Source organism: Macaca nemestrina, chromosome 1, assembly GCF_043159975.1.
Source record: "Macaca nemestrina isolate mMacNem1 chromosome 1, mMacNem.hap1, whole genome shotgun sequence".
Lineage (NCBI taxonomy): Eukaryota > Metazoa > Chordata > Mammalia > Primates > Cercopithecidae > Macaca > Macaca nemestrina.
The window spans coordinates 63,310,256-63,552,885 of NC_092125.1; the positions used below are offsets into that span (position 1 = coordinate 63,310,256).

At 47.7% G+C, this 242,630-nt stretch overlaps 4 protein-coding genes, 3 long non-coding RNA genes and 1 pseudogene across 19 annotated transcripts; 3 read left to right on the forward strand and 5 right to left on the reverse strand.

Moving 5' to 3' along the window:
- Positions 1-2,683: 2,683 nt before the first annotated feature.
- LOC105484809 (dual serine/threonine and tyrosine protein kinase) lies at positions 2,684-75,528 on the reverse strand. 2 transcript variants are annotated; one of them, XM_011746810.2, is made up of 13 exons: positions 75,090-75,528; positions 47,990-48,378; positions 28,611-29,280; positions 23,766-23,998; positions 22,966-23,049; positions 22,080-22,256; positions 21,315-21,444; positions 20,616-20,772; positions 20,030-20,162; positions 17,753-17,866; positions 10,843-10,957; positions 8,368-8,502; positions 2,684-7,904 (listed from the first exon to the last, which is right to left on the reverse strand). In XM_011746810.2, the coding sequence occupies exons 1-13, from the start codon at positions 75,358-75,360 to the stop codon at positions 7,717-7,719; spliced, it is 2,796 nt and encodes a 931-aa protein (XP_011745112.1). In that variant the 5' UTR covers positions 75,361-75,528; the 3' UTR covers positions 2,684-7,716. The 2 variants fall into 2 exon arrangements, with proteins under 2 accessions (XP_011745112.1, XP_011745113.1); XM_011746811.3 differs by lacking the exon at positions 8,368-8,502.
- Positions 75,529-89,141: 13,613 nt separating this feature from the next.
- LOC105484810 (large ribosomal subunit protein uL24-like) lies at positions 89,142-89,831 on the forward strand (annotated as a pseudogene).
- Positions 89,832-93,617: 3,786 nt separating this feature from the next.
- Positions 93,618-138,812, forward strand: LOC105484811 (transmembrane and coiled-coil domain family 2). 5 transcript variants are annotated; one of them, XM_011746812.2, is made up of 5 exons: positions 93,618-94,448; positions 107,299-107,844; positions 134,441-135,375; positions 136,607-136,742; positions 137,300-138,812. In XM_011746812.2, exons 1-5 carry the CDS (start codon positions 94,242-94,244, stop codon positions 137,609-137,611), a joined length of 2,136 nt encoding a protein of 711 aa, XP_011745114.2. In that variant the 5' UTR covers positions 93,618-94,241; the 3' UTR covers positions 137,612-138,812. The 5 variants fall into 5 exon arrangements, with proteins under 5 accessions (XP_011745114.2, XP_011745116.2, XP_024649546.1 ...); XM_011746814.2 differs by lacking the exon at positions 93,618-94,448 and adding an exon at positions 95,259-95,760; XM_024793778.2 differs by lacking the exons at positions 93,618-94,448; positions 107,299-107,844 and adding an exon at positions 112,210-112,587.
- LOC105484812 (uncharacterized) lies at positions 99,797-102,795 on the reverse strand. 2 transcript variants are annotated; one of them, XR_989227.3, is made up of 3 exons: positions 102,669-102,795; positions 102,003-102,441; positions 99,797-99,934 (listed from the first exon to the last, which is right to left on the reverse strand). It is a non-coding gene; the product is annotated as an uncharacterized lncRNA (long non-coding RNA). The 2 variants fall into 2 exon arrangements; XR_011613121.1 differs by having other exon boundaries at positions 102,003-102,143; positions 102,669-102,777.
- Positions 138,813-146,860: 8,048 nt separating the features above from the next.
- Positions 146,861-151,760, reverse strand: LOC139358391 (uncharacterized). The gene is made up of 3 exons (XR_011613122.1): positions 151,590-151,760; positions 149,023-149,116; positions 146,861-147,649 (listed from the first exon to the last, which is right to left on the reverse strand). It is a non-coding gene; the product is annotated as an uncharacterized lncRNA (long non-coding RNA).
- An 11,416-nt stretch (positions 151,761-163,176) lies between these two features.
- On the reverse strand, positions 163,177-189,471 carry LOC105484814 (NUAK family kinase 2). 2 transcript variants are annotated; one of them, XR_011613123.1, is made up of 8 exons: positions 189,241-189,471; positions 179,538-179,658; positions 176,397-176,548; positions 175,973-176,038; positions 173,697-173,816; positions 172,703-172,835; positions 169,558-172,027; positions 163,177-163,231 (listed from the first exon to the last, which is right to left on the reverse strand). XR_011613123.1 is itself a non-coding variant. In XM_011746818.3 (7 exons), the coding sequence occupies exons 1-7, from the start codon at positions 189,469-189,471 to the stop codon at positions 170,964-170,966; spliced, it is 1,887 nt and encodes a 628-aa protein (XP_011745120.2). In that variant the 3' UTR covers positions 169,544-170,963. The 2 variants fall into 2 exon arrangements, 1 of the variants encoding a protein (XP_011745120.2); XM_011746818.3 differs by lacking the exon at positions 163,177-163,231 and having other exon boundaries at positions 169,544-172,027.
- On the forward strand, positions 189,346-199,462 carry LOC105484813 (uncharacterized). The gene is made up of 3 exons (XR_989228.2): positions 189,346-189,483; positions 192,161-192,395; positions 199,183-199,462. It is a non-coding gene; the product is annotated as an uncharacterized lncRNA (long non-coding RNA).
- Positions 199,463-203,207: 3,745 nt separating this feature from the next.
- Positions 203,208-223,902, reverse strand: LOC105484815 (kelch domain containing 8A). 6 transcript variants are annotated; one of them, XM_011746822.3, is made up of 8 exons: positions 223,744-223,902; positions 223,072-223,107; positions 218,741-218,832; positions 210,120-210,684; positions 206,764-206,928; positions 206,319-206,534; positions 205,619-205,720; positions 203,208-204,707 (listed from the first exon to the last, which is right to left on the reverse strand). In XM_011746822.3, exons 4-8 carry the CDS (start codon positions 210,493-210,495, stop codon positions 204,514-204,516), a joined length of 1,053 nt encoding a protein of 350 aa, XP_011745124.1. In that variant the 5' UTR covers positions 210,496-210,684; positions 218,741-218,832; positions 223,072-223,107; positions 223,744-223,902; the 3' UTR covers positions 203,208-204,513. The 6 variants fall into 6 exon arrangements, with proteins under 6 accessions (XP_011745124.1, XP_011745123.1, XP_011745125.1 ...); XM_011746821.3 differs by lacking the exon at positions 218,741-218,832; XM_011746823.3 differs by lacking the exons at positions 218,741-218,832; positions 223,744-223,902 and adding an exon at positions 223,511-223,563.
- Positions 223,903-242,630: the final 18,728 nt, after the last annotated feature.

Sequence of the window (242,630 nt, forward strand, 5' to 3'; positions counted from 1 at the left end):
TTTCACATGATGATTTAAGTATTTTTTTCCTCAGGTGATGATATGATTTGAATGTATGTGTCCCTCCAAAATTCCTATGTTGGAACTCAAACCCCAAGCTATTAAGAGGTGGGGCCTTTGGGAAGTGATTAGGCCATGCGGGCTTAGCCCTCACAGATAGGATTAATGGCACTATAAAGAGGCTCAGAGGGCTGCCTAGTTCTTCCATCTCTTCTGCCATGTGAGAACAGTGTTAGTCTCCTGAAGGATGCAGCAACAAGGTGCCATCTTGGACGCACAGAGCAGTCCTTACCAGATACTGACCCTGCTGGCGCCTCAATCATGAACTTCCCAGCTCCTAAAACTATGAGAAATAAATGTGTTATTTGTAAATTACCTGGTCTGTGGTATTTTGTTATAGTAGCAGGAAAAGACTAAAACAAGGGGATAGCCAACTTTACTGACTAATCTGTTTTTTTCACGGATTTGAAATGCTAACTTCAAAATATACCAAGGGGCTGGCGTGGTGGCTCACGCCTGTAATCCCAGCACTTTGGGAGGCCAGATCACCTGAGGTCAGGGGTTCGAGACCAGCCTGAGCAGTATGGCAAAACCCTGTCTCCACTAAAAATACAAAAATTAGCCGGGCATGGTGGTGCACGCCTGTAATCCCAGCTACTCGGGAGGGTGAGGCAGGAGAATAGCTTGAACCAGGGAGGCGAAGGTTGCAGTGAGCTGAGATCACGCCATTGCACTCCAGCCTGGGAGAGAGAATGAGACTCTATCTCAAAAAAATAAAAATAAAAATAAAATATACCAAGGTACAGGCTCTCCCTAGAAGGGCCACAAGAGGCCTCACTCAGTGCATGTCTCCCCATAGTAACTGCACTCCAAAGGAGGCCATTCAGTTAGCACTTCATGGACCCTTGGGATTCTACTAAAGGCAGAAATTTTGAGGTTGAATTTAATAATGTTCAGAAGCCTGAATCCCACCCAAATACAGGGTCGGGAAGGCCACCCAAGTTGCCCTACTCAGGGCACATGACTACTGAGGGACGTGTTCTTGAAAAAGCATGTCCAATCTGAAAATGTGTATACACGCCGGGCGCGGTGGCTCAAGCCTGTAATCCCAGCACTTTGGGAGGCCGAGACGGGCGGATCACGAGGTCAGGAGATCGAGACCATCCTGGCTAACACGGTGAAACCCCGTCTCTACTAAAAAATACAAAAAAACTAGCCGGGCGAGGTGGCGGGCGCCTGTAGTCCCAGCTACTCGGGAGGCTGAGGCAGGAGAATGGCGTGAACCCAGGAGGCGGAGCTTGCAGTGAGCCGAGATCGGGCCACTGCACTCCAGTATGGGCAAGAGTGCCAGACTCCGCCTCAAAAAAAAAAAAAAAAAAAAGAAAATGTGTATACCAAAAGCTATTTTTTTCCAAAGTAATAAGGGCAAAGGAAGAGGTTAAGAGAACTCAGTCACACTGAACTTCCTAGGAAAATACAGGGCATATGCATATAAGATGGGATATATTTAACTGTGAAGGGTGGCTGGAGTTACCAGAGTTTCACAAGTGTTAAGAGGCTTATCTGGGCTGGGTGCATGGCTCACACCTGTAATCCCAGCACTTTGGGAGGCTGAGGCAGGAGGATTGCTTTAGCCCAGGAGTTTGAGACCAGCCTGGGCAACATAGCCAAACTATATCCTTAAACAAACAAAAACAGCCAGGCATGATGGTGTGCATCTATGGTCCAGGTACTCAGGAGGCTGAAGCAGGAAGATTGCTTGAGCCCAGGAGGTCGAGGCTACCGTGAGCCATGTTTGTGCCACCACACTCCAGCCTGGGCAACAGCAAGAGCAAGACCCTGTCTCCAAAATAAAAATAAAAATAAAAAAGGCTTATCTGCATTATTAGCATTAACCAACTGAGCTAACCGGCTTCAGTTGCATTAAATGAATACTGTGTGGGTATGGGCTGAGAACCACTGAGATCAAGGAGCGGAACACACCAACTACGTAAGATGTGCTGCCATCTGCTGGCTAACCTTGTGTTGCAGTCAAACCAAAAGTAGTTACAGCAAAAAATGACAGCCACACCAGCCAGACATGGGTATAACAAAAAACAAACCAAAGCAAACGCACCTCGTGTTGCACACTGATCTTCCCTGGTGACTAGAGGTAGTGCCTGTCTCTTGGCGGTCGCCCATGGTGGTGCCTGTCGGGTACTGCTGAGTAAGCAAATCTCAGCACTGGGGTGAGCCTAAATAGAAAATTCAAAATACACTACATGTAGATAGGCCAGCATAAGATTATGTGCCAAGTTCCCTCACAGTGTAATAAAGAGTAGCTAGGCTCATATATGAACTCACAATACTGCAGGTTTGTGCTTAAAAGCTGGAAAAAAGCATGTCACCCAGGATAGGCTCTGGAAGATCCATTGCTATCATCTCACCCCTTTTCTCCGCTATCCTATTTCCCATTCCCTTGCCCCACCCTCCAGTAGTGGTGATGTAAAGTACCCAGAGGCCAAGAGCCATGGTGGCTGGGGAGGGCCCCTGATGGGAGAGGAACATGTTCCATCCATCTCTCCTAAGGCAAACTGAAAGACATCCGACTGCAGGTCACCAGTGGAAATGGAATGGATTAGGCAGTGTCCTGTTACTATGGGTAGTGAGGTAAGGGAAAACCAAAACCAAACAGATAGAAACCTAAAATGTTAATGTGATCTTTATTATACAGCACATCTGGTATTTGTGTAACCCAACAAGTATATAGAATACTCTATAAAACCAAACCCAACCCTTCAAAATTACATGAATGAAGATTAACCCCAAGTCGCGTCTCTTCAAAATGCACACAATTACCACAGTCCTGCTGTAACAGTATTATGGAAAGAGCCAGGTAGCACAAGAAAGGAGACAGGATAAAGACTGAAGTGTGTGCGAAAGTCATTTTCGTTTGTTATTGCACTTTTATTCTACACACTTAGTATGTTACACCTTTATTTAACACTGTAACAAACATTAGTCCTTTAAAACAAACAAACGACATTACAAGAAGACAAAAGACAACAGGCTGTCCAGACCAATTTTCTTTTCAAACATCTGGGCAAGGTGGCCTCCCCAGTGCTTGGTGTCCTGATGCACCTCTGAGATCACCTCAATTGGACTGGATGTTAACAAAGCAGATGAAGTTAAAAATAAAACCCTTTTAAGAACAGTAGTGCTACTGGAAACCTCCAGGGGAGTTTGGAATACAAGTGTTCCAAGGCCACTCCCTCCTTACCCACTTCAACATCAAACAAGCCCTATTCATCCCACCTCCATATTTGGAAGGATTAACCTTCTTTTTCTTTTTTCTTTTTTTTGAAATGGAGTCTTGCTCTGCCACCCAGGCTGGAGTGCAGTAGTGTGATCTCGGCTCATTGCAGCCTGTCTCCTGGGTTCAAGCAATTCTCCTACCTCAGCCTGCTGAGTAGCTGGGACTATAGATGCCCGCCACCATGCCTGGCTAATTTTTTCTATTTTTAATAGAGATGGGGTTTCACCGTGTTACAGGTTGGTCTCGAACTCCTGACCTCAGGTTTTAAAAAGTGGGTTACTTGATCCAGAAAATCCAAAAGCTTTGGAAACTCAAGGAAAGCAACTACTCTATTGGCAGTGGACTCTTCCAGGGTTGTTAATCCCACTCTGATGCAATATGGATGGATTAGGGAGGTTTCCTGATTATCCAAATGGAATACCAAGCATGCCATCATCTCTCCAAAGCAAGCCCAAAGGGGGCTTTAACTTCCCAAAGTGCTACTGTAATCACCAATTCCCCCCAGGCCTCCCAGTGCTAAATAATAACCCAAAGCCAAAAAATAAAGTGTTATTCAGTGCAGTTGTCACTTTGAAGCCCTGCAACCCCGAGGCACTTCTTCCATTAGGAAGAACACTTTGTGACCCTTCTTTGGCAGCTCAAGACAAGACACAAAAATGCACTTGAGAGCTGACAGGTACTAGTCAAGAGTTCTACGAGTCCCCTATTTCTATCTGTGGTAGTAATGCATTCTTTCCTCCACTGCTTCCTTGAATTTTAGTGTTAAAAATTAGGAGAAGCTGCTGCCTAGGCTCTGTCCCCTTGAAGTTGATGGAGTCAAAAGTGACTCTCTTTGGTCTGGGAACAACCAGCACAGTCCTCTCGTGAAGCGCTTGCTCAGTCAATGAGCTACTCTTTGCAGAGGATCAGGGAACTAAGGTATGCCTGGGGAAACCCCACCCAAATGAGCCGTGCCAGACAGCCCTTGCCATCGGCTCTCTAGGCCCAGGGTCAGCCATTCAAGGGTCCCAGGCTCCACCATTTCTCCTGACTGCTCTGCAGGAAGGCCTCATTTCTGAAACAAAATGAGAGACCAGACTTCAAGCTCTGGCCATTAAAAATGGGCAGGTCATCATTTTCATGCAGGGGTAAGCTGCCCTAATTATGCTGATTAGAAGGACAGAACACAATAAGGGTCATCCTTTCACGTCATCCTTTTTCCTCCTCCAGTCACAATCTCACCTCACCACTTGGGAACACGTACAACCAAAGCTGGGAGGTAAAATCTTTAGGACTTTGGTCATGCTGGGCCCTCTATAAGCCAAGTGCTGCCAGACTTCTTTGAAAACCTAGTGTCCTCCCAAGTAATATACAATACAGTACGTTTCATGGCATTCCATCACTTATCATAAGAATGGATGCCAAGGAACAAAGAAGCCAAAATTAGCTGACAATGTTATAAAACAAAAGCAAAGTATACACACACTATACACACGTATACCTGCACTCAGCCTGCTGAGTATTTAAATAAGATCCCCAAATATCCATATATGGATTTTGGCTGGCCTAGAGACTTTCAAGAATATTTTGCACCTTTTCTCAAAATACTTTTTTTAAGAAAATGAACTGTAACACAACTACTCATCTCCTTACTTACATTAGTTCCTCCCTTCCACCCTCCCCATTGGGGAAAAAACTGTTGGGGAATCTGCTAGAGAACTGGCATCTGATTGCAGACTAAGCCGTGGGGTAAACTAAAAAGGGACTCTGGGTAGACGAAAAAAATCTAACCTCCCATATGTGAATGGGAGTATGAGCTAAGACTTCCAAAGAATGCTAGGAATGTGACCTTCATAATGGAAGCACAGACTTATGATTATAGCTAGAGTCAAAAGAAGACAGTCTGGAAAGGGAACTATATAAGACTTTTCCTAAAATTTCATACACAACAGACTTAGACAATGATTTTCCAGCAAGTAGAGAGTACTTACCCCTCCTCTCTTGACACCTGACTCCCTTGAAGCCCCATCATAGTTCCCAGAAGGACAAGTGAGTTAGTGCAGAGAATAGAGTACTTGAAGTATAGCTAAATAGGTGGTAAAAATTCTAATATACTGAACATCCTACCAAAACAAGGCTAAAGCCTACAGAGCCCAAAGACACTGAGTCAGTTACTTTATCATTTGCAGGTAAAAAGGTTATTAGCACTACGTGGAGTTTCTGAAAGGCTGCAAGAGTTTAGGGAGCTACTATGCTCAAACGTATCATGATCAGAGCCCAGGATAGCCAAAGAGTTAAAAGTTATATGAAAGACCCATTATAGACTCCATTTATACTCCATTAATATTTAAAAGATGGTCATTTTGTCATAAACAACCCTAGAAAATCCCAGCAGCAAATGTGCGACTCATTTTTTCTTTTTCTTTTTTGAGATGGAGTCTCACTCTTGCCCAGGCTGGAGTGCAGTGGCGCGATCTCGGCTCACCACAATCTCCACATCCTGGGTTCCAGCGATTCTCCTGCCTCAGACTCCCGAGTAGCTGGGACTACAGGCGCGCACCGCCATGCCCGCACCACCATGCCCGGCTAATTTGCAATTCATCTTATACACCTACTTGGGGACCTGTTCTACAAACTCTGGGGCTGGACACAGGGGCCAGACCACAGTTATTGGGGATTAGGCAGATGGAGGGAGACTACTCCCTTCCACTGTCTACTTCCTTGTCTACCTGTTTTTCTGAATCTAATGGATCAGTTTGGTTGAGGAAGGCTTGAAGAAGTGCATCTGAGATGCACCAATATTTAAATTGTTCCCCTTCCTCTGCCTAGAATCAGAATTTCTTTCCTCAAGCACACTTCATGAGGAACTCTCCAAAAGACCACCCACCCGCCTCCCACCTTTCAGGGAAACTTCCCAGACACTAGCACACAGGTGAGGGGCACACACACAGAACTACCAGAGGAGGGTTTTTCTCTTTCGTCTGCTTCTTTTTTTCTTCTAACAGATTATACTTAAAATAAGGTAAAAAGAAGGAACAAATTGCAGGAGAAATCTTGGTTAAAAAGCTCACTGATCAAATTTTAAAAACGTCAACGTGTTAGATTGAAACAAAAAAGAAAAGTTTCTGATTATGTTAAGTTTTAAAAACAAGCTTGTTTTCTTCCAGTATGTTTGTACACAGGCCATGGCCTCCAATCATCTCCCACCTCTCAGGTCTCACCCAAATACTTCGCACTGGGTTGGTTTTGCTCAGACACTCACTCCTGTGTACCATGTTATCTGGAGCTTTCCCACTTTGAGATGAAAAGAGGTAAACAAAAGAAAAGACTCAAAGGTAAAAGAACAGATTCTGTTCTGGGGTTAGCAGTAACTCTAAATCCAATAACTTCTGTGTGTATGTCTATATATAGAGATATAGACACACACACGTATATACACATACACACACATTCTTTTTTTTGTTTTTGAGACAGAGTCTCACCCTGTCACCCAGGCTGAAGTGCAGTGGCACGATCTCAGCTCACTGCAACCTCCGCCTTCCAGGTTCAAGCAATTCTCCTGCCTCAGACTCCCCAGTAGCTAGGATTACAGGCATGCATCACTATGCCCAGCTAATTTTTTGTATATTTAGTAGAGACAGGGTTTCACCATGTTGGCCAGGCTGCTCTTGAACTCTGGACCTTATGATCCACCCGCCTCAGCCTCCCAAAGTGCTGGGATTACAGGCATGAGCCACCAAGCCCGGCCTCTTTTTTTTTTTTTTTTTTTTTTTATCTTTTCAGGGCCTTTTGGTGATGTAACAGTGAAACCCTCCCCCAGAAACCAGGGATATGTGGTCCTATAAATGTAAACACACTGGCACTATGAGGAACAGATAGCTCTGTTTCTAGCTCCCTCACTGGGACTTCTGACCATTGCAGCCTGAGATCCCTGGCTGCAGACAGCAGGAACCAGATATCTACAAGTTACTGTTTTTGTCCCCATGTTTTCATAATCCCAGAACTAAGTTCAAATTTTCTGAGTCCTGACTAAACTATTCCTAGCTAGAGCGAAAAATCATGAGAATGAGACTTTTTAACACTATTGCCACTGCAGTGTCCTGCTGGTTGTCTTGGAAGCATATACAGTGAATAGACAATGGTAACATCTGCCTCTTTTTCATTTGTGAGGCCAGAACATCACATTCCTCAGCTTTTACACATCTTAGACACTTTTTTGCTAAAGGAATAGCTTGGCGCTTCAGTGAGCTGCTGAATATGCTCAGTCATTCAACTCTTCACTGTCCAGGAGTCATCCCTGCCTGGGAAGGTTTCAAGTTTCCCAGCAAGCACCAGTTCTCTTGGGAGTGTGTCCTATAGTGAATAAATGTCAAATTCTCCCCATGGCCAAAAGGTGAGGGGGAAGGAAAGAACTAGAGAGTGAAAAAGAAAAGTCTTTGCTTTCAAGTAGAATCATCTAGTCCTCTGTTTGGCTGCTCAGAATTAGACTTGCAGAGCCGATCCATGATGCCCTGGAGCATGGGCTGAACAATGCCCAAGAGAGGCCTCTTCAAGGGGTCACCATCCCAACAGGCTTCCATCAACTGCCAGCACTCCTCATCAAACACAGGAAGACGTTCTGGGCGAGCCCCTAGAGAAAGGAGCATGGAAACAAGACCACAGTGAGAGGGGCCCAGCACATACAAAGAGGCATGACCAGCTCAAAGGCTGAATTCCCAGTGGGGCTCAGAATACTAAAGAATGCAAGGAGTTTTGACTTCAATTGCAAACATCTAGGTTAGAACCTAACAGTAAGAATAATTTAAAAAAAAAAAGAAAGAAAGAAAAAGAAAAGAAAAACTGGAACACACTGGCATATGAAGTTGAAGAATTGGACATTTTTTTTAAAAAGGCTTTTTGAGATAGTTCAACAGAGAGTTGACTGGAAGCAAAGGTTGACTTAATTATGTTTTCTGGATTCATGACAGTTTAAATGTATCTATGGCCCTGCTACGGAGTGGCCAGATAGGATGACAGGAGGCTGGGTGACATTGCCTGGGCTCAGTCTGCGCTAGCCAGGGGAGTTAGGACAAGGTAGTACTTGTGGCTCTTACCCCTCCGCACATTGTTCCAGAGATGGTCTTTGCTAGCACACCTCTCAAATGCCTCAGGGAGCTTGACAGAGCCTGAGCAGATATACCAGAAAAGAATTCCAAAAGCGTAGACATCCACGGAATTATCGTACTTCCCTGATGGCAAGAAAGGATGAAACGTAATGAGCCGCAGAGAGTCAGGCAGCAGCATCCACACCATCTTGCCTCAGTAGAGGGTTGGCTTTTTCCAAAGCTTTTAACATCTATTATCTCCCAATAACAACCCTGCCAGGTGGGCAGGGCACATTTATAATGCCCATTTTACAATACAATCAAGTAAGACATTGGGAGGTCACAGCTCAATACGAAGAGAGCCAAGCCTAGAACTTGACAAAGGAGAAGGCAAATAAGGCCTGTCATTCTGCTAGGACAGTCAAAAAGATTAATCACAAAAAATTAAGGAAATAAAGTTGGAAATACAGGTGGGTAGGGATGTTGAAACCAGAATATAATAATTTTTAAAGTCAGGTAGAAGAGTCTGGATTTAGTGGGCAGCAGGAAGTCATTTATGTTTTAGAGTAGGAGGTGACATGAAGAATATAATATTTTAGAAAGATGATTCTGACAGCAATAGGGTGGACTGCAATAGAAACAATAAAAGAAATGTAAGTATGAAGTAACCAAAATACAGTAACAGCAGTGGGATTAGAAAGTTTCTTCTCTTTTTTTTTTTGAGACAGAGTTTTGCTCTTGTTGCCCAGGCTAGAGTGCAGTAGTGCGATCTCAGCTCACCACAACCTCCGCCTCCTGGGTTCAAGCGATTCTCCTGCCTCAGCCTCCTAAGTAGTTGGGATTACAGGCAGGCACTACCACACCCGGCTAATTTTGTATTTTTAGTAGAGACGGGGTTTCTCCATGTTGGTCAGGCTGGTCTTGAACTCCTGACCTCAGTGATTCACCCGCCTTAGCCTCCCAAAGTGCTGGGATTACAGGCATGAACCACCGTGCCTGGCCGAAAGTTTTTTTGTTGTTGTTGTTAAGTAAATCTACAGAAAGAAAAATGAAGACTGTCTACTTAGTTCAGATGTTGAATACTACTACAGCTGTCTCACTAACACCTAATCCTTACATGTATCACCCAGTGAAGGACTGGGGGAAGACTCATACATGAAATGAAAGAAATTTAAATATATTGCTAATTTTAACTCTTACCAATACTAATGACTACCTTTCCATCTTTGCTGGCAATGGAACAATCATTCCCATCACTTGGGCTCAAAACCTTGCAGTCATCTTTTAGTCATTCTTTTCTGTTCACTAACCATATCAAGTTAGCACCAAAATCTTGTTCACTCTTCCTCTGAATTAATCTAAATTTCTCACATTTGTTTGTTTCCGCACTAACACCAGCTTAATCATGGAGGCAACCATAGAAGACCAGCTATCTGGTCTTACCTTGGTTCCTTTCAAATCATCTTTACCTACTGTTGCTAAAGCTCATCTTCATCAACATTTTCCTTTGTCTCCTACTCAAAAGCTCAGTAGCTCCTTAAGTCTTGCACAAACAAGCCTTGATTCTTTTGTGGGAATTTCAACCTCAATGTATTTTATCTCCAACCTTGTTTGCTACTGTTCCCCAAATGGATTTCTTTCCTGTCACGCTTATTTCTATTCTGTGATTTTCTTCATTTCCCCTTCTTTAGCCTCCAGAATTTTCTCTCCTTTATGCTACAGGGTTGTACTATGGAGATAGAAAGTCCTAGACTTAAATCACAGGTCCATTACCTTTTAGCTCAATGTTTTTGGGAGTAGGTTTCTTCATCAGTCTGGTCTCAACTTTATCAATTGAATGGACATAAAAATCCATCATCATCACAGAACTAAACAAAATATATGAAAAACCTACCCATACTGCTTAACTCAAGGTATATACTTAATAAATGAGTTCCCTTCCCACCTACCAATTTCCCAGATCTGACTCAAGTTCTACTCAAAATCTCACCTCCATCACAAAACCAATAAACATTTCCAACTTCATTTATTCCTTCTCTAAACACCAACAGTACATCATATAGCACTTAATTTAGCACTTAATCTAGCACTTAATCATACGTTGTATTATACTGCTTCCTATTTTACCTCTCAATATATCTGTATGTCAACTGTAAGTTCTTTAATGATAGAGGACAACTCCTATCACACAGGAGTTATTCAATCAATACTTTATGATTAAATAATTGGCTGATTATGGCAATTATGGCACGAATAACCCAGAGAGATGTCCAAATGGTGATTCCCATTTGTACTTTTTCTTTCTTACTCCTCTACCTCTTCACTTTCCCTGCTACTTGCCTTAGGTAGGTCTCCCCTGATCTGGTTTCTCCCTTGCCTGTGCCAGACCTGCCAGTAGTGATTGTGGAAACGAGCTCAAGGGGTAGCACTCAGGATTAAAGTAATACACCCTGCCCAGACCCACTGCCTGCCCTCCAGCCTTACCTGTGAAAAGTTCAGGGGCCATATGGATTGGTGTCCCCACAATGCTGCCTGACATCATGGCCTCTGGCTTGCAGAATCCTAAGTCAGTGATCTTGGCACGGTTCTGCTTATCCAGCTGCCAACAAAGCAGGGCAAGAGTCACCTTGTTTCTGATCCTGCACACAGCAGTGCTGCATACCCAAGCTCAAAGGTAGGTACCTCAAAGTAGTGTCACTGGACAGGATTATGCTCTGAAAAATGAGTTGTCAGGTGATTTTGTCCTTGTACAAACACCAGACTGTGCTTACACAAACCTAGATGGTATACTTGCTACACACCTAGGCTACATATTAATAGTATGGTCTTTTGCTACTAGGCTACAAACCTGTACAGTGTATTACTGTACTGAATACCATAGGCAACTGTAACACAACGGTATTTGTGTATCTAAACATACTTAAACCAAGAAAAGGTACAGTAAGAATACGGTATAAAAAATAAAAAATGGTATACCTGTAGAGGGCATTTATAATGAACGGAGCTTGCAGAAGTGGAAGTTGCTCTGGGTGAGTCAGTGAGTGAGTGGTGAGTGAATGTGAAGGCCTAGGACATTACTGCACACTACTGTAGGCTTTATAAACACTGTATATTTAGGCTACACTGTATTTATTTTTAAAAGTTTTTCTTCAATAATCAACCTCTACTTACTGTAATTTTACTTTATAAACTTTTTAATTTTTTAAGCTTTTTGACTCTTGCAATAAACACTTAGCTTACAACACACATTGTATAGCTGTACAAATATATATATATATACATATGTTTTTTTTTTTTTTTTTTTAAGAGACAGGGTTGTGCTCTGTCGTCCAGGCTGGAGTGCAGTGGCACGATCACAGCTCAAGGAAGCCTTGAACTTCTGGGCTCAAGGGATTTTCCTACCTCGGCTTCCTGACCAGCAAAGACTATGGTTGTATGCCATCATGCCAGGCTAATTTTTTGATTTTTAGTAGGGATGGGGTCTTTCTCTGTTGTCTAGGCTGGTTATAGGCTTTCTTTCTTTTTTTTTCTAGCTTTTAAAACTTTTTTGTTAAGAACTAAAACACAGACATATTAGCCTAGGCCTGCATGGGGTCAAGATCAGCTATATCACTGTCTTCCACTTCCACATCCTGTCCCACTGGAAGGTCTTCAAGGACAATAACACACATGGAGCTGTCACTTCCTATGATAGCAACACCTTCTTCTGGAGTTCGTCCTAAGGTCCTGCCCGAGGCTATCCTTACTGGTTTATATATTTACTGTACTATACTTTTTAGAGTATCTAAAAGGTTTAAAAAGATAAAAAGTATAGTACAGTAAATATATAAACCAGTAACATAGCTGTTTATTATCAAATATATACTGTACATAATTGTGCTATTCTTTTATATCAGTAGGTTTACACAAGCATCACCACACATGTGTTGCACTGTGCTGCAACATTACAACAGCTATGATGTCACTAGGCAATAGGAATTTTTTAGTCCATTATAATCTTTTTTGTTTATTTTTGTTTTTTGAGATGGAGTTTCGCTCTTGATGCCCAGGCTGGAGTGCAATGGCATGATCTCGGCTCACTGCAACCTCTGCCTCCCGGGTTCAAGCTATTCTCCTGCCTCAGCCTCCCAAGTAGCTGGGATTACAGGCATGCGCCACCACGTCCAGCTAATTTTGTATTTTTAGTATAGACAGGGTTTCTCTATGTTGGTCAGGTTGGTCTCAAACTGCCGACCTCAGGTGATCCGCCTGCCTCGGCCTCCCAAAGTGCTGGGATTACAGGCGTGATCCACCACACCTAGCCAGTCCATTATAATCTTATGGGACTACATTGTATATGTGGTCTCACTGACCAAAATGTCATTATGCAGTGCATGACTGTACTTCATAAATCCTGCCGCCAACCTTCCTGTCTCCAGGTTCATTGCATTACAAGTTGAGTATCCCTTATCTGAAAGGCTTGGAACCAGAAGTGTTTTGAATTTCATTTTTTTTTCCAGATTTTGGAATATATCCATTATACTTGCTGATTCAACACCTCTAATTAAAAATCCAAAATGCTCCAGTGAGCATTCTCTTTGAGGGTCATGTCAGTGCTCAGAAAGTTTCGGATCGTGGAGCATTTTGGATTTGTAATTTTTCGATTAGGAATACTCAACCTGTACTGTCTTCTTCCCCATACTATAAGCAACATGAGGGCAGGGATTGCCATTTTCATCTTTATATCCCCAGTGCTTAGCACAGTGCCTGGTACATATGAAGGTCCTAAAAAACCCTGGAAGAATGAGGAAGTACAGGTCCATGGAAGGACACCAGGGAAACACTTCAGCGCCTGACTCTCCTCCTGACCCCAGAGCAGAAAGTTGAGGTCCTCTGGTCAGCTGAGGAGAGTTTCCTAAAGTCCCTGTAGTTTCCTTTCCTAAAGGTTGAAGAGAATAAGTCTGTCTAATTTGGCTATTGATCAGCCTTTAGGTTTCGGTTGTCAATTTTAGGGAGACTGTTCCCTTCCCCTAAATTGCTGTCATCTTCATACATCATTTAAGTATTGCCAGAAACAACTGAATGACATGCCAGTATACTTTCAAGAGGAATAGATCGAAAGATTCTTTACAATTCAAATTACAGGACTAGTGAGTTCATGACCATCTCACCATTTAAGGTACATTTACCCATCTCAGTCTTCATCCTACATCTCTGATTAAACCTTAAGCAATAACAAGGCCCAGACTCCTCAAAGGCAGAAAGACTATTCTAGATTAAAGGAGACTAAAGAAACATGACAACAAAATATACTATATATTTCCTGGATTGGATCCTGTATCAAACAAACAAACATACCATATTTAGGGCAACTAAACATATTTGGGACAACTGAAAAATGTTAATATAGATTACATATTAAATAATAGTATTGTATCAATGTTAAATTCCTTGGGTATAATAATGACACTTTGATTATGTAGAACGATATCCTTTTTCTTAGGAGATACATGATGAAGTACTTAGGAATAAAGTGTTTTCTGTTACTTTTTTTTTGGGGGAGGGCAGGGTCTCACTCTGTCACCAGGCTGGAGTGCAGGGCACAATCTTGGCTCACTGCAAGCTCTGCCTCCCGGGTTCAAGTGATTCTCCTGCCTCAACCTCCTCAGTAGCTGGGACTACAGGTATGCACCACCATGCCTGGCTAATTTTTTTTTTTTTTTGTATTTTTGGTAGAAACAGGGTTTTATCATGTTGGCCAGGCTGGTCTCGAACTCCTGACCTCAGGTGATTCACCCACCTCGGCCTCCCAAAGTGCTCGGATTACAGGCATGAGCCACTGTGCCTGCCCTTGTAACTGAATTTCATATAGCTCAGCAAAACAGTATGCACACGTGTGTGTGTGTGTGTGTGCATGTATAGAGAGAAAGAGAGAGTGCACATTTTGGAGAAAAGAGAATATGAATTTGGGTGAGGGGTATATGGGTCTTCATTGTACCACTCTTCCATAAGTTTAACATTTTTCAAAACAGTGTAGGGGGAAAAAACCTTACACAGTATCAGCTAAGTCTATGATAAAACTCCTCCCTAAGCTTTAAGTCTCACATACCATCTTTCACCATGCTGTTAACTCTACTACTTTCTGATACGGTTTGTCCCCATCCAAATTTCATCTTGAATTGCTAACTCCCATAATCCCTGTGTGTCATGGGAGGGACCTGATGGGAGGTAAGGGGCTTTTCCCCCTTTTGATCGGCACTTCTCCTTGCTGCCACTATGTGAAGAAGGACATGTTTGCTTCTCCTTCCACCATGATTGTAAGCTTCCTGAGGCCTCTTCAGCCCCGCGGAACTGTGAGTCAATTAACCTTCTTTCCTTTATAAGTTACCTAGTCTCAGGTATGTCTTTATTAGCAGCGTGAGAATGGACTAACACAGTAAATTGGTACCAAGAGTGGGCTGCTGCTGTAAGGATACATGAAATTGTGGAAGCGACTTTGGAACTGGGTAACAGGCAGAGGCTGGAACAGTTTGGAGGGCTCAGAAGAAGACAGGAAAATGTGGGAAAGTTTGGAACTTCCTAGAGACTTGTTGAATGGCTTTGACCAAAATGCTGATAGTGATATGGACAATGACGTCCAGGGTAAGGTGGTCTCAGATGGAAATGAGGAACTTGTTGGGAACTGAAATAAAGGTCACCATTGCTATGCAAGGAGACTGGAGGCATTTTACCCCTGCCCTAGAGATCTGTGGAACTTTGAACTTCAGAGATGACTTAGGGTATCTGGTGGAAGAAATTTATTTATTTATTTATTTATTTATTTATTTATTTATTTAGAGACAGAGTCTTGCTGTGTCACCCAGGCTGGAGTGTAGTGGTGCAATCTCAGCTCACTGCAACCTCCACCTCCCAGGTTCAAGCAATTCCCCTGCCTCAGCCTCCCAAGTAGCTGGGACTACAGGTGTGTGCCACACCCGGCTAATTTTTTATTTTTAGTAGAGATGGGGTTTTACCATGTTGGCCAGGCTGGCTTCAAACTCCTGACCTCAGGTGATCCACCCACCTCGGTCTCCCAAAGTGCTGGGATTACAGGTGTGAGCCACCATGCCCACCCCAGAAGAAATTTCTAAGCAGCAAAGTGTTGAAGAGGAGGCAGAGCATAAAAGTTTGAAAAATTTGCAGTCTGACAATGTCATAGAAAAGAAAACCTATTTTCTGGCTGGGCACAGTGGCTCACACCTATAATCCCAGCACTTTGGGAGGCCAAGGTGGACGGATCACTTGAGGTCAGGAGTTGGAGACCAGCCTGACCAATATGGCAAAACCCTGTCTCTACTAAAAATACAAAAATTAGCCCAGCGTGATGGCAAGTGCCTGTAATTCCAGCTACTTGGGAGGCTGAGGCAGAAGAATTGCTTGAACCTGGGAGGTGGAGGTTACAGTGAGTTGAGATAGCGCCATTGTACTCTAGCCTGGGCAACAGAGCAAGACTCCATCTCAGAAAAAAAAAAAAAAAAAGAAAGAAAGAAAAGAAAACCTATTTTCTGGGGAGAAATTCAAGCCCGCTGCAGACATTTTCGTAAGTAATGAGGAGCCAAATGTTAACCAGCAAGACAATGGGGAAAATTTCTCCAGGGCATGTCAGAGACCTTCACAGCAGGCCCTCCTATGACCCCTGGAGGTCTAGGAGGGAAAAATGGTTCTGTGAGCTGGACCCAGGGCCCCCCTGCTCTATGCAGCCTTGGGACATGGTGCCCTGCATCCCAGCTGCTTCAGTTCCAGTTGTGGCTAAAAGGGGCCAACACATAGCTCAGGCCATTGCTTCAGAGGGTGCAAGCCCCAAATCTTGGCAGCTTACATGTGGTGTTGGGCCTGCAGGTGCATAGAAATCAAGAGTTGAGGTTTGGGAATCTCCACCTGGATTTCAGAGGATGTATGAAAATGCCTGGATATCCAGGCATAAGTTTGCTGCAGGGGTGGAGCCCCCATGGAGAACCTCCGTTAGGGCTGTGCAGAATATGTGGGGTTGGAACCCCCACAGAAAGTCCCTACTGGGACACTGCCTAGTGGAACTGTGAGAAGAAGGCCACTGTCTTCCACAACCCAGAATGGTAGATCCACACACAACTTGCACCGTGTGCCTAGAAAAGCCACAGACACTCAATGCCAGCCCATGAAAGCAGCCAGGAAGTGGGCTGTACCCTGCAAAGCCACAGGTGTGAAGATGCCCAATGCCATAGGAGACCACCTCTTGCATCAGCGTGCCCTGGATGTGAGACATGGAGTCAAAGAAGATCATTTTGGAATTTCAGGATTTAATGACTACCCTATTGGATTTCAGACTTGCATGGGCCTGTAGCACCTTTGTTTTGGCCAATTTCTCCCATTTGGAATGGATGTATTTATCCAATGCCTGTACCCTCATAGTATGTAGAAAGTAACTAACTTGCTTTTGATTTTATAGGCTCATGGGTGGAAGGGACTTGCCTTGTCTCAGATAAAACTTTGGACTTGGACTTTTGGGTTAATACTAGAATGAGTTAAGACTTTGGACAACTGTTGAGAAGGCATGATTGTGTTTTGAAATGCAAGGACATGAGATCTGGGAGGGGCCAGGGGCAGAATGATATGGTTTGGCTGTGTCCCCACCCAAATCTCATCCTGAATTGTAGTTCCCATAATCCCCATGTGTTGTGGGATGGACCCAGTGAGAAGTATTTTTTTTTTTTTTTTTCCCAAGACGGAGTCTCGCTCTGTCGCCCAGGCTGGAGTGCAGTGGCCGGATCTCAGCTCATTGCAAGCTCCGCCTCCTGGGTTTACGCCATTCTCCTGCCTCAGCCTCCCGAGTAGCTGGGACTACAGGTGCCCACCACCTCGCCCGGCTAGTTTTTTGTATTTTTTTAGTAGAGATGGGGTTTCACCGTGTTAGCCAGGATGGTCTCGATCTCCTGACCTCGTGATCTGCCCGTCTCGGCCTCCCAAAGTGCTGGGATTACAGGCTTGAGCCACCGCGCCCGGCCGAGAAGTAATTTAATCACAGGGGCAGTCACCCTCATGCTTTTCTCATGATAGTGAGTTCTAACGAGATCTGATGGTTTTGTAAGGGGCTTTACCCTCCTTTGTTCAGTACTTCTTCGTGTTGCTGCCATGTGAAGAAGAATGTGTTTACTTCCCCTTCTGCCATAACTGTAAATTCCCTGAGGCTTCTCCAGCCCTGTGGAACTGTGAGTCAATTAAACCTCTTTCCTTTATAAATTACCCAGTCTTGGGCATGTCTTTACTAGCTGTGTGAGAATGGACTAATACACTTTCTGTGAGGACTTTTCTTGGGATCTAACTTACATTTACGTGTACCCTCCAAAATCACTCAGCCACAGAGGTAGAGTATAATCTTGGGGAAACAGCTCTTACTTACCAGCACATTTTTCAGTTTGATATCACGATGGACAAGTCCCTGGCTGTGCAGGAAGCGGATTCCTTCCACCACGTCTAGTGCTATCTGCAAACGTGTCTCCAGGGTCAGCCCAGCCTTGGGGAGACAAAAGAGCTTGCTTGTCATGATAAGGCAACTCCTCGATTCAACTGACTATGCTTAGGCACATGAGGACAGAAAAGTGCATTTTTAAAAGGGGGAAGAGCCGGGCACAGTGGCTCATACCTATAACCCCAGCACTTACGAAGGCCAAGGTCAGGAATTTCGAGACCAGCCTGGCAAACATGGTGAAATCCTGTCTCTACTAAAAACACAAAAAAGAATTAGCTGGATGTGGTGGCAGGTGCCTGTAATCCCAGCTACTCGGGAGGCTGAGGCAGGATAATCACTTGAACCCAGGAGGCAGAGGTTGCAGTGAGCTGAGATGGTGCCACTGCACTCCAGCCTGGGTGACAGAGCAAGACTCTGTCTCAAAAAAAAAAAAAAAAAAAAGGTGGGGGGAGAAAAAAGCAGTTAGGAGAGGGAGGTAGAAGAAAAGCAAAGAAGAGCAAGCTGTAAAGGAGACAAAGCCAGATAAAATCCCTTGCAGGCTGCAGTTAAGCCAAATGGATAACCTCAAATGTGACTAGCAGATAGAACCAAACAACTAAGGCATGAGCTCATTTCTAACATTTGAACAAATTCTGGAATGGCCCTTGAGGCTCAAAGTGACTATTTCTAGGTCCCTTAGGAAGATTTACTTCCATTGCTTTACAGGCCTGGTTAGCCCAGGTTTGGTTTTATGGATTCAAATACCAAAGTCACTCATATTACTTCAATTCAGGGTCTCCTGAATACTGGAAAATGTCACATCACTCATTCAAAAGTTCAAAGGACATTCTCTAGTTCACTTGTGGAGATGCATCAGACAATGCTTAACTCCTCTGAAATGAAGAGGGAAAGCTGCTTGGAGAGTCATTTTCTTCATCATATTAATTCCTCAAGACTCCGGGAAGCATTTCTAAGGTTTCCTCTGCCCTACTTCTGGAAGCCTCCATATAAACTGGTCCAAGAGGAATCTGTGAGAAGGGATCTACTCAGAGACTCTGAGGTCAGCTTTTCTCTCCTTCTACTCAGCTCCTATGTAGGCAACAGACAAAAGAAACCTCTCTAATTCCCTCTTGGTGGTTTATATAAGGGCAACTCAACATCCAACTGAGGGTTTCACCTTCACTCAAATAAAATCCTTCAGTAGCTTCTCATAGTCTATAACAGAATTTGAATTCTATGGAAATTCTTAACATTTTGGGTCTTATGTAATTTGTTCCCAACATCTCTTTGCACATTATGTCTCCTGATTCCCAAAACGAACCAGCTGCTCCAATGTGCCCAGTGTCTTTACCAGCCTTCGAATGCTCTAGGCATTAAGCTGTTCCTTCCCCCTGCTATGGCCTCTTCCTTCCAACTGCCCAAATTCTACCCATCATGGTATATTTGTCAAACTCAAACTCCACGTCTTCCTGAAATGGTCACTGACTACAATTCTCTTAATAGCGTCTATCAATTATACCTTCTGATATCCTCTAATGATGCTTAATGCTGGACCTTGTACAAAGCAGTCACTAATAAATATCCATTGACTAAACAACAAAAACTAGCTTTATCCTCTTACAGCAAAAGTGAGAAAGAAGAGCAGAGTTACAGGCAGCTGTACTGCTCTTCTAAGGAGTTTAGATTTTTACTACCACCACAGGTGTCCGAGTGGTGAATGGCAATATTCTGGGTATATAATGGGGTGAAAATAGGTTCTGAGAAATCTTTAAATTTATTTTTATTTTTAGAGACAGGGTCTTGCTCTGTCACCCAGGCTAGGGTGCAGTGGCATGATCATAGCTCATTGCAGTCTTGACCTCCTAAGTGCAAGGGATCTTCCTACCTCAGCCCCCTCGAGTAGCTGGGACTACAGGTATGAGCCACCACACTCAGCTAACTTTTAAATTTTTTATAGAGACAAGGTCTCCCTCTATTGCCCAGACTGGTCTCAAACTCCTGGACTCAAGTGATCCTCCCACCTTGCCTCCCCAAGTGCTGGGATTACAGGGGTGAGCCACCATGCCCAGCTGAGAAATCTTTAAGGGTTTTTGGAAATAAATGAAATAAAGCCTAATTACTCCAATAGTCTCTGATGAAAGCTAAAAGCTCTGAATAAACAGGAGAGGATGAGACGCCAGAAAGGAACCTGTGGATTTGGCTGCCAGCTGGATCTTGCTCTCTCCTTACCTTCAGCCCTGTGTAGAGATCCCGGTGTAGCCGCTCCATAATGAGGAGCACAGCAATGCTGGAGCCACCACCATAGTTGTAGTCAATGACTGAACCATGGAGATCCACCAATCGCTCATGCTTCGGCAGAGACCTGGTGGGAAGAAGAGAGGTCTAGGCTACAAGACTTGGGCTCTAATCCTGCATGCCATGCCAGAATGTAGGAGACAAGAATTTCCAGACCATGCTTAGGACAGGTCCAGAGGTAATGGCCCTCAGTGCAGATAGAGCCCTCAGTGTAGACAGAGCCCTTAGTGCAGACAGAGCATGGCCTCTTCAACAAGGATGAAGAATCCTGGATTCTAAAAACCAATAAGGCTTAAGGACTAAAGAAGAAAAGTTAAATGGAATGATGAGTCTGAGAAATTAGGATGGTGGGGAAAGAGCAAGCAAAGACAGTAAAGGCCTGAAAGGGAGCACATGTCTGTTAGACACAGAAACCTAAATACAGAGAGACCATGCTGTAGCTCTTGGTACAAAATCTAAACCAGGCTTCTAGATTCTCCTCTGGATCTTTCTCGTAGAGATGAATGAGACCAGGACCCACCTCATGTAGTGAAATTCCAAAGCCAGATCATTCCAGTGCTTCTCATCTGGAGGGACAACTGATTTGAGGGCACAAGGGAAGTGTCCTCCCCAGTTGTCACACAGGTACACCACACCATACTGGCCCCGGCCCAGTTCCTGTCCCAGTTTAGGTTTACCTATAAGGTACAGAGACAGAGATAAGGCAGGAGGGATGGGAACTTGGTGGGCAACCTCTATAAGATTCTTTTTTTTTTTGGAGACAGGGTCTTGCTCTGTCACCCAAGCTGCAATGCAGTGGTATGATCTTGGCTCATTACAACCTGTACCTCCTGGGTTCAAGTGATTCTTCTGCCTCAGCCTCCCGAGTAGCTGGGGTTACAGGCAAGTGCCACCACGCCCAGCTAATTTTTGTATTTTTAGTAGACACGGGGTCTTGCCATATTGCCCAGGCTGGTCTTGAACTTCTGAGCTCAGGCAATCCACCAATCTCAGCCTCCCAAAATGCTAAGATTACAGGTGTGAGCCACCACACCTCGCCTGGTCATGTTATTTGAACTATATAAATAGCAGGACAAGACTTTAGGAATTCAAAAACATCAGTAAGGGTTTAGGCAGTTTTGCAAAGAAGCAGCTTTAGACACTGGGATTCTCTGACGTTGGACATAAGAATGTCAGGTATCCTGAACCATCCTCCAGTTTATTTGAAAACCAGACTCACGATGAAGCAAGACGTCCTGTAGAGAACGGCTTTCCAAAGAAAGGCGGGCCAGGCGGGGGGCATGATCTTTCCGAACCTTCAGCCATAGATCTTCAGTTTTCTCTAACCGGCCTGAGTGGCCAGCTTCTAGCTGGGAGGGAAACAGAAAAAGTACATATGACTTAAGTCCCTAGCTTCAACTTCCTCACCTGTTATACAGGGATAATGATATCTACCTCATATAGATAATTTTGAGAATTAAACAAGATACATGTAACGTGTTTAGCACAGAGACTGGCACAGAGTGAACTCAATAAATAATAACTTTTCCTCCTGGATGCATACTCACATCTATCCACTCTCTGCCTGGACACACCCACTCCCCCGCCAGCAGACAATCAGATGTCAAACATTTATGAAATAACATAGAAGATGGAAAGTCATCACCTTCTGTCATTTGTTCTTAGCTAAAATACTATATAACATATAAAATTCCTACTCGTATTTTCTTGCCTCACTCAGTGAAATGGGGAGAAATTAACTGAGCTCACTCCATTCTCCCGAGAGTTAGGAAAATACCCACATGAAAAATTTATTGAAAAAACTTCCTATAACGTAATAGGCTAGAAAGAAAAAATACTGATGATTTATACACACACACACACACACACACACACACACACACACACATACATATACACACGAAGAACAGAGAGCAAAATATTCCCATCTGGATGAGGCTCTTCTCTGCTTGATGCAGTTATATCTCCTTTCCTACATACCAACCTGCCGCAAAGAGGCTGCAAAAGCCTCGTGGGAACTATTGAGCCGAGTCCGGAATTGGCTGCAAATGCTCTTGGCCAATTTGGAGGCGCTGAGGCTCTCAATGGCTTCCTGGGCCACCTTCCTCTTCCATTCCAGAGTGATGGCAGGTGGGCTCACCCATGTGATGCGCTGGATGATCTACCAGGATGAAGACAGCGAGATCACCGAAGAATGAGAGACAAGAACCACTACAAAGATCCAGTGTCCTTCCTTTTTTGGGTTACCCATTCAATAGGAGCAGGCTCATCAGATGGGAGCCATATGAAGTCTAAAGTGCCTTTCCAATTCCATCTACCTCAAAATCAGGTCCTAGCCCAAAGAAAGCATCAAAGAACACCAGGCCTAGTTTACATGCTCACAAACCCTCAATATATTACATTCAGTGCCAGGGAGTGCCTGATAATCTTTCTGAAGTCAGTAAATAACTCTACATAAGAGCCAGATCAAATTCCAGAACAGAAACCACATTCACAGCCTCCGGCAACAACAAAGCCTAGTTCTGAGAAAAGATTTAGGCTGGGAAAAAGAAATATGAAGAAGCTAGTGTGGTAGAGCCTTGCGGCTCCATGAAATATCATTTATCTTTTTTTTCTATTTTTCCATTGTTCACAAAGAATACCCAACATAAAAATCATTTAAACCCAAAACTTCTGAGAGTTCAAGGTAACAATGTTAATAATTATTTGAGAATAGGCATAAACCAGAATTCTCCCAGGCAGACAAACCAGAACAAATGGCCATCCTGCCTTAACAGAAGATCCTAGATATCTGTTTCCTATTGGGATCACTAGGATTCATTTGAGCCAACTAGGGGCTTAGAAATCTTGCTCTAAGTAATAATCCCTACCTGCTTGATTTGCTCCCACAGCATCCTTGTAACTGACGACCCTGAGTGAAACGTGACTTCAACATGATAGGCAGCATTTAAGATCTGAAAGAGACACCGCCAAAGAAAACATGCCCTCAGTACTGTGGCTATTTCAAAAATGCAATAAATGATATTTATTTCAAGAATACAGTCCAGACTCAGGGTTTCCAAATTTATCCCTCAATATATATGCAGAGTCAACTTAAGCTGATTATTTATTTTGTGACTAACTATCTAGCCCCTTCTACCTCATCTTTATATTCATCAACTTTTTTTTTTTTTTTTTTTTAAGACAGAGTTTCACTCTTGTCACCCAGGCTGGAGTGCAATGGCGTGATCTTGCTCAGCGAAACCTCTGCCTCCCAGGTTCAAGCAATCCTCCTGCCTCAGCCTCCCAAGTAGCTGGGATTACAGGCATGCACCGCCATGCTGGGCTAATTTTGTTTTTTTTAGTAGAGATGGGGTTTCTCCATGTTGGTCAGGTTGGTCTCGAACTCCCAACCTCAGGTGATCCACCCGCCTCAGCCTCCCAGAGTGCTGGAATCATAGGCATGAGTCACTGTGCCTGGCCTATATTCGTCAACTTAACTGCAATTTTACAGCTCACCGACATCTCCTACAGGCAGTGGTCATGTGACAGGAAAACAAAATAAAATTCAAACAAGATTCTCAAGAAGCTGAAAGGGAAATTCTTGCCTAACTTGAAGCGTGGGTTTGTGCAGATTGTTTCATGTGTTATCTATGACACGATGTCTTAAAAAAAATCATTCTTTTTCTACCTGTTTGAGATAATTACTGGTGATGTGAACTGAGACATCCTGAGACTTCTCCAGGCTCTGCAGACATCGTTCCAGGGTTCCGACGAAGCTCTCCCTCAGGTAATCCACTGAGCTGATCAGCTTATTAGCCACTGCCTGATTTAGTCGGGAGATGATGAGTTCCTGGATCTGTCGGATGCAGCATTTGATCTCTCTGGTGCCCACTGGTTCTCCATTCTCAGGGACAATGACATCTATGGAGGCAGAGAAATAAGGAAGAAGGGGCAGACACACCAAATAAACTCATCTCCCAAATTGGAATCATGGAACTACCGTGATGATGATGGCTGCAAAAAGACATGATTCGTTGATGAAGTCTGACTCTCACAATGATCAGGGGTCACATAACCCTCAACTACTTAAGCCAGCTAAGATCCTGAGAAGAAGCAATTAAGGCCAGGTGCAGTGACTCTTGCCTATAATTCCAGCACTTTGGGAGGCCGAGGCAGGAGGATTGCTTGAGCCCAGGAGTTCAAGATGAGCTTGGGTAACACAGTGAGACCTCATCTCTACAAAAAGTAAAAAGATGAGGCAGGTGGGAGGATGGCTTGAACCTAGGAGGTAGAGGCTACAATAAGCTGTGATTGTGCCACTGCACTCCAGCCTGGGTGATGGGAGTGAGACCCTGTCTCAAAAAAAAAAAAAAAAAAAAGAAGCAATTAAGTCTAGAATGAGACTGTTGATTTTGTTAGCTTTTACGTCACATTTATAGGAAGGGAGGAACAACATTTATAAGTGCAAACTATTTGAAAGGCACTAAAATAAGGATTTTACACATGTAATCTAATTTCATCTTCACAATAACTTTGTTAGATGGTTATTATAGATCAAGAAACAGCCTCAAAGAGAGAACAAAGTAGACATGGGAAGGGGATAGTACAGTTAGTTAGGAAGTAATACAGTCAGCATTTGAACCCAGTGCTCATTCCAAATCCTATGATCTTTGCAAAATTTCACACTCCCTAGCATATTAATGAGAAAAATCCAAGAGTCAGGAATTTTATTCTATGTTTTGTTTTGTTGTTTTGAGACTGAGTTTAGCTTTATCGCCCAGGCTGGAGTGCAGTGGCACGATCTCGGCTCACTGCAACCTCCGCCTCCTGGGTTCAAGTGATTCTTGTGCCTTAGCCTCCCAAGTACCTGGGATTACAGATGCCCACCACCACGCCCGGCTAAGTTTTGTATTTTTAGTAGAGATGGGGGTTTCACCATGTTGGCCAGGCTGGTCTTGAACTCCTGACCTCAGGTGATCCGCTCACCTTGGCCTCCCAAAGTGCTGAGATAACAGGCGTGTGCCACTGCGCCCGGCCAGGAATTTTATTCTAATCAATTACTAGATAAATAAAAAGTAAAACTCAATTGTCCCCACCATGCTACACTATCTCTTAGGATGAGAACATCTATTAATATTGTAAATCAGAAGACAGAAGAGTTTAAGAGAAGTCAAACTACTTGTAAAAAAGATGTGCTCCTAAGAAGGCACTCTCATGTCTACGGGTGGAAATTTAAATTGGTGCCACTTCTTCAGAGGAAATTTGGCAACATCTATTAAAATGTTCAACCAACCAAGAAAAATCTACATATCCTTTGATCTAATTATTTTGCTTCTAGGAATTCTCTTTGTTGAAATACACCCTTACAAGTCCCAAGACGTATATGTACAATGTACAATGATGATTAATGCAGTACAGTTTGTATTAGCGAAAGAGAAAATAAAAAATAAAAAATAAACAAATAAGCCTGGCCAACATGGTGAAACCCTGTCTCTACTAAAAATACAAAAATTAGCCGAGTGTAGTGGCGCACACCTTTAGACCCAGCTACTAGGGAGGCTGAGGTGGGAGGATTCCTTGAATCCGGAGGCGGAGGTTGCAGTGAGACTAGATTAGGCCTCCGCACTCCAGCCTGGGCGACAGAACAAGACCTTCTATCAAAAAAAAAAAAAAAAAAAAATTAAAAAACAAAAACAAACAGCTTAAATGTCCATCAATGAGAGAATAGTTCAATAAATTCAGGCATATCCATTAGAAGAAGACAAATTTGTATGAATATTTATAGAATGCCCTCTAAGACACATACTAAATGAAAAAGACAAGTGCAGAAAAACATATGGAGAAGAACTGGGTGGCTGGGGGATGGTGTCTTTATAACTCTGAATTAAGTACCATACATATAGGTTTTATCTTCAAAATAAATTTTATAAAGTGTGAATATCAAGATACCTAGCACATATGCATTGTCTTTATTTAAAAACAAACAGTAATAGTAATCTGGCTCCACGCTGGGCATGATGGCTTATACCTGTAATCCTAGCACTTCGTGGGGGCTGAGGTGGGAGGATCGCTACAGGCCTGGGCAATATAGCAAGACCTCGTCTCTACAGAAAAAAAAAAAAAAAAATCTGGCTCCATAGGATATGTGCTAACTTGCTTCTAAATCTTCTTATTGTTTCAAGGATACCCAGAAAGCACTTAGAACAAGGTAAGAACAATCGAATACTTTACTGTCTGCCCAACCTAGCTGTCCTGACCTCCCTTCATTCTGTGTAACATGATGCTGGCAGTGATGCTTTGGTGTCTTTAATCAAATATTAAGAAGACTTCCTAAGATTTCCACTGCAAGTAACACTTCTCAACAACTCCTCTCTGTAGTGGGGAATTCACCAAAGAGGTATCTCCATTCATCTTTAGAATGACTATAAGAAATCAGGCAACGTATGCTTGCTAAAGTCAACCATACTTCCTTTGTATTTATAAGTGTAACTTAAACTAGATACCATCATTCACACACTCATTGATTCTCCAAATATGTACTGTATAAAAGAGTCTGTGTTATTTGCTGCAAGGAATATGATGATGAATAAGACCCAGATCCTATCCTCCTTCAACTCTAGGATTTTAGGAAGTAGTCAGCAGTATATAAATAACTATAATAAAAGATAGAAAGTGAAATATGCCAGAAATAAGTTACAGATGGAATGCTATGGGATTTCAAATGACTGCAATTGTTATTAGCTGAGAAAATTAAAGCAGGGCTAGGTGTGGTGGCTCATGCCTATAATCCCAGCACCTTTTGGGAGGCTAAGGTGGGAGGATTGCTTGAGCCCAGGAGTTCAAGACCAACTTGGCCAACATGGTGAAACCCCTGTCTTTAAAAAAATATAAAAAATTAGCTGGTGTGGTGGCATGTGCCTGTAGTCCCAGGTATGCAGGGGGCTGAGGCAGGAGGATTGTTTAAGCCCAGGAGATTGAGGCTGCAGTGAGCCACGACTGCACTACTGCACTCCAGTCTGGATGGCAGAGCAAGAAGCTGTCCCAAAAATAAAAAAAAAAAAAAAAAAGAAGGAGAAAATTAAAGAAGACTTCATGAAAAATGGCATTTGGGAGACAGGCCCTGATGGGTAGGTAGGATCTGGAAGTTCACAGACAAATCAAAGACATTCCAGGTTTAAGGCAGGGTGTTATCAAAGAAAAAGTAAAGGGAGCGTACGGAGGACAGAAAGAAGTTAAGACCAATTGACATAGAAAATACAGGAAAGTGCACAGTGAGGAAATAAGACTGGAAAAGTTGGTAAGGGCTAGGCTTTGGGAGGTCTTTAATACTAGGTGCAGGAGTTAAACTTAGTCTGTAGAAATAGCGAGCCAGTAAAGGTGAACTGGAGAAAGAAGTCAGGGAGATCAGTCAGATAACAACAGTTCAGTTAGACTTAAGGAGACAGAATAGAAAAGCACAGGTAGGTATCGAATATGCAAGAAGATTAATCACAGCCAGGCGTGGTGGCTCACGACACCCAACACTTTGGGAGGCCAAGGTGGGCGGATTACGAGGTCAAGAGATCAAGACCGTCCTGGCCAACATGATGAAACCCTGTCTCTACTAAAATACCAAAAAAATTTAGCCAGGCATAGTGGTGCATGCCTGTAATCCCAGTTACTTGGGAGGCTGAGGCAGGGGAATTGCTTGAACCCAGGAGGTGGAGGTTGCAGTGAACCGAGATCGCACCACTGCACTCCAGCCTGAGTGACAGAGCGAGACTGCGTCTCAAAAAAAAAAACCCAAAAAAACTGATGCTGGGTCCCATGTCAGAAATCCTGAGTAAGTCTGCAGTGATCTTTAGTGGTCTTGAGCATCTGTATTTTCGGAAAGCCTCCCAAGGGATTAGGATACCCACAACTGAGACTCTAAAGGGTAACCTGTAAACCATCATTTTAATCTTGCAAGGAGGTTTATACAGAAGTCAGTATACAAAATCAGCAGCATCTCAGACACCCAAAGACCTGACCAATCACTTTCACCCAATTTTGTTAGTAGCCATTTGTGAAGAATAGGACTATCAAAAGGCTAAAATCACAACTTTGGGAAATCCTCCTGATTTGGGCTTCAGAAGCAGCCTGAAAGGAAATGAGACCATGAGACAAAAAGAACCAATAAAGAGGCATGAGCTATACTGCAGGAGCAAAGGTTAAAGCACAATTTACTAACATTCTCCAAGCAGCTCTTCTCCAGCTCCATTAGGAGTTGAGGGGGTACAGGCAGAAAGTGGAGATGAGGGAGCTATTAGGATGAATTTACCAAAAGTTGAGCTAATGTTCTTGGGAAGGAATGAGGGTGGAATCTTCCACGATGATCTTTGAGAGCAAGAGAGGCCACCTTGGCTAAATAGTGGGCTCCTGCTGGTAACAGTGGGGTGCATGAAGTTACCCTGAGATTCCTTCAACCTGAAGAATTAACGTTCTTAATTTCCGGCTAGAAAATGGTTAGAGACTCTTTGCATGCCAGCACCCCAGCAAGCTCTCTGGGACCTACCTTTAAACTCCATGTTAGCAGCATCATCCAGAAGTTCCTCCTTCATGGTATTAAGTGTCTCAACAATCATATCCTTCATTTCCTCCTGCTTTCGATTGGCAATATTCATCAATGATTCGTACAACTCATTCTCCTTTTTTCGAGTATATTCCAGACGTTTGGGAGTGATCTGCAGGTCCCGCTGCATGTCAAATGCCTGGTTAATAAAGATGTCAAGGCAGTGGCAATGCACCAGGTTCAGGGCCTTGGCTGCGTCCACCAGGCGAGTCTGTAACACCTGGTGAGAAAATGTGCTCAAGTGTCTCAGCTTTTCACTCTGTTCTACCAACACGCTCTGAGCTTTAGTATCCTGGCCAGGAGTCCCGCAGTTCCAGTGACTGCTGCTCAGATAGCCCAGGTCAATTAGCTGGCGATAAAGCAGTGATCTTTCACTCTCCGTTCTCCTGGTTGAGGAGTCTGTTATCTCTGAGCCCAGTTTCGGCACTTTGAAAAAGAATACAGGAAAGGAGAAATACTTTCGGATTTCCTGAAGCTCTTGCTCATCCCTCTCAGAGAGTTCATCTTTGTGGAGTGCATAGGTTATCACAGGCAAGAAATCATTCACCAAGTCACCCAGAACATCCACTGTGGGCCGGAGGCCTTGGCATGGTGCTACCACAACGTCCACTTCCTGGAAGGGGAAGGGGGTCATATCAGCACCTTAGGTCAGAACCAATACTTGCCTCCCCAAAGTCCCACACTGAGACCAAAATCCTGATCTACAATGGAACAATACTTCGGTACCCCAGCCATTGATCCACCTCCTTCCTCGGTTACCAACACTCCTTGGTGCAGCCTATGAAGGCAGGCACTCATCTAGAGAGAGTGAAAAAACAAAGAAGTAGAAAGGATGGCAACCCCTTTCGTCATCAGATTTAAAAAAAATTTTGGTCTCTGCCTTCCTTTATTGCTTAGACATTCCCACCGATTCCCTCTGATGAAGAATTAAGACAAATAATGGAAGAAAAAGGAATTGCAATGGAATCTATGAGACTGGGAGTGAGTCGACCTGGCACACTCCTCCCCCTCTTGCTCTCCTCTGATGCCTCCATCTCTGCCATTCTGACCTGGCTAACTCCTAAGCATCCTTTAAGTCTCGATGTATATGTTATGACATATCCTTATAGAGCCTTTCCTATCACACAGTCCTAACCAAGCACACTTTACTTCCCTTTTCTTAAGGTTCAACATATTTATAATCCACTTATTTAAAGCTCTTCTTTCCCCTATCAGTCTGTAAACTCTTTGAGGGCAGGGACTGGGTCTATTTTGCTTACTATTGTAGCTCCAGTGCCTAGCATGGTAAGTCCTAAATACTGTTGAATCAATCAGTTAAGTAGGAAACTAAAAGCCAGGTTCACCAAACACTATTACTGTCCTATTCTGAGTCTGTAGGTATCCCAAAGTCTTAGCCACCTAAGTCTAAGTAATACCTTTAGGAATATGATCACTTGGTAAGGCAGAGACCAAGGTTTGCCTATCCAATATCTAGTCTCCATGTTATAGGGGAAGGCGATGTCCTTTACAGATAGGGGTGTCCAATAAGTGGGTGGGGTTTCCAGGAAAGTCCTTTAGTGTACAGGGGGTGGATTCTACCAGGAAATATGCCCTTTGGCCTTGTCCTTTTTCCTGCTTGGAGCACAGATGTGACAGCTAGAATAGCAGTCATCACTCAGCAGCCCTAACGCAAACCTGAGGGTGGAAGCCAGCACTAAAGATGATGACACCAAAAGAAAGAGGGAGCCTAGGTCTCTGGTGATCACAGAACTGCCACCTCAGTTACCTAGCTTCAGACTTCTTTTATGTAAGGCAAAAAAACAAACACCCAAAAACTCTACCTTTAAGTTCCAGAGTTTTGGTTTTTTTGTTTGTTTTTTTTGATGATCTGTTACACACAATTGAACCTAATCCTAACTGAAATACCCAAGTTGCTAAAGTGAGTTTCGAGAATGATCTTGAGGCCGGGCACAGTGGCTCACATCTGTAATCCCAGCCCTTTGGGAGGCCAAGGCAGGGGGATCGCTTGAGGTCAGGAGTTTGAGATCAGCCCTGCCAACATGGCAAAACCCCATCTCTACTAAAAATACAAAAATTAGCTGGGTGTGGTGGTAGGCACCTGTAGTCCCAGCTACTCCAGAGACTGAGGCAGGAGAACAGCTTGAACCCAGGAGGCGGAGGTTGCAGTGAGCTGAGATCACCCCACTGCACTCCAGCTTGGGCGACAAACCAAGACTCTGTCTCAATTAAAAAAAAAAAAAAAGAATGATCTTTGAGGTTTAGAAACAAACCTTCCACAGGTCCTTTGCCTAGTCTGCACTTTCCACTTTGTGTTCTACTTCTTTCCCATGAAGGTTCCAAACACACAAGAGCGTATGTCCATCTACTGCATTTCAATCCATTGCATAGGTTGTTCCTCTGTGTCTCTGACATTGTCTAGTTTGCCTGGCATTCCAGGTGTAAACTGTTAACTAGGGACTCACACATATTAATATATTACCATTGTAGGTACATAGACTCCTGATGTCTTCAAGGGTCTGCAAACTCAGAATCAATCCTCAACAGAATTCTAGCATATTTTAGAGTTATAAAAGAACTCAACACAAATATGCTCAAGTTTGTGCCCTTAACAGTTATCAGATGTTGAATATTTACTTTATTTGAACTCTAAAAGATACACAATTTTGTTTCTTTCAGATGAATATACTGTTTTTATTTCTTACCCTATTTGAGCAGTAGGTTTATTGATTGAGTGATTGAGACGGAGTCTCAGTCTGTCGCCCATACTGGAGTGCATTGGCACGATCTCGGCTCACTGCAACCTCTGCCTCCTGGGTTCAAGCGATTCTCCTGCCTCAGCCTCCCAAGTAGCTGGGATTACAGGCACACACCACCATGCTGGGCTAATTTTTGTATTTTTAGTAGAGATGGGGTTTCACCATGTTGGCCAGGCTGGTCTTGAACTGCTGACCTCAACTGATCCACCTGCCTCAAACTCCCAAAGTGCTGGGATTACAGGTGTGAGCCACCACACCCAGCATGAGCAGTAGGTCTTTTTGATAAGTTTTTGTTTGTTTGTTTGTTTGTTTGTTTGGTTGAGACAAGGTCTCGTGCTGTTGCCCAGCCTGGAGTGCAGTGGTGCAATTAAGGTTCACTGCAGTCTCAACCTCCCAGGCGCAAGTGATCTGCCCATCTCAGCCTCCCGAGTAGCTGATACTACAGGTGTGAGCCACTACGCCCAGCTAATTTTCATTCTTTTTTGGCTATTTTTTTTTTGGTAGAGATGGGGTTTTGCCATGTTGCCCAGGTTGATCTTGAACTTCTGAGCTCAAACGATCTGTGCCTCAACCTCCCAAACTGCTGAGATTACAAGTGTGAACCACTGTGCCCAGCCTTGTTTGAGTTTTTAAAATCTTCTTTATTCCCAACAAAGCACAAATATCTCACCTTCTTTTCTCACAAAGAACTGTGCTATTTTCTCAGGCAGGTCACATAACTTTAATTTGCCTGGCCACTTTGAACTCCCTAAAGCTCAAAGTGCTTTTAGCATCTCACCATTTGTCATTTTAGCAAACACTACATAAGTCAATCTACTCTTCATCCAACCCAAGCCAAGAAGAAATCTGCTGTTTCATCTGTGTCTCAAGTTGCATGGAATGTTTTCTGGCTGGAAGACTAGTCTGATACTCATCTTGCTATTCAAAACAAACCCCTTTTCACTACCCTGAGTCACACATGCTACAGTATGAATCATTTCAGTGAGGCATATTCAAAAAGTTGGTAAGAAATTTTAAGGTTTAAAATAGAACATACAACTGCATAAATGACAACATTATAATCACATATAACAATGAGATAAAGACCAAAAAGAATCCCAAGAAAGGAAAACAGTTACATTAGGCTGGGTGTGGTGGCTCACACTTGTAATTCTAGCACTTTGGGAGGCTGGGGTGGGCAGATCGTTTGAGGTCACGAGTTCAAGACTAGCCTGGCCAACATGGAGAGACCCCGTTTCTACTGAAAATACAAAAATTAGCTTGACATGGTGGTGCACACCTATAATTCCAGCTACTCTGGAGGCTGAGGCAAGAGAATTGCTTGAACCCAAGAGACAGAGGCTGCAGTGAACTGAGATCACACCATGCACTCCAGCTTGGGTGACAGAGTGAGACTCTGTCTCAAAAAAAAAAAACAAAGAAAAGAAAAAAAGAAAAGAAAACAGTTACATTAAAGCAAAGAATTATAGGTGGAAATGTTTTTTATATTACAAAGCTGCCCTAAATACATATTTTTTAAAAGACATAAATCAACCAATCAAACTTATGAAAGGAAAGCCTAAATATTCAAAACCAAAGTATTGTTTAGAAATTTCAGGAAGAATTTTGTTTGCTTGTTTTTTCTGACGGATTATCTTAAAATTCTAGAATAAATTTTCAGGTTTTCCTCAAAGGACCATTTTGTGTGCACGACAGAAACATCAGCCAAAGCTACCACGTCCATTTATAAGACCAATAGGGTTGGGTGTTTTTTTGTTTTTTTTTTTTTTGAGATGGAGTTTCACTTGTCACCCAGGCTGGAGTACAGTGGTGCGATCTCGGCTCACTGCAACCTCTGTCTCCTGGGTTCAAGTGATTCTCCTGTCTCAGCCTCCTGAGTAGCTGGGATTACAGGCATGTGCTACCACACCCAGCTAATTTTTGTATTTTTTAGTAGATGGGTTTCGCCATGTTAGCCAGGCTGGTCTTAAACTCCTGACCTCAGGTGATCCACCCGCCCCAGCCTCCCAAAGTGCTGGGATCATAGGTGTGAGCCACTGCACCTGGCCCAATACTGTTTTTAAGAGACCAGTTGACTTTATTTGCTCGTAGGTGTAAATTCATTATTAAAGAAATGGATTTTGGAAGCCAGGCACAGTGGCTTGTGCCTGTAATCCCAGCACTCTTGGGAGGCTGAGGTGGGCAGATTGCTTGAGGCCAGGAGTTCGAGACCAGCTTGGCCAACATGGCCAAAACCAGTCTCTATTAAAAATATAAAAATTAGGCTGGGCACGGTGGCTCACGTCTGTAATCCCAGCACTTTGGGAGGCTGAGGCAGGTGGATCACAATGTCAGGAGTTCAAGATTAGCCTGGCCAATATGGTGAAACCCTGTCTCTACTAAAAACAAAAATTAGCCGGGCGTGGTGGCATAAGCCTATAGTCCCAGCTACTCAGGAGGCTGAGGCTGAGGCAGAAGAATCACTTGAACCCAGGAGGCAGAGGTTACAGTGAGCTGAGATCACACCATTGCACTCCAGCCTGGGTGACAGAGTAAGAGTCTGTCTCAAAATAAATAAATAAATAAATAAATAGCTGGGCATGGTGGCACATGCCTGTAATCTCAGCTACTCGGGAGGCTGAGGAATGAGAATCACTTGAACTCAGGAGGCGGAGGTTGCAGTGAGCTGAGATCACGCCACTGCACTCTAGCCTGGGCAACAGAGTGAGACACTGTCTAAAATAATAATAATAATAATAAAAGATTTTGGGCTTTATTTTTTATTTTTTATTTTTCTTTTTTTTTTTTTGAGACGGAGTTTCACTCTTGTTGCCCGGGCTGGAGTGCAATGGCACAATCTTGGCTCACCGCAACCTCCGCCTCCCAGGTTCAAGCAATTCTCCTGCCTCAGCCTCCCAAGTAGCTGGGATTACAGGCATGCGCCACCACGCTGGGCTAATTTTGTTGTTTTAGTAGAGATGGGGTTTCTCCATGTTGGTCAGGCTGGTCTCAAACTCCCAACCTGAGGTGATCTGCTCACCTTGGCCTCCCAAAGTGCTGGGATTACAGGCATCAGCCACTGTGCCCGGCCATGGATTTCGGGCTTTCTAATGGTAGAGTATGGCCTGATATATTGGCGCCCAGAAAGAAGCTGCCCATTTCTAAATATACCTTGTACTAAACAACAATGGATAGAAAACAGGTATTATGCTCTCTCTTCTCCCTTCCCCAGTTGACTAACGTATGCAGGTGGTGTCACTGCTCTGAGTATCATGACAGTCAGAAGATAGGCAAAGAGCTGCTGGCAGAGACCCTGGCAGCAGTACAAATTAGGCTGGAATGTGATATGCGATTCTGCAATACTCACAGTGAAGGGATGACTCATGCCTGACGGTTATAAACAAAAAAGGAAGCCAACACTGTCTCCTGGAGACAGGGAGTGAAAAAATAAAAATTAATATAAAGAGGATGAGCCAGAGCTGTTATGGGTCTTAGTACGGCCACCTGAGAGGGAAGTCTGACCTCAGACTGTTTCATGGATGGCTATATCCCTTCTTAGCACCTAGAACAGTGTCTGGCACTTAGTAAGCATCCAATAAATAAACATGGAATGAATTAATGAAGAAATGATGCTCAAAGCCACTTTCAAAATATGTAAAATCTTCTATCTTTCAACCCTCATCCCACACATTTTATCCCACACATTTATCTGAAATCGTATTTGCCTCTACTCCAAGAATAAAGCAATGAGTAAGCATTTTGCTCCTAACTCAATCAAGTAAAAAGAATCTCAAGGAATCATGACAGTAACCCATAATTCCCATATTGAGTCACAGTGAATTCCTAAAGAGATCTCTCTTGTAGAATGCATTCTGCATAAATCCATGGAATTTACAGAAGCTGATCGGTTACCACCCATTTTCTTGGTAGGATTAAGAAATGCAATAGAGGCTGGGCGCCGTGGCTCATGCCTGTAATCCCAGCACTTTGGGAGGCCAAGGCAAGTGGATCACCTGAGGTCTGGAGTTTAAGACCAGCCTAACCAACATGGAGAAACCCCGTCTCTACTAAAAATACAAAATTAGCTGGGGTGATGGCGCATGCCTGTAATCCCAGCTACTCGTGAGGCTGAGGCAGGAGAATCACTTGAACCCAGGAGGCAGAGGTTGTGGTAAGCCAAGATCATGCCATTGCACTCCAGCCTGGGCAACAAGAGCAAAACTCCATCTTTAAAAAAAAAAAAAAAAAGGAAATGCAATAGAAAGGAGCTTGCTACTCTAACACCAGAATATACTTCTTTGGTTTTGTTTTGGGTATAAAGTGTAAAATGACACTATTTTTTTTTATTTTATTTATTTATTTATTTTATTTATTTTATTTTTTTTTTGAGACGGAGTCTGGCTCTGTCGCCCAGGCTGGAGTGCAGTGGCCGGAGTTCAGCTCACTGCAAGCTCCGCCTCCTGGGCTTACGCCATTCTCCTGCCTCAGCCTCCCAAGTAGCTGGGACTACAGGCGCCCGCCACGTCGCCCGGCTAGTTTTTTGTATTTTTTTTTAGTAGAGACGGGGTTTCAACGTGTCAGCCAGGATGGTCTCAATCTCCTGACCTCATGATCCGCCCATCTCGGCCTCCCAAAGTGCTGGGATTACAGGCTTGAGCCACTGCGCCCGGCCTACTTTATTTATTTTTAAATTTTTTGTAGAGACAAAGTCTCACTATGTTGCCCAGGCTGGTCTTAAAACTCCTGAGCTCAAGCAATCCTCCTGCCTTGGCATCCCAAAGTGCTAGGATTATAGGCATGTGCCACTGTGCCCAGCCAGTGACACTATTTTAAATGCCAAGAAGTAATCACTCAATCACTGGAGAAGGCTGACCCCTTCCTAAGAGTACTGACTCTTATAGGTGAAGAATCCCTACTCTGTAGCTCATGGCACATTACTAAAACTCTATTATAACAAAGGATGATTATACTAACTGCTAATTCAAACAGAAAACAGTGGCCTGGCACAGTGACTCACGCCTGTAACCGCAGCACTTTGTAAGGCTGAGGCTGGAGGATCCCCTTGAGCCCAGGAGTTCGAGACCACCCTGGGCAATATGGCGAGACTCCATCTCTACAAAAAAATAAAACAAATTAGCCGGGTATGGTGACAAACACCTATAGTCCCAGCTACTCGGAAGGCTAGGCAGGAAGATCCCTTGAGCCCAGGAAGTTGAGGTCACAGTGAGCCATGATCACGTTCCTGCACTCTAGCCTGAACAACAGAATGAGACCCTATTTCTAAAATATAAACAAACATACAAATAAAAAACCCAGAAAACAGTTATGTACACAGGCTAAAGTTGGTAGGTAGCAGGTGTCTTTGCTTTCTCTAGAGTTCTGAAGCCTCAGGTTCACATCACACAGAAAAGTATGCAACTATATATTAATAACTGTCCTGCCCTTGCACACCCTTGACCTCTATCCTTGTCCCCATATTCTAGCTATCTTTACTTCCAGTTCTCCTCTCATGACATTCTCACTGGGCATTTGAAAGGTTTCTCCTGTTTGTTTTCACACAGGGCTGATTCTTTATCATTTCTAAATAGTTCCCTGAAACATCACTCTTAAGCCTGTAATCCCAGCACTTTGGGAGGCCAAGGCGGGTGAATCACTTAAGGTCAGGAGTTTGAGACCAGCCTGGCCAACATACTGAAACCTTATCTTTACTAAAAATACAAAAATTAACCAGGCACGGTGGCAGGCACCTGTAATCCCAGTTACTCAGGAGGCTGAGGCAGGAGAATCGCTTGAACCTAGGAGGCAGAGGTTGCAGTGAGCCGAGATCCTGCCACTGCACTCCAGCCTGGGTGACACCATCTCAAAAAAAAAAAAGAAAATAATATACCCTGACTCTTGGTGGTACATATACCTTCCAAGGGGGAGCTGCAACCAAACAGCTATAACATGTTTCTAGGTTACAACATGCCTCAAAGAAACTGGGATCAATGTGAAGGCAAAACAGAGTTTTATCCCAGTAGTCAACATTGAATGGATACAAGCTCATCTCCCTACCTAGTAAAAGCATCAGTGTGTAACTCAGGCCAGATATAAGACTTAGAAAAAACATAATCACAATCATAGCCCTCAGAAGCCACAGAAAGCATGAGACCATCATGTTAAAAGTAGAAGAATATTTATAATTCCAAACACCCAAAGCAAAGGTTTTAGCTCTGATTCTCAGCTCATAAGCATGAAGACTTTAAGGATCTGAACTCTCTTCTCTCTATCTCAAATGACAATGGATTAGGTAATTGACAAGTTGATAAGAATATACTGAATGGTCTCTATGCATTCTACCTAATGGACAGTCAAACATCTAGGTATCTACTGATGTACACAAAAGTAGAAATCTGAATTTTATTCTTTTGCCACTTACTAGATTGAGAGAGACAAAATATTTTGTCTAGAATGGAGAAGCGGGAAAGAGAAAGGAGGGAAAACTTTACCTTTCAACTTTTGTATACTTCCGTATTATTAACCTTTTATAACAGCTTTCTGCTTTCATTTTATTACAAAAATAAGCCATAATGAATTATGAAGAATGTTCTCTCTAATAAGAGTAGAAGAATAACTATAAGTAAGTTGGAAGAAGAAGCCTTAAGTTTTGGGAGGAGTTCCAATGTGGATGATTGTCAGGGAAGGGATGGGTGACTGAGAGAGCAGGAAGTCTTCTCAAGGACACTGATTTATTCAAAGGGAGGAGGAAATGGGCTTACTATGTGCCAGACACTGTGGTAGGTGATTTCAACACATTCTCTCACGTTAGCCTCATACCAATTCTCAAAGATAGGAATTATAGGCCGGGCACAGTGACTCATGTTTGTAATCCCAGCACCTTGGGAGGCTTAGGCAGGCAGAATGCTTCAGCCCAGAAGTTCGAGACCAGCCTGGGCAACATGGCAAAACCCCATTTCTACAAAAAAATACAAAAATTAGCCAGGCATAGTAGCATGCGCCTGTAGTCCCAGGTACTCAGGGGCTGAGATGAGAGGATCACTTGAGCCTAGAAGGTTGAGGCTGCAGTGAGCCACCATCCTGCCACTGCAATTCAGCCTGGGCGACAAAGTGAGACACTGTCTCAGACAAAAAAAAAAAGATAGGAGGCCGGGCGCGGTGGCTCAAGCCTGTAATCCCAGCACTTTGGGAGGCCGAGACAGGCGGATCACGAGGTCAGGAGATCGAGACCATCCTGGCTAACACGGTGAAACCCCGTCTCTACTAAAAAATACAAAAAACTAGCCGGGCGAGGTGGCGGCGCCTGTAGTCCCAGCTACTCGGGAGGCTGAGGCAGGAGAATGGCGGGAACCCGGGAGGCGGAGCTTGCAGTGAGCTGAGATCCGGCCACTGCACTCCAGCCTGGGCGACAGAGCGAGACTCCGTCTCAAAAAAAAAAAAAAAAAAAAAAAAGATAGGAATTATAGCCCCATCTTACAAATGAGGGAACAAAGTGACACAGCTAAGTGACAAAACCAGGATATAAATCCAGGTCCCCGTAGCTACAAAGACAATGTTTAAACACTCATGGAAGACCCACTCTGTGTCAAGCACTGTCTGATTTGGTGTAGTAGAATAAAAGATAGACTAGATGCTTTCAGGGGTCCTAACAATTCTAGCTAGGGTTCTGTATTAAGAAGTATATGCTGGTTACAAAGTAAAGGCTCCATTATCGAACAAGATAATATCCTCTATGGATTGGCTGAGACATCACGATAGCAGTCAAACAGAAAATATTGTTAATAGTCCTAACAACAGTTTCTGCCCGTTGACAATACTTTTCAATCTCTAAGTCTCTGAATTAGGGAAGATTCCCTACCCCATCCATCCTCTACTCAAAAGGAAACAAACAAATATGTGAGATAGTAAAAACAGAAAGGAAGCTATTTGGTGCAGGAAAGAGGTAGACAGAATCCTCGCAAAGGAAGAAGACAAAAGAAGAAGATTAAGACTGTGACTGCTGTCAGATTTTCGCCTCAAGAGCTAACCCTGGGCCGGGTGCGGTGGCTCAAGCCTGTAATCCCAGCACTTTGGGCGGCCAAGACAGGCGGATCACGAGGTCAGGAGATTGAGACCATCCTGGCTAACACAGTGAAATCCCGTCTCCACTAAAAAACACAAAAAACTAGCCAGGTGAGGTGGCGGGTGTCTGTAGTCCCAGCTACTCAGGAGGCTGAAGCAGGAGAATAGTGTAAACCCAGGAGGCGGAGCTTGCAGTGAGCTGAGATCCGGCCACGGCACTGCACTCCAGCCTGGGCGACAGAGCGAGACTCCATCTCAGAAAAAAAAAAGAGCCAACCCTGGAAGGCCAGAGATGAATCACTGACAGTGAACTGAGGAAATACAGCCTCGGCTTCAGGATGTTATTTTGTTTTGTTTTGTTTACTTTAAGTTCTGGGATACACGTGTAGAATGTGCAGGTTTGTTACAGAGGTATGGTTTGCTGCACCTATCAACCCATCATCTAGGTTTTAAGCCCCACATGCATTAGGTATTTGTCCTAATACTCTCCCTCCCCTTCCTCCAACCCCCCCAACAGGCCCCCGTGTCTGATGCTCCTCTACTTGGGTCCATGTGTTCTTATTGTTCAACTCCCACTTATGAGTGAGAACATGCAGTGTTTGGTTTTCTGTTCCTGTTTGCTCAGAATGATGGCTTCCAGCTTCATCCATGTCCCTGCAAAGGACACGAATTCATTCTTTTTTATGGCTACACAGGATGTTGTTATTTATTTATTTTTTTATTTTATTTATTTATTTTTTTTTTTGAGACGGAGTCTCGCTCTGTCACCTAGGCTGGAGTGCAGTGGCCGGATCTCGGCTCACTGCAAGCTCCACCTCCCGGGTTCACGCCATTCTCCTGCCTCAGTCTCCCGAGTAACTGGGACTACAGGCGCCCACCACCTCGCCCGGCTAGTTTTTTTTGTATTTTTTAGTAGAGACGGGGTTTCACCGTGTTAGCCAGGATGGTCTCGATCTCCTGACCTCGTGATCCGCCCGTCTCGGCCTCCCAAAGTGCTGGGATTACAGGCTTGAGCCACCGCGCCCGGCCTATTTATTTATTTATTTATTTTTGAGACATAGACCCAGGCTGGAGTGCAATGGCGCGGTCTCAGCTTACTGCAACCTACACTTCCCAGGCTCAAGTGGTCCTCCCACCTCAGCCTCCCGAGTAGCTAGGACTACAGGCATGTGCTACCACACCCAGCTAATTTTTGTATTTTTTGTAGAGAAAGGGTTTTGCCTTGTTGCCCAGGCTGGTCTCAAACTCCTGAACTCAAGCAATCTGCCTGCCTCGGCCTCCCAAAGTGCTGGCATTACAGGCGTGAGCCACTGCGCCCAGCCAGGCTGTTCTTTTAAGAGATATATCAAGGTTATTACAGTGAGCATAGGGATTAAAAAAAAAATATTGCCTCTGAATCACACATATCCTTCATAGGTATATTAGCCTATAACAGGAATTCCCAGGTTTTTTGGCAAAGAACAATGTATGCAGGATGGTTACATTTTACTATGTATGTTAGTGCATGCTAGGGTGAAGGTGAGAGAGATATTAAAAACAAAATAGGATTACTGCCATAAAGAATTTATAATTTAGCATTCACCTGAACTTTCCACATCCTTTTTAAATACATCACTTCAGTTTCCCTTTTTTGCCACATAAAATAAGTTTTTAAATTTTTCATTATACTTCTAGAATATCATTTCTTATTTCTCTATCCTGTACATATAAATATGATCCTTGTTTCTTTTCCCTTGGAGTTGACTATATTTTGGCCCAATTCCATAGACTCCCTCCACCAACAGTATCTTCTTGCCCTGAGGGCCTCACTCAGCATTCTTTCTTACCTTTTACCTATCAATTTTTATCTTTTAACCTAGATATAGTCAAGAGACAATATGGTATCTAACTAAAGGTAAGTAACCTATAACAAATGTTGGGTTTTTTTTTTTTGAGACAGAGTTTCACTCTAGTCGCCCAGGCTGGAGTGCAGTGGCATGATCTCGGCTCACTGCAACCTCCACCTCCCTGGGTCAAGCGATTCTCCTGCCTCACCCTCCCGAGTAGCTGGGATTACAGGCACCTGCCACCATGTCCAGCTAAGTTTTGTATTTTTAATAGTAACAGGATTTTACCATGTTGGCCAGGCTGGTCTCAAACTTCTGACCTCAGGCGATCCGCTCACCTCAGCCTCCCAAAGTGCTGGAGCCACAGGTGTGAGCCACCGATGTTGGGGTTTGTGTGTGTGTGTGGTTTTTTTTTTTTTGAGATAGGGTTTCACTCTGTAACCCAAGATGCAACGCAGCCTCGATCTCCTGGGCTCAACTGATCCTCCTGCCTCTGCCTCCTATGTAGCTGGGACCACAGGTGTATGCCACCACACCTGGCTAATTTTTCGTAGAGACGAGGTCTCACTTTGTAGCCCAGTCTGGTCTTGAAATGCCAATAACTAGACAAAAAATGAGAGAAGCCAGTTTTCTAGCAACAAACAGTGTTTAGTAAATTTGGGGGTTAAAATTTTATGTAAACTTGTCATTTTAAGATCTTTTATAATGCTTATGAGTTGTAAAAGCATTAATTACTGAAAATTTTTTTTTTTTTTTTTTTTGAGACGGAGTCTCGCTCTGTCGCCCAGGCTGGAGTGCAGTGGCGCAATCTCGGCTCACTGCAAGCTCCGCCTCCTGAGTTCACGCCATTCTCCTGCCTCAGCCTCCCGAGTAGCTGGGACTACAGGTGCCCGCCACTGCGCCTGGCTAATTTTTTCTATTTTTAGTAGAGACGGGGTTTCACCATGGTCTCGATCTCCTGACCTTGTGATCCGCCCGCCTCAGCCTCCCAAAGTGCTGGGATTACAGGCGTGAGCCACCGCGCCCGGCCTGAAAAATTTAAAATACCAATATCTGTTCGTTAAAAACAGGGTAGCAAAACAGACAAACAAAAACAATTAGTGGCCAGGCATGGTGGCTCATCCCTGTAATCCCAGCACTTTGGGAGGCCAAGGCAGGCAGATTGCTTGAGCTCAAGTGTTCGGGACCAGCCTGGCCAACGTGATGAAACCCCATCTCTACAAAAAATACAAAAATTAGCCAGGCATGGTGGTGCACACCTGTAATCCCAGCACTCTGGGAGACCGAGGTGGGCAGATCACCTGAGGTCAGGAGTTTGAGACCAGCCTGGTCAACATGGTGAATCTCCGTCTCTACTAAAAGTACAAAAATTAGCCAGGCATGGTGGTGCACACCTGTAATCCCAGCACTTTGGGAGCCGAGGTGGGCAGATCACCTGAGGTCAGGAGTTCGAGACCAGCCTGGTCAACATGGTGAAACCCCGTCTCTACTAAAAGTACAAAAATTAGCCAGGCATGGTGGTAGGCACCTGTGATCCCAGCTACTCAGGAGGCTGAGGCAGGAGAATCGCTTGAACCCAGGAGGCAGAGGTTGCAGTGAGCCAAGATTGCGCCATTGCACTCCAGCCTGGGTGACAAGAGTAAGACCCCGTCACAAAAAAAAAAAAAAAAAAAGGTTATTTGCAAGTCACTGACCTTGCCTGGAAATATTAGTCTACCTCAGTTCCCTGAAGTAAACCCCAACAGATAACACCATGAGCCAATAACCAGGTCAGTATGTGGCAGCCCAAAAGGCCAAAAGCACCTGGTGGGCTACTGATCAGAGCAGATCAACTGAAGCTATGTAACTGCCACAGTAAACAAAATGCCACCTCCAGGCTGCAGGAATCCCATCTCAGGCTGAGCAAGTTTAATCGCTTCTGCTGCTGCTTCTTCCTTTTCTTACAGGTGTTCACAGGAGAAAAAAAAAACAAACACACACACACACACACACACACACACACACAGATATATCAGAGTGAGCAACTCTAAGGCAGATAACTGTTCCATCAGATTTGTAAGAAGAAAGAAAAAGAAAAGGAGGTGTCAGATATATATGCTTGAAGGAAGGCATGAGGGTGGGGAAGGGGGAGTAATAAAGACACAACTAGTGAATATGGCGAATGGTGAACTGTGCTGCCAATTGCAAAGTGACTATGTTTGAACACCAAATGAGGTTTCAGATACGAACGGCTTGACAGTGTTCCTCTACTGCTGAATTTTGAACTGAGAATCTCAGGGGATCCAGAACTAAAAAGGTGGGAATACCAAGCAGTGTGGGTCCATGTGAGTTGGCCTATTCTGGAACAAACTGAAAATGGCTAATTTATGAGGACTTTAAAATAACGTATTAGAAGAATGACCATTGTATAAGAGGGCAGGGGAAATTCTGCTTTGATAATTTGACAGTTCAAAATGAACACTGCATTTCCCCTAATTCAATCTTGATTTCCTTTAGCTAAATGTTTCCTTTCTTTACTACCCTCTTCACAAATCAGATGGAAGGGCTGTTTAGAGCTAACTCACTGGTCCTAAAAATAACTGGAGCTAAACAAAAAGCTCATTCTTGCTGGCATGAATGATCTTCCAGGTAGCTGCTGTGCAATGCCCCCAGCAGTAAGCTGAGCATTGCTGATGTATGTAACAGAAACAGGAGTCGGGCTGCAGTGAGAGGGCAGTGCTTGGATCCCACAAAGGTTGCAAGGCCCTCTGAGACTCAACAACAAGGGGTTCTAAACTTAGAACTACAGGGATCTGGTATGAGGCCTACACCAAAACCACTGGAGAATAAAGCAGATCTAGAGAAACACTGGCCAAGGAAGTCTCACAAACCACATGAAACAACATGAGAGGCTAGATAATTCCTCAAGAAAAGAGAAGAGAGAATATATCTTTTTAACTATGCTGAGAGAAAGCTGATTTGGTATCTCAACATCCCATTCAAGTAGCCTCCTCAATTGTTGCCTCTGTCTGCATGCTTAGCACACACCAGGAGTAGGCCCTGGGAGCTCTCAATGGAAAGATACATGCTCAGATACGCACTTGGGGGATGGCTCGTACTTCCCTTTCTGTGACTTTCTTTTTTTATTTTATTTTATTTTATTTTATTTTTTTGAGACGGAGTCTCGCTGTGTCGCCCAGGCTGGAGTGCAGTGGCCGGATCTCAGCTCACTGCAAGCTCTGCCTCCCGGGTTTTTACGCCATTCTCCTGCCTCAGCCTCCCGAGTAGCCGGGACTACAGGCGCCCGCCACCTCGCCCGGCTAGTTTTTTGTATTTTTTTAGTAGAGACAGGGTTTCACCGTGTTAGCCAGGATGGTCTCGAACTCCTGACCTCGTGATCCGCCCGTCTCGGCCTCCCAAAGTGCTGGGATTACAGGCTTGAGCCACCGCGCCCGGCCTCTGTGACTTTCTTATAGCACCTCAATTTATGGAATAAAAGTAAATGAGCATTAGAAATTTTAAAAAAAATTAGGGCCAGGCACAGTGGCTCATGACTGTAATCCCAGCACTTTGGGAGGATGAGGGGGGCAGATAACTTGAGGTCAGGAGTTTGAGACCAGCCTGGCCAACGTGGTGAAACTCCATCTCTACTAAAAATATAAAAATTGAGTGTAGTGGCAGGCATCTATAATCCCAGCTACTTGGGAGACTAAGGAACGAGAATCGCTTGAACCTGGGAGGCAGAAGCTGCAGTGAGCCAAAATCACTCCACTGCACTCCAGCCTAGGCAACAGAATGAGACTCCATCTCGAAAAAACAAACAAACAAATAAAAAAAACCCACAAAGTAATGAAGAGAAAGATCTTAAAAAAATTTTTTTCGAGACAGGATCTCATTCTGTCACCCAAGTGTTGTACAATGGTGCAAACACAGCTGACTGCAGCCTCCACTGGTTGGAGGATCACTTGATCCCCCAACCCCAGCCTTTCAAGTGGCTCAGACCACAGGTGTGTACACAGGATCTCACTATGTTGCCCAGGCTGGAGTTGAACTTCTGGGGTCAAGCAATCCTCCTCCCTCAGTCTCCCAAAGTGTTGGGATTACAGGCATAAGTCATTGTGCTCAGACAAGCATTAGAAATTCAAACCAATAAAATGAAGGGGCCGGGTATGGTAGCTCATGCCTGTAATCCCAGCACTTTGCAAGGTTGAGGCAGGAGGATCACTTGTGGTCAGGAGTTTAAGACCAGCCTGGCCAACATGGCGAAACCCCATCTCTACTAAAAATATAAAAATTAGCCGGGTGTGGTGGCACACAGCTGTAATCCCAGCTACTCGGGAGGCTGAGGCAGTAGAATTGCTTGAATCTGGAAGGCGGAGGTTGCAGTGAGCCAAGACTGTGCTACTGTACTCCAGCCTGGGCCACTGAGCAAGCCTCTGTCTCACAAATTTAAAAAATAAAAAATAATAATAGTAATTTTTAAAAATGAAGGGACTAAGAGAAAAAAATCAAATGATTTGCTTCTCCTGCAGATGGCTTTGTCACATTCTAGGATTGTTATTAAAGGCAAGAATGGTAAAAATCACCACCTGACCTACAGCAGTCATTTCTGCTATTTAACAGTATTTTTTTTTTTTTTTTAGAGACAGGGTCTCACTATGTTGCCCAGGCTGGATACAACTTCTTAGGTTCAAGCAATCCTCATGCCTCAGTCTCCCCAGTAGCTGGGACTACAAGTGTATGCCACTGAGCTCAACAGTGCTTTCTAAGCTACAGGTTATAATCTACCAGGTCATAGCATCAACTTAGTGGGTTGCTACTAACATTTTCAAAAAATGAAGTCAAAAAGAGAGGAAATTATCAGTATGTATTGCAGAAAGCAAAAGTAATGTTTCATGAAACTTGTATTTCAAATGTATATGTATATACATGTACTGGGTCCTGAAAGAAAATGTATGTCTTACACTGAATTAAAATATAAAAAAGTAGCCAGGCGTGGTGGCTCATGCCTGTAATCCCAGTTCTTTGGGAGGCTGAGGTGGGTGGATCACTGAGGTAAGGAGTTCAAGGCCATCCTGACAAACCTCTGACAAACATGGTGAAACCCTGCCTCTACTAAAATTACAAAAATTAGCCAGGTGTGGTGGCGGGCGCCTATAGTCCCAGCTACTCTGTAGGCTCAGGCAGGAGAACCACTTGAACCCAGGAGGCGGAGGTTGCAGTGAACTGAGATCACACCATTGCACTCCTGCCTGGGCAACAGAGAGAGACTCCATCTCAAAAAAAAAAAAAAAGAAGAAGAAGAAGAAAAAAGAAAAGAAAAAAGAAGAAGAAGGAAAAAAATATATATATATATATATATATGTTTGAAAACCACTGAGCTATTGGAAGCTTGAAGGAACTAGACCAAGACTGTATACTACAGAGAGACTGTGTATGGATCAATCAAATACTTGTGAATTGTGAAGAAGTTCATGGGTCAACTGAACATGCCACAGTTAATATACAAAGGTTACTGCCAGAGTTACTATCAGAGCTATTTAAAAACCCTCACATTATCCTAGAGCTAGGAAATGTGAACTCTCAGTTTGAAAACACAGGAAACCACCACTGAAACTGAGCTGAGAGAGAATGGGGGCTTGTTACATAGCCCCCTGTGGCATTTATCAAGATGAAAGAAATATGGACTGTGGAAGGAAATGAGATGACAGTTTTTACTTCTAGAGTGTCACAGGCCGTGGCTACAACCAAAGGACTCATTCATTGACTGAGAAACTAAGCTTCTTAGAAGTGGGGTAGTTGAAGTGGTTATAAGAAACAAGGAAAGAAAAAACCACTCTTTCAGGTCCTGCCAAACTAGCCCATCCTTCCTGGCACAGTTAACCAAGGGTCAAACTCTGAGTATGGCTGAATTATTTTATCCATATCCACTCCTGACCCTGCCATAGTCACATACCCATTTGGTCTAGTTAAATAGCCCAGTCCTAACTATCCAATAGGAAAGGAAACACAGACCAAGAGAGAAGTATTTCCTAAGTGATAATATATAAAGTCTTAGACAATATGATATCTTACGAGATGGCACAGGATCTGTGCTCTCTTTGGGAGTTTATGAGAGAAACTAAGATACTCTTCAAATAACAAGATCTCCATGTTCCTTACATTGGGCCAGACCTGTCCTCACATTCCCATGTTCCTTATAAAGTAGGAGAAATTATCTGTCCTCTGTACTACTTAGTAAATTAATGGTTAGGTCTAAGGAAGAACCCACAAAATTCTTCACTTGGTCTCAATTCTAATAAGAACAATACTTATCCATCATCTTATCATTCCTTTTTGAAAGAGGTAACTAGAGACAATTCCAGCAATATCTTCTGGTTAAAAAATGAGAAAGGATTTCTAACTTTGATTACAATTATTCTGTAAAAGCATGCTGAGATATAAGTATCACATATTCCTTTCATTTTCATTAGAAACGGAGATAAGGAAGTGGGGAGACAAGCAAACTACTCAGGGCCTTGCAGCATGGTAAGAAGAGGCAGGAATGAGTATTGCTATAGTCTTGTTTGTTTTTCAACTTCCCAGATTATGTTCCTCTGACTCCACTAGCCACTGCTGCTCAGAGTTCAGACTATGTATCATCGAATTACTTTTCTAGAAAGTCAAAATAAAAGGAAAGCTGGTATATACGTATACAATTGGTAGAGAAGTATGAGATTGGTACCTGTAAGAGAGCATGGTGCATCGTTACCTCCAGTTCCGCTAAAACATGAGCAGCATCCTCATTGTTCTCTTGGACCTCCAGATCCTCCTCAGGGATGGTCTCCCAGTTGCCCTGGTGAGCAACCAGCGTGTGCACTAGTTCATACTGTCCAGGGAGCGCCAGGCTCACCCGAGTCTGAGTTCCATAGGTGAAGCGGAGGCGCCGAAGCTTACAGCTCTCCTCACTGCCCAGCTTGGTGGTGGGAAGCACCTGCACCCCCAACAGCAGGTTCAACAGCTGGCACTTGACATTACAATCCTGGCCGAGGATCAGTATGCAAGGGAGGCAGTCCACAATCTGCTGGAGGTACTTCTCTTCCTTAGGCGGGAAGGAAATGCAGCTCAGTTGGCCTGGTTGGGGAAGGGAAGAGTGGAGGAGGAGAAAGGAGTAGAGAGAGAGGAGTGAGGAAGGGGAGAGAGAGAGACTCACATAGAAATCCCACGAGGATGACAGGGTCCTTGAGGAGCAATTTCTAGGAACCTTGGTTGAAGGACATATCGGGGAAAAACCCCAGTGAGAAAAGGCTCTTCACATACCAAAGAGAATTCCCTTCCCTAGCTCATCCCCTAGGAACAAATTGTTATTTCTACTCAGAAACGTGGGAGTGACCTGATCTTCCCGCCCCGCTCCTTTTTCATTCAGTGGAGGGACAGCCTAAGGAGTTTACAAGGACTCCACAAATACCAAGATTATTAAAATAACAAAGCCAGAAAAACTATACTGGTTGGGATGTGAGCCCAAGGAGAAACATACCTGAATGTGTCAAAATTAAACCCTTCCTTCTGACAGAGGACCTAATACTTGAACACAGATTACAGTCATGTGTTGCTTAACAACAGGCATATATTCTGAGAAATGCATCATCAGGCGATTTTGTCACTATGTGAACATCAGAGTATACTTACACAAACCTAGGTGGTATGGGTACAGCCTACTACACACCTAGGCTATAGGGTGTAGCCTATTGCTCTTAGGCTACAAACGTGTACAGCATGTTACTGTACTGAATACTATAGATAGCTGTAACACAATCTTAAGTATTTGTGTATCTAAACATATCTAAACATAGAAAAGGTGTGCTAAAAATACTGTACCTTTGTTGACCAAGATGCCATCATGTAGCACATAATACAGCACTATAGAGCCCTTTTAAATTTATCTACCATATGTGGCTTTAGCTTATGTTCTTCACTGTGACATATTTTACTACTAAATGTATGAGCTATAAATACATAAAATGTATAAATGTATAAAATGAAATGCTATTCAGTTTTGCATAAGCTCTAGAATCTTTTCCAGTTCATCGCTCTGATAGCTGGTGACAACATCCCAGCTGCCAAGTCATCTGTTTCCTTAAAACACTGGGGTGCTCAATTAACATCAATACCTCCTAATCAAATCACATTCCTTCTGTTTATGGGAGACAAGACCCTAAATAGGACAAAAGGAAATAACTGCCTGTTAGGATAAAATCTAGGCAAATCTAGAAAGAGATGTGATTTATCTCAAAAACATTATCCATGATGGACATCCCAATTACCCTGATTTGACCATTACCACATTGTTACCCACATATCGAAATACCACATGTATCCTATAAATACCACATGTATCCTATAAATATGTACAATTACTATGTGTCAATTAAAAAATCTGTTTTTCACCAACCTGATGTTTTGTACAAAAAATAAAATAAAAATCTAAAACAAAACAAAAACAAAAAAACTTCTCCTTTCAAGGCAACTACTACTAATTTAAATGGATAACTTCCCCAAACGCATTCAAATAATGTTCAAGACAGAACAAGCTTCCTAAAGAATGAGAATCTCTGTCTGGGAAAAATAACCCGAAATTAGTTCACTGAAATTCTCAGTCTGAATTATATCGCTTCCTTATTCCCTCAATATCAGTGTCTGCCTACCTCTAAGATTCAGGCAATTCCCGCATTTGTTCAGAACAGCACAGACACACAGTTCTTAGGCTACAAAAAGGACAATCCTTGAGCCAAACACATCCATCATAATTGAAATTTTGGGTGGCACTAACTGAAACAGTATTTGTTTTAGTCACTTAACCATAAGCTGCATTAAATTATTTGTAGGCCATTTATTTTATTTGTTGCCGGAATTGAAGCAAGAGAGGCCTGAGTCAATTAAGAGGTGGTTCTACTTCAGAGTGAACCTACCCAGCTACAATTTCAAATCCCTAAGCATCCTTCTCTTCCACAAACAGTAATGCCAAAAGGGTTAAAGAGGTCTGTGTTCACGCAAATCCCTCTATGCATTTCATTAGGGCCCTTCTTTTCATATCTCTCTGTCTATAAGGATATCACCCTGGCCTGCATATATACATCAGCAACACCAGACACTGAAACAAGCCAATCTACTCTCTTGGGAAAGAGATGAGTTCCTTTCAAAAACCAAACAGAGTTAACTAAGTATATAATTCTGTGCAAGGGTATTTACTAAATACAAGAGTGTAACACCAGACAACTAGTCTACTCTTTTGATCTACAACCTAAAAGCAAGAGGACACAGCCAATTGCTTGTGTGGTCATTAACAAGCAGCAGCAAGCCAGTCCTGAGTCCCTTCATACCTTATTCACAACTGCAGAACACTTACCATGCTTTATTCTAATGATCTGTTTATAATCATCAAAAGCAGGAAGAACCATCCTATTTCATCCTCAACACCCAACACAATGCCTGACACATACCAAGGGCTTAATGCTACAGATCTGTTTGTTCTGTCTGAGAATCCATTTAGTGGGGAGAGCTACCTATAGAAAGCTGTAAGCAAACCCACTGAGTACTTTGAAAAGTCCAGTATCATGATGAATAGTTTAAGAGCAACCATCACTCCTAAAAACCTCCTTCATGCGGATAAAGAATAGGACCCTTCAGTCAGATGCAGTGGTTCACGTCTGTAATCCCAGCAGTTTGAGAGGCGGAGGCGGGCAGATCACCTGAGGTCAGGAGTTTGAAACCAGCCTGGCCAACATGGCGAAACTCTGTCTCTACCAAAAATACAAAAAATTAGACGGGCATGGTGGTAATCCCAGGTTCTTGGGAGGCTGAGGCAGGAGAATCGCTTGAACCCAGGAAGCAGAGATTGCAGTGAGCCAAGATCGTGCCATTGCACTCCAGCCTGGGCAACAGAGCAAGATTCCATCTCAAAAAAAAAAAAAAAACAAGAACAGGACCCTTCCATTCATCTCGTGGAATTTAACTACCACAGTCTTAGCTCGAGCAGTGAGAAGTCCAGCTAGAGTGTCTTCACCCTCATCTACACTTCCTAGCTTTCTTCTGTTCCCAGTCCTCCCCAGATTTTCACATAAGTGTCTACATGTGAATGCATACTGACAACCTTTAAATTCTTATAATAAAAATGGTTTCATCACAAAAAGACCAACAAACCTAACTAACCTTTGTTACTGCTACTACCAGGAGAGTGGATAATAGAGAAGAAAACCAACTAAATCACTTTTCAGGACCTGAGGGAGAAAGCATCTGCACCTCTGAGACAAAGTGTCAACTACAGGACAGCCAATGAAACAGGCTGCATCAGCCAAAACCACAGCAGACACACCCCATTATTCATCTGACCCCAATGAACACTCCCCACCTCCATCTTTCCTACAAAAAGTCACCACAAATAAACTTGCTACTGTCAAACCAACCAAAGACCAGTGCAATAGGAAAGGGTGCTGAAGTTGAGCCCAGTACACTGTTAGAAGTCTATGGCAAACATCACTGTCTCTGTTTTCCAACACGTCACTATCCAAGCCCTTTGCTTCTCCCACTAAATCTTTAGCTTTTTCATCCATCTGACATCTCTACCAGATTTGAACAAGGGCTTGGAGAGAAATGAAGTTAAAAGCAGATGGTTTTACTCCTGGATTCTGAGCACACTGCTCAGTGATGTGGAGTGCAATATGGAAGCGGGAACAGCATGAGAATGAAGGCATGCTTTGCCACTCTGACTAGCTCTGTGACCTTGGCAATCCACTCGATCTCTCTGAGCCTTGAAATGCTCATCGGTAAATGCAGGGGGGTGGAGTTGGATTAGATCATCTTTAACATGCTTTCCAGTTCTAAAATGCCAGGTTTTAACTGCTGAAAGAACAATGATGTGAGGGGGATGGGTGGTTGGTCTGGTTGTTTTTATTTTGTTTTAAATTATGTGAATCTATGCAAGCGCCCCTTGGACCACTATAACTGCAGATCAAAAAGTAGACTGAACTAGCCAGGGGCTCTGAGGACCTACAGTGCAGTCTCACCAGTTCTCTAAAGAAGAGATTAAAAGCTATAGACTGACAGTAGAAGGGAGGAAGAAAACCTGTTTCAGAGCTGGAGCAGCTGCCTCACTGACAGTTAAAGGACTTCCAAGTTAATCGAGTTTTCTTTTGTAATTAATACAACAGCATCTGCATATGGGCTGCCAGAAGGTAACAGCATGGCTTCTCAGCTGGCGCACATTAACCCTGCCAACTCTGGCTGGGGGAAAATTCATACCAAATCGTCTTAAGTGCAAACCAAGGCTTTTGTTGTTGTTGTTGTTCCTGGTGGTTGTTCTTAAATACAGATTTTGATTTTTTGTTTACTTCTAAACAAAAGTTTCAAGCTAGATGAAAGAGAAGAACAACTAAAGCAGCAACCCATTTTGGTTTTTGTTTTAGATAACATTTATTGAGCCCTTTATATGTATTGATCACTTTATTTGCTTCGTCTCATTTAAAGCTCATAATTCTACCAGACAAAGACTATTATTAACTCCATTTAAAAATGAAGAAATGGGCCAGGAGTGGTGGCTCATGCCTCTAATCCCAGCACTTCGGGAGGCCAACATGGATGGATGGCTTGAGCTCAGAAGTGAGAGACCAGCCTGGACAACAAAGGGAGCAACCCCCGCCACACCTTTGTTTCTACTAAAAATTTTTTTTAAATCAGCTACGCATGGTGGTATGCTACTCAGGAGGCTGAGGTGTGAAGACTGCTTGACCCGAGGGAGACTGAGGCTGCAGTGACCTGTGATCACGCTGCTGTGTGACTCTCTTGGGTGAGTCACCTGCCTCAAAAAATAATAATAATAAAGATGAGGAAATGGATGCTCAAAAAACCAAACCAGGCTGGGCGTGGTGGCTCACGCCTGTAATCCCAGGACTTCGGGAGGCTGAGGCGGGTGGATCACCTGAGGTCAGGAGTTCGAGACCAGCCTGGCCAACATGGTGAAACCCCATCTCTACTAAAAATACAAAAACTAGCCAAGCATGGTGGCTGATGCCTGTAATCCCAGCTATTCGGGAGGCTGAGGCAGGAGAATTGCTTGAACCCGAGAGGCAGAGGTTGTAGTGAGCCGAGATAGCGCCATTGCACTCCAGTCTGAGTGCCAAGAGCGAAACTCCGTCTCAAAAACAAAAAACAAAAAACAGCTCAGGTTTCCCCATTTCTCTGAGCAGCGAACTGCAGAGAGAAGCAGGAACTGTACTTAGATCTCTGGGGGCCAGTAGACAATGCCCCCTACACCACATTGTTTTCCAATCTGGGTTCAAATGCGATTTAGTAACTGTAGGACCTCAATGTAAAGCAGACTGATATAATCCCTACGAAAGTTGTCTCAAACCATGAGGAATAAAGCATATGGAGAAAACCGCAGCATGACCACTGGCTGGTACACACTTTCAAAAAACGTTATTCTACCTGAGATCTCTAAAGCTTCTTTGCTAACAGCAACAGTACACTCTTTTCAGAGAAATTCTTAATGCTCCACTCAACAGTCAGTGTGTATTATTGTTTGGGTGACTACTCTGAAAAGAGACGACAGGAGGGAGGAAATACTCATGACCTGTTTCCATTGCTAGTGACTCTTTAGGATAGATATTTTATTTAAATTGTTTCTGGGGTAATGGCAATCGATTTGTAGCAATACACTCTCCTTCTTGCCTACTTCCATCCTATCAGGCTCAGAAAACAATACCCCAAAGTATGGTGCTTTGGCATGCTGAGCACTTTGAACTAAAGGAGATTGGAAGGCCTCAGAAGCAAGGTTGCTCTCTGACCTTCTCCTGGCCTCCTGTCTGCCTCCCCTTTTTCTCCCCCTAAGCTACTCATAGAAACCAGAATTCCTCTTCCTCAAGACCATAGAAACTAGAAACCCTGGCCAGGCACAGTGGCTCATGCCTGTAATCCCAACACTTTGGAAGGCCCAGGTGGGTGGATCACTACAAGACCAGCCTGGTCAACATGGTAAAACCCCACCTCTACTAAAAATACAAAAATTAGCCAGGCATGGTGGCATGTGCCTATAGTCCCAACTAGTTGGGAAGCTAAGGCAGGAGAATCGCTTGAACCTGGGAGGTGGAGGCTGCAGTGAGCCGAGATCATGCCACTGCACTCCAGCCTGGGCAACAGAATGAGACTCCATCTCAAAAAAAAAAAAAAAAAAAAAAGAACTAACTAGAAACCCTCTTCTCTGAAGCAAGCCATAAAACTAGAAAGGTCACTCTCTTGTCCTCTGAAGACCCGCATTCTAGAGAGGTCCTGCCCCATCCCATAACCTGGGAGAAGGAATGCTACATAGAGAGCCCAAGAATGACCTGAGCACACCAGTCTTGGTGGGTTTCTCAGTCTGTTACCATTAGATCATGTCTTACTGTCCAATCACTTTCTATACGGCAGTGAATTCTTCATCAAACCTAAGCATAAAAACAGACAGTTTTCCCTGGGTCCTTGAGACTTCATTTCTAAAGCCTCCTGTGTCACATAAATTTGTTATGCTTTTCTCTTGTTAACCTGTCTTTTGTTAGAGAAGTGTTGACTATGACCCTTAAGATGAGTGAGGAAATCTATCACACCTTTCAGCCACTACCAATCAGTAATACATACTCGTGAAAGGTAACTAAAGGCTCTTAAGGTACAGTCCATGTCCGACGTAGGGAAGGCACTATAAGAGTCGGTGAAATAGAAAATACTTTTGCTTTATTATACTACTGCAGCTCATAAAGTTAACATGGACTGCAGAGTTAATTCAGGTCTTGACAGAGTTATTACTGCAATACTTGTTCCTGGTACCCAAGGATTTCCCTCTTTCAGTAGTTTTAAAAATCTTTTTTTTTTTTTTAAATAGAGATGGGGTCTCACTATGTTGCCCAGGCTGGTCTCAAACTCCTGGGTTCAAGTGACCCTCCCACCTCACCTTCCCAAAGTGCTAGGATTACAGGCGTGAGCCACCATGCCTGGCCTAAAAAAAAGACAGAGACAGAGCTCAAAAAAAGAAAACTCCAGCTCTGTCACCCAGGCTGAAGTGCAGTGGCATGATCTCAGGTCATAGCAACCTCCACCTCCCTGGTTCAAGAGATTCTTGTGCCTCAGCCTCTCAAATAGCTGGGACTACAGGTGCGTGCCAAAACCCCAGCTCTGTCGTCCATGCTGGAGTGTAGTGGCATGATCTCGGGTCAGGGCAACCTCTACCTCTCGGGTTCAAGCGATTCTCATGCCTCAGCCTCCCAAGTAGCAGGGACTACAGGAAAGTGCCACTAATTTTTTTTTTTTTTTGGTAGAGACAGGGTTTCACCATGTTGGCCAGGCTGGTCTCAAACTCCTGACCTCAGGTGATCTGCCCACCTCAGCCTCCCAAAGTGCTGAGATTACAGGTGTGAGCCACCATGCCCGGCCAAACATATCACTTCTAACATTGAACTTTCCATGCTTTTATGGGAAGTCAACTTAAGTCCCCTTTGAAAGTGAATGAAAAACAAAGGATTGGCTGGGCGCGGTGGCTCACAACTGTAATCCCTGCACTTTGGGAGGCCGAGGTGGGCAGATCATGAGATCAGGAGATCGAGACCATCCTGGCTAACACGGTGAAACCCGTCTCCACTAAAAATACAAAAAATTAGCCGGGCGCGGTGGTGGGCGCCTGTAGTCCCAGCTACTCGGGAGGCTGAGGCAGGAGAATGGCTGAACCCGGGAGGCAGAGCTTGCAGTGAGCCGAGATCGCGCCACTGCACCCCAGCCTGGGCGACAGAGTGAGACTCCGCCTCAAAAAAAACAAAAAAAAGAAAGAAAGAAAAACCAAGGATTTTATAGTTAACTGAGCCAACCAGTGACACAAATATGCATTTCCACAAATTGGTAGTGATGTTTTATTTTTTACTATCTGTACCAAAAGTAAAGAACAAATCCTAAATTGAGAAAGTAATCTTATATAGTCTTTCTACTACAGTCAATTCTACCACAAGCTTCGAAGTACTGAACTACAAAATTCCAGGGGCTGAGAGAGAAAAAATTCAGTCCAGAAATATTTATTTATCCTTCCCAAACAAGCTCTCTGACCTTCAGCTAAATTTGAAAGACTGACATAGGAGGTACTCTCATTTAAGGAAAACAGATGCTTAGGTAGTCTGGCTTTCAGAACCTTCAGGACCAAGTAGTACACGCTATTTCATTTGAAGGGGATGGTTATTGAAGATGAGAGATTGAAATGCACTCTAGTAGCCAAAGCTCTTGCTGGAATCGGAAAAGTCAAGTTCGCAGAAGTCTCTCTAAAGTTATTCTATGTCAGGGCCATGTTAAGATCTCTCACAGCTTTTAAGAAGCAGATAGTATTGGCACCTGGGGAGGAGACCGCCTCCCTAGAGGCTGATACTCCCTGGGAGCCATGTGAAATGGGAACACACTCAGCAGCATGCTGAAGAAGCTCCTTTCTGGGTGAAACTGCTCCTGAGACTGGTCACACTACAGAGGGAACAGAATCGCAGCTGGCAGTTGAGGCTTTAATGTATGGGACGCAGAGATGGAAGTAGTTCCTTGAAGGAAGTCAACCCCATGCTTCACAGAGGGCTTAGTTTCTGGCATTTGGAAGGCAGTGTATAACAGTTTATAAGCATTAACAATGATCCAAAGGTGGGAATATGTCAAAAGGACACAGGAACCAGCTTGAAGGGAAACTTACTCACCAAAGTGGGGACAATTTATGCATAAAAATAAAAAGTGATAGGAAGATATTACAATCCATTGAAAAAATTCACAAGTCTACACTGATTAAATAAACAAGAGAAAAGGAAGGCTCTTCTTTACAGTAGACTACAACTAATACATATAGAAGCAATGATGGGCCGGGCGCGGTGGCTCAAGCCTGTAATCCCAGCACTTTGGGAGGCCGAGATGGGCGGATCACGAGGTCAGGAGATCGAGACCATGCTGGCTAACACGGTGAAACCCCGTCTCTACTAAAAAATACAAAAAAAACTAGCCGGGCGAGGTGGTGGGCGCCTGTGGTCCCAGCTACTCGGGAGGCTGAGGCGGGAGAATGGCGTGAACCCAGGAGGCGGAGCTTGCAGTGAGCTGAGATCGGGCCACTGCACTCCAGCCTGGGCGACAGAGCGAGACTCTGTCTCAAAAAAAAAAAAAAAAAAAAAAAAAAAAAAAAAAAAGAAGCAATGATGGATATAAACATCACCATTGGGCTGGACATGGTCGCTCATGCCTGTAATCCAAGCACTTCGGGAGGCTGAGGCAGGAGGATCGCTTGAGCCTAGGAGTTCAAGACCAACCTGGGCAACATAGTGAGACTCCATCTCTACAAAAAATTTTAAAATTAGCTAAGCACGGTGACATGTGCCTATAGTCCCAGACACCAGGGAGGCTGAGGCAGGAGGATTGCCTGAGCCCAGGAAATTAAGGCTGCAGTGAGCTATGATCATACCACTGCACTCCATCCAGCCTGGGTAACTGAGCAAGACCTTGCCTGTAAAAAGAAAACAACAACAACAAAAAAACCCCATCACCGAGACAGGTGGGAGTTATCAGTGAATGCCAGGTCTACTGGAAGGAGGTTTTTTGAGAAACAGGGTATCAATGAAATATAAGAACACCTCTCCACAAACTAATCAACTGCAAAGGAAAAAATGGTAATTCACAAACTAATCAATTGCAAAGGAAAAAATGGTGAATTTTTTTATTTTATTTATTTATTTATTTATTTATTTATTTTGAGATGGAGTTTTGTTCTTGTTGCCCAAGCTGGAGTGCAATGGCATCATCCCAGCTCACTGCAGCCTCCACCTCCTGGGTTCGAGCAATTCTCCTGCCTCAGCCTCTCAAGTAGCAGGGATTACAAGCATGCACCACCATGCCTGGTTAATTTTTTTTGTATTTTTAGTAGAGATGGGGTTTTACCACAGTGGCCAGGCTGGTATTGAACTCCTGACTTCAGGTGATCCACCCACCTCAGTCTCCCAAAGTGCTAGGATTACAGGCATGAGCCACCGTGCCTGGCCCTAAAAATGGTGAATTTAAGGTGGAGAAAACATCTCCAGGGATGAGTTGACATCATATACCCTGTGATGAAAGAAAAAAAAAAAGGAAACATTGTTGGGACAGTTGGCAAAACCTGAACAGGGTCTGTGGACTGGATGGTAGTATTGAACCCAGGTTAATTCCTTGATTTGGTGAGCCGTATGATGATCATAGAAGCATATCCTTGTTTGGGAGGAATGCATACTAAAGTGTTTAGAGGAGATGAGAAAAACTATCTGCATTCAGCTCTCAAAAGTTTCATTAAAAGACTACATCTAATATACATCAGGAAGGAGAGAGACTGGGAGAGAGACTGGGTGATGGAACAAATCCATGAAAATGTTAATAACTAGAAAATTTGCAGGAAGCAGGTATTAGAACTCTTTTATTGTTCTTGCAATATTTACATATGTTTGAAATTATTTCAAAATAATTTTTTTTAGGATCCAAAGGTATACCTAGTAAAGCGTATCCAGCTCTTGATCTCAGAGGAAAGAGATCAAGAGATAGGACTTTACTTGACAAGAAAAGCCAGCAGGAAAAAAAAAATACATCAAATACAACAGTAATAGGATTTGAACAATAACAGTTTCTTCACTGTCTCCACTTTTGCCCTGCACATTACCTTCCATCTCATCAATCTTCCTGTGATATTTACTATTGCTTGCTCAGAGTCTGGAGAGTTCAAGGCACTGATGTAAGTTCAAGGCACTGAAGTAAGTAGTTTAGAATCAGACTTAGAATCCAAATCCACAAGTCTAAGCAGTATAGACCAACATGATGTTCCAGTATAGGACACTCTGATAAAAGTTGCCTGTAACCATCAGGTTCATTAAATAAGAAACCACCCAGGCCAGGCGTGATGGCTCATGCCTGTAATCCCAGCACTTTGGGAGACCGAGGAGGGCGGATCACCTGAGGTTGGGAATTTGAGACCAGCCTGACCATCATGGAGAAACCTCGTTTCTATTAAAAATACAAAATTAGCTGGGCTTGGTGGCACATGCCTGTAATCCCAGCTACTTGGTAGGCTGAGGCAGGAGAATCGCTTGAATCCGGGAAGTGGAGGCTGCGGTGAGCCAAGATCGCGCCGTTGCACTCCAACCTGGGCAACAAGAGCAAAACTCCATCTCAAAAAAAAAGAAAAGAAACCACCAGGGGAAGCCTGACTTTGACTTTGCACTGCCTGTAGTGACCCCTTATGTTTACTTAGTGGTAGAGACTATATCGCCACTATACACTAACTACTTTTATCCTATACCAACAAACCATTTTTCCAAGTTGAAGCAGCAAAACTTTTCCAATTATCTCCATGGGACAGAACCAGAAGAGCATGTCAGTTGTTCAATCAGGAGAAAGTGAAAGAGGTTTCCTCAGTGGGGTTCTTATATACTAAAACTTAAGAATGACTTTTCTTCTACTAGCTGTATTTCCCCACATTCCTCCTTGCACCTCGATATTGCCATAATATTAAACGCTGAGGCTAGAGTATATCATAAGGAATATTTCTAAAACGTAAACTCCATACTGGTTCACTCACTGTCCCTCTCAATTGAATAGAAAGAGCTTTTATTTAAACTAGTCTTGTAACCTAGCTGCATTTGTGATAGGGCCTTAGTCTTTGCTCTGGCAAGTTTGATTTGATTTAAAAAAAAAAAAAAAAAGCCTGGGAAATTGTCTCCCCATTAAATAGGCTAGAAAAGATTTAAAAAAAGATCTAAACTGGCCAGGCGCGGTGGCTCAAGCCTGTAATCCCAGCACTTTTGGAGGCCGAGGGGGGCGGATCACGAGGTCAGGAGATCGAAACCATCCTGGCTAACACAATGAAACCCCGTCTCTACTAAAAATATTTTAAAAATTAGCCAGGCGTGGTGGCAGGTGCCTGTAGTCCCAGCTACTTGGGAGGCTGAGGCAGGAGAATGGCGCGAACCCAGGAGACAGAGGTTGTGGTGAGCCAAGATCGCACCACTGCACTCCTGCCTGGGCGACAGAGCGAGACTCCATCTCAAAAAAAAAAAAAAAAAAAAAGATCTAAACTGAAATTTGTCTGGCATAAATAAGGCATTAAAGCTTTTTTTTTTTTTTTGAGATAGAGTCTCGCTCTGTCACCAGGTTGGAGGGCAGTGGCGTGATCTCGGCTCACCACAATCTCTGCCTCCCGGTTTCAAGCGATTCTTCTGCCTCAGTTTCCCAGGCACTAAAGCTCTTAATCTGATGAAACTAAAATTAGACACTTTGGGGATGAAAGTAATTTTTTAAAAGAAGTGGAATTAAAAAAAAATCAAAGGCTTTTATAAATATATAACCTAGACATAATTCTTTGGGACAACTGACAAGTGAAAAGCAAAACAATCCTCAAGTCCTACTCCCACCATCCTGAGCCCAGAGCACACCACCCCAGGGAACGGAAGCATGTTGTAATAAAGCCCAACTGGAAAGAAAGTGGTGGTCAAAAGGTTCCCACAGCCACGTGGCACACAGCTGGGGAATACATCCAAGCTGTTCACACTGCCTAGAGAAGAAAACAGAAAAACGCACTGCCTTTGACAGGCACTTCAACCAGAATCCGCAGGGGATACTGATGAGTCTCCATGCTCTGACCAACTTGCCCTTCAAGAGTTTTGGTTTGGACTTTGGAGGAACATTACGCATAAGGGAACTTTCTCAGAGAGTCTCATTTATAGCTCAAAGCAAGGAGACACATATCTTAAGCATTTCTACATCTGTTCTCCTCTGGTCACGTAAGTGTCAAGTTCCAGGTTTCATAGGTTGGCAAAGAACTGAATCAACCTTCAAACCTGGGAATGGCCTATACTGAGACTGGACATCCTCCCAGGGTACTCCAGTCAGAGCTCTTAGAGGTAAAATAGAAAAGTTGCACCCCCACATGAACTCACCCTCTATAGTCTTATTATGAATGACACTACTCAGATTCCCTGCACCATGTAGGAAGCAAACCCCATCATCCCTAGAGGCTATTTTCCTGTAAGAAGGAGCAAAGTAACCTTAGGTCTTAAAATCATAACCAAAAAAACCACATCCACCCACACCTCGTACTTTTCCTACTGGCTTGTCTGTAACTTCTAAGACAGACAGAAATGAAAGAAGCTCTAACAGTAATCTTCATAAATGCATTCTGCATTTGAACCATATAAACAAGATGATATAATCTTTCCATCAAAGAGAAAATAGGCTGATTTTCCTCTACTATCAGAAAGTGGGCAGAACATTTCAACTCTTATTCTTTTTTTTTAACGAGACAAGAGTCTCGCTATGTCACCCAGGCTGGAGTGCAGTGGCCCGATCTCGGCTCGTTGCAACCTTCGCCTCCTGGGTTCAAGAGATCCTCCTGCCTCAGCCTCCCAAGTAGCTGGGATTACAGTCACCCGCCACCATGCCCGGATAATTTTTTATATTTTTAGTAGAGACAGGGTTTCATCATGTTAGCCAGGTTGGTTTTGAACTCCTGACCTCGGGTGATCCACCCACCTCGGCCTCCCAAAGTGCTGGGATTATAGGCATGAGCTACCGCACCCAGCCAATTTTTTGTATTTTTAGTAGAGATGGGGTTTCACCATGGCCAGACTGGTCTTGAACTCCTGACCTCAGGTGATCCACCCACCTCGGCCTCCCAAAGTGCTGGGATTACAGGTATGAGCCACTGCGTCCAGCCTCAACTCCTATTCTTATCAATGCCATTTAATCTTACAACTTTCCATATGCCCTACACTTCTACCCACTCAAAGACAACTAATGGTTAAGTAGATAACCAATTTGTAGAAAATCCTCTGGGAGCGACATGATGAAACACTAATCCTTCTTTCCTTCATAACATCAATTGGAATTAATAATCTCAGTTAGTCAGATAGAGTGGTTCACCAATGTGTGACCTGTGCCTAGTACAGAGTCAGGCATTAAATAAAGATTTGCTGAGTGAATGAATATTAACAATTTACTTGCCATATCATGGTGAAGCTCAGATCTACTGGCATTGCATGCAAGTCATTCTTTGGAACATGAAAATAATTCTTTGGGATACTGGCATAGAATGCAACTGCACCTACTATTTGATAGCACAACAGGGCGACTATAGTCAATAATAACTTAATTTTTTTTTTTTTTTTTTTTTTGAGACAGAGTTTCACTCTTGTTGCCCAGGCTGGAGTGCAACGGTGTGATCTCTGCTCACTGCGACCTCCACCTCCCAGGTTCAAGTGATTTTCCAGCCTCAGCCTCCTGAGTAGCTAGTATTACAGGTGTGTGCCACCACACCCGCCTAGTTTTGTATTTTTAGTAGAGACGGGGTTTCACCATGTTGGTTAGGCTGGTCTTGAACACCTGACCTCATGTTATTCACCCGCCTCAGCCTCCCAAAGTGCTGGGATTATAGGCATGAGCCACCACGCCAGCCCAATTGTCTATTTTTAAATAACTTAAAGAAAGTAATTAGAGTGTTTGTAACTCAAAGAATAAATGCTTAAGGGGATGCGTACCCCATTCTCCATGATGTGTTTATTCCACATTGCATGCCTGTATCAAAACATCTCAGGTGGCCGGGCGCGGTGGCTCAAGCCTGTAATCCCAGCACTTTGGGAGGCCGAGACGGGCGGATCACAAGGTCAGGAGATCGAGACCATCCTGGCTAACACGGTGAAACCCCGTCTCTACTAAAAAATACAAAAAACTAGCCAGGCGAGGTGGCGGGCGCCTGTAGTCCCAGCTACTCGGGAGGCTGAGGCAGGAGAATGGCGTAAACCCAGGAGGCGGAGCTTGCAGTGAGCCGAGATCGCGCCACTGCACTCCAGCCTGGGTGACAGAGCCAGACTCTGTCTCAAAAAAAAAAAAAAAAAAAAAAAATCTCAGGTGTCCCATAAATATAGAAACCTACTATGTACCCACAAAATTAAAAGCAAAATTTTTTTAATAAAAAAAAGAATGCAACTGCAGCCTAACTAGTCACCTATCAAATGCTGAGTCACCTATCATTGTTCTTTTTTAGGGGCCCAGAGGGTAAAATATGTATAAATTTACAAAAATTCTTATGTTCTATGGGGCCAAAAAATGCCCTTCCAAAGAAGGAATTAAATTGCATTTAATTTCAAAACATCATTCCAATATCCACCAGCTGTGGAAATAATTTAACAGATATTTATTTGCCCATTATGTACAAAGCACTATGGTAGGCACTACGGGGGGTACAAAATGAGTAAAACATACTCTTTACCCTTAGGGGTACACAATCTTGTCAGCAGACTAATACAAACATATTCACAGCTAATTATACAAAAGAAAAGGCCGGGGGCGGTGGCTCACACCTGTAATGCCAGCACTTTGGGAGGCCAAGATGGGAGGATCACCTGAGATCAGGAATTCGAGACCAGCCTGACCAACATGGTGAAACCCTGTCTTTACTAAAAATACAAAATTAGCTGGGCGTGGTGGTGCATGCCTGCAATCCCAGCTACTCAGGAAGGCTGAAGCAGGAGAATCGCTTGAACCCGGGAGGCAGAGGTTGCAGTGAGCCAAGATTGCGCCACTGCACTCCAGCCTGGGCAACAAGAACGAAACTCAGGAAAGGAAACTTGGGAAACTCAGGAAGGGGAAGGGAGAGGGGATGGGGGGAAAGGGAGAGGGGAAGGGGAGAACGGAAGGGGAGAGGGTAGAGGAGAGAGGGGAAAGGGGGAAGGGAAGGGGCCTCTTCCCCTACATGGCCTGAGGTAAGCTGTGAAAATGGTTCACTATTCACTTGACCCAGAGAACCCCACAAAATCATGCAAATCAAGAGGTTCAAATCTTCGTGTTCACTTCAAGAATACTAGTGACACTTAGGCCGGGCACGGTGGCTCACGCCTGTAATCCCAGCACTTTGGGAGGCTGGATCACAAGACGGGCGGATCACAAGGTCAGGAGATCGAGACCATCTTGGCTAACACGATGAAACCCCATCTCTACTAAAAATACAAAAAAATTTGCCGGGCGTAGTGGCGGGCGCCTGTAGCCCCAGCTACTCGGAGGCTGCAGGAGAACGGCATGAACCCGAAAGGCGGAACTTGCAGTGAGCCAAGATCACGCCACTGCACTCCAGCCTGGGCAACTAAGCGAGACTCCGTCTCAAAAAAAAAAAAAGAAGAATACTCGTGACACTTCTCAGGCCATCAAGGGTACGCGTATATGAAAAGCCACGAAGTATCTGAAAGACATCACTTTACAGAAACAGCGTGTACCATTCCAACATTACAATGGTGGAGTTGGTTGGTTTGCCCAGGCCAAGCAGTGGGGCTGGACAAAAGGTCAGTGGCCCAAAAAGCTTGCTGAATTTTTGCTGCACATGCTTAAAAATGCAGAGAGTAATGCTGAACTGAAGGGTTTAGATGTAGATTCTCTGGTCATTCAGCATATATCCAAGTGAAAAAAGCACCTAAGATGCACCACTGGACCTACAGAGCTCATGGTCGGATTAACCCATACATGTGCTCTCTCTGCCACATTGAGATGATCCTTACAGAAAAGGAACAGATTGTTCCTAAACCAAAAGAGGAGGTTGCCCAGAAGAAAAAGTTATCCCAGAAGAAACTGAAGAAACAAAAACTTATGACACAGGAGTAAATTTAGCATTAAAATAAATGCAATTAAAAAAAAATTTTTTTTTAAAAAAAAGGAAAGAAAAGAAAGTAAATAAAAGCATGATCTGTATGAGCAGAGCCTATATTAACTAACAGGTATAAGGTAAAATTCATATTCCCCTTTATTTCCATAACTTTTTTTAGGTTTTATTCTGAAAGGATTGTTTTTGAGAAGTGCATTTATTGGAGAAAGATTCCCTGTTCTCTTAACCTAGTAAAACAGGGAACAGAAGCATGGAGAAAGAAAAGGAGAAAGTAGACAGAGCAAAACAAAATATAAAACCCAGATTGGATTTTTATTTAAATCCACGCCTTCTTTAAAAACTACTTGCAAGGCTGAAAAACTAACTATACTGAAATCAGTAATGACTTTTAAGACTAAACATATTGCAAATTATAATAAGCTTAAAGGCAATATTTTCTCTTTTAAAAGCAGGCAGGCTGGGCATGGGAGCTCATGCCTATAATCCTAGCACTTTGGGAGGCCAAGGTGGCCAGATCACTTGAGGCCAGGAGCTCAAGATCAGCCTGGTCAAAACAGTGAAACCCTGTCTCTACCAAAAAAAAAAAAAAAAAAAAATTAGCCAGGTGTGGTTGGTGCATGCCTGCAGTCCCAGCTACTTGAGAGGCTGAGGCAGGAGAATCACTTTTATCCAGGAGGCAGAGGTTGCAGTTAGCCAAGATCCAGCCTGGGCGACAAGAGTGAGACTGTCTTAAAAAATAAAATAAGAAAAGGGGAGGGAAGGGGAGGGGACAGAGTGGGAAGGGGAGGGGGGAGGGGAGGGGAGGGGGGGAGAGGGGAGGGGAGGGGAGGGGAGGGGGAGGGGAGGGAGGGGGAGGGGGAGGGGAGGGGACAGAATTTCCCAACCCTTTTTAATAGCAGGCTGACCAGCTGGGCAAGGTGGCTCACATGTGTAATCCCAGTGCTTTGGCAGGCCGAGGTGGGCGGATCACCTGAGGTCAGGAGTTCCAGACCAGTCTGACTAATATGGTGAAACCCTGTCTCTACTAAAAATACAAAAATTATCCTGGCATAGTGGTGTGCGCCTGTAGTCCCAGCTACTTGGGAGGCTGAGACAGGAGAACTGCTTGAACCCAGGAGGCAGAGGTTGCAGTGAGCTGAGATTGTGCCACTGCATTCCAGCCTGGGCAACAGAGCGAGACTCTGTCTCAAAAACAACAACAACAAAACACCAGGCAGACCTGTACCATGGGAAACAGATTACCCCAGGAAAGGAAGATTCGGAAGGAGAAAGGCTAAAAAGGGAAAGGGTGCAAACAGCTACTGTGGCTGGGGAGGCCATTTCCTCCCAGGGAGCAGGAGATAGCAAGATCAGCAACAAGGGGTCTGATGCCCTGAATGTCAGGGAGTGGAAACTAGAATAAGAGCCTGAGTAGGTAGTGCCACATTATACTTATTCAATCAGATAGTCTCCCACTAAGTAAATGACGGTTCCATACAAGCTGTGGAGCCTGGGTGATGACTCATTTGTAACAGAGTCTCTCCACTGCCAGGGTGCATTTTGTATTCCCATAGTCAGATCAGAAAAGAACAAAGGAAGAGCCGCAGAAGCAGAATTGGACTGGCAGCCTAGACACTCGGGCCTAAATCTGCCTCTAGCTCAAAATTGTTCTGTCCCACATTCCATCTTTCTGTTCCTCTCACTCTTCTGCCAACCCCATGTTCTAACTTTCTAAATCAATGCTCACCATACACACACACACACACACACACACACACACACACACCACTCAAACAGCCAGCCACATATATTTAGCACTAATTATATGCCTGTGCTTTAAGGTATATTATCTTCAAATGTCACAACAACTTTGTAAGGCAGTTGTTATCACTCCCATTTTATTTATTTATTGAGATATAATTCACCCCTTTTAAGTGTACAATTCAGTGGCTTTTAGTATGTTCACAAAGTTGTACAAGTATCACTACTATTTAATTCCAGAGCTTTCTCATCTCCCCCCAGAAAAATCCAATACCCATTAGCAGTCACCCCTTATTTGCTCATTTTCTTCTCCCCACATCCCCTGGCAACCACTAATCTATTTTCTATCTCTATAAATTTGCCTATTTTGGATATTTCATATCAATGGTATCATATAATATGTGGCATTATTACTCCCATTTTATATATGAAGAACCCAAGATTCAAATAGGTTAAGTAACTTGCTCCAAGTCACACAGTTAAAAAGAGAATGCACTTGAATAGGAACTCAGGTTTCATTCAAATGCTATGCTTGCTTTTGGCCACTGTATGCTGCCTCCATGCAGGAAGAAAACTAAGAAAGAAAGACCAAGTTTTGGATATCCTTGGAAAAATGGGATTTTGTTAATCTTTTTAAAAATGATTAGATTAGATTACCTTTTATTAAAAGTAGTAAGAACCGGCCGGGCGCGGTGGCTCAAGCCTGTAATCCCAGCACTTTGGGAGGCCGAGATGGGCGGATCACGAGGTCAGGAGATCGAGACCATCCTGGCTAATATGGTGAAACCCCATCTCTACTAAAAATACAAAAAACTAGCCGGGCGAGGTGGTGGGCGCCTGTAGTCCCAGCTACTCGGGAGGCTGAGGCAGGAGAATGGCGTAAACCCGGGAGGCGGAGCTTGCAGTGAGCTGAGATCCGGCCACTGCACTCCAGCCTGGGCGACAAAGCGAGACTCCGTCTCAAAAAAAAAAAAAAAAAAAAAAAAAAAAAGTAGTAAGAACCAAAACTATAGCACTACCTTTGCTGAGCTTATGCTCAGCATAAGATGTTGAAATGCACTGACAACTCTTTTAAACAGATGATGGCAAACAACCACAGAGCACACCCATCCCAGCCTCAGTATTGCTGTCACTGTGCTCCACCCTACAATCCCAGCTTTTCCCCACCCCTCTGCCCCATAGAGATGACAGCTCTATAAAATGAAGCTCTAAAGAATCTCCTCTTTCCCAACTTTTCATCCCTTCCCCAAATGTCACTCTGCCACTTAAACTTTATCATACAAATGTCTAAGACGACCAAGGAAAATGCCTATTTTATGTATTCATTTATTTATTTATTTATTTTGAGACACAGTCTCACTCTGTCACCCAAGCCGTAGTGCACTGGCATGATCTCAGCTCACCGCAACCTCTGCCTCCTGGGTTCAAGTGATTCTCCTGCCTCAGCCTCCTGAGTAGCTGGGATTACAGGCCCGCATCACCATGCCCAGCTAACTTTTTGTATTTTAGTAAAGACGATGTTTCACCATGCTGGCCAGGCTAGTCTCGAGCTCCTGACCTCAGGTGATCCACTCACCTCAGCCTCCCAAAGTGCTGGAATTACAGGAGTGAACCACCGCGCCCAGCCAAAAATGCCTATTTTAAATAAGTACACTAGTGCTTTTCCCCTCTTTTTAAATGCTGGCACAGTTAAAAGGTGTGACAAAAAGGTGAAGAATGTTGGAGAAACACAGCTGTGAGCTCACCAAAGGCAAAGAGCTATAAAAAACCTGAGAATTATAACTCATATAAAAGGCTTATAACCTACCGTAGCATTCTGCTTTTTTATGTATGTGTTTTATGTGTTGCACACATATATGGTTTAGATTATACCTTTCTAGAGGACCAAGTTCAGGTCTTCTTAGACCTTTTTAATCCATCATCCAACATAAACGATTATTGATGATAATTATAATTATTTTTTCTTTCTTTTTTTTTTTTTTTGAGACGGAGTCTTGCTCTGTGCCCCAGGCTGGAGTGCAGTGGCGCGATCTCGGCTCACTGCAAGCTCCGCCCACCGGGTTCACGCCATTCTCCTGCCTCAGCCTCCCGAGTAGCTGGGACTACAGGCGCCCGCCACCACGCCCGGCTAGTTTTTTGTATTTTTTAGTAGAGACGGGGTTTCACGGTGTTAGCCAGGATGGTCTCGATCTGCTGACCTTGTGATCCGCCCACCTCGGCCTCCCAAAGTGCTGGGATTACAGGCTTGAGCCACCGCGCCCGGCCTATTTTTTCTTTCTTAAAAGTATAGAAGGGAAAGACATCTTCACCGGCCTAAGGCCAAGGGCAGTATCTTTATTTGACTCTTTTTTTTTTTTTTTTGAGACAGAGTCTGGCTCTTCCGCCCAGGCCAGATTGCAGTGGCGCTATCTTGGCTCACTGCAAGCTCCGCCTCCCAGGTTCACACCATTCTCCTGCCTCAGCCTCCCAAGTAGCTGGGACTACAGGCGCCCGCCACCAAGCCCGGCTAGTTTTTTGTATTTTTAGTAGAGACAGGGTTTCACCGTGTTAGCCAGGATGGTCTCGACCTCCTGACCTTGTGATCCGCCCGCCTCGGCCTCCCAAAGTGCTGGGATTACAGGCATGAGCCACCGCGCCCGGCCCTTTTTATTTGACTCTTTATCCCCCATACGTAGCACATTGCCCAGTACATACCAGGTACTCAGATATTTATTGAATAATAGCTAATACTTACATAGCACCTTACCAGGCACTGTTCTTTTCTTTCTGTCTTTTTTTTTTTTTTGAGACAGAATCTCGCTGTGCCTCCCAGGCTGGAGTGCAGTGGCACAACCTTAGTTCACTGAAATCTCTGCCTCCCGGGTTCAAGCGATTCTCCTGCCTCAGCCTCCCGAGTAGCTGGGATTTTACAGGCATGTGCCACCATGCCCAGCTAGTTTTATATTTTTAATAGACAAGGGGTTTCTCCTTGTTGGTCAGGCTGGTCTCAAACTCCTGACCTCAGGTGATCCACCCGCCTCAGCCTCCCAAAGTGTTGGGATTACAGGCGTGAGCGCACCTGGCCTGTTTTTTGTTTTTTGTTGTTTTAAGACACAGTCTTACTCTCGCCCAGGCTGGAGCACAGCGGGTGATCTCGACTCACTGCAACCTCCGCCTCCTAGGTTCAAGCGATTCTCCTGCCTCAGCTTCCTGAGTAGCTGGGATAGAGGCACCTGCCACCCTGCCTGGCTAATTTTTGTATTTTTAGTAGAGATGGGGTTTTACCATGTCGGTCAGGCTGGTCTCGAACTCCTGACCTCAAGTGATCCGCCCTCCTTGGCCTCCTAAAGTGCTGGGATTACAGGCGTGAGCCACCACCGCGTCCAGCCCAGGTCCTGTTCTAAACATGCACATAGATTCACTCCCAAGAACCTGAGAGATCAGTACTGTTATAATCCCTATTTCCAGATTAGGAAATGAAGGCACAGCACAGTTGTGATTTGCCCAAGATCATTTGGTTAGGACGAGGTGAAACCAGGATTCCAAGAAGGCAGCACAGACCACAGAATTTCAACAAGACATATTTAAGTCACTCCACTATCTTTTTTTTTTTTTTTTTTTTTTTTTTTGAGACAGAGTCTCACTGCGATGCCCAGGCTGGAGTGCAATGGCTCGAACTCGACTCACTGCAACCTCCGCCTCCTGGGTTCAAGCAATTCTCCTGCCTCAGCCTCCCGAGTAGCTGGGGTTACAGGCACGTGCCATCATGCCTGGCTAATGTTTGTACTTTTAGTAGAGATGGGGTTTCACCATATTGGCCAGGCTGGTCTCGAACTCCTGATCACGGGTGATCCGCCCGCCTTGGCCTCCCAAAGTGCTGGAATTAAAGGCATGAGCCACCGCGCCTGGCCCACTCCAATTTCTTAAAATTGAGAGGCTTATGACAAATTGCAACAGCTAGCAACTTTACTGGATCACAAAACAAGAAAAATACTTTTCCATGCCGGGCACAGTGGCTCATGGCTGTAATCACAGCACTGTGGGAGGCCAAGGCAGGCAGATCACTTAAGGTCAGGAGTTTGAGACCAGCCTGGCCAACATGGTAAAACCCTGCCTCTACTAAAAATAGAAAGAAAAAAAAACTAGCTGGGCCTGGTGGCAGGCGCCTGTAGTCCCAGCTACTCAGGAGGCTGAAGCAGGAGAATCACATGAACAGGGGAGGCGAAGGTTGCAGTGAGCCAAGATCATGCCACTGCACTCCAGCCTGGGCAATACAGAGAGACTCTGTCTCAAAAAAAAAAAAAGAAAAAGAAAAATACTTTTCCCTCTGCTACTCTTAATACTCCACCCTGCCTTTCCTCAGAAGTGCTCAAAGCCTTTATTTATTTATTTATTTATTTTGAGACAAGAGTTTCACTCTTGTTGCCCAGGCTGGAGTGCAATGGCGTGATCTCAGCTCACCACAACCTCCACCTCCCAGATTCAAGTGATTCTCCTGCTTCAGCCTTCCCCAGCAGCTGGGATTACAGGCATGTGTCACCATGCCCAGCTAATTTTTTTGGATTTTTAGTAGAGATGGGTTTCTCCATGTTGGTCAGGCTGGTCTCCAACTCCCAACCTCAGGTGATCCGCCTGCCTCAGCATCCCAAAGTGCTGGGATTACAGGTGTGAGCCACCACACCTAGCCCAAAGCCTTTATCTCATTACTTCTGATCCCTCTGACATAAGAAAATCAACAGATAAAAGGGCTCTCACGCCCTATAGCTAAGTGAAAAGGCCAGTGATTTGGGCAGCAGGGGAAGAAATGAATCAAGGAAACTTTACTTATAATTCAGTTTTCTCTGTATAGGTCAAGCTACTCTAAAAACAGAAGACCATTTTGGAATTCCATTCTACTTACTTTTTTTTTCTTTTTTCTCTTCTTGAGATGGAGTCTCGCCCTGTCGCCCAGGCCGGTGTGCAGTGGCGCAATCTCAGCTCACTGTACCTCCGCTTCCTGGGCTTAAGCGATTCTCCTGCTTCAGCCTCCCAAGTAGCTGGGATTATAGGTGTGCGCCATCATGCCCGGCTAATTTTTGTATTTTTAGTAGACATGGGGTTTCGCCATGTTGGCCAGGCTGGTCTTGAACTCCTGACTTCAGGTGATCTACCACCTTGGCCTCCCAAAGTGCTGGGATTACAGGTGTGAGCCACCACACCCGGCCTTACTTTTTAACTTCTAAAATACCATGTACATTACATATCCTCTACACTGACCCCAGTGAATTCAGAACTATAAAATTTTAGAGGAAAATATTATTTTGGGTCCTTTACTCTCTTTTGTGGGTGAAAGTGAGACAATAAAAATTTTTGGTATCATATGGCATTACAAATGGTATATAAATAGACATGAAAATTGTTTTACTATTGTTACCATCCTTTTAGTACAATCATTTCAAATTGAGAGTTAATCCCTGATCTTCTTTCAGTTGCTCAAATACCATACATCAACCTAGAGGCACACTTCCATTCTGAAATAATGTTTAAAACCTACAGGTTTGTTTGGGTAAGAACTGAGTGTTCCTCTTGGACACAGGAAGGGGAACATCACACAGTGGGACCTGTTGTGGGGTGAGGGGAGGGGGGAGGGATAGCATTAGGAGATATACCCAATGTAAATGACATTAGGTATATGTTAATGGGTGCAGCACACCAACATGGCACATGTGTACATATGTAACAAACCTGCATGTTATGCACATGTACCCTAGAACTTAAAGTATAATAAAAAATAAATAAATAAAAGAATTGAGTGTTCCTTCAACATCCAAGTTCCTATTAATCAGAGACTAACATTCACAAAAGAAAGCTGAGGACTGGGTGTGGTGGCTGATTACTGTAATTCCAGCACCTTGGGAGGTTGAGGTGGAAGGATCGTTTGAGGCCATGAGTTTCAGACCAGCCTGGGCAACAAAGCGAGACTCCATCTTTACAAAAAAATTTAAAAAAGAAAGTTGAGACAGTCTCTGAATGGACTTGACCTTACAAAGATGGCCTGTAAACGACAGAACAACAACTAGTTGTCTTTTTAGGAGTGGTTTCTACTTTCTGACATGACCATCTAAATAGCTAGGAAAATGTATCCCTAAAATATACATAGTAAGTGTCCCCTCACTAACTTTTCTTGGTGCATTTTTACCCCCAAACTCTCCATGCTGAAAGAAAGGGAAGCATTTTATGGAACAAAACCGAATTGCTCCCAGTCCTGCCATCTGCACCCTCCCAGGTTTTTATTTGGGATGGACAGACTCCACACGGTGAAAAGAGTTAAATACGCAAAGATTAGTTCGTGATGCAGTCAACTGGAAAAGCTAATGAGGCGAAATGCAAAGTTATATTTGTATGTCTTAAGTTGTTTTTTAAAGAATAAAAACAAGAGCCAACCAAAGTGCCTTGGAAACCTCCATCTCTCTGAGGTTAATCGATTCTCTTTGTTTTAGAAGCCAAGTCTAAAATAAATAGTTGTTTTAAAATAAAAACAGCAATAAAGGGCTTTTTAAGATAAGGTGTGAGAGAAACTTTCGAGCAGGGGACACCTCTGGAAAGCACTGTTATGGGTGCGGGTGAAAGTACACATTCTAGGGATCGTCTCAGAAAACATTAGCCCTTCTCATCAGCTGTTTTCTGGTAGCCTCACAGATACTAGTTCTCTCTACAAGTCCATTCCAGGACAGCATATTTCTGGACATAAGATGTCAAAACAACTTCAGAAAAACTAGTAATCCCCCTCCTTTTATGCTACAAGATAAAATAAGGCTTTTTAAATTCCAATCCAAACCAACTAAATGGAATAGTATCATTTAGGGCCCTGTCATGATCTTAGCATCTTATTTTTATCACCATTTGTGGACTCCCAGTCGGATGTAGGACATTAAGCGCAAAACTTTGGGAATATAAGAGCTAACACCCAAAGTTAGAACAATTCATCCAGTTCTGAGCCTCGTGTTCAGATTTGCTGTATCTAAATTCATGGTTCTGAAGGGACTTTAACAGACCACCTGCCTCACATTCCCCACTGTCTTTTATAATTACTATTATTATTTTATTTTTTGAGACAGAATCTCACTCTGTCGCACAGGATGGAGTGCAGTGGCACAATCTCGGCTCACTGCAACCTCCGCCTCCTGGTTTCAAGCGATTCTCCTGCCTCAGCCTCCCCAGTGGCTGAGATTACAGGCGCCACCCACCACACCTGGCTAGTTTTTTTTTTTTTTTTTTTTTTTTTGGTAGAGATGGGGTTTCACCATGTTGGCCAGGCTGGTCTCAAATTCCTGACCTCAAGTGATCCGCTCGCCTCTACCTCCTAAAGTGCTGGGATTACAGACGTGAGCCACGGCGCCCGTCCTCTCCACGTTCTTTTCATGTTAGATTTTTAGGACCCACTTCCCACACCTATTCAATCGGAATTAATGAGCTAGAGCATGAGACATGGCATTCTTAATACGCCCCTGGGGTGAGTTTAATGCACACTTTAGTTTGAGAATCACTAAATTAAACCCACAGACTTCTTTCCTGTTTTGTCCCCAAGAGATCTATCTACATGGAATGCCAGTCCCTTCTCTCTTCCGATCTAAAGTTATTTCCTAATTAGACGCAGTCGTTAACAAATCCTCCAGTTCCCCACCAACAGCAGTTTAAAAGGAAGCAAGACGTTAGGAAAGATTAAAGACCATGCACGATTTTAAGTGTTTGGGGGCCTTTGGCACATCCTAGAAAGAATCATGCAAGAACAAGAGTAGCTAGTTCTCCATTGGCTCAGGACCAAAATGATCCCTTCCCTCTCTTCTTCACCATAAGCAGGAGCAACATCTGTGACAATTCCCTGGCACCCATCAGATATGATTTCCACCCCCAACCCTATTTAGAGAATGTCCCCTCTTCACAGAGCTGCCGCATGATTGGTGTGAACACATTTCACATACATCATCAAACCCACACACCCGACTACAGTCCCACGGCCTCCCGGGACACCCTGCCGCCTCTGCTCCATCCCTAAACTGGGGCTCTGACCCACAACTGCGCACCCGCCCGCCTCCAACTCAGAGCAACTTTCCCGACTCCTCGGATTAACTGGTACCCTTTCCGAACGCCGGCCCAGCCCAGTTCCGTCAGCGCAGACCCCGGTCTCCGGGGTGCTGCTCCGGGAACTCCGGCCCTCGGTTGCCCCTGGCTCCCGGTCCCCCAGCCGGGCCCTCAGCGGGCCCGCTCCTCCCCTCCTCAGAGGGATGCCCTCCCAAGGCATCCCGGATCCGGCCGGCCAAGGCCCGGGGACCCGGCCACACTGCACGACTGCCCCTTTCCGCCTGCCTCTTCTCGGGCTTGTTTTGCAGGGCAGGGGTGCGGTCCGCCCTCCGATTTCCCTCTACTGCCCTCTCTCCCTCCGGGCTGCCCTCCTTACCCGCCTGCAGCCCGGTTTCGGCGACATCGCCCGCAGGGCCGCGCTCGGCCCCGCCGCCGCTCGTGGGGGAGGAGGGACAAGTGTGGTTGTGGGAGCACTTAATGTCGCGGAAGAACTTCTGGGTCTCGCGCAGGTTCTGTCGCAGCCGTCCCAGGTAGCGGCGGTAGCGGCCGAAGCCCCGGCACAGCTCGCGGATCATTCCGCCGCCGCCGGGGCCGGGGCCGGGACCCGAGACGGGCTCGCTCCCCCATGGCACCCCGTTGCCCTCCATCGCCTCTGCCCGCTCTGTCTTTGCGGCTCGGTCCCCGGCCGCTGGTCCGGCCTCCCTCCTCCCCGCCCCCCAGTGCCGACGGGAGGAGGAATCCGCCTCTTGACACCCCCGCCTGCAGTCAGCCAGGCTCCCAACCTCCGTCACTGCCGTTGCAAACAAACCAACCCGCAGTGCGCCGCTATCGGAACCTTTCTCTCCACTACCCAGAAGCGTGAGGGAAGGATCGCTGGAGGACACCCTCGCCGCGGGGTCTCTTGGGACTTGTAGTCCGGGCTGGGACCAAACGCCAAAACCTCAAGGCTGGAGAAGGGGAGGCTGTAGATGGTACTGATCTCTTTTGGAGAAAATCCTCACTCGTTCTTATGTTTTCGCGCTCTCCTCATTTTAAAAAGTGTTCCCAATCCCTACTCAGCGTCCCTGAGGAGAGAGAGGAGCTGCAGAACCTGAGCGCCAGCAGAAGTGGGGTGCCTTACCGAAATCGTAGCGAAAGATGTTAATAGCAGAGAAAAGGAAGGAAACAAGACAGAGGACAGTCATATCTCCATGGCTACCCTAAGTGGCTCTCTCGTGTTTCGAATACAGTTGATAACTGAGGAATCGGCTGAAAGTACCCTGGAAATAGGGAAATCTCTTATGTTTGTATTGCGTTCCCCTTTTCCAACTTTCCTTCTCCAGACTTAGAAAGGAAGGGTGTGAAAGGATCAACAAGAGCTGTAAGCTGAACTTCAGTTGGTTCCTCAAGTAAGGAGACTGGGCTGGGTAAGGGGAAGTTGAGGTTTGTGGCCTTCCAAACTATTTCTGATTATCTTAACTTGGCTTCTGCTAATATGGAGAACTTCCATTGACACACATAGTCACAGACTCCTGGACACAATTACAAAGGGGGCAAAACTTGACGTCACCTCTTTTCTGTTTCCTGAGTTATCTCTCCCCTCTTCACCAGGCACAGAGCCCATCTATATCTTTCTTGCTGTAGAAAGACACCATCTTTTACCCAGGCCAGACCTCTTCTCTGATAGGCTGGAATGATGTAGTTTCTTGACTGAAATTAAGAGGAGATTTGAGTTTGGGTCTGGGCTCTCCCTGTACTTTGCCTTGTGATCTCGGTCAAGACCCTGTTTCATCTTCTGTAAAGTAAGGGTTTAGAATGACAGATCTTTAAGCCCTTTTGGCTTTAAAATTTTGAGTCCTGCTTCAGAAATTTTACTTCTAACCTCTCATCTCAGAACACCCAGGTATTCTTGGCCAAATGATGTCATGATATTTGGATTAATTTTTGTAAAATGTGAAGGCCTTACCTTTCCAGGGGCATTAGCATTTTGTAAAAAGGGATCACTAATTCAATGAATCTGTATTTGATAAATATCTGTGAGGGCTGACTGCAAGGAGGGAGCCTCATGCTTCTTCCCGTTTACCCACTCCCCCTTCTGCCTTTTACTTGGTCACATTCTCCATCAGCCATTCTTCTTTTGCAAGATTGTATTCCTCATGCAATCTCCAAAAGGTTCAGTAAAACAGAAATGAAAATTAAAAATGGGAATTTTAATACAAAATAGATACTATTTTTTAAAATAGAAGAGCTGTAAGAAAGCAATGTGTAATGATTTGCCACACACAGTAATTTCTAGCACAGGAGGTCAGATAAAAGCACTCGAGCTGGAGGTATCCAGAAAAGGAATCTGTCTTGAAGAAGAGGCAAAATTTGGATAGGTGGAAGTAATCAGAGAGGGCATTATTTCAGGTAAATATCACAAAGCCCACCCTTTTAAAAACTATTCCTTAGTACCTAACATTTATTTTCAAAATAACACAAGAATGTAGTATAAAATTCAAGTGGTGCAAAGGATATACAAGGAAAAACTAAGTCTTCCTTAGTTTTTCTGTTCATTTCCCAGTCACCTAGTTCCCCTACCAGGAGGCAACCACTGTTGTAGATATAAATCATATATAGATAGATCCTATATATATGTATGTGTATGTATGTATTTTAAATACAAATGATAGCATATGTAATACATACTTGATTATGGCCTTGCAGACCTCTGCACCAAAACATAAAGGTCTGTCTCATTCTTTTTAACTGTGTAACATACTACCACATGGATTGGCCTGTTTTATTTAACAAGTCCTCTATTGGCGGACCTTTAGGTTTTTTGCAATCTTTTGGTATTACAAACAATACTGCAATAACTAATCTGCTATGTACATCATTTTGAATATGTGTAAGTATATCTCATCGCCATTTTTGATCTGTTGAGAAGAGCAATAATTTTTGCTATTTAAAATCTTAAAGGATGCAAGTGACAGTGAGCCCTTCATAAATCATAATAACTTACCAATTAAAATACATATTTTCTTCAAATATCTAATTCAAAGGACAAACGGAGAAAATAAAGTTTTGAATGGTAAGAAGAGAGGGTTTAAGTTGGTATAGAAAAGTATTTCCTGGCTGGGCGCGGTGGCTCACGCCTGTAATCCCAGCACTTTGGGAGGCCGAGGCGGGCGGATCACAAGGTCAGGAGATCGAGACCACGGTGAAACCCCATCTCTACTAAAAATATAAAAAATGAGCCGGGCGCGGTGGCGGCGCCTGTAGTCCCAGCTACTCGGAAGGCTGGGGCAGGAGAATGGCGTGAACCCAGGAGGCGGAGCTTGCAGTGAGCCAGGATCGGGGCAGTGCACTCCAGCTTGGGCGACAAAGGGAGAATCCGTCTCAAAAAAAAAAAAAAAAGAAAAGAAAAGTATTTCCTGGCCGGGCACAGTGGCTCACACCTGTAAACCCAGCACTTTGGGAGGCCAAGGCGGGCGGATTATGAGATCAAGAGTTTGAGACCATCCTGGCCAACATGGTGAAACTCTGTCTCTACTAAAAATACAAAATTAGCTGGATGTGATGGCACATGCCTGTTGTCCCAGCTACTTGGGAGGCTGAGGCAGGTGAATTGCTTGGACCTGGGAGGCGGAGGTTGCAGTGAGCTGAGATCACACCATGGTACTCCAGCCTGGCGACGGAGCGAGACTCTGTCTCAAAAAAAACAAAAAAGCAAACAAAAGAAAAATATTTCCTAGCCACGCACAGTGGCTCACGCCTGTAATCCCAGCGCTTTGGGAGGCTGAGGCAGGCAGATTGCCTGAGATGGGGAGTTCGAGACCAGCCTGGCCAGCATGGTGAAACCCCCATCTCTACTAAAAATACAAAAATTAGCCAGGCGTGGTGGCAGACACCTGTAATCCCAGCTACTCAGGAAGCTGAGGCAGGACAATCGCTTGAACCCGGGAGGCGGAGGTTGCAGTGAGCCGAGATCATGACACTGCACTCCAGCCTGGGCAACAGAGTCAGATTCTTGTCTCAAAAAAGAAAGAAAAGTATTTCCTGAAAGTGTTAAGAGTTAAACAATTAATGAAGATGAACACACAGATCTACTTTTGTTCTCTTCTATGACACCATTAAAATGACAGTAATGGGATTTTTTTCAGGCACAAAGCCAGAATAATGAGAGGAGTCGGTAGCAAAAAAGAACATGGAAGATGGAAAGCAAATGGGCAAGTTTTAACTAAGAAACCTGAATCCTAAACCCAAAGAAGTAAAGTTGAGATCTGACCTGATATCTATTGAAGGATTCCCTAAGTCTTAGAAACTGGTGGCAATAGTTCCCCCACTGCCTACTGTGGAAGTAGAGTTGTTTAAGAGCAGTTAAATCCTGAGGTCACTTCCTCATCTTCAACTTCCACCCTACCCTCCGAAAAACAAGACTGAAGTATTTATTCTCCAGAGAGGGTTAAATAGCTCTCTGTATAAACAGGGACATAAGTGAATGTATGGATATTGGATGCCCTCTTCATTCAATTCATGGATCTTTGGCTACCAGCTACTTACCCTCCAAAGAGAAAACTAAAAGTGTCTTCATGAAGGAATATGAGCAGCCCAAGAGGAAAGAGACCCAAAGATACTGACATCAGAACCGAGATTTTTGTCTGCCTGTTTGTTTCACTGCTGTGTCTCCAGGACCTAGAACAGTGCCTGTCACTTAGTAGGTACTCGTTAGATATTTGTCGAGTGAATGAATGTTCACTGTAGATTGATCGATTGATTACGTTGAGACAGGGTTTTGGGGTTTGCCATGTTGTCCAGACTGATCTCGAACTCCTGGACTCAAGCGATACACACCTGCCTTGGCTTCCTAAAGTACTGGGATTACAGGTGTGAGCCACCACACCCAGCCGACATTTTTCAACATTCAGGAAATCACAAAAGAGAAAGTAAAACCACTTAAACTTTTACTATCCAGAAAAAAACAGTAGGTTATATTGGTATCCATTAATGTTGTCATTGGAGGAAACGGGATAGGTGAGAAATATTCTTTCTAACTTTACTTTTCTATTACAAGTTCCTCTTGGTTTGATGATTTCTAGAGAGATTCTGAAGCCTTGATCTTCCTGTTCATGTAGGTGGAAATCAAGTACTTTTTTTAGAACACCATAAAACATTAACACTTAATTATTCCATATGCTTTAAGAACAGTTTACTAAGAAAAAGTGTGACTATTTTCTATTATGCAACATAAAATCAGAATCACAAATCCAAGAATTCAAAAGATCTACAAATTGAAGAAAGAAATAAAACAATTATATATTATTGAGTTTTATTATATTGAGAAATTATATTGAGAAATATAAGTATTTCTTTACTACTTGTTCGATCACTATCATCTTCTAAAGTTACCAGCAGGTAGGTAATATTTCGCTCCAAAAAAAGAGAGGAAAAATTATGGAAGAAAAGATGAAAAATACAACCCATTAACCTAATTTTTTTTCTATGAATTGGGAAAAGTCACCATTATCAAATTTAACAACCAAACATACTTTCTTATAGCTCATTACTGATTCCCAAGGGAACATGTTTGAGACTCCCTGGTTCTAGACAGTCTTGCCCTCTTCTCTGCCTATAGTGTATATTGCTGGCGGTGTTGCAGAACAGTGCTTCTCAAACTGCAGTGTGCACACGAATCATGTTGGAGATCTTGTTAAAATGCACTTCTGATTGAGTAAATCTAGGGTGGTGCTTGGGATTCTGCTTTTATTTTATTTTATTTTATTTTATTTTAGATGGAGTTTTGCTCTTGTTGCCCAGGCTGGAGTGCAGTGGCACGATCTTGGCTCACTGCAACCTCTGCCTCCTGAGTTCAAGCAGTTCTCCTGCCTCAGCCTCCTGAGTTGCTGGGATTACAGGCATGCACCACCACACCCAGCTCATTTTTTGTATTTTTAGTAGAGACGGAGTTTCATCATGTTGGCCAGGCTGGTCTCAAACTCCTGACCTCAGGTGATCCACCTGCCACGGCCTCCCAAAGTGTAGAGATTACAGGCGTGAGCCACCACACCCGACCTATCTTTTTTTTTTTTTTTTTTTTTTTTATGTATTTATTTTTGAGACAGGGTCTTGCCCTCTGTCTCCCAGGCTGGAGTGCAGTGGCTTGATCTCGGCTCACTGCAACCTCCACCTCCCAGGTTGGAGGTAAGCGAAAGTGCTTTGAAATGGAAATCAGCCTGGTGTGGTGGCTCATGCCTGTAAATCCGAGCACTTTGGGAGCCCGAGATAGGTGGATTGCTTGACCCCAGGAGTTGGAGACCAGCCTGGACAACATGGTGAAACTCCATCTCTACAAAAAATTTAAAAAGTAGCCAGGCGTGGTGGCACAGGCCTGTAGTCCCAGCTACTTGGGAGGCTGAGGTGGGAGGATCACCTGAGCCTGGGGAAGTTGAGGCTGCAGTGAGCCATGATCATGCCACTGCACTGCAGCCTGGGCAAGAGAGTGAGACCATGTCTTAAAAAAAAAAAAGAAAAAGAAAAAAGAAAAGAAATCCTGTAAAAATTTAGGGAAAAGCAAGGGAATCAGAGAGAATCTAACCCGAGTTTCCAGTCCTGGCAGTGCTGCTTACTTATTTCATGATCGTAAGCAAATTACTTAGAGCCTCATTCACTTCATCTGTAGAGAAGAACTAATACCCGCCTCACAGGGTTATGAAGATTAAATGACATAATGTGTAAAGCAGTTAGCACCTTACCTGGCACACAGACATGCTTAGGAAATGTTTTCTGTCTGTAGTAACTACTCACATTCAGGATTATGTATTTTTACAAGGAGGATAGCATTTCCAAGAATATTTTGTTTATGAGATTCTCTACATGAAGGTTTGTTAACTTGAAGATTAAAAGTCTATAAAATTGAACTGCTAAATGCTATTTAATTATACATGAAATATCATTACAATGCTGAATATTTCATCAGTGCCATGCCTGGCTATCAGGATGTAGAGCACTTGGGGGAAACAAAGGGAATTTGGTATAACTCTAAGCAGAGATCATCTTTGTTTTACTGCCAAGTAGAAGAACAAGGTTTTCCAGAAATGTTTTAGAGTAACCAATCCAAAGTTTTCCAGAAGCCCTGATATAGTTTTTCCACAATTCATTTTTCATCAGTAAGATAGTAGATCAGCATTGCTTTTCTTTTTCTTTTCTTTTTTGAGATGGAATTTCGCTCTTGTCACCCAGGTTGGAGTGCAATGGCGTTATCTCAGCTTACTGCAGCCTCCGCTTCCTGGGTTGAAGGGATTCTCCTGCCTTAGCCTCCCAGGTAGCTGGGATTACAAGAGCCCACCACCATGCCCGGCTAATTATTACTATTATAATTCTTATTATTATTTTGAGATGGAGTTTCACTCTTGTTACCCAGGCTGGAGTGCAATGGTGCAATCTCGACTCACTGCAACCTCTGCCCAGGTTCAAGTGATTCTCCTGCCTCAGCCTCCTGAGTAGCTGGGATTACAGGCATGCACCACCATGCCCAGGTAATTTTGTATTATTAGTGGAGACGGGGTTTCTTCATGTTGGTCAGGCTGGTCTCGAACTCCTGACCTCAAGTGATCCACCTGCCTCAGCCTCCCAAAGTGCTGGGATTACAGGCGTGAGCCTCGGCCTCCCAAAGTGCTGGGATTACAGGTGTGAGCCACCGTGCCTGTCCTCATTATTGCTTTTCTAAGTCTAAATGGCTGTGATCCTTTCTCCGTTATGTTATCTGACAGTTCAGTGGAACCCATATTTGGTTTATTTCCCTACCTACCTGGAATAACACCTTATAATTGGTTATATTATTATCTCTGGGCTGATCCTAGGTGGATAAAGATGGATAGATTAACAGCTACCAGTACTCTTTTCTATGGCAATGTTATTTATTTATTTATTTGTTACTATTATTTTGAGATGGGGTCTCTCTCTCTGTCACCCAGGCTGGGGATGAAGTGGCACAATCTCAGCTCACTGCAGCCGCAACTACAGGGGGACTGCAGCCTCAACTACAGGGGGACAAGCGGTTCTCCCACCTAAGCCTCCTGAGTAGCTGGGACCACCATGTCCGGCTAGCTTTTTTTTTTTTTTGTAGAGTCTCACTATGAAGCCCAGGCTTCTCAACATTATCTTGATAGAGGTTTTCTAGAAGATTCTGAAGCCCAATTTCTGAAACATTCCATCCAGCTTAGTCTGTATCTATCCACATATGCCAAGTCCAATGCCTAAAACAAAGAGTATACTCTATATATATATACACACACACACACACACATATATATATATATTTTTTGAGACGGAGTCTCATTCTGTTACCCAGGCTGGAGTGCAGTGGCATGATCTCGGCTCACTGCAACCTCCGCCTCCCAGGTTCACGCGATTCTCCTGCCTCAGCCTCCTGAGTAGCTGGGATTACAGGCGCACACCACCACACCCGGCTAATTTTTTGTGTATTTTTAGTAGAGACAGGGTTTCACTATGTTGACCAGACTGGTCTCGAACTCCTGACCTCGTGATCCGCCCGCCTCATCCTCCCAAAGTGCTGGGATTACAGGCGTGAGCCACCGCGCCTGGCCCTCAATAAATATTATCTGAAAGAAAATAATTCCTTTCATTCCCCTGCCTGCCCCCTTTCTCATAAATCCAGCCACCTCTCCAGGGAGGTGGTTTGATGGAAGTGAGGATTAGGATTCTGAAGCAAAGGTGGAAGGCATTCTGGTCAAGAGAACATTCTCTATTCCCAAATTTCAGAGGAAAGAGGGACCTCCACCTGTCGAGCTTCATGTGAGCCTCCAAGTGCTTGGAAGAAAGTTGCCGGCACCTGGTTGAGCCACCATCACATATCTCTGTGTTGACAGGGTCCTACCGTTTTTCCTAGAGCTGATTTCAGAAGCACCAGTCTAGGCACTTTCTCAAAATAGGGCTTAGGGATCCATTTAGGCAAGTTTCCAGTTTACATACACACATTTCTTGCAGAGGGAATATGACAAATTTTAAGGATGTGGAGGAATAAAGAGTAAAAAATAGTATTTAAAACATCATAAAAATAAATCCATTTTACATAAGATTTTAACAGTCTCACATTCTAGCATAAAATTTAGGATTATTTCTGAGCACTCCCTCCCATATTTATCCATAACTTACCCAAAATTTATCAATACAGTTTATATCATATTTAATTCTTACAACAACCCCGCATAGTTTTATCCTTATTTTACAGATGAGGAAACTCAGACTAAGGCTAAGTGATTTTTCTAAGTCCATGTAGCCAGTAACACAGATTTGTTGGACTCCAAAGCCCTAATTCTTCTAGCTCTACAAAATTTTGCATTCTAATGCTTTCATTTTATATTAAAGAAGGTTTTTAATGTTTCTATATATTCATCATATTATCCCTTTTAATAGCAGCACAATGTTCCATTCCATTATATTGTTGTGTCTTGTTCCTCATCCATTCCCTATTCTTGGGACACTTAGGTAGTTTCAGGTTTTTCATTATTATTATTATTTTTAAGATGGAGTCTCACTGTGTCACCCAGGCTGGAGTGCAAATGGTGAGATCTCAGCTCACTGCAATCTCCACCTCCTGGGTTCCAGCAGTTCTTGTGCCTCACCCTCCTGAATAGCTGGGACTACAGGTGCCCACCACCGTGCCCGGCTAATTTTTGTATTTTTATAGAGATGGGGTTTCACCATGTTGGCCAGGCTGGTCTTGAATTCCTGACCTCAGGTGATCTGCCTGCCTCGGCCTTCCAAAGTGTTAGGATTACAGGTGTGAGCCACCGCGCTCGGCCAGGTTTTTCATTATTATAAACAATGCTGCAATAAACATTTTTGTTGTTGTTCATGTAGCTTGTTTTCTTCTTTTGAATTATTTCCTGGAGATAAATTCCCAGGAGGGTATCACTGAGTGAAAGAGTATAAACATCTATATGGTTGTAGCTCTATGATACTAAACTGCCCTCTGATAGAACTGCACTGTGTCATTGCCTGTTGAAAAAGAGTACTATCGGTTGGGCGCGGTGGCTCACGCCTGTAATCCCAACACTTTGGGAGGCTGAGGCAGGCGGATCACGAGGTCAGGAGATCAAGACTATCCTGGACAACATAGTGAAACCCCATCTCTACTAAAAATACAAAAATTAGCCGGGTGTGGTGGTGCATGCCTGTAATCCCAGCTCCTCAGGAGGCGGAGGCAGGAGAATCCTTTGAACCAGGGAGTTGGAGGTTGCAGTGAGCCGAGATCACGCCACAGCACTCTAGCCTGGCGTGAGAGTACTATCTTCTTTCACCAGCACCCTGTGAGAGATATAAGACAAGCCTGGCTGGTCTCATCAATGAAAACAGCCCTTTATCCCTATGTCTGCTTGGGTATGCCCCCAGAGCAATATGAGGCTGCCTGAAAATGGTTTATGATATAAGGATGCATAGTCCAGAATAATATCTCACATGGATGGTGTGATTCCCCTTCTCATGAGAGACTTCATTGAGTTGTCTTTTTCTTATTGAAGTCACAAGATCAGCAGAAGGCTTTCCAAACAACTGACATTTTCCTCTTAATTCAGAGCAACTCACCATTCCCATGTTGGAAAAAAGTGTGGTGCCTGTTAGAACTGAAGCCTAGACTTCACTTAGAATGGCTCATGGTTTACCATTTCAATCTCAGTGCAAAAGGGTTGGGACATTTAGGTAGTTTCAGGTTTATTATTATTTATTATTACTATTATTGTTTTTTTTTTTTTTTTTGAGGCGGAGTCTCGCTCTGTTGCCCAGGCTGGAGTGCAGTGGCCGGATCTCAGCTCACTGCAAGCTCCGCCTCCCGGGTATACGCCATTCTCCTGCCTCAGCCTCCCGAGTAGCTGGGACTACAGGCGCCCGCCACCTCGCCCGGCTAGTTTTTTTTGTATTTTTTAGCAGAGACGGGGTCTCACTGTGTTAGCCAGGATGGTCTCGATCTCCTGACCTCGTGATCCACCCGTCTCGGCCTCCCAAAGTGCTGGGATTACAGGCTTGAGCCACCGCGCCCGGCCTATTATTATTGAGATGGAGTTTCACTCTGTTGCCCAGGCTGAAGTGCAAATGGCATGATCTCGGCTCACTGCAACCTCCACCTCCCGGGTTCAGGCGATTCTCCCGCCTCAGCGGGTCCTTCCAGGACACCAAAGAAAGGAAGTCCTGAAAGAGCTGAAAAGGTTTCAGGAACTGTCAGGAAGAAGTGAAAGTAAGGAAAAGTCACACTAAAATAAGAAAGCTCTATTCCAACTGGTGGAAGATGATATTGAGATTATATATTAATATATCTCTATCTTAGTTATCTTACACGGCAAGAATACCATTTGAGGCTATTGAAAGGTTTAGATCTAAATTAGATGGCACATTATTAGGAACTCAGATGATAGCTGTTATTATTAGTCTATAATTAGACTATACATAGTCTAGGCTAACAGTACAGCAGGCATTACAGAAAAAGTATGGACATTGAAAGGAAGCAGAAGTGGTCTGGCCATCTCTTTTTAGCCAGGTTACCTAAGGCAAGTTTTATATCTTCTTTGAGCCTCAGTTTCGTTACTGTAAAGTGATACTTAACCTACGAAGTTTTTGTTTTGTTTTGTTTTTGAGACGGAGTCTTGCTCTGTCGCCAGGCTGGAGTGCAGTGGCGCGATCTTGGCTCACTGCAACCTCTGCATCCCGGGCTCAAGGGATTCTCTTGCCTCAGCCTCCTGAGTAGCTGGGATTACAGGTGCATACCATCATGCCCGACTAATTTTTGCATTTTTAGTAGAGATGGGGTTTCACCATGTTGGCCAGGATGGTCTCGATATCTTGACCTCGTGATCCGCCTGCCTTGGCCTCCCAAAGTGCTGGGATTACAGGCGGGAGCCACTGCGCCTGGCCACAAAGTTTGTTTTATGGACTAAATGGGAAGGTGTGTTATGCATATAGTAAGTGCTCAACTAATTAATACATCAACACATATAATCAACCAAGTCTTCCCCTACATCAGTGGTTCTCAAACTGCAATGTACATATATCACTTGGGAAACATGTCTAAAAAGCAGAGTTTCAGGCTCCACCCCCAGAAATTCGGTTTCTATCAGGTTGGAATGGGGCCTGGGAATCTGCACATATAACTAAATTTCAAGGTGATTATGTTGCTGGTAGTCCATGAACCATACTTTTAGAAAGACTACCCTACAGTCTCAGAGAATAAAGAGAAGAAAAATAATTCCATTTTAATATGCCATACAACTCTATAGCATGCAGATATATAATTAAAGAGATCCAAATATTGAATGTTCTATTTTCAAGATGATATTTAGTTCTTCCTTACTTAAAAGAATGAGAATCATCCTAAAGAATATTTTATCCTTTTAACATTCATGATATAGATGAATGTGTGAAAATACCTCTTTTGGGGAGTCATGTTGATCCCTCACAGAGATCTCTCCTCCGGACCTTGGTACTTAATTAGCTCCCCTTGGAGTGTTGGCAGGCATTACCATTTCAATCTTGTTTGTTAATTGACATTTCATCTGTATCTCATCTCCCCAACTGGACTTTAAGGCAGGACCAATGTCTTTTATTGTTCTATATCCCCCACAAGTGTATTTAAAGCCTTTGCACACGATATGTTTCATAAATATATGTGAACGAATGTAGAGCTATTGAATTGCAGACTAATATTAATTAGAGTATTACTTGCCATAAAGTGACTCAAAATTATAGTTGTGAAAAGGTGAGCTATTAGGCTTTTAGGCTTATAGTAGGGGTGTCCAATCTTTTGGCTTCCCTAGGCTACACTGGAAGAAGAGGTGTCTTGAGCCACAAATAAAATACACTAACGATAGCTGATAAGCTTTAAAAAAAAAAAAGGAAAAATGTAATAGAGAAACATGTAATAATGTTGAAAATGCTTCTGAGTATGTGATGGGTTTTTTTTGTTGTTTTGTTTTTTGTTTTTGAGACAGAGTTTTGCTCTTGTTGCCCAGGCTGGAGCCAGGCCACATGATGTTTTAAGAAACATGAAGCCGGCCGGGCGCGGTGGCTCAAGCCTGTAATCCCAGCACTTTGGGAGGCCGAGACGGGCGGATCACGAGGTCAGGAGATCGAGACCATCCTGGCTAACACGGTGAAACCCCGTCTCTACTAAAAATATGAAATTAGCCGGGCGTGATGGCGTGTCCTGTAATCCCAGCTACCTGGGAGGCTGAAGTAGGAGGATCGCTTGAACCTGGGAGGCGGAGGTTGCAGTGAGCCGAGATTGCGCCACTGCGCTCCAGCCTGGGCAACAAGAGCAAAACTCCGTCTCAAAAAAAAAAAAGAAAAAAAAAGAAAGTTTACAAATTTGTGTTGTGCCTCATTCAAAGCCGTACTAGGCTGCATGCAGTCTGTGGGCTGGGGGTTGAACACGCTTGCTTTAGAGTCAGACGGAGCTCAGTACAGATCTTGGACCTATTTGTAAGTGCTGTAACTTCTCTAAGCCTATTTCTCATTTGTAGAGTAGGAATAACACTTACTTTGTAGGGTTGTTTCAGGAGAGTGTTAACAAGGTTCCTAGCAAAACGTCAAACACCTGCGGTTCTCTTTAAATGGTGGAGACTTGCTCTTACTATTATATCTAAAAGTACCACATAGGATTATACATAGAACTGCCCATAGATATTTATTTTCAGATGTAAAATAATAAACAATCGATTCTCTCTGAGCAAAGCTGATATTTTCTGTTTCTTTTTAAGGTCTAGAATTTTCAGCTTTAAGTAACAGATTGTCCAGAGATTTGTATGGATTCCCTATAGAGATGGGAAAGGGCACAAAGCAGCCATTTTACCAGTCCCAGGCTTTCACACATAGTAGTACAATCAGAGTTTAAGTTTATGCTTCACAGTCCTCCTCTGTTCATTGCCATGATTATCATTTTTTCTCCCATTACAGAGAAGCAACCAGAATAAAGAATATGCATCCTACCTGAAATAAGAAGCAGGAACTTCCTGCTGTTTCATATTACAGATAGGAGATTCACCCACCCCAGGAATGAAACAGACATTGGAATTTCCTCTGTAAGTCTTAGGGATGCTGTGAGAGAAATGATCACAAGGTTAGTAATTTGGGTTTGCTTACTCCTTTAAAACATTGCCAGTTTGGGCCAGGCATGGTGGCTCACGCCTGTAATCCCAGCACTTTGGGAGGCCGAGGCGGGCAGATCACCTGAGGTCAGGTGTTCAAGACCAGCCTGGCCAACATGGAGAAACCCCGTCTCTACTAACAATGCAAAAAATTAGTCAGGCGTGGTGGCAGATGCCTGTAATCCCAGCTACTCGGGAGGCTGAGGCAGGAGAATCGCTTGAACCCGGGAGGCAGAGGTTGCAGTGAGCCAAGATTATGCCACTGCTCTCCAGCCTGGGCAACAGAGTGAGACTCCATCTCAAAAAAAAAAAAAAAAAAAAAAAAAAAAAAAACCTTGCCAGTTTGGTATCAGAGATTCTGTGTTTTGAATGAAATAATGTATACAATTTCTGCATAAATATAGTAATGGCAGCTTTATTTCTAAAGGCAAAAAATTATGTCAAAGAATAAGGTGGATAGTATGTTAAACCATGATATCTTCAGTTGACAGAACCAGAACATTAAGCAGTCATTTAAAATGTTTACTTAAGCCTTTTGTGGCCATCACCGAAGCAGGAGGGGCCAAAATGAAGTTTAATCCCTTTGTGACTTCCGACCGAAGCAAGAATCACAAAAGGCATTTCAATGCACCTTCCCACATTCACAGGAAGATTATGTCTTCCCCTCTTTCCAAAGAGCTGAGACAGAAGTACAACGTGCGATCCATGCCCATCCGAAAGGATGATGAAGTTCAGGTTGTACAAGGACACTATAAGGTCAGCAAATTGGCAAAGTAGTGCAGGTTTACAGGAAGAAATATGTTATCTACATTGAATGGGTGCAGCGGGAAAAGGCTAATGGCACAACTGTCCACGTAGGCATTCACCCCAGCAAGGTGGTTCTCACTAGGCTAAAACTGGACAAAGACCGCAAAAAGATCCTTGAACGGAAAGCCAAATCTCGCCAAGTAGGAAAGGAAAAGGGCAAATACGAGGAAGAAACAATTGAGAAGATGCAGGAATAAAGTAATCTTATGTAAAAGCTTTGATTAAAACTTGAAACAAAAAAAGTTTACTTAAACATATGGAATATGGCCAATAATATATGGAATAATATGAGAAAAGGTAATAATGTCAGAAATGCTGCTGAGTACATTTCAAGTAAAAAAATAGGATAAAATTTGGTTTAGGCTAAGAGTTTTCTCCAATCAGGAGTGATACAGAGCCTTCCTGGTCCTCCCTTCCTTTTACAATAGCCAATAAAAAGCCTGTACTTAGGTGGTGGGATTGTGACAACGTCAACAATCCAGGCAATCTTTCTAAGGATTATTTGCATAGTTTACTACTCCTAATCCAACAGAACTCAATTTCTTTTAAGGAGTGCATTGAGTGGAAGTGGTCATCTCCAACAAAAAGGGAAGAGAATTACATTAACAAAGGAGTATGTGCAATGATATTGGTATCAAAATTCAGTGACCAAAATTGTTATATCTAGTCCCTCTAGAGAGTACTTTTACCTTTGAATCACTCTACTCAGTATGTTAAACCTTAAAATAGCACACTGACAACCATTTATCCATTTGATGTTTAAATTTTTTTTAAGTATTGCTATGGAATAGGACAGAGAATTGCCTTGGATAATCTGCAAGCTTCTTACTATTGGCAAAAAGAGAAGCCTTTTATTTTTCAGACCTAACTGCTTTTACAAAAAGAAGGAAAACAAAACAAAACCCTACTCTACACTTTGTTGATCTTGGCACCTTATCCTCTATAATGAAAGCTTCCACCATTTATCAAACTAAATGAACTAGGTGTTGACAAGAGAGCAGGATTCCATAATTCTGCCCTTTATACTTCTTGTTTATATACTTATTGGTTTAGCAAATTTGATACTACCAGAGTGTTCCCTTTCATTAGTTTAACTGGGATTTCTGTTCACAAAAACCATTCAGCTTAGTGGGATAATTCTTTCTCATATGGCATACGGGGGGCTTGACCAAGTTAATTATTTTTGTTTCACTTAGGTTTACTGCACATATACCATGTGTCAAGCATTTTCACATGCATTATCTACCTTAATCCTCACAATAACCAGTGAAGATAGATAGTATTAGCCCCTGTTTATAGATGAGAAAACCGAGGGTGAAAGAGGTTAAGCTCACAAGAAGTAACCGAACTAGAATGCTTACATGAATTTTCTGACACCAAGACCAATATTCTTCCCACTAAATCATGCTATTTCCTTACAATTAACTAGGTGTGCCAAAATAGAATGGAAATGCTACTCCTACATAGAAAAAATCACTCGCATTGTGTATCTGCAAACTTTTGTCTTATCTTGAATATCAAAACATAATTTGTGCCTATATTTTCCCAGAGAAACATAGAACGATAGAATAATCCAATGCTGTAAACAAAATTTCGACCAACCAAAGTACTTCCAAGTTCTGATTTTCTTAGGTGCTCAAGAATTTACGGCGGCTAATGAAAATTTGCCATTGGCTTCAAATTGGTGGTTATAGGTCACTCAGGTCTCTACACAGACTTCTCATCCAAACTTCTTTGGCAGTAGCATATTTATTCCATAATATGACACTCAGTGAAACTCAGAAATCAGTGGGACACATTTGAACTCCCGAAGATAGAAGCATTGGAGTGAAATGTGCAATGCTTTTGAAACTGGATGACATGTGTGGTCAAAGCTATGGCCCTTCACTCTTTGCTAGGCAATGTCCAAGTGCTTTACATATATTACCCAACATCCTGTATGGTAGGTACTGTCATTATCCCTACTTCCAAATAACCCAGAAACTGGAACATGAAGAGGTTAGATAACCTGTCCCACTCACATGGTTAGTGAAGAGCAGAGATAGGATTTGTCGCCAGTCTGGCCACAGAGCCTGAGCTCTTAACCATTATGCTATGCTGCCTCTCCAAAATGGAATGTAAAGTATTAGCTGATTTTATGAAACACACCACAGACTTTTTTGCTGACCTGAATCATACCTTGCAAATATGGCAAGTAGAAAATGTGGCTGTCATGCTGTATGTATATAATACAAAAACCAAACTTAAGACCAACTTTTATCTAGTATAGAAACAAGGCATAATTCAAAATTATAATGCTCTCTGCTTCCTTAAACGAGACCAAATCCCTTCCTTAAACCAAATCCCTTCACTTTCCTTTGGCTTCAAGTTAGGTCATGAACATGTGTCAATGCATGCTCACCATTTGCTGGCCACCACCTGCCCCTCAAGACTTGCTCAGGGTCTTTGGGGCCTCTGCACTTACCTGGACCAAGTCAGGCAGGGAGCAGTATATTCCTCTGCTTGAAACCTTGCACCATGGGAACCTGCCCCCTCCGGTTCTGTCTAGTCCTGCCCACGGTCTACACTGGCATCCTGCCATCCCCTCACCATTGAAAATGCTAAATAAAGGCTTATAGCTTTGTGTTTCCACATTGTGCTTGATTCTTTGTGGTAGATGTGGGGGGTGGTTCTACATTCCCAGCCCATCCTAAATTCCTATCTTCTATAAGTGGAGCTGCCTAGTTTAGAAAGTAGCTGCTTGGCTGAAGTAAATTCTTAACAAATTAGTCTCTTCTAGGATACACATTAAAATGAGTGGTTGGAATGGGAAGAAGACAGAACAGAGTCAAAAAACTCCGACTAGTGAGACTGAAGTGAGGCTACAATGTCATGATGGGTGTGAAAGAGATGGGCAAACTGTAAAATCCTTTAGAGACCGTGTGGTCCCTTCACTGTCTAGGCCAGTGGTTCTCAAAGGGTAGCGTGTGTCAGAATTACCTGGAGGGCTTGTCAAAACACAGATTTCTTGGCTCACTACTTCTGATTCTGTAAGTCTGGCTGGTGGCCAAGAATTTGCATTTCTATCAAGTTCCCGGGTGATGCTGAAGCTGCTAGTCCAAGGACCACAATTTGAGAACCACTAGTTGCTGGATGAGTAAAATCCTTTGTGTCCACAGGAGGCATACAATAGACACTCAGATCGGGTTGTTATTATTACTACTCTCCATATCTTGGTAACCCCAACGTTTGCTCTCTTCTGCTTCCAGATTACTCAGCAGTTTGGCTGAGATTTATGCAAAGAGAGACAGCATTCCTTTTCTACACTTCTATATGTAGCAACCTCCTGCCATTAATACCCTTTCTTATTTAAAAGCTGCTTCGCAGTTTGTATGGAACTCTCACATACGTTATTGTGTTTTTATATGAAATTCTTCCCAATTTCTGAGCATAAATTATGCCAAGTAAAGTCTCATTAAGAAATATGCACTTAAAGCGGGGGACGGGGCGATGAGGAATGAGGAGAGAACACCCCCTCCCCTTAGCATTTGCAGCTCTGAATGTAGGCATAGGTTTAACTCAGACCAAGTATCCTAGAGGGGATAGGTGTCTCCCTTATGGATAGAAGGTGCAAAGTTAGAGCCCCAAAAAGCAGTGATAATAAACATCCCTCTTGTGCCCCTTCTCGCCAAATAAAGCGAATGGGTGGAGGAAATCCCGGGCAAGCCCTCCTCGGCAGGGTCCCTCAAGCTGGCGCCGAAACTGCGACTCCCACGCCGGCTATCCTGGCCCCTGCGCGGCAGCCCGCTCTCCGCAATGCAAAAACGCAGCAGCATCGCCCTGCAGCCCTCTCCTGGGGGATCGCACGGTGCAACCAACCCTAAAAACGTGGCCGCGCGACGCCCCCTCAGCCCCGCGGGCTTCCCATTGGCCGGTTGCCGCTGTCACTCCCTCTTAGCCTCGCCTTCCCGCTCCCGGGCGGAGGCAGCCGGGCGGGGTAGGTTGCGCGCTCGCCGCGGGCTCGGGCCGCGGCCGCGGCTTTGCAGCAGGCAGCGCGTCGGGCGGGGAGCTGGGCGCGCGGGCCGGGGAGGGGGCCGGGCGCGCTGCGGCCTCCGCCGCCGGCCCATGCGGGGCAGGGGCTGGTTGCAGGGCCGGGAGCAGCAGCCGGCGCCGAGGGCGGCCGACTAGGACCTGCCCGGCCGGCTGCCCCGCGCCCCGCCTCGCCCCGCAGCCCGGCCGGCCGAGAGGGATGCGCTGTGCCGCCCAGCTCCTCTCCGTCCTCCCGGTGCCCTGAAGCAGAAAGTTTGGGGGCCAGGGGTTGTCTTCCTTCTCCCTCCTGCAATGACTGTCCAAGGACTCTTGCTGCCCAGCCTCGACTGTGACCTGTCTTCGCTCCCCAGGTCGAAATGAACTATTCCAAGCTGTAACCAAGGCTCCCCCTTCTCGTCCCTCCCTCACCCGCCTTTAAGAATTTTTTTTTTTTTAATTCGAGAAATCGTGGTCTGCCATCTCCCCTCCTTGTTAATAATTTAGACCCCAGGCCTCATTTCTGAGTATAAGAGGGGGTGCGGTCTTCCCCAAGACGGCGCGCTGAAAGGACAGATTCCCCTTGCCGACCCACATACAACATGAAGAGGTGCAGATCGGACGAGCTGCAGCAACAACAGGGCGAAGAGGATGGAGCTGGGCTGGAAGATGCCGCTTCCCACCTGCCGGGCGCGGACCTCCGGCCTGGGGAGACCACGGGTGCTAACTCTGCTGGCGGGCCAACTTCAGACGCTGGCGCTGCCGCGGCGCCCAACCCAGGTCCCCGAAGCAAGCCTCCTGATTTAAAGGTGAGCAGACCATCCCCCGCCAAGCCCAACCCGCGACTTAGCTCTTGCCACTCCACGCAGAAGTGCTTTAACAGGATACAAGTGAGGGGGGAAGTCAGGCAAAGGTCAGAGAGGATGAGCGGATGCTTGGCTGGCACCCCAGGGGGGACGTCAGGTACCATTTGTGCCTCTGTCTTTCAGCTCCATTTCAGGCCTCTGTGTTTGTTCCCCATTATTCAGCAAACGCTTTAGTGACTCACCCATCCGAGATTGTTTGAATAATGTGTGAAGTGCTATTCGCAGACAAAGGGCTAAAATCCAAGATGCTAACCAAAAAGTGGACAGCAGGTGACCATTAGTTTTCCTTGCTAAGTCTTTACCCATTGGGATCTTTTTTTTTTTTTTTTTTCTCGTGAGACGGAGTCTCGTTCTGTCGCCCAGGCTGGAGTGCAGTGGCGCGATCTCGGCCCACTGCCACCTCCGCCTCCTGAGTTCAAGCGATTCTCCTGTCTCAGCCTCCCGAGTAGCTGGGATTACAGGCACGCGCCACCACGCCCGGCCAATTTTTGTATTTTTAGTAGAGACGGGGTTTCACCATGTTGGCCAGGCTGGTCTTGAACTGCCCTCAGGTGATCCACCCGCCTTGGTCTCCCAAAGTGCTGGGATTACAGGCGTGAGCCGGCCCCATCGGGATCTTTGAGCGCCTTCCTGGATGAAGCTCAGTTTGCCGGTCTGTGAACAGGGGGTGTGGATTTCCTGCCGTTAGGTGGAGCCAGAGGTTAAGATAGTGCTTGGAGATCTCTCTGCCTGCTGCTGAACCAACCCCCAGGGTGGAGAACTGACAGGTGGTGGAGCAGTGCTTGGGCTGGTTTGGGGCCTCAGTTCAAGTTGCATACATGCTGAGACGGCAGCTAGAACCAGAAGCCGAAAGAACTGTTCACATGGAGTTGTTTATTTTCTGGCCTGAGGTTGCCGAGACAATTGGCGAGCTGTCTTGAATATATCTCTATCAATTAAAACAGCAGCTGAGATAAATAATGCACCTTTGCCGGAACTGCCACAGGGACTGCAGGCTCAGGCTTCTCAAGCCAGCTCACCGTCCGGCTGAGCGAGATGTCAGCCCAAGGAAGGAACTTAGATGCCTTGGAGATTGATGCCTCAGTTATTTTCTCCAGAGAAGGTGTGGGGTCTGGGCTAGGAGAACGGAAAGGACTCCGTTGCATTTAATAAAGCCTGTATCCTATGGCAGCAGCCACTAAGGAGCTCACCAGAATAAGCCAATGACATTCCTCATTTGGCCTGAGCGGCTCAGAGTCAGGAAGTCAGAGCGCAGGTGAGTGTGTGTGCTCTTACCTGTGTATGTTACCTGTCTGTGTGCCTTGGGGGGGAGTGAAAAGGGGGACGACTAGGTTATTGTTATGTGTATTTTTTAAATTTTGCAGTAATTATTCAAATCTGACCTCTGGTTCTGCCGCTGTCCTTTTCAGAGCTTCGTGGCTAGCCTTATGTCTAGAGGATCTCTGTGGGATAGGCTCTCTCTGCACAGGAAGCTTGAGCTTTTGCCAGACCCAGGGAGTCCTTGGTGTTTATCTCTGCCGTCACCCGCGAGTCCATCCCATGTGGTCAGGAGGTGTAGTTCCTGTTTTAAGTGAGATGGTGAGGGGGAAGGGGTCCCTTGAATGCTGTTGTAGGGAGGAGGCTAGCCTTCTGCTGCTGACTTCAGCCTCATTCTGAACCGGTCCAGCAAACCCTGATTCTTTGACCAGATGAGACCCTCAGCTGAGTCTGTCAGAGGCGGTCTTGGAAATTCCCCACTCTCCAACTCAGGACAGCAGTGGAAACTGCTTTCGCCGTTTATTCCCCCAGTTGCCTTCATGAGGAAGATGGGTTGGTCATGGCATGGGGGCTGCAGTGTCTCTGTAGAGGGACGCCTTAAGGGATGCCTTAAGCTTGTTCATTTCCACTCTCCTGTATCATCTTTCTTTGTTTTCTTTTTTGGCGATGCCCTCATTCTGGTCAGGGGCAGATGTAGTAACAACTTTACATTTGGTATTAACTGCCGAACTGCCCTCAACCAGAATTGGAATCAGTTGCAAGAAAAGAAGGTTCCCCCCACCCCGCCCCCGATAAAACATACCACTGAACCCAGCAATGTGGACCCAGTAAGGAGCAGAAAACCCAGCGGCAGCCTGCTTGTGGGAGCTCAGGGAAACAGCAGGGCTTTTCCTGTTTATCTCTGTCTGCTTCATCACAACATGTTTACTACCGGGTGCAAGGGACTTCCAACCAGATGTGACTTGGGGACTTTCACAGTTTGATTTGATGTGTGGTCTCAGGCAAATCACCCAACTTTTCTAAGCCTTTTTCTGGGGAAAGGGACTAAGAATATCGGAGTGTGTCCAAACTTGTTTATTTATTTATTTAGACACAGGATCTTGCTCTGTCACTCAGGCTAGAGTGCAGTGGCATGACCACGACTCACTGCAGTCTCAAACTCCCGGGCTCAAGTGATTCCCCAACCTCAGCCTCCCAGTAGCTGGGACTACAGGCGCATGCCACCATGCCTGGTTAATTTTAAATTTTTTTGTAGAGACATGGTCTTGCTATATTGCCTAGGCTGGTCTCGAACTCCTGGGCTCAAGCAATCCTCCCACCTCAGCCTCCCAAAAAGCTGGGATTACAGGTGTGAGCCCACCGTGCCCAGCCCCTCCAAACTTTCTGGAAAAGTTGTTTTCCAATACTGTTACAGTTTTCCAATGATAGAAAATTCCATTATTGGCTCTGGAACTGGGTAGAAGTTGACTGGTTTTAGATTTGTTGGTGGTACCACAGAAGGGTGTTTAATTTTTTTTTTTTTTTTGAGACAGAGTCTCGCTCTGTCGCCCAGGTTGGAGTGCAGTGGCGCGATCTCGGCTCACTGCAAGCTCCGCCTCCCGGGTTCACGTCATTCTCCTGCCTCAGCCTCCTGAGTAGCTGGGACTACAGGCGCCCGCCACCGCGCCCGGCTAATTTTTTTGTATTTTTAGTAGAGACGGGGTTTCACCGTGGTCTCGATCTCCTGACCTTGTGATCCGCCCGCCTCGGCCTCCCAAAGTGCTGGGATTACAGGCTTGAGCCACCGCGCCCGGCCAGGGTGTTTAATTTTTAATGCTCCCTACCTCATTCCTGTGTTCGGTCAAGGCAGATAAGCAGTCTGGTTTGCTTTTGTTTTCATTTTAAACTTTGGAGATGATAACTTTTGGTACCTTAGCCCCACTTCTATTTTGTCATGACAGCTCCAGGCACTGTGATGAATTAAGTGCATTGGAAGAAATCATCTTGGGGCAAACAAAAAAATAAGAGACTCTGTATAAAGCACCTCCATAGAGGTTGGGGAGGTAGGGGAAGAGGAGAGAATTTTTATCTTTGCCAAAGAGATCTGAATGGTGTTTAGTGACAGTCCGTGGTTTCAGGGGCTCCTATGGTCTCCCTCTGGTCCTTTAGCACTGTGGACCATCTTACTGTGCACTGTGAATTTCTGCTACAGTGCCCTGGGATCTGTGATTATAGGGTGGGAAGGGCCAGTGAAAAGTAGTAGTTAGACAGCAATTTTAAAACTGTAATTAAAAATAACCTAAAAATGGACACTGCCTCACAGGAGGCTCATGCAGATACATTGAGGGCCTTCTCAACTGTTCCACACACCTGTGGGACCTTCGGGGAAAATCTCAGTAGACACTCCCACAACAGGAACGCAAAAATTCAGTCCCATTCTTCAGCCACTTGCAGCTTGAATTCCTGTTGAACCACTCGAGTTCATGTTTCGATTCATTTTTCCTTATCGCCCAGTCTTTTGCTGCTAACAGATTCCCGGCTTGTTGGGAGGAGATACTGGGGTTGCTAAGCCAGGAGATACTGGGGTTGCTAAGCCACAGAGAGTGCTGGCTGACCAAAAGTACACCAGAATTCTACAGCAAGAAAACCCAGTTCCGTTGCATATGGGAGGAGACGGGGAGCTTAGGGGAATACTGCAGACAGGGAACACACATTCCTGTTAAAAATACAGCATACGGGCCAGGAGCGGGGGTGGCTCATGCCAGTAATCCCAGCACTTTGGTAGACCGAGGTTGGTGGATCACTTGAGGCCAGGAGTTTGAGATCATCCTGGCCAACAGGGTAAAATCCTGTCTCTACTAAAAATACAAAAATTAGCCAAGTGCAGTGGCACACACCTGTAGTCCCAGCTACTTGGGAGGCTGAGGTGGGAGGATCGCCTGAGCCCAGGAGGTTGAGGCTGAGGCTGCAGTGAGCCGTGATCATGCCACTGCACTCCAGCCTAGGCTACAGAGCAAGACCCTATCTCAAAACAAAAGTAAAAACAAAAAAACATGTGAATGTGTGGTAGATACTTCTGAGGCCCAGGATGAGTGGCCAAGCTTAAGGGTGAGCTGGTTCTGTCCTGATATGTGATGGAAGCCCGAAGGCATGGGAGGAAGTTACCAACCTCCCCACCTCTCTCACCCCTTGTGCAGTGGGAAGAATTGACCCTTTCCTGAAAGGAGGTGTCTGGGGATGCTGGCCCGTGCTTTCCGCCTGGACTTCCCCTAAGGTTCTCTTTCCTCTCACAAAAGCCCCTGTAAGTAATTTCCCCGGAGATTTCTGAGCAGTATTAATATCTTTCCCTGAAGAAAAAGGGGGAGCTCCAAATTCCATCATTCTCCTCCTTATTTGAAGCACTTTTGACTCAAGACTTATTTGGGTTCCAGCTCATGTTCTAGTCACACCATACACTGGTCTTCCTGCCTACTTAGTGAAGAGCAGGAAAAATAATTTGAAGCCAGATATCTGAGAGAAAGTCACAGCTGAGTCCTGTGTGGTTCTCCTTGCTGGCTCTCCGCCTTTCCTGGTGGTCACAGGCAGCTTCCTCCCGCTGTGAGTGGCCTGTGTTCCTTCAGTGCTCCTGCGGACAGCCCGCTAGAGAAGGGTTCATGCAGTCAGCAGATACTGACCACCTTCAGCAGGAAAGGTGCTGCTGAATTAAATTGTGAAACATGCTTATAAAAGTGCCTGAAAACGTGTGCAGTTTAAATAACAGAAGCAAAACAGACACCTCGTCTACCCAAGTCAAGAAAAAAAAAATTGACATTCCCGAGAAGCCCCTGCTTGTTTTCTATTTGTTTATTTATTATATATATATTTTTTCAAGGCTCAGGGTTTTGATAAAATTTATAGGTCTCAGTTTCTCCTTTTTTTTTTTAAATGTTAGTCAAGCGAAGCAGTGGGAGTGGAGAGTTTCTTCATTTTTTAAATGAAGGAGAAGACAAACTACTTCATAAGAACGTGGGTGGGATGAAGATGTGTGCATTTCCTGGGGCTCTCCAGGAGCTTATGGTTGGGATGGCTCTCTGAGGGCCTGCTGCATCTTGAGGCCCCAGTAGATATGTTAAGGCTTGAAGATTCCTGCAATCTCAGGTGGGAGCCAGACGCCTGGGGTAAGTTTCATCAGAGGAGGTAGAATTGAGGTATGCCTAAAAACAAAGAAATGGGAAATTGGTTATTTGGCCTCACCTCCAGGTGAGCTTCTAGGTCAAATAGGATGAAATACTTGCAAGAAAACCATAGTGGAAATACACATAAGTTTAAGGGTGCTTAATGCATCATGCAGTGCAATCAGAAACTTATGGGGGTTTATCAGGAAAGTTGTTCTGCAAGAGGTGGCTTTAGAGCAAGATTTTTTTTTTTTTTTTTTGAGTTGGAGTCTCATTCTGTCTCGCTCAGGCTGGAGTGCAGTGGCGCAATATCGGCTCACTGCAGCCTCCGCCTCCCGGGTTCAAGCGATTCTCCTGTCTCAGCCTCCCAAGTAGCTGGGACTACAGGCATGCACCACCATATCCAGCTAATTTTGTATTTTGAGCAGAGATGGGGTTTCATCATGTTTGCCAGGCTGGTCTGAAACTCCTGACCTCAGGTGATACACTCTCTTTGGCCTCCCAAAGTGCTGGGATTATAAGCGTGAGCCACTGTGCACAGCCTAGGGCAGGATTTTAAAGAAGGGGTGGAACATTTATTACCAAACAAGAGAAGAGGGGCTTTCCAAATGGGGGGAGTGAGGTAGCAAGTGCTTTTGTAGGGTCTTTGCCCTGTTTGACTAGAATGGTCAGGAACAATGGAGGGTAGTGCAAATGCTGAAGTTATCTGTTTTGTCCCGCTTGTACCTTATGAGGCAGGCAGAGGGTTGGAAGGCCCAGGATTGCCCCATCCCCACCCCCTCCAACCTTCAGTAATATCCAGAGCAGCCCTGTATGTGGGCTCTGGGGGAACTGGTGACCGATGGGAAAGCATGTGGCAAACGAAGCTCCCTGTTCTCCTGCCACATATTGAGTTCTAGATTAATTCCCAGCTGCCCTAGTTGTTCTAGTGGGAACTGTCTGGCAGGCTCAGTATTTACAGAATGTGCTGCTTTTTGTGTATCTAATTGTGTCTTCACTGCCAATCCCATTAAGAATTTCCTTCAACAAGGAGTTGAAACATCTGATAGGACCTAAATTTTGGGTTGAAGTTTTAAAAGAGTATGGGGTTATCAGGAGCTGGGGAAAAGGGCTCAGGCAGCTTCTCAGTGGTGGTCTTAAAGGCCAACTCAAAACTCGTTTCTGTTTTCATCTCTCCCTTAAGAAATGGCATCTGCCTTTGAAATCCCCGTAGACTACTAGCATGGTACATTTTTGGAATGAGGCCATAACTGGACAGGGTCCACCTTTGTCAGCCAAACACTGAAGTCTCTCTTCATGTAAGAAGTTAGAACAAAGCTGTTGGGGATAACAGGTATGTTTTGTGACTGTGCTAGAAAAACAGTTATTTGGCTGAGCGCAATGGCTCACGCCTGTAAGTAATCCCAGCACTTTGGGAGGCTGAGGCGGGGGGATCACGAGGTCAGCAGTTCGAGAGTAGCCTGGCCAGCATGGTGAAAACCCGTCTCTACTAAAAATACAAAAAATTAGCCAGGCATGGTGGTGTGCCCCTATAGTCCCAGCTGCTCGGGAGGCTAAGGCAGGAGATTTGCTTGAACCCAGCAGGCAGAGGTTGCAGTGAATTGAGATCACGCCATTGCACTCCAGCCTAGGTGACAGAGCAAGACTCTGTCTCAAAAAAAAAAAAAAAAAAAAAGAACAGTTATTTTCAAACCAAATGACTAAAGGCTTCCTTATGCCAGCCAGGTTAACTGAGTGATGTCCACCAGGGAAAACAAAGCTGGCTATAAGGACATGAGCCCCCCCACCCGAGCCCTCCCTAAGCCATTCTTGAAGACATCACACACATTCTGGCTCCTTGGCCTGTGTTCATCTCCTCCCAAGCCAACTCAATCTTGGCGGTTACTAAGATAATAGAGTGAGAAGAGGGTTTAAACTACAGCAGGAGAAATCTGAGTTAGACACAAGAAAAGGCTGTTGGAGCATTTGAAATATTTGTGAAAGGTTATGTCTTTGGAAAAGATAGCCATCTAAGGATTAAAATCACCTTTGTAAGATGGCTTTGTAGAGACTTGGATAGTGGCTGCTCAGAAAATAAATGAACAAATGATTTACGTAGCAGTCTTACATGTTTGTGTTGAGGCCTCTGCCAGGTAATGTTAGGGACACAGATGTAGGTGCTGTAGCTCCTGCTGTCCAGTCACTCATATTGTCCTCAAAGGTTCCGTCCATCAGCAGGTGAGAAGTTGGATAACAGTTGGAGAGAGCACTGGAAGCGATGTCGCAAGGCAGTACACGATTAATTGCAAAATGAGTGGTGCAGATAATGAGCGCTTATGTGTTCAGAGCAGGGTGAAATCGCTGCAGACTGGTGTGATCAGAGAGGTCTTTATGGAGTGGCGAGGTGGTGAAGGATGGGTAGGATGCAAAGAGGCAGAGAGAGGGCACACCATGCTGGGAACTTTAATAAAAGTCTTCTATGTTGGTGTGTGCTGAATCAGTTCTGCCTAAAGACATGGTGGATGAGGTGACCTTTTCCCACTTGCTTTGGCTCCAGGCAGAATTCTCTAAGCAATAAAGGAGAAAGGAATCAAAATAAAATTGAGAATGGGGGAATTATTTGCCTGTGTGCCCATGAGTTGAGACTTTTTTTTTTTTAATATCAGCTGTGAGGCTGAGAAAGAAAGAAATGATTCCAAAAAGCTTTCATCACTGGGTTTCCAATAGAAACTCCAAGTGGGCCTGAGCAGTTGCAGCTGCCTACTGTACACCACTGTGATCATCAGCACCAAACCTGGGGTAATGGTTCCGCTCCTGCTCCCGCCCAGGCTCCCCACCCAGAGCTTCTTAAGGGCAATTGGAGACTTCTTCAATCCACTTTGGATCCTGAGAGTAGAACTCTGTGGGTTTTTACAGTGATTAGTTCTCTAATGCTGGCCCTGTTTCCATAGAGACCCTATAAATAGAGGAACGTTGGCAACCTAGGCTGGCAAAGGCTCAGGGTGACCCAGTCACCCCACTGAACCCTCACAGCCAAACTGTTGGTAGGGCGGAAGGAGTTTCAAACCCAGGTAGGAGGAAGGGCTATGCAGTCAGCTGCCAGGTGGGATAATTAGCTATAGATTAGTGTGACTTTAAGCTTTCCTGGGATTTGTTGAGAACATGGGGACCTGTAAAAATTAGAAACCACTTTTGGTCATTTTTAACCAGATGGTGCCAATGACACTGTACCCCGAGACATTTTAGTTTTGGATTTATGCAGCTGTGTTTGCAGATTTTAGAGCAAACTTCCCCTTTGGGGGACCCACACCCAGGGAGAAAGACGGATGAAGCCCAACTGTTCAGAAACCACAGCCTTCTCAGGAAGGATCTTTCAGAAGCCATCTAGTCCTCCCTTTCTTCCTGAAAGGACAATGTCACCCAAGGAGATGGGGTCCTTCCTGCCCTTTCAGATAGTTCCAGGGGAGGGACAGCCAACTCCCCTCACTTCCTTCCTCAGGGCAACTCACCCTGGGAGGCTCTCCTTTCTGACTACCTTCTGGCCAATTCTGGGGATGGCACTTCTTGCTTCGGTCTTATGGATCATGAAAGCCCTGTTTGTGTCCCACCTCTCAGCTCTCTACTACATGGCTTCATTTGGCCACCAGAATGGTTTCTGGCAGCCAGGGAAAAGCAAAAGTCAATGTGGAAAAGCAAGTGACATTTTAGGAGCTGGAACCTGTTAGTCAGAGCAGGTGGTGCTTTCTGCTGCGTTGGCGGCTAAGTTCCCTTAAGCTAGTCACCATGGTTTTCCTCACTTCTGAAACTTGTAGCTGGTTATGTGTATGTGCTGAGTTTTTTTTTTTTTTTTTTTTTAAACACTTACTGTGTTATGTCAAAACTCCTTAACCATCTCCTCCCTGACACCCACGTAAAGAAGCGGCCCAGCCCATGCGTCACTTTGCTGTTCCCGCCTCGTACCTTATAAGTGAGGAAAAACCCCTTCATTTGGAGCAATCTCCTAGGACTCTCCGCACATTGTTCTTTAACTTCTTTTTTGTTCTTTCCCTCCTGCCTGCCACAGACTTTGATAGACTCCTTGGTCTGCTGGGGCAAAGGTCCTGGGGTCTCCTGGTCACTTTCCTTAGGTTTCCTTTACCCACAGGACAGCTCAGGAAGATGGGAAGTAAAGACTTTATAGTTGAGGGTCTTGTCCTATAACATGGGATGGGCAGATCACGACTGCAGTTCAGGGGACCTAACAACCCTTGACCCAGGCATTTTTGTTTTGCTCCTGCCTTTGATACTGTTCTGGGACGCATGCAAATACCCTACCTACTTTAGTCTTGAAATCAGTGTATGGGGCCGGGTGTAGTGGCTCATGCCTGTTATCTCAGCACTTTGAGAGGCCGAGGTGGGCGGATCACCTGAGGTCAGGAGTTTGAGACCAGCCTGGCCAACATGGTGAAACCCTATCTCTACTAAAAACACAAAAATTAGCCAGGTGTGGTGGCACACACCTGTAATCCCAGCTCCTCAGGAGGCTGAGGCAGGAGAAGTGCTTGAACCTGAAGGTGGAGGTTGCAGTGAGCCAAGGTCACACCATTGCATTCCAGCCTGGGCAACAGAGCGAGACTCTGTCTCAAAAAAAAAAAAAAAAGAAAAGAAAAGAAAAGAAAAAAAAAAAAAAAGAAATCAGTGTATGGGCCCATGAAGGTAAATTCAATTAGAAGTTGGGGGTTGCTCTCTGTGGCTTGGATGAGCCACTTAGCTATGCTGTGCTTCCATTTCTTCATCTGCAAAATAGACTGATGCTATGATGTCTCACATTTCTAGCTCCTGAGATTAGGCTAGTGTCAGATTATGACAGTATAAATCAGAATGCACTTTGCAAAATGCTGTTGTATAAATTTTAAAAGCAAATTGACCAAAGATTTTAGGCTCCAAGGCAATATGGCAGACATTAGTGGCTGCCATAGCTCTCCTTGGCACCTCCACTGGCCTCCCAGGGATAGGGGAGAAGAAATGCCTCAGAACTCTAGGACCTCTGCTGAAGTCTTTAGAAGGGAAACTCTTTCTGCCTGAGTGGATCCTCAGTGTTGGAGAAGCCAGTTTCGGAATGGGGGGAGAAGAGGAAGAGACCTGGAATAGAATGCTAGAAAGACAATTTGTATTATGGAATGTGACGATTTGGCAGAGGCAGCTGGGCAAATGCCAGAGCCAGCTGGCCCCATCACAGTACCTGGAGGGAGGTCTCGCATCAGCTTGGGCCTAGGGAAGAGGGAGGTGTCCTGGCGTGTCCCTGTTCTGGACACTGCAGGATCTGGCCCGTTCCAAGTCCATGGCAGAGTTGACATCTTGGTTCTTCCCAGCACAGATTCAGGTGAGCCTTGTGATCCTGCCTCAAGCTGGCCCCCAGGGGATGGTAACTCCTGTGGGAAAACCTGGCATTGTGTAACTTAGCATCTCGAGGGCCGCCCCAGAATTCAGTTCTTGAGAGGGAATCGTGGTATCCTTAATTTCCTCATCTCTAAAAGGAGATGTTCCAGTTGTTGGTTTTGTTACTATTTAGGAAAACCAGATGGGATAATGCAGGATACAAAGCTTCTTTAAAATGAAAAACCGTTAGTTCGTGATGAGTTGTGATGATGTAATTTATCTGGTCTGTAAAATGGGTGATGTAAGGGCCTCACCTACTTTGAAGATTCTGGGGATGCTCAAATGAGGTGAAAAATGAAAATCCTAATATTTTACACAAATACATAATGGTTTGGTTATTTGTATCCAGCTGTAAGTGCAGCCATCTGCACAAACTCAAGGCTGAGTTGTAAAGTAACCTAAGAGTGGGGTCAGCTCATTCAGAGGATGTCAGGTTGCTTTTTCTTGGTTTCTATATGGTCTAGATTTTCTGCTCTGTAAGGTTGTTTCTAGGGAAAAAAAAAGAAAATCCAGTCTGTGTAATTTTTTGGAACATTTTTTAAATGATTGAGGCTGCCTGGTAAGATTGTAGGTTGTTCATCACAGGAAATCCTGCTATGGCTCATTGAGTCCCACATGGCTGGGTCCTGAGTTTTCCTCTAAGGAGCTGTAGAATGTGAGGTGTCTCCTGGTCCTCCAAGTCTCACCCCTCCTCCCACTGGCTCCAAAGCTCTCATAGAGGGCTCAGCCTGGCCAGATAAGCCGTCCCCTGACAGAAGCAGCTGTCTGGAATTATCCCACAGTTGCTCGCCCTGGCAGGCCATCCAGCTGCCCCTCTGGGAGCAGTCTTGCTGGAGGAGCAGCTGGAGAATCTCAGCGACAGGGCTGAGAGGAAAGGCTGTGGCCAGGGCAGCACTGGGTTGCAGGGCCTCTTTGGGTCTAAGGGGAAAGACACTCATTTGGATAGCTTGTTCCGATGTGTATGCTGAAGAATTGGTCACATTACTGACTATGTCACAAGGTTTGCTCATAGAAGTAAAGTTTATTTCATTGCCAACCGCATCAGGAATGAGATTGGCTGTAAATAACAGAAAATCATACTAGAGTTGTGTAGACAAAGATGGGTTTATTTCATGCAACACGAATTCCAGGATAGATGTTCACAACTGCTTTGGTGGCTCCATAGACTTTCAAGTTCCCAGGACTGTCCCTTGGGCTCCACCATCTGTGTGCAGGCCCTCATCAGGTTGCAGAATGGCCACTGCATCTCCGGGCACTGCATTCCCATTCCAGATGGGAAGATGTGGAAAGGACCAGTGCCTTTATCAGGAAAGCAAAAGTGTTCCCAGAAACTCACCTTGCTTTTTGTTGGCCCAAACTGTCATGTGGCTACTCCTAGCTGCAAGGGAGTCTGATGAAGCAGGAATTTTTAGCAAGGTGATTTAAGTCCTTGCAGTTTGATTGGTAAGAAAGAAAGAGAAATAGATATTGGGTAGGCAATTAGCAGTGTCTGCTACAACAGTGTAACCTGATTGTATGACCCTGATTTTCCTGGGCGAATGTTGGAATTGGGCATCTTTGGAAATCAATGCTTGGTGGCCTGAAAGAGCTGGTACAGCTTGAAGGGATGTCTAACTTGGAAGGAGGGAAGAACTGGGGCTGGGGGTATCAATGTAGAGGGATACAACCCCATGAGCCAAGTGCTACCTATGTATGCCATTAAGCCTCAGACTGAAGCCCTGAGAGCATCATTCCTAGAAACTCTGAATCTACATTTTGATTGGGAATGTCCTGTGGGAAAACCATGGGGGCACATCTCTTTGGGAATGAAAGGATGGGTCTGGGTTGCCACCTTTTGGCAAAGTGACCTTTTATGCACGACATGCCATCTATAGAGATCTTCCAGGTTCAGATGGCTGCATTAGCTATGCCAGTCCACCAAGGACAGACCCTTCACCTTCACCCCACACTGACTAGGCAATCAAGAGCTTTCCACTCACCAGGGTTCTTCATCTCTCCCCCTTCAGAAAATCCAGCAGCTGTCAGAGGGCTCCATGTTTGGCCACGGTCTGAAGCACCTGTTCCACAGCCGCCGTCGGTCTCGGGAAAGGGAGCATCAGACGTCTCAGGATTCCCAGCAGCAGCAGCAGCAGCAGCAGCAGGGTATGTCCGACCATGACTCCCCAGATGAGAAGGAACGCTCTCCGGAGATGCACCGCGTCTCCTACGCCATGTCCCTGCACGATCTGCCTGCCCGGCCCACTGCCTTCAACCGTGTGCTGCAGCAGATCCGGTCCCGGCCCTCCATCAAGCGGGGCGCCAGCCTGCACAGCAGCAGTGGGGGCGGCAGCAGCGGGAGCAGCAGCCGGCGCACCAAGAGTAGCTCCCTGGAGCCCCAGCGTGGCAGCCCTCACCTGCTGCGGAAGGCCCCCCAGGACAGCAGCCTGGCCGCCATCCTGCACCAGCACCAGTGCCGTCCCCGCTCTTCCTCCACCACCGACACTGCTCTGCTGCTGGCCGATGGTAGCAACGTGTACCTCCTGGCTGAGGAGGCCGAAGGCATCGGGGACAAGGTGAGGTGGGCCTTCTGGGGCAGGGGGAGACTCAAAGGCAAGGGCCATCTGCTGAGGGGCCTTGAGATCTGGGGAGCTGAACCGGGGGCCCTGCCTGGCAGATCCTGACACCCTGCCGCCTGCATAGTTATCTGCCTTGGTTAAAGGAGTCAGATATGACTAGGCCAAAAACAAGAGATGATCCCCAGGATGGCTAATTTTTGTTTCCTCAGGGTTTTGTTTTTCAAAATTGTGTTTTGTTCATACTGGTATTAATGTTGACTTGTTTTCCTTAAATGGGCTATCAAGAAGCAATATGTATAGTAGTTTAAAGCATAGACTGGAAGCAACCCTGGTTCTGCCACTTACTCAGTTAACCTCTTTATGCTTGTGTCACCAGTGGAAAATGAGGATAATAATAGTACAGTTGTAGGACTAAATGAGTTAATATATATAACATACTTGGAATAGAGCCTGGAGTAGTATCATCTTTACTATTGGCACCAACCAAAGAAGATAGGGAATCCGTGAAGGGTGATTTGGGAAGGAGAAAAGCTAGTTTGGCACTTCATGAATTTATATATTTGTTCTTTTATTCATGTAACAAGTATCTATTGAATCCTTATTTTGTGCTACAAGAATGAACAAGCCAGTGTTGCTGTCCTTGTGGAGCTCACTCTAGAAGGGGGACGAGTGGGTGAATGAACAGAGAGATGGGAGCTGCTGTGGGAGCTTCAAGGGAGAGGGGACTTGAGGAGAGAGCAAGGAGCTGGCAAAGACCTGTTTGAGGAAACCATTGAGCTGAATCTTAAATAATTTAGCCAGGCAAGAACTGGGAGAGGGGAAGGGGGAAGGGAGGGCATAGGACGTACAAAAGCACACAAGCTGGTGCTGGGGGCTACTGGGGGTTCATTATGGCCAGAGCATCTAGCACTTTTGGGGATTGACAGGTAGGCAGAGGCCACATCACAAAAGGCTTTGCCATGTTGAGTCTGGGAATAGCGTGAAGCTATCAGGGGGTGCTAGGCAGGAAACTGGCAGGACGAGGTCCCTCTAGGTCTCAGTATAAAGAGTAGATTGGGGCAGGCACGTGACTCACACCTGTAATCCCAGAACTTTGGGAGGCCGCGGTGGGCGGATCACTTGAGGTCAGGAGTTCAAGATCACTATGGCCAACATGGTGAAACCCCGTCTCTACTAAAAGTACAAAAATTAACCAGGCATGGTGGTGGGCGACTGTAATCCCAGCTACTCGGGAGGCTGAGGCAGGAGAATTGCTTGGACCTGAGAGGCGGAGGTTGCAGCGAGCCAAGATCAAGCCACTGCACTCCAGCCTGGGCGACAGAGCAAGACTCAGTCTCAAAAAAAAAATAAATAAAGAGAAATAAAAGAAATGGGGGAATTCTCTAGTTGAGGAATCACAGGAGAAGGAGCGTGTTTTGAGGGGAAGGTGATGAGTTCAGTTTTGGACCTGTTGAGTTGCAAGTGCCTTTGGGAGCTGTCCAGCTAGGGAGGACCAGCTGGTAATTGGGTCTGTGGGGTAGGGTCCTGAGCCGGGGCCAGTGCTCTGGGAGCTGGCACTGAGGTTGAAATCATGGGTATGGGTGAGGTCTTCAAAGGAGGATGTGTCGAATGAGAAGGAGGCCGTGGACAGATCCAACTGACATATAAGTGACAGGCCAAGCACCAGGAGCCTGAGAGAGAGCAGTCAGATGGATAGAAGTAAACTTGCAGCAAAACAAAAGAAAAATGAGCTTGAAGGAGGAGGAAGTAATTAGAGTGAAATGCATAGAAGGGGCAGGTCACATCTGGGTTTGGAAATGTGCACAGGCAGTAGCAAGCAGTGGCTGTCATTGGGAACCATGACCTGAAGCCAGCTTCTGTGGATTAAGGAGAGGGTGGAAGTGGAGGCAGGTGTGTAGCTTGGCTGGGAAGAAGGAGGGCATCAGGTGGAGGCAGTCTGGTTTTGTTGGTTTTTTCGAGTCAGGAAGCACCTGAGCCCACCTCCATGTTGACTGGAGAGGGCCCTATTAGGGAGAGACCGAAGATAGCAGTGAGGAAGGGGAATTCTCACTGGGGTGAGGTCAGTGAGTAGGTGAAAGGGTGTGAGATCCAGATGTCAGCATGGTCCTTGGTCACAAAGAGTCACCTCTGGGAGGCAGAAATGAATTCTTACTTTGTTTTTATTTTCTATGGGGGAAGAAACCAAAAGTGCAACTGTTTATTGTGAATAGTAGGGGTGGTGGGAAGGGCTGGCTTGAGAAGGGCTGTAAAGTTTTGGCTTGGGGCAGAGCAAGGCTCTGAGCAGGAACTCACGGGTGACCTGTCTGGTGTTGTAGAGGCTCGTAATTTGTGCTGGCAGCACCCTAGTGGTTGCACATTGTTTTCTCTGTAGTGGTCCTAGCCAGAGGGTAGGAACAGAGCTGAACGATTATCTGGCTAATCCAGGGTTGGGGGTTGCTGGGAGGGCATGTAAGGGTGACAGAGGAGTTGGGGGTTTGGATCAGAGAATGCTTGAAATCTTGGCTAGCAGAGAAGGAGGTGGGGATAGGAGAAGGCTGATGAATGTGGAGAAAAGGAGATGGGGGTACTGAGGGAGTGAGGGAGCAGGTATGTTAAGAATAAAGAGGAGTGAGAGATAGGAGAGGGCATTGGTGTTTATGATTTGGGGGATGGGATAGGGAAGACAAAGGTCCGAGTATACTCATAGAGCATGGCAAACAAGGAATGAATGGAAAGATAATTTGCAGTGGCAAGAGCTGAGAGGCTAGGTTGTGGGATGGGCTGTCCACAACATGGAGATGCCCCCTAGGACAGTGGTCAGGAAGGAGGGCAGCTGGTAGCTTTGATGACTGGAGGGTGGGGGAGAAGAGTGCAATGGCAGGGACCTCAAAGGAGGCCGGGCTAAAGCAACACTGAGTACAGTAGAATGCTGGTCCCATCTCCAGAGGGCACAAAATGAGGGAGGAAGAGGAAGAAAAAATCACTGCGATTAATGCGGGCTCCAGGGCAAGCGGAGCTGCAGTAAGAGCCTGCAGGGGCCCAAGTGCATGACTGTGGGCAGGAGGCAGCTTGTTTGTTGTGGAAGGAGGAGTCTGGAAGGTCCAGTGGGAGGGCAGATGAAAGAGAAGACAGCTCAAGTGGAAGTGAGAGAAGGAGACATGATGGAGGACCAAACAATTCTACATTTGGGGCATGTGAGGCCCCGTGGGTTTTCCAGCGTCAAAGTTCCAAGGGAAACTGATATAAAGTTGTTTTTACCTTAGATGATCACCAGAGCAGATCCATCTCCACATATAGTTTTAAATTGTCCTCTCATCAACACTGACTGTTTCTCAGGTTCTTGTGCGTGTTGACATTTGAAAATGTTTGGGCCGGGCGCGGTGGCTCAAGCCTGTAATCCCAGCACTTTGGGAGGCCGAGACGGGCGGATCACAAGGTCAGGAGATCGAGACCATCCTGGCGAACACGGTGAAACCCCGTCTCTACTAAAAAAATACAAAAAACTAGCCGGGCGAGGTGGCGGGCGCCTGTAGTCCCAGCTACACAGGAGGCTGAGGCAGGAGAATGGCGTAAACCCGGGAGGTGGAGCTTGCAGTGAGCTGAGATCCGGCCACTGCGCTCCAGCCCCGGCGACAGAGCAAGACTCCGTCTCAAAAAAAAAAAAAAGAAAAAAAAAAAAAAAAAAAGAAAATGTTTGGATGTTCATTCATTCAACAAGCATTTGTGTATACGCTGTGTGCCCGGCACTGTATAGCAGCTCGGGTTTGGTTTTGTACTTTTCCAACGTAGAAAGTGCTTTTGTAGACATTGTTTCATGAATTCATTAAAGCAATCCTGTGAGACAGCTAAGCCAGGTGACGATATCCCAATTTTTTTTTTTTTTTTTTTTTTTTTTTGAGACAGAGTCTTGCTTTGTCACCCATCTCTGCTCACTGCAACCTCCGCCTCCTGGGTTCAAGTGATTCTCCTGCCTCAGCCTCCTGAGTAGCTGGAATTATAGACGCCCACCACCTCGCCTGCCTAATTTTTGTATTTTTAGTAGAGATGGGGTTTCACCATGTTGGCCAGGCTGGTCTTAAACTCCTGACCTCAGGTGATCCGGCTTTCCTCAGCCTCCCAAAGTGCTGTGAACTGGGTGTGAGCAGGGCATCTGGTTCAGAAGCTGTCCAACTACTCTGGGGGTGGGGCAGAGTAGCTGGATTCTGGATTGGTTTCAAAGATCAAGCCACAAAGGTTTCTGATGATTCTATGTGGCATGACAGAAAGAGAGAAGTCAAATGTGGTTCACAGATTTGCGGCCTGGCAGCCAGAAAGAAGAAATGGCCAATAACTGAGTCAAGGAAGATGGCAAATGGAATGAGTACCTGGCAAGGGGTGTGAGGTGGGGAGGCAGAAATCAGAGCTACGTTTGGGGTACCTTCAGTTTGAAGTGGCTATTAAACGTCCACGTGGAAATGCCAAATAAGCAGTCAGCTGTACGAGTCTGGAGTTCTGGGGAGAGATCCAAGCTAGAGGCATAAATTTGGGAGTTGTCAGCATATAGATAGTATTTAAAATGATGGGACTGAACCATTTGCAAGCCTAGCCTCCAGTGGGGAGAAGTCTGTTCTCAGAGTGAGGAGCTCTGCACACGTTGGCTAAAAGGGTGGCGTGGCTTTGTGAAATTGAGAGCTGGAGGAGCCCAGCAGAATGAACCAGGTTGTTCAGCCCTTAATGAGCAGACACTCTGCGTGTAGAGGCAGCCAGGCCCACCTCTCATGGGTGAGTCAATGAATACATTTTAAAAATCAAATTAGAAAAATCCTGTCAAGCAGGAGTCTCCGGTATGCAGCTATTTTATGAGGAGGGAAACCGTGAACCTTGCTGTCTTTGGTTGCTTAGGACTCCCATGAAGACCTCCTAGCAGGGGGAAGATGTTGGGGTGGGCAGTGGGCACTGACAGAAGCTGGTGAAAGACTGGATGTTTGCAGGGGCCTGGGGGAAGCGGGACCTGGGGGAAGCATTAGCTGGGGAGCTTCTCTGTGGGGCTCTGCCATGTGGCTCACCATGCCTGAGATACCCAGATGGGAGGGAGGAACTCTTTTTTTGCTGCTTATGGAAGACGAGACCCAGAGACTTTGGGTGACCTGATGAGGGGACAGTTCTCTGGGTTCAGGGTGATAATGGGGGAAATGGTTGTTCCTGTGACTATTTTATATCCTTCTTTAGAACCCTCAGCTTTGTTAGGTGTGTGACCTGGTTGATCTTTATAACATACCTGTGAAGTTGGCAGAGCAGGTGTTATCTCCATTTTACAGATGAATAGACTAAGGCCTAGGGGAATCAATAGACTGCTTGTCTATGGCACCCAGCTAGGTCTTGGCAGGGAGACAAGGGATCCTAGTCTGTACCCGAGACTCATCTGAGAGGTGACATCACTGAACCCAGCTGGGGACCATTTTATGCAAAGTCTATGGAGAGCAGGTTTGCCTCAGCCCGAGGGGGATGATTTTATCTCTTGGTTGCTGTTTCCCCTTGAGTTACCTAGATTTCCTGACCTGGAGCTATCCTTCCAGGAATGGGCGTGGCCCTGGGGATCGTGAGGAGAGAAAGGTGCTTCCCTATCACAGAGGAAAAGGGTCTTCCAGCCATCAGTAAACCCTGCTCTGTCAGCTGACTCCCCCACACCCAGAGGCCCTGGGCTGGTGTGAGAAGCAGTAGCAGTTCTGCCCGGATCTCTGGGCATGAATAGGAGGTATTCTTCTCTCCCTAGTAAACACAGCCCCACATGCTCTCTGCAAGATCCCTGGCGGTTACTAGCATCTATTTTTAATTCATAAGCCTCCCCCTCTCCACACACCCCCTGCCATTGTTTAGAACTCACCAGCTGGCTTTCGGACCAGAGCAGCCCTGTTGGGGTTGAGTTACCGAAACACCCTAGAGGCAGCTAAAGTTCCTCAGCTGTCCTGGAGAGGCTCACCCCAGCCCCACCCCAAGAAAGTAGGGGACCTCAAGCCCCAAGGGGAGCAGGGTGTGATGGGGGACAGATAGGGGCTCACGGTCCAGGGAAGCAGCTCAGCCTTGGTGATGGTAATTTGGATGTTGGTTGTTCCTGCTAGATCCACTTAGTTGTCTTTGAGGTTGTGCCTTCAATTACTTCCCTGTTTAAAAACAAAAACAAAACATTGTTGGCTGGGTGCGTGGCTCCTGCCTGTAATCCTAGCACTTTGGGAGGCCGAGATGAGTGGATCACTTGAGCCCAGGAATTTGAGACCAGCCTGGGCAACATAGTCAGACCCCATCTCTACAAAAAGAATTTAAAAATTAGCCGGGTGTGGTAGCGTGCACCTGTAGTCCCAGCTGCTCGGGAGGCTGAGGTGGAAGGATCACTTGAGCCCGCGAGGTTGAAGCTGCAGTCAGGCACGACTGTACCACTGCACTCCAGCCTGGGTGACAGATTGAGACCCTATCTCCATTTTTAAAAATCGTCATCTCAGCCTCGCCATTCTGCTTTCTAGTATGTATGTGACACAGAAAAGTAACGGCTGTCTCTGTCTTAGATTTGTAAAGTGGGGGAAAAAAATGTCATCAATTGTGGGTGCACTTGGGCATTGGCAGGTGATTAGAGAGTGCAGGTTTTCCATCCGTGTGTTGCCTTAACCTCTGGGAGGCACATGCCCTGGAGACTAGAGAGGGAACTACTGGTTAGACATCCAGTGGAGGTGGAGTTGAGCCATCTGGCTCCTCAGAAAACAGATGAGGTCCCCACCCTCTTCTCCCTCTTCTTCTTCTTCTTTTTTTTTCTTTTTTTTTTTTCTTTTTTTTTTTAACAGCAGTTCCTGGAAAATGTAGTGTCAGAGGGTTGTATTCCCCTTCTGTCATCTCTCCCAGGCCTGGTGAGGCATCAGTCCCCTCTCGCCTTGTTCAGAACCTCTCCCCAGCTGACCCCTGGGCTTGTGCATGGAGTGTCAGGAAGGGGATGCAGCGCAGGAGTGCTGGGTTTACAGCCAGCCAGCCCCTGACTGTGTCCTGCTCACCCCTTCCCCTCCTGCAGTGTGGCTGAGAAGCAGCATGGGGCAGAGCTGGGAGGGCTTCTGGACAGCTTCAGGAGACTGTGGAGGTGCTGGGGACAGGACTTTATGACAGGCCCCGCTTTGAGAGCAGGCAGGAAGGAAGAGAGGGCCAAGATCTCCCCACTCATGCTGCAGGTGAAGTGAGGAGGGTGGAGAGATGACAATGTCCTGACTGGATGCTTCCCTGTGGCCTCATGGAGGTGTTATCTCCAGGCTCCAGACGGGGAAACCAGTGGAGTTCAGCCCGTCACCTAAGCCAGAGCAGACTCTGAATGCCCTATGCTCTCCGCCCACTCCCACACCAGATTTATCCAACAAGATTTCTTCTCTGCCCCAGCATAAATAAGCACCCCTGTTTACTCTGAAGGATGGTGAGTGAGGGGCCCCCCCCAACCCCTGGCTCTTGCCAAGAAGATAGATCTTGGCAGCTGCCCAGGGGCCTTGGTTTGTTTATGTCTGGGAGTCTGCTGGTTCAGAGGTGGGTGGGGCGGGCTCTGCTGAGAGAGGTTTCCAAACATGACCGCTCAGCCAGCTGGCCATGCAGGCGCCCGATGTATCTGAACTTGTAGGCCAGGTTGCATGGGAGGCTGAAGGGGCCCAGACGGGCCACACTCTGCATGTTCACACGAATGCATCCACTTTCTGAGTCACACCACCATGCAGGTACATGCGCCAGCCTTTGCTGGCCTGCCCTCCCTCACACCCAGGAGTGGTGGAGGGCAACTGCCTCCTCTGTTCCCCTCGCCCATCCCATCTCATCTCTTCTGCCCTTCTTTCTTCCTCTCTGCATGGAAAGGTCCTTTGGGCAGAGGGAGAGCCAGAGGCAGCCAGACCAGCAGTCTCAGAGGAGCCTTTCAAGGCCGTGCCTGTGCTGCCAGTGGCTTGCCAGGCCAAGGCAGGGCAGCTGTGTGATTTGCCATGAATTGCTGCTCCCTGTCTCAGTGACTCAAAGCCCCTATTCCCCAGAGGCCTTGGGGTCCCAGCACAGCTGTATATCCTGTTGTGCCTGGAGATCCGAGAAGTTTCTTCCTTTAGTCTGATTTGAATTCCTCATGTTGAGGTGAAGCCCCTTGCCTTGTAGGGGTCCTGTCCAATTAGGAGAGGGGCCCAAAGTGAGGACTCTGTGTCTGACCAAAAGCTCTGACACCAGACATCATAAGCTGCAGCATCCTCTTGACTTTTCAGACAGAATCAGACAGCAAGTAACTGGCCTCCAGAATTAGCCTTTATGCATCTTTTCCCCACTAACACCCACTGACTTTCTTTCTAGATTGAAAATATCGGCCGGGCGCGGTGGCTCATGCCTGTAATCCCAGCACTTTGGGAGGCCAAGGCGGGCGTATCACCTGAGGTCAGGTGTTCGAGACCACCCTGGCCAACATGTGGAAACCCCGTCTCTACTAAAAATACAAAAATTAGCCAGGTGTGGTGATGGGCATCTGTAATCCAAGCTACTCAGGAGGCTGAGGCAGGAGAATTGCTTGAACCCGGAAGGTAGAGATTGCAGTGAGCCCAGATCGCGCCATTACACTCCAGATTGGGCAACAAGAGCGAAACTCAGTCTCAGAAAAAGAAAAGAAAAAAAAGAAAATATCCAGTATTCTCCAGACTAGCTCTGGCATCTGGGAGTACAGAAATTGCCAGGATACAGGGGGCAAAATTAGATAACTTCCAAGTTACCTAGCCAAGATGTGAGGTCATGCCTTGTTGACGCCTTTGTCCCCAAGCTCAGGTGAAAACCTGGTGAGAAATAAGCTGTCTGTCTGCAGACACAGGTGGGAGAGGCCGGCCAGGTATCTGCCTGGGCTCTCCAAGGCTGCCCAAGGGGAAGGTGTGCTCACGGTTCAGGTGTCAGACCCCTATGCCAGAGCTGGTAGCAGTCAGCAAGAGTAGCTGTCATCGAGTTCCAGACGGTGAGGAGCCGGCGCTTCTGATGTGGGCTGGGTCATGGGAGTTGGCTCAGGTCTCCCCGGCTACCCAGCACATTCTTCCTGGATCTGCCACATCCCTGAGATGAGAAACGTGACCCCAGTCCCCTCTGGTGCCAGATGAGGCAATGGAAATACAGTATCATTAACCTGATCCCTGCTTCTGCCTGTCCTTTTCATAGGCACATTTTGGGCTTTCTCTTTATACACCACAGAGCAGAGGGCTCTGAAATAGAAGCAAAAATGAATGTACACACCCCATTGCATTTCTTCTAGGCTCCTAGGGAATCAGAAGCTCCCCTGGGCTGCAGTAGGGAGTTGGGGGAAGTGAGTGTCATTTCTGGGGACAGTAGCCTTTTCCTACCTCTCTTCTCGGTCCAGGGACAGGCTCTTGGACCCCTAGCCCATTTCCCAAATCTTCCAGATGCCAACCTAGAGGCCTTCTGCCTCCTGCTGCTTTTGTCCTCTTCGATCCCCCTCCAGATCTGATTCTGGGAGTTCTCCCTCTTCCTTTCCCTTTCCTCTTCCTTACAGTTCTCCAGATACCCCACCACTGGGACCCTAGAGCTGGGCTAGTGTCCATAGCTAGTGAATAATTCAGCAGGCTCAGCAGGAGCTAAATCAGACCCAAGGTGATACTGTGACCAGGAGGCCTCCTCTGGGCAGCTGGAAAGACGAATCCTGCCCTGGAAAGACAAGTGCTCTGTAACATTAACTTCATTATATAAGGTTTCTTCATTGCCTGAGAAGGTAGTTTCAGATCCAAATATAATCTGGGCCCCATGCCTGTCCACTGACTTCTCAGGGCCTCAATGGCTTATGGGCATGCCCCCCAAGAGGTGCCACTCCTGTCCTTTTGAAAGCCTTCCAGGCATCAACAGTCAGCTGAACAGCAAGCTACAGTTTGCAGAATGCGTTCACACACATTTCTCATTTAGTCACATCAGCTCATGGTATGCTCTGAGCCCTTGAGTCAGCAGGAGCACACTAGAATTCAGTGTTTCAATCCTCTGCTTTTAGAAAGGAATGATTCCAAATTATTCCTGGCAAGCAGGATGGGGTCGAGGGTGCTCTGCTTCCTAAAAGTTGCCCAAAAAGGAAATGTGGCTTCCTCTCCGGGTCACTTTCTCTCGGGCCTGTTGCCAGTAAAGCCTCCTCCAGGGCAAGTGACTGTAAAGGCAAGAAATCATCCGTCTTTCCTACCTGCCTGGTACAGATTTTGATTTGCCTAAAAGTGACCTAGGTAAGTGGTTCTGTTCACTGCCCAACATCTGGGCTCATGTCTGTGAGAAGGACCACCTAAACAGGAGTGTCTGGCATTAGACGGGCAGAGGACCAGCAGGAGAGATGGCATGCTCCCTCTCTGGAAGCAGCTGAAAGGGGCCCTGGTGTGTGCATGTGGGTGCTGCCCTGCATCTTCCTCCACTCTGACCTGATCTGTCTGCTTTCCCAGCTCACACAGCTGTGCCTATCCAGGTACTCCTAGGAAGCCTGCCCACCTTGGTTGCTGCCGTTCACGCTGAAGAATATTATCCTTCCTCTCGCATTTCCCTGGGGGTTAGCAGAGCTCTTTGGTCATGTGTGTTTCTAAGAAGATGCACCTTCTGGCTGGGCTGAAAGTGAATACTTGGGGAGAGAACCTCTGAATAATGACCACTTTGCAAACCTCCATTTCCAAGCAGGCTTGGTGAGCATAAAAGAAGCTGCCAGCCTTTCAAAGAAGAATCCTCACTGGGAGATTTTCACCGCACATTTGGGGCCTGAGGTTTTTTTAAGGCCTCACCTTGTATTCTAAGCTACTAAATGTAGCTGCTTTTCTGCGTGGTTCTTTGCTCCTAAAGCCTATGACTTCTCCAGTTTCCCACCCTTCAAAATGTGTGGTTTGTGATTTTTTTTTTTTTAAGAGAAAGAAAAGTAGGCCAGGTGCAGTGGCTCATGCCTGTAATCCCAGTGATTTGGGAGGCCAAGGCAGGAGGATCACTTGAGGACAGAAGTTCGAGGCCAGCCTGGGCAACATAGTGAGACCTTGTCTCTCTTAAAAAATAATAATAATAATAAAATAACTAGCTGAGTGTGGTGACATGCACATGTAGTCCCAGCTACTTGGGAAGCTGAGGCAGAGGATCGCTTGAGCCCCCAGAGTTTGAGGCTGCAGTGAACCATGATCACACCACTGCACTCCAGCTTAGGGGAATGAATGAGACCCTGTCTCTAAAAGAAAAAACAAGAAAAATAAGATGATTTTAAAAGGGCAGCAGGGAGAGAATAACAACAAGGCAAAGGAAGAGAAAATAAAAAATTTAAGATTTAAAGATTTAAAGAGTACTAAAGAAAGAAGAGGCATGGCATAAAAATTAAGGGAAGAGGAGGAAGGATATAGAAGAAGAAACTAAACTAAGGGGAACCCAGTAAAAGGGCTGAGACCTTCCAGACGTGCAGAGAGAAGAGCCTGTGCCCAGGACCTGGGCTTCCTTCCAGTCCACCCTTCTAAGATGACAAGAGCCCATCTGTCACCCCTGCCTCAGGCTTAACTTGGATGGGTGGAAAGAGTGAAGCCAGAGACCCCCTGCCACAGCTCAGCTGCCCATCCTGTGAATTGATAGTGACCACTCTGTGTCACTGAGATGTGGCCTCCATCTCTGCCAGGCCCGAGAGGAGGCAGCCCAGGGGTGTCCAAGACTGATCAGGAAGTGCAGGGGATGCGGCTTACTCCACAGCTCCTTTTCTTTGCAAAAGAAGAGCTGCTTTGCGACTGGTGTCCTTTCAGAGCCCGCTGCTTTAGTGCCCTTGGCAGCTTTTCCCAGGTGTGCCTGCCACTCTCTTAACTTTGCTCCTGATGGCAGCTACTTCTTTGACTTTTTCTGTTTCAGACCAAGTCTTCCAGGTACTATCTGGAATACTGTGGTTTGTGTATGCATGTGCACATATACCCATGGTGAGGGAGCTTCAGGACAAGTCACCGATTTCAATAAAACTTAGAAAGTGTCATGCGTTTGCACGAGGGTTCTGGGAGATAATGGTCCTGTGTACCATTTGCAGCTAGGAGAAGTGAGACTCAGTTGCACAGAGTCTCCAAGGCTTGGCTCATTCACCCTCTCCTCCATCTCCTGATGCCACTGGTCTCGCTCTGTAAGGCCGCCTCACCCAGGCTGCTGCTTTGTAGTTGCTCCTGCCTCCTTGCAGTTGTGAAGTGGCATGGACAGAACATGGAAGCCGCATAGCTAGCGAGTGGCAGGGTAAGGATTTAGACCAGGTCTTCTGACTCCCAAGCACTCTGTGGCCACTGAAAAGCTCATTCAGTGCCCAGTGAGCCCAGCTCTGGCACATCTTCCTGCCAGACACATGCACCTTAATCCCCTCTCTTTATACCATCTTCCCATCACATTTGTGGAAACCGTCTCAGCGCCTATGGTGACTTGACCAAGGCCACTTAGAAAGCATGGAAGTGAGTCTCGTACCCAGGGCTCTACAGGGCCTTTCCCACCATGCCATCATGCTTTGGGCTGTCTGTTCCCCACCCCCACCACAGGAAGCTCTGCGTCCTTGGCAGATTTGGGAACACATCTCATGTATAAAGACAAGAGCAGGCTCAGAGAAGCATTGCTCTCCTGCTAACTTGCCTGGCAGGCATCCCCCTGGTTCCTGTTTGCTACTTTTCTCCTAGCAGACTATTGGTTCCCTCCTGACCCCCTGTTTCCTGCTGTTCAGTTATTGTGCTGATGCGTAAGCCGCTCTTGGATTGGAGCTAAAACCTCCCGTTAGGGAACTACGAGGTGCCTGTGTTGGGGGCACCTATCCCCAGTTCATTTTGGTGGTGCAACGTGGCCTTGCAGGAAACTCTTTCTGTTGCTTCTGAGCCCTCCTGATCCCAGGAAGCACAGAGAGACCTACCATGTAGAGTGAACCCCAGGGCTCTCAGCTCACTCGGCCCCTCCCCACCTGTCTCCTGCTGCCACTGCCTTCTCTTCCTTTTCCTCTGCTTAAGAAGAAGAAGTTAAAAATCTTAGCTTGGGCTGGGCATGGGCTTACATGGGCTCACACCTGTAATCCCAGCACTTTGGAAGGCCAAGGCAGGCGGATCACGAGGTCAAGAGATCGAGACCATCCTGGCCAACATGGTGAAACCCCTTCTCTCTACTAAAAATACAAAAATTAGCTGGGCATGGTGGCACACACCTGTGGTCCCAGCTACTCGGGAGACTGAGGCAGGAGAATCGGTTGAACCCAGGAGGTGGAGGTTGCAGTGAGCCGTGATCGTGTCAATGCACTCTAGCCTGGTGACAGAGCAAAACTCCGTCTCAAAAAGTAAAAAAAAAAAAAAAAAAAAAAAAGAAGGGGTATCTTGAGTATGAGAAGACCAAGCTGTCTTTGTTGCTACCTGAGACAGAACTGCAGTGGCCAGACTGCCTTTCTTTTTTTTTTTTTGAGACGGAGTCTCGCTGTGTCACCCAGGCTGGAGTGCAGTGGCGCGATCTCGGCTCACTGCAAGCTCCGCCTCCCGGGTTTACGCCATTCTCCTGCCTCAGCCTCTGAGTAGCTGGGACTGCAGGCGCCCGCCACCACGCCCGGCTAGTTTTTTGTATTTTTAGTAGAGACGGGGTTTCACCATGTTAGCCAGGATGGTCTCGATCTCCTGACTTCGTGATCCACCCGCCTCGGCCTCCCAAAGTACTGGGATTACAGGCTTGAGCCAGCGCGCCCGGCCCAGACTGCCTTTCATGGCAGCTAAATGAGATAGATCATTTCATCATTCTACCATGTCAGTGTTGAGGGAGGATCACTCTTATGCTAGGCACAGCGAAGGGTCCAGATGAACATCAGATCTGATCCCTGCCTTATCATTTAATGGGGGCATAAGACCTATTTACAAATAACCCTTATACAAGAACAGTGCTTGGTGCCAACATATAAAGTCAAGATCCAGTACCATAAGAGGGGGAGCGTTTACAGAAGTAGGGGAACGGCCAGAAGTGTTCCCTGGCCCTACAGGTCAGAGCTGGCCTCAGAAATTGGGACCTATGTAATATGCTTTGCCAGGCTTCTGTGCTCAAACCCCAAGTCATCAGCCAACCACAAATGTTTGTATAGTTTCCATGAGCCCAGGGTATGAGGACTCCTGATCTTGGTGATTTTGGCTGCAAGCCCTGGCACTGGCTCCCAGAGATAGCACTGGGCCCTTATCTCTTTACACCTTCTTGAATTTGGGACTACCCGATCAACGTGACGTGTGTTAACCATCATTATTTAAGCCCGGAGTCCCTCGCCAGGCTCAAGTGGGTGCAGAATCCACGTCTTTCTGAACAGTTCTGCTGTGGGAAGCTGCCATTAGAGAGATCCAGCAGGCCCCAGGACTCAGTGGGCCACTCACTTACACTGCTCACTGCTCATTGTCCTCAACTGTGGACCTCTGTCCCCCTCTGCTGGCCACTCACAGAATTTCCTGCTGGGACTGTCGAGATGAAGTCCAAGGAGGAAGAAACTGCCGTGAGTTTGCCATCTGTGTTTTATCTTGGGTGTTTTTGCCAGGGCAATGCTGGCGGAGACTGGGAAGCAGAAGCTAGTGCAGAAGTGGCCATTGGTGTCCAGGGCAGAGACTGGATTTCTGGGACAGGATCTCAGGGCAGAAGAATTTCCCTGGTGAGGCTGGCTGCTGTCAGCTTCCTCCAGGTGGTTATTGGAGTAGAGAAACTGCCTTGGAAGTGATCGTGCCTTAAGCCAACGGGCAGGGCAGCAGGGAGAGGAGGAGAGGACTCTGGCTGGAGCTGGCTGTGTTAGGACCTGCTGGGGAGCCCCCCTCCAGGCTCCAGTCTTTTTGGCTTTGGAGAGCTCTTCCGTATCCTGGAAGGCTGGCTGGGAGGCTCACTTCCATTTCAAATCCATGAGACTACTCTGTTTGTGAGAGGAGCTTCTGATCATGGGAGGCATTTCTGTGAGATGGGAGGGGCAAGGTGGAGTGCCTGTCTTCTGGGTGGTTGAAGGATGCAAGTGCATCCTGTCATGCGTCCTTGTGCACATCCCTTTCAACCTCCCTTGCCCCCCTGCCACCCCTCCTCATTGGTGTCTGTCATACCTGGGCATCCTTATGCACATAACTCACAGTGGAACAGCTGGACTTGGGGAGGGGCATCTCATCAGAGCTTGGTCCTCTCGGTGATCCTCCATGACTCCTGCCAGATGGGAAGGAGCAGCCCGTGAGCCCCAGGGGAGGGGGAAATCTCCCAGAGCAATCCGCCCCTAATCCCCAGGCTGTGCCTCAGTCTGGAGATGGCGGCTGCAGAGCCTGGGAGCTCAGGCACACCTGCTCGCAGGCCCCGGCTTCCTGGAGCAAGCCCAGTGCTGCCCAGAGTCTGTGACCCCGGGGGCCCGACGCACTCCACAGACAGCTGGGGCCTCAGAGCTCCGGGCACCTTGTCGCCAGCACGGCTTCGGGAAACAGTGCCCACACAGGTGAGGCCCCTGGTGGGTGGAAGGAGAGAATTTCACTGGGTGGGGTGGAGTTGGGGGATGGAGAAAGACCTGTTCTGCAGTTAGTCAGGTGGGCTCTGCTTACACTCCAGTCTCTCAGGGAGCTCTCCTCCAGGTGTAGAGAACTGCTTGTGGGTAGGAGAAAGGAGGAGCCTTACGCTGCCAAATGCTGGGAGAGCCCCTGGGGCTGGGTGTGAGCGCCCTGTGCAGGAGGGCAGGTGAACCCTGGCAGAGATGCCTCCAGAAACCGTGGCTATGTGGCACTTCAGCTGGGGCCCAGGCACCTTATTAAGTGGAGGGGTGTTCGTGGTTGTGGTCACTTCTGTCTATGGAGAAACAGTGACAGGGATGGGGATTGTGAAGGTCCAGTGAGTGCTGACCCCAGGGAGACAGTGGGGGAGGCCATAAGGAGTAAAATGTTTGGGGACTGAGAGTTTTTAGGGAATTCAGAGGATGGAGAATGGAGAAAACCTGAATATGAGAGGGCAGCTCAGGGCCCCAACTGGGATCTGTGGGTGTGAGGAGATGAGGAGGGTGCAGGACATTTACTGGACAAAAGTGCTTTGTTCTCCACAGGGCAGATGCTGAGCGGAGGATGTAGTTTTCATCAGAACTGAGGGGTGGCCCTAATGGAAGGGGCTAGAAGCCAAGGGTTAGATGAGAGGGGTGTCTCCACCAGGACAGGAGAGTAGCCCTTAGGGTCAGGGCAGAAGGAGGAACTTGCTGACTACAGGAGGTGGCAGGTGGAAGCCTCTACCTGGTGTCAGCTGATAATAGGCAGCTGGCTCTACACGGCCTGGAGATGAGCAGGTGCTGCCTGAAAGGATGAGTGAGTGACTTTCCTGTCTCTTGGTAGTTTGCACCTGAAATCCCCTTGTAGTAGAGCGAGATGCCTTTTAAAGCTACTGAGGGCATGCTCTGCCCCTCGAATCCCCCATGTGGTAGCTGGGGCCTTGCTATGGGGATTTTGTCACCCCGCTGTGCCCCTGGCGAAGTGACTCAGGTCCATACTGCCCCACATGTGCCCCATTCAATCTAAGCACGTGGTGCCTGCCCGCTTGAGAAAAGCCGCTTAGGCTCCCAGGCACCAATTAAACCGATAGGTAGGCTCTCTCTCCACCCCCACCCCTTCGCCCACCTGGGAGCACCCGGGTCAGCTGTGATCACACATCAAAGCTGGAGTGAGCAGCTTCCTGTGCCCACATATCCTCACCAGGAAGGCAGAGAGCCACCAGCCCCACGGGGCTATTCCTGCTGAGTTGAGAAAATGGAATGGGGGAAGCCTGCGACTTCAGGACCAAGGGTTGGAATAATTTTTCCAGCCTGCTCTTGCTGGAATGTTGGGTTGGTACAGGAAATGACAGGTTCCTTCTCTCCCAGCTTTACTGTAAGGTCACATGACCTCTTTGGGTTGAAGGATTTTAGCTGGCCATAGGCTTTCCTCTCCATCCTAGTCCGGTTGACCTCCCCTTCCATCCGAGAATGAGTAGAAAAAGGGAATCTGAGCGTTCTTTATCCTGAGAAGGCCACTGAAATCAGAGTCATGGGGCAGCAGTCAGCAGACTGAAGCATCTCCGCTGAGTCACCCAGGCCTGCCAGCCCTGGGGCCACACTCGCCTGCTGGGCTCTGACCCACTGGAAGCCCAGACCTTGCTCCCAGGAGCCGTGTTCTGCATGGGCCTCGGCCTGCTTGTCTAGACCCATAGACAAGCCAGGGTTGACACCTGACTCCATTGTCAGGATGACTGGGCTGCCCTGCTTTCCTAAAGAGAAGCATAGGAACCCTCAAAACTTTTTCTTTGTGTTTTTTTTTCCATCTAAGAGTGACCTTATATTGTCTTTCCAAATCCTGAGCAGATGGTAACAAGAGAAGGTTCCTTCCTCCCTGTCAGCCTGCTGTGGGGACCCTAATAGGGGTTCTCTGTGAGTCTGGGAAGGGGCTGCCTGCCCCAGAAGGAGGAGGGTCAGAGGCACAGATCTCTCGTGCAACTAGGAGCACAGGTATGGAGCACATGTTCCTTGCAAGTGGCAGCTGTTTCTGTGGTCCATCTTGAAAACTGCTTAATGCATTTACATTATGAAGAAAGAGAACGATTCACATTTCCCGATTTACATAGCTAGTGCCCTTCCCCTCCCTCCACAGAGCTTCACTTAAGCCTGGATACTTTCTGTCCCAACTGTGTCTACTGTGTGCCTCCCGGATCTCAGGGATCCAGGCTGCTGGGCTAGTGTGTGAGAGGAAGCACCGGTGTCCCATGTCCAGGGCCGGGTTGACACGAGGACACTGAATTCAGGCCCTGGGAGGAGGTGGGAGCCCCAGGAAGGCCATGGGAGCCAGGGCTGGGAAGCCCTGATCCGGCAGCTCCTTATAATCTGGCAGAGAGCCTAATCCAGCTTAATTTAGTGTTGTGAAAGGGGCCAGGGAGGTGAGTCCAGACTGCCACCAGCGCCATGTGGAGGGGAGCCCCTAGGTGTGCATGGGCTGAGGGTAGGTCTCACTGGAGCAGGAAGAGGAACAGGGAAAGTTGGGTCTTGGACACTTGAGAGAACATCCCAGCTGCGGCTCATCCAGACATTCATCAGCACTTCTTAGCCCCCAGCCTTTGTGTAGAGCAAGATGTATGGCCCTGATTGGTAGGGTCCCTGAGCAGGGGGCATTCTGGTGTGGAGTTGGATCATGGAAGAAGCATGACTCTCCCTCCACAGTTCTCCTCCTAAAGCTTGCCCAGCCCATTCACAGGGATTAATCTGGAGTCAGGTACCTGTGGAGTGGCCAGCCTGTCTCAGGCAGGAGGGGGTGGGGTGAGGAGGTCATGGCATGGGGGACACAACTCCAGGTGTGGTGCTGGTGGCTGGGCATGGATAGAGAGCTGGGTAGCATGGACCAAACAGGACTCTGATGGCTTGGAGAGAGGAGCAGTGGTGCCTGTGTAGCCCACCTGTGCCCTGCTTTGGGCTGGGGAACCTTGGGCATTTCTGCCTACTGGTGACTGGGGGTTGAGTAATCTGTCCTGGTCTTCTTTTTAGTCAACCAGCTGCACGACAGGGGGATTAGGAGTGTGTCAGGAAGAGCTGCTGCTCTACTAAACCTGACACGGTGAGCTGAAGGACCCAGAGATCCTCCTGCAGACCCACTCTGTAATGGGACAACGGTGGGAGCTGCAGCCCAGGCCAGTGGAGGACCCTGGCCTTCCACACCCAGTTGTTGAAACATCACTTCCGTCTAGTTCCTAAACATTTTCAGCACCCCCAAGGAAACCCTGTACCCATTAAGCTGTCACTCCCCATTCCTTCCCCCACGCTCACCCCAACCCCCTGGCAACCACTAATCAGCTTTCTGTCTCTGTGGATTTAACTATTCCAGATATTTCATATAATGGAATCATTCATTATATGGCCTTTCTTGTCTGGTTTCTTTCACTTAGCCTAATGTTTTTGAGGTTCACCCATGTTGGAGCATTATCACTTTGTTTCTTTTTTTTTTTTTTGAGACTGAGTTTCGCTCTTCTTGCCCAGGCTGGAGTACAATGGCACGATCTCGGCTCACCACAACCTCCGCCTCCCAGGTTCAAGCGATTCTCCTGCCTCAGCCTCCTGAGTAGCTGAGATTACAGGCATGCACCACCATGCCCGGCTAATTTTTTTGTGTGTTTTTAGTAGAGATGGGGTTTCTCCATGTTGGTCAGGCTGGTCTTGAACTCCCGACCACAGGTGATCTGCCCGCCTCAGCCTCCCAAAGTGCTGGGATCACAGGAGTGAGCCACCAGGCCCAGCCCCGGCACTTTGTTTCTTTTATGGCTGAATAGTATTTCATTACAAGACATACCACATTTTTGTTGACCCATTAATCAGTTAATGGACATCTGAGTTATGTCCTCCTTTTGGCTATTGTGAATATTGCTGCTGTGAGCATTTGTGTACAGATCAGTGTTGAATACTCATTTTCAATTCTTTTGGGAATTGAAAATATCTAGGAGTGGAATTGCTGGGTCATAAAGTAATTCTATGTTAATTTTTTGAGGAACTCCCAAACTATTTTCCACATCAGCTGTGCCATTTTAGGTACATTGCACGAAGCTTCCAATTTCTGCACATGTTCACCAACACTTATTCCTTTTTTTTTTTTTTTTTTTTGAAGCAGGGTCTCACTCTGTTGCCCAGGCTGGAGTGCGGTGGTGTGTGTGTTCATAACCCACTGCAGCCTCGAACTCCTGGACTCAAGGCATCCTCCTGCCTCAGCTTCCTGAGTAGCTGGGACTATAGGCACACACCACCACACCTGGCTGTCTTTTTATTTTTTGTAGACAGGTCTTGCTGTGTTGCCCAGGCTGGTCTTAAACTCCTGGGCTCAAGCAATTTTCCCATTTTGGCCTCCAAAAGTGCTGGGACCACAGGTGTGAGCCGCTGTGTGCAGCCCACTTACTTCCTTTTTAAAAATTACTAGGGTCTGGGCTCGGTGACTCATGCCTGTGGTCCCAGGTACTTAGGAGGCTGAGGTGGGAAGATTGCTTAAGCCTGGGACGTCCAGGCTACAGTGAGCCATGATCATGCCATTGCACTCCAGCCCAGGCCACAGAGTGAGAACCTGTCTCAAAAAAAAAGAAAAAAATTATTATAGTCATTCTAAGGGTGTGAAGTGTCTCTTAATTTGTTCGTATTTGTTTCTAAGCACCTGCTTTATGCCCTTTACTCAGTGTTTCCTCTCCTCATCGTGATAGCTCTCAGCTGGTAAGTGACAGAGCCAGGATCTAAATCAGTGCCCAACTCCAACTTTAAAGCCCTTTCCTTTACATTCCGCAGGCCCTGTATCCTGTCTCATCGCTGGTCTTTTTGGCAAATCTTTTTCCTTTTCTCACCCTCTGACCTGTTCCAGCACTCTGAACAGCTTTCTCATCTTTTTCTTGTTCACTAATTTTCTTTCCTTTGTTAAAGCATAATCCCTCTTTGTACCTCTCCCTGTCTGCCAGTTTCTTGGCTCTGTTTACCTTGGTTGCCCTCTCTCCATCAAGTCCTGAAAGGGAGCTGTCACCCTGGGTATGTGTGCCGCGGAAGGCAGGGCATGGAGAGCTCCCCGCCTTCCTCAGACACGCCAGCTCCCTCCATGGGGAAGGAGAGCAAAGTGATGTTTTGTGATTGGAGACTCAACAGCAGATCCCAGGCATTGTAAACCTCTGTGAAGGGTAGGAAAAAGCTGGTGTCCTGCTGCAGGACTCCCAGGCTGGAATCTTGACCCAGGGGTAGAGAAGAGGGGCTGGCAAGAGGATCAGGATCTCAGCTCAAGGCCACTCCACACACCAGGCCCAGGAGTGTCTCTTCTCTCCTTCATGGGGATTTCCCAGCCAGCTCCAACTCTGCTTCTCAGAGTTGTAACTAGACAGCACAGCCTCTCCGGGATCTGGAGGTCTTGGGTTCCCTCCAGGGATAGGGGTAGAGACTAAAGATCCTGGAGGGGAAGGATGGGGGGATGTCTGCTGTTTCCTGTTAGCATGCAGGATGTTTCCCTTGTTCTCTAAACTGAAATAACCTTTCCTGGGTTTGGTCAGCCTGTGTGTGAAGAGGGCAGATCCGAGTGAGATAAATGTGAGGTTTGCCCCAGAGGGAGGCTACCCCTTCCTTGATTTGAGGAGTGTCTCAGTGCAGTCTGGGGCTCCAGGCAGACTGCCTACCTCCCTGTGTCCTTCTTTGCATCCCTGATGGGTGGGGTGGGGACTGCAGGATCTAAGGAGGAGGCTGGTGTTGGGGAGAAGCTGTTAGGTGCTTTCCTGAGGTTGAGCTCCAGGCTACAAGCAGGGATGAGCTCAGTCTCAATTAGGATCTCGTGGTGAGTCCATAGTAAAAGTCTCCGGTTGGCAGGGGGAGTTATCGAAGGGAGTTAATTCAGATGGATGTGGTTGCCAAGGTGTTCCAGCCTTAAAAGCAAAAACCACAAACAGGATCTTGGTATCTCCCACAGAGTGTTCCCTCAAGCACCTCCTACCACCTTCCACAACACACACAAACCTCTTCTCTTGTTCTCAGGTTTGCACACATGCATGCAGGTACACGCACATACCCCTAAGCACGAGAGGGGGCTGGGTGGGCAAGGGAAGTCTGCATGGAGACCAGTAAGATTAAGGGTTACCTCCAGTGAGGAAGGCTGGAGATGTCACCGTGATAAGTCTTCAGAGGTGATTTTAAATGCTGTGGCCAATATTTGGACATTTCTAAGGATTTGCACGCCCTCAGATGTGGAGAAGGCAGGATGGGGCTGGGGAGAACTCCTTTGTTTTTCCTTGCTCTCTCGGGGTGTAAAAGCCAACAGTCTGGCCAAGTGCAGCATGGCTCAGGCCTGTATGTAATCCCAGCAATTTAGGAGGCCAAGGCAAGAGGATCGCTTAAGCCCAGAAGTTTGAGACCAGCCTGGACAACATGGCAAAACCCTGTCTCTACAAAAAAAATAACACAAATTAGCCAGGTGTGGTGGCGTGTACCTGTAGTCCTTGCTGCTGGGGAGGCTGAGGTGGGAGGAGCACTTGAACCTAGGGAGGTCAAGGCTGCAGTGAACTGTGATTGCCTTACTGCACTCCAGCACTCCAGCCTGGACAACAGAGTGATTCTGTCTCACCAAAAAACAAAAAAAGCCTGCAGTCTTAGCTGTATGAAATTCCAATTTCATTGCTGTGGAGTGAGGCTGGGCTGTGGTTGACAACCACTGATTAGACTCTCTTGCTTCCTGAAAAGGTGGCAGAGGGCCAGCTGTCCTAGCCAAAGGTATCTTAAGCTGTGGTCTGTCAGAGCTACCCAGCCCTCCAAGGTGAGGTTAGGCCCTGAGTTTTGGAGCCAGACAGGATTTATATTCTAGGTTCTTTACTTACTAGTTGTGTAGTCCTGGGCAAGTTATATCTGTAGGCCTTGGTTTTCTCTCCTGTAAAATGGAAATAATAGTGCTACCCATCTTGTGAAGTTAATACTGGGATTAAATGAATTAATAGGTGTAAACACTTAGAGACAAGTGTGACGTATGTCAAGAAATGTTAGTGTCTGAAGGAGATTGGTTCCAAGACCCCCTGCAGATACCAAAACTCCAGATTGCTTAAGTCTCATACAGTAAATGGTGTAGTATTTGCATAGAACCTACACACATCCTTCCTTTAAGTCATCTCTAGATTACTTACAATACCTAGTACAATGTAAATACTATGAAAATAGAAAATAGTTGTTATACTGTTTTTTTGTTTTTTGTTTTTTTTTGTTTTTGAGACAGAGTCTCTGTCACCCAGGCTGGAGTGCAGTGGTGCAATCTTGGCTCACTGCAACTTCCACCTCCCAGGTTCAAGTGCTTCTTATGCCTCAGCCTCCCGAGTAGCTGGAACAACCGGAACACACCACCACACCCAGCTAATTTTTTTTTTTCTTTGAGATGGAGTCTCACTCTGTCGCCCGGGCTGGAGTGCAGTGGCACGATCTCGGTTCACTGCAAGCTCCGCCTCCTGGGTTCACGCCATTCTCCCGCCTCAGCCTCCCAAGTAGCTGGGACTACAGGTGCCCGCCACCACATCCCACACCCAGCTAATTTTTGTATTGTTAGTAGAGACAGGGTTTTACCATGTTGGCCAGGCTGGTCTCGAACTCCTAACCTCAGGTGATCTGCCCGCCTTGGCCTTCCAAAGTGCTGGCAGGTGTGAACCACTGCGCCTGGCCCCTGTATTTTAAAATTTGTATTATTATTTTAATCCATGGTTGGTTGAATCCATGGATGTGGAATTCTCAGATATAGAAGGCCAACTATAATTGTTATCCTTATCCTTTTCCAAAACATTTAGAATTTGAGAAAAAGAGAAGAGCCCAGAGGCCACCGGGAAAATATGCACCTTTCTGGAAGCCAGTGGAGCTGAGTCCTCCACAGGGAAAAGAATAAAATGGGGATATGTTCTGTGACTGGAGACTGACCCGCTCAATCCAGGCATTGCAGACCTTCGTGTCACCAAGGAGGTGTCCAGGCCTCCATGGAGGGACGGAAGGAGCTGGTGTCCTGCTGCAGGACTGTTAGACTCAAGTCTGGGTCCTAGGGTAGAGAAGAGGGGTGGGCGAGGGAGCCAGGGCTTCAGCCCAGGCCTCTGCACCCACCATCAGGCCCCAGCTGTTTTTCCCAGGAGTGTCTCTTCTCCTCTCATTAATGGGGATTTCACAGCCAGCTTGAACTCTGCTTTTCCATTTGTAAGCCAGAAAGATGCCAAATCAAGGGAGGAGGGGGCCAAGCTGCCAGGAAGGAGCCACAGCAGGTAGAGACTTTGCTATTTTACACTCCCATATAGTCCTAAAGCACTTTTGCTTTTCACAGCATTTCACATCCATTGCTTATTAGCTCCTCCCACTCTCCCTCTAAGTAGGTGGGACAGACTCTCTCCCTGTTACAAAGATGAGCAAATGGCAGTGATGCAGCCAGACTCAGAACCCATTTTCTAGATATTCTTTCTCCCAGGAAGAGAGTGATAGAGAGCTGGGCATCTGTGGAAAGGGCAGCAGCTTTATAAGAGAGCCAGATTCTGTAATATCAAAGGCCGTGTGTTGCCTATAAGACTTAATTTGGGGCCGGGCGCGGTGACTCAGGCCTGTAATCCCAGCACTTTGGGAGGCCGAGGCGGGCGGATCTCCTGAGATAAGGAGTTCAAGAGCAGCCTGGCCAACATGGCGAAACCCCATTTCTATAAAAAATAGCTGGGCGTGGTGGCTCATGCTTGTAATCCCAGCTACTTGGGAGGCTGAGGCAGGAGAATCACTTGAACCCAGGAGGCAGAGGTTGCAGTGAGCTGAGATGGTGCCACTGCATTCCAGCCTGGGCGACAGAGTGAGACCCTGTCTCCCAAAAAAAGACAAAAAACAAACCAAAAAACCCCTTAATTTTGTGTAGTTCTAGCAATACGGAGTAAATTTGTTGGTATAATCTCTGAAATAAATTTAGGCCAGCTTGATTGCAGGCATTTTTTCTCCCAGGGGAAAAAAGGATTATGCTGCCCAGAATCAGACTCAGCATTTAATGAGTACCTTCTGTATGCTTCGCACTATGCCAAGTGCTTGCCAGACATCATCTTGTATAGCCCTCACAAAAGGCCTGAGAGTAGCTATGATTACCCCCCTTTTGTCAGCGCGGACACTGAAGGTCAGGAAAATGGAGAGATGGGCTTTTTGCTGTCACTGCAGGGAACAAGGCAGGAGGAAGCAGCCTCATTGCAGGGTAGGGTTTTAAGTCAGGCTACAGTGACAGTTTGACCTTGGAGCAGATCACTTAAGGGAGACTGTGGGTATGAAAGGTCAGAAATTCTGAGAAGCAGAGTCCTGAAGGTATGAGCACCTGCTGGGAGGGCAAGAGGGAATGAGGGGAGACCCAAAGCAAACATAAGAGGGAAGTCCTGACTTCAGGAGAGATTAGGGACGGGGTTGTGGTTGTCCCCAGCATCCCCGGGGGAAGCCCACAGAGGAGCCGCCCTCCCCCGGCTCCTGAGTTTGGCAGGGCTATTGTTTTCAATCATGTTTCCCAATAACTTTGCACCTTGGCAGAATCAAGCCAAGTGACTTATGCCTGTTGTTGGCAGGGACTGTTTCCAGTTCCGGTGCATGTTAGACTGGGCCACTTTCTTTGTGTTTAACCCCTTCCCCCACATATATCTGACCACACCCCTGCCCCCTCCCATACATACTAAGGGCGAATGATCTGACCCAGCCTTGCTTGGGGTGTGCTATGTGTAAAAATACATGGGGTTGAGCCATTTCCTGCTGCTTCCGTTGTTGCATGGCGATAAGACACTGGGGACTCAGCTGTGGACAGAAAGATCCTCCAACAGGCTGAGGGGAACCAGGAGCCAGGGGAGCGGGGCTCAGGCCTCCCCGCTTTCAGCCCACCTTACATTTCCCATCTTTCCTATCTCCTGCGACCTTTTCCTTCCTTTCTCTCCCTCCCCCTCATCCTTTCTTAGTCTGTCTTCTCCTTTCCTTGTCTCTCCAACTTTGGTGCCACCCTGATGCACTCAGGAAGCCTGCCCGCCTGGTGGGGAGTAAAGGGGGCTGTCATTTCCTTCCTACGCATTCACCCTCTGCAAAGCTGGGTGGCTGGTAGCCTCAGGCCCCCAAACTGGTCCCTGCTTCCCTTGGCCTGTGAGTTCCTTCTGGGGCTTTAGTCCTCGGGACCCGGCCAGCAGGGTGGGGGTGGGGCATGCTCCTCTCCCAATTCTCGGGGACTAGGAAGGACTGGGGGCTCCTACCATTATGAAGCGGAAAAGGTTACCAATGACTCTGGAGAGCCATAAGGTAATGGAGGGCCCGGGAGAGGTGTCAGCAGAGGCAGGGTGGCCCACCGAGCTGTGTTAGTGAAGATGGGGTGGTGAGGGCAGGCAGGCAGGACACCAAGTGTAGGCTTTGGTCAGCCCTGAGGGAGAGGCCTGGGAGAGGCCTTATGAGGCGGTTGAGTCCAGAGAGAAAAATTGTCTCATTTCTCAGAAATCTAACCCCATGACTCCAATGAGGCCTCAGACCTGCCCTGTCCATGTACTGGAGCTTTAAGAGTTCTGGGCTGGGGCTAGGCGCAGTGGTTCACACCTGTAATCCCAGAACTTTGGGAGGCCAAGGCAGGCAGATCACTTGAGGTCAGGAGTTCGAGACCAGCCTGGCCAACACGGTGAAACCCCATCTCTACTAAAAATACAAAAATTAGCCAGGCATGGTGGTGGGCGCCTGTAATACCAGCTTCTCAGGAGGCTGAGGCGGGAGAATCCCTTGAACCAGGGAGGTGGATGGTGCAGTGAGCTGAGATCATGCTACTGCAGTCCAGCCGGGGCAACAGAGCGAGACTCTGTCTCAAATAAATAGATGAACAAACAAACAAAAGAGTTCTGGGCTGGAAGTTCTGTCCTTTCCTGGCCGTGTGTCCCTGAACAACTTGCTTGACCTTCCTGGACCAAAAGAGGAGCAGCTCTGCCTAGACTGCATTTTAGGGATGCTGTGGTGACTGGGTAGAGCGCAGATGGGAGAGCCCTGTGTAAGTGGCTGTCAGGGAATACTGTTCTTGTGGTGGTTGTCTTCTTTTGGACTCCTGCATCCATTTTCCAGGTAGAAAAACCAAGTCCAGAGGCATCCAGGGGCACTCCTATGGTCTCAGGGTTTACCCATGCTTCCTCTGCCTGCCTCTTTCCGCAGGTCGACAAGGGAGACTTGGTGGCCCTGAGCCTCCCCGCCGGCCATGGTGACACTGACGGCCCCATCAGCCTGGATGTGCCCGACGGGGCACCGGACCCCCAGCGGACCAAGGCCGCCATTGACCACCTGCACCAGAAGATCCTGAAGATCACCGAGCAGATCAAGATCGAGCAGGAGGCTCGCGACGACAACGTGGCAGAGTACCTGAAACTGGCCAACAACGCAGACAAGCAGCAGGTGTCGCGCATCAAGCAGGTGTTCGAGAAGAAGAACCAGAAGTCAGCCCAGACCATCGCCCAGCTGCACAAGAAGCTGGAGCACTACCGCCGGCGCCTGAAGGAGATTGAGCAGAACGGGCCCTCGCGGCAGCCCAAGGACGTGCTGCGGGACATGCAGCAGGGGCTGAAGGACGTGGGCGCCAACGTGCGCGCAGGCATCAGTGGCTTTGGGGGTGGCGTGGTGGAGGGCGTCAAGGGCAGCCTCTCCGGTCTCTCACAGGCCACCCACACCGCCGTGGTGTCCAAGCCCCGGGAGTTTGCCAGCCTCATCCGCAACAAGTTTGGCAGTGCTGACAACATCGCTCACCTGAAGGACCCCCTGGAAGATGGGCCTCCCGAGGAGGCAGCCCGGGCACTGAGCGGCAGTGCCACACTCGTCTCCAGCCCCAAGTATGGCAGCGATGACGAGTGCTCCAGTGCCAGCGCCAGCTCAGCCGGGGCAGGCAGCAACTCGGGGGCTGGGCCCAGCGGAGCACTGGGGAGCCCTAAGTCCAGTGCACTGTATGGTGCTGCTGGAAACCTGGATGCTCTGCTGGAAGAGCTACGTGAGATCAAGGAGGGACAGTCTCACCTGGAGGACTCCATGGAAGACCTGAAGACTCAGCTGCAGAGGGACTACACCTACATGACCCAGTGCCTGCAGGAGGAGCGCTACAGGTAGGTGCCTGCCCAGCCAGCCCCTCCTGCAGTCCAGCCGGACCTGGGATGAGGCAAGGAGCACTGGGTTTCAGACCCAGGGTGTGGAGGCAGTCAGAGGAGCATCTGCAGTTTCCTGGCGGCTGGAAGGGGCCAGCATGAGGCCCTAAGGAGACTTCTTTTTCTTCTTCTTTTTTTTTTTTTTTGGAGACAGAGTCTGTCTGTTGCCCAGGCTGGAGTGCAATGGCACGATCTCAGCTCACTGTAACCTCCGCCTCCTGGGTTCAAGCAATTCTCCTGCCTCAGCCTCCTGAGTAGCTGGGATTACAGGCCCGCACCACCACACCCAGCTAATTTTTTTGTATTTTTAGTAGAGACAGGGTTTCACCATGTTGGTCAGGCTGGTCTCGATCTCCTGACCTCAAGTCAGGGATGACATTAATCCCTTCTTCATAGGGTCGTAAAGATATAATGAGTCCAGACCTGTAAAGTTGAAGCATGTGACTGTGTAACTTGGGAAACTTGAACCTCCAGTCGGAGCTCCTGGGGCCAGCCTGCAATGGAGCTGGCGTCTCTCGGCCTCTCCTTCTGGGTCTCCCTTCGGCCCTGTGCTGCCCTTTGCCTCCCTTTGCTGTGTGCCTCTGCAGTACTTGCCGCTCGCTCCCTGGGCTCACGGAGGGATCTTCTCCTTAGCTAGCACTTTCTCTTTTTCTTCTCCGTATATATGAAGAAGGTTTGGAAGATTGAAGGGGAGCCCCACCTAAAAACTATCCACTCCTCACATAATATTCATCTTACACTATTTTGTGCCTTCAGAGTGGGGATTGTGTCCTCCACACCCATGTGTCCCTGGTACCCAGAGAGCATCTGAGCCCAGGGCTTAAGAGCCCAGGTTGAAGTCAGCCAATCCTTAACTCCTCCCTTCATGAGCTGTGTGATCCTAGGCAGCTCCTCAGCCTCCACGCCTCAGTCTTCTCCTCTGTAAAATGGAGATGACACTGGCACCTATCTCACGGGATTGCGGGGAGGATCCTATGAGGTCATGTAGGTAAGACGCTTAGCACAGTGCCTGCACCTAAGTGCTGTGTAAAGAGTAGCTTCATTGTTGTTGCTGTTAAAATTAGAACAGAGCAGAGCTGGACACGTGGGGTGGGCTGAGTCATTGTTTATTGAGAGAATCAATGAATCAACCATGGGAGAGAAGGGAGGCTCGGGGAGCCAGGACTGGTGTCACTCTCTCTCCCTCCGCCAGGTATGAGCGGCTGGAGGAGCAGCTCAACGACCTGACTGAGCTTCACCAGAATGAGATGACGAACCTGAAGCAGGAGTTGGCCAGTATGGAGGAGAAGGTGGCCTACCAGTCCTATGAGAGGGCGCGGGACATCCAGGTATGGCCAGGGCAACCGTGGGAGGCCCCACATGTGCTGGGAGAGCTGGCAGCAGCCAGAGGTTTAGGATTCTTGTCTCGTGGGGCATGATAGACACAGGCTGGCCTTTTGGCCGGGGCAGATAGGCACGTGGACGAAGAGGGCAGCATAGCGGGGGCCGAGTGTAGATGAGCAAGACAGGCCTGAAGCTGAGAGCATGCACTGTGCAGAGGCAAGCCCACAGGGCAAGGGCCGCCAGGCCCCTACCTCTTTGATGGCAGCCTTGCAAATGAGTAATTGGAGTTCCCAGCCTCCAGCCTGCCTGAAGAGGGAGCTAGCTGGGATTGGGCCAGCTCCTCTCCATCCCTAGTAATCAAGACTCTCATTTCCTAGCATCCTCCCCAGAGAGTCATCCTTAAAGGGCTCTGACCCGAGTTACAGCTAGTCAACCTCCACTCCTCCTGGCCTTTGGAGAGGAGGCTTCGTTATAGGCACCTTCCCAGTGGGGTAGGTAGGTTTTCAGGCTAGGGGTCCTGCCCAACCTGAGCGCCCACATGCCAGCCCCTCTGCCCCCACAGGAGGCCGTGGAGTCCTGCCTGACCCGGGTCACCAAGCTGGAGCTGCAACAGCAACAGCAGCAGGTGGTGCAGCTGGAGGGCGTGGAGAACGCCAACGCGCGGGCGCTGCTGGGCAAGTTCATCAACGTGATCCTGGCGCTCATGGCCGTGCTGCTGGTGTTCGTGTCCACCGTCGCCAACTTCATCACGCCCCTCATGAAGACACGCCTGCGCATCACCAGCACTGCCCTCCTGGTCCTTGTCCTGTTCCTCCTCTGGAAGCACTGGGACTCCCTCACCTACCTCCTGGAGCACGTGTTGCTGCCCAGCTGAGTGGCCAGCCATGCCGACCCTGTGCTCTCCGGCCCCCAGCTGGCCACTCTGCTCCAGGAGGGACCCTTGGACTTCTTCATGTGTCCAGTTTGGCCTCCTGCCCAAACTGTCCATTCCAGCAGCTCCTGCCCCCTTCTCTGTACTTGCTTCTGTCTGACACCTTCTCCCTGTTGGCCTGAAGGGAGCTTAGAATGCAGCCCTGGCTGGATGTAGTGGGGGCACCTGTGGCCAAGTGGAGCAGAGGTGGACACGGGATTGGATTGTTTTGACTTCTCCCAGCTGATCCTCAGGATGCCCCGGGTCAGGAAGGCCATTAAGAATAAGAGGAGAGGGCTCTGCCTCAACTTTCCTAGGAAAGAGCCCACCTCAGAGATAGCTACGGTTTCCTCTGGTGGAGATGGTGAGGATGAAGGCTGGAGAGTGAGGGAGGAGGCTCTGCTGGCCTCAGAGAACACAGGGATGGGAGGGTCCCTAGCCTTCGGGCACCTCTAGGGCCAGAGAGCAGGCTCAGAGCAGCTAGTGTGGAGCTCAGCATCCCCCACCCCACCCCTCCTCCCTGTAGAGCTGATTTATGGCCTCCTTCTGGGGCTGGGCTCTGCAGGCCAGGTGGGTGTGGCTTGTGTTTTCCTTGCTGTCCTTTCTGCCTGTACTGGATCTGCTATTTTCAGGGAAACAGGCCCCAGGGCCCCCCTGAGCCTCACCCTAAGCCCTTAGGCCTCTGGGAGTGCTGTTGGGTTCTATTTATTTATTTATTTGTTCTTTTGTTCCCTACCCATGCTCCCAGCGTCTTCCCTGCTGAGCACCGGGAGAGGTCCTACCCCGTCCTCTCTCTGAGGCCAGGGCCCTTCCATTCCATTTAGCCTCTGGATCATCCTGGCTGGGAGAAGTGGGACCGAGCCACCCAGCCCTTCTCTCCCCAAGCAGCCCTACAGCCGGGATGGGAGGCGCGTGGCCTCTCCTTTATCTGTCTATTTATTTTGTAAGTGTGTATTCATGTGGAGGAGGTCGTTGCTTTATTTTTTTAAGGCTCTGGAGTGTTGTGTATGGTTTCTTTTCACATCCCAGCCTCCCATGGGCACTTCCAAGAAGAGAGGGGATTTCTTGGAAAAGGAGAGAGGAATCCCCTAGAGCAGGGAAGGCAGTGCCTGCCAGCTGTTGTGCACCTTCCTGAGAAATAAATATCCTCTAAATTTTCAAACCATCCTGTCTGGTGTTGGTTGATTAGGTTGTGTCTGTGGGAACCACCAGGTGTCTCCCCACACCCAAGCATTCTGGGTAACAGGCTGGGCGTCATCTGTTGACCTGAGGCCCTCTTCCTCCAGGATCCAACAAGGAACAAGGCATGGCCTAAGTGGTGTGATAGGAGGAATGATATACACCCCATCCAGGCCTTTTGGAGTCCATGGGAGGGCAATTAGGAGAGAGATTTCCATAGCTCAGAGCAGTTGAGCTGCCAGCAGCCTGAATGACAAGCAGCAATGCCCAAGTGGGGCCACGAGAGGGCAGCAGAGTCCTTACTCTAACCCTTTCTCCCGGTGCAGCCCCAAAGAAGGCAGCTGCTGGAGTTAGCTTGGTTTTCTCAGCAGTCAGCCAGAGCACAGAGCACCTGCTCTCCAGGTGCTGGAGCGTGGGCTTGAGTGTAGTGACCAGGCCCTCTGTGGCTGCAGCGCTCACTCCCGGCAGTTCACACAGATGGGCACCCCAGAAGGCACTGCACTGCCAGCAGTAATCCTGTGGGAGTTTTGGAGAGGCCACCTGAATCTCCCTGCTGGGATGAAGCGGAGATGCTGACTTCCAGCATCGGGAACAGGGGGGATGGTGGGAAATGCACCCATGCCAGAGACCTGGGTCCTGGCCCATAGTGAGTAGAAGGCAGCCAACTCACATCTGTCTGCACCTCAGTCTCCACATCAGTGATAGAGGATGTGCGGCAGCTCACTTCGAAGGGCTTGGACTTTCTGCAGTTCTGTGGGTCTGACAAATCAAAAGTTGCGCTGTACTTGTGGCCTCCGGCTTGAGGAGACACCAAGAGTCAGGGACAGTGCCATCACCAGATTGGAGAGAAGGCTGTGCTGGTGCCACGGGGGTGGGCATTGGTGGCTCATCCTCACCCTCTGTACAATGTAGGAGTTTCACTAGGTGACCTTGCCAGTGTCTTCCAACAGTGTCATTCCTGGACCCTGCACTCACCTCCCTTGAGGGCTGCAGGTGGCCTAGAGCCCACATTCCTGGGCTCCAGGTGGGGGGTGACTGCCCCAGTCTGCAGACATTTCCCACATTCCTCCCCAAGGTCAGGTGCCTTCCCTGAATTAAATGTCACCGCCAACCACAGCCCACACTGAAAGGGAGGAGGAAAAAGGGAGGGAGGGTGGCGGGCATGCTCAGCTGATCCTGAGACTGACAGCGAACAGAGGAGGTGGGGGAAGACCAGCCCCAGCTACATAGGGTCATCTGCAAAAAGGACAGAACACCAGCCTGTGTTTGCCTTATCATGACAACGTGTCTAATAAAGCCCTGCCCATCCGGAACGCTGATGGTCACTGATGCTTCCTTGTTTGTGTTTGAGCCTTCTCGCCCTTTGGAAAAAAGGGAGTGCAGCCCAGCATGGTGGGTTACCCCTGTAATCCCAGCACTTTGGGAGGCCGAGGTGGGTGGATCACTTGAGGTCAGGAGTTTGAGACCAGCCTGACCAACATGGTGAAACCCCATCTCTACTAAAAATACAAAATTAGCTGGGCATGGTGGCACATGCCTATAATCCCAGCTACTTGGGGAGGCTGAGGCAGGAGAATCATTTGAACCTGGGAGGCAGAGGTTGCAGTGAGCCAAGGTTGTGCCATTGCACTCCAGCCTGGGCAACAAGAGTGAAACTCTGTCTCAAATTTAAAAAAAAAAAGAAAGAAAAAGGGAGTACATTGTCCCCACTTCAACCTGGCCTCCTTCACTGGGATTGCCTCCTCTGTTGGGGACCATTCTCCTTCAGAATGCAGGGCCAACAGGCAGGTCCTTTCCAGAGCATCTGTCATGCAGGCCCCAGCCCCTCACCTGAGGGTCTGGAGGTCTCAGCCAGGCTGGTATGCCCCCCTCAGCCTGGGTCCACTAGGGAGGGAGTAGCTAAGAATTCGTGCTGGAATTGGCACATTACTGCTCTGGCAGCACTGAGCAGGCAGGTGGCATGTTTACCATGCCCGTACGAGCTGGCACTCCCTGCCAACCTCATCAAAACTGTAGGGCTACAACAGGTGCAACCCTGGCAAACAGCAAAGCAGGCAGACAGCACAGGCCAGCAGGAGGTGACTTAACCCTTGCCAGCCCAGGTTACTCTGGAATGGTTCTGAGCTATGGAGGGAGGGAAGGGAGGAGGAAAGACTTGGGGCCACAGGGTGGGAGAGGAGGGGAGCTGTAGCCAGGGCACCTGGAGGGATCTTCGTGGCAGGCTCAATTTCCCCTTCAAAGCCAGGGCCCTTAAGTCAAGTCTGGATCCCAATATTAAGGAGCCAGCAGACCTAGGCTCAAACCCTACTGCTGCTAGTCACCTTGGACAGGGTTCCAGCTGTTCTCAGCCCAATATCCTCATCTTCCAGGAGGAATGGAGGTGACATGAAACTGGTTCACAGGCTTGAGTGCAGGAGACTTGACATTCTGCAGATCAAGACTTAAGCACAAGGCCTAGAACATAATGGATTAACCCGAGATTTATTACTGTTCCTCATTCCTGACCCTGTGAGATGTTAAGGTGCAGGAGAACTGTTCAGAGAAGTCTAAAGCCGACTCCACAGGAACATACAAGACCAAGGGTGGCTAAGTGAGCCTCAGCCTCTGACACTGGAAGGCCTAATAGAGGTCCTCAGGGTTCGTCTTCCCTGGGAACCCAGAACCTGCTTATTCCCAGCAACCTCTCCCCTCCCTCGGTCTGGTAGACAAAGCTAGTCCAGTCCCAAGAGGCCAAGCCCCAGCTTGAGAGAGGACTGGATTCGGCCTATTTCAACCCAAGATGGCTGCCTCCACCCCAACTCCACAAGTGTATCAGTCTGTGGTTCCCTCCCGCCTCCAGCCCGTGGTCTTGGGTGTGGGGTCTAGGAAGGAGAGCAGGAATCAAGAGGCCTGCTTTTGAGTTGAGACTGTGGAGGTTGTGGCTCTCAGTTTCTCCAACTGAAACATGGGGATAATCATATCCGTGCTGCCCAACTGTTAGGACACCAGTGAGGCTCGTAGGTGTCAAGTATGAGTGCCTGCCCCACGGTACCCCAGGATCTCACCCTAGGGGAATGACCTGTTAGAATGCTGCCAGTCATCTGGGGCCCCAGGGAGGGCTCTGATCTGCCCGGGGACAGGGCTGGGCAGGGCTTGGGGAAGCAGCCAGCAGTGGCCCACGGGCCTGACAGCTTGTAGCCAACCTCCAGATGCAGATGGAAGGGGGAAGCTTAGTCCCCGCTAGGCCACGGGGAGGCATGTGGGGAAGGAGGGGAGGCTGAGACTTGTCGCAGCACATTCGGGCCTGCTGGCAGGTCCTGAGTCACCCAGGCAGCCAGAAGAGCAGTCGGGGTGGTGACAGCAGTGCTGCCTCCCAGACACGGGGCCTCCCAGGAGAGTACTCCCGCCTTGGTCCCCCCATACGCCAAGGCCGACTGTCCAGATGAAGTATCTCAGGCCCAGCGGTGTCACCTCAGCCATGCGCCTGCCTCCAGGCAACAATCCACAAAGCTGGCTCTGATAACAAAAGCACCAGAGGTGATTCTGAGAGGTCTGGGTGCCCATTCTCTGCTCCCTGCCAGCCTCAGCCTGAGCTTCTCTTGTTGCCCTTACTTTGTTCTTTTGTTTTGTTTTATTTTTAAGTGAAACAAATTATTTCAGTTTAATTTTCTCAGCATGTATCTGGCATTAAGTAGTTTTTATCATTTTTATTCCCATAGGTTATTGGGGAACAGGTGGTGTTTGGTTACTTGAGTAAGTTCTTTAGTGGTGATTTGTGAGATTTTGGTACACCCGTCACCCAAGCAGTGTACACTGTACCCTATTTGTAGTCTTTTATCCATCTCTTGTTACCTTACTTTGATTATTCTTGTTTTTTGTTTTTTGTTTTTTGTTTGAGACAAAGTCTTGCTCTGTCACCCAGGCTGGAAGGCAATGGCACAATCTCGGCTCACTGCAACCTCCACCTCCTGGGTTCAAGCGACTCTTCTACCTCAGCCTCCTGAGCAGCTGGGACTACAGGTGTGTGCCACCATACCCAACTAATTTGTTTTTTTGTTGTTGTTTGTTTTGTTTTTTGAGACGGAGTTCTGCTCTTGTTGCCCAGGCTGGAGTGAAATGGAATGATCTCGGCTCACCACAACCTCCGCCTCCCAGGTTCAAGTGATTCTCCTGCCTCAGCCTCCCAAGTAGCTGGGATTACAGGCATGAGCCACCACACCCGGCTAATTTGGTATTTTTAGTAGAGTTTCTCCATGGGGTTTCTCCATGTCGGTCAGGCTGCTCTCGAACTCCCTACCTCAGGTGATCTGACCACCTCAGCCTCCCAAAGTGCTGGGATTACAGGCTCGAGCCACTGTGCCCAGCTTAATTTTTGTATTTTTAGTAGAGACTGGATTTTACCATGTTGTCCAGGCTGGTCTCGAACTCCTGACCTCAGGTGATCCACCTGCCTCAGCCTCCCAAAGTGCTGGGATTACACGCATGAGCCTGTGTGCCCGGCCACTTTGGTTTCACTTACTGTAATCTCAGCTCTCTGAAGATAAGTCTCAAGTAAACACTTTAGAAAGATCTGAGTGTCTCTCTGGCTGGTCTGGAGTTCTGTTCCTTGCTCTCCTGTAGGAAGACTGAGTCCTCTCCATAGCACCCTAGGTAAGAGACCATCCACTCCTACCTGGCGCTGTCTCCGGCTATTACTTAATTGGGGTCCCTCTGTCCTTTTTCTAGTTTGGGTCAGCCCCAGTCACCCATACTGAGGGTGGAGATGGAGAAGAGAGGATTTCCCATGAAATTGGTCATTAAGTGAACTCATGCAAGAGACAAGTCACCAACACAGACCTGATGTCTCTCTGACCGGCCTCCTCCACTTTAGCTTCTCAGCCAAGTGTGGCCCAGCCAGGCCAAGGGTGGGAAGACCTGAGAGATGGGAATCCGGCTGCTGAGGAGGAAGGGGCCAAGGAGGGGTTCCCTTCCTTCTTCTTCATTTTCTCCTCTGTTGGTCTTGAAGCTCTTATCATGGTTTGGTAGCCATGGAGTCCAGGTTTGTGACCCCCAAACCACCCAGCTTTAGGTTCAATTAAATTCAAGAAACTTGGTTTTGAACTCCGGCTCTGTGACAGGCAGTGGAGACAGAGGAGCAAGACGTGGTTTCTGCTGTCATGGAGCTCACGAGCTAGTGGGGACAGACAGACAGACAGACACACACACACACACACACACACACACCCCGTCAGTACAGAGGCAGGCAGAGATCAATGCTGCCATAGGGCCTGGCGGGGATGGGGAGGTTTCAAGATGTAGAGCTTCCTTCTGATGGGAGCTAGGGGACGTTTCTCCAAGCATTGGAGGAAGCATAAGAGGCAAAAGGGACCGTGTTCTATAGCAGGATGGCTTTGGTCACGTCCTGGGGTTGGAGCGGGAGAGAGGGTATCCATGGTGTGAGTAGCTATGCAGTGATTTCAGGCATCAGCACTGCCTGGCCCATAACCCAGAGGGCAAGATACCTGAGGAACGGGCTTCTCAGTCTGTGGCAGTGAGAAGAATGAGGATGGCTTTCAGAGCAGGAAGGAGACTCCACCCCAGAACTCTAGGGCCTGGGGGCCTCAAAGGGATTGTCCATGCTTGAAAGCCAAAGGCGACTGGGTGCAGTGGCTCGCGCCTGTAATCCCAGCACTTCGGAAGGTCGAGGCAGGTGGATCACGAGGTCAGGAATTCAAGACCAGCCTGGCCAACATAGTGAAACCCTGTCTCTACTAAAAATACAAAAATTAGCGGGGCGTGGTGGCGCACACCTGTAGTCCCAGCTACTCGGGACGCTGAGGCAGGAGAATTGCTTGAACCCTGGAGGCAGAGGTTGCAGTGAGCCAAGATTGCACCACTGTACTCCAGCCTGGGCGACAGTAATACTTTGTCTTAAAAAAGAGAAAAAGCAGGCGGGGGAAGCCAAAGGGAAGGGAAACACACAACAACAACAAAACAATAAAATGCAGGTGCCCCTGGGGTGGGAACAACCCACTGAAATCAGAAGGGAAGCCAGAGGGAAGCTTTGAGAAAGAAGGGAAAGAAAAAGCATTCCCGTGCGGAAGAGCTGGAGCCATCTGGCATTCTGGGGATTTGGGGACTGATGCTCAGATGTGCTGTGTGACACTGAGCTGGTAACATCACCTCTCTGGTCCTAGTGTCCCCATATCTACACAGATAAAGAACTTAGGATGGAGAGACTGACATGGCTAATGAGTGACCAGGCCCTGGGGGCTGTGGGAATACCTAAAACGGTGTCTGCGTGCAAAGCCGACTCAAGGGCAGGCTCCCAGCTTGGTAGAGGGGAGGCTTATGGAGTCAGGGTGGTGGGGAGTGAAGACAGGTCCGGGGCTGGGCGCAGTGGTTCACGCCTGTAATCCCAGCACGTTGGGAGACCGAGGAGGGCGGATCCACCTGAGGTCAGGAGTTCAAGACCAGCCTGGCCAACATGGCGAAACCCCATCTCTACTAAAAATACAAAAATGAGCTAGGCATGGTGGTGTGTGCCTTTAGTCTCAGCTACTGTGGAGACTGAGGCAGGAGAATCACTTGAACCTGGGAGGTGCAGGTTGCAGTGAGTTGAGATTGCACCACTGCACTCCAGCCTGGCGACAGAGCAAGACTGTCTCAAAAAAAAAAAAAAAAAAAAAAAAAAAAAAAAAAAGACAGGAAAGACAGATCTGGGACCTGTGTTCTGACCACCAGAGGGGTCCTCAGTACTGGATGGTCAGGCCAGTGAGGAGCTCCAGGTTAGGAGAGGAGCAAGATTTGGGCTCCACTGGGTTTACCTGGCCTCTCTGTCACCCTCCCCCAGGGGTGAGGCTAAAGATGAAAGCGATACCAGGGCTACCCTCTCTGCTTGTCAGCTGTAAGATTAAAAAGGAGGTGGCTTCCACGCACAGCCACTGTCATCGACTCTGGTATGATTAGAGGGTGTGGGAAGGCCCCACCCTGGCCCAAAGTCATGGCAATATGAACCCTTTTTCTGTTCAGGCCCTTACGGCTCACAGATGCTTCTTGTGTGCTGGACTGAATCACTGTATCCTCACAGCAACCTGGAGAATGGCCAGGGAGGTGTCACTGGACTCCATTTTACAGATGAGCAAGCTGAGGCTCAGAAGGATAAAGGGAACTCACTCATGGACACACAGCTAGTGAACAGCAGACCCAGGTCGGACGACAATGCTCCTGCCTGTAACTGAAGTGTGACAAGCCACATTCAGGTTAGGCATTACTTCTTAATATAATATACAGGTGTGGCTGGGTGCAGTGGCTCATGCCTGTAGTTCCACCACAGGAGGCCGAGGCAAGAAGATCACTTGAGGTCAGGAGTTTGAGACCAGTCTGGGCTACATAGTGAGAACCTGTTTCTACAAAAAAATTAAAAAGTTAGCTGAGCATGGTGGCTCACACCTGTAGTCGCAGCTACTCAGGAGTCTGAGGTGGGAGGCTTGCCTGAGGTGGGAGGTAGAAGTTGAGGCTGCAGTGAGCTGTGATTGTGCGCCACCACACCACACTCCAATCTGGGTGACAGAGCAAGACCATGTCTCAAAAAAAAAAAGAAAACCAAAGAAATGGGCTGGGCGTGGTGGCTCACGCCTGTAATCCCAGCACCTTGGGAGGCCAAGGTGAGTGGATTGCTTCAGCCCAGGAGTTTGAGACCAGCCTGGGCAACATGGTGAAACCCTGTCTCTACAAAAAATACAAAAGATTAGCACAGCAGGGTGGCGCGTGATTGTAGTCCCAGGTACTTGGGAGGCAGAGGTGGTGGATCACTAGAGCGCAGGAGGCAGAGGTTGCAGTGAGCCGAGATCGTGCCACTGCACTCCAGCCTGGGCAACAGGGGAGGTTCTGTCTCAAAACAAACAAACAAACAACAACAAAAATGTAGGTGCCCCGGTGTGGGGGACAGCCCACTGAACACTCTCCTGCTTTTCAGGAGAAAGGGAAGGTTGAAGTTTGAGAAGTTGAGGGAAAAAGTCACTTTCAAAGAGGCAGAAAGCAAGACAAAATGTCTCCAAATTCTGTTGACTTTGTATTTTTTCTCAAGTCTGGGTCCTTTAGCCATGGAGCTTAACTCTAACCCCAAAGGGAAAAGCCAGGGAAAGGTTGCAAAGGAACTGTTCATGCTTCTGTTCTTCAAACCTGTAGAAACATTGTCTGGGGCCAGGCATGGTGGCTCACACCTGTAATCCCAGCACTTTAAGAGGCTGAGGTGGCTGGATCACTCTAGGTCAGGAGTTCAAGACCAGCCTGGCCAACTGGTGAAACCCCATCTCTACTAAAAATACAAAAATTAGCCAGGCGTGGCAGTGCTGGCCTGTAATCCCAGTTACATGGGGGACTGAGGCAGGAGAATCACTTGAATCTGGGAGGCTGAGGTTGCAGTGAGCCGAGGTCGTACCACTGCACTCCAGCCTGGGCGACAGAGTGAGACTCCATCTCAAAAAAAAGAAAGAAAAAGAAACATCTGGGCCAGGCGTAATGGCTCACACCTGTAATCCCAGCAGGTTGGGAGGCCAAGGCGGATGGGTCACCTGAGGTCAGGAGTTCCCGACCAGCCTGGCCAACATGGCGAAACCAAAATTTAACTGGGTGTGGTGGCCCGCACCTGAAATCTCAGCTACTCAGAAGGCTGAGGTAGGAGAATCACTTGAACCTGGGAGGTGGAGGCTGCAGTGAGCCAAGAATGGGACACTGCACTCCAGCCTGGGCAACACAGTGAGACTGTCTCAAAAAATAAAAAAAGAAACATTTGTTTCACATAGGAGCTGGGGTATCCAGAGGTGAGCTCGGCAGACTCTTTCTCTGTGAACATCTTGAAATCTATTGGGAAAGACAGAGATAAAAATAGGTCAGTGACAACAGAGATTGGTAAGTGTCAAAATAAAGTCAGGATCTGAGGAAGAGTACAGAGCAACGAACTGCCAGAGGCAAGCTGGATCAACAGGCAGAGAGCTCTCTTGGCCCCATGACACACCCATCATCACACACTTCACCCATCCCAGCGCCTTGTTAGTCTTCCAGCCAGAAAGTTCTTTTTTTTTTTTTTGAGGCGGAGTCTCGATCTGTCACCCAGGCTAAAGTGTAGTGGCATGATCTCGGCTCACTGCAAGCTCCGCCTCCTGGGTTCACGCCATTCTCCTGCCTCAGCCTCCAGAGTAGCTGGGACTACAGGTGCCTGCCACCACATCCGGCTAATTTTTTGTATTTTTAGTAGAGACAGGGTTTCACCGTGTTAGCCAGGATGGTCTCGATCTCCTGACCTTGTGATCCGCCCACCTCGGCCTCCCAAAGTGCTGGGATTACAGGCGTGAGCCACCGCACCCAGCCTTTTTTTTTTTTTTTTTTTTGAGATAAAGTCTCACTGCAGTGCAGTGGAACGGTCTCAGCTAACTGCAAGCTTGAGTTCCTGGGCTCAAGCCATCCTCCCACCTCAGCCTACTGAGTAGCTGGTGGGACCACACCCACCACTGCACCCGGCTAATTGTTTTTTTATTGCAGAGATGAAGTCTCACTACGTTGTAGAGATGAAGTCTCACTATATTGCCCAGGCTGGTCTTGAACTCCTGGGCTCAAGCAATCTTCCCACCTCAGCCTCCCAAAGCAGAAAGTCCTTTCTGTTACCTCATTTAAGTGTCCCTTGCCCAGCAGTGCCCAGTACACCTGACCATGGCCAAGGACCTCAACCAGTGATCTCAGCAATTAGAAGACAAAGGGCCATGAGGCCAGGCGCGGTGGCTCAGCCTGGAATCCCAGCACTGTGGGAGGCCGAGACGGGCGGATCACGAGGTCAGGAGATCGAGACCATCCTGGCTAACACGGTGAAACCCCGTCTCTACTAAAAATACAAAAACTTAGCCAGGCGTGGTGGCGGGGGCCTGTAGTCCCAGCTACTCGGGAGGCTGAGGCAGGAGAACGGCGTGAACCCGGGAGGCAGAGCTTGCAGTGAGCTGAGATTGTGCCACTGCATCCCAGCCTGGGCGACAGAGCGAGACTCCATCTCCCCCCCCAAAAAAAAAGAAGAAGACAAAGGGCCATGGGGCCCTTATGGAATCTCTGGCCAATACCCTCATTATACAGATGAAGAAACTGAGGCCCAGAAAGGGGAGGTGACTTGCCCAAGATCCCCACAGCAAGGTGGTGCTGAGCCTGGGCTCTCACCTGCAGGAGATACCCCCACCATGACACACACACACCTGGAGGGGTTTGACCGAGGAACCCCTGTCCTCTGTACATGTTGGAGAAGGAACCTGAGGCAGGAGGGACCCTGAACAGAGGATGCTCTGAAGCCTGGGAGGAGAGAAAGGATAGGGGAGAAAGCACCCATCAGGTGGGGCTCAGATGGTGATAAGGCAGGAAACTCACTCCGAAGACCCAGCATCGCCCTGTCACCCTCACCGTCTGTCCTATTCGATGCTCTCAAGACAGAGCTATTTAATTTTTTTGTTTTGTTTTGTTTTTATGAGACAGGATCTCACTCTGTCACCCAGGTTGGAGTGCAGTGGTACAATCTTGGCTCACTGCAGCCTCCACCTCCCAGGTTCAGGCAGCTCTTGTGCCTCACCCTCCTGAATAGCTGGGACTACAGGTGCCCGCCACCATGCCCAGCTAATTTTTGTGGGTTTTTTTTGGTAGAAACAGGGTTTCACCATGTTGGCTAGGCTGGTCTCGAACTCCTGAACTCAGGTGATCCTCCTGCCTCAGTCACCCAAAGCACTAGGATTATATGCATGAGCCACTGTGCCTGGCCTAAATTTTTTTTTTTTTTTTTTGAGACGGAGTCTCGCTCTGTCGCCCAGGCTGGAGTGCAGTGGCCAGATCTCAGCTCACTGCAAGCTCCGCCTCCCGGGTTTACGCCATTCTCCTGCCTCAGCCTCCTGAGTAGCTGGGACTACAGGCGCCCGCCACCTCGCCCGGCTAGTTTTTTGTATTTTTTAGTGGAGACAGGGTTTCACCGTGTTAGCCAGGTCGATCTCCTGACCTCGTGATCCGCCCGTCTCGGCCTCCCAAAGTGCTGGGATTACAGGCTTGAGCCACTGCGCCCAGCCTGGCCTAAATTTAACATCGTCAAAATTAAATAAATTAAAAATCCAGTTCCTGAGCTGCACTAGCCACATGTCAAGAGCCCACAGCCATAGTGGCTTCAGTGACTCCAGTCTCAGACAGTGCAGATAGAAAACTTCCCAGTATGGCAGGTGTTCTGTTCCAACAGCGCCGCTACTCTGAACAATTTACATATGTAATCTCATTTTAAAATATTTTTCTAGTTTCACTGATACATGTTTGTTGCAGAAAATTCAACTGGGAAACTCAAATCCCAAGTCGTTCCCCGCCACCCACTATTAGCATGACATAGGCCCTTCTGGTCTTTATTCTTCCTTTAAAAGAAATTCGACTGCATGCGGGGCTCATGTCTGTAATCTCAACACTGTGGGAGACCAAAGCGGGCGGATCACCTGAGGTCAGGAGTTCAAGACCAGCCTGACCAACACAGAGAAACCCCATCTCTACTAAAAATACATAATTAGCCAGGCATGGTGGCGCATGCCTGTAATCTCAGTCCCTCGTGAGGATGAGACAGGAGAATGGCTTGAATCCGGGAGGCAGAGGTTGCAGCGAGCCAAGATCACGCCATTGTACTCCAACCTGGGCAAGAAAAGCAAAACTCTGTCTCAAAAAAAAAAGGCTGGGCATGGTGGCTCACGCCTGTTATCCCAGCACTTTGGGAGGCCGAGGTGGGCGGATCACAAGGTCAGGAATTTGAGACCAGCCTGACCAACACGGTGAAACTCTGTCTCTCCTAAAAATACAAAAATTAGCCAGGCGTGGTGGCGCATGCCTGTGATCCCAGCTACTCACGAGGCTGAGGCAGGAGAATTGCTTGAACCCAGGAGGTAGAGGTTGCAGTGAGCCGAGATCACGCCATTGCGCTCCAGTCCAGGTGACAGAGTGAGACTCCGTCTCAAAAAAAAAAAAAAAAAAAAGAAAAGAAAAGAAAAGAAAGAAAATTCAAATATGGCACAATCATTGTAAAAACAAACAAGCAAAAAACAAAAAACAAACAAACAAACAAAATGCAAACATGGCTCATGCCTGTAATCTCAGCACTTTGGGAAGCAGAAGCAGCAGGATTGTTTGAGGCCAGGAGTTCGAAACCAGCCTGGCTAACATAGCAAGTCCTTGTCTCTACAAAAGAAAACTTAAAAAAAAAAAAAATTAGCCAAGGGTGGTGACCCTTGGCTGCAGTCCCAGCTACTTGGGAGACTGAGGCAGAGGATTACTTGCTCCCAGAAGGTTGAGGGTGCAGTGAGCCGTGATCATGCCACTGCTCTCCAGCCTGGGTGACAGAGCAAGGCCTGGTCTCAAAAAAAAAAAAAAAAAGCAAACACTGTGAAGGCATAGAGAGTAACAACGTCCCTCAGCCCCTCTCCCTAGAGGAAAGTACTGTCAGCAGCTTGGCATGTACTCATCCTGAGTCCGAGCCCTCAGCCCTCATCCCATGGGCACTGAGGAGCCCCTTTAACCACAGAACCTCCATTATACGAACTCTTGGCCACCTGCTATTCAAGACTTCCAGTCCCTCCTCTACCGCTAGCCCAAAGCTCCCCCAGGCACAGTTGAAAGCCCTGGACTGTGTCCCTGGACTCAGGGCAACCCTCTCGGCCTCCTCTCCTTTGGACATCAGTAGCATCCTCTGCCTGAGAAGCCCCTCTCTCCACTGCCCTGCTCTGGGAAGAGCACTGTGACCTTTTATCTCACTCACCTCTTCCATGTCTCAGATCCATCCTGAGCCAGCAGCAGTCTAGAAGAGCCATCAAGAGTAGGGCCTCGGCCGGGCGCGGTGGCTCAAGCCTGTAATCCCAGCACTTTCGGAGGCCCAGGTGGGTGGATCACGAGGTCAGGAGATCGAGACCATCCTGGCTAACATGGTGAAACCCCGTCTCTACTAAAAATACAAAAAAAACTAGCCGGGCGTGGTGGCGGGCGCCTGTAGTCCCAGCTACTCAGAGGCTGAGGCGGGAGAATGGCGTGAACCCAGGAGGCGGAGCCACTGCACTCCAGCCTGGGCGACTCCGTCTCAAAAAAGAGTAGGGCCTTGAGAGGCCAGGCTCACGCCTGTAATCCCAGCACTTTGGGAGGCCAAGGCGGGTGGATCACCTGAGGTCAGGAGTTCGAGACCAGCCTGGGCAACCCCGTCTCTACTAAAAATACAAAATCAGCCAGGTACAGTGGCATGCACCTGTAATCCCAGCTACTGGGGAGGCTGAGGCAGAAGAATCACTTGAACCTGGGAAGCAGAGGTTGCCATGCCACTGCACTCCAGCCTGAGGGACAGAGTGAAACTGGGTTTCAAAAAAACAATAGGTCTTTGGCTGAGCGCAGTGGCTCACACCTGTAATTCCAGCACTTTGGGAGGCCAAGGCCAGAAGATTGCTCGAGCCCAGGAGTTTGAGACCAGCCTGGGCAACATGGTGAAACACCTCTACAAAACATGTAAAAATGAGCCAGGTATAGTGGTGCATACCTGTAGTTCCAGTTATTCAGAAGGCTGAGGTGGGAGGATCACTTGAGCCCCAGGAGGTCAAGGCTGTAGTGAGCCATGATCATGCTACTGCACTCCAGCCTGGGCAACAGAGCAAAACCCTGTCTCAAAAAAGAAAAAAAAAAAAAAAAAAGGGAAGGCCCTCAAATCACAGTCCCAGTCACAACCCAGCTCCACAGCTTTCTCCTCATGGGATCCAGCACATGTGTTTAACCTCTCCAAGTTTCAATTTTCTCTTCTGAAGAATGGGGATAATATTGACCTCAGTGTTGTTGCAAGAGTTCCAGGGGAGGCAAAACTTCACCTCCGTCCTCCAAGGGTCTTCAGCGGGGCCTCAGAATTAAGTTGACGTAAGACATATTTTCAGGAGAAACACATTCAGATTTTGTTTCACCTGTACACAGAGGTTCCCCCAAAGACGAGGGGAATCTAAAGAAGTTGCAAAACCAAGATGATCACAGAAAGAGTGGCAACTGTGGGCCTGGCGCAGTGGCTCATGCCTGTAATCCCAGCACTTTGGGAGGCCAAGGTGGGTGGACCATGAGGTCAGGAGATCGACACCATCGTGGCCAACATAGTGAAACCCCATCTCTACTAAAAACACAAAAATTAGCCAGGCATGGTGGTGTGCGCCTGTAATCCCAGCTACTCAAGAGGCTGAGGCAGGAGAATCGCTCGAACCTGGGAGGTGGAAGTTGCAGTGAGCTGAGATCACGCCACTGCACTCCAACTTGGGCGACAAAGCGGGACTCTGTCTCAAAAAAAAAAAAAAAGAAAGAAAGAAAGAGTGGCGACTGTGGAAAAGGATGATTAGGGAAGCTAAGGAAGGTAAGCGGTATTTTATCCTTTTGTGCACATTTGCCTCTGCCTTAACTTCTCATCTCTGGTGACAAAAACGTTTCTTTCCCCTGGGGACAAGGAGAAAAGGGAAGAGGTCAGAGTGTGCCTTTTGCATCAGCCATTTTTCAAATGAGAGTAACCCTGATGCTGAAGTGGCATATTTTGGTGTGGCATATTCTGTTCCTCTTCAAAGATACATGAGACAATATATGCAAAGCATTTTTGCATTGTGAGATGCTTATTACTGTCATTTCACAGATGGGAAATGAGATCTAGGCACCTCTCAGGGTCCCGCCGGCAGAAGGTTGAGAAATGCGGGCTCTAACCTACGTCCGTCAACTCCAAAGCCACACGGCCGCCCACACAAGGCAGCTCCTTACTTCACCTCACCCCCTGAGCTCTGGAACACCTTTGTTCCACCCAAATGAGAATGAAGCAGCAAAGGAGGCAGCGGCAGGGGAACTGTAAGGTGGCCCTAAACCTCAGACTGTCCCCAGCTCGGAGGCCTGCCAGGGCCTGGAAGCACAGCTGTCCCCCGCCAGGGAGTCTTCCCTCCTCCACCTGCCCACTGCAGACTGGGCACCCCTGCTGCATGTGTCTGACCTCTGTGAACCTCAGTTTCCCCAAACGTACAATAACCCTGACAGTCTGTCATTCTGTGCTTCTGTGACGTCAGCCTTAGGAGTTATCAGGGACCCAAACTTGGGCTTGACAGGGGGCAGGATGGAGGCCCTGACACTCGGACCAGACCAGGTTGTGGTGAGGGGCAAGGGTGGTGCCTCCAGGCACCGACCCAGAGTGACCTCGCTCTCTGCAGGCTCCCCCTGGGGCCCTGAGGGAGGGTGGGGTGCTGGACAGGCCTGCTAGATGGGAGCAGGTTTGGAAGGAGGCTTAGGAAGGGTGCGGTGGGGAGGGTGTGCCACTCAGTTCAGTGTGATCACCAGAGAGGGGCACGCCTGCCTGCTTCCTCTGCCCTGCCAGACAGGGCAGGACAGCTTCTCCCCAAGCCTGGGCTTTTAGGATCCACTGACCATCTTGAGCCCCTTAGCAAGGTGTGAGCGGGGTTGGACACCCTCCTCTCAGCATCCATCCAATGCCAGCCACCAGCCCTGCCTTGTTGCATGATGGGCAATCAGGGTAAGGGAGCCAAACCCCAGTTGCTTTCAGAGCTGTGCGGACAAGGGTGGAAAACCTGCCCTCACAGGCCCAGCTGGCCAGAGGGCTTGTCTCTTTCAGTCACCCTCCCCCAGAGGGAGCAGGAGCAGACAATGGCCACCGTGACTCACCAGTGAGCCATCTTCCCCTCCCCACCCCTCCAGCCTGGCCCACGACAGCCTAGCTTGTCCTCCAAGGGAGCTGCAGCCCAGCCTCCCAGGGCCGCCCGCTTCCTCTCTCTTCACCCAACCTGGCTCCCCCCGCTGCTTGTGCAACACCACATCAGTGGGTTGTGAAGTGGAGAGGGAGGAGTTTGACGGCGCAGACCCAGGCAGACAGAACAGACTCCTTTGTGACGGAGACAGAGGCTGCAAGGGCCCAAGTCCAGCCTGTACTCCCCTGCCTGACCCACAAGGCATCACTCAGTCTCCCAAACCCTAGGGAAGTGGCCATTGTCATCTATTTGTTCCCTTGTTAGATAGAGCCTGGATCCTGTCTGCAATGTATTCCATCCTGCGGAACCAAGTATGTGAGGCAGAGGGAAGTCCTATTCCACTCCAGGAGGGACAGGGCTCCCCGCTGGAAAGTATTTCCTTTTGCTAAGTTTCTGTCTGCCTCCCGGTAGAATTCACTAGGCGGCATTTCAAGAAGTTACTGCCCACTTCCAATCCCCATCTAACCTATATTCTTTGCTGCAAGCCAAATACCCTTAGTTCTTTCAGTCATTTCTCCCAAGACATGGGCATAAGACCTTTTGACAGCTTGGCCTTTTTCCTCTGGAAACATTTCCATTTACCCAAGTTCTTAAAACATGATATCTTTGTCCAGGTGCAGTGGCTCACGCCTGTAATCTCAAAGTGGAGGCTAAGGGAGGAGCAACACTTGGATCCAGGAGTTTGAGAACAGCCTGGGCAAGAAGACAAGACCTCATCTCTACTTAAAAAAAAAAAAAAAGAAAAAGAAAAAAGAAAAAAAAATTAGCCAGGCATGAAGACATGGGCCACCTACTTGGGAGGCTGAGGTAGGAAGATCACTTGAACCTGGAAGATCAAGGCTGCAGTGAGCTGAGATCACGCCACTGTACTCTAGCCTACACGACAGAGTGAGACTGCATCTCAAAAAAAACGAAACCAACCAACCAAAAAAAAAAAAAAAAAACTCCGCAAAAAGCATGTTGTTTTGAACAGAGCACAGTGCTCCAGCTAAGGTCAGGCCAGCACAGAGGGTGGTAATGAAATTCACCTCACAGGCTCTGGCACTGTGGTTCTCATGAGCTCTGTTAGCTTGCCGGCCTGCACTTGGTATTTTCAGACCCACATAGGCATGTCCTTGTTGAGCGGGTCACATTGGTTCGTGAATACTGCCACTAAGGATTTGAGGCCCCTCTGCCTGCCCCCCATGGGTGGCTCTTAAGAGGTTTTCATCAGACTCTTGAGGGTCTGATGGAAACTCTGCATCTTCTTCCAAGAAAAATGCATCTACTCAAAAATTCTGTATATGACACCAGGACTCCCTGCAGACCATCCTCACATCCCTGGTTAGGAATCTCCATCTGGAAGCTGATACCCAAAAATAAATTCTGAGGCAGCCTCCCTCCCCAAACTGTGGGGCTCAGGGCAAATTCAAAGTAATAAAGTAATAACCTCTCACATGAGTGCTGTGCTCGACAACTCACAGTGCACGTTCACATACATTGCTGGGATAGACCCTAGGGTCTGGATTATAATTGAATAAAGGAGGTCAAGGCCCAGAGAGGTCCAGTGACTTGCTCAAGGTCACACAGTCAGTCTGGGCAAAGTCACTCCAGACTCTCTTACCTTTATGGGGTCTCACAGAAGCCCAACACAGTTTGCCCAGCAGTGGGGAAGATGCATTGGAGAACAGGTTGCATTTGGCCCCTGGGGAAACTGGTCCTGGCCGTGTTCAGCCGGCTCCTGCCGCTGCTCCACAGAAGCACACCCAGCTTGGCCTCTGTGGTGAGCTGTGGTTTGAGCAGCCTCCCTCCTCACGAAGGCAGAGAGAGGGCCAGTTGCCAGGCTGTGGCTTGTGAGAAGGAGGGAACCAGAGGAGGGGCAATGGCAGAAACCAGACCTGTAGCCTGAACTCCAGGAACCCGGGGGACAAAGACTCCCTGACCACCACTTGTCCCAAGAGTGCAGACACCTCACTGGCCAGGAGCACACACCCAGGAGTATAAAATGTGGCAGCGGGGCACAGGAGTCAGGATACAGAGCCATGTTCCATGTGTATAATGTTCACATACAGGCACCAGACTTGACCATGGGAGACTAGTTTTTAAGTTTCCAAGGAATTCTTGCTCCCTAAACACGTACTTGACCCAGAAAATTATTCAGCCTGCAAGACCCAGCTCCCTCCATGAAGCATCTGATGACTAAGGGGCCTGCTCCCTCCTCACGGCCCTGGATTCAGATCCTGCTTAGGCACTGCCTGGTCATTATCTGACTCCTCTAAAGACTGTGCCTCTAGTAGGCTGGAGCCCTGGACTCAACTCAATATTTCACCCCTGCCCCTGGCAATAGGGGGTCAATGGACATTTGTTCAATAAGCTCTAGATACCAGAAAAGGGTGAACTTTCAGCTTCACTTGTTCTGTGACTTCAGGCTAAATCCAAAACCTCTGCGGTCGAAGAAAGCCATTGCCACCCCTCCCCACCCTGTTCCCTCTTAGGTGGAAGGCAATTGTGGCCCTTAGAAACCCTCTGAAGAAAAATCTAACAGCTTTTCTCAGGCTGAAATGGGAGAGGGTGAAGGTTTTGGAAAGAAAACTGTCATTCTTATGTCTTTCCCCAAACCAGATTATTTCCCTTTGCTCTAAACAGTTGGCAAAGACGTCTGGGCAGAGAAAGGGTCCTGGCTTGATGCATGGCTCTGCAGGCAGCTGGGTGACTCCGGCCTCTGTTGATTTGCAGCCTGGGCCAGGGCTGGGGAGAGTTGCTGAGGGGCGGGCTCAGGCTCACAGGTCGGCTGCTGCTCGGGCTTTCAACTATTCCCTCTGATCACAATGAGTTCATGAATTTATGTTAGTTTTATGCCTATCTCTTCCCCTGGACTTCCAAGCTCTGGAGCACAGGAACCACATTGTATTTAATTCAGGAGCCTCAGGGCCTGGCACAATGCCAAGCACACAGTAAGTGCTCAATAAATGCTAAAGACAAAAACGCACTGCAACCTCCCTGCCAGCCTGGTTTCTGGAGCACCCCTGTCTCTCTTAATGGCAAGAGCTTCTTAGAGCTTCCCATGCTGACCAAAGAGGGACTGCCATGGTCACGGGCCCCTCTTCCCTCTTACGGTTAGTTCTCTTAGCTGGAGGGCAGGGCCCTTCTCCTCTGAGCTGCTTCTGAGGCTACTTATTTGTTTATTTCCAAACCCAAAAATGCTTCTTAGGTTTTCCTGCTACCTGGTTTGAAGCTCCGACCACCCCAGCACCACTTCTGCTCTGCCCCATCTAGACCTCAAGCAAGAGTCATTCCCCCAGCCTCAGACAACCCGCACCCCTATCACAACCATAACTATTTTTAGCAGAGCAGGAGGGAGGGGCTGCTGAATGACCTCATTACCTCTAGAAAATTCGGTTCCCTGCCTCCACCCACCCTTCACTCACCCGGCGGCACTTCCCCCTTTTAATAACAACAACACTGACACCAAGTTTCACTTCCACCACTTCCTGTGGGTTTTGTTCATCCTCAGCTGCTGAGGTTTCTTGAGGGTGGGGGAGTCTCTGGCACAGCTGTGGGAAGGTCCTTCTGACTATAAACTCTACCCCTAAGCATTTAGAGGCTTGCCCTTCAGGTCCTCGGACACACTCACCTTTCTTTTTTTTTGTTTTGTTTTTTGTTTGTTTGTTTGTTTCTGAGATGGAGTCTCTGTCACCCAGGCTGGAGTGCAATGGCACAGTCTCGGCTCACTGCAACCTCCGCCTCCCAGGTTCAAGCGATTCTCCTGTCTCAGCCTCCTGAGTAGCTTGGATTACAGGTGTGTGCCACGATACCTGGCTAATTTTTATATTTTTAATAGAGGTGGGGTTTCTTCATGTTGGCCAGGCTGGTCTTGAACTCCTGACCTCAGGTGACCTGCCTGCCTTGGCCTCCCAAAGTGCTGGGATTACAGGCGTGAGCCACCACACCTCACCACATTCTCCTCTTTTTTTTTTTTTTTTTTTTTTTTTGACGGAGTTTTGCTCTTGTTGCCCAGGCTGGAGTATAATGGTGCAATCTCGGTTCACCGCAACCTCCACCTGCTGGGTTCAAGCGATTCTCCTGCCTCAGCCTCCCAAGTGACTGGGATTACAGGCATGCGCCACCACGCCTGCCTAATTTTGTATTTTTAGTAGAGACGGGGTTTCTCCATGTTGGTCAGGCTGGTCTTGAACTGCTGACCTCAGGTGATCCTCCTGCCTTGGCCTTCCAAAGTGCTGGGATTACAGGCGTGAGCCACTGCACCTGGCCCACATTCTCCTTTTTTAAAGCCGTCCAGAATAGGGGATTCTCCATCCTTCCCTGGATCAGAATCCCAATATCTGATCCAAGTTCATCTTGTTGTCTAACCCAAATCTCTCCTGCTGTTAGGGTTGCCATATTTTGCAAGTAAAAATACAGAACACAGAAAACCCATTTAAATTTGAATTTCAGACAAACAATGAATAACTTTTTAGTTAAGCATGTCCTATGTAATATTATACTAAAAAATTACTCATTGTGTATCAGAAATTCAAATGTAACTGGACATCCTTTATTTTATCTGGCAACTCCCTACCTGCTGTATTCCTTCTCTTTTTGTTTGGAGACAGTCTTACTCTGTCACCCAGGCTAGAGCACAGTGGTGCGATCTCAACTCACTGCAGCCTCAATCTCCTAGGTTCAAGGGATCCTTCCACCTCAGCCTCCTAGATAGCTGGAATTACAGGCACATACCACCGTGCCCAGCTAATTTTTGCATTTTTAGTAGAGATGGGGTTTTGCCATGCAGCCCAGGGTGGTCTTGAACTCCTGGCCTCAAGTGATCCACTCACTTCAGCCTCCCAAAGTCCTGAGATTACAGGCGTGAGTCGCCGCACCCAACCTTGTATTCCTTCGCATGAAAGCAGCAGTTCTCAACCATTTTGATCTCAGGATCTCTTTACACTCTTAGAAATTATTGAGGACACCCAAAGAACTTTCATTTATGTGGATGAATGATAGCTACTGATATTTACCATATTAGAAATGAAAACAGACATTTTAAAAGTAGTAATTAAGGCCAGGCACAGTGGCTCACACATGTAATCCCAGCACTTTGGAAGGCCGAGGCAGGTGGATCACCTGAGGTCGGGAGTTCGAGAAGAGCATGACCAACATGGAGAAACCCCCGTCTCTACTAAACATACAAAAATTAGCTGGGTGTGGTGGCAGATGCCTGTAATCCCAGCTTCTTGGGAGGCTGAGGCAAGAGAATTGCTTGATCATGGCTGCAGTGAGCCACAATCACACTGTGGCTCTCCAGCCTGGGTGACAGAGCGAGACCCTGCCTCAAAACACCACCACCACCACCAACAACAACAAACCCCACTTCTGACTGTGTGTACCTTCTGAAAAGATTTGGGGAGCCCCCAGGGGTTCCTGGACCACACTTGGAGAACCAGTGCTCTAGCACAATGCCAGAGATTTCAGTGGTGATCAGCATCTACTCCTTTGCCCTGCAAGTTAATTTGGGATGGGGATGGTGTGACACCATGCATATAATTTAATGTAATTCCAAGCTGGTTCTTTTTTTCTGAGATGAGTGCAGATGTGGGGAACCTTGGATCCAGATAGACTGCCCCAAAAGGCCTGGGTATGGGACTCAGTTGTGAGGTGGACCAAGCTCACTTAGCTGTGAAAGAGAGAACTGCAGTTCTGTGTTCCCAGAGCCTTTAAGAGGCATCTAAAGAAAGTCAACCCTGCTAGGCAGGGAGACAGCATGGGTGAGCCTGGTAGGAGGCCAGGGTCAAGGAGCCAGCTGTGTGCTGCTCACCCCACCCCCAACCATGACTGGTGAGGGAGGGAGTTGACCAACTCCACCCCTCACCCCTACCTGGCATCTGTCTGCCTGTTCTTTTTTTTCCCCCCCTTTTTGTGGAGAATGGGGTCTTGCGATGTTGACCAGGCAGGTTTTGAACTCCTGGGCTCAAGCTATCCTTCCACCTCTGGCTCCCTAAGTGCTGGGATTACAGATGTGAACCACTACGCCCAGCCTGTCTGCCCATTCTGACCCTCGTGGGCATCTCCAGCAAGGGCTGGGACAGCAAGGCTAACATTGCTTATGAGGAACAACTTGGGCTCTCAAATCTCTGCTCCAGTAACTCTGCCCCTGGGCCCAGGCGTGCAGAGCCCCACAGCTGGGGGGCTTCTTCCTTGACTGACCAATCCAGTGACGCAAGAGTGGGGACTGAAAACGGCCAGTTTTCAGTCTAACCACGTCAACACAAGCAGTCCCATGACAACCAGCTCCAATGGAACTGGGGCGTCTTACTACACACACCCTTAGCACATTCACCTCTGTGCTTTTTTTTTTTTTTTTTGAGACGGAGTCTTGCTCTTGTTGCCCAGGCTGGAGTGCAATGGTGCAATCTCGGCTCACCGCAACCTCTGCCTCCCGGTTCAAGCAATTCTCCTGCCTCAGCCTCCCGAGTAGCTGGGATTACAGGCATGTGCCCGGCTAATTTTGTATTTTTAGTAGAGATGGGGTTTCTCCATGTTGGTCAGGCTGGTCTTGAACTCTCGACCTCAGGTGATCCACCCGCCTCAGCCTCCCAAAGTGCTAGGATTACAGGCCTGAGCCACCAGCCTCCCACCTCTGTGCTGTTAATGACCATCCTGTAGCTGTTAGTTTATGGCCCCAAGTTTATTACATGTAAATTCCTTGAAGGAGGGGACATGCCTCAATTGCTTCTGTTCTGTATTTTACGTGGCACCTAGAACAATAGTAAGGTCTTAATAAATGTTGGTGTGTTTATTAGGGAATGGGTTTTCACTTGATTTAACTATCAGATTCCCCTTCATAAGGGGCTGGGGCCAGGAAAGCGGGTGGAGGCCCTTTATTAAACATTTATTGAGTACCTGTTCTCACTCCTTAGGTTTTCTCCGGTGATGTATTGCTTACAAAGCATGTTCATGTGTTGTCTCATTTAATCCTTGCAGTAATGTGATGGGTGTGAGCTGACTGTGAAAGTGACTCTCTAAGTCATTGCAGTGCACTCTGTGGGAAGAATGTGCTAGCCCAGCAAGGCTGTCTTTGGGATGTCCAATGTGTGCGTGTGTGGGGAGGCACTCCCAAGAGCTGCGCTGGGGCGGGGTGTCCTGAACGGGGTTACCAGATGTATCTTGACAAAGAGGTTGGCGCCACCATGAAGACCAATTCAACCAGCTCTCCTAGCCCAGCTTCCATGCTCTTCAAGAAAACTTCCCACTGAACTTCAGAATACCCTTGTGTGAAATTGCCACAGGCAGTGAATGTGCTCATCAGCAAACCCAAGTATCTGGTTGGTTTGACAGGGGTTTTGTTATTCATTAGAAATGAATGAATTGGCATGTTGGCTGAATCCATTCCTCTCCTAGAGCTCAGTGAGTCTGCTCCTGAGCCTCCTAGCCTGTTGATAAGCAAGGTTTCTGAGCAGCATAGTGAGGCTCTGAATGTCAAACAGGTCTTCAGGTGAGCCTGGCCACCATGTGAGGCCCTGTTGGCAGGCCAGGCTCTCCCCAGGCCCCACTCAGCCTCACCAATGGCTCTTGGATTCACAGAGGACTGCACATTGGACTGGGAGACAGGGCAAGCCAGGGTCCCTCAGCAGAGGAGGGATCCCTGCCAGTAGCTAGCCTGCTGTGAGTATGAAGTTGTCACTTACCAAGGACCCTCCGGATGGACACAACAAAGGTGATGGGTGATTGCTGCCAGGGGTCATAAAGAGGTGATTCGGAATCTAGCTGGAAGAACTTTGAAGGGTCATTGCACCTTAACCCTAGCTTCCAGGAGGGGACATGCGGTGAGTTCTGCTGCAATAGCTAGGTGCCCTCACAGGCCGGAGCTCAGGTTAATGCAGCTTGGAGCTCGAATTCTGATCATGGAAAGAGAATGGTGAGGAGGATGGAGGCAGTGGTGCTGGCTGGGCCCAGAACTCCAAAGGCAGAGCTGAACACTTCCACTGGGAAGTGGGGGTTTTGGCCTCTTGGGCTGGGAAAATCCTGGCCGGCAGTGTCTGTTTATCAGGGAAGCTGAGTCACACTGAAACCTATCTCCTAAAAAGCTCTGCTATTTCTAGGATTCCATCCGGTCAAAGCCAGCCCCAGACTCTTTCCTCTTCTTCCCTGGGGAATTCCTTTGGGGGTGGAGAGATAGAGGGGACAGACTGGCCTTTTCCTAGACACAGAAACCTGAAATCTGAGTTTTTGCCCATTTATGGACCTGAAATCCCCTCCCCCACCTAGGATGACTCATCCCCTAGCTTGACCCAACTGCCCCTAGAGAGGGGAAGGGGTGAAACTGAGACGGTGGGATTAGCTCAGGGAGGGGGTTGGAGGCTGGAGAGAGAAAGGAAAAGACAACTGAAAAGGATGGGGAATTCCTTTGCAAAGAGATGGTGAGGAGAGGATTTCAGAGCCAAAAAGAGGTAGAGTGAGAAAGAGAGAAAGATTTTCATCCCAGAGGGAAGCTGCATGCCTGGCAGAGTAAAAATATTCTAGGTTAAGGTAGGTTCAGGCCCTCACCTTGAGTAAATTCTGGAACTTTAGTGTGATCAGAGTCACTTGCCGTGCTTGTGAAAATGCAGAGATTGCCGTGCCCTCACTGGGGTGTGCTCCGATTCCAGGCTCCTTCAGGGATCTGAAGTAGAAAGTTCTGAAACATAGAAAGAATATTGAGTGGGAATCCTTCTCCCAGCCTGGGGCCTCTGCTGTATAAAGTGACTCACAGCCCCTCTGTAGGGGCCAATGTCAGAGGCAGAGCTCTGGTCGAAGGGTGACTTCTCTAACCTTCTTATAAAAATCTGTGAAAGACTTTGGCCAGGCCCAGTAGCTCAAGCCTGTGGTCCCAGCCCTTTGGGAGGCCGAGGCAGGTGGATCCTTGAGGTGAGGAGTTTGAGACCAACCTGGCCAACATGGCAAAACCCTGTCTCTACCAAAAATACAAAAAAATTAGCTGGGCGTGGTGGTGTGCACCTGTAGTCCCAGCTACTGGAGGAGCAGGGGGTGCTGAGGTGGGAGGATCGCTTGCCCTCAGGAGGTCGAGGCTGCCGTGAGCTGAGATTGCACCACTGCACTCCAGCCTGGGCCACAGCGTGAGACCCTGTGTCAAAAAAAAAAAAAAAAAGACTTTATCGGGTGGAGAAAGCCAGTCCCCACCAGGCAAAACATGCCTCCTCATCGCAGCACTACCCACCTCCTCATCGCAGCACTGCCCACCTCCTCACATAATCATATCAGACAAGCTTTGGAAAGAACTGCTTTCTGCTTTCCTAGTTAATACAATCCTAGAATCTTTACAGATGGAAGGGACTTCTTCAGGTGTCATCTGGCTGGATTTTCCACCTGAAGCAGAAATTCCTTCTAGCAACAGCCCCCACATCTCTATCTCCAACCCAAATCTCTCAAACTCCAGGCTCCTCATACCACTTATCTTTGCCTGGAGGCCTAAGTGCCTCTGACTTCACCTCACACCTCCTCCATCTGCAGGCCTTCCCTAACCCAGCTAATGGACACTCCACCCTCCAAGTTTCTCATGCCAAAGGCTGTGGAGTGATTTTTGGTTTCCCTCTTTCTTTCATACCCTACATCTAATCTATCAGGAAAGCCTGTTGGCTCTAGCTTCGGAATATGTTAGAAATCTGACAACTTGTCATTTCTTTGCTACAGACTTTAGTCCAAGCCCCTTTCCAGAATTGGACAACCTCCTTCCAGAATCGGACAACATCGATCCTCCCATGGCTACTCTCAACAAGCAGAAGAATTTTTTTTTAATTCTATCTAAAAAAAAATGTCATTCCTTTGCTCAGAACTTCTTGGTGGTTTGCCATTTCATTCTGAATAAAAGCTGGAGCTCATATAATGGTTCACAAGGCCCTGTGTAATCTACCTTCCCCACCCTTGTTACCTCTCCTGACACGTCTACTGCTGCTCTCTCATTCACTCTGCTCCAGCCTCACTGGCTGTTCTAGGACTTGTAACCTGCTATTGCTTTAAGGTCTTTGCATTGGTTGTTCCTTCCACCCTGAACACTGTTCCCCCAGATAGCCACATAGCTAGTTCCACCTGCATCCCCTGCCACCAGGTCTTTGTTCAAATGCCACCTTCTCAGGAAGGCCTTCTCTGATCACCCTTCTTTAAAATTTCATTTCTGTCTCCTCTCCATCCCCATACCCCATCCTAATTATTAGTATTTTCCGAATTCTCGTCATGACTATATATTTGTTTATTTTTTGAGATGGAGTCTTGCTCTATCACTCAGGTTGGAGTGCAGTGGCACTATCTTGGCTCACTGCAACCTCTGCCTCCTGGGTTCAAGCTATTCTACTGCCTCGGCCTCCTGAGTAGCTGGGATTATGGGCATCCGCCACCATGCCAGGCATGGTGGAGCATGTTTGTAGTCCCAGCTACTTGGGAGCCTGAGGCAGGAAAATCACTTGAACCCAGGAGGTGGAGGTTGCAGTGAGCCTAGATTGCACCATTGCACTCCAACCTGGGTGACAGAGCGAGATTCGGTCTCAAAAAAAAAAAAAAAAAAAAAAAGAGAGAGAGAGAGTGAGTGGGAGAAGCTGAAGGGTGAGGGACAGGACTAGAATGGGAGGGGATGGAGGAGAGGAGGACACAGTGGAGGGACAGCCTGTACCTAAGGGAAGCACAGGGTGTGGAATGGGGAGGGAGGGAGAGGACACAGCCCTTTCTGCCAGTGCTGTCTCAGCAGAGACTGGGGGATGTGGACTTTCAGGAAAGGAGAGTCCTAACATCTGTGTCCGCCTACATCTGCTTATGTAACCTCTTCTAAGCCAGGTGGAGGAAAGGGTGGGCAAGGTGAGGGGGTGGATGTGGGGGAAGCCTTCTGGGGAAAGAAAATCTGAGCTGGAAGAGAGTATCCATTTTATTGGTTCCAAAGAGACCTAGATGAGGGGCTGTGGATCCCGCCCTGCACAGCCCTTCCCCTCACCTGCCTGGACACTTCATACCAAAAACATTCCAGAAACCAGGCTCACAGCGATGATGTGGGCCCCCAAGGGAGAAGGCTGGAGCTGCAGGAATATTTAGTGCCACATCAGTGCTTCCGGAATGTGAAGAACCCAGACGATGACGAGGGTTGGGGGAGGTGGGGAAGCAGTTTTAAGAGACAGGAAAGGGCCTTCTGCAACCAGGACCATGAAATCCTGGTAGGAATCCTCTCCCCGTCCTCAGCCCTTTCCTGGGGCAAGTCCAGGCAGTCCTCTGTGTGGAGGGAGGGAAACTGCAGTGGCATGTTAGTCCCCACCGTCAAGATGACCCCTTCACCTCTCCCCCTACCCCATCCCATCAGCTTCCTTGGACTCTCCTTGGGCAGATAAAGTGAGAGGGGAGACAGTGATCCAGAGCTCTGGATCACTGTCTGGAAACAACAGTCCCCTGCAAAGCACAATCCCCACACTCCAGTAGCGCTGCTAGAGGCGGACTTCAGCTCTTCCAGTCAGAATCTGAAGCCTGCTGACTGATAGCCCACACATGTCTTGAGGGCAAGGATGGACCTAGGACAAAGGAAGAGTCCTGGGTCTTAGCTGAAGAGCCTGGGCACTTCTAAAGTAGGGGAAGGGCAGTGGGTGGGAATCACATAATAGACAACAGGGTTGATTTTTTGGAAAAGAGAATAGATGTACAGGACATGGCTCAGAGAGCAGGACCAGGACCATTGAGTGGGGGCTACTGAGACACTAGATTCAGCTTGATAAGGCAACCACCTACATAGGCCATTCATTCAGGCTGGGCGTGGTGGCTCACGCCTGTAATCCCAGCACTTTGGGAGGCTGAGGCGGGCGGGTCACTTGAGGTCAGGAGTTCGAGACCAGCCTGGCCAACATGATGAAACCCAGTCTCTACTAAAATTACAAAAATTGGCTGGGTGTGGTGGCGTGTGCCTGTAATCCCAGCCACGCAGGAGGCTGAGGCAAGAGAGATGTGGAGATTGCAGTGAGCCGAGATCGAGCCACTGCACTCCAGCCTGGGGGGGACAGAGCAAGACTCTGTTTCAAAAGAAAAAAAAGTATGATGTTCATTCGGTCATTCAGTCATTCATTCAGTATTTACTGAGAGCCAACAGTGTATACTGCTCCAGGCTCTGGAGATACATCTGTGAACAAAACTGAGATTTTTGTCTTATGGGGCATCTATTCTAGTGGAGAAAGACAGACAAGTATAGTAAATAAGTAAATGATATAGTATATTAAACAGCCATGGCCAGGCACAGTGGCTCAAGCCTGTAGTCCCAGCACTCTGGGAGGTCAAGGTGGGCAGGTCACTCAAGTCCAGGGGTTCCAGACCAGCCTGGGCAATATGGCGAAACCCTGTCTCTACAAAAAAATACAAAAGTTAGACGGGTGTGGTGGTTCACATCTGTAGTCTCAGCTACTCGGGAGGCTGAGGTGGGAGGATTGCTTGAGCCTGGGAGGTCAAGGCTGCAATAAGCCAAGATTGTACCACTGTACTCCAGCCTGGGCAACAGAGTGAGAACCTGTCTCAAAAAAGAAAGAAGAAAAATCAGTCAGGAATGGTAGCACACACCTGTAGTACCAGCTATTTGGGAGGCTGAGGTGGGAGGATTGCTTGAGCCCGGGAGGCACAGGTTGCAGTGAGCAGAGATTGCACCACTGTATTCCAGTCTGGGCAACAGAGTGAGATGCTGTCTCATAAGTAAATAAATAAATAGACTTGGCATGGTGGCTCATGCCTGTAATCCCAGCATTTTGGGGGGCAGAAGCAGGCAGAATCACCTGAGGTCAGGAGTTCGAGACCAGCCTGGCCAACATGGTGAAACCCTGTCTCTACTAAAAATACAAAAATTAGCTGGCCATTAATTTTTTTTTTAATTTTTAATTTTTTTAAAATTTTAAAAATTTTTTTTAGTAGAGACGGGGTTTCACCATGTTGGCCAGGCGGATCTCGAACTCCTGACCTCAGGTGATCCACCCACCTTGGCCTCCCAAAGTGCTGGGATTACTGGCATGAGCCACCACGCCCAGCCTCACTCTCTTCTTTCTTAGCTTTCTCTCAGGGCTTGTGGAGACTAGGAAAGGGCACTTTGGAAATTGGCATATTCCTTGTGCCTGCAAAAGAACCTGGCATATAATGGATGCTCATATAATAAATATGGCAGATAATAAATATTTATAAATAAACCTGGCATATAAATTTATAGTTCCTACACTTAAACATTCTTTTATCCAATTCTCCAAACCCCATGCAGTTCACGTGAGTCTGTGGGATGTCAGACCTGGGTTTGAGGTCTGATTTCCCCATTTGCTATCTTTTTTTTGAGACAGAATCTTGTTCTGTCGCCCAGGCTGGAGTGCAGTGGCACAATCTCGGCTCACTGCAACTTCCGCCTCCCAGGTTCAAGGGTTTTTCCTGCCACAGCCTCCCAAGTAGCTGGGCCTAGAGGTGTGAGCCACCATGTGTGGCTAAGTTTTTGTATTTTTAGTAAAGTCAGGATTTCACTGTGTTGGCCAGGCTGGTCTCGAGCTCCTGACAAGCAATGCTTCTGTCTCGGCCTCCCAAAGTGCTGGGATTACAGATGTGAGCCACCTGCGCCTGGCTTACTTGATGTTTTTGTCTCCATTTCTTTTATAAAATGAGAATAATAAAAATAGTACTGAACTAACAAGGCTATCGTGAGCGTTACGTGAGGTAAGACACCTAAAGAGCTTGACCCATAAAACTTCGTGAATGGTAGCGCCTATTATTATCTCCCAAGATGCAATTCTTTCCATCATCCAAACTCCCTTTCAACAGGATCTGAACCAGTAACCATTTCTGATTGAATTTATTGCATGCTACCTTACCCCTAGTCTGTAACCTCCTTGAGGCTAAGATCTCTTTTTCTTTTTGTTTTTGTTTTTTTGTTTTTTGCACCAGGGATACAGCAATTACCTCTGTCTTCTACTAAGCTTAGCACACAAAAGGGCTTGATTCATGAGAGGAATGAATAAAGGAGCACTGCTAACCCCACAGCTGAACTCTAAGCTTCTGGAGATAAACCCGCCCCCTGGATTTTTTCCATGTTTACCCAGAGTCTAGCCCAGAGTTTCAGCACTGAGTAGGACCTCAGAGACTTAAGACCTAAGTACTCCAGTGTCGCCTAAGCAATGTCTTGTTTGCTCTCCCACCTTGACCCCATAGTTGCCTTGCCCTCCCCATCTCCTTTGCAGACTCGTGACTTTGCCAGCTCAGCTCTCCAGGTGTGGGAGGGGAGGTCCAACGCTCCACTGGGCAGGCACCGACAGCTGGCAGGACAGGTGTGTCGTGGGGCCGGAGCCAGAGCTGGGGATGTTTGGAAGCCTCCTGTGACTACCAGAGTGGGTCGCGGGTAGGGGAGGGAGGCTGCCTGAAGCCAGAGCCAGCCGGCTGCTGGCCGGCACTTTGTCCTCACCCTCCCTTTCATCCCCAGCCCTCGGAGCCTGGGAGTTTCTCAATGGAGCAGGCGTGTGGGGAATGCTCTGCAGGGGGCTGAGGGAGTTGGCGTATGGTGGGGGTGGACATTCCAGGCATTCTTTGCTTTCTCTAGGAGTCAGGCAGTGAGGACGGAGGGGGGAGAAGCTGCCCAGCACCAGAGTAAAGGGGATTTCTTAGGAGGGAGAGAATAAAGGCAGTGGGGGTGTCTTTACCCAGCAGGAGCAGGGCTCTAGCAGACAGGAGCAGGGGTGGGAGGAGGCAGGTGGTGGGGGCAGGGTGGGATAATCTGCCAAATCCACTTCTACTTTAGTGCCAAAGGCCAGAAGAACAACTGGGACCCTGGGCCCAGGGCCTTCCCACCTGTGTGCTTAGGGTCAGGCCAGAGCTACTGAGCTCACATTTGTTTTGATTCGGCAGTTTTTCTACTTCCCATCCCTGGCAGCCTAGGGGAACCAGTATTAGGAGAAGGCTCAAAAACCTGCTCAGCACCATCCCTCCCCACCTCAATCACCACAGAGAACAGCAGGGCCTGCTTCCAATCACCTTTCTGGTTTTAATGGTACTTTTTGGCCACGAAGATCCATTAGGTAGAGACCATTAGGTAGAGAGACTCAGAGTGTGGAGTGGGGTGTGGAGGGGCCGTGGGAGGAGGTGGAAATCGTTGCAAAAATGTCTCTCTGTACACAAAACTTAGATGTCATAGTGGATTTTCCCAGAACATAGAATTCACATTATTGAAAACAGCAAGATTCACTTTTCCTAAAACACAAAGCTGAGAACATAAAAAATAAATATGGACACTCTAGAGTTCTGAAGGCCCAGAGAACACATCCATAGTCTGGACTTTAGAGCAGCTTAGAGGCAGAAGTTCTGAGTCTCTGAGGTCCAAGGTGGAGTCCAGAAGAGCCTGGACCCCTTGAGATGAAGTCCACACAGCAGGCGGAGGCTTTTCAAGTCTTTCAGATTCACAGCAGCAACTCCAGGAGGCTCAGGCCAGGTTTGGAGGATGAAAAAGGAAAGAGAACCACTGAAGAAACAGAGATTGTGTTCTCTTACTCCTAGGCTAAATAAGAAGGGTTAGGTCGGGCATGGTGGCTCACACCTGTAATCCCAGCACTTTGGGAGGCTGAGGCGGGTGAATCACCTGAGGTCAGGAGTTTGAGACCAGCCTGACCAACATGGAGAAACCCTGTCTCTACTAAAAATACAAAATTAGCCGGGCGTGGTGGCACATGCCTGTAATCCCAGCTACTACGGAGGCTGAGGCAGGAGAATCACTTGAACCAGGGAGGCGGAGGTTGAGGTGAGCTAAGATCACGCCATTGCACTCCAGCCTGGGCAACGAGAGCGAAACTCCGTCTCAAAAAAATAAATAAATAAATAAAAATAAAAATAAGGAAGGGTTACTCCAGACCATTCCCAGGATGCCTCAGGCACCTTAGGGATGCCACCATCCAGTTCTGGTGGTTGGTAGGAATGGGAATGTGTGTGTAAAGAGGTCTGACCCCACTTGGCAGGGAATGAGTAGGGAAGGAGCTGTCCTTAGAAGGCACCATGTGTACAGAGTATTCATGGGATGCAGGAGATGGGCCCTGGGAGAGTTTACTTTCCAGGTCTCTGTGGCCCCACCACGTGCACAAGAAACAGGCAACCTGGACTCTGTCATGCACAAGAAATGGGCAACGTGGACTCTGTCTCGGGCCTTCCCGTTCCCCTCTCTTTCTCTATTATCCTCTTGGTTCAGCAGGGCTGAAGACAGACACTGAACCCTTGACGCACTTCATTTGCCTACTTCCCACATCCAGCCCCGTCCAGGGCTCCACTGCAAACTGTCTCAGCCTTCTGAGTGGGGATGCAGGTCCTGGGAGGTGGGGGAGAAGGCATCTCCCCTTGGGGTACAGCCAGCTGCATCTGAGAGCCTGCCCAGGCTGGGGCAATGCCTACCCCACTCAGGTGAGCTTTGAGCAGACCCTCAGTGCCTGTCGGTAGGTCGCTGTCACCTCCTGGCAGTCCGTCAGGGAAAAGCAGCTGTCCCCCAAAGGATCCTGCCGCCAGCGCCTCAGGCAGCTTCCAGGGCCCTCAGAGGGGGGCTCCTCAAGCCCCATGAGGTTGTCCACAGACACACAGCCCCGCAGCGGGGGCTCTGGGAGCCGTTCAGGCAAGTCCAGCTGTTCAAAGGACTCAGAGGACAGGATGCTGTCCTCGCTCACAGCCCCTGAGGGTCGGCTGGCCTGGGCCAGGGGGCGAGGTGGGGCGAGTTCATCCAAGGAGCCGAAGGTGGTGGGGGCCGCGAGCTCCAAGGTTGCCCGGGAGAACTTGCCGTTGAGTTTGAGGATACCTTTGCGATGGAGGAGCAGCCCTGAGGCTTGCGGGGGCTTCTGCTCCTTGGGATCCCCGCTCACAAACACGTCGCCTGCATCCAAGAGCTCCCCAGATTCACTGGGCTCGGGGGAGGAGTAGTAGCCAGACTCGCGCTGTCGGGGTTTCTTGAGGATGCCCTTCTTGGGGAGCAGGGGGGGAGCCTGCCCTGGGCTCGCAGGGATCGGGCTGAGCTCCTGAAGGTCCCCCTGTGCCCCCTCTGCAGAGGCTGACACCTTCTTCTTGAGAATGCCCTTCGGCAGCTTGAGGTTGCTCTTGCCAGGGCGAGGGGCAGTGTCATCAGCTGGGTCACCGTGGAGAGACTGGGCCATGTCATTCTCCTTGCGGGACTTCTTGAGTGAATGCTGGCGCTCCAGGCCAGGGGTGGTGCTTCCCCCACCAGGCGCATGCTGCTTGAAGAAGCTGCACACCTTGGCCCCATTCTCCAGGAGGGGGCGGGAGGAACGCCGGAGCCAGTCAGCCATGGAGGCCCGGGCAGAGTCACTGCCAGGGTGCCCACCCTCGTGCGGAGCCTCCTGCTCTCCCACACGGGAGGCGTAGCCCCAGTTGACCCACCAGTGACTGGCCACATCCTCCAGGGTGGCCCGGCGGGTGGGGTTCACCATCAACAGCCACCGGATCAGGCCACAGGCGTCTGGAAGACAAAAGGCAGGTGCTTCAGTTTGGCAACTCCCAGAATAGGCACTCCCTGTCCCCTGTCCCCAGCTCATCCCCTTTTGAGCTAAGACACTGCTTACTCCTGGGTTGGATGCGTCCCTTCCAGCCTACGGCTCTGTACATGCCTTGGCCCAGGACAGCTCCCCAGTCCACAGTTCCTGGACTGACTCCTCCAGCTGCCTCTCTGTCCTCTGACCCCTCAGGACTGTGACCCCTTCATGAGCCCTTGTGAGTATGTTGGTATCTATCCTCTCTCTCTCTCCATTGCAATTCAACCCTCTGAGGGTAGAGACTGTGTTCAGGGTAAACTGGGGCTCTCACACCCTTCCTCCTGCCTTCTAAGTCATAGTCAAGGACAAAAAGGTTTCTGAGGATGAGAACAAAAGCAATAGGAAATGAGACAACTGTAGCAAAGGAAGGAGCTTAGGAACCACTTCCCGAATATAATCGAGCATGCCCCTATGGGAAGAAAGCTATCCCCTCCTTCCCCAGAGGTCTCGACATTGGACATACGGTGGACGGTCCCCTAACCTACCATGGGTCATGATGGACTGTTGCCCTTTTGACTTTAGTGCCACTGTGTAGTTCTTGCCTTAGGAATGAGTGAAGGACACCCCAGGCCTGGATAAGAGCACCCACCCCTCTCACTCACCAGAAGGTTTAGGTGGCTCCCGGTAGGCCCCGTTGCTGATCTGTTTCACCAGCATCTTATGGTCATGCCCGTCAAAGGGCATAGTGCCATGCACCAGGATGTAGAGGAGAACACCCAGGGACCAGCTGTCCACCTGAGAGAGACAGGGGAGGTCAGCAGGGATGCCCATACCAGATGAGAAAATGGTACATGCTGGAGAACTCAGAGGCCAGCACACCTGAGGATGACCCACCTCTCCTACCCAGGGGCCAAGACGGGGATGCTGCAGAAGGGGGCTGAGATGTTGTCAATCGCTTTCCCTGGGAGGGACAGCCACAAGCACAAGAGCTAGAGCCAGGTCATCTCTTCTGGGCTGGGGAAGGGGTGGTTGTGACAGATACCATCTCTGCGTCACTCTTGGGAGGCTGGACTGGGTGCCGGGAAAGGTACCAGGAACGAGGAAGGTGAAGGAGGCAAAGAACTAACCTAGGAGGCAGGAGACCTAAGTTCTAGTTCTAGGGTTTTTTTGGTTTTGTTTTCTTTTTCATTTTTTTTGAGATGGAGTCTTGCTCTGTTGCCCAGATTGGAGTGCAGTGGCATGATCTCGGCTCACTGCAAACTCTGCCTCCCAGGTTCAAGTGATTCTCCTGCCTCAGCCTCCCAAGTAACTGGGATTACAGGTGTATGCCATAAAGCCCCATTATTTTTGTATTTTTTTTAGTAAAGACGGGGTTTCACCACGTTGGCCAGGCTAGTCTTGAACTCCCAACCTCAAGTAAGTGGTCCACTTGTGGACCTCCCAAAGTGCTGGGATTCCAGGTGTGAGCCACTGCGCCCGGCCTAGTTCTAGTTTTGCCACTCGTGGCCAGACACCTGGCAAGTTACTACTTTTTGGGAGGCTTGAGTTTTGTGCTCTGAAAAGGTGAATAATGAGAAAACTAGCCCATTAATCTCCCAGGATCTAAAGTCATAGTAAACACCCGAGGCAGGCCGGCAGGGGAGAGTGGTCACTTACCTCTGGGCCTGTGTAGGGCTTCCCATTGACAATCTCCGGCGAGGCATAGAGGGGGCTCCCACAGAATGTCTGCAGGAACTTGCCTTGATGGTAGAGGTTGGAGAGGCCGAAGTCAGCAATCTGCAGGATTGAATCAAACACGGGCACAGGTCATGTCAAGGCCTGGGTTTTTCTGTAGCTCTTGGCCCACCCTCTTCGGACCCTGGGGAAACACAGGCTCCAGTGGAGGAAAGGGTCTCCATGATCCCCACCCCACACTGAGCACTGTCAGCATAGCTCAGGCCCTGGAAGAACGAACCCTGAGGAGCCGTGTCAGTAAGGAGCATCTAGGCAGAGGTATGTGGGGGCTTCAGGATCCTCACTGCTCCCCAGACCGCTTTGCTCACGTGGCATTCCACTACAGAGATGCTCTCTCATGCCCATATCCCTTGGAAAGTCTTCCATTTCCTTCTTCTAGAAGCCTAGAGTTTCCAATGCCTCCCTGGAGCCCCTGCTCATTAGATCTGCCTTCCAGACAGACTGTACACTCCCATGCCGACCTCCTTGCCCCCACCTCTCCTGCAGCTGCTAGCCCAGCTGAGAGCCTGCATGAGGTTCTAAGGATGTTTAGTGATGGAAAGGAGGGTCAGCCAGATGGAAGGGGAAAGCCAGCATCTTGTGATAATGTCATGGCCCTCAGGAACAAGCAAGCCCTGTAACCAATGAACCACATAAGACTTGAGCTGCCCTTCCTAGCAAAGGGCTTATTCTTGTGTGCACACCTGGGCAAGAACTTGGTGGCAGAAACCTGGGGTCAGCCCAATATAGCTCAGAAGCAATAATGAGGGCAGAACAAACGTCAGGGCTGTGGTTACAGCCCAGGACTCCCTGAACCATCTGATATTGAGGGCTTGAGAACCCGACCCCATCGTCTCATTCCCCGGAGGCACCCTTTCCCACCTATCCTCAGTAAGAGGCTGAGGCCATGCCCTCGTGCTCCCCACCTCTTCACCCCATCAGAGGTTATGTGTGTTCAGGGTGGGGAGGGGCTGTTTATGAAACCCTGGCTCCTTTGTTTATGGTTTTATTGGGCTCTTATCAAGCAGTTGCCAGTTGAAGCCCATAATGAAGCACATGATTGGTAGAGACAGGAAAGTTCATGCCTGTCCATGTTTGTGCCCGATTATGTGGGTTTACTGGCTGTGGCTTCCCTCCCTTCTGGTCAGCATCAAAGACCGCCCCACCTGCTCCGGGAATTGACTGGTAAGAGGGAATGAACTCAGTACCAGGGCACCTTATGGTACAGGTCAGGAGCCACTGGAAGAGACTATGGCCTGGGTTCAGGAAGATTCTGAAGAGGGTCAGAGTACAGCGTCACCTTCCCAGGTGCCTGCAGGGGCCAGCCTCCCCGGTGCCATGTCCTTCCTCCAGCCCTGAGATCTCAGTTTATCCCATCAACATGAACTTTTCCATGCCTGAATTTAACTACTTAAGCAGCTGCAGAAAGCAGGAAGCTGGAGCTGGAGTCCTTCATCTGTGGGAAGTTTCCAGAGGGCTATCTAATTGTAGCAGGTTTTTTTTTTTTTTGAGATGGAGTCTCGCTTTGTCACCCAGGCTGGAGTGCAGTGGCGCGATCTCGGCTCACTGCAAGCTCCACCTCCCAGGTTCACGCCATTCTCCTGCCTCAGCCTCCCGAGTAGCTGGGACTACAGGCGCCAGACACACCTGGCTAATTTTTTGTATTTTTACTAGAGACGGGGTTTCATCGTGTTAGCCAGGATGGTCTTGATCTCCTGACCTCGTGATCCACCCGCCTTGGCCTCCCGAAGTGCTGGGATTACAGGCGTGAGCCACCGCGCCTGGCTAATTGTAGCAGATTAAAGCATGCATGTGTGTGTGTATGCAAGTGTGTACACACATGGGCAGGGAGAAGAACTCAGGCCGTGCCCATCCCAAGGTTGTATTAAACCTGACCTTAGATCTAGACTCCTGTCACCCTTATGACATCAAAGGAGCACTGATCTGGGAGTCAGAAGATCTTGGTTCTAGTCCAGGCTCAGCCACACACTAGTTGTGTGATCTTGTGCAAAGCACCCCTCAGCTGAGGCCCCAGCTCTCCATCCACACAATGAGGTGTTGGAATGGATGACGGCTGAGGTCCCTACCAGTACCAATGAAGGTCAGCCTTGCTCAGCTCCTTCAGGAATCCACCAAGAGCTTAGAGCTACTTGGCTGGGGACAGTGCAGAAAAGCTGGGGTGGGCAGGGAGGCTTCTAGAAATAAGAAGTGGGACTCACCTTGATATTTCCATTGGCATCCAAGAGGATGTTCTCCAGCTTGAGATCTCGGTGGACAACTCTATTCTGAAAGAAGGAGGGGGCAGTCAGGGGAAGGTCGCGACGGAACGGAAGGTGATGAGGGGCCTAATCTGGAGACTGAGGTAAACACAAAGGGAGCCAAGTGGGCTTGAGCACAGGTAGGCTGGGAATGCCCATCTTTATTGGTGTGGGCTGCAAGAAATCACAGGCCCTTCTATCCCCGGGTAAGGGACTCAAAGTTAGAGACACCAGCATTTCCCTGAGAGTCCAGAATCTAGTTTTGCCTCTGTTTCTGTCTCCCTGTGTGATCCTGGATAAGTCATGGAACCTCTCTGGTCCAAAACAGCCGCAGAGCCCCAGCGACCACCCGCTGAGAACACGGCTGGAGCAGGTAGGTGCTCACCTGATGGCAGTAGTGCACGGCAGAGACGATCTGCCGGAAGAAATGCCTAGCCTCGCGCTCACTGAGCTGCTGCCGCTCGCTGATGTAGTCATAAAGGTCGCCCCGGCTGGCATACTCCATGACGATCACGATCTTGCTGCTGTTCTCAAACACTGGGCAGAGCAAAGAAAGGAACGTCAGGCCCTCCCAGAGTGCACTGCTCTCCACTGGGGGTGACTCACTCCTCCCCCACCCCGGGCCCCACACCAGACAGGACCTGCTCCAGGGATATCTGCTATTGGGGCTATACGGTGGCAAATAAGGGCAGAAGAAGGGCCTTGGAAGTTCTCAGCATCTTCCAGGAGCCATGAGTTAAGGCCAAAGACACTGGCTCACCCTCTGCCTCCTTGGAAGTTCAGGCTTTTGGGAATTCTGAAAAATTACCCTGCCCTTTCAGGAAGCCAGAGACGTCACTAGATGGGAATGAAAAGCCAGGCTCCTTGGTTTAAGAACCTGGTACTTTTTCACCTTGTGGCGTTGGGCAAATGTCTTCTAGAGACATGAGTAAGAATGCAGGTTTGCTGGGTGATCTTGGACAAGTCATTAAACCACTGTGCCTCAGTTTCCTCATTTGAAAAGCAGGATAATAAGGCAACCTCACAGGGCTGGGGTGAGAAACATAAAAAGTCAGCAGCAGTTCCAGGGCTGGCTGAGCAAGCTGGTGTAGGTCTGACACATAAACAAGCACTCGATAAATGGTACCTATGGTTGGATATTATTGATTTATTGATTTATTGAAACGGAGTCTCGCTCTGTCATCCAGGCTGGAGTGCAGTTGCGTGGTCTCGACTCACTGCAACCTCCACCTCCCAGGTTCGAGCGATTCTCCTGCCTCAGCCTCTTGAGTAGTGGGGATTAAAGGTGCATGCCACCATGCCCAGTTAATTTGTGTACTTTTAGTACAGACGGGGTTTCTCCATGTTGGCCAGGCTGGTCTCGAACCCCTGACTGCATGATCTGCCCACCTTGGCCTCCCAAAGTGCTTGGATTACAGGCGTGAGCCACTGCACCCGGCCACAGTTATATTTATAATCAATGCCCTCATGCGTACATTTGAAAAATAAGGCCAATAATAATGTCTGTCTTGAGGATCAGAAGAGGGAATAAAAGTATATTAAAGTGGATCATGAACTATAAAGCACCACAGAGAGCTGAGATATTCATCACCATCTCTGACTTCCTTCCAGAGGATCCAGGGCAGGGCCTCATGAATAAGGCCTTCTACACAGAAGCAATCAATACATATTTGGTAATTAATTGACTGGCTGGGTTCCCGGCAGCCACCCCATCCCAGCTGGCTCATCTCTCTGGGTAGGAGTGGCCCTCTTGCCACTTGAAGACTAGGTAGGGCGTGGCTGGTTCACCAAACTGGCCCTTCTGCCTGGTGTGTGTTAGAACATGTATGTCCATGACACTGTATCTTTGTGTCAAACGGGTCCTATGAGTTTGGCTTGCTTGGTCTGCCCCAGAGCTAATATTGTCTAGGCTCTGAGAAGGAGTGAAGTGAAGAGGCTTCTCCCTAGAGGAGTCCCAGCTTCCAGGGAATTGGATACATGGCCAGGAGGACTGTCCTTTTTTCCAGGGGGACAGGAGTAAATGGCCCTTATCTGTGGAGGCCCAGCCTCCTGGGGATGCCTGGCTGAGACTCCACCCCTATGGCTCTCACCATCTCTGCAAGGGTGCATGCAACCTTTGTGCCATAAAATTGGGAGTCAAAAGCCAGCCAGGGCACATTTTGGAGAACAGCTAGGTTAGAGGTCAGTTCCCAGGACTGAGGCACACCCACTACCTCACATCCCTTGAAGCCTATAGCAGGAAGGGGATGAATTTGGGGGACCCCCTCCAGTCACACAGTCACTATGATGTTCTCATGTCTGTTGAATCTGAAGGTGCCAAAGAAGTCATATCCTGAGCTGCAGTGCTCAGTTCCCAGATCCAGCTGGAGATATAAGGCAGAATTCACACACACACGCACACGCACGCACATGCACACACACCAATCACCACACTCAGCCTAGCTGGAGATATGGGTGTAAGGCAGATTTCATACACACATACAAACACACATACACACACACACCCCAATCACCACACTCAGCCTGGCTTAACCAATACTTTGTCATCTCCCCACTCTTCCCTGAGGGAAGCACACAGAGATACAATTAACCTTCTCAGCCACTTGCCTGGCTCTTCATGGGACAGGCTCAAGCCACAGGGCCATGTTAGTGGCTCTACCCTTAATCTTTCTACGACCACGACCCAAGAGCAGAGACTGCTCTATTTTTCCCCCACCAGGAATAGACAGACAAAGGGCAGAGCTACAGGCTCCCTTTCTTCCCTCCTGTTGCTATCCCTCGCTTCCCATCTAACTGATATTATGTAAAGGCTCAACGCAGACAGGTGTGTGTAGGAGAGGGCTCCCCATCTTTCCTTCGTCACCCTCTCTTGCTCACTTTGTTGTCTGGGTCACGGGGAGGAGGGCAGCTGGAGTGGTGAAATCAGCACTGATGTCAGAGAAGAGAAGGCCAAGAAAGACAAGTAGCGGTAGGAGCCAGCCCTGTGGCAGGAATGATTCAGAGCCCAGGTCAGACTCTAGGAGATCTGGCTCTTGGGATGCATGAAGAATAGCACCCACACATCTGGGACAGGTGCAGGTCTTTCAGCCTCCCCCAGATTGCTAAGGAGCTCATTGGGTTGGGAAGGTAGTATTCCTCCCCCAGATTGCTAAGGAGCTCATTGGGTTGGGAAGGTAGTATTCAAGTAGGGAAAACCGAATAATCACAACAAAAAACCCTGCAATTCCTTGAGTACCTCCCATGAGTGGAGCATTCAATGACATAAACAGTTTGATCTTTGCAACCACACTGTGATGTAGATGGGATTACCCCATTTTATAAATGAGGAACTGAAGCCCAGAGACTAAATTCAATGAGCTGTGCAAAGTCATACAGTTGAGTTTCAAATTCAGCTCCTGCCCACCTCTAGAACCTGTATCTTTTTTACTTCTTTATGTTATTTCTTCTGACACATGTACACACGCATGTGAACACACATATGCACACACATAGACCCCCAACTTCCAGCTTTAAGTGCCCACTGTACCTTCATGGATGGCAATGATGTGAGGGTGGTTGAGTGATGACATGATCTCAATCTCCCTACGTATGTGCATCAGATCTTGCTCATCTTTGATTTTGTCCTTCCGGATTGACTTGATGGCCACCTGGGAATAGAAGGCAGGAGAATGAGGAGAAAGGTTTGGCAGGAAAAGATTTGGCAGAGGACACTCTGGGGGCCCTGGTCCTGGTGGTTTGCCTATAGCTGCTATAAAGGCCACAGAGAACACCCAGAGAAGCCACTCCATCCTTCACCAGGGTAGGTGGCAGAGAGGCTGGAGAGCACTTTCTCTAGAAAAAGATCCTATCTGAGCTGAGTGCACATGGTCCATGCAGCAGGAAGCAATATGGACCAGTCACCTCCTTATTCATAGTCTACAGATAGCCAAGGAAGGTAAAAACCTGCATTTGCAAGGCTGATGCTTTATGAATTGTAAAGCAAATGTGCCAATCTGCACCATGCGCAAGGACCAGCCAGTTTTGCTCACCACTGAATTCTTGACACTGAGCACACTGCCTGATGCATGGTAGGCACAGAACAACTCTTTGGTGCATTAGTAAATGAATTGGCCCTCATGACAGCCTTGGGAGGTGGGCACAAAAAGCATCATCAATACCCTTTACAGGCGAAGAAACTGGGACCCAGAGAGGTTAGATGATGTGCTCAGTCATATGGTCACTAACTGGCACAACTGGATTAGACTGTTGGCCATCTGATTCTCAGTTTGGTGCTTTTTCTGCCCCAGTACTGTAACTTGCTATAAGCAATCAGTCCCTAGCCACAAAGTGGAAACAACCCAAATGTCCATCAAGAAAAGTAGAGATAGGTCTGGCTGCAGTAGCTCAAGCCTGTAATCCAAGCACTTTGGGAAGCCAAGTCAGGAGGATCACTTGAGGCCAGGAGTTCACAACCAGCCTGGGCAACATGGTGAAACCCTGTCTGTACAAAAAATACAAAATCTAGCCAGGTATGGTGGCACATGCCTGTAGTCCCACTATAGGCGCGTGCTGAGGTAGGAGAATTGCTTGAGCCCAGGAGGCAGAGGTTGCAGTGAGCCATGAATGTACCACTGGACTACAGCCTGGGCAACAGAGTGAGACCCTGTCTCAAAAAAAAATAAAAATAAAAAAAGAAATGTAGGCATAAATTACATGTGGTATGTCCATAGGATGGAATAGAATATTATTCAACCACAAAAAGGAATGAAATTCTGACACATGCTATAACATGGATGATCCTTGAAAATATTATGCTAAGTGAAATAAGCCAGTCACCAAAGGATCAATATTGTATGATCCCACTTAAATGAGGTACCGGGAATAGGCAAATTCATAGGGACAGAAAATATTAATAGAACGGTGGTTACCAGGAACTGGGGGAGGGGAAATGGGGAGGTGTTGTTTAATGTGTATAGTTTCGGTTTTGTAAGATGAAAAGAATTCTGGAGATTGGTTTACAACAACGTTAAATTTAACACTACCAGTACACTTAAAATGGTAACTTTTATCTTATGTATGTTTTACCACGTTTTTAAAAATTGGTCCCAAAATTATGAAAAAAAAAAAAAAAAAAAGCCCCCAAACACCAGTCTATTCAGTTCAGACAAGAAATGTTCCTCCCCTGACAAGAAACAAACAACTCAACAGTGGCTTGTTATCTCAGGGCTTGCTACCTTAGTCCAGCAAGAGAAAAACACCACAGGAGGACTAAGCCTTCTGGGCAGTATGTGTGGTGGGCTCTGGAAGGGTGGAGTGAGGCAGGAGGAAATGGAAAGAGGGCTACTGAGGTGTAGCTAGCAAAGCTCTGAGCCCCTCTCTGCTCCACCCTCCTCAGCAGCAGCTCCTGGAGAAAACCCCAGAAAACACCAGGGAGCAGGGCCTGAGGCGCAGAGTTGGGGAGAGACGCTGCCTGGGGAGTCTGTCACTGTCCCCCTGGGCGAGTCCCACCCCTTCTCAAGAGCCCCGGGTTTTTTTTTTTTTTTTCTGTGAAACTAACAGGTTGAACTAAGAGATCTGAGGGGCTTTCCTGCTCTGAGTTTATGAAATGAGCTGTAGAGATGCCACGGGGCCCTCAGAGGCTGCAGGGCTGGGCGGGAGCAGGGTGGGGGTGGGGTGTCATAGGGCCAGCCAGTTCCTGGCAAGTGCTGCCCAAGGACGCAAATGGTAAATACGAGTCTTCCTCTTATGGGAGATAGGCAAGTTGTGAGAAATCTGAAGACCTAGACTGTGGTAAACAGCTCCTCGTTCAATTTCCCAGGAGGGTTTGCCTCCCCTCAAGATTCAAAGGGAGACAGAAAAAAGAAAACCCCTGCTCGATGGGAGGAGCCTCTAATCCACCCTTTCACAGGGCTCTGGAGGCAGACAATGGCTTCTGGCTTGCAGGGGCAGCAGGCCCTGCCGGCCTGTGTTCTCCATCCGACAAGAATGCGGAACAGCCCTAATCCCGTAAGAGGAGCTGCTCACAATGCCCTGGCCCGGTCACCCCGGCAACGGGCCAGGGATGGCGTGCCCTCCGCCCTGCTCCTCCCCCCTAGCTTCATCCTTGAAAGAGGGGAGGCCCTGCTCTCAGGCCCTCCCTGAGCAAGGCAGGGAGGACAATGGCAGGTGGGAGGGATGGTCACCATGGAGCCTCCTCCCCAGGATGCTGGAGAGGCCCATGCTGCAGCTGCAGGGGATGTGATGGGGTTATCCCCCTTCTGCTCCAAACCATACATCTCTCCCTAGTGAGCTAAACAAAAAAACAAAAACAAAAACCTGGGCTTGGAATTGGGCAGGGGGCCGGGGTAGGCGTAGAAAGGGCTTGAATTCTCCTTCAACTAGGAGGCATCTCTCTTTCCTGGATTCAACTTGGCTCATTCCCACACACCTCTCGCCTCCATACCCTTTTTCCTCTCCCTGAAGGGGAGATTTTATGGACAAGTTATTTTCTCACTAAAATTCTTTGTTTAAAATAAAACAATGGATAAAGTTCTATGAGCTCTTCGGAGATAAAGGTCCATAAAGAGAAAACGATCAATCATATATAAACACAAATCCCATATCCAGATAATGAAAACTATTTCAGAACTTAAGATGTATGCATAGGCACATCTTGGATGTTCAGTTGTGTACTCGCAGAGACAATAGTGAACTAAATCATCACAGGCTTAGGGGGCAGAACTCTAAAGATGACAAGGCCTAAAATAAATGAGGTTCCAAAAAAGGGAGAAAGGGGTCTTAGCGGGGCTGGGAGGAGTCTCTGCATAGGGGAGGGTGCACAAGTTGAACCCCAAGATCCATCTCTTTCAACTCCAGAAGCCCATGATTCTACATCAGAATTGTTAATCCTCATTGAACAGTTCCAGCCTCCTGCAAGTTTGTGCTCTGGTATCAGGGGGTAGCTTAGGGACCCACCAGGTATCCATATTAGGTCCCAGCAGATCACAGTACGGCTGGCACTTTCCAGGAAGCAAACAAGTTATGTCATCAGGCCTCCATCAGTCCCCAAGCAGGTGGCAGACAAGAAGAGCCATGCATCACTGCCCTGGTGTGGTTGGGCCACTACTCTCCAGCCTATCCTGGCCCCACAGGAGAGGGCTCTAGCTATCTGTTGGCTGGCCTGTCAAAGTAAATTACAGCAACCACTCAGGCCTGGACAGAGCTCAGCATACAGAAAGCGTCCAACAGTTGTTACTGGTGAACATAAATCACAAATATTTACTAGTTAAGTCACTGGGCTGATGATCTTTGACTGATGGGAGCAGTGCTCAGATAAGATTTTCTCCTCTTCTTCCTAGTCACGGGTGGAGTTTACTTGGTTATAAGGACTAATTTTTCCGGACCTTTGTTCTCATCTGCAAGATAGCCGGGCAATATTCTCTAGAATAAAAATACGTTGATTAGGCTGGGCGCAGTGGCTCATGCCTATAATCTCAGCACTTTGGGAGACTGAGGCGGGCAAATCACTTGAGGCCAGAAGTTCGAGACCAGCATGGCCAATATGGTGAAACCCTATCTCTACTAAAAATACAAAAATTAGCTGGGCCTGGTGATGCATTGCTGTAATCTTAGCTACTCGGTGGCTGAGGCATGAGAATTGCTTGAACCCGGGGGGCGGAAGTTGCAGGGAGCTGAGATTGCACCACTGCACTCCAGCCTGGGTGACAGAGTGAGACTCTGTCTTAAAAAAAAATAAAAATAAAAATAAGACGACCAAAACCAAGGAAAGAGGGTAACAATTGCTGAACCAATCACCCAGAGGCAGGAAGGCCACATGCCTGAGATAGTCCTGGTCTAATTACTAACATTGCTCCTTTTACTCTCCAAAGTATCCAAGTTTAGACAGTACATTATATGGCCACCCTACTCAGAAGGGGAAGGAAAACCAGATTCAATGATAATAACGTCAACTTGAATATCTGGTTAGTGGAGAGGGCATCAAGAGCCCAGGTATCTAGTCCTTATTTGTCCCTATCGAGCTATGCAACTCTTAAGTCACTTGACCAGACAATAAGTCTGGTTAACTCATCTGGCTGGTTTTCATGTCTTCATCTGAAAAATGAAAGGATATTTATTCTTCAATCATCTGCTGAGTGCCTACTATGTGCCTGGCTGGCACTGTGATAGGTGTTAGGGATTCAGATAAAAATTGGACAGTCCCACAGTCCAGTGGGAGGACTAACAATTAAATAAACTCCATTCTATTGTGATAAATGGGGCAGTTGATGTCCCTGCCCGCAGAGAGGCTCCAAGAGCACTGGAAAGAACTTCCTTTGCCTATAGGAGGAGCAGGGAAAACCACCTCCAGGAGAAAACTGCTTTCGATTTTGAAGGATGAGTGAGGTTTGCTAAGCCAAGGGAGGTGGGCTACGGAGGGACAACAGGGGCATTCCAGGCATAAAGAAAGGTTTGAGCAAAGACCAGAAAGAGACATTCACGAATCTGCACATCAGGATCTCTACGCACCCTTCCAAACTCTAGAATTCTATGCCGAACTTCTTCAGAAACGGGCCACCTGCTACTATGCCAGGAAGGTGCTAGCCAAGGATTATTATAAGGAGTCCCATACTACAGCCACAGTAGCCTGCTTGAGCGTAATTTCTGATTCTGCCCCAGTGGTTTTCTTGCCCTGCGGTCCTGAATATTGGAAAAGGCAGCAGGGTTAATTCCTCGTCCTAGTTTGCAAACAGCACACACTGAAGCCCAGAAAGGCACACTGAATTTTTCAAGGTTCCACAACCCATCAAGACACAATCAGGATTGAAGATGGAAGGATGGTGCCTGGAGAAGCTTCTATCTCAGCCATGGAGATTCCCTGCCTGCCTCCCATCCCTGGAGAAGGGAATGCCCTATATCTTGCCCTAGGCCAGGCTGTGCAGTATCGCCCAGCCACCCCATCCCACTTACAGACATACAAATATGCCCACTCCTTTATCAACACCCTGGAGAGGTAGGTGCTGTGGCTCAATTGGTAAACACTGCCTCCCTCCCAGGGACTCAGATCAGGAATGATCTGGATTCAGGAGAGGATGGTAGAAAGGTCTTAGGAAAAGAAGATCCAGAGATGCTGGTTCCAGGTGGAGGGAGAGAAGGTGCAAGCTGGGCATCTCTGGTCACAGTTATCACCTGGAGCTGGAGCCAAGATCCCTGATTCCTCTCTGGTGTTTAGTGGAGCAGCTGCTGTCTGGGAGGCAGGGCAAGGAGCTGGAGGATGACCCATTTAGATAACGGAGGAGAGGTTGGGCTGGGCTGGCCCAGGCTGGGCAGAGTGGGGATGGGCCTAGGGGTGGCTTACCATCCCACCACACCAGCCAGAGAACTAGGCAGGGATCAGGAATAGGCTCCAAAGGGAGCCTGAGCCACCTCCCCATACTGTGCTGCCCCCTCCTTGCCATCCTCCAGCCCCCTCTACCAGGTTGCTGGGCAAAGAGCTTCCCTGCCCAGCCTTCTTGTGTGGTTTGGCTGGGGCTCAAGGACAAGAGTGGCCTGCAGCCTCCCTCCCTGCTACTGAGCGGGCAGGTGCAGAGGGAGCAGGGAGGGCAGTGTCCCGCCAAGCAAGCCCTTGGCAGCCAGCCAGGCAGGAGTCCTCTGGAGCTGGGGCCGAAGGAGAAACGAGGACTTTGAACAAAGCAGCAACCAAAGTGGTTTGGCTTAGGGAAGCCCAGCACAATCCTTACTCTTTCTTAGGGTAGGACAGACCTCCAGGACACAGGGATTTCCCAGGAAAGGGAAGGGCAGGACTTCATCAAAGCCAGCCCTGCTGGGATAACAACACTGTGTGTGTCAGATACTGTGCTATGCACTTTACATATGCTGTTTTACTTAATCCTAAGAGAATCCCACTAGGGGGCCGGGCGCGGTGGCTCAAGCCTGTAATCCCAGCACTTTGGGAGGCCGAGACGGGCGGATCACGAGGTCAGGAGATCGAGACCATCCTGGCGAACACGGTGAAACCCCGTCTCTACTAAAAAAATACAAAAAACTAGCCGGGCGAGGTGGCGGGCGCCTGTAGTCCCAGCTACACAGGAGGCTGAGGCAGGAGAATGGCGTAAACCCGGGAGGCGGAGCTTGCAGTGAGCTGAGATCCGGCCACTGCGCTCCAGCCCCGGCGACAGAGCGAGACTCCGTCTCAAAAAAAAAAAAAAAAAAGAGAATCCCACTAGGTAGGAATGATCATCACCCCCACTTTACAGATAAGGAAACTGAGGTACAGAGAGGTTGCACAGCTGGTAAGCAATGGAGCCACGATTTGGATGCTCGCAGCCTTGACTCTCAGCTAGGCAGCATCCCCAACAAGGTTTGAAACCCAGGAATACAGTATAGTTCACCCACCCCGAATCCTTCAACACAGTCATTGTACGTGAGGGTGGGGGTTGGTTCCCAGTGACTCTTCCCACCTGAAGCACAGCCTGGAGCACTGGGAAAGGCAGCAGGAGCTAACTTTTGGAATAACAAAGCACACTGAAGCAAGCCCGGGCTCATCTCAAGGCCAACTCCCAGTCTAGGACTCAGTACTTGGTCATCCAGGAGACCATGTTGCAGGCATGCCACTCACCAGCTACAGGATAAGTCACTTCCCCTCTGCGGGCCTCAGCTACTCTATCTGTCAGTGAAGGAATCAGACCACCTCAGTCATTTTCAAGCATTTTCAAATCCTGCACTGCACTCCAACACATGAAAAAGACAGAAGCACTACATGAAAAAGACAGAAGCACTCTAGCTCCAGAGCACCATCCACTTGGACTCATGCCCCTCATGGTGCCCCCTGAAGGTAAGACTTCCATGCAGATCATCCAAAGGCTTTGGTGGACTCCATTTCAGAGACCCCAGCATGTGTTTTTCTCTTTAGGGGGAGGGGTGGCCAGGGGAGCTGGGAGAGTCCCAGGAGGAAATGTCATTTGGATACCAGGAATGTACTGAAGAGCCAGAGCAAATATTTGTTTTTCCTTTGATGCCCTCCTAGTTAGTTCCATTAGTTCCGCCCACCTGCCCTTCCCCTCTGCCAATCCCATCTGGCCCCGAAAATCCCATCTAGGCAGGTTGGGAGCGGGAAGCATGCTAGAAAGGTGGAGAGAAAATTGGGATAGAAGTCACCCAGCAGGCTTTCCTCTGAATCTAGCTCCCACCAACAATCTCAATTCATTCTGGGGGAGGTCCTGGGCAAGCTCCCACACCCCTCTCCCCCACTGAAGTATCCTGAGGTACTAGGGCTCTCTCGATTCATGGAGGACAGTCAAGAGGCAGGGGTGGGGTGGGGTGGGGAAGAGGCAATGCTCCAGAACTGAGAAACCATTAGCACAACAGGCAGCCGCTCTCCAAGAAGGAAGGAGACCCTGAGCAAGTTCCCAGCTGCAGAACTGGGTGGTCTATGGATCAGGGAGGTTCACAGCAGGTCCCATGCCTACTGATCTTGGCTTCCTACATAGAGCAAGAGGCATGAGGCCAGGGAGTATCTTCTGATGTAATAAGAGCTGGAATCCCTGTCTAAATCCACTGAGGTTTGAAAACTGAAAGCTAGTTTATCTCATTCTGGAATCAAATGAGATCTCTCTCTTACTCTCTCTCTCTCACGCATGTCCACACCCCCCCCACACACACACACCCCACAGTGACCTGGGTCAAGAGCCTGATGGGATCTCTGAACTTCAATCTCAGGTTTTCAGTTTCTGGGCCACCCCAGTCCCCACGACCCAGTCTCCCCACCCCCAAGAGGCATGAAGCACAAGCCACCAGCAGTTATTTTCCAGCTAAGCCCCTGAAAAAGCCTGGGTCCAACAGCTTCAAGCCTGGAGCTTCACCAGGCCTTCAGACTTTGTAGAAAGAGAAAGAAAAGGCAAGCCAGGAAGTACATGATTGCCCAATAGCTGTAACCTGGCAGCAGGCAACTGGGGACTGTGCCAGGCAATAGCAGGAAAAACATACTCGGTGCTATTGATGGGGCCATACTCTATCCCTTTCTCCAACATCCACTCTCCTTCACCAATGAAATGACTTCTTGAATTTCAAACCAGCTACTGGCTGCAAAAGCAAACACAATCTGGGGAAGTAACTGCTGATGTAGCCAACAGGGCAAACCATACACACACACACACACACACACACCCCCACACACACCCACCCTCACAACCAGCACCCAACTGGATTTGGCAAAACATAATAATGCCTAAACCACCTGCTCTAAAAGGTTGGTTAAAATATACATTATATGGCCCTATCCTAGCCCTTCAGAATTAACTACTCTGGGTGTGGAACCAGAGAATGTAAGTATTTTAAACAAACATCCCAGGTGATTCTTATGTACTTTAAACTCAAGTTTGAGAACCAGTTAACCACTGCTAACTAACTTTTGACAAATTTGCCATCCTTTCCGGGCTGGCCTTCCAGAAGTTCTCACTGCAAGTTCTATGTATCAGGAGCAATATAGTTCATATTTCGATCTTATTCAATCCTCACAGCAGCTTGTGAGGCAGGCTGTGTTTTCTACAGTTCTGCAAAAGGGGAAACAAAGTACAGAGATGAAGGAAATTGCCCAAGGTCACACAGATTGCTAAACTACTACACTCGCACCAAAGTAACAGGGCATGTTCTTGAAAAGGCCCCCAAACCGAAAGGTGTCTCTGGTACAGTGGACGTGGTTTCACATTTTCCAGAATCAAAAACTCATCATAATAAAACTTCAACTAAATTTTAGAGCTGGAAAGGACCTAAATGTCAAAATCCACCCGCTGTGCCAGAGCTCCAGTGCGCTGGGCTGCCAGATTCTTGGAGTTGGGGAACTCCACACCTCATCCATTCATTCAACCACACACATATTTACCAAATACCTATTAAGATGGGGTGCCTTCTACTTCCTCTTCCCATTGTACTCTATTGAACAGTCTGTTCCCAGCAAAATCCAACTAATCTTATCCCAGGACACGACACGATTCGTCTTTCCGCGCCAACTATCCATAGCCTCCCTTTTATTTGACAATCATCACAGCAGTGTGGTGTTGCTGGCTGGGGTTCGCAACTTTGCGACCACTGTCCCTGCAATCACGGACCGACACATCTGCCAGGGACACCACGCGGTAGCCACGCAAGCTCAGCGCGGTAAAGATCACGTTGGCCTCTCCGCCGAGCAACGAGCGAGCCCCCGCCCGCCCTCCTCCGCTCCCCGCCGGCGGCCAAGCCCGAGCCCGCCCCGCGCCGCGAGAGGGAGCCGCACTCACCAGGCGCCCCGAGCTCTCCCGCGCCTTCTTCACCTTCCCGTAGGTGCCTTTGCCCAGGGTCTCCAGGAACTCGTAGCGGTGCCGCAGGTTGTGCTTGTGGTGGTGCCGCTTCACCGCCTGCTTCTTCATCAGGGGCTTGGGCGACTTGATCAGCCCTTCCGCCAGCGGCCGGGTGAGCTCTGCGGCCGAGGGAGTGGGGCCGGAGCGCCGCGCGAAAACTAGCGACTCCATGGCGAGCAGGAGGTGAGCGAGGGCGGCAGGGGAATCAATAGGCTGTGCCGGGAGGGCTGAAGCGCGGGGCACACGTCCCGCACCCGGACGGGTAGCCACAGCAGTACCACAGCGCGCAGTAAAGCACAGCATTCCAAGTAGTTATAAACGCCCTGAGTCCAAGGCCCTGGACACGCCCCCCGGCGCCCATTGGCCTGCTCGACGGCGGCGCGTGACCACGGCCGTCCACATTGGCTCTCCGGAGCTCCAGGCCCCGCCTCCTCCCCCTAGGCGTGGCCGGGAAAGGTGTCAATGGAGCCCCGCCCACCAGGAATGGGGACTAGGGGATTCTAGCGGAGGCTGCCTGAGGCCCAGAACCTTACTCTGAGGGCCCTTGGAGCAGTACTTGCTTCTGAGTGGCGCTTGGTCCTGGTTAATGCCATGTTGTTTTATTGTACTGTGTTCTCAGTTGGCTCAGAGGTCACCAAAGTATTTCTTCATCCTGAGTAATTTGCTTGTCCCAAGCCAAAATCTATAATTGCTTGACCACTTCATTAAGTCCATAAAGGAGAAAGGGAGCTGGGATAGGACAAGGCAGAATCCATCCTAGTGGGAGGGTTAGTGCAGAGCTGTTCTATGGTTCGAGTTCACTTGTCTTCAGTGAGATCAACCTTACTTGGATATTGGAATCCAATGGCCTGGAAACGTCTTTCTTCTTCCTCAAAGAGGGCTTCTTAGGCAAATCACCTGAGGTCCAGGAGTTCAAGACCAGCCTGGCCAATATGACGAAATTCCGTCTCCACTAAAGATACAAAAAGCCGGGCATGGTGGTGCACGCCTGTAATCCCAGCTACTCGGGAGGCTGAGGCAGAAGAATCGCTTGAACCCAGGAGGCAGAGGTTGCAGTGAGCTGAGATGGCGCGACCGCACTCCAGCCTGGGCAACAAAGTGAGGCTCTGTCTCAAAAAAAAAAAAAAAGAGGGCTTCTAAGGTTGAGTAGATTCCCTCAACCACTTGGTGGAATTTATTTGTGATGTGTTGGCCAGAGGTGGAGAGAACCCAAAAGGACATGTATTTATTTAAAATTTGTACATGCCAGCTGTCTAACCTGTGTCCCTAAATCTGAAAATAGTTGCTCCACCCAAGGTTTTCTTGTGCTTTTGGTGCCAGGAGCATTGGTGGTAGGTTATGAGGTTTGACTTGGTTTTTGAGGCCTGGAGTTGCTAGGTCCAGAATCTCCACTCTGAGTGCTCATTTAGAGTGGAATGAGAATGGCCATAGGTTTTCCTTCTTGCTTTAAATGGGGGAGAGGGAACATTTCCCCTTTGGCCATCTTGATAACCTAATCCCGTGAAATGAGTATTATTCTGCCCAAGGCCACACAACTGGTAACAAAGTGGCAGGATTTAGACCCTGGTCCTCAAGGAAGAGAATGGAGGACAATAGACCTGGATCCCCTTCCCTGAGGGAAACCCCTTCTGCCAGCCAGTTTAGGGCCCTGGATGGATTCCAGCTATGCTGGGGAGCCAGCCTTCCCCTCAGGCCTTCAGGAGGATAGTGCCTCCCCTGTGTATCCAGGGTGTGCTGAGGATGGAGAAGGACTCACCCCCAGTGGCTGCCCACTTTTCTACTTCCACTGATCCTTTGATTTTTTTTCTAGTGTGAGTTACGGATGTCTCCATCCCTCCGTGGAGCTCTTTATCTCCTTTGTGACTGGAGAGGATCCATCTTACACAGGAAACCAATGTATCTGTCCCAAATTTAGAGGGCCACAGGAGGTGGTGGCCGGTTTGGCATTCCTCCCTCCAGCAGCCTCCCCTTTTGGTTATCTGTGCAAATAGGATGAGGCCCAGAGATAGTTGCCCTGATTTGCTATTTCCTTTCCTCTCTGAAATCTGCTTCTGTTCCTGGGGGCTCATCCAGACGATTACGATTCTGTAAAGGAAGCATGGGTAACGCAAGCACAGGGCCTAGTGTTGGGAGACCTGAGTTTGAGTCCTGACTCTGACACTAACCAGTTCTGTGGCCTTCTACTAATTACTTCATTCTACAAATACTGGTGCCCACTAGGTGCTGAGCCTGAGGATACAATGGTGACAAGATCCCTGCCTTTGGAGTGTTCTCAGTCTAGTGAGAAATAAACAAGTAAATCCTGGACAGAGGGAGAAGGATCCATGATGGAAGAAGAACAGATTGCCTTTTTTTTTTTTTTTTTTTTTGAGATGGAGTTTTGCTTTTGTTGCCCAGGCTGGAGTGCTATGATGTGATCTCAGCTCACCACAACCTCCGCCTCCTGGGTTAAAGCAATTCTTCTGCCTCAGCCTCCTGAGTAGCTGGGATTACAGGCATGTGCCACCACGCCCAGCTAATTTTGTATTTTTAGTAGAGACGGAGTTTCTCCATGTTGGTCAGGCTGGTCTCAAACTCCTGACCTCAGGTGATCTGCCCTCCTTGGCCTCCCAAAGTGTTGGGATTACAGACATGAGCCACTGTGCCCAGCTCAGATTACCTTTAAGATATATACCCCAGGTGGGAGGAGGCTGGTCAGGGGCAAGTTCCTAAAGCCAGAGCTTTTTAAGTTGAGACCTGAAGGACAAGGGGCAATTGGCCAGCTGAATCAACATTTCTTCATAAGATGAAAGAATTACACAGATGAGCCTAATACTTATTTTAAGGCTTAATCTAGCTACACTCCTGTAATTTTTTCCAGTACAACACCCAGTGTGCTACAAGGCACACAAAAGGTGCTCCATGGATGCTTATGAACTGAAGGAATGGATGTGCGATGGAATCCAAAGACGAAACTAAAAACACCTACATGTGATTGGGCCCACTCCATTACCAGCTATCTGGCCATGGTCGGCGGGGAGTCATCTGCAACCTCTTCTTGGACCTTCTCACCCCTGCTCCAGCTTCCTTTGACTACAATCTGAATTCCCATCTAGGTAAGGAACCATGGGTGACCAAAGATAGCAGGCAGGCAAGGAAGACACAGAGCCAGAACAGCATGTGACTCGGAAATGATCTAAGCTGCTGAAACTCAGATCTCAAATTCCTTAAAGGAGATCTGGTTGGTGGGAGAGCGAGAGTGCCTGACAGGGAATCCGTGTTGGTCAGGGACTCTGCCACCAGCAGTCTTGGGGAATTCCTGGGTCATGTGGTCGGATGTGTGGATGTGCTGAGATATCTGGGCTGAGCTAAGCTATTCTCAATCCTGCCTGCCCCACTGTTGACTCCTGGAAGGGAAATGCCTACCCCCCAGCCCCAAGTCCCATGGCTGATCCATGTCTGAGGGGGTCATGGGAGAAAGCTGTTTATTGGATCTACTATGTGCTATGCTGGGAAAACAAGTGGGAACAAATGTCTGTCCTTGTCCTTAAACACTTCACAATCTGTGTGTGTGTCTGTAGGGGAGTAAGGGTGGGTCCAGACTGGTAAAAGGGGATTTGAAAGCAGCTCAGAGTGTGGACTGCTATGATGTGTCCTGGTGGGAGCAGGGTGCAGGCAGGAGCACAGGTGAGAGGCACCAAGGCCATGCTATGGGGGTCAGGTGAGGGTTGGGAGCACGTAAGGCAGATCTCAGATAACCTGTAAGATGAGTCTTGAGCCCTGAGGATGAATTACAGCCTGTAGTATTCCCCACCTCCCCGCCAAGAGAGGGATGCAAATCCTGTCAGTCGCTGGCAAATTGGGAAGCCTAGCTCAAAGCTGCCCTCTTCTGACCAAACTAAGCCTAGCATGTTTTATGGGATGCCCAAGGCTGTGACCACAAGCAGAAGTCGGTTTAGGCCATTTGTTCCTCCAGTAAGCCACTCATTTGTTCATTCATTCATTCATTCATTCATTCATTCATTCATTCATTCATTCAACAAATATGGACTGAGTAATTGTAATAACAGCTATAAAAATATCTAACATTTATTAAGCCAGCCCTGGTTCTAAATTCTAAATTCTAGTACGTCCTGCCGGAAGTTTGGAGAATTTTGTGCCGCAAACACTGAAGACAGTCCTCAAGCTCTCAATTACCCTGAGAAACCGAATGTTATTCACACACCAGGCCTGGGAGGGGATGTGACTGAAGGAGAAGCTAGCTCTTCTCCCCAGGCCAAAGAGCTTGCCCTGTCTCCCGCCTGGAGTGGGAGGGAGAGCACACGCAGACAGACAGGAGGCAGGTGTGCCGGGGTCCAGTTCCACTTCCACCACCAACCCATGCCACGCTGCAGCCAAGGACTTTGTCTTTTAGGGGTGGTTCCTTATCTGTAAAAGGAGATTTGGATAAACCAACTCTCGGTTTCGTTTCAAATCTGCTGTAACTTCTCCGCAATATCTAAGCAGGGACAAATTAGAAATCTCAGCCACTCGCTTTCTTTTGCCACCTGGTAACTGATTCCCTCAGTACTGGACATTTAGGAGCCCCATTCCATCTCGCATCCCCAGGCTGGCATAATGTTTTTGGCTCAAGAATCTGGCATCCTGGGCTTCAGGCTCTGCTCTGACTGTGACTATAACTCCTGTCTCCACCACTTCATGTGTAAATAAGAACTATTCTTTTATGCAGCTAACATACTGTGTGCCAGCCACTGTTCCCTAGATTTCCTGTATTAATGAATTCAACCCTTTCTACAACTGTATGAAGTAGGGACTAGCCTATGATATCCCCATTGGATGTAAGGAAAGTAAGACACAGAGCAATTAAGGGCCTATGCAGGGTCACAGAGCTGTCAAGTGGTGAAGCCAGATTGCCTGGGGTCCAATCTGGCCCCAGAAACAGCACTCTTAGCCACCATACTTTGGCTTAGAGAGGATTCCTGACTTGCCCAGAGTCTCAAGTACACTAAACTGCTCTGTGTCATAGTTTCCTCATTTGAAATGACTACCTCCTAGGTTTGCTGTGGGATGAAATTAGAAGTGAAGTCATCAGATTGATGGTTTCCCATCAGTCTGCCTGGGGCTTTGCTGGGCTCTGGTCCTCCCAAGTTCCCTCCCCCAATTTTGGCAGAGACACAAGAGTGTGTATGCCCGCCTAGTGTGTGTGACAGCGAGGGGTTATCAGAGTGCCCTGAGCTCTAGCTGATCTGATTTGGGACAGAAGACAGTTAAGATAAGCTCAGAGCTAGGAAGCAGTCATTGAAACAGCCCAAGGCTGGAGCTTTTGGTTAAGGGAGGAGGAAGGAGCTGACGACCTGAGAGAGAAAAGAAAAGGACCTCTTAACAACTCTTAGTGCTAGATTTGAACACCTGAAGGAAGTTGTTCTGAGAGTTGGGAGGTGGAGTGGGTGGATATATGTATAGATTTAAAGTCTGGAGGGACCAGGCGCGGTGACTCATGCCTGTAATCCCAGCACTTTGGGAGGCCAAGGTGGGCGGCTCACCTGAGGTCAGGAGTTCGAGACCAGCCTGGCCAACATGGTGAAACCCCGTCTCTGCTAAAAAACCAAAAATTAGCCAGGCACCTGTAATCCCAGCTACTTGGGAGGCTGAGGCAGGAGAATTGCTTGAACCTGGGAGGCAGAGGTTGCAGTGAGCCGAGACCGCACCATTGCACTCCAGCCTGGGCAACAAGAGTGAAACTCCGTCTCAATAAACAAATAAAGTCTAGAACTTCCAGTCACTGTTTTAGAAAGGGTCTCCTTACCCCATCGTTAGTAGCAAAACTAGAGATTTTTCTCTTTTTCTGCCCTTCACTCCTGTGTCCTTTTCCCAGTCACGGAGGGTGTATCACTTCCATTGCTGTGGAGTTGGGAAGTGTGGGTGCTGGGGAGTGGAGAGGGGGAAGCTATGCCAGTGACTGGGGAAAATTTTCATGGGATTCTTCCATGGGTCTTCAAGTACTTTCTACTAACTTGCTCTATTACATTGTAGTCACCTGAGATCCTTTGTGAGTAAAGGATGAGTAAAGAAAAATAACCCCCCATCTTTACAGTCCACCCTTTCACACTATTTTACACTATTTCACACTATTTTATTGATTCATCACTGACCCTGTGAAGTCAGGGCTTCTGGTTAGATATTGGGGTACAGAGGCTGTTGATATAGATGTGGCAGGAGGTACAATGAGCCTGGGAATGGAAGTCAGGAGATGAGGTGCTACACCCAACTCTGCTGCTTGCTGGCCACATGACCTGGGACAGGTGACTCAGTCTCCCAGCCCTTAGTTCCTAATTGTTCAAAGAAGACCCCAAACTTGGAGATACTTTGTAAGCTGTTAAAGGCTCCCCAGCAGGTAGGGGTTTATGGCAGTGGATACTAGGTCACTTCACACTCCATTTAAATGCTGCTCCCTATGAAGGGGCTGAGGGTCTTCCTCCTGGCCCTGCCTCCACTCGGAATGACCAGGCAGGGCAGGGCATGGAAAGTGTGCCCAGGAGGGAGGTGGGAGAAAGGTCTGTCCATTGCCATCCCCCTGCCCTGTGCCTGGCTCCCACTGGCAACCTGAGCCCTTGGCCTCCCAAGCCGATCCTGGAATGTAAACCCCAAGCAAAGCACATTCTTTAGCTGGGTCACCAGCTCCTGGCCCTTGGTAAGGAAAGGCAAGAGCCAGCATTTCTCTTGGCCCCAAATAACACTAGCACAATCTGGTACTGAGGGGCTATTACTACCAGACTGGGTTAATCAGCTGGTTCTCACCCACAACTCATGAAAAGCTCAGGTCTGACCTAGGACCCCTGAGAGTGCCCACAGTCAAGGGGAGAGGCAACTCAATCCCTGAGCAGGGGGAGTCGAAATATTGCTTATTTCCTGGATCTGGTTCCTTGTGTCAGTTGCAGGCCATAGAGGAACTCAGAGGGAAAGGGAGCACCCTAAAGATTCCCTCAACGCTGGTGCTGCCTCTGGGCTCTTTGATTTCTGGCTTTTATTCAACTCAGTTGTTTGCTACATAATTAGATTTCGCATGCCAGGCACTCTGTGTGATGCCCTGGGCCTGTAAGAGTTATCATTGCAGTCCTGAGAAGTACCTTAAAAGTTTTGTGTGCATGGGGATGAGGTGGGGTGGGGAGACAGTGGCTTGGATTCGCCAGGTACACCATTAAGGGGGCATTCTGGGCAGAGGGGACAGGGAGTCAAGGAACAGCTGGACGCATTCACGGAGCACTGGGCAGAGGTAAGAAGGGGAGGTGGGAAGGGTGGGACTTCATGAGGATCCTTAGAAGGAGGCTGCTTACGCTCCACAAGGATATGGTCAGATCTGTAGACAAGAGCAGAGGAGTCTAGCAGCCATGTGGAGGGGGTCTGGTGGGGAGCCTGAAGGTAGGGGATGGAGTTGGGAGGCTACTGAAACTGTCCTCGCAAGGGATGGTGACGGTCTGGACTAAGCTAGTGGCTGTGTGAGGGAGAGAGGAGTGAAGATAACGAGGTCACCTGCCACCCAGGGTTGAACTGGCTGCCCCGAGGCACTGGGAGCGAAGGTTTGGGGTGGAGTAAGATGAAGTTGGAAGGGAAGCTCCAGTCCAGTCTCTTTCTACAGATGGGCCCATCAGATCTGGAACAGGGGAGCCTGGGAAAGGGATTTGTAAATTACTATTCCCTTACAAATGTTTGGTGTTGAGACTATGAATTGCTAGGCTGTGATTAGGACTAAGGCCCATTGTCTGTTGAATGGCAGGCAGAGTGCCCCAAAGTCCTGTGTCATCCTCCAGGTAAGGAAGGCAGGATGGGCCACCGTAAGACAGTGCATGGGGCCATGGGGGTTCCCAGCCCTGCTGGCACAGCCATATGCTCCCTTCCAAGGCTGAGCAGGGGAGGAGCCCCGACAGCCCAGTGAGAAACCAAGCAGAGCAGAAGGCCAGCAGCTGGCAGCCTGGAGCTCCTTCTTGTCCCACTGTCCATGCTGCAGGCATGCTAAAGGGAGGAGGATAGATTTCTCCCCAACCACCTGGAAACCCATCAACTCCAAAATGTCACTTCAGGCACCAAGTGTTCAGATGAGTCTCTGGCCTCCAGCTCTCATCCCATGGACCCTCCTAGTCATCTGTTTCCTTTGTGGAGCGGGGCAGTGGCTGAGGGATTATGCATGAAAAAAAGAAACTGTCTCAAGAGCCAGGAGAGTCCAGTTTGGCTAAATTAGGAACTGGGACTTCCTCACTAGGATCTTTCCCAGTTCTTCCCCTCAGGGAGCCATCCAGTCATTTACTCAACACAGGTATATCAAGTGCTGGTTCTTGGGAAGCTTCTCAGGAAGCTAAGCATGTGAGGGTAAGTGAGGAAGACCGGGTTCCCTGCTTCATGGAGCTCTGGAGCTCTTGTGGAAGTCACAGGACTTCTTGGGTCTCCATTTCCTTACCTGTAAAACACCTCACCATCTTTAGAAGGGTGCAAAAGATTCCCCTAGCCACGATGGCAAACTGCAGTTTGGGGTTCTGGAGGGAGGGGTGAGGCCTGGGTAACGTTGCAGCCACTCACCCCCAAATTAAAGGACTCCGAGCATGGATGCCTGCTCAGAATGTGAGTCTGGGAATGTGAGTGTGTGAGTGTAAGAACAAAAGTATGTGCATGAACATGTGTGTGGAAGGGCATATGGATGTGTATATGAATGTGTAAGAGTGTAAGGTGTGTTATCTGAGGTTTACAAATGAGGATAAGTGTGTAAGGCATGTGTGGATTTGAGGGGTAAGAGTACAAGGTGAGTGTGAAGCATGAATGTGAGGTGTGTGTGTGAGCATGAATCATCCTGTGAATGTAAATATGTGAGTGTTTACATAAGGTGAGTGTGTAAGAGTGGGTGGTTTGTGGGATAAGTGTGTGTGAGTGTATTTGTGGGATGTGTGAGAGCATGTGTGTGACATGAGTGAATGTGCAGGCATGAGAGTAAGAAAGAAGGGGGAGAGTGTGGAGAGTGTGTGTGTGTGTGTGTGTGTGTGTGTGTGTGTGTGTGTGTTGGGGCAGGCAGGTGCAGAGTGTGCTGGCTGGAGTTGCAGGAAGCTCATCTGGTATGAAATAGCAGCTGCACAGGATCCGCAAAGAGCTCACTCTTGGAAAGAAGTACACTTTGCCCTCTGTGCTGCGATGGTGGGTTCTTGGTGCTCTGCTTTGTGGAGTCAGGAACAGGGCTTCTCCCCCTTCTTTGAGCCAAGTACCTGCCTGGGGAGCTCAAAATGAACTGGAAATATTTGGGAAACAGCCCACAATTAAACCATTAAAATAAAAAGGATCATACCCCGGGGAACACCAAACTCTAAAGACATTTTGCAGCAAACTGGCCCTTCCCCTTCCCCCAGGGATTGTCTCTCCCTCCTCTGTCACCACTTGCCCTGAGGGTAGAGAGCGGTGAGGTCTGAGAGGAACAGCCAGAACAGCTCCATCACACTTAGGCTGACCTGCCCCAAACCCTTCCTCTTGATGCATTAACTCCCCAACTCAAGGTTTGCACAGACTCCAACGTGCCTTCTGAAGTCTTTTCACACCACTCCCCAAAAGGCCCCTTTGCTCAGTGTGCTTGGCACCTCAGCTCTCCCTTCCCTGCAGGCTCACTTACAACAGTGGGCTCCTGTAGGCAGCCTTCCCAGAGGTGCTCAGTCCCTAGGGGGCTCTTGCTTTTCCCGTATTGCTCATCGATCCATTACGTTGAGTTTTGAGTTGAATGACACCCCCCAAAAGATATATTGAAGTTTTAACCCCTAGTACCTGTGAATGTGACTTTATTTGGAAACAGGGTCTTTGCAGACATAGTCGAGTTCAAATGAGGTCATACTGGGTTAGGACAGGCCTTAATCCAATGACTGTTGTCCTTATAAGGTCATGTGAAGATGGAGGCAGAGATTGGAGTTATGCTGCCATAAGCCAAGCAACACCAAAGATTACCAGCAAACACCAGGAGCTAGGAGGAAGCACAGAAGAATCCTGCCCTCCCCACCCCCACCCTGAGAGCCTTCCAAGAGAACACAGCTCTTCTGACATCTTGGCTTGAGACTTCTAGCCTCCAGAATTGTGACACAATCCGTTTCTGTTTTAAGTCACCTAATTGTGGTGTTTTTGTTAGAGCAGCCCTAGGGAACTAATACATATTGTCATTTTGATCTGCCCAGCTTGCCTGGGTCCTTCTGTGTGCCCTCCTCGTCAGTGCTTGCCTGGATCCTGCCTTGTGTTGTACTTCTGCAGGTGTTTTATCCTGACATGAAGCTCCTGCCCTCACTCATGTTTGATCTCACTCAAACTACAACTTGAGTTCTTTCTCAAGCTGGAGGCCTTTGGCTCAAAGCTTTGGGCATGGTCTGTAGGTCACATGGCGGCATGGATGGATACACTGACCTCCCTTGCCATTCCCCTTACCATAGAGCTTAGAGACAGCAGCAGGTGAGGGGAGAGGGACGCTGTACACCGAGCTGGGTTAGATTTTCATTCCTATCACTTATTAGCTGTGCCACCTAGGTTAGTCACACGGTTCCCAGTTCTCAGTTTCTTCTTCTGTAAAATGGGGATTGGAAAAGGCTAACTGTACCCTACCTCCCATGCAGGAGCTTTGCAAGTCATAAAGTCCAGTGCAAATGCAAAAGATTGTTAGAAAACAATCCTGGGGAAAGGGAAGTGATGGAGGGCGTGGACTAGTCCACTCTCCTGCAGTTCTGCAGCCTCCTGGTCCTCTCTGATTGCCCAGTAGATAAGCCTTCCGCAAGACAAGGCCTAAAAAGCTTGGTCTGCCTATTGTCCTAGGACTCCAACCGCAGCTGGGGTTCCTTCTGATTTTTTTTTTTTTTTTTGAGATGGAGTTTCACTCTTGTCACCCAGGCTGGAGTGCAGGGGCACGATCTCAGCTCACTGCAACCTCTGCTTCCCAGGTTCAAGTGATTCTACTGCCTCAGCCTCCTGAGTAGCTGGGACTACAGACGCCGGCTACCATGCCCGGCTAATTTTTTTTTGTATTTTTTAGTAGAGACAAGGTTTCACCAGACGAGGTTGGCCAGGCTGGTCTCGAACTCCTGACCTCAGGTGATCCACCTGCCTTGGCCTCCCAAAGTGCTAGTATTACAAGCGTGAGCAACCATGCCCAGCCGTTCCTTCTGATCTTAGATGATGCCTTAGTGATTTCACTTACTTTCTATTCCTTAGAAAAGAACTTGGAATATCCCATGCTAGAGAGGTACAGTTCTGATCACACTGCTCTTATACTTAAAACTCTTAATTTACTTCTAACTTCCCACATGCATAAACTCCAGACTCCTTAACAAGGCATGTAGCAAGGCCTTTCTTGGTCTGCCTGACTGCATTTTGAGCCCCATCTTCCCACATCCCCCCTCTACATTCTCCACTACATGTTTTCCCCCAAATAAGCCAAACCCTTTCCCTCAGTGGGTTTGAGAACACCTCTACCTCTCCTTCAACAACAGTGAAATAATAATGCAGCTACTCACTGAACACACATACATCACTTTACATATAGCAGGTAGCTCTTAGCCTCATAAGTGAGGCCTTATTTTGCACATTTTACAAATAAGAAAACCGGGACTCAGAGAGGTTATGTAATGTACCCAAGATCAATTAGTACATGACAATCATGATTTGAAGCCATCTTTCTTGCTGCAAAGCCAGTGCTCATCCTCCTCTGCCTGGCTGGTCTTCCTCTTCTTTCTTTTTTCTTTCTTTCTCTTTCTTTCTTTCTTTCTTTCTTTCTTTCTTTTTCTTTCTTTCTTTCTTTTTCTTTCTTTCTTTTTTTTTTTTTTTTTGAGACGGAGTTTCTTGTTGCCCAGGCTGGAGTGCAATGGCGCAATCTCAGCTCACTGCAATCTCCACTTCTCGGGTTTAAGTGATTCTCCTGCCTCAGCCTCCCAAGTAGCTGGGATTACAGGCATGCACCACCAGGCCTGGCTAATTTTGTATTTTTAGTAGAGATAGGGTTTCTCCATGTTGGTCAGGTTGGTGTCGAACTCCCGACCTCAGGTGATCCGCCCGCCTCGGCCTCCCAAAGTGCTGGGATTACATGCGTGAGCCCCCGCATCTGGCCTCCCTCTTCTTTCAAAGTGCAGTTTGAGATTTATTTCCTGGAAACCTGCACTGAACTCTTCAATTCATCTCAGCTATCTGCAACCACCATGAGTGGGGTGCCTCTGAGTTGCAATAGCAAAGGCTGACACTGATCAAACAGCAACAGCAGCCATGGTCCCCTGTCTTCCTCCCAAGACTGTAACTGCTCTAGGGCAGGAATCCAGCACCATGCCAGGCACAGAATAGGTGTTAAATGTTAAATAATGGAATGAAAAAGTTAGAAGGAAACTTTCCTGGGGGTATACATTTAGGAATAATCTATGCCCATTTCACATTAGGAAGCCCCTCTCACCCATTCCTTGCTAATACTCACACTCATTCCTTAAGAAACAGTCTCCATCCTTCTAGATTTTGAGATATTTTCAACTTCCTACATAGTATAGCACAGTTGATTTTCTTTCCTTTCCTGTGCTATTTCATGTGAGGCTATGCAGTGCTGTGGTCACAAGTTTTGGAATCAGACCTGGTTCAGTCACTTACGAGCTTGTGACCCTAGAGTCCCAGTTTTCTTACCTGTAAAATGGGAGGATACTACCTACCTTATGGAGTTGATCTGAGGATTGAAGGAAGTGCCTCACCACCTGTGAGATAGCATTATGATTGCTGTTGTGTATATTGGGAAACGAAGACAGAAAAGGTGAGGAGCCTTCCCACGGTGGAAAGGGAACGGGAAAGCCTATGGGGGTGGGGGAGCGAGGCCTGGGCCAGGCCATCTTACCCCAGATCCTGTGCTGCCCCTGTAGCACCATGAGGTACAGGATCACATGGCTTAACAGACATTCAGTATTTCCCTCATTCCTCAGTGAGGCACCCCTAAAGTCTTTCCAGAATGGACTTCCAAGGGGTGAGTCCTTAGCAGATACCAGCTCCAGCCCTGAGTTACCCTCACAGATTCCAGCGGCTAATTCAACCTTTTAGAGCTCTCTGTACTCCCAAGGTTCTGTCTGACCATTTAAAAATGGTTCACTGTCTGGGAATGGTGGCTGAGGGTTGTAATCTAGCACTTTGGGAGGCCAAGGCAGGAGGATCACTTGAGTCTAGGGCCAGTTACTTGGGAGGCTGGGGTGGGAGGATTGCTTGAGCCCGGCTGGAGGGTGCAGTGAACCCTGGTTGCACCACTGCACTCCAGCCTGGACAATAGAGCAAGATCCTGCCTCAAAAAAAAGCTCAGCCGTATCCATGCATATGGGACCACTTTGTGTGCCTGGAAATGCCCCCTCCCATAAGGCTTGGGTTTCTCTTGGAAGGGGTGGAGGCACCCCTGTTGCTAAACACCTTTCTTGGGTAGGGGATTGAGGAGACAGGATGCCTTTGGAAGAGCATCCCCTAACGCACAGTTCCATCATCCCTTATAGTATCTGCAGCTCCTCCAGCTCCTGTTTCTATCAATTACTTCAGGGGCTCAACTCATAGGGATCCAGAAACAGCAGGGGAGGCCTCTCTGCAGTCTCCCCACTAGGGGGCAGCAGCGGCTACCGGAGGCCTCCCAGCCAGGGGAGGGGAAGGGAAATGCTGGGCCAGCAGGTGGCAGTGCCCTTCTTGGACATAAGTAAGGAAAAAGTCCAAGTACCAAGAGAAAGGGAAGGGAAAAAAATCCGTATCCTGTAAAGACCCAGGTTCCACTTGTCCTTGAAGATTGAACTGAAGGTGTCATACTCCCTCCCTCCAGGAGGCTCCCTAGACCCCTCAGATCCAGAGAGGTGATCCTCCTCTGTTCCTGCCTCCTGGAGGAATGAATTACACTATCACCTGATGAGTGATACCTGACTCCTCCAGAACCCTTCAGGGCAGGCATTTTATTCATCATTTATTTTAAAAATAACTGAGAGTCAGAAACAGATGCTAAGAGGAGGCACATTCTTCGAGTTTTTTAAAAGAACCCTTTCTACTTTGGATAGGACAAAAATGAGCTTTGGCTGAATGAACTGAGACTAGACATAAGAAGGACTGAGCTGCTGATGAGTTCTGAATGGAAGATTAACATGCAGTCTCAAGGCAGGAGAAGAAGAATATATGCTATTTTCCTGGGAGTGGGGTAACTGGTGGTGGCTGTGAGAAGGCAGAGCTCTTCAGAGGGGACAGCCAAGAACAGGTGGTCACTGGGGGCCCTCCTTAGCCTGAGAATGCCGGAGGGATTGTTTTATGGGGTCCTCCCTGCCCCTCAAGACACCCTTCTGCCCCACCCCCACACCAGGGTGCTAGAGAAGTTAGGAATATAGATTTTAATCATTGTGCTGCTGCTATTAACCAGAGTACAATTAATCCATCTTTTGTGGATTTTGATGCCACAGTGTAAATGAGAAGGTTTCACACAGAAACCCTCTGGGGGCCTTCGGTGACAAAAGGGCTAGGCCTCTGGTGGGGAGGGGGTGGAAGAAGGTGAAGTGGAATTAGGAGAGATGTGGGGAGCAGACCCATGGCTGGGAGACTGCTCCTTCTCCACCATCACATGCCCAGCAAGGACCCCAAGAGGAAGGGATTCTTCCTGCCATGGCCTGGGCTGTCCAAGTGAGCCTGACTTCCCTTCCAAGGCAGCTGCCTCTAGCTTCATGTCCAATTCTCGCTGAGTAGATGAGGTCCAGGGTAGGCCCACAGTTGACCACCAAATGGTGAAGAGATATAAACCAAGGGAGGAGAAAGGGGTTTGGAACCCCCAATCATTCTCCATTTTTCATCCTAAGCAACCTTAAAACTCGTTTAGAGCTGGGGAAAGACAGCAACAGCAGTTTATCCTCTCTGTCAGAACTGCTCTACCTGCCTCCTGGAGATGGGGGTGGGGGAGGTGGGACTCACAGGAGGGAGAGGTAGGAAATATTCCTGTGCCTTTCTGTGCCTGTGCAGTAAGTGGAGATTCTCTTCAGAGTCAGCTCTGCAGCTGGTTGAGTCATCTGTGCCTCTTACAGTTTTCTGAGATTGGTAGGATTTGGAGCTATAGAGAGGTCACTTAGAGCCCCAAGGCCAGATTCCACTGGCTGCTAACAGGAGCTGACATTCTGGGAAGCAGCCCTGACTGCTTGGACAAGATCATTCCTCATGTCAAGAGTGAAGTGATATGGTCCAGCACAAAGGTACTGGACCCAGAGACAGCTAGGAGTCAGAGACACACAGGGCCTCCACTGCGTCACTCAGACCCTGGTTGACACCTCCCACGGCGAGGAGGCAGTTCTTGACGACTATGCTGGAGCAGGCACAGCGGGGTGTGGGCATGGCAGGGAGGATCTCCCATTTGTTCTTCCCTGGGTGGAATGCTTCCGCCGTCTCCAAGACAGTGGGTTGATTCCCTGAAAGTGTCAAGGGAATCAGACCTTACAAAGGAGTCCAACTGCCAATCCATGCCCCACAGTCACCCCATCTTCCTCCCTTGGGCACCCACAAGCAGAAGCCAAGCAAGGTCAACTTCCTTGGCTACAGGATTACTCCCTTTACTAAGCCAGTGGCTTTTGTCAAGCAGCCACTTTGTCCCTCCTACCTTCTTCCTTTCTGTCTCTTTAAGAGTAAGCTTTCTTTCCCTACCCATTGCTTTTCACCAGAGCTTTCTAGCACACTACTGACTCACTGCTGCCCTTTCTTAAAAAAGCTACCGACATGGCCTAGCTCATACAGTTCCTTCATGCATGAGTAAAGTGGGAGTTTGTCCACACTAAGTAGACTTCGGGTACCTGGAAGCCCTGCTGCCTGGACCTCTCTTCCTTGATGATGAGGGACTTCTCACTTTAGAGTCCCTCCTTCAAAATACCAGTAATCTCTGGCAGAGTTAATATATCAAATCCAAGATTCATCTGTTGAACTTATTTAATCAGATTGCTTTCCTGTTCCATGATTGGGCTGGGTATCCAAGGAGAAGAGATTGGTCAGAGGAAGACCAAGGCTAATCCCCTCCACATTTTGTCTCCAGTCATGCCCATTTAGGGATCTGTGCTCAGCAAGCCTGTGCTGCACGGCTATGGGTGTCCCTTATTCTCTCTGCGTCACAGTTTCCCCCGTGTAGGAGGACAGAAAGGCCACACCTGGGGCCCATAGTGGATAGGTAATATCCAGGCTGGAAGAAAGGGAGTGCTTTGAATTTTTTGGAGTAAAGTGGTAGGCAGGTGGTCTGCAAGGAGCCAGTACCCTTTCCTGCATATGCAAAGTGCCAAGGATCCACCGAGCACCAGAACCACAATAAATTCCAGCCTGAAAGTGCCATCCTTACCAAGTCCTCCAGCCACTATGACCCGTCCACTCAGAGAGCCAGCCACAAAGTCTGCCCGCCGCTTCTTGAGGAAGAACGATCGTTCCATCTTCAGCCATCCCCCTATAGGCCATGGATAATGGTGGGTTATATAGAGAGAATGAGATACAGACCACTCCCACCAAATACAGATTGTGGCCCAAATAGCTTTCACCCTGGGCAGTGTCTTCACTCTATTTATCCTTTATGCTTGGGGAGTACACAGTTCCTCCTGCTGTTTGAAATTCTCTGCGGCTTCCCCCTCTCCCATGCTTGCTGCTCTGTAAGGCATCATCATCCCCTACAATGAATCACCTTGACTTTTGCTTAGGAGGCTAATAGAGGCAGTGAGGGTAGGAGTCAGGATCCTTCTGTTTCTCCATCAGTAAAAAGTAAGAAAAATCCCTCTCTGACCTGGTCCTGTGTGAATATTGTAAGAAAAGACAATATAGGTAGAAAAGGGGCTTTGAAAAAAATCAACCAAGCAAAAAGGGGAACTATAGCAATGAAGGAATTTGATTCCAAGAGTAGCCCTGAGTGGAGAGGGGTGCTGAGACTTCCGAGAAGCTTGCTCAGCTGGGTAAACGGCCCTGGAAGATGGCTGGAATGGGTGTAAGGGATGGGGAGCCAGCCAGAAGGGCAGTGGGCAGCCAGAGCTTCCTGGGGAAGGTGACCAGCTCACCCTGTTCCATGTCAAACACGTCCATCGTCCGCAGGAACTTGGGCTGCCGGTAGAGGCGACCTTGCCGCAGGCCTCCCAGGCTGTACAAGTGGCTGTCCAGGGTCACAAAGCTGGAGAAGGCCCGCTTACAGGGAATGTTGGGAAACTTGGTCCAGGAGCGAGTCTCGATGTCAAAGACCTCGAAAGCGTTGACTGCGTACTTGGACTGTCGTCCCCCTGGGGGCCAGAGCAGGATAGAGGTTGGGCAGAAGGGTTGTCCCTGAGGACAGGGACAGCGAAAAGGTTTCCCCTTTTGACAGTTATTCATACAGGAAGCTCCCGGTGGGCTGGGCAGTGTGATTATCCCCAGTACCAACGAGATGCTCAGCACACAGGCACTGCTTCCCATGGGAACTGAGCCAAGGGAAGGAAGGAGGGCAGGTATAGAACGGTAACCCATCCTTACCCAGCACGTAGATCTTGGAGCCTCGGAGGAAGGAGGTGGCAGCATATCTCGGGGTGGGCATGGGTGCTAGCGACACCCACATGTCCTTGAGCATGTCATAGTGTTGGAGGTGGCTGTGTGGACGTAGGTCCAGGCCCATCCCGCCTGCTGCATATACTCGGTAATCTAAGAAGAAAGGCCATACATGCCCCTGGCTTAGCTCACAGGTACATCAAGACGGGCCCACCAGCATCCATTGCCTCCCATGGCCAGGCCAAGCTTTCAACCACTGCTCAGCCAGAGTGAGTCATATTTGTATCAGTGTGGTTGATAGCACCATTCAAAGAAGTCCCTGCTACAGCTGAGCCTGAGAGCCTGTTTTTGTTTGTTTGTTTTTTAATTTAGATATGATCTCATTCTGTCATCCAAGCTGGAGTGTGGCATAATCCATAATTACGGTTCACTGCAACCTTGACCTCCTGGGCTCAAGAGATCTTCCCACCTCAGCCTCCCAAGTAGCTATGGTGGCATGTACTACAGGTCCATGCCACCATACCCGGCTAATTTTTGTATTTTTTGTAGAGACAGGGTTTTGCCATGTTGCCTAGGCTGGTCTCGAACTCTGGGGCTCAAGCAATCCTCTTGCCTCAACCTTCCAAAGTGCTGGGATTGCAGGTGTGAACCACTGCGCCCAGCTGCCTGGGTGTTTTGAAGCCATGGTATGACTACATGCCTTAGTCTTCCTTAGTGTCCAGCCCTTTGGCTAAGCCTGAAACACTGTATGAAGTCTAGGCCTGGAAAACCCTTTGCAGGTCTTGTCCCTTTCACTGTCCTCCTCCCTGGACAGCCAGAGGGGAAGCCAAAGAGGACAGGTATTCTTTTTTTTTGAGAGAGAGTCTTGTCTTGTCACCCAGGCTGGAGTGCAATGGCATGATCTCAGCTCACTGCAACCTCTGCCTCTCAGGTTCAAGCGATTCTCCTGCCTCAGCCTCCAGAGTAGCTGGGATTACAGATGCCTGCCACCACACCTGGTTACTTTTTTTTGTATTTTTAGTAGAGATGGGGTTTCACCGTGTTGGCCAGGCTGGTCTCGAACTCCTTACCTCAGGTGATCCGCCCACCTTGGCCTCCCAAAGTGTGGAGATTACAGGCATGAGCCACCACGCCTGGCCTCAACGAGTAGAGATATTCTTCTGATGCCCTTTCCCCAGGCATTCACAAACTGGAATTTTTTAGATATGGCAGGGGCCTTTAGAAATAAGATGAGTCATGCTGTCACTGGCCTATGGGACACTGGACTGCTGCTGGTCTCTCTGTGTCTGCCAGCCCCATGAGGGAATACCATCTTCCTTCACACATTGGGAGACTTGTGGGATCCAGGAGTCACTTCGACTAAATGAGATAGGGCTAGGGGCGAATGAGGGTGAAGCTTTGGAGAGAGTGCTGGCCCCTTTAAGAAACCGTGCCTAGGAAGTGAGCTGGGGTACTTTGAGAAGTGAGTCTCCTCTCATTCTCTACTACTCATGACTGTGGGTGGTCTTTCAAAGGACTTCACTACACCAGAGAGGATGGGCAAGGCATCTGTGTTTTCCTGGTTCTCACCCCAGGACCTCCTGAGCCTCTCTTTCTCAGGGAGCCACCCCTGCCTGGGATTCTGTCTGCCAGCAGCCAGTCCTCACTGCTTCTGGCTCCAGGAGGCCTTTATTCTTAAGGTGATTGTAGGGATGAGTACTATTTCCTCCTACTTTCCAATCTTACTGGAAAAAAAAAATGCCAACCCTAGCCTGAGGCTGGAAGATGGTGCCTGCTAATGAGGCATTCACCTTGCACAAGCTCCACCCATCCCATCCTGTGTTACTTGAAACACCTCCTCCTGGGAATCCTCCCATCCACTCCTCACTACTATTTTTGTGCCCAATTCTTACTCATCGTTTCAGAACCATCTGGGTGTCCCTGAACTACAAGGCTGGGTCGACAGCACCGGCTCAGTGCCTCCTGAATGATGGCACTTCTGTCACCCTATTCCATCACCCTAATTGCCACGTTACTGAATAATCTTTGTTTCTTTCAATAGATTGTAGGCCCTTGAGAATCTGTTAAATCTATAGCCCCAGCATCTGGCACAATGCCTGGCACACAGGCATGTAAATGCTTATTAAACTAACTCTTGAACTCATTCAGTGCCATAGTAAGAGCACAGATTCAATCATCACTATCTGTGTCACCTCAGACCAGTGGTTTAACTAACTCTTTGGGCCTTACACTGCTTCTCTCTAAAATCAGAGTAATACCAGCACTTACCTCATTGGATAGGTTGTGAGAATCAAAGGGGTTAATGTATACAAAGCACCAATGGTAAGGATTCAATGAACGTTAGTTCTTAATCTTTCAAGACCACTTATCGAGGCCTGGGATGTAGATGTACTTTTTCCCTCCCTTGCTCTCTGTAGGCCTCCAGGCCTTCCATCCTTCTTACTGGGAGGTCACAGAAGCCCCACTGGCTGTGCTGCCATGCGGGATTCTGCACAGGAGTTTCTCTCTGGTCACCTTCCTTGGTCAGATCCAGGCTTCTGAAGGCAGGGAACAGATCTTCTGCCTCTTTCCTTCCTTCCTTGAGCCTGGCACTGTGCCAGGGACAGAGCAGGTGCTCAAGAAATACTGGTTCCCAATCTACAGTAGATTTGACATGCAGCTAGTATGGTTTAGCAGAAGAGGGAGGGAGGAAAAGGAGAGGGAGGGAGGAAAAGGAGAGGGAGGGAAGGTTGCACCCCACTGCAAACCTCTGCTGCTCAGGTGTGTCTGACCTTGGTGTCTCCTCATTCCCATTGAACCATCTCCCACAAAACCCTTTGTGTTTTAGCAAAAGAGCTTTCAGAGTTCTAGGTTCTGGACTGTACTAGGCGTGAAAAGAATGAAATAAGGTGCTTTGAGAAAGGAAAATGGGAATCACAAAACCATGTAGTGAGGACATGCATGCGCTGAGGACTTAGTGAAATGGGCAAGACGTTTCAGGAGCACAACCCCCAAGAACATTCTGGTCTCCATTAAGCATCTCTGAGCCTGGGAGGCAGAGGGGGAGGTTGAAGGTGGAAGAGACCCCTGGAATCAGGTCCCAAAGCCCTCTCAGTGGGGCCTGGTGACGCTACAAGGATGGAGTGAGCATTGTCAGGACCCCAAATAGGTGTCTGGGGGTGGTGGCACCTGCAAGGCAGGTTTCAGGGGCTGGGGTGTGGCGGCGGGAGGTGCAGGCATTCTGCTGAACGCATGCGGTCTGCAGAAACATGGCACTAAACTCCACAGCCCACAGCGAAGGCGTGTTTCCCTCGTGGCCCCCCACTTCCTTCTCTCTGGCCGCCCTCAGCCCTGGCCCCACTTGCCTTTGGCCGTGACAGAAATGCCCATGGCGGCCTCACGCAGCATGCTCCTCTTCTTCCACTTGCCCTCATCGATGTTGTACATCTCCACGACCTTCAGGGGCAACTGATTGGTGCCCACGCCCCCAATCACCATGATCCGCTTCCCCAGGGCGGTGACGGCCACCCCCGCCCGGGCTGTGGGCAGCGGGGGCAAGGCGGTCCACTGGTCGGCCTCGGGGGAGTAGACCTCGAAGCAGTCCATGGGGACGCCGTTGTCGTCACATCCCCCGATGGCATAGACCTGGCCCCCGGTCTCCAGCAGGGAGCAGTAGACCCGGCGGCTGGGCAGTGGCGCCAGGCGCTTCCACTGGAAGTCCTTGACGTTAGGCACCTCCATGGCAGCCTCGGGGAGCGCCCGGGCGCCGGGAGAGGTGCGAGCGCGGGGGTCCACCGGCTACTCGGCGCTGGCTCCCACGGCCCCTCTGGCCACCTCCATCGGGCTCTCGAGCGCCAGCCCCAGCCAGACGCCGGCCAGTACTTCACTGTGCTCCGAGTCTCAGCGGTCCGGCGGCGTCCACGCCTGGCCCTGCGGGAGGAACGCGGCGAATCAAGGGCAGCCGGGGCCACGCGCCCTCCAGCAGGCACCAGGCGGGCTCGGCAGCCCCTGGTCAACTTCACCGGGAATACGCGGCGGCGAAGGGCGCCCCCCGGCGGCGGCACCACGCCCTGCACCGATTGGTCCCCGCCCCCTCCCCACCCGCTGTTCGGACACTGCCGGAGCGCGCCACGGGCCGGGGCTTTCAGGGGTTCCAGGCGCCGGGCAGTCCCCGGGCGGAGGAAGGAGTTAGCGTCTCTCGGCGTCTACGCCTCTCTTCCCCCGCGCCCCCTCCCCGCAGTCTCGGCGCTCCCGCCCCCGCATCACTTACGCTGCCAGGCCCCGGGAGCGCGGCGGCGAGGCGCAGACGACGCATCACCGGGGAGCCCGGAGCCCCCGCCCGGCTGCACGGGAGCCGGGGAGAGGGCGCTCTGTCCTTCCCCAGTCCGCGCGCCGCTGTCACACATGCAGATGAGGAGATGAAGTGAACAGCAGGAAGGAGAAGCGGAGCCGCCGCCGGGGAGGAAGCCGGCGAGCCCGCTCCGCTCGGTCCCCATCCGCAGCCACCACACCTGTGCAGGAATCCGCGTGCGTCCCGGGACACAGCGTGCTGTGACCTCTTTACAGAAGCCCCGCCGCCCGGGCCCCCGGGGAAGCGCTCACCTTGTCTACAGGGTCAAGGAAAGCAGGGCACTAGAACCAAGCACCCAGATGACGGGCACAGACTCCCTCCGGTGTGGGGGCGGGCTTTTGTGTTTGTTTTGGATGAAGAGGCAGAGAGTCCAATTACCCAGTTTATCTACAGTACACAGACGCAGTTCGTGACAGGCTGACTCAATAGCCAGCTTTGCTTGGGGGGAGGTATTATCATGTAGTTTAACCTCATGGAAACAACTTATGTGGGTGCGATGCATGCAGACCTGGCACAGGTACTTTCAAATATAACATATACACCCACTTGCACATAGATGCGTAACTTACACATCACCCTCCCCCCCGAAATAGACACATCCACAGAGACACTGACCAACGATGCACAGACAGACATGTGGACACAGCCAGAGACACCAACATAGACAAACACACACAGGCAGTTTTTCCATCTGCCACACACATGCACAACCCACCACCACCACCATCACCGTTCACAAGCTTTAGGAAGGGGAAACCTGATGATCAAATCTCTGTCCCCGGCACCAACCCACAGAGCTTGACAAACAATCCTTGCAAGCCACCCTATAATACCCTTTACAGGACAGTAGCCCCCAGTAACAAAGGTGCCCATGAGGCCAGAGAACCACCTGGTCTGGTGGACTGCAAGGCCGATGGGATCTTCCTCCTACCTGGTTCTCTCAAATGTAGCCAAGTCTTGAAAGACCCAGGCTTGGGAGGCTGGAGACCTGGGTTTGAATCTTGCCTCTGAAACTTGTTTAATACTCTAAGTCTCAGTTTCTTATACAGATAGATAGATAGATAGATCTATATCTATATATTTTTTGATAGATCCATATCTATATATTTTTTAAACTGCAGTTTTAATTTTGAGAAAATTTTAGATTCACATGCAGCTGTAAGAAAAAATACCCTTTACCCAGTTTCTCCCAATGGCAACATCTTACAAAACTATGGTACAGTATATATAAACTATATAGTACAGTATATATCAACCAGGGTTTTGAAATTGATCAGTCAAGATACAATAGTTCCGGCCGGGTGTGGTAGCTCATACCTGTAATCCAGGCACTTTGGGAGGCCCAGGCAAGCAGATCACTTGAGGTCAGGAGTTTCACACCAGCCTGACCAACATGGTGAAACCCCATCTCTACTAAGAATACAAAAAAATTAGCCAGGCATGGTGGCATGCGCCTGTAGTCCCAACTACTTGGGAGACTGAGGTAGGAGGTTCACCTGAACCTGGGAAGCAGAGATTGCAGTGAGCCAATACTGCGCCACTGCACTCCAGCCTGGGTGACAGAGCAAGACTCGGTCTCAAAAAAAAAAAAAAAAAAAAAACAAAACCAAAACAAACCTTCCACCCTCAAAATTATACAATCGAGGTGGGGTTTGGTGGCTCATGCCTGTAATCCTAGCACTTTGGGTTGCTGAGGCAGGTGGATCACCTGAGGTCAGGAGTTCGAGACCAGCCTGGCCAACATGGTGAAATCTCGTCTCTACTAAAAATACAAAATTAACTGGGTGCAGTGACGCATACCTGTGATCCCAACTACTCAGGAGGCAGAGGCAGGAGAATCACTTGAACCCGGGAGGCAGAGGTTTCAGCAAGCTGAGATTGTACCATTGCACTCCATCCAATGGGCCCATTTTACTACTTTGAGTTCTTGGCTTAAAAATTCCACGTTTTTTAGTTTGAATTCTCTGTGCTTACAAAGTAAACACCTCTAGAACCTTCACAGAGGAAGGTTGTGTCTGTTTTCCCTATTCAATCAGAACTCATAAATTCCAAAAGCATGGGGTGTGAATTAATGAAATTTCACGGAAACACTGAACATTTCCCTTTCGTCCTAGGAGTCTCTAACTGCCTGGAGAAATAGGGAACGGACATTTACCTCAGCTTGAACTGTCTTCACAAAATCAGAACAGGTGATCGGAAAGATTTAAAGCCATAGACCTTCCTCAAAAGGGCTTGTTGGAGTCCATCCTCAGCCTCTTTTGCCCACTGAGCCTTCTACCAAAGCAGTGAGGCCAGGCTTCTTAAATGAGCCCTCACCACCCCAGCTGGGGCAGCTTAATAAGCAGACAGAGTTCCACGCTGTATGTTATATTTGTGTCACCTGTTGAGATCATCTAAGCCCTTGCATGTCCATTTTCTCGTAATCTTAAAACAGCCCTGGGAGGGGTTGCCAGGTAGGTATCGGTATCCACTTTTGACAGATGAGGAATTTGAGCCTTAATGAGATGAAGTGACTTACTTAGGACCATGTAGGCCATTCAGGGTGGGTCCAAGGTATGAATTCCAAATCCAGTACTCCTTCACTTTATCACAATTAAATCACAAATGAAAGAATTGTGCCTTATGAATGAAACCAAGCAGGTCTACTCTCCACTTGGCTTCTGGTCTTTATTCCACTGCGGTGAAGAAAGGAGCCTAGGCTCCCAAGGATATTTCAGCGGCTGCCCATACTGTTTGTGCCAGGCAGTGCAGGTAAGGAAGTGCTGGAATCCAGCCTTAGAATAGGCCCCCATTCTAAACTAAGGCTCATATCCTACAGGCACCATCTTCTGTGCAGACTGTGGGATCTAGGGACTCAGACCCTTGGAAAAGTACTAAGAACAGGATGTCTTCCAGACCATGACCTAATTGCTTGTTCTGGAAGTCCTGGCTTCTCTCCATCTCCCCCATCTCTCTTCCTCTCCGCCAGGTAACATCCTTTAGTCCTTACACTGAGTGCACATCGAGGAAGCTTGTAACCTAGCAACTGCCACTTAAGATTCCCTGAGTCACCTGTGGTTTCCACTGCCTGGGCTGAGTGCACCAAGATGGGGCCTTAAGGAGTGCCAAGCAGAGGGAGAGTGTCCAGTGACTCCTTTGATCCCTCCCCACCCTATTCTAGTGTGTAACCATTTTGCTGGTCAGGAAGTTCTTCCTCATGTCAAATCTAAATCCTTCTTGCTCTAAAATCTTGCATAACATTGAGCCAGGGTTTCTCTTTTGCCTTAAAAGGGGTTTGAGTTTTTAGGCTGGATGAGGTGGCTCATGCCTGTAATCCCAGCACTTGGGGAGGCTGAGGCATGTGACTATATGACCCCAGGAGTTCGAGACCAGCCTCAAAAACATAGCGAGACCCTGTCTCTATAAAAAATAAAAGTTACCCAAGCTTTGTGGCACGTAATCCTAGCTACTAGGGAGGCTGAGGTGGGAGGATCACTTGAGCCCAGGAACTAGAGGCTTCAGTGAACCAAGATTGTCCCACTGCACTCCAGCTTGGGTGACACAGCAAGACCCTGTCTCTCTTAAAAAAATAAAAAAAAAAAAAGTGTTAGATTTTTTGCCTTGGTCACAAGGTAGGGTGGGAGGTTGGGGAATTAGCGGGGGGTGGGGGGAGTCATAAAAGCCTCTAAAGATTAGGCCTTTGGTGCTGTGGAGTCTTTATTATAGATATTGATGCATCAATCAAACTTGGGGATGCTCGGCCCCAGAAAAAGTCACTCAGTACATTTTGGGTTTTGGTTTTTTTTTTTTTTTTTTTAAAAGATGGGGTCTTGCGATATTGCCCAAGCTGGATTTGAACTCCTGAGGTCAAGTCATCTTCTTGCCTCAGCCTCCTGAGTAGCAGGGATTACAGGCATGCACCACCTTGGCAGGCTCAGTAAGTCTTGGATTTGTTAAGGTCTAATTTACATACAATGAAATGCACAGTTTTACTCAGTCTCTGTTGTCTGGTAGGCATTCAGCAGGATCCTGTCTTCACCAAACTGCGGTACCTTAAGGGGAAATTGGGGGTGTTGTGGGGGACAGTTCCTTCCCAATAAACCAGGCAGATTCATGGATGCAGTAACTGTGGGAAGGGTTTCAAGGTCTGGTGGAATTCCAAGTTTAGGGAACATTTTGGGGGGATAGGAGGAAAGAGGAGTTGTTTAGTGATTAGCTGCTCCTTAGCCCTCCCTAGAAATACTCTGTACCGGAGTGCCCTCTGCAGGGAACCACGCTGGCTGGAGGCGCACACCAGGAACTCCCCGAGGCCAGGATCACCTTCTTTATGCAGTTTTCTTTCTGCAGCACCCCACAGACCATGTGGTCAGCATCAGGCAGGCTGGATCTGAATCCTGGTGCAGCCACCTCCTAGCTGTGTGACTACGCACAAGTCACTTACGTCCTTGAATCTGAGTGTCCTCATCTGTGAAAAAGGGAATAAGAAAATCTACTTTCTAGAAGGAGGTGCCAGGCATAGTTCCTGGGCATGTGGTAGGTACCTCATAAAGACTAGTGTCTTTCTTCCCTTTGCGATGGCAAGTTTCTGTACCTCTGACTTTCAGGGTAGTGTGTCCCCCAAAGCAGGTGCCAGTTTCACAAGATAGGCAGCCTTACCAGGGCCCACACCCTCCTGTAGCCAATCACTTCTGGGCCTGTGTCTTAGACCGGATATCTTTTCTCCTAGCTAGCTGAAATCTCATCTGCTGCAACCTAAATTGCATTCTAATCTGGAGAACAGCTGTGCCCTTCCTTTAGCTAATCACCTTCTCATTCCTTACCAGAAGCGTGGTCCTTATTCAGGGAGTGGGGAGTGAGGCTGACTCATCCAATTAGGACTTAGGCTGCCAGCAGACCAAGGAAAGGGTAGTTCCTCCCCCAGCATAGAGAAGCCTCATTAGGGCCTCCTCCCCACCAGTCCCAACATCAGCCCAGAGGAAGGATTTAGAGCTCACGTGGACTTGATGGGAGATGGCATGACACAGTTGCCAGCAGTCAGAACCAGGATCTGTATGTGATCACGTGGCACTGCTGCCCTGCAGGTGGAGGGCTGGAGTCCTGCAGAATGGCCTTAGCTATTCAAGTTCCCTTCCTGACCACGCAGCCTTGATTGGAGAGTTGAATCAGCCACATTCCTTCAGCTATCCGCCCTGCTCCCTCCCGCTCCAGTGCTTAGCTGGTGCCTGGAACCTAGAGAGGCTTAGTGGGTATCCGTTAAAGAATGCATCTGTTCATCTGTAAGCACCTTCCTGCCTACTTAGGTAAAATTGGGACATTGGAAAGTGGACCCCAGATATGGGATGATGGGTGAAGGGAGGGGGTCATCTTCGTTTTCAGACTCAGGAGTTGCACAAGGTAGAGAAGAAAGGGTTGGGAAACCGCACACTCCTCTGCTGTTTACTGCGTGCGGGAAGGGATGCTTCTCAAAGACCTCAGCTACTTCCCTGTGCTTATTGAGGAAGTCGTAAGAGGAAATGGGGCTTACAATAAAGCCTGAGGATTTGAGTTATAAACAAGGAAGAATTTCCTGACCAGCAGTGTCAGAAACTTGAAACACCAGCATGAGGTGAGGTGAGAGGCCACGGAGCCACCTCCTCCTCTATTGCCACCTGGTGCATACTAGAAAGACATAGGACAGTCAGAAGACCTCTGCTACATCGTGTTACAATGTAGGCTATGACCTCCAGCCTACGTTTTGTTGTAACCAGCCTGTGCAACTATGGGCAAGTCATATCCATTCTGGTACCTGTCAAATTAGAAGGAAGGAAGGTGAGGAAGAAAGCAGCTGGGGTCCCTCCCAGCTGTAGTGTTCTGTACTCCTGGGGTGCTATACAGGCTGGGAAGCCCTAGAGAAAGAAGCATTTAGCTATAGTGACAAAGCATCTGATTCTAGAACGAACATTCTCACATTCTGCCAGGTGATACAATCGCGGAGGTCTGGCCCCACCAGCTCTCACAAGCGCTGCCAGCTACCCCAGGTCCGGTCACCAGTGAGGACTTTATCAGGGCTTCCCCTGGACACTCTCTCTTGCTACCACCACCCTCCTTTCTCTCCAATCAGCCCAGGACAAGGGAGTGCCTTGTGACAGCTGCAGCTGTGGCAAATGAGCTGGCTCCCTGTAGACGCTGGGCACCCACCTGGATGCCTTATCATGCTTCCTGTTGGGTTCTGACCTTTCTGGGGTGCCTGCTTCCAGGAGAGTATGCAAGGGTTGCAGAGGACGCAAGGGCTTAGGTCATCCTGACCTGGCTCTTTCTCTAAAAGTGAAAATGCGCCCATTTGTCCCAGGTCATCAGGCTGGGGCCCTTAGGGGGCCTAATCTTCACCCCTTCTCATGAGGAGGACAGCAGAGCCTTTATGGAGGCAGCTCTGCAGAGGAGAAGAGGCTATAGGCTGGGGAAGGCTGCAGCAGACCACTCAGACGCGGCTCTTTAAATGCCCATTAGTAAGTTAATATTGCCATTTCCAAAGTCAGCAGCATCCTACATTCTTCTTAATTAAAAAGAGCTCCATGTCCTGGCAGAGCTGAGAGAGGGCTCTGAATGATTTACACACCAGCGCTACTGCTTCCAGTTGGGAAATCAGCAAGGAAGATTGATTGGCAGCTGGGCCAGCCTGCCTGTCACGATGGTGTGCATGCCTACGTGTGCATATGTGTGTATGCACGCATGTGTATGTGTGTGTGCGTGCATGTGTGTGTGTGTGCTGAGGCACTGGGAGCTGGCTCTCTTGCTGGCAGGCTCTGAATGAGCAGGGCCGCAGACCCACAGTCCAGCCCATGGAGCTCTGTAAGCCTAGAGGTAGGGCCTGCTAGAAACAAAAGGCTAAACAAAAGGCTGGCCTGCTCGCTCATCCTCTTCCTAGCAAAACTGCCTTATCTGGAGGACAAAAGCTCATTTGTTGTCTTGTCCCCACCCAGAAGAGAAAGGGTCACTCCCAGAAGATTCCTCTTGTTTCCACGTAGAGCTTCCTCACTTGGTACATAGGATATATTGGACTTTTATTTGATCATCACTGCTCACTTTAAGACGAGACTTTCTCGGCTGGGCGCGGTGGCTCATGCCTGTAATCCCAACACTTTGGGAGGCCGAGGTGGGCGGATCACCTGAGGTCGGGGGTTTGAGACCAGCCTGATCAACATGGAGAAACCCCGTCTCTACTAAAAATACAAAAATTAGCCAGGGATGGTGGCGCATGCCTGTAATCCCAGCTACTCAGAAGGCTGAGGCAGGAGAATTGCTTGAACCCGGGAGTTGGAGGTTGCAGTGAGCCGAGATGGTGCCATTGCACTCCAGCCTGGGCAATAAGAGCGAAACTCCGTCTCAAAAAGGCTTTCTCATGGCCCACCTCCCGCCTCTCTTTCCTTGCCTCCCTCCTAACTCCAAATTTTGTCTGACCCTGACATCCAGCGGGATCCAAGACTCTGGGCCCTTTATGGGGCTGAGAAGGGGATGACGAGGTTCACAGTTTAGGCTGTTTAGGCTGGCATGACACTCTGCCTGGGCCCTCCAAAGAGCTGGGAAGTGAGATCAGTCACCCTGAAAGGTCCCAGGCCTCTTTGCCTCTCTCACCAGGCCTTGGGGCAGCCTTGTTGTCCGTCCCATGCCTCTACTCACCTCTAAGAGCCCACCAGCCTCCCTGGGCGCCAGAGAGGGAGGTCCTGCCCACTCTCCAGATGGAAGGAAGTGCCTGGTCACTGGGGCAGGACCTGTACAGAGGTAGGGAGTGGCTTTTGCTCTCTCCTCACCTCTCCCCACCTCTCCCCTTCTCTGGCACTTCACACACACACACACACACACACACACACACACACACACACACCCCTTGTCCCCAGAGAAAGGACCAGGCAGAGGCACACTGGAGAGGAGGGAGTGGGGACTGGAGCACAGGAATCATCCAGTGCTTTGCTTTCACCCCCGCTCCCTAGGGAGACGGCAATCTGCCGCAGCAGCAAGGTTGCCATCTGGCATGCTGACCTGTGCTCTCTGTGCTGGAGACAGGAGAGGCGGGGGACCCGTGATGGGCTGGCTGCGAGTGCCTTGTGTGTATGTGTGTCTAAGAAGCCATGAGAGTCTGGAAAGGTGAGAACCAGGCCAAGGTTTGGGTGAATCAAAGGATCTGCCTGTCCTTATCACTCGGCACTCCCGGGGCTGGTGGGTGTGTACCTGAGGATCTCTAAGGAGCCCCAGGGAGGCTGCATTTCTCTCCCAGTGAAGGAGGGAGTGGCAGGGCCTTGGCCCTTGAGCATCCTCCTATAGTCTGTCACCAGGAGAATGTGGCTGCCTGCTTAGCACCCAGGAACCGCCAGTCCATCCCCGCACATCGCTAGGCAAGAAACAGAGTGACACTTCTATTCACACCCAGACCTAACAACTGCCTCCACGAGGAACCACTAGGGATACCGTGGGTCCTTTGTTCCTCCCTAGTCCTGGCCCAGAAAGGACTATTTTCTTCCTTGGATGACATCTCCCTGCTTTGGTCTCAGTCTTGGAAGTTATGTTCTGAGAGATTCCTTGATACAAGTCCCCGCTAAATCACAGGTTCTACCTCAGTGCAGGAGACAGCAAACTATGACGAGGGCCAACACTGGCCTGCTGCCTGTTTCTGTGTGGCCTGAAATCTAAGAACGATTTTTACATTTTTAAATGATTGGGGAAAAAATCAAAAGAAAAATATTTTGGGATACATGAAAGTGATATGAAATTCACATTTCAGCATCTATAAATAAAGTTATATTGGAACACAGCCACACTCATTCATTTACGTGTTGTCTATGGCGGCTTTCCCACTACGACAGCAGAGTGGAGTAGTTGCAACAGAGAGCGCATGGCCCGCAAAGTGTAAAATATTTACTATCTGACCCTTTACAGAAAATGTTTGTGCCCTCCCCCGGACCTCAGGCTGTTTTAAGGGAACAAGGGGAATGCCACCTTATTCTTTTCATTTTTTGTTTTCTTGTTTGCATGATACAGGGTCTCTGTCGCCCAGGCTGGAGTGCAGTGGCACCATCATGGCTCACTGCAGGCTCCTGGGCCCAGTCGATCCTCCTGCCTCAGCCTCCTGAGTAGCTGGGACTATAGACACGCACCACTCCCAGCTTGCCACCTTATTCTTGAACATACTTCGCACCACCGTGGCATGTTAAGTTGACAAGGCAATATCTAGTGGCAATAAAGGAAATGAACATTTTGAGGGCCCTTCCTGTATACCAAGGACATTTTCTCTGTTTATCACATAATCTCTACAACGACCTTGAGAGAAACAAGCACTAAGAGGTCTGTTTACATAATGAAGGAATGGGGAAGATTAGGAAACTCGCCAAAGCTATTAGAGTTAGGCAGAACAGGATCCTGGATTCAAACTCAGATCTGCGTAACCCCACAGCCCATATCCTCTCCAGGCCACCAGATTCTAAGATGACCACCAGCAGTCCAGCGAGGACCCACCCAAATGGCTGCTGGTTTGGGCTGCCCCCATGAACAGGCAGGGCAGTTGGAACTTAGGCTTTAGGGACCCAGGCCCCACCTCAGCTCCCTCCACCTCAGAGCCTGGTCCTGAGCTTGGGCCACAGGCAAGTCAACAACAGTGACGGCTCCACGTCAGCGCCATCTCCCTTTTCTTGCCTTCTTCCTCAACCTTTGCTATCTATTTTCATCACCTTTTAGCTTTCCTTTGGGAAGATTAAATTTGCATTTAAATAGAAAACCTCTTGAATGACTCTGGTGTAACGTTAAAGTACTAATTACAAATTCATTCCTCTTTAAAAATTAAAGCACTTCAGTTCATCTCAGGGGTGATGGACAGCAGCAGAAACGCTTGGTATTGATGTGTCATGAATATTGAGCTGTTTATTGCAAAGTGCTTACAATCCCCCACCAGCAGAGGGCAGACAGGAGATGTTCTCAAGACCTATGCGGGAGATGTCTTGGGAGCCTAAAATCTGCTAAAAATAAATATCCGAAAGCAGTAATCTTTGAGAGAAAATAGAAGATGGCCAGTGGGATGGAAGCTGCTGGGGGTAGGGTGGGAGCACCCAGAAGTCCTCAGGTTGCCAGTTTGCTCAGTTGCTTATAAGTGTCTCAAGGCAGGTGCATATCTGTTGTATTCACCACTCTTTCCCATCAGCAAAACTAATGCCTGGCATTCAGTGGGGACCCAAGAAATATTTGCTGAATGAATGAGTGAATGAATGAATGAATGGATGAATAAGGCAATTAATCATGATGGGCGAGATCATTCATTCAACTACTATAGTGAGTCAGGCATTGCACTTGATAATTTACATAAGTCTCTTTGTTAAATGATTGATTCCTTTGGATTTTTCCCAGGACCATGCAGATGACACACAAATTCTCCTTTCTCCTGAAGAATTGCACTTGGTATTTTACCTCCCGATTTCACAGGTGACAAACAAACTCAGAGAGGTGAAGCGATTAGCCTCAGAGCACCCAGTTCAATCTGAAGCTCAGCCAGGACCTGAATGCTGGTCTCAGGCTCTGAGCCTGGCTCTCTATGAAGTGTATCACTCCCCCTCATCCTGGTGCTGGGCTGGTTATTCCAGTGTTCACAGTGTCACACCCTAATCTTGGCCCTTGTCCTCAAGATGCTGGGAGCCCAAAGTCCAGTCCAGCCTCTCAGCCAGGCTTAATGTCTGGGCTCCAGCCAAACCACTCTATTGCCTGATGCCCAATAGGCCTTTCATTTCCTGCCTCCATGCCTGGCTTTGTGCTTTCTGCTTCATATGCTCCGTCCTGCTTGTTGACATCCTATTCATCCTCAGGGCTTGGCCCGAATGCCGCCTCCTCCATGCCTTGCATGATCCCTGCAGGCAAGAGTCATTTTTCCCTTTTCTATAGAACTTCCTCTGTAACTGTGTTAGCATGATAATAACCACCACCCATTATTCTCAACACCACACTACATTCTTTACATATTTTGTATAATTTGAACCACATAAAAAGCCAATAATAATAACAATAATAATCATTAACAAGTATATGGTGCTCAGTATGTGTCATGAACTGATCAGAGTTTTATGTGCGTGTGAGTTGTGTGTATGTATAATTTAGCCTATAAAGTAGGTACTATTATTATTGTCATTTTACAAAGGTGAAAACTGAAATTTAGAGAAGTTAAATGACTTGTCCAAGGTCACACAACCAGAACAGGGATATGAATTCCAGCTTGTCTGGCCCCAGAATCCCCATACCTATCTATGTAGATATTCTTTCTTACCAGGTGGTAAGCAATGGAAGGCAGGAACCATGTTATGTGCCATGGTCGTCAAAGCACAATCCCTTCAGAGCCAAGTGTATCAATATGTGTGTACATAGTAGATATTCCATAAGTTTTAAAAATCTTAATTTTAGACGCAGGGGACATGTGTGCAGGTTTGTCACAAGGGTGTATTTTGTGATGCTGCGGTTTGGGTTTCTATTGATCCCGTCACCTGGATAGTGAACATAGTAACCTAATAGGAAGTTTTTCAGCCCTTGTCCCCCTCCCTCCCTCCTTTTTGAGTCCCCAGCGTCTATTGTTCCCATCTTGATGTCCATCTGCGTACAGGGTTTACCTCCCACATTTGTAAGTGAGAATATGCAATATTTGGTTTTCTGTTTGATATTCCATAAAGTTGAGCCGAATTCGGATCAGAAGCCAGAAGTTCTGGAGGTTGGCTGTATGTTGGTCAGTCTGTGCCCTGGACAGCAATCTTTGGAGTTAATTAGCTGGGTTAAGACCAGGTGGGAAGAAACCTTTAACTTCAAAGCCAGAGAGGCCCAGCTGAGGAGAAAAAGCCCTTGAAGACCCTTGCCCCTCCTGACCCCCATGCCAGCCTGTCTGACCTGGGCAGCCCTCCTCTCACGGACACCACTGCCTATCTCCCCACCACCAGGCACTCAGAATGCCAAGACATCACTCTGCATAGATGGATTGAAATAAAACTTACCTGACTAGGGGGAAAAGGAGGACACCCGGCGATCATCTGCAAAAGACAAAGAAGGGGAGGGGCCTGGAGAGGGTCGAGCAGGTGTTGGCTTTGAGGCTTGTCCTAGGAGCAGACTGGGAATAGAGTCGGCAAGGTCCCCAGGGTCCCCAGGGCTTCCTCCACAATTGATGAGTCCACTGCTGCTGCCTCTGGTTGATCGACTGGGATGCAGCCAGGCCTCTATGCACAGGGCATGAGGCCAGCCCTGCCCTGAATGCACAGAAACTTGGGGTCCCTGAGTTCCAGGAGGCGTGACCCCCCTACTGAGAGGGCCTTAGCCAGCTCATCAGAGCCCCAGTGTCTCCGTGCCTCTCCCTCCACCCAGTCTCAGCTACAAAGAGAGCGGGTGAGGGGGCGGACACGCTCACACACACAGACAATAACTACCATGGAAACTAACCAACAAAAAGAAGATTTAGGGAGCCGGACTCCTCTGCCAGATGGGAGAGAATGGAGGGAAGAGAGAAAGGGGCTGTCCTTTGCAACGCTGCCAGTTATGCAAAGGGCAAATATGCACCTCAGCCCTAATCCAACAATTGCAGATTTTTCCCTCCTCTGGGGTGGGGCTGTGGGTAAAAAGCAGAGAAGTGGGTTGACCTTTTTATATGAAGGTCCCAAAAAGCCACGCCATACCTTTGCCTTTCCATGCACAGAGGAGGCATCAGTGGTCCAGCGTGGGTGTGAAATTCCCGAGGAAATGCTCAGCACCGCTGGCAAAGCGAAACTCGAAACTCGTTCCACAAAGCAACGTGTTTTACCAGGTCAAGCTGAACCTCAGCGCAATTTGATCACTTTGCTTGGGCAGATGGCTTGAAGGACTTTCTTAGATGAAAATCCCTGTGTTTAGTGGGTAGCAAAACAAGGCTTTTCTTCAAGCCTAACCTTTTCTATCTATGATGTTAAAGCTGACTGCCCATAGTTTAAAGAAAGCCAGGGATGGAGGGGGTGCTAGCATAGATATGGGACATGTGGCTTTCCTTCCGATGGCCTTTAGTTCTGTTTGGGGGGATTTTTCTCTCTGGGATAAAAGAAAATCTAATGAGGGAACTTAAAAAAAATTCTCTGGAAGTACTGTAAGGGAAATAAGGTAATCTGAACATCGGAAATCCTGCTCTAACTCTTTAGCTGTGTGACCTTGGGGTTTCTTCATCTGTAAAATGGGACCAATGGGGTTGTAGAGAGGAATAAATGAGGTAATATGTGTAACGTGCTTAGAACGGTGCCTGGCTCATAGTATTTGCCGTTATTATTGCTATTGTTGTTAATCTTTCTGATCCTCCCTTTCCTCAGCTATAAAATTGAGCCAGTGACACCAATCTCTCATAGAGATTGAATGTGAGGATGAATCATGCCGTTATAACTGATAGAGTGGTGGTTATAGGGGTGTATACATTTGTCAAAACCCATCAAACTGTGGGTTTTATTGTGTGTAATTTATACCTCAATTTTTAAAAATATAGGTTTATATTACCAGGTAAAGCAGCCATGAGAATCTAGAACATAGGAAATATTTATTCCCTTCTTCTTCCCTAGCCATCTTTTCAGGAAGAGAGGAAAGAGAAAGTGAATGTTAGAAGTAAGAAGTAAAATAGAGAATTGCTGGGCGCAGTAGCTCATGCCCATAATCCCAGCACTTTGGGAGGCCAAGGTGGGAGGATCACTTGAGACTAGTCTGGGCAACATGGCAAAACCCCACCTCTACAGGAAATACAAAAATTAGCCAGGTATGGTGGTGTGTACCTTGGTCCCAGCTACTTGGGAGGCTAAAGTGGGAGGATCATTTGAGCCTGAGGAAGTTGAGGCTGCAGTGAACTGAGAACACGCCACTGCATGCCAGCTGGGTGACAGAGTAAGACCCTGTCTCAAAAAAAAAGTAAAAAGGAGGATTGCATAGGCAAGAGGCCATATTGATTTTGTAGGTAACGGGCCACCTATTGAGACTCAGATATTCTGGCTATTTCCTGAGGCTTGAATATCAGTCTCTCAGCTGCAGAGGCAACACCTGGGTAACTGAGTTGCCTTTATTAACACTCTCCTAATTTCATAACCTGGTATAAGAAAGTGAACTGCACTGCAGGGTGCTTCCTACATCTGTTCTGGAAGCCTTTTCATCACTATTACTTCTCCACCACAATTATCCCTTTGTCTCCCAGACTCCCTGCTGGGCTGCACTTTGGTTCCTGAACAAGGCGACCTGGGGACCACTGGCTGCAGGGTATCACTCCTAATGAAGTGTTGGCCAGGGCAGACAGCTATCCATCAGAACAGCCCACAATGAACTGAGTTAGATATACATGGAAGAGACTGCTATAACCTAATTAAAGAGGAATTGTGTGTGTGTGTGTGTGTGTGTGTGCGTGTGTGTGTGTGTGTGTGTGAAGGGACTGGGAGGATGGAGAATAGTATGTAATTAAGAATCAAGTAAAGGTAATCCTTAGAGATAGACTACAGACCTCAAGCTAACAGCTTGCCTGAACCATAGCTGCTTGGGTGATAGTGGAGATTGGAGTCATGCTGCCAAGTGGTCCTAAACCAAAGGGAAACTTGCCGTTTGTCTCTGTTTGTTCTATGGGGTGAAGTCTATAAATAAATAAATAAGATAATTCACGTCTGAGAACAATTTAAACTCAATTTGTAAATATCCGTTCTAAGCAAATATGGATGGACGATGGCTCTTCTGTTCTGTTTGGGGTTACAAGATTGAAAAACAGGCAAATGCAAAGATGATGATGAAGAGCCTTCAAAGACGAAATCCTTTCAGGATCATGACTTTCATCTCTCCAGAAATGTTTATATCTAGGGACAGGGGAGAAAGGAGGATGAGTTCAGATTGTGATAACTAAGATAATCACTAAGATGATTGTAGCCCTACATTACAATTCTTGAATGTCAAACCCTGGAGATGAAGAGATCTAACATTTAGCCCAGAACCTTTCCAAAGATGAAAACAAGCAACAACTCTTTTGGCATTGATCTGATATTCAGTGACACAATAAAGTTTGTTCCAGCTGAAATTAGCAGGCTGGGGTCCAGGTTAAAAAGCAAACAAAGAAAGCAGCCAGAGGCAGCTGGGATTCTGGGACAGAGATAAGTCACAAAGCTGGGTTTATCTGCAGGGGTCAGGATTGATCAGCTCAGTGTGTATTTCCAAGGCTCTTCTCTACTCAGCCACCCCTCCCCACTCAAAAAACAAGAGGCCCACACCGAAATACAAAAAGGTGCTGGATCTAAAATCCTGCCTAATTTAAGCTCTGCTCACAAAGGAGGCCAGAGAGCAGAGGGAGGGGTGGAAATCAAATAAGTAAATGTCAGCCCTGCAGTTGGGTAGAAGCCATTAGCCAGGCAGAGCATCCAATTAGAAGCCATTGAATTAGAGCAGTGAAAGAAGGGCCTCACGTCAGAGGACACTGCGGGGAGGGCCGGCACAAGTGGGCAGGAAGGAACGCGGGGTGGCGATCAATGGAGGATTACCGGAAGATGTGCAAATGGCAGGAACAGATGCCTTCCAAATGACAGGGCACCCGGTCCAGATACTCTACATAAAATGCCCACATGGTTCCTTTGTCCTCCCCCAAATTCTGTCTGAGGGAGTTCAGCCATCTCATGGGCTATTTTGGAAAACACTTCTCCCTTTTGCCTCAACCCAGAGATAAAATGGGCAGCTCTCAGCCACTCTCAGATTAATCCGAACAGACAAAGGAGGGGAGCAAATCCCTTGGCAAATGGTGCCTGGGAGATTTCATTTTTCCGCTTTGCAGTACAAACCTACTCAAACAGATGCTAAAATACAAAGCAAAGTTTGTTCACATGGAGATGTTTTCATTTAAAACTATAATATTACTTTATTTTGTAATCAGTAATTGTCAATGCTCAATCTTTTTTTTTTTTTTTAAACAAATTCTCATTTCCTTGTTCAGAGAAGAAAAAGATTCACATTTCCTTCCTTTCTCCTAAATTGGAAGATTTCAGATTCAGTCTCTTAGAAGCCATATAATTTGCCTGGGATGCCCATGTGCCACTGATCCTAGAATTTAGGGAGAAAAGTCCACTCTGAAAATAAAAATAGAAAGTAGTTCTGATTCAGGACAATCGAGTCTTACGTATTCATTGAACAACCAGCTAATGGCACCTTCTGAGTACGCAGCATGAGCTGGCAGAGCACCTTGGTCTGGTGCTCAGGAAGCTTCCAGGCTCAGGCGGGGTTAAGACACAGGGCTCGCCTCTGCAGAGTGGAAGGAAGCATGTGCTATGGGACACATGATGGGTCTGTTCGTTGTGCTTTGGGAGTGGCGAGGAAGAAGTAATCATAACTATCAGAGGATGCCAGAGAAGACCTTGTGAGAGAAGTGGTCTTTGAGTGGGACCTTCGAAGAGGTGTCAGATTTGGGCCAAATTGAGAGGGAGGCGGACATTCCAAGCAGATACAGTGGATCCATGTTGCAGACTGGAGTGTGGCTGAGACTAACTGTAGGGCTGCCAGATACAACATGAGATTGCCCAGTTAAATTTGAATATTTAGGATATACCAAAAAATGATTTGTTGTTTGAAAATCAGATTTAAGTGAGTATCTTATTTTTTACCCACTGTCTACTATTCCTAGAAATTTCTTTTTGTTTTTGGTAGGATTGTGATCTCACTTTGTTGCCCAGGCTGGTCTGGAACTCCTGGACTCGACTGAACCTCCCACCTCAGCCTTCCAAAGTGCTGGAATTCCAGGCATGAGCCACCACACCTGGCCCAACATTTTTATTTCCTGAATCTGGCAACCTCACGACAACAGCAAATGACCACTCTCATACCTGGAGTCTCCTGCAGCCTCCCCAACTCCAAAGTTGCCTTGTGAGTTCTGAAAGGAACTGGGAATGGCAGCCCTTGCATGGATGTCATGTTAGACGACCAGGCACGGTGACTGACACCTGTAATCCCAGCTACTTGGGAGACTGAGGCAGGAAAATGGTTGAAGCCATGAGTTCAAGACAAGCCTGGGCAACATAGAGAGACGCCTGCAACACCCCCTGCCCCCAATCTCTACCAAAAAAAAATTAGCCAGGCACAGTTACATGTGCTCGTAGTCCTAGCTGCTCAGGAGCCTGAGGCAGGAGGATCACTTGAGCCCAGGAGTTCAAGGCTGCAGTGAGCTATGATCACACATCATTGCATTCTAACCTGGGTGATAGAATAAGACCATGTCTCTTAAAAAAAAAAAAAAAAAAAAAAAAGGGCAAGGCTTCTCAGAAGGCAGTAGAGAGTCCTTGAAAGTTTTTGAGCCAAGAAGTGAAATGATCAGAGCAGTGTTTGGAATATTAATCTGACAGCAGCATAAACAGTGTTTAGTCCAGAAGAGTTTTGTGATAAGGAGACCACACAGTCTTCCTTTGTGATTATTTGTGGGGCACCTACTATGTGCCAGACACAAGGGCACGATGGTGAAAAAGAAATGAATAGTTCCTGTCCTAGTGAAGCTTATGACTGAATAAATTAACAAGCAATTGATTTCAATAAAGGGCGGTGCATTTCATCAGAGAAGAACTTGGTCTACTTAGAAGATTATCAAAATAGCCTACTGGTGAGAAGATGAGGACCTAAATTAGGGTCATGGAAATGGGAATGTATGATGTTTTTGCAAAGCAAGATTTTAGAATATATTCAGGACATGATCAAGTGATTCGACTCTTAATTACAAGCAGAGTCGGAGCAGGAGAAAAACAGATCATTAAAATCCAGAGATAACCCCAAATTCCAATTACTCAGGCGTTTCGTGCTTCTCTCTCATCCATGGGTTATCGCTGTATGTGTGTTTTTATGAACACACAAAACAGTAAAGCATAGGGGTTTCGAGAAAGAGCTTCAAAGACCTGAATATAAGAGCTAAAACTATACAACTCTCAGGCAAAAACATAAGCATAAATCTTAATGACCTTGGATTAGGCAGTGGTTTCTCAGATATGATACCAAAGCACAAGCAACTAAAGGAAAAAATAGATACGTTGTAGCATGTATCAGTACTTTCTTTCTTTTTCACCTAACAATATTTCATTGTATGACTATTCCGTATTTTATTTATCTGTTCATCAGTTGATAGGATTTCTTTCAGGGCTGATAAAATGTTCTAAAATTGATTGTGGTGAGGGTTGCACAAATCCATGTGGCAAAAGCCATTGAATTGTACACTTGAAATGGTTGAGTTATATGGCGTGTGAATTACATCTCAATAAAGCTGTTTTTCTTTTTAAATAGCAAAGTCTTGAGCATTAGATAGATATGGGTTCATATCCTGGTTCTCTGCTTAACCCTGAATAAATCAACTTTCTAAGTCTCAGTTTCTTCATCTGTAAAATCGGATTTTTATGGCACCTATTTCACAGGATTGTTGAGAGGATTAAATGAAATAATGTGTGTAAAATACTTAGCACAGTTCCAGGCATATAAGCTTTATTTTTTTTTGTATATTACCTAGGCTGGTCTCAATCTCCTGGGCTCCAGTGATCCTCCCACCTTAGCCTCCTAAAGTGCTGAGATGACAGGCGTGGGCCAGAGCACCTAGCCTATAATAAGCTTTTAATTAATGTGACTCATACTAGGAAGGTTGGATGACTAGCAACTTTAGTGTGTGACCACAGACCATCCTTAATTCTAGCACCTTAAGTTACACGAGGGTATTCCCTGAAAACTTCATGGGGCTACAGATACATTTAGGGAAGTGACAGCTGTGCAATCCCACATATCATTTCAAAGCCAAAAAATAGACCTCTCAGTTGTCAAAACACAATCCTCAGAATTAAAAACCAAAACTAGAAGACACCCAGAGTTAAACCAATTCTGGCTTTGATAGCCAAACTCAGTAGGGAGTATTTATATTAACTTCACATCCTTTGAATGGAATTCTAAGAAGATATCTTAGGTAGATATGTGATTGACTAAAAGATAGTATAATCAGGACCAGAGCAGTAGGAAAAAGTTCTGTCACAATTTTCATAGCTTCCACATATGTTTATTTTCCATCATCTAAATGTGAACCGTAAAAATTAAATATTTGTATTTACACATACAAGTTATGCTGTGAAAGCACAGCTGCCTGTAAACATATGAAAAGATCTGTTAACTAGTTCGATTGGAAAATAATGTAAAAAAAGCTTAAGTAGCAACTTTCACGGTTTAAATTTCTTTTATTAATCCTCTTGTCCAACTTAAATGAGGAAAGGCTTAGAAGTAAAGAGAAGACAAACAACCAAAGGAGCCTGAATCTAGATAAGAAAGTATCACCTGCATTAGTAATAACTACTGAGGTAATAACTGCATATTATTATTATTTTTTGAGACAGAGTTTTGTTCTCGTTGCCCAGGCTGAAGTACAATGGCACGATCTCAGCTTATTGCAACTTCTGCCTCCTGGGTTCAAGCGATTCTCCTGCCTCAGCCTCCCAAGTAGCTGGGATTACAGGTGTAGGCCACCACACCAGGCTCATTTTTTTTTTTTTTTTTTTTTTGAGACGGAGTCTCACTCTGTTGCCCAGGCTGGAGTGCAGTGGCATGATCTCGGCTCACTGCAAACTCCACCTCCCGGGTTCACACCATTCTCCTGCCTCAGCCTCCCGAGTAGCTGGGACTACAGGCACCCCCCACCAAGCCTGGTGAATTTTTTGTATTTTTAGTAGAGACGGGGTTTCACCATGTTAGCCAGAATGGTCTCAATCTCCTGACCTCATGATCCGCCCGCCTCGGCCTCCCAAAGTGCTGGGATTACAAACGTGAGCCACCATACCCTGCTTAATTTTGTATTTTTAATAGAGATGCAGTTTCACCATGTTGGCCAGGCTGGTCTTCAACTCCTGACCTCAAGTGATCCACCCACCTCGGCCTCCCAAAGTACTGGGATTACAGACATGAGCCACTGCGCTTGGCCCATATTATTATTATTATTTGACTAGTTACTTTTTTTTTTTTGAGGCGGAGTCTCACTCTGTTGCCAAGGCCAGGCTGGAGTGCAGTGGTGTGATCTCGGCTCACTGCAACCTCTGCTTCCCAGATTCAAGGGATTCTCCTGCCTCAGCCTCCTGAGTAGCTGGGATTACAGGCATGTGCCACCATACCTGGCTAATTTTTGTATTTTTAGTAGAGATGGGGTTTCACCATGTTGGTCAGGCTGGTCTTGAACTCCTGACCTCAAATGATCCACCCGCCTCGGCCTCCCAAAGTGCTGGGATTAAAGGTGTGAGCCACATATGTATAATATATATATATATATATTTTTTTTTTGAGATGGAGTCTCTGTCGCCCAGGCTGAATTGCAGTGGCACGATCTCGGCTCACTGTAACCTCTGCCTCAGCCTCCCGAGTAGCTGGGATTACAGGCGTGAGCCACCACGCCCGGCTGCAAGGGATATATTTTAATCCACATTTTATTTATTTAGTTTTTGAGAAGGGATCTCACTCTGTTGTCCAGGCTGAAGTGTAGTAGCATGATCTCAGTTCATTCAGGCTTGACCACCTGGGCGCCAGTGATCCTCCTGCCTCAGCCTCCCCAGTAGCTGGGACTGCAGGCATGCACCACCATGCCCAGCTATTTAAAAATAAAACAACTTTTTTTGGGATAGAGTCTTACTATGTTGCCCAGGCTGACCTCGAACTCCTGGCTCAAGTGATCCTCCTGCCTTGGCCTCCCAAAATGTTGGGATTACAGGTGTGAGCCATGCCTGGTCCCCTCATTTTATATAGATAAGAAAGTGGAAGCCTAGAGGTAGTTTTCCAAAATCATAGAGGTATTAAGTGGCAGCACCAGACCCTCAGGCCCCTGAGTCTGATTCCATATAGAAGCTTCTCCTTTTACTACACTACCAGGCCCCAGTAATTCTTGGCCTGATTTACCAATGAGGAAGAATCTTAAAGTCACACTCTCACCTCTTGTCTGAGCAAAACTCATTTGAAAATGTTTAACCTTCTCTAAAGTCGTCTTCGTCGAGGCACACTGATGTCTGTGTCCCTCTCCCAGAGATGCTGATCTAATTGGTCAGAGCTGCAGCCTGGGTATCAGAGAGCATTAAAAGGTCCCCAGAAGATTCTGATGGGCAGCCAGGTTGAGAACCATTGACTTAGGAGAACCTGTGCAGTAATGATTCCAAGCCTTTAGTCCAAACCTGCACCGTGAAGGACTCCGAGGAGGTGCCCCGATTCCACTTAGCTTTGGCCAGATCATATTCACCCGTGAGATGCTGGGCCTTTAAGATAAAGAAGGAAAATGTTCCCTTACCAGGCCTAAGGCATCCTAGCCTACTCTCCTGTCGTAAGCTCCTGTTAGATAAGAAACCCAAACCCTGGGCTCCAAGCCAGCAATCCCGGGGTCAGGCGATTGTTTAACCAGTTTAATTGTTGTGTGAACAAAATGTACCACTGCAGCAGTTTCTGGAATTTGATCTCAGAGGGACCAGCTCTACTCTCACCTCTGCCTGGTGGCCTGAACAGTAAAAACAGCTGATTAAGCATCCTAGTGCTCTTTCCTCTGGCTCCTGTCTGGTCCTCCAGGAGCAAAGGATGGCTAAGCTCCAAAACAGGCTGGGAGAATCAGTGTCATTTCAGGAAACAGACAAGAAAGACATCAAAGGAGAATGACGGGAGTATGATTAGGAGCTACAGGAGACAAACACCCACGTGGCTTTTCCTCTGGGGTCCTCTATTGTTTGCAAAAACCACAATATTAAGACACTCTGCCCATTGTGGGGATCATGGAAAAGAAAAGAATTTTAATATTCTGAGTTTTAGTCTTCATGTTAACACAAATCAAAATATAAAATCCATCCTCCCTTTTTCCTTTCAGTATCCACCTATTTGTTTTGTTTTGTTTTGTTTTGTTTGAGACGGAGTCTCATTCTGTCACCCAGGCTAGAGTACAGTGGTAGATCTCAGCTCACTGCAACCTCTGCCTCCCGGATTCAAGCTCTTCTCACATCTCAGCCTCCCAAGTATCTGGGACTATAGGCACAAGCCACCATGCCCAGCTAATTTTTTGTATTTTTGGTAGAGACGGGGTTTTACCATGTTGGCCAGGCTGGTCTTGAACTCCTGACCTCAGGTGATCCACCCGCCTCAGCCTCCCAAAGTGCTGGGATTACAGGCATGAGCCACCAGACCTGACCCCACATACGTATTCATATCTATTTTTAATCTCAGAATAAGTTACCCAGAAGCCTCAACCATCCAGAACTAAAATTTATGAACTTGGACTCATGCAGCAAACATTTAGGCCCTCATTTTGAGTCTCTCACATTTCTTTCTGGTTTTTTTTTTTTGAAGGGGTGGGGCAGGGTCTCTGTCACCTTAGCTGGAGTTCAGTGGCACGTGAATAGCTAGGTCTACCGGATAAGCCACCATGCCTGGATAATTCTTTTATTTGATTTGTTGGTAGAGATAGGGTCTCATCATGTTGCCCAGGCTGGTCTCAAACTCCTGGGCTCATGCGATCCTCTGGCATCTGCCTCCCAAAGTGCTGGGATTACAGGTCTGAGCCACTGCACCTGGCCCATTTCATTTTTAATTCTTATTAAAATTATATTTTTAAACGTATCTCAAATATCCTGTATTGATCTGTGTTATCTGCTGGCCCTGGGCTGGGCATTAAAGAGATTGATAGATAATTAAGACATCGTCCTCATGCCCTAAGAGCTCACAATCCAGTTGAAAGCTACACGTCTGCAATTTACCACGTGACAAGTCAGACTAGGCCAAGAGACAATAATGACAATAAAAACCCAATTGATTCTCCTAAGTCTGGTTAGAGGATTTCTCCAACCAATAACAGATTAGAGTCAGAAAATTCACATGCAGGGAAAAACTGAGATGGCTGACAGCCTGGAGGGGGGGGAAGAAACACAAAACCAACAACTCAGAAACACAACAGCCTGGGACCGGCTAGTGTAGAGGCAAGTGTTTTACAGGCCTCTGTAGTCCCCTGGAGACATCCCTATTTTAATATGGTTGTAAAATAATATTTGTAATAATTACAGTAAGAGTTATTGCTAGGTGCTGTACTGAGTGCTTCAGGATGGACTATGTCCTTTAGTCCTCACAACCACCCTATGAGATTGATGTCACTCCTCCACTCCAGTTGAAAGACCTGTAGCTCAGCAAGGGCCCTCAGCTGCTAGGTGTGGGGTCAGAATTCGAACCCAGGTCTGTCTCCCTTTCCATTCTATCCCTGAAATGATGCTCATGGTTATAACTTCAAAAACACCTGAGAGGTGGCAAGGACTGGGCAAGGTGATTCATGCCTGTAATTCCAATACTTGGAGTCCAAAGAGGGAGGATCACTTGAAGCCAGGGGTTTACGACCAGGCTGGGCACATAAGGAGAACCCAGCTTTACACAAAATTTAAAAATTACCTGGGTGTGTTGGTACATGTCTGTAGTCCTAGCTACTCCAGGAAGCTGAGGTGGGTGGATTGCTTGGGTCTGGGAGGTTGAGGCTGCAGTGAGCCATGATCGTGCATGGCACTCCAGCCTGGGTGACAGAGCCAGAACTTGTCTCAAAAAAAAAAAAAAAAAGAGTTAGTAGGAATATCATCTAATTCAATATCCTCAAAGAAAGGTATAAATTTCAGGAAGATTTCCACCAAATATTGTCCCCATAAGACTGTCATGTGTAGGGTTTTGTAGAAGCAGAGCCTCAGACAGGGATCCAGGCATATGATTTATTGCAGTAGTCTCTCCAGAAAGATCTATAAGGGTCTGAAAGTGCATAAGGGGAAGGAGCCAAACAGATCTGTGGTCCCAGGTAAAGTCTAGCCCTGTCCGGATTCACAGTGGATGGGTGGGGTCTTCTGGAGCATAAATAATATTGCAGAATTATCCTCTCCCCACCTTAATGCTCCCTTATTTATTTATTTAGTTATTATTTATTTATTTATTGGAGACAGAGTCTCGCTCTGTTGTCCAGTCTGGAGTGCAATGGCACCATCGTGGCTCACTGCAACGTCCGCCTCCCGGACTCAAGCGATTTTCTTGCCTCAGCCGCCAAAGTAGCTGGGATTACAGGCATCTGCCACCATGCCCAGCTAATTTTTGTATTTGTGGTAGAGACAGGGTTTCACCATGTTGGCCAAGCTGGTCTTAAACTCCTGACCTTAGATAATCCACCCGCCTCGGCCTCCCAAAGTGATGGGATTACAGACATGAGCCACCGCGCTTGACCAGTGCTCCTCCTTGTAAAAATCAGGGGCTCACTCTGTCACCCAGGCTGGAGTACAGTGGCACAATCTTGACTTACTGCAGCCTCAACTTCCTGGGCTCAAGCAATCCTCCCCACCTCAGCCTCTTGAGGAGCTGGGACTACAGGTGTGCACCACCACGCCTGGCTGATTTTGTTTATTTTTTGTAGAGATGAGGGCTCCCTAGGTTGCCCAGGCTAGTCTCGAACTCCTGGCCTCAAGTGATCCTCCTGCCTTGGCCTCTGAAAGTGCTGAGATTATAGGCATGAGCCACTGTGCCCAGGGCTGACCTTTTGTTTTTCCACATCAGTCCATCCTTTGGCTGTGGGCTGCCAAAGGATATAAGGGAGTGGGTGAGTATAAGGGAGTAGGAGAGGCAGCACCCATCATCTGAGGGCAACTCTCAGGAGGAGAGGGGCACCCATGAGCTGTCAGCAGCCAACCCCCATGCCACAGAAGTGGGTGTGCTGAGCCAGGGAAGGGGATCTGGGCAGAGCACCAAAACTGCATCCATCCAAACAGTCAGGCCAGGTTATAATCATCTGTTTATGGCTCTGCTTCCCCCACTATTTGGTGAGCTTCTTGAGGGAGGGGAGAGTGTCTTACTTATTGTTATGCCCCAGCTCCTAGCACAGTGCCCAGCACATAGTAGGCTCTCTATACTTGTCAGCAGAATGATAAACAGGAGAAAAATTGTCATGGCTCTCAAACAGGTAAACTGTAGTAGTCTGGGGAAAAGTGCTGATCGAAAGAGGCGTCGCTGGGCATAGGGCCACACTGAACCACATGGGTGGTTGGGCAGAAAGACTCACTGAAAACAGCCTACAGCCTTCCCGTAGCCAGCAGAGCAGAATTTCCTGAGAATGCAGATCTGTTTATCTAAGCAGTACTTCTGCTTCCCCACTTAGGGAGAGCATAGCACATCCAAAAGAACCTTTTGATGGCTTCTTACAAGCAAGAGACATCTGCGCTGTCACCGAGAATTACTTGTAGAAAGTCTAGCCTAAGGAAATGCTCAAGTTTCTCCTTTTTGCTACCAGATTTGGTATAAGCAGGCATCGAACTGGCAGATGATTGGTGATATGTTCCCCACACCTCTCCAAATGGCCTACTTTCGCAAGCAACGTCCCACCTTTAAATGAAGCTGCTAGCAAATGTGGAATGCTGCCTATGTTCTTTTGCCAAGTTGCAGTATCAGGCTTATAAGTGAAATACAGTACAGGCGACCTCTAGAATCTGCATGGCTGCTACTACTCCCATGAAGTATAAAACCTTTGTACTCTAGAAGCTTACACATTGGGATGTATCTTCCACACTTGTCAAAAATCAAGAAAGATGCATGATATCATCTGACTTCTTCTTTCTTTTTCTTTCTTTCTTTTTTTTTTTTTTGAGATAGGGCCTTGCTCTGTCGCCCAGGCTGGAGTGCAGTGGCACAATCTCGGCTCACTGCAACCTCTACCTCCTGGGTTCAAGTAATTCTTCTGTCTCAGCCTCCCAAGTAGCTGGGATTACAAGCATGTGCCGCCACACCTGGCTAACTTTTGTGGTTTTTTTTGGTAGAAATGGGGTTTCACCACGTTGCCTAGGCTGGTCTCAAACTCCTGACCTCAAGTGATCCGCCCACCTCGGCCTTCCAAAGTGCTGAGATTACAGGCCTGCACCCAGCCTCATCTGACTTCTGAATATGGTAGTGAGTGTGGACATCAGATGTAGTAAGGAAGCTGGTTTTACACCAGAAATTAAGAGATCAATGACATGGAGGGTGATGTAATGGGAGAGGAGGTGAGAACTATTTCACTAGGTCTCCATTGAGAAAACTAAGAAAATAATGATAAGAATTAGTGGAATTCTTGAGGTAAAAGTGAGTTTGGGGCTAGAAAATGCACATGTGTACCCCAGATCTCTGATAGGCTCTGCTAGAACGATGGCAGTGTTGATGCCATTGCACCTGCCTGGTTGCAGATGGGTGTGTCCTGCCTATGCTGCCATATTCTGGCTGGGCTCCCGTAGGAACACAATGTAGAACATCAATGGACTTATCCAGATAGTTTGTCTTGGCCAGGACCTGTTATTAAGGGAGATGTGTGGGGTGGGAATGCTGGCAAAAGAAGAAGAAACGAAAAGTAGATTATACAGACTGGTTACCTACAGAGAGATAGAAAACAGAATCTCACCTGCGGATTTATTTTGTTTGCCCACAGTTTGTTGCTTTTTAAAATTTTGAATTAGTTGCCAATTTAAATAATTAAGACATTTCACATAACTATACAGACTTTTCCCTTCCTCTTGAAAAGTCTAATCACATTCCTGCATGGCATGGCTTGGCTGGGCTGGGAGCTACTATCTCCTCTGTACACTAAGCAAGACCATGGGCTCACTCATACAAATGGCCTGACCCCCATGGGTGCTTGAATTTGAGACTCCTGATACTTTGAGTGAATGTTGTGGATAGTTGCTTAGTTTATTTTATAATATATATTGTGAAAGGCCCAGGCACGGTGGCTCATGCCTGTACTCCCAGCACTTTGGGAGGCTGAGGCAGGAGGATCATCTGAGGTCGGGAGTTTGAGACCAGCCTGACCAACATGGAGAAACCCTATCTCTACTAAAAATACAAAATTAGCTGGGCGTGGTGGTGCATGTCTGTAATCCCAGCCACTCGGGAGGCTGAGGCAGGAGAATGGCTTGAACCCAGGAGGCGGAGGTTGCGGTGAGCTGAGATCACGCCATTGCACTCCAGCCTGGGCAACATGAACGAAACTCCGTCTCAAAAAAATAGTGGTAAAATATACATAACGAAATTTACCATTGTAACCATTTTAAGGGTACAGTTCAGTGGCACTAAGCACATCCATGCTGCTGTGCGACCATCACCACCGTCCATCTCAGAACCTTTTTCATTCTCCAAAATGGATATTCTGTACCCATTAAACAGTAACTCCCCATTCCCCACAGTCTCCAGCCCCTGGCAACACCATTCTGCTTTCTATCTTTGTGAATCCGACTACTCTAGGTAACTCATGTAAATGGAATCATATAATATCTGTCCTTTTCTGACTGGCTTATGTCACTTAGCATAATGTCTTTAAGTTTCCCCGTTGCATAGTTTCTGGCTCAGATCATTCTGGTGCTCATTTTACAGATGAAGAAGCTGAGGCCCCAAGGGAGCCTGCCAGGGCAGAGGTAGGATTGGATCCTGGATCTCCTGCTCAGGACACTCTCCCCAACGTTGCCCTGTTGAGGTAAACTGAGGAACGGAGAGATTGATATGGCAGAACAGGAGGATATTTATTTTAAGGTGTGCACTGGCTCAGTGGATTCACATCCAAAAAGCTGAGCATTGAACAAAGACAGAGCAGGGTTTTTATAAGCGGGCTTACAAAAGCAAAATAAAGGCAGTTAATCATATAGGGCATAACTTGTGGCCTTGCATAGCTGGTGGCCTTGTAGCTGAGTCCAAATTAAAACAAGAACTGGCTAAGTACAGACATTTGTAAAACAGTTATGCTTAAGAAGCCAGGGAAAGGAGTAACAGGAAAGGAATTTGTCTTTCGCTCTCTTTTTTTTTTTTCCTTTCAACCTTGCTCTGGAGGGAGGAGTGGGTGTCTGGAGCCCATTCCTTTGGCCTTGGCTTTTCGGACAGCACAGCATTATCTTATAACTGTCCTTGAAGTGAGCTGCTAAGCAGAGGAAAATTTGCTTCTTTTCTTTTTAACCCTTGCCTTGCCTGTTACTTTTCTTGGAGTGAATGAATATTTATTTTTAAAATTCTGCCTCAGCCCTTCTTAGGCCAGATCTCACCTTTCTTTTCTAGTAATGCAAGTGAGGGCAATGTGTTCTTAGCAGCAAAGCCATCCTTGTTCATACACGTTGTAGAGTTGCCCTTCTCTGTTTGCCAATTTGAAGGGTTACCCGACATTAATCTGGGAAGGAAAAAAGAGCTTCCTCCTAATCAGAACAGTAATGAACACTAATAACCCATTCTCCTTCTAAGAGCCAAATTTTAAAAAGTCCAGTAACAATAAATTAACAAAAAAGATAAACTCATCATTTCCCCTCCACATATCTTTAGCTAACCCTTGAACCCAAAGAGGATTTTGCCAATGGCTCTCTAGGAATTGGAGTTGTCACACCACTCTCCTGTTGCCAGGAAATGAGGAGAGCCGTCCTCATCCACATCTGCAGTACCTAGAATAGCCCCCTCTGGCTCTCCAGAGATTGATTCATTAGGCAGGGTTGTGTTTAGGTGACGCCCACACACGAGAGCATTCATAGGAGCCATCATTTCTCAGTGAATGCGGTCCTGTAAATGCTGGCGATCCTGTAGCTGTGCTGATTAGCAAGTTGCTGCAACACCTCCGCATATTTTTTTTTCTTGCTTCTCACTCCCCTGCTTTGTCAAAATGAACAAGAAGGAAGCATGATTGGGCTGTGCACCGAGGCGGCAAGGAAGCCCTGGATGACCCTCTTAACAGGTTCATTTCTTCTTGAGCAAGCTTGTTAAAAGTTAGCATTGCTTAACACAGGCTAATTGGCTTCCCTTTCATTTTCTTCCATCCAAGTTTCTATCGGGAATTTTCCTCAGAATAAAATGCCAAGTTAGTTAGGCACTTTCTTATTTTAGTCTTGAGATTACGTTCTTGCTTCAGGAAAGAGTCAAGTTTAATTTTACTTCCAAATCAGTCCCTTCTCGTTACTCTAATCAACAAGACTTTTCTTGGCTGGGAGGTAGGGGTAGGGGAGGAAAGGAAGGGAGGAAAAAAAGCAAGAAAAGCAACCTCCTAAACATCAACAATCATTTTTCTTGCATGTAAGATTATCAACTACTATAGATATAAACATTGTGGTCTAGCACTTCTTTATTTATGACTGTGGGAATGAAAATAACTTGGTACTTAACCAATTATTTTTAAGAGGTGGTAGCACAGTATTTCTTTGAATGTCGAAGAACAGAAGTAGAGCCTTTAAGAATTTCTTCCATCTGCCAGCCTGAATACTGACTGGGTAGAGATTTAAACAGCATGCATGCGATAGAATTGGCCTCATTGCCCCATCTGTAGAACACAAGCTGGTGAAATCCAGTGTGTCTGTGTGACATGCAATTAGCTCAATCCTGTTTCTCCAGCCAGGGCACCACTTCACTGTTTGGCCATGGGATGGAGAACACTTTTGCTGGGTGGCAGGACTGACCCTGCTGTAAATAGCAACATTTATAGGAATGGGCACTTCGATGCCCTGAGAATGATAGTGTGTTAGAAGGCTAAACGCTACATAATGAGGTTGATTGGGAATGCCTTTCAAAAGCAGTTTGCTCATTTTAGGGACTTCTTGTCACAGGGATAAACAGGAGGCAAAATCTGGGGTATTGGTTTTGTGGTTTCAAATGTCTCTTTGAGTTGGAAACTGCTCAAAATGGAAATGGGCTCTTTCTGGAGGTAGCACAGACATCACTTTGAGAGGAGATCCAGAGATGATTAAGATACAGTCCTCGACCCAGGGAGCTCCAAGATTTGTAGGGGAGGCAGATGAGTCATTGAAACTGAAAAAATAAAACACCTCGCTGGCTGGGAGTTTGCTCTTGACAAGAAGAAATCAATCTCTAGACTGATTCTCTTCCTATTGCTGAGACTAGTGGGGGAGAGAACCCTGCCTTAGAATTTGATTTGGCCCAGGGTCAAGAAAATCTCAAGGTCATGGGTCCTTGTATAGCTGAAGGTGGGATGGGGGTGAGTCAATGACTCTGCTGTTGGAGAAGGCACTGAGGTAAGGCCAGTTTTTTATGTATCAGGTCCCCAGGTGTGCTCTAGAAATTGCAGAAACAGAACGAAGCATAAGATTTGAAAACAAACAAATACACTCCACACGTTGGAAGCAGGAGAAATCTTGGCATATTATGCTGTTTTGGAGTGAGGGAGATTTTTCTCTTTCTTTATATAGATTCAGGCAGGATTGAGTCTGAGACCAGAACTACATCTGAATCATTGTAAGCCGCTGGGAGGGAGATATGACTGTGCCTTGTACAGGGGTCTCAGGGTGGAGAATCACTCTGAAGGGTTAAAGGTGAGGCCCTTGGAAAAGGATGAATCCTGAAGCAGGAAGCAAAGCTAGCCGCTTCAATGCACTTTTGACGGGGTTAGCACTTTTTATTTTCCTAGGATTCTGGGAATGATTCATTTAGCATTCGGTGTTAAGGTTCTTCCCTCCCCACATTTCAATTTCATATACATTTTCACTTCCATCTAAAATGTCAGAAAAGCCTGTTACATGTAACACAGCCTATGTCACTGTATTGTGGAGAATGTAGGGACAGGGCAGCAATGGGAGAATTGGCCTGGCCTGCATCAGCTCTCTGCGGAGGTCAGCTTGATGGCAGTGATCCTGGGACGTCAGTCAGCCCCATTCCCTGGACCTGTTTTCCCCAGATTACCAGGGAAAGGTGAGCCTTAAAAAGAAGATCATGGGCTGGGTGCAGTGGCTCACACCTGTAATCCCAGCACTTTGGGAGGCCGTGGCAGGTGGATCACCTGAGGTCAGGAGTTCAAGACCAGCCAGAGCAACATGGTGAAACCACATATCTACTAAAAATACAAAAATCAGCTGGGTGTGGTGGTACGTGCCTGTAATCCCAGCTACTTGGGAGGCTGAGGCAGGAGAATCACTTGAACCCGGGAAGCGGAGGTTGCAGTGAGCTGAGATCATGCCACCGCACTCCAGCCTGAGTGACAGTAAGACTCTGTCTCAAAAAAAAAAAAAAAAAAAAAAAGAGGATGGGGAAACACTTGGGTCACATCACAAATACTCACAAAACAGGGCAAGTGCATTCTTAGAGTTTTCTAAGCAGAGAGGTTTCAACTGTTCCTCTTCACCCCCAATTCCCCTGCCCTATTTGCACTGGGCAATTGCAGCCACAATTCTGTTATCCCTGGGAGTCCCACAAAGCTATCTCAGCCACTGGCCAGCAGCTCCTCATTCCTTCTCTGCTGCTTTTGCTCCAGTAGCATTGCCCCATTCACTGCCCGTGTCAAAGGCACCCACGTTGGGCTGCCCACATCTATTGCTGCAAATACACTGCAAACTGACCTGCCTCTCCTCTGTCCCAAGTCCCTCAAGGAATTCAGCACACAGCTCCTTGGTTTGGCCCCTCCTTAGAAGCCTGCCTCTCCAGCTCTCAGGCAGGAGGCTGTGGCAACTGACATGGAAGACAATCAGGGAGGCAGACACTGTTAGTCCTTAGAAGAGTTCCTTTTCTTGTGCATTGACTTCCATTAAAGTTCAAACTTTAACAAAGACCATATTTTCCTTCCTATGGTCCCAAGAAC

Bases quoted from the DNA above. Each gene is read 5' to 3' on its own strand.
- LOC105484809 (XM_011746810.2), bottom strand. From the start codon at position 75,360: ATGGAGGGCAACGGGGTGCCATGGGGGAGCGAGCCCGTCTCGGGTCCC. The intron at 48,379-75,089 runs GTAAGGAGGGCA...TTCCCCAACCAG, and splicing joins CGAAACCGGGCTGCAGGCGG to GCCAACTGAGCTGCATTTCC. The intron at 29,281-47,989 runs GTACCAATCTCA...TTCCCCTTCCAG, and splicing joins TGCACCATGCTCTCTTACAG to GAAGTGGACGTTGTGGTAGC.
- LOC105484811 (XM_011746812.2), top strand. From the start codon at position 94,242: ATGAAGAGGTGCAGATCGGACGAGCTGCAGCAACAACAGGGCGAAGAG. The intron at 94,449-107,298 runs GTGAGCAGACCA...CTCCCCCTTCAG, and splicing joins GCAAGCCTCCTGATTTAAAG to AAAATCCAGCAGCTGTCAGA. The intron at 107,845-134,440 runs GTGAGGTGGGCC...CTCTTTCCGCAG, and splicing joins CCGAAGGCATCGGGGACAAG to GTCGACAAGGGAGACTTGGT.
- LOC105484814 (XM_011746818.3), bottom strand. From the start codon at position 189,471: ATGGAGTCGCTAGTTTTCGCGCGGCGCTCCGGCCCCACTCCCTCGGCC. The intron at 173,817-175,972 runs GTGAGTCCCACT...TCAATCCTGCAG, and splicing joins ATGCCAATGGAAATATCAAG to ATTGCTGACTTCGGCCTCTC. The intron at 172,836-173,696 runs GTAAGTGACCAC...TGTCTCTCTCAG, and splicing joins AGCCCTACACAGGCCCAGAG to GTGGACAGCTGGTCCCTGGG.
- LOC105484815 (XM_011746821.3), bottom strand. From the start codon at position 210,495: ATGGAGGTGCCTAACGTCAAGGACTTCCAGTGGAAGCGCCTGGCGCCA. The intron at 206,535-206,763 runs GTAAGGATGGGT...TCTGGCCCCCAG, and splicing joins CTCCAAGATCTACGTGCTGG to GGGGACGACAGTCCAAGTAC. The intron at 204,708-205,618 runs GTAAGGATGGCA...TGACACTTTCAG, and splicing joins CATAGTGGCTGGAGGACTTG to GGAATCAACCCACTGTCTTG.